Genomic DNA, 288,358 nt, shown 5'->3' with positions numbered 1-288,358 from the left:
CCCAGGCTCATGACCCCGATGAGATTCGAGACTTTTGAAACTGAGAGCAGACAGAAATTTGTTGCATTTTGAAGAAAGTCTGGGGAAATGTGTTGCAGTTTTATATTGCCTCATTATAGGAATTATCAAATGGTGATAGTTACCTTTTTAAAGAAGTGTTGGAAGGAAAATCCACCGGGTTCAGTTCCAAGCTGGAAGAAAGATACTGGAAACATGGAGGCTAATTGGAAAGAAAAGTTTATTGATGAAGCAGAACCACCAACCGCATGTCATTCTGGGCAGCTGATAAAATGGTTGAATGAGTGGATGGATCTTTATAGGTCTCTGTGACTTTGAAGTTTGGGCTGTTCTGGGAATGATGCAAAGAAAGGGGCTTGTGTTAGGCAATTCCTATTGTGGCTAATGGCTTTCGTCCTCTGTTGGATCTTGGGTGAGGGGCTGCTTTTTAATCCTACCATTCTGCCTTTGTTAGCTAGAGTTTTGAAATCTCCTGTCTTGAATGGATTACCAAGTCTGCATCTCTAAAAGCCGCCTCCTCAGCTTCTGCTTGGGGCAAGGAGTCTGAGGCTGGTTTCTGTCTCACTTAAGAGCATTTCCCCCCCATTTCTCCCTTCAGGGAAATATAATAATTTCTAATATTTCCCAAAATATTTCATTCTTCTGGGGGTGGGGGCGTCCCACAAAAGAAAACAACAGTTGTTTTCATATGACAAAAATATAAGTGGGTTGCAGCTCAGCAGTTAGTAGTCTGTACCCCAAACTGTAGAAGCAGAAACAAGGCTGGAATTCTGGAGAGCTACTCCCAGTGAAAGGAGTGAACATCTGGAGTATCTCATCTGCTATGTATACAAAATAGTCCTCAACCGACAACCACAATGGGAACCAGAATTTCCATTGCTAAGCAAGGCCCGATTTTACAATCTTTCTTGCCATGGTTGTTAAACTAATCACTGCAGTTAAGTGAATCACACGGGTTATTAAGAGAATCTGGCTTCCCCCGTTGACTTTAGTTGTCAGAAATCAACTGAGACAATTACCAGTGATGATCACATGACCCCCAGGATGCTGTGACTGTTATAAATGCATGCCAGTTTCCAAGTGGCTGAATTTTGATCATGTGATCGTGGTGATACTAATGGGCATAAGTGCAAGAATAACTCACTTTTTTCACTTCCATTGTAATTTCAAACAGTCACTAAACAAATGACTGTGCATTGAGGATTGCCTGTATTTACTTTGGATGTTTTTATTGTTCTTATTGTTTTAAAATGTCTTTGATATTTTGATTGTAATACATTTTTTGAACTGTAAGCCACCTAGAATCATTGACTCAAATGGGCAGCTATAGAAATTGAGTAAATTGATTGCTTATTTCATTGCTTATTTAGTATCCATGACTATCACTAAGTGTTGTATCTAATGTTTTATGACAGGGGTCATCGTCACAGCGGGATCACATGACGTATTGGGACTTTCCCCCCCTTCGCTAAAGTGGGTATGGGCGTGGCCTGCTGGATGTGGCGCATCTAGCCCACGGGCCCGTGAGTTTGACAGCCCTGTTTTATGATGAATGTATTTTTACAATGACTATGGTAATGATCGGTCACTATTGTTACATGTCCACTGGGAGCTTATTCACCAGAGACAAATTCCTTTGGTATCTAATCCCACTTGGCCAATAAAGAATTCTAATTCTAAATAAATAAATAATATTAGCTAACAGGCCAATTCAGCTTAAAGTTCCAACTCTTCAAAGCCTATGCACCACAGATGCTCATGACACCTATCAAAAGGAATTGAAAGTTCTTATAGTCTGGGCCAGGAGGAAACAGGTGAACTATAACAAGGTGAAGAAAATTATGGTCTCCCAAAGTACTTCAGCCATCCCAGAATTGAGTACACTGCCGTCATTGTTTGACAGCAATTTCACCTGAAAGAAACAAGATGGATGGACACCAAAGAGGTAACTAATTAGAGCTGTAACAGACCAGCCACTATGCCTCTTTAAGCAAACTTTACTCTTTGGAAAGAAAGTAAAGCACTTGGAATGAAGGAAATGTGATTTAGGAAAGGGGGGAAAAGGCAGCAGTTATGTTTTGTGAGCTTTAGTTAAAATCTGACCCTCCAGTGTAACTTATTTGTTTTACTATTGCATGCAGGAACAAAGCCAATTATAGTTTGTTAAATCAAACATAGATTAAATCAACCATAGTTTATTTATTTAATCAATTTATATAGCCACCCATCTCAAATATATTACTCTGGGTGGCTGAGGAACAATTTAAAACAATGCAAAAACCACAGCTTAAAAGCAATTATAGTATTCTTAAAAAATCATAAAAACCCATACAACAAAATCCATCACAGAGGTCATCTCACATCCATCAATAACACTCAGTACCTCCAATGCACATTAACTTCCCTCTACTCCTGGGTGTTCAAGTGAATGGCAAAATCATATTTTCATGGCTTTACAGAAAAACCCCCAACAAGATTGGGGCCAGTGTGATCTCAGGGGATTGACATAACAAAGGGTAAAGCCAAGATAGAACTATAATCTATAGTTTATTACAATCCAATAAATAATAAGCAAGTCAGTGCAGCCAATTTTGGATTGCAGGTGTATTGGAGCATTATTTCTCTTGCTGTTGTATTCTGTAGAAGGACATGTCCAAATCCCTTAGAAAATCTGTGCCAGCTGGATCAGGCAAAAATGGAGATATATAGTCTCACTCTGTGCATTCAGATGTCCTTGCTATTACCACATAAGTTTTACTGTGTGATACAGTCAGTCCTCGACTTATCACCACAATTGAGTCCAAAGTTTCCATTGCTAAGCAAGACAGTTGTTAAGTAGGTTTTGTCTCATTTTAAAACTTTTCTTGCTACAGTTAAGTGAATCACACGGTAACACGGTTGTTAAGTGAATATGGTTTCCCCCATTGACTTGGCTTGTCAGAAGGCTGCTAAAGGTGATCACATGATCACTCAGGACATTGCAACTGTTACAAGTACAGACCAGTTGCCAAGCATTTGAATTTTGATCACATGACTTTTGATCACATGACTCATGATCACATGGATGTTGCAATGTTCGTAAGGATGAAAAATTGTCATAAAGTCACTTTTTTCAGTGCCACTGTAACTTTGAATGGCCACTAAATGAATGATTGTAAATTGAGACCTACCTGTATAAGAAAATAAGTGACCTTGCATTGGGGTATGTACCAAATTTACAATTTTTTTAATGAGGAGAAGAGAGCCCAAGTGACTCACACTGAATACAGAATTAGTAGAGACATCCCTCATGTATGTCACCTTAAGCTGTCCCCCAAAAGCAAGAATAGTCATTCAACCATCTAACCCGGGGATGTCAAACTCAAGGCCCACGGGCCAGATCTTATTCATAAATCTTACTAAGTACCACGGGGTACTTAGATCTGACCAGCGGGATCAGCCTGGAAACAACAAAGGACTGGCTTGCGGTGCCTCTGCTAGCAAAAATGGAGCTCTGTTTTTGCTGGCAGGGGGCTGCAGGAGGCCGTCCAAGCCAAAAATGGGGTGTGGGCCTCCCCGAGTTCCATTTTCATTGGCCGAGGGCTACCAAAACAAACTAAAAACAAAACAAAAGGAGAAATGTTTCCCCCTTTGCATCTGAGCATGCATGAAGGGACAAGAAAGGAGAAAGGGAAAGGAAAGACAAAAAAATAGATGGGAAGAGAGCAAGCAAGGAAAAATAAGGAAAGAGGGGAAGGAAGAAGAAAGGAGAATGAAGAGGGAAGGAAAAAGAAGAAAAGGAAAGAAGGAAGGAAGGAGGTTATAATGAGAGTGAGGGAAGTCCTGCCTTAGTACTTGGCCACTACAGGGCCCCCCGATATGAGTCCCGTGTCATGCCCACCATGGCAACGCCCATCCCAGCCACGCCACCCCCCATCCCTCCGAGGTCAAACACAATCCTGATGCGACCCACAATGAAATTGAGTTTGACACCCCTGATGTAACCTATTAGAGCAGAGATGTCAAACTCGCATAATCATGGCATCATTACGTGACATAGCACAGCTTTTTCCTCTTTGCTAAACCGGGCATGGGCATGGCCAGAGTGCGACTCATCGGGCCCGCAGGCCACGAGTTTGACATCCCTGTATTACAGGGAAAGATGAGATGGTTCAGATGATCCCGGTCTGCAGGCCCACTGCTTTGGGACCTGCAGTAGAGAAGATCCCATTGGTTCCAAAGCCCTCTAGCCAAGCTGCCTGTCTCCTCACATTTGTCTCTTAATTTTTTTCTCTTTGAGAGACCCAGGTGTCTATACTAAGAGGCAATTGGTCTGTGCTCTCTATCGCTAACACTCTGACACCTCCAGGCACAGCAGCTATTTAATTACTGACACAACGGCCCCTTCATGAAATCCAATCCTACTGAGAGCAACTTGATATTTAATGATGACTGCTGGGCTGGTCTACAACTTGACAAGGAAGTGAGAGCAAAACAAAATGGCTTGCCCTTCCCAGGGGGGAGTAGAAGTAAAATAAAAAATGTATTCTAATGAATTGCAGTCAGTTGGGACCAGTTCACTGCCCCTGTTATCACCTCAAGCTCATGGGAGAATGTTGTGTTTGACAAGGCTGGAGATGCCTGAGTTTTTCCACAGATACCATCATAGCTCTTGTGCCAGTCCATTTGTCACAGCAAGGGCTACACACTGGCCTGGGTTTCTGAAATACCTTGAATTGAAATTAGACAACCACAATGTAGATTTCTGTGGTCTGCTAACTCAGGTTACAGCTAGGTTTACAACAAGCTAAGGCTAAGTCATGTTTTCTTTAACTATGGCAGTTTCAATAAATTACAATTTGCTGCATTCAGATAACACTGTAGGCTATAAAAATGATTTACAAGGCAAAATGACATTTTGACTTACAATGCGGAATGATGAAAGCTCACAATTTTCAAGTTTCCTTTGTTCCATCCTACAAGGCCTGGTTTGTTTACCTGCTTGTTTACCTGCTTGCTTCCTGAAATAAAGCTACATTATTACAACCGCAACAACAAAAAAGCAAATCCCAGGGCAGTTTAAGGATGAACAAAAAATACAATACAATATATTCTTTAAAACAATCCCCATTATATGTGACAGCCAAGATATAATAAGATGACAAAATTTAGTAAAAATAAAAAAAAAATGAAACCAATAGGACCAGCTAGTGACTATTACAAGAAGACTAGGAAACTAAAAATATTTTTGCTTACCATTGAAAGCATATCAAATCGATTGGCCATAGGCAGGTAAAATTTATTTTTCACTAAGCAGTTCAGGAAATATCTACTTCAGAAGATTGCTACATTGAAATCATGTGTTTGCTCCAACTACATGGTGATTATGTAGGAATTTAACCTTTCACTGAACTGTATGAGATGGGTGAAATCAAGAGATAGTGGTTGGAGTAAAACCAAATCTTAGTAAGATTTATGAATAAGTAGAGTGTTCTGCTTGCTGTAGAAATGTGGATAGCCTTGGTTGATTCCTGATTGCTTCATGGATACCTCCATGTCAGGCACAAAAGGCCAGGACCGCATGGTTCAGTTAAAATGATTGATTGTTAAACAGCCTTGGTACAGGAATTTTCTCAGCTAATGGTTAGGGTTAGGGTTAGCACCTTCTTGGATTTATATGAGGGACGGTCTGGGGAATTCAAGGGTCTGCTTATGGCTATGTAGGGATTCTAGATTGATCCCTCTTTTAACTCTGCCCTCAGGTTTTGCCACTCCTTCTCCTATAATGTAGGGATTTTGGCACTAGTACATAGATAGTAAAATACTGCCCTTCTTTTGGCTTCTCAATATAGCCTATGGGCCCTGGTGTTCCCTAATGGTCTTTTGCCCCAAGTACTAACCAGGTTTATTCCTTCTGAATTAAAATAAATTAGCCAGATGCTACTGCCATGTACTGAGATTGAATTCAATGACTGGGGAATTCTTCAGCCCACGTAGGAACAGCCCAGCTTGGAGCCAAGATGATTTTCTGCCAGTTATAATAGAAAATCCTGAATTAGATGACCATATGATGCTGATCCTCCTGTCTTGCTTTCCATGTCACAAAGGTATTTTATTAGCTAATTTTAAAGGATGTGTCCTAATGGCCTTCCTTCCTTCCCATGCCCTGCCTGCCATCTTTAATTATTCAAGGTTGGAGGTGACATTTTTCTTCTTTTCCTGGCAAACACTTCCATGCGGACAGCTTAGGGTACCTAGAAATGACGCAGTCGGGGAGAATAATGTGCTCAGGCAGATCTGTTTGGGGATGTTACCTCCCCCAATCTCCTCACACTCACTCTGGTTACTGGTCACTGCATCTCTCTGCTGTTTTTGGTTTTGACTGCAACAAGGACTTTTTTCTCCCCCACCCCCCTTTATACTGAAATATCAAACTCCCAAGGGAGTGATAGTAGACCAAATAGCTGCTGTGCATATACTGTACATTATGCTTGAATGTTTGCATGTTTGCTGAGGAACTGAGAGCCAAGAACACTAACTAAGACATCATTGTGAAATGGAGGTTGCTGGGAGAAATAAGATGGGGGTTTTTGCCTGACCAAAAGCAGTTTGCAAGGGATATTGATGGAGGGAAGGGAGAAGGGGAAGAAGGAAAGACTCCAGAAGCACAATAGTTGGTTTGGATTTGTCCATGTTGCATTTCAGATCAGTTCTTCTCACAACTCACAACTCTTTTATCTCTCTGACATGGCTCTTGATCTGACTGATAGTCCCTTGAAAGGATTTGATGGACCCTGCCATTTAGAGCAAAAATCACCCAAAGCATCCTTTCTGATGGAAAAAAAAATAAAAGTCTTAAATTTTCATGAACTGGGTTAACTGAAAAACTAGAGATTTTATTTTATTTTATTTTTATTTTTGCCACTATCTTCCAGCAATGCCATTTAGAGGTTTTCTCCATTTGACCTCTAGGTGGCAGAATTTCTGAAATTGTTTCACAGGAAGCTTTCCAGGAGATTAATAGTCCGCCAGAAGAATCACAGATAAGTAGTAAAAATTAAAGCTAAATAAATAATTTTAAAGGCTTGAACCCACAACTCCACCTCTGACACATGTTGAAAAGAATGATTAGTTGTCGGGTTTCCTGCTGATAGGTGATACTAGATGGAGGAAAAAAGAATGGCAGGGAATCCATGAATCCCTGCCATAAACTCCTGTGAAAATGTGAGGGCATTGCCCATTCTTGATGACGAAAACCAGTAAAAGTAGAGTGTGGGAACAGCACATTTTATATCCATACTCTTTCTTCCCCGTTCAAGTATAGGGTCAAAGCACACTAATGCAACTATGGGGAAGATTCCATAGAGATTCCATAAAAGAAGGAAGAAGGTTGATATGAGAGCAATGTTCCAATATCTAAAGGGCTGCCACAAAGAAGAGGGAGTCAATCTATTCTGAAAGCAACACAAGAAGCAATGGATGGAAATCAATCAAGGAGAGAACCTGCCTAGAACTAAGGAAAAATGTCCCGATAGAAAATTAACCAATGGAACAACTTGCCTCCAGAAGTTGTAAACACTCCGACACTGGAAATTTTAAAGAAGAGATTGGACAACCATTTGTCTGAAATGGTTCAGGGTTTCCTGCTTGAGCAGAAGGTTGGACTAGAAGACCTTCAAGGTCCCTTCCAACTCTGTCATTCTGTTAGACTTCCGCTTTGCATAGCCACTGGAAACATATACTGGCTTGCTCTGGGCATGTAATACAGCTCTCATGTTGCATACTGAATTCTCACAGCACAGAAAGTGTTTGGCTCATTTTTATGTCTATGTTGTATAATTTCAACAAATGTGGTTAGGTCACGATTCAATGTATCCCATAATCTTAGGAAATTGGGTTGAATAAGCCATGGCTCATTGTCATATGAACACAGTCACTGAGAATGTGGGATAGACATCTATGAGATAAGGCATGCTAAACCTGCTTAATAGGCATCTCTTGGGGAAGCTATGATGTATGGCAATTTGGAAATACAACATTTAAGAGGGAGGGTTAATTAAAAGAGAAGGTGGGGAAAAAAACCCTCCCCTTCCTCTTCCTTTCAGAGGATAATGGCACACCAGGACCAAATGATCCCACTAACTACAAATCATCAGGCAAGGATCCCTAAAATACTTCCCTGCATTTTACAAGACTATCAGCTATGGTGGTATCACAGACTTTTAATTGCCTCTAGATTCTAATTGACATCCATATTAATCTGCATTCAGTATCTTAATATGTTTGGCAGCGTACTTCTCCTTGCCCTGCCCCCTTACAGAAATCCTGCAGGCTGAAGAGAGTTTAGAAGCTACATATTTTATTTAGAGAAATAAACTCAATTACATAAATGCAGTTTTGTGCTGATGGCTATTCAGCAGCCCGGTAAGATTTCATAAGCTGAATGAGAGGGATAAGAAGTCCGTGAAAGCCTCCTCTGAATGAAACCACAGTTAAGGCCAGATTGCCCAGAATATGAAACAAGGGTGCTTAACCTGGCTGCTTGCAGTTTGGAAGAACAGCCATGGCGAAGCCTGACCCAAAAGGGTCTGAAGTGTTTGCTGTACAGTAAATGCTTTCTTCTTCTTTTTTTCTTTTTTCTTTGCCATTGAAAGTCTCGTGGCTTATATTGCAAACAGCATCTTAGCAACCAAGCACTGCCAAGATAACAATTATTTTTTCCAGAATCACAATTTAAGTTTTCTTCATAAGATGCCCAGCAGCCAGTTCTGTGAGGGGCTGTACTCTCTAGACAAACAAAGATACCAGGTGTACTTCCAGCTTCCATTTGCAGTGTGTCCATTTTTTCCCCTAAATCAGAAAATGTGCTGCTATCACTGCCTGGGCAGTATGATGTAACATATGCTATAGTGAGTACATAATAATAGAGCCTGTAATATAGGGAGTTTATTTATTTATTTAGCATCTAACATATAACGTCAGGAAAATCTGAAAATGCTAAATTCTGTACAATGCAATCCTGACAGCCTAAATTGATATAGGTAGTACAGATGCAGGGTGGGAGGAGGAGCATGTGGGAATCAAAATAGGACAAGGAGATATGGAGCAAAATAGAGGTAGAGTAAGAAAAAAATGTGCATTTCAGAAATTAGCTCACAATTCTTGTGCAAGAAGAGTCCAAAAGACTGGGTTGAGAGAGGCTATGTGCCAATTTTAAGTGCAATATGAATGACAAAAGGTATACTGGCATCAGCTGTGTTACCCTAAGAGCTAACTCTATTCTTCCTCGTTGATAAAACTGACTAGTAGGGTTGATTTTATAATTTTAAGGCTGGACAAGTGAAGGAGAATGATTAATGGCCTTCCTTTTCCTTCCATCAAGCATTACCTGCCATTGGGCAAAAATAACTACACTTTGCTTTCCTTTCCTTAATATGAAGTGGGACAGGGCAGGATGAGATGAGTGTAGATTAATGTTTTGCATGTCACTATTAGACATCTGTGAGGTTGCTCAACTGTCAGTTCAGAGGCATAGAGAAGGAGTTGTGAGAGATTTAGGATGTTCCTTTCTCTTTCCTTAGTCAGTTGAATAGAAATGGAGAAGGGGCGTGGGCTAATGTGGGAAGGGGTAACATTACAAGCCAAGATGACAATGGAAATAATTCTGCATGGCCACACTGAGCTGTCTACCTCCAGTGCTATGGAAGCAGCTCTTGAAATCACTGTCCAGATTTCAAGGTTTGGCAATGATGTTGTCGTATGTTCTATCGAGAGAGTACCCATGGCCCCTGATTGGTGGATTCCCCTACTTCTTTATGCCTTTCATCCGTGCAGAGATATCAAACACAAATTGCATTACCGTTGGTGGGTAGATCCTTGGCATGTGATTTCCATTTATGTGAACAACGACATTTAGCAAGTCATACAATATAATGGTTGGAAGGGGCATTAGGCATTCTTTAGTCTAATCCATGGCTCAGTGCAAAAACTGCTTGTTCACAACCAAGCATTTTACACGTCAATCCTTGGCTCAATGGGAAAGCAGAACCCATCACTGTTGCAAAATTCTTGCTCTCAAGGGAAGGGAAATTGGCAAATACTTGTCTCTGTGACATTTCCTCCCAGCACCTGACTTTCTAAGCCCTGATAGAGAACTTCAATAAAGCAAAAAGGTCAATGGGCTCTAGTTCAGAAGAACTGGAGAGTACACCCTTGCCAGGAGAGAAGGGAAAGGTTGTTATTCTTCCTTTTCTTTTACTATTCTTAGAGTTTGGGGATTGCCTGCTTCCTTGCTATACTCACCTGCATAAATACATTCAGATTAATACACACTTACAGACACAGGGGATCCTAAGGGGTCCTTGGTGCTCTTGGAGCTGGGTTGTTTTCTTACAGATGTTTCATTGCCCAAACTAGGTAACACCATCAGTGCTAGTGGTACAGTGGTTCCTTCCCAACTCCACCCTTTCTTCTTCTTGCAGCCTTTCCTTCCACACTCTCACCATAATCCCTGCTCCGTATCCCTCAACAATTTTCACGCTGTGGGTAATTTCGGGTGAGGCTGGTTTAAACAGAAAACAAAACAAAGGCCCACTGTTTCCCCAGTTTACCAAAGGATTGGATAAAAAGAAAACAAAGTTTCGCTGGTCTACCAACCACGACAAGATAGCCATAGAGCAGGGGGTCTCGAACCTTGGCAACTTTAAGACTTGTGGACTTCAACTCCCAGATTCCTCAGCCAGCCTTGCTGGCAGTTGAAGTCCACAAGTCTTAAAGTTGCCAAAATTGGAGGCCCCCTGCAATAGAGGGCAGTGACCAGTTACCAGAGGGGGAAGGCTGTATGATCACCACAGCATACTGTTCTTAATAGAGTGCACTGCCTGCAGTGAAATGAAAGGCAACAGACAGACTCTACAAAACCACTTGATTCCAGGAGAGGTTGGAAAACGCTACTTTTGACAAAGAGCAAGAAAAAAATGTGTGAAGGTCACTTTGTGGCACATTAGAAATAGACTGAGGACAACATGATGTATTCATGCCCCTCACTTTCAATAAGGACAAACATGTTGAGTGGCTAAGCTCAGAGAGCATCCAGCAACTAGAAAGAGGGGAAAGTTATTTGCCAACAATAGCCTAAACAAGCTGACAGGAGGTGGGCAAATCTCAGCCTCCAACTGCAACATCAGTCATATTGTTGGTAAGGCGTGCTAGAACATATTTATGGCAACAATTGTTTCAGGAAACGAGAAAACTTTAAAGTTGCCTTTAGTTCTTCTAGGTTTAAAGTACATCAGTTGTGGGAGACAGAGAGCATACAAGGAAGATACAGGTGCATAAAATGATTGCTTGTCCTATACTTTATAGTCACATAATATTCTTTACAGGGATGGCAAAAGAAAAAGGGACATTTTTCTTCTTTTCATTCAGCCCCTAGTAGCAACATTATATGATCACATAGCATCAGTTTTTCAGGAACAAAAAGCTTTTGCTTTCTGAGAATATAAAGAAACTAAATAAATACAGTATTTTTTTTAAAAAGGAGTTGGCCTACCTGGTGCAACTATAAATTTACTGAGAATCGCCTCCCCACACAGCTGTAGAGACAGTGCAAGGTGGGCGCAGAAAAAGATAAAATATGAATTATAAAAATGTTTAAAACGTGTTGAAGTTAAGCCAAACATATTATATAGTCGAGAATTATTAGGTGCCAAGTTCAACTTATAAAGCAAATAATTCTGGGTATAGAAGGTGCTACTAACATTTCAGGAATGGCAATTCTTAGAACATGTCATATACAATAGACCGGTTCACATGACATGGTTAACAAGGTTGTGTGGAAGGTATCCGAGAGAGTTAAGTATGTTGTGCCAACTGCTTATTGGAGGATTGATTGCTCCTTCTTGTATCATATCTGAATGAATTAGCTTCTCTTAATATAAGGTCTTAATATTCTACTTTGGAAGGATCTAATAAATCAGAACAGATCTTCAGTAGCTTGGGTAGAATACACTGTAACTTTTAATCTTTGTTGATGATTTATATTTTGTTGAATGCTATAGATATTTATAGATTTCAACAATGATTTATAGTCTTTAAAACAATGCAATCAGTCACTTGAAAGCAATTAATGAAATATTAAAAATTGAGGCTTGTAAATTTCCTGTTTATTCACTTCATCTTTTCTTTAGTGAGACCTCTTTCCTGTTTACACCATTAGAAGCGATAAAGTCTTTTTTTAAACCTCAGCTGTGGGTTTGATCTTTTTTGCAGGGTTCCAGCAGCTTCTTCTCAATCCCACAGTTGCACAAATCCCTGCTCTGGTTTACAGGCCATGAAGCGGGATGTTTAATATGCTAGGGATCCAGGCAGTGAAAAAGTCTCCTCCACTTTGCAAACACACATTTCATAGGGCCCTGGGGCCTCCTGTTTGCTTGTGTTCTGTGATGAGGTTTTCCCTTCTTCTTCCCACCCTGAGCTCCCACGCAGACCAAGCAAACCAAGCAAACGGCAGCTGCTTAAGTGCATTATCTTATGCACTGGCAAGTCAAATTCAAGTGGGAACAGGAGGTCTTGTATTGAACAAGAAATGATTAACTGTAGGCTCAGCTTAGTAGCAGGGAAAGGGTTAGTTACATTTTCATGTTTTTAAAATGACAACCGTTTAAAAAATAACACCTCCTGGTTGTCATAAAGTGTCAAATTGTTAATAAAGGGGTTGTTAAATTAAACACACAAACAATTACGTATGATTATCCCCACAACAATCTGTTGTCTGATACAACTTTTGCATGAGGATCTGCGCTTTCATGGTTCTTTGTTTCAAATAGTTTTAGAGCCTTTAGGCTTATGGGAAGGGAGCAATGCATCAATGTGCTAGCAAGGCTTCTAAAAATCTGTAGGCAGCCACTGGAGATCCAAAGGTGGAAACTGGGCCCAGAATTGATAATACTATCATTGATTTGGTCCTCCACTTGCCCATTCTAGAAGCAAGAGGCATAAGCATGAAGGAAAAAGTGGCACATATGACTCGCCAGGACAGCTACCTTGTATGTGTAAGCATGTATGTGCAAGGCGTGAATAGTTAGGTGGTCTTCAATTCAAAGATACTCACTACCTAATTGTTGATTAGGCCACTTCTATTCTAGCCTCCCTTTCTTCCTAGGCATATTTTAGTACTGTACCCCTACTGCCCTTCACTAATCTCTTTATCACCTACTTTGCCTAGCGTACCAATATTTCATCAAAACTCATGGCAGGTCCTTACAAGAACTAAAGCTGTACACAGCATTGATTTATGTAATCTATGGATGTATATTTACATGGAATAGAATATTCTGGTTATTTTTGGAGTGCCAATGGATTTGGGGCAGTAGAAGCTGAAAGGAAGCCTACAGACTGCTACAAACAGGGTAACTTTCTAGTCAAGCCAACTGTTTTCCAGGTAGCCTCCAATCCAAGTCTCCCCTGGGCTGTGTCTGCTTAATTCTAAGATCAGCAGAGAATGGCTGTAGGCTGTTACCTCTTGAGGCACATATGAAAATAAGATGCCTCTTAATTCATAATGATTATTCCCCCTCCCTCTAAGGAAATATTTTCTGTTTGCCACATTCTCAGAGAATTTAAAATATTTCTTCCATTTTATTTTATTTTATTTTTCTCAACTATTGGGGGAGGGGGAAATACTATTCCTTTTTTGGAACATGTTGTTTCTGTTCTTAAGTGCAGAATTAACTACAGAGGTTGCATTTTTGATCAAGAATGTCTGCAAAGAAAAATTACCAATGTCAAGTTACTACGGAGGAAAAAATACACAGGATTAAAAACTTCAAATAGTAAAACTGAAACTCATTTAATATACATGTTTACCATAAGACAAGGGTCCTCAACCCCCAGGCTGCAGCCCACTACCATACCGTAGCCTATTTGGAACCAGGCTGCGCAAGAGCTGGACAGCATTCGCGCACAGCTCCACTCTCACAAGTGGCAGGTTAGTGCACATGCGCACCAGCCCACCCCTCGTCCAGCCCAATTTTCTTTCCTCCCCCCATAGCTGGACCATGAGGCTGCAAAAGTTGGGGACCGCTGCCTTAAGATGTAGAATGCAAGACAGTGATTTGAGTCAGGCTAAAATTGTGAAGCCCGGTCACTGACTGTCCATTTCATTTATCTCTCGAGTTTCTTGAGATGGTAAATGCGTGGAGAACCCTTTACAACAAGGGTCTTCAAACTTGGCAAGTTTAAGACCTGTGGACTTCAACTCTCAGAATTCCTGATCTAACAGGACTGGAAGAGGAATTCTGGGAGTTGAAGTCCACAAGTCTTAAAGGTGTTTGAAGGCCCCTGCTTTACAATATTTGTAAATCTTTGAAGAAAAAAGTCAGTATATGCATAATAAATAGATATTTCCGCTACCAGTTTAGCAGTCTTATTTGTCCTCTGTGGGCCAATCTCTACAGGTAATGGTGAAATAGTGAGTGCTTTGCAAATTGAGAGTTGGGTTTAATGTAAGCTAAGGAGACTTGGGTTCAGATGATTTTTGAGGTGATGCTGTGCCAGTCATTATTGCTAAGCTGACCTATCCCACAAGATGGTCCTGAGGATGAAATTGAAAAGATATTCAACCCTAAAATTCCTGCAGGTATGTTGAGATAAAAAGGAGAAAAGCTAATAAAATAAATGTTGCCCATACCTCTCCTCTTTAGCAAATATGAAGATCTCTCTAGCGTGCATTCTCAAAAAAAAAAAAAAAAATCAGGACTTGGTAGGACAGATCTCTCAGCGTTACCTCCTTCCTCTCCTGCCCTAGAAGCCACAAGCAATTAAAAACAAGAGTAGACTGATCCGTATTTTCATCCAGTGGTCTTTATGCTAAAATCCCAGAGCCTGACATCTCATTTTCTCCTCTGTTCCACTTCTGAAGGTACTTCTATTTACAGTAACAAGTATAAAATATTTACTCCTGCTATAAAGGGATTTCAAGCCCCTGTTGGAGTGTGGATATTAAATAATAGTGGAGTAATAAAGCAGTAGCAGATGCATTAACCATATGGATGGAGTCCATTGCTGGTCCAGTTTGCCCGTGTTGGGATTCAGCACCAAGGAAAGGGAAGTAAGACTGTTGAACATGGAAAGCAGCAGAGTAGATTCCTGGCTGCTTCTTGTTTTGAATCTACTTGACTATAAAAGCAGTTCCGGAATGGGATCTTTTCTGGTAAGGATGCCCCTTGAACCTTCAAGATTAATGTGGGGTTTTTGCCTTCGTTCCCAGATCTGCAGAACTGTGTGACAATTAACCCATACCAAGGGATTCAGAAATCATCCCAAGTGCAACTACCTTTTCTAGTTGTGAAATCTGCTTAACAAGCACATGGGAAAGGGGAAAATGTCCAAATTACTCACTCAAATCAGAGCCAGGGGAGGGGAGAATATCACATACATCCTTGTAAAAAACTTGGAGAAAGTTAGAATGAATATATCATATAAGTCTGTTATTCGTATATGTTTCGATTTCTACAGAGAATAGAACAAAGATTCAAAGCAGCCCCAAAAACTCATACTGTATGACCTGGACTCTTGATTGCAGAAATGCCTTGCTAGCTGGCAACTAATACTTTGCATATAGTCATTGGCATTTCTTCCCTTGTGATTCCTTCACATGCTCTACTGTTGAGTTAAGTCCCTTACGTTCTCTTAAAATTCTCTTCAGATCAAACTTTTTTTAAAATAAATGTTTCCATCAAGTATTTCCACATCAGTAAGCCAAGCCAAGGTTAATTAAATAATACCAAAATTAGATGGATATGGGTTTTTTTTCCTAACAGTGGTAATATGCACATTTATTTCTGATATACTTCAATTAATCTTACCCAGCTTTACATAAGCAGCAGCCTAATTTTTTAAAAAAGTTCTTTACTTTTAAAGGCCTAGAGATATATGGCAGTTTTCTCTTATAACATTACTTAAGTATTAAAGTAATGAAAAAGTAATGATGGCAGAAAGCCATCTCCATCCAAATTTAGAATGAGAATTTGTATCTCTTTTCCCCAATGTTGTAAAGCAGAACTGTGAGCCCTTGTAGGTAAAGGGGTTTCGCCCATAGATTTCTATGAAAACTCTGCCATTGTTATATTTTGTCTATCAGCCAGCATTCATTTTAATTTTAACTTTTAAGTGCAATAGCTTGTTAGCAGTGGCAGAATCTAGAGACACACCTAGCCAGCTTGTTGCACAGCATGATCTACAAGAATAGGGTTGAAATTGTGTGGGCATTGCCAGCTGCCAGAGCACTTAGTAAGTTTTAAGGAAAGGAGGGCTCAGCATTCGCTTCTTTCCATCAATCGCCAATGTAAAATATGCAGGCACATTCGGTGCCTGCATTTAACTTTTCGTAATGCAGAATTTGAATTCACATTTGTGTGCATTCATGCATGTATGCATGCACAATCCATGGGAAATTGATCTGTTCTACATAAATACTTGATCTGATTTCATATAATTAAGAAATCCTTATGGCGAACATGGAATATCAAGAAAGGTTGAAAGGAATCTTACAGCAAACAGAGAGAAGCATCATTTTACATCGCAAGGAAAAGGTGGATAGACATGTATAGCAAATCTAGGCAGAATTATAGTCCTCTGCAAAAGATACAACAAGCCAAGAAAACAAATGATGAAATCAATTTTGGCTGTACGTGGGAGGCCATCGATTATAAACTGCCTGTAAAAATTGCAATTGGGAATCCCATTTACTGAAGCAATATAGGCCCTACTGGCTACCATCCTAGAATGACTGCTCCAAGAAAGAATCGAGATTGTAGCCATAAAATTATGATAGTGTTGTAACAAGTTGCACAGAGCACTATTGCATTTTTCCATCAAAGCCTTCAGGGACTATTTGGATGTTCATGGATTTTCATAATAAATTCTCCTCTGGGGCACTGCTGATCAGAGTGAGAGAAAAAAAGCTGCACTGGCTGCAGACATGATGGGTGAGCATCCTGTTTGCCACCAATGCAGCTCTTTTGTTTTTTGGGCTCACTCTCTCTAAATAAATAAATAAGCAGACTTGCTCTCTGATCATTTAGATGGGAAGAAAGTATCTGGACACGCAGGGTGACAAACAGCTAGGAACAGAAAGTGAGGTTTCCTGTAGTTGCAGGAATCATCAGGAATGCCAGCTGTATTTGGAAGACCCTCTGTGAAAAAGCCAAGCGCGGGAAGGTTTACAATATTTTCATACACTATTATTTATTTATCTTGTTTATAAGGCTGCTTGGTCCTCGGGTGGTGTATAAGATTAAATAGCCACAGACAATATAAACAAAGGAAAGTACAGGAATGTCCAAAAGAGGAAAACATCCAAATTAACCAGCCAGTAAGCTTGCCATGTACTCTAAGTCAAAGCCTGGGGGAACGAGTCAGGTTTTAGAAATAATAGCTAAATAGTACAACAGCTACAAACAACAACATGGATAAGCAAGAAAAATACAAATGAAATTGTGGTGAAACAGAACTGACTTAACAAGCTTGTTATCATTAAAGAAGGTGCTGATTGCCTTTCCCCAAGAAAGGGAATTGCTACAGCTGGAAAGGTCTTGCCCCATATTGGACTCTGATGACAACAGTCTCAAGTTGAATCGGTGACAACAGATGTCTCATCTGATAGATAGGAGGTCAGAATCTAACCCAGCAGACACAAGAATTGTGGCATCACCCTCAAGTGGACAGATGATGCTCAATTCACGCTTGCCATTACAGCAGGAAAATGGAGTGGGTGGGTGGGTGGGAAAAGTACAACTGGGAGAAGCATTTTTGCCTTTTTGAGCCAGTTAGTTAGCATGAGAATGATCAATAAATTAGGTGGAAAAAATAGGAAAAAGAATATATAAGCAAAAGTATTTGATTTGAATATTTTCAGGGCTTCCAGGTTTTGTTTCTAATGTAAATGATTCATGCAGAGCACAAGCTGCACAGCAGTTGAATTTGCATGTGTTTGGATAATGCATACCTCAGCCTTCCTAAATCTGTTGCCCTCTGGAATGTATTGGGACTACAAATTCCAGTATTTTTTTTAAAAAAACAAACATAGTCAAATACATTGTTGGACTTAAAATGCTAGCACGTTAGACAGAAAGTTCTTAAGAATAAATCAAGATTATTATTCACAATTACCGAGGGCTGATTCTGATGACTTATTGTTCTTTGTGGTTGCTCACATATGAGCAGGTGAAAAAATATTAAATGAAGCTGGTTAAACTCCACCAGAAAGCACAGCAGAATTTCCCCAAAATTCTTAGCCAATATTTCCTGGCATCAAGAGTCCACAGCATCAGACATTCTGAGTGAACTGCTTCTTCCAGGTCTTTGGATAGGTTTGGTTTTCTGTTGTTTAGTCTTTTTGGTTCTGTCTTCCAGTCATTTGTCTTTTTTTTTTCCTTAACACATTTTGTTTTCTTTTAATTTTTTTTATTTGTAAGCTATCCAGAATTATTATGGAGTTGAATGGTCTCAAAACTGAAATGAAATAATATATTGTTTCTCTTTCTTATATGTGTGGTGGTTTTGCACTGCTCTCTCTCTCTCTCACATCCCTACAAGTAGACCAGATTAAGAAATGAACGCCATGGTATGTCACTGCTACCTTAATTGTAACAGCATCTTGCAGTGTGCTTCCCCCTCTCCCTCTTTATCTTTGTGTGAATTAGGGAAAGGCTGGTGTGAGATCTTTTCTCAAGTTACTTTTTTTTGCCCAGCCTCTAGCTCCACTTATCTGACTGTTGTCTTGATAGTTGCTCTTCCTTAGTCCTTCAAGGTCATTCCCTCTTTCTTCTACAAATAACATTTGATTCATAATTTTAAGCAAAACAACTATTTCGTAGATATTTATATTTAAAGCCATCTTTTTGCTGGAAGTTCAGACTTAAAGACTCCCCCTTACCAATCCTCTTCTGATTAGCCCTATCATTTTTTTTTAAACGATTGGATGAAACTAATCATTAAACCTTTCCCAGTGGAACAAAAAGTGACAATTAAGAACTACAATTAAGAGCAGGGGTATCAAACTAGCATCGTCATGGCATTGTCATGTGACATATCAGGACTTTTTCCCCCTTAGCTAAACCAGACGGGGGCAGTGCCAGCACGTGATGCATCCGGTCCACGGGCCACAACTGTGACAGCCCTTATTAAGAGAATTGCAAAGACAATAACACTAAGAATCCTTTTGCTGGGCTCAGAACATGTAAGCGAGAATTTTTTGTCAATGTTGAGAAGAAACTTTGAAGCACAAAACTTCTTAATGTAGAAAATCTTGGTCAATAATAGGTGTACTTCCAGTTCTTCATTACCCAATGGACCTCACTTTATCCGAATAACTTGTTATTGTCTATTTCTATTGATTTTTTTTTGGGGGGGGTGGTGGTACACTGATGCTTGTGTCATCAACATTAATATTTAGCAACTTCATTTTCTGTCAGGCTTTTTTTTTTAATACTTTCCATTTTTCCAGGCATCTGGGGTTTCACCTATATGACAAAATATTTAAGCTTAGGCTCATTACTAGTAGTTTTAGTAAGCAATATGGCTTTACCTCATATAGTATTGAATGGCTTATTCTTTTTGCAATCCAAGACATTCTCAGCAATTTTCTCCAGCACCAAAACTCAGTGGCATCCATTTTTCTTTGTTCATCCTTTCAGATGACCCAGTTCTCACAGACATATGTTATAAAAGAGAAAACCATGACCATGATAATAGGTACCTTTGTTGTCAGTATGATGTCTCTGCACTTTAATATTTTGTCTAGATCTGTCATGGTCTTTCTACCAAGTAGCTAGCTGACTGATGTCTCTTTATTTAATGGCTAGTCACCATTCTTGTAATTTGTAAGCTAGGAAGATAAAGTTTATTATTACTTCAACTTTTTTGCCAATTTTCATTGAGTTGGCATTGCTTGTTGACATATTCTTAAGGTTTTTAATCTCTCTCTGTATTTATTTGACAGTCGACCAGCTTTTAAATCCTCTTCTTTCGCCTTCAGCAGGAAATTCCGTAAATCTTCTCTGGTTCTAGACATCAAAGTGATATTGTCTACATAACTGTTTTTCCCAGTAATTTAATTTCTCATTTCTACTTCTACTCTAGATTTCTGATGATATATTGTACATGTATTAAATAGGGTGACACTAACCATGTAAGGGGAAGGGTATTGCTAGATAAAATAGCATAACCTATTGCAGTTTAGTGACCTCCAAATGTGTTGTACTATAAACCTCCAAACATTTGCACTTGCATTCAGGGTCTTTTTTTCTGGTAACAAAACACCATTTAAAACAAGTGAATAAAGTTGTGATGTAACATTCTCAATTTTGGAGTGTAGTCAGTATGTTTCCATATTTGACATATTTCTATACATACACAGAGTGGGGCGGGACTAAGAAAGGTATCAGCTTCCACTCTGCATGAATGATTTTATCAGAGCTTTCACTCACTCATATTTTGGCAGATTTTCAAGTAGAGTTGCCTTGAACCTTGAGATGGGTGGCATATAAATTTAATAAATAAAGTAAGCTGCTAGAGGAACTTCCCAGTTCTTGTTCTTTCTCCTAGAGGCAGCAATCATAAAATATTAGGAGATTTGGCAATGGCAGCTTCCTTGGCAAATACTCAGTGCTGACATTTTTCTACAACTTTTCATCTCACATCCATTGTCCGAGTCAATTCTCCTGCATTTTCTGGGTCTTGTGTGCCAGTTGAGAAGTTTTTTAAAAAAAGCTTTAAACTATTTTTGATTCATTATAGCTCCCTAGTTGCATTTCTGAAATGTGGCATGCTTCTTGCCTAGAGACAGTTGTAAGGTATATGCTATTTCTGTTTAATTGAGAAAAAAAATCTCCCCCAAAAATCTGTTTTCTTTCCCAAAATTACCCTCAGCTATTTTTTTCACAGGTACAACTGCAGCTTCTTTTAGGCTCTATCTCAATTTGAAAACAGTTGCACACCAAAGCATAATGATAAGCAGATCCTTTCTTAAATTATATATAAAAAAATAACCTTAGCTGTTGAGAAATGCATAAAAATACTGAACATCGTTAAAACTGAAAAGTAATAGGCTTGATCCTTTCAAAAGCAGAAATATACTGGCAAATGCTATCCAATTCTGCCCAGAAATCTTTTAAAAAGGTTACTTACAATTACCTTTAAAAAAAAAATCAACAATTCAAAGACGACAAGCTCCATATTCTCAGAAGGAGAAGCAGTGTCTGCAGATGTCAACTATTTCTGTCAAAAGTAAAAAGCTATGGCAGTTGTTGATATCTGCTGTGGGAAAGCACAAAACCTTGAGATCCCCCAAAGGGAAACTCTAATTCAGATCTGAGCCAAATCCAGAGTCCTCCAACATAATCTTCCAAATTGCCAGGGCAAGCTCTGAGTTTAGTCTTATGATCAATATGCTTCCTTGCTTATTGCTGGAGAAGTGGACAGTGCAATAATTCAATACGGCTGAAACACAAAAAGGAGCTTCCTTTTGATTTTCAGTGTGAGCTGATTTTCCATCTTCTACAGAGAAGGATTGCTCAGAATCCCAAACCGTGACAATTTGTACAAATGAGAATTTAAAACCCCATGAAAGGTTACTCCTTCCAAGGGTCCTCCAGTTAAAAAAAAAAGTATTTATGATAAGTTCCCAGCAGTTAGGCTGACGCCCCCAGCTGGGTTTTTTTTAGCTCTTCTGAAAAATACTTCTTCCCTATCAACCTTAGACAAGTTTTAAAGGAAGATTATTTCGATCTTCTTGCATCAAACCCAGAAATATAGAATCTAACAAACTGGTACCAATCATGAAACTTCAGGACAAGCTCACTAGCCATGTAATTGGATAGCATTTAAAGAAATCCCCATATTAAAAGGGAATTCCCCTATTAAATCTATGAAGCCCATGGACAATGGTCTGACTGTTGCTTTGCTCAATGAAGGGAAAGGCACATCTAAGGTATCCTAGCAGAAGTCTTTTCAACAAATCAGAAATTGATTAGTGGCTAAATTCATGTCTATAAGGACTGTTGGTGGAATTAGAAAGCGCAGTCTGCTTTTCCTCTGCAGTGCCATTGTATAAATCCTGCTACAAGAGGAGCTTTGATCTGGCCATTTGGGGGCTTGTCAACATTGGGTCAATTTTTTAGGGCAGACCTGGGCACTTTATGGACCCCTTTGGCTGCCCCTGTCCAGCATGTGAGGCTAATCAGAAATTAGAAATCAAATGCAAATGATTTTTTCCTAGTATGATTTGATTTCTTATTGTATCCTATGACTATTATTAAGTATTGTATGTTATGATTCTTGACAAATGTATTTTTTCTTTTATGTATACTGAGAGCATTTGCACCAAGACAAATTCCTTGTGTGTCCAATCACACTTGGCCAATAAAGAATTCTATTCTATTCTATTCTATTCTATTCTATTCTATTCTATTCTATTCTATTCTATTCTATCCCATTCCATTCCATTCCATTCTAAATAAGCACGCTGCAGTGGGCAATAGTCATTACTGAGTTGGGTCAGCTCTGCATGGTCACCGTTTATTCCTTCAATTGGCTGATGGCCACAGGAGAGCAAGAAGAGAAAGTGCTTTTCTGCACTTGTGCATCACTTGCCCCTCGCTTGGAGCAGCCTCAGGAGTTAAAATGATGGAGTTTGAGGACATCAAATCTGGTTACATTGGTTCGGTCCTCCCTCTATTTCAATCAATCAGAACAGAGTTGGAAGGGACCTTGGAAGTGTTCTAGTGAAGCCCCCTGCTCAGGCAGGAGACCCTACCCCATTTCAGACAAGTGCCTGTCCAGTCTCTTCTTAAAAACCTCCAGTGATGAAGCATCTACAACCTCTGGAGTCCAGCTGTTCCACTGGTTAATTGTCCTCACTGTTAGGTAGTTTCTCCTTAATTTCAGGTTGCTTCTCTCCTTGATTAGTGTCCATCCATTGTTTCTTGTCCAGTCTACAGGTGCTTTGGAAAATAAGTTGACCTCCTCCTCTTTGTGGCAACCTCTCAAATAGTGGAATATTGCTATCATGTCATCCCTATTCCTTCTTTACACTATCCAAACCCAAACCCTACAACCATTCTTTGTCCAGGCCTTCAATCATCTTTTTTGCTCTTCTTTATGTTTTTTTTCAGAACCTCAACATCTTTCTTATAATGTGGTGACCAAAACTGGATGCAGTATTCCAGGTGTGATCCTTGGGAATATTAATTGTCCACCCCTGATTTAGCAGATACAATTCTACAACTGGAGGTTTGGCATGGTGATTCAAACAACACCATAAAAGAAGGGACTTCTCTCTAAAGATAACTAATTTTTTAGTTGGTGAGGAGTTATAGAAATAAGCTTCCATGTCCTATTTCAAAATAAGTCTCTTGGCTTTCAGGAGTTAGGAAGTATTTCTCCAACACACCAAAGAGCTGCTTTTCCCTCCACAGGAGTGGGTATCAACTTTCATGGAGCTTAATAGAAGTGCTTCACGCTGCTGGATTTCTTTGGATCCTACTGAGGCTGAAATGTACGTGAGAGAGAGAAAAAAAATTTTTTTGTCAAACCCAAGCACTTCACTTTGCAGGTGAATGATAGTACAGATAAAGACTCATGAAAAACTGAGAGAAAGATGCACCCTTTAGAGGTGACACTAATAGCCCAGATTTTGGAAGTTTTCCCTTTCAATCTAGGAAGAATATTTTCCAGAGGGAGAAGATTCACCTCATCACATCCTTTTTTGATTCCAGTACACACTTATTTTCTGGCTCAAGTCATACTCCTTTAATATGCCTCAAAGAAAGACATTTAGAAGGACCTGTTGCAATTGATCAAGTGGTTTAAAAAGTAGTGATGGGAAGTTTGTACCTTCAGATTTGCAAGATTGATGTCAGCCTTCCCAGGTAAATCAGACAGAAAAGATGACTAGATGAGCTAATTCTACTTTATTGTGAAGCTACATTAGTAGAATCTTAATTCAGGGCAAACTAGCAAGGTCAAGATGAAGTTCAAGAGATGTTGAAAAACATTCCAAATGATCAGCTTGTTTGTCCAAGAAAAACCTAGAATGGCACCGCTCTGTTGGGGGATTGTTTCTGCCTTATTCTTAGGCAAAAAAAAAAAAAGCATATCATTTACAAAGGATAGTTGATGCCAAGTCAAGAGACAAGTTAGACTATTTGTCTTGAACTTGGCATCGCCCACTCTGAGGACAGTGGATCAAGAGTAAGGGGGGGTATGATTTCAGCCCAGTCTCAACTGAACCAAAAACTAGAACAGCCTTTAATCCTTACAAGCGCCATTGTTAACCTGCACATGCTCATTATCACATCTGCCACCTTCTCTAAACAAGACAAACCGAAAAAGTGTTCCCTGGAAAGTCTCAAATATTATCTTTTAGCTTAAAGTCAAATAGTTGAAACAGAGCTCGTGTGCAGTTAATTACTGAGAAACAAACTCGATTCCTTGGCTCTGGAAATGTTGGTGTGTAACTTGACTTTGCTGGTTTGCTCTAATTTCAATTACTGGTTTTCCAGACTCTGTTGATGACATTCACTGAGTATGATCCTGAACTGATTGCCCTGAGCTTGCTCTTTCGTGACTTTGCTAATTCTGCCATTGATTTCAAACCCAAGCAAGACAGAAATTTATTTGAAGAGTTATTAGAGGACAGTTGTTGATCTGAAAATGTCTTCGAAGGGTCTCCAGTTTTAGTTTAAATTAAGGAATCAGAAGTAATGGGCTTGGTGTTTGCCTGTTTTTGGTATCTGGAAAAGAAATTGAGCAGGCATTTGGATCAGCTGGTTGTAGACCTTTTTGACTATGACCCCATATTTATTCTTACTTATAAGTACTCTTCACATTGTTTATATCGGGGGTGTCAAACTCAAGGCCTGTGGGCTGGATCTGGCCTGTGGGATGCTTAGATCTAGCCCATGGGGATGCCCTGGAAAAAGCAAGGAATCGGCCTGCAGTGCCTCTGCCAGCAAAAACGGAGCTTGGGAGAGCCGTGTGCGCACACCACCCCCCAAGCTCCATTTTTGCTGGCAAAGGGCTGCAGGAGGCTGTCATGGCCAAAAACAGGGCCCGTGTGTGTGTGCGTGGCCCCCCACAGCTCTGTTTTTGCTGGTAGAGGGCTAGCAAAACAAACTAAAAGCAAAACAAAAAAAGGAGAAATGTTTCCCCTTTTGCATTTGAGCATCCAACAAGGGATAGGAAAGGAGAAAGGGTAGAAGGAAAAACAAAGAGAAAGAAGGAAAGATGAGAAGAGAGCAAGGAAGGAAAAAGAAGGAAAGCAGGGAAGAAGAAGAAAGGAGAATGACATCAAACGCAACCCTGATGCGGCCCTCAATGAAATCAAGTTTGACACCCTTGGTTTATATTGTCCTACACAAATCTATGTCTATCTTTTGTTGTTTCTTGCTGTTTTGTTTTGGTAGTATATCCCTGAAATTTCTAGGCAGGTTGAATGCAGATATATTAAGTATAACTCATTAAAGGAAATGGGAACAATTAAGTATAAATTGAAAATAAGACAGAATCCAAGAATATACACATACCAAGAATAAACCAGTTGGGCTTGTTTTATCCAGAAATCAAGATGTATACGTACTTGGCAAAGACAAAAAGCAAAACAAACAAATAAAATTAAAGAACTCAATTGAAATTGCCCTTTTAGTTGTCACACACCTTCTCTATAATATTTAAAGAATGAAAATGGGAACAGACTTCGATGTTGTTTGTTTATATGTATTAGATGTTACACTGTAAGATCAATGTGGAGCATTATCTCTTTTGTTGACTGCACTTTTACAGTTCTGATTTGTTTGCTTTGCTTCTTCCTTTCTTCCTACCTTCCTACTACATTTTGGAGGTCGTACCCTGCTGCCACACCACTCCCCAGGCCAGCTTGTTATGCCAATGTTTCTCCTTGGTGTAGTGTACTTGTTTGCATACTCCTAATACTGCATTTCCTATTGGATAGTTAACATTGCTTAACGATTGGTAGATAACCACAGTTTCGGATTGGCCGCCTAAGCGTTGGGAAGTTTAAATAAATGCCATTGGTTGCGAGCCGCGAGCAGCCGCTATAAAAAGGACTGCCGCGGCTCGACTTTAGTTGAAGTTACTGACTGTTAATAAAGAGCTGAATTCAACTCCGGTTTCGAGTCTGCTTTGTTCTGACGATAGAACACTTAGAATATCTCTCACCTCTTGGCAGCACATTTCAACCACTCACCACTTGGCTTATTTATTTATTTTTTGAGGCAAAAGAAGATAAGTGCCCTACTAACTTTCTGCCTCGATCCTGAATATGCCTCAAAACCCTTTTGAAACTGAAGTATTTATTTATTTAATAGATTTTTATTCCGCCACTATTCCATCACAGATTTTGGTGGTTCACAACCATTGGGGAAAAAAAACAATAAAATATCCACAACAAACAAATAAAAGTAATTAATCAATTCATACCTCTGAGGTTTCTGAATTTCTTCCTTTTTTTTTTAAACAAAGTAGAGAAAGTTATTAAAATGGGGGTAGATCGGGGTGGGTTTCTACCAGTTCTGTCCACCTCTGTAGAACCAGTAGCTCTGAAGAGCAGCAGACATAGAACCAGTTCTATGTCTGCTGATGTTTTTGCCCATCCGCCCACCCAGGCTCTTACCTGACCTTTATTTCCTGATTTTTTTTCAACTTCAGCTGCCGTGCGAGGCACAGCTGCAGTTAAAAAAGCAGGAAAAAAGGGATTTTTGAAAGGTTGTTTCTCTGCACGCAGCATGCTGATGACGATTTACAGGCATGCGCTGGCAGCGTGCACATCGTAAATGACCGAGCTGGGAGTTAACCCTGTCAGAACCCTCCCCTGGGGTAGATTGAAATTTCTGGGGGGAGGAAGGCTGTTCCAAAGTATGATATACCCATAGAGAAAGTGCACCTACTCAGGAGCCTTACTTCATGAAAGCAGAGAATCAGGAGCAAGAAATTATGGGGGTCCCAAAGAGAGACGAGACTCATAGTAGTGAACATCAGCTCTTTATTAAGCAACCAGATACTGAGACAAAAACCCTAGCCACGGCTGCTCTTTTTATAGAGCTGGCCACGGCTAGGCAGCCAATGACAGGCTTTTGAGCTTGCCGCGCTTGGTGTTAGCCAATTGCGGCAAGCTCTACATGAGCCGATCAGAGTGTCCCATAATGACCAATCATGGCCCGGCTTTTCCAGACCAATAGGAATGCAGGCCTTCAAGCCTGATAGTACGGAACAGCTGATGCTCTTCAAAGTTGTAGAGAGATACCACAGCCGAGAACACCAGCTGGAAGGCAGATTCTGGCCAGTGCAATCTTCCTGGGTCAAAAGGATATTGTGAGATAAGCCATGTATACTCCAGACACTGGTTCTTCGTGACTAAACTGCAGAAATAGAAAATGTTTTGCAGTCAACTCAGAAGTTGAACTGCCAGGATTCTTCAGAATCCTTCTATGCTCATAACTGGTGGAGCTGACAGGAACATTAAGCCCTACTTTTTCTTTATAACTTGTAGAAGTAATTAATCTGCAGATAAAGAGACTTTGCCTCTGTGGCAAAGGTAAGAATTCTTGTGGTGAGTTAAATCTTCTTTCAAGACAACAAAGAAAGAAAGAAAGAAAGGGAGACTTTGATTTAAAGATTCAAGACTCCTTTTCAAAAAGATTAATAAAAAGATCTAAGAAAGTTTTAAAATGGATAAAGGAAATGTCTTTCCTGTTTTTTATTTTTATCATCTTTACTTTTGATAAAAGAGGTTTGGGGTAAATTTGCATTAAACCAGTTAAAGAGACCAGTCCTGCATGGAAATGCTTGCTGTTTATTCTTTAAAGAGTGTATTTAATTGGCAGACTCTACATAATAAAAGATAAGGTAAAGAAACAGACTGTGAGGTTTAGTTGCCATGGAGATGTGCTGTGTGTTGTAGCTAAAGCTACAGAGAGCTATCAAAACGAAAGGGTCAAGACACAAAAAGATAGTAAGGGGAAAAAAGGAGAGAGTTGTCTTGTTGGAAACACCTTCATTTCTGGATTACTATCATAAAAATGGCTACTAGAAAAAAGGCAAGAGATGGCAGGAGGGGTTTATTAGAGCAACCTACAGAAAATAATAATTACCACAAGATATACTTCAGAAATCATTTGAACAGATGGGAAATAAAATAGAGGCTTTTGAAAAAAAACAATGGATGAAAGGTGTATAAAGTTGAGAAAGGAGATGAAAGAAGATGTTAAAAAGATGGAAAGTTCTATAAAGTAAATGTCTGGAGACTTACAGAGATGGCTAAATTGACTTCCTTGATTAGAGAAAAGATAATATCTATATTTATGAGTGCCTGGACACCCCTTATAGATTTTTTTTTTTTTGCATGAAACAGAAAAAAATGCTCTTTGATGGTTAGAAAAAAAGATAATAAAAAAACGTTTTTGTAATAATAGAATCAGAAATCATTTTTCAATCATACTTAAATTCACTGCAAAGAAAACTGTGATCTTCTATTTCTTTTTTATCTTTTATTTCCACACTTTTTCCTCCTTTTTTCTTTCTTTTCTTTATTCTGTATTAGTTGTGTTAAAACTTTTAAATCCTTTTAAAACTTTTATATTTATATCAAAAAGAGGTTTCCCGTAGATGTTTGTATCAGGGGACTGACATTGCACTTAGAAAGAAACCCTGTAAGTACTTTTGTGTCGAGCCACACAGATTTTGGGTACACTCAAAGTTAATGGGAAGGCAAGGCAGGGGTCGAAACACAGCTATTATGCACCCATGTCAGTGACTACATACAAACAGCTGGGCTACCGCAGTCTGGGTCAACTGAAACATCTAAGAGGTTTTCAGAAGCAGTCCATCTTAACGTCACCAGCAGTAATCCCAGTGAGAGATGGTGGGGCATGAATTATTGTCTCAGGAGACTGTGCCTCCAGATACGGCTGCAACTGGCACAACAGCTGGTCATCTAGCAATAGCTGTGAATATCCAGGATCCCTAAGTCATAGACCTTTCATCAGGGACTTTGCTACTCCAGCAAGAGACAAGACTGGATTAAAATTCAATAGTGTTTTATAAAACTTAGAAGTGATATAACAGAATGACAGTTAGAAGGGACCTTGTAAGTTAACACCCCCTCCCACCCAAGCAAGAGACCCAGAGGTGGTATTCAGCCAGTTCTGACAGATTCTGGAGAACTGGTAGTAGAAATTTTGAGTAGTTCAGAGAACTGGTAAATACCACCTCTGGTTGGCCCTGCCCCCGTCTATTTGCTGCCTCCCAAGTCCCAGCTGATTGGCTGGGTCTTCTTTTGCTGCCCTGCACAGGAGAACGGAGCTGGAAAGCAGGTTAGTGGGGTGGGGAGGGAATGGAGATTTTGCAGTATATCCTTCCCCTGGAGTGGGGTGGAAATGGAGATTTTACAGTATTCTTCTCCTGCCATGTCCACCAAGCCATACCATTCCCACCAAGCCATGCCCACAGAAGCGGTAGTAAAAAACATTGAATACCACCACTGAAGAGACCCTATACAATTTCTGACAAATGACACTCCAGTCTCTTCTTGAAAGCTTCCAGTGAAGCTCCCACAACCTCTGAAGGCAAGCTGTTCCATTGGTTGATTGTTCTCATTGTCAGAAAATCTCTCCTTATTTCTAGGCTGAATCTCTCCTTGATTAGTTTCCATCCATTATTCCTCGTCTGGCCTTCAGTTGCTTTGGAAAACAGCCCCTCTCTGTGGCAGCCCCTCAAGTATTGGAAGACTGCTATCATGTCTTACCTGGTCCTTCTTTTCACTAGACTAGCCATGCCCATTTCCCATAACTGTTCTTCATATGTTTTAGCCTTGAGTTCCCTAATCATCTTTGTTGCTCTAATATGTCCATTACTACCACAGAGTAGGATTTCCAATTCATTTTTAATGAAGTTAAACCCATCACTCTTTTTGCTTAATTTAAATCTTTCTTTCAACTGTAAATACGTAAACCAGCGGCAGATATGTCCCTCTGATTCTAGCTCTTCTTTAGACTTGAGGGTGGGATCACCATAAATGATATTATTTTGCCACTATTGTCTCCATCAAGAGACAAGATTGGAGATATAGCAAACAGTTGTATCTTACTAGATTTAACTTCATCATGAATGGTGTTTTTCATGCTATTGCTCCATGTTTCTTTTAATTTAAGCAACTTCAAACTAAGAGCTGGCACTGAATATGCTGATTGGATTTAAACCAGAGGCTAAAAGGCCATTGGTTGTTCAGCAATTGAAGGACTCTCCAGTTCTGGAAGGTTCCTTCAATTTCTGCCTGATCGCTTGGGACATTCTTAGTCGTTTTCAATATTTCTTTTCTGAGACCAAAGAAGTATGTATATGAAGATCGACTTCATCGTTTTCTGTACCTGTTTTTTTTTTTAATGAGACAGAGTAATTTATTCACTACTGTTGTTGCTGTTATGCCTCTGAACAGAGCCAGTCTTCCCTAAATCATTTTTGTCCTTTTTGCCACACTTAATAAGGTTTTCACTTAAAATTTGTTGTGCTTTTGCAAAAACTAGCTATTTCCCTTGAGCCTGCAGAAACCAATCCCTTAGGGCAGAGTTTCTCAAAACTATAGTTTGCCACATAGCTGGGGGATTGCAAGCAAGAGAAGATGGGGAGAGTGGGGCAGGTTTAAGATGAACAGGTTTTTGATGGCAAATTAGGAATGCTGTGAAACCTTACTGGAAGCTGGAAAAGCCAAGTGGACAGCAAAACTCACTCTGAATTTTGGGAGATAGCTCAACCCGTGTACCCATCTGTCCTGTTAGCTGGTGACTTGTGGCGTGCTGTGCAGTAGTATATCCATGAGCATCCACCGAAGCTTCCTGCTTTCCTCAAAATGGCTAACGCATGATTGTGCTGACACACCACAAGCTCTGCCCCTGTAGGGCTTGCGTCACGACAGTGTGGCACTGCTTTCATCGTTCTGCCCCCCACTGACCTTCCCTGTGGAGGCCATGATTTATACTCCATCTTTGTAGTAACTGTAGAAGCATACGTATTTATGAAGTTCAGTATTTTTATTCTGTAATTTTAAAATTCTGGCTTCTTAAAATGGAAGAAAAAAAATCGGATGGTTAAAGAGAGCTCAAGGGGATACTAGCAGTACTGCTGATGAAAGTCAAGCAAGTGTCATAAATATTTCATTTCCCTTAGAGTAAATGCTATATTTCTTGCCCAACTGTAACCCCAAAGAAAGCATTAGCTTTACACAGAGAGGTGGGGTCAGCCAACTTGCTAATTATTTTAGGGAATTGTAATGTCTAAAAATTGGAAAGCCCTTGACTTACTGGTAGATGGTGCTTTCTTCCATTTCAGAGGGAGCAACCCTCTGTGAAGCAAGAACTGCCCTTAATGTTCTTGGAAAGCTGAGGGCTATATGGTGTTATCACACAAATAAAACAGCGCTGAATTGGGTGCAGCAGGGTCCTTTGACCGTGATATGCCTATTTGTGGGCTTACACTGTTACCTTTCATCTATTTTGCCCCTAGAGATGATACAAAAGTTGGCCTTCCGTTTTCATAACGAACAGCCAGAAGGAACTGTGAAGGCTTAACAACAAAAGCAACAAAAACAACAACACCAAAGGTAGGGATATCCACCTTTGTTTCAGATACCCTGGATTTCAACAAAAAAATGCTTTCTCCAAGTTGGAGAAAGTGGCTTATATTGGGGTGAGTGCAGGGGTGGGATTCAAAAATCCCAACAACCGGTTCTCTGCCCAGTTGCTGGGTGGGCGTGGCCATGGTGGGGGTGGCCTACCAGAAATTCCGGGAGGGCCATTTTTCACCTTCCCCGGAGTCCGGAGGCATCTGGAGAGCCTCTGAGAGGGTGAAAATGGCCTCCCCCGGGCCCCGGAGGCCCTCCAGAAGCCAGAAACAAACCTGTTTCTGGACTTCGGGAACTTCCGGGAGGACCTTTTTTCACTCTCCCAGAGCCTCTGCATGGACCTGCACTTACTTGCATCCAAAATGGCCCATGTGGAGACTCCTGGAAGGACTAGGGCGGGCTGGGCCAGACAGTCGGTCCAATTACTGGTTCTGCGAACCAGATATAAATTTAACATCCGGTTCTCCCAAACTGGCCTGAGCCGGCTGAATCCCACCCCTGGGTGTGTGGGTTCATAATTAACACTCTTCTCTTGGCAGTTGCAGCATTTCACATTATATTTTTTTACATATCCAGTTTTAAAACGTTTTTGAAAAGGAGAGGAAACATACAAAAAATTGGGGAGTAACTCTCTCCCTTTCTCATTCTAAAATACATATGGATCATCCCTCATCAAAATTTGATACCCAGATGCTTCACCATAAATATACAGTTAAAAAAGTACAGCCCTGATTTTATTATTTAATTCTTAATTAAACACACACACATAAAATACAGAAATAAAACCAGCAGGTAAAACACACACACGCACGTGCATGCACACAGACACACACACACACACACCTACTTAAAATCCCTAGACACATATTGTTAAGTGGTTTCCAGTACATTCCTTTCTTAGTTGTGAATACACCTGAGATGGAAAGCCAAAACTGTGCAGGGTAGAAAGGTTTGCTAGGCTTAAAAATCCAGCCTCCCCTCTTGGAAACTCATTGGGGACTGAGTTGGTCACTCTCCCTCAGCTCAACGTATCCACAGAATTATTGTGAATAAAGTTGGAGGAGGAAATTCTAGATATGCTTCCTCTGAAAGAAAGAAGGGAGGTAAATTTAATAAATGCTTTAGGGGTACAGTATATGTTGAAGAGAAGGGGGAGGAGAGAAGCAACAGAGAAAGTTAAGGCGAATATGGACAGTTTTGTGTACTTATGGCAAATTTCCTCAAAATGGACAACTGTAGAAGCAGTAGAACTTTTGAGCAAGTCTTTACCAAGGACTGCATTCGAAATACTTATGGAGTCTCTGAGATACACACAAGCCAACACCATATTTAATGAAGGATACCATGGGCATGAAAGAGGAGACAAATACTGACCCTGATAGTGTTGCTTCTGTATAACATTTCTTTTAAAACAATGGAAATATCCAAGAGACTATCATATCTTCTCCTTGCTAGACTGCAAGAAAACTCAAATCTTATTCTTATATGCCTGTGGGATGTATTGGTACATGTGAATTTTACTGCTTTGAAATACTGGTAAGAGATCAGTTAGATTAAGTTATTCTTAATATCTTGACCCCATATTTATAGCCTGAAGAGATAATAGTTCAGGACCTGATATAGATTTGTATTGCCTCATGTACCATAAGAAGCCTTCATAACATTTTATTCATTCTTTTGCCACATTCAAATTGCAATCTATTTTCTTCAGCCCCAAATAGAGTAGGACATGTCAATAGCTATTAGCCTCCAGCCATCAGAGTCCATTAAACAAGAAATTTCAGCTACCAACATATTTGAGATAATTAAGAAAAGGTTCTTCTATATATCCAATCAGGATGCATGCTATATGCTGTAATGGAAAACAGAGAAAGCAGCAGCTGTAGCAACAGCTGTAGTGGCTTGTATTTCTGCTGCAATGTGATGGGTAGTAGATTGTAGATTGAAAGGTCAAACATTTGCTTCTGGCCAGTTTCTCTTTGCACTGAGTACCTTAGTATAAGGACTGAAATTGGCAAGATAGTAATCAGTAATTCTCAGCCAAATAGACCTCTTATGTCAGCAGGGAGTTGATCTCTCCAAATTTCAAGCCTAGGAAATGAATGAAAAAAAGCCCATTGGTCCAAACAGTTGGGAGAAAAACACCTAAGGATTTCTGGAACTGAATACATGCATACTTCAGTGTAGCTGTAGGCGTAGACATGCATTAAATATAGATATAGGTCTGTGATTCCCACTATTCTTCAATATTCTACATATATATGACATGCAAAAATCAAATTAGCTTGCAGTCGTGAGTCTGTAAAGCTTCTGCTGATGTTGAACGTGAAGTTGAGTCCTTGGAGAGCGGATATCTGTTCCTGTGTTTGGTGAATCTGATAGCAAGATTGGTCTATTCCTAGGACTTCTCCTGCTGCACCATAAGAGGAGAGACCATACTCCAATGTCAGATCCAAATACTGGCTAGAGATCCTCTTGCAGCCCCATTGCTGATGTTGAACTGGTCCAGAAGATCAGTCAATGCCTGGAATGCACTACCTAACTCTGTTGTTACATCCTCTAACCCCCACTACTTTAACCTCAAACTATCCACTATTGACCTCACCCCTTTCCTAAGAGGTCTGTAAGGGGCGTGCATAAGTGCACTATCGTGCCTACCGTCCCTGTCCTATTGTCCCCATTTATTCGTACCTATTTCCTGTATTCTTACTCATGTTTATACCTATTACCATGTAAGTGATTCACAAATCACATAAAATGAAAAAAAAAAAAATGAAAAAGAGCTGAAAGGAGGGAATTTCTCTGACTTCTATGTGTTCCCCGAAGAACACAGAAATTCTCCGTTTTGGAAATCCCTAGGCAGGAAGGAAGATAAGGGAGATTTTAAGGGGATTGACCTCAGGTGACTTCTGGACAAGGCATGGCAAACTGAAGATGGCTCTGTGAAGACAAAGCCGATGATCACGGCAAAGACTAAGGAGTAGATTGGTTCCTTAGAACCTCTCTGGATGATGGGATGACTAAATTAGCTTCTTATAGAAAAAGCAATATCTACATTTATGGTTGACTGAAAACCCATTATAGACTTTTTGAATAGAATGGAAAAAATGAACATGATTTGTGGTTTCATTTATTAGGGGGAAAACTGGATAACAGAAAACAGCAAGCTTTCTTATGTGATCAATGAGATAAATTTGTAACTGTACTTATATTTGTTGCAAAGATAATCGGAAGCTTCTTCTTTCTCCTTATTTTTATTTTTTTTTCTTTCTGTGCTTTTTTTTCCTTTTCTGCTTTTCTTTTTTGTTAATTTGTGTTAGTTTTCATGCTCTTCATAACACTTTCAATAATTTCAGTTAAAAAAAAAAAGTTAAGGTCAGGGAATCACCCATATGTGCTTTGACTGGCTGCTCCTCGAGAGGAGACACACAGGACAGTGGTTTTCTGCAGGTGTGAGTGCCAGGAAATGACATGATTAGGCACCTTGCTCACTAAGGATCACTTTCTAATCATTTTCAGAAATTGCTCGTCAACAATTTTTGAGCTATTGGAGACCTTTGGAACAATGTTTTGGAAAAAGCTGGGAGAGTCTGCCTTAAATCCTACATGGAAAATTTTTTTAATCATAAGCTTAAAGAATCTGAAATAAACAGGAAAAAGCTAAATAAGGTTTTGATCTTAGAAAGTTACAAAAGGGCCCACATAAAATTGGAATACTGAAACTTAACACTAAGATGTTGGAATTAATTATAAAAAAAAAACAAAAGACTTCTCAATAAAAATAGATTCTATTTTGGTTTTTACAAGAGATAACAAAGATAAGCAAATTTGTGGTTTCAAAAACTGGACACTAGAAGGATTAAGGTTTTTAAGTAGAAGAATGATTTACAAGCCTGTTGCCAAAAAGTTATAACAATAGGAATACTGAAGGAGATGTTTTGAAGAATAGAATTTAAAAAAAGTAGCCACAGTATCAACAAAGTCAATAAATATGTCTGCTTCTATGGATAGACTGTATCCAAAAGATGTTATTGAAGAAAGGACACATGTAGAACTTATCTGACAAGATACAGATTGGGAGCTTGGAGACTGATAGGCTATACCAGAGAGGAGAGGAGAACCAACCTTATCCTGCTCACTCTATAAAATCCCCTTGGATGACTAGATTTTGTTTTGCTTAGAGCAACTACTGCTAAGTTACAGGTTTTAGTTCTTCCAAACTGCAGTTGATTCTGTTAGTGAAGGGGTTGGCAGAACTCAAAAACAACAACAACACTGCACTCTATTTAATTATCCAAGGCTCTAATTATAACTCCCTTCTCTTTCCCACAAGCTTCAAAGCTGAGCCATGTATATCCAGAAAGACACCTGTAATAATATTCCACAAAGTGCTTTCCTCTATCTTATCAGGGGATGTCCTTGAGAAGAAGAGTCTATTTTTTTTTAAATATTTCCGAGCCTCTAGGTGGCAGTGTTACAAAGTATCATAGTTCTCACTTTCCCCCTCCTCTCTTAAGGGAAAGCCGCTTGCAATACACAAAACAGAAACCGAAAAATCAAACAAAATCAAGAGAAGCCTCTAGCCCAGAAAAAAAAAAAAAAGTCCAGAAGAAGAATAAAACATATGAATATATAGAAAAAGAAAACAGTCCAGTTATCCAATAAATAACAATAGAGTCCGGAAGCAAAGAAAAGAAAAAAAATGGATTCTCTCTTTGACGTTTCCGAAAAAACGCCGCTAAATCAATTTTGTCAATAAACAAAACAAAAATCACACAGGTTTCTTCAGATAATTAGAGTAAACTTTCAAAATTCAAAAAATTAAATAAAAAAAAGAAGTTCTCACCCAACCGACAAACTCTTTCTCAAACTCTTTCCGTCTGAGTCGCCCGGCCTCAGCAGCATGGGGCTGCCTCTCCGCCGCTGGCAAGAAGAGCTTCACCCGGGCTCTCCAGGGATTTTGCGGTATCCCCGGAATCCTCAGGATATGCTCTTCACGATGGCTGTCCCTACGGGACAGCGTAGGTCCGTTGGACCGGCCAGTGGCGGAGATATCGGCTGCAATCGAGGAGCTCGATTGCAAACCGTCGCCACGGCGCAAGCTCCTCCCATCTCCTCCAAACTGCAGTTGATTCTAACTGGTTTCGTAGAACTTCTGCATGCTATCCAGTGGTGGTATTCAAAAATTTTACTACTGGTTTGGTGGGCATGGCTTGGTGGGCGTGGTGTGTAGCTTGGTAGGCATGGTGTGGCTTGGTGGGCGTGGCAGAGGAAGGATGTACTGCAAAATCCCCATTTCTACCCCACTCCACTAACCTGCTTTCCAGCTCCGTTCTCCTGTGCAGGGCAACAAAAGAAGATCCAGCTGATCAGCTGGGACTCAGGAGGCAGCGAATAGATGGGGGCAGGGCCAACCAGAGGTGGTATTTACCGGTTCTCTGAACTATTCAAAATTTCCACTACCAGGTCTCCAGAACCGTCAGAACTGGCTGAATACCACCTCTGATGCTATCCCTTTGCTGTACACCCTTGGCTGTGTGCTTCTCCTCATAAATTCTTCCAGCTCATCCCTTGGCTTCCAGAATGAAAATGTCTAACAAAGCAGGAGGAATGTGGTCAGGATTCTACTGACTGGAATTGGGGGGAGTGGGGGGAGGCCTTCTGGCCTTTATCTTCTCTTCCTGCTGTGGTCCAGCATGACTCTCACCTGGATAACCACAGGAAAAAAATCTGGCCTTCATTGCCGCATAGGCTCCTAATCAACAACAGACCTTGTCAAATAAGATTAATTAAGGTGTACTATTTGTCGGAAATGTTTACACATTTATTCTTTAGAAAAAGAAGTGTCAGCATTTAAGTGAAGGGAGGAAGGATTGGAGACAAGAAATAGAATGTGAGTTTGAGCTGCATGTAAGGAACAGTCTCCATAACCCCAAAACAGGAAAGGAAAGGGGGGGAAAGGTCAATTGCTGGATTTTCATCAACAATCTGAGTGCCAATTCCTGTTTCATTGAATCACCCTTAAGCGGCTTTGCAGAAATGGCTGTCATTTCTGGAAAAGCAACATAGGGAAAACTATGTTTACTATTTGTTATGTATGATGAAATTCTTTCTTGTCGGCTCCAGGCAAGGTAAACCTAGTCTGCGTCAGGAAAAATTCCAAGCTATAGTTTATTAATTAATAATAACTTATTATGTATTAATTTATTCCATATTGCTTAATCTTCCAGCTGTGGTTGGAAGGTGTGGAGAAAAAAATCAATTTTAAATGGGAAATACTGTATGTTTGGTAGCTGTAGTAAATACACCAACTCTTGTAACAGGATCTTAAAGGCAAGAAAGGCTGCTTCCATTATGTCACTGTTTCACTCCCCAATATCCCAAATGTAATTTGAAGACAGATTCTATAACCTTAGTTTTTATGATCTTGACACTCTTAGGAGAAGAGGCAAGGAACACCATTCAATAATTATCCTGCCCAAGTTGCCTCAAGCTTTGGAGTAATGAAATTCCCTCCACACACCCATTCCACAGTTGTACACACTCCAGGCAATGTCATGCTCTGCATCATTTGTCTGATTATTTAAAAAAAAAACACCCATGGATGTCCTGTGAATGGGAGCTGAAAAGCCATCAGGCTACCTTTCCCCTTGGGAGGCTTGATAGGACAGCTGAACCCAGGAGTTTGGGTAAAGTGAAACTTCGTGCAGATGGGGAAATAAACTGTTCACCAGCTCCACAGAGCTGCAGTGTTTCACAGCAAGGACAAGTGTTAAAATGATTGCAGCCATGTCAGAAGTAAATCAGCCTAGATGCCGAACACAATTGATGAGATAAGATCACATAGATTTGGAGATGATTCCAGAATGGTGCAAATTCTGTGAGAACGTGCTGACAATTTAGAGAACATAGTACCAGGCTGTGGCCTTCACAATAGAGTTGTGTGTCATTTGTAGAGGACAGTGATTTTTTCCCCCCACATCTACTTAAAATTATTTTGCCCTTCTTCCTTACTTTATAAATCATGCTCAATTAGCCTTTACGATTTTCCTAATCTTTTTCTTACATGCAACCAAGACTGTTTTGCTGGATTGGATGTGCAATACCAGCCTCTGGGCCATCCACATGAGAACAATACAGTCAGGGAAGCCACAGAATACTGTACCTTTATATAATGATGACTGTGAAGTAAGGGGTACAGGTAGTTTCAGGCACAGAATGGTTGGAGGCCAATTTAATGAGATCAGAAATTAACACAGGAAAGTTGAGGCATATCTAACAGAAAGGTCTAACTATATTTTTGGGTGGAAGGGAGGAAGGAGGGAGAGAAACAAAATCTTCAAGTCATTGTTGATTCCTGGTGACTGCCTAGACCAATTCTTGAAGTTTTATTGGCATTCATCTACCCAGGGTTGAGAGCCAGGGCCCAAGGTCATCCAGTTGGTTTTGTGCCCACAATGAGGTTAGAACTCACAGTCTCTCAGTTTCTAGCCTTAAGCACTACACAACACTGGTTCTCCTTTGCTTTTGTGTTCTCCAATTTCCATATGTTAAAGCTGTTCATAATGTCAGATTGTCTTTGGAAGGCCATTTAGTCCCTTGGCAAGTTGTATTTGAGAGAAAAAAGTGTGAACTGAGGCCATTAAATCATGAGGAGATTTGAGAGGCCAGAGCCCAAAACTATGTCTCCCAACATCATCAGAGAGAGTCATGGGTTTGGGTGTATTTCTGGAGGGATGAAAGCAAAACCCTCTTCCAAGCAAACCACTTTCATTATTAGCTTTATCTCCCTCCCCCACTCCAAACACATAAAAAGTAGCCCCACATTGTGCCCCTGAACTTGGTTACCGTAATGTGGTATTATAATGAGGGACAGTTTTCCAGAGTTTGGGGGGATTATAAGGGTCAGAATGGAATCAGATTTCCTCCCAGAAGTTTTTTGCTTGCTGTGTGTGCACCTTGATTTTGGAAGAGGAAATAAAGGACAAAATTAGCACCACCCCACATTGGCCATTTTGATATTGGATTTCAGCAGCATAATCTCAGTGTGCTGGAGAACTAAAGCTAGGTGTGAGGGCTATAAGTATCCTCCATCTGGCTTAAGTGATGGAGAAAGGACTGTATGGGCATAGCAGATTATGGTAGGAAATATCAGTTACCTCACTGTAAGCAATTGAGTAGAGGAGTCCGGGAGACCACAAACTAATGAGAATCGGGGATAGATTCTTCCAACTTCTTGCAGAGAGAACCCCAAGACTCTCCTTAATTCAGCAGCAGTGGAAATAGGTCCTGACTCTCATGCCACTGAATTCATTTACAAGAATTCTGTTAATACTTTTGGTGTATCGCACATAAAGAGCTACAACAGTGAGATTTTAAATTTGTGTAGTAATCGGGGAGGTATCCGTCTCCATTAAACCCAAATTTAGTGATTCAGATGTCAGTGTCAGGAGCCAATTGAAAAGCAGCTGGCAGGTGGTGTTAACTTAATCTGGTATCACCTCCAGGCAAAGTAGAGAAAGAAATACACCCAACAAGAACATATAAAGTGATAAGATGATGTTGTTGTCTCAAGAGAGCAAGTAAGAGAGAATATTTAGAGGGGACCAGCAACATGTGGTCTTCCAGATGTTGAACTCCAATACCCAGCAGTCCTAACCAAAATCAACATTGCTGAAGAATGACTGAAATTCTCGTTGTCCTCGGTTCCTTAACTTGATCTACCTTGTTAGGCTGACAATATCAGAATGGAGAAAAACTGGCTGCAGGGAAGAGACGCGAACATTGTCATTTCTGAAGAATAGAGACCATTGCTACAATTTATTTCAGAAATAAAGGTCAGCAATGGCTCCCCTCTGCTTTGTCTTCCTTAGCATTACTATGTACATATCCCGGATTACTCATCTGTGCATGACAATGTGAAAATGTGTGTCAAGGACAGGGAACCATGTCAAAACAATATCAGAGAAGACAAATACGATATACAGATACTGGGAGGAGCGGCCAAAAGGATTATTAGGTGGTACTGGGAGAAGAAGCCAAAAAGGAAACATATACTATACGCTCTAAACTTGAATGCAGAGAAAGAATATTGTAAAGTTGAATAAGGTAGAAAAAGGGACAGTCAAACTTTCCCTATGAGAATATATTATATTGTTGGAGCTTCTTTACTTACTGAGAAAAGAAACAAAAACAAGGAGGAGTTCATAAAGAATGACTATCTATATGGGCAGGATAGGGTGGATAAAGACTTCTTTCTTTTTCTACCTTTCAGAAGCCCTGGACCAGAGATCATCTCCTCCATCATAGAATACCATGGAGTTAAGAGTTCACTGCCATCAGCTGTGATGAAGATGTTTATTTAAAGAGTTTTAAATGAGAGGTAGGTCCCTTTTTAGCGGTTGTAGGTTGTATTTGTATTGTTTTTCACTGCTATGGCCACAGTAAGCAGAACAATAGTACATTTATGTAACACAGATGCAGAAATTCCTCTAGGATTAGGGCAGGCATTTCTAATATGCCTATCCTACAACGTACTTTTGTTGTGTTTTGTTTTCCAAGATGAAGAGAATAGGAAATGACAATTTTGTCTATGACTTACTACAGTGTCCAATTTCAGTAACACAATTTCAGGTGGCTTGGGAGGTTTGGATCAGGTTCTCCGTGTGTCCCACGGGGCTGCAGGCTGGAAGCAACAAATGAAAAAAAAACCACTTTGGGGGGGATAATTCCTCTGCCCCGTTATCATTTCCAGCATACCTGATGCACACCTTCAGAGGTTAGGAGAACCTTTCTGGAATAGCGTTGTGTAGTGTGCAGAAGCTGCAGGGGTTAATTAAATCCTATTGCAAAAGCAGCAGCCTGTGTGGGTTGATGTCATATATAGCATGAATTTAAGGGTAATGTGCTTTTTTCCAGACTCAAAGGCATCATACCTCTACATACCAATTGCTGGGAACTTGAGTCAGAAAAGGTACTATTGTACTGAAGGGCTACCTGTGGTCTTCATCATCTCAACAGCCATTGAGAGAAGCAAATACACCCAAATGGGCCTTTGGTTTGCCTAGTCTTTAAACTGCGAATAATAATAATAATAATAATAATAATAATAATAATAATAATAATAATTTGGCCCCTTTTCAATTAATCAGCAATGCTTCAGTCAATCAAATGATTTAGTGTGTGTGAAAATAAGGCAGTTTATCAAACTTCTGACTCAGTCACAAAGGAGAACATTCTTCCAATCCAGTGATCAATTACAGTCTGTCACTCTTTACAAAAAGACAACTATGAATGCTTTGATTTCACGCTGATACTTCTGATCTGTCACTTAGGGTTGACAATTTCATTATGCTGTTCAGCACTGAACAGCTCCTAAGCCACTCTTTTAAATAGGCATAACAACTGCTGATCTACCAGAAACATTCTGTCTTCCTAAACTCATTCAGTATTTCTACTGAGCTAGCATCCCCTGTTTCCCTTAAATCTATTGAGGAAGCCACCAAACCTCTATACAGAACTTTGTGTACAGACAATTTACGATTATTCAGGCTTTTTATGTCTGGTTTTTGTTTGCCAGACTTTCTTGTTTAGTCAAGTTCACAGTGCTACAGACAGACCAAGCGGCTGGGGTTTCCTAAATCCTGATTTTTTTCCCCCCATAGTTTCTGCATGATCCTAAATCTCCAAAGCACTCAATCTGGGCAAACCTCTTTCAGAAAAACTAAAATTAATTACAATAAAATGAACATTTACCTAAAAGTAATGGAATCATGCGTACATGCTGGTGTTATTCCCAAAGTATCAGGGACTAATTTTTGTTCATATTGTAAGAGGTAAGTTATTTCAGCAAGTACTTTCTCTGCATATGTATATATTTCTTGCACATATTATGTTGAGTGTGCCTATATAGAATAACTACTCTTTCCCCCTTGTCTTTCTCCACTCTTCATTTTAATGGCTGAATGCTTTTCTCCTCCATTTTGTATTTATAAATGGACTCAAGGCCTCAAAGTTAATGTATTTGACATAGAGTCATATCCAAGAGGCAGGAAACTATCTGGGCCCACAATTTACCTCTCCAAGATATGAAGAAGGCTTTCACTTTATCTAAGGTCATTTTAACCGAAGATGTCTGGAATTGAACTTGGCAACTTTGCTGTGCCAAACAGATGCTCTGTCACTAGTTCCTTTCTGACAGGTGGGAGACTTGGAATTTAAATTTTATGTGATGGCCAGGAAAGAAAGTAAAGGGACATGTACACTGATGATGGCATCAGTATTCACCTCAGATTTGGTTACTTCTTCCTAAGTTTCACAATCTTATTGTTCTGGCAAACACAAACCTATTAAGAAAAAAGAAGAAGAGTGTTTAATAATAGAAGTATTTTGTTTCCACCAATTAATTTATACATAAACAGGTTACTAATTAATATTGAGAAGCTGACTTGTCTAAATAGGGCTTTGATTTCTTTTCCACACTTCATTCCACATTGATTATATGTGCCTGGGTACTTTTTACTGCCACACACAAAAAATGGTCTTTGCGTTTAAAATGAATTTGCACAGCTGACTTTTCCATAAAAGAACGAAAAGGCCGTTTTATTACCCAGCTATCTTTTTTTCACCATGAAAAAAAATATGCACAGGGTAGGAATTTTAATCCCATTCAAAGTCTGGCAATGTCTTCTAAACTGAATCATTCATTAAATTCATGGCACAAGATAGAAAAATAGAAAAGAGTGAGGCTCAGATATTATCCGGTAAGATATCATGGCTTGCTGTATGGATCTCACTAATTTGGCAACAAAGGGGACTTTACTGCCTCATTGATTCCCATCAATTATGAATATAGCTCCTTAAACATCTGTAACTCATTTAAAGAAGAGTAGGAAATATTGAAACTAAAAACCTGTTTGTCTAGAAATCTCTCTAATATAGATTTTAAATCCAGAACCTTTTGATAACCTCAGAATGTGCAGACTTGTTGTAGAGCAGGGGTGTCAAACCCGCGGCCCGTGGGCCAAATGTGTCACACACTGGCCATGCCTGTGCTCAGTTTAGTGAAGGGGGAGAAAGTCCCGATGCTTCACATGATGATGCTGTGATGGCGCGAGTTTGACACCCGTGTTCTAGAGGAATCAAGTTGGGGAAGAAGCTGAAAAAGTTCTGGATCTGTGGATACTGAGCTTTAACAAGTATTGTAGGTGGCGAAGTTTGCTCTAGATCTGTGGATGCTAATTCATATGCCAAATGGGGCTTTGACCCATGTTGTCTATTTGGGAGCAGGAATCCAACACCCAGAGATATGAACATCTGAGAAAGGCCTTAAAGTTGTTAAGCGTATACAAAGTGCTTTATGGGGTGACTTCCAAACTCTGTTACTAGCTCTATGGAAAGCAATTAAGATTTAGAATTAAATCTCACTTCTAACTTGGGAAGGAGATGGCAAGAGAAGAGCTATCATGCATTATTAAAAATAATTTAATTCTATCTTGTCCCTCCCCTTTTTATATTTTTCTTTACTGGTAAAGTTCACATATCATAGATCACAATGAGGCTTTAAAAAAAAACCTTGGCCTTAACAACTATGTGTGAATCCAGCTCTGTGGACTGTAATTTATATTCTGTAGTTTAGCAGGACCTTAGGCCACTGTGGCATGTTCAATGAACCATATTTATTTTAAAAAAACAATAACTTAGCATGTGTGGATCCATACATACTGAAGGGGTGGGATGGAGAAAGGTGTGGCAGCTCCTGTTTATATTACTAGCATTGTAGCACAAATTTCCTCAAGATTAAACCTCACGATTGGCCTCAGTTCTGATAAAAGACTGTAGGAAAAGTAACCAATCATCTGAATTTGACAGCACCCACAGATTCAGAAAGAAAACATGGGGGAATATATAAACATTGCAATTCAGAGCTGTGAGGCTAGATGTTTCTGGGGGGAACTGGACTTTTCCATAAAGCAACTTTGCCTTCCGCCCAATCTGATCTCACAGTGGACCATCATATACCTCTCTGCTGTGTTCACAAGGGAGCCCTTAGCAACCATTGTCCCCGGTTCCCAATTCATTTCCTTGGCTCCATTGATTATCTGCAAAGAACAGAATGAAATTCATAAAACAAAAGAATGGAAGATTGCTTTCCCAAATAAATTCATTATAGTCTATGTCCCCTGAGATAGGCAGCAGCTCCTTCTCTCAATATACTCCCACTTCTGAGTGACTGTCAATCCTGGGGTTATCTGACTATATTGAGAGATAATCCGTAGAACCTTTGACCAGTGCAGAAAAAAACAACAACTAGTGATTAGGAGGGCTGGAGAGCTGGGCACTGGGAAGCTCCTTTCTTTGGCCAAAAAGTTCAATTCAGTCTCAAATTTCTTGGTTCTGGTCTGCATTTAATTTTCAAATGGAAGTAGGCTTAAATGGTTAGACCAGAGGAAGAAAGAGGGACAGCCAGAAACTGAAGCATGCCGAAGTTGCAAAATCCCATCTCTTTATCTGGATACCAAAAAGCCATAATCAAATGAGAGACTTAATTACCTAAATGCTTGCTTGCTTGTGCATATTATTGAAAGATAAAGGCCCATTTGAGGCAAACGTAATTTGGATGACTGCACCCATGTAGTTTTCTTTATGGTGTTACAGAAATAAAGTCCATTATCCTTTTAGAACATTGTTTGGCTTTCCAATCCTGCCAACGGTTCAGGGATTCTGTCAGGGGTCTCCAACCCTCGGTCCATGGATGGCACCGGGCTGTGACACGCCAGCATCTGGACCATGCAAACAAGTGAAGCCTCGTCCACAGGATGCAGGCAGTACTCAAAACCACATCCTCCAGTCCGTGGAAAAGCAGTTTCTCTACAGAACAGGTCCCTGGTGCCCAAAAGATTGGGGACTGTTCTAAATGATTCAAGAAGAGATTAAGGCCAATCTTGCTTTCCAGAACTACCCAGCTTGGGTTGGTGCTGACATCTGCAGAGACAGGAACATGGCTCCTATTAAGACCTGGATCTTAAGACAAGAGACTGAGGACCTAATGATGCTTAAATACAACTTCTAGGATCCCTATTGGTCCTGCTGACTTTGTTGCTCAAAATTTTGGTTCAGCAACATCCCATGAGCCAGACATTCTTTATGACATGGATCTCCAAACTTGGTGACTTTAAGACTTGTGGACTTCAACTCCCAAAATTCCCCAGGCTGGCTGGGGAATTCTGGGAGATGAAGTCCACAAGTCTTAAAGTCGTCAAGTTTGAGGACCCCTGATTTATGAAAAGGCTTTTTGAAGGAGGCATTCTGCACATGAACACTTTTTAGGGTATGTGTGTTTTTCAGGATGAGAAAAAATTTATTTGACCAGGTCTTTCCAACCTTTTATTTGAAGTCCAAACCTATGACTCATCTCTTAGAACAGCTTAAGTGGTTTTGTTTTGTTCCACTAGTCGAATATTTCTGCACATTTTATAATCCATTATAATCTTTCTTATTAATAGTTGCATTTTATCCTTTGGCTGTTATTACAAGCTGTCCGGAGTACTGTTTGCTATTGGAAGGCATATAAATATTAATAGATGATAAATAAATAGATAATGAATACTAAATAAATAAATCATGGCATTTATTTGATTCTTAAATTGCACATCAGGCCCCAACGGCAACAGCTGTGACAGGTCATAGGCCAACCTTCTAGATTTGGTTAATTCTGCCAAAGCACAGGGAAGATGGGGCGAGCGTTCGATTGCCTCTCCTGGCTCACAAGGAGGATGGGGGGCGGGGGAGAAGGCAGCCAAAATTGGAGCACAGCTTTGTAACTTACAGCACAAAGGCTGCCCAGCACAGCAGGCCCAGATGTTCTCCTCTCAATCCAGTCTGAACATGTTTGTTGTCTACTTAATGGAGACAGCTGGTTTTTTTTTTTTAACCAAATAAAAGAAGGAAATGCAAAATTGTAGTCCCGGTTTTCAATGCAAGTGCAAAAAAAAAAAAAAGCCAGCGCTGCTTACATTCTTTGTGCAATGCATGCTTTCAGCTCTGCACCAAGAAGAAACCAAGGCCACCGCCATGTGTTCCCAGATGCATCTGTGCCTTTTTCGGATGCTGCTGTGCAACGAGGCAACGAGATTCTTCTTCCCACCTACCCAAATGCTTCACTGGAACTTATCTGTGTGTTTCTTTCACAGGCTCCGTGCTCTTGCAGTTCTGTCTCCAGGCCCCTGTTTCTTTAAAGCTATTGATTTCGCTGGACCAAGACCAAGCCTATTGGTATGTTCACATTAATGACAGCTCTGTTGAGTAGCAGGGAAGAAAGTGCAGTTAATCAAGTGCTCTCAAGGCTCTTGAGCAGTGTTTTCCTTCTGCTAAATTGCTGACTCTTGCTGCATACATCTTCTATAGCAAAGGACACAGTCACCTCCTGCGTAGGAGGCTCTCCTCCCTCCCCCAGTAAAACTGTCTTAGCCAGCTACCTGAAGCGACAAAACAGCATTTTTCACTACTAGACAGAGAATTCAACAGGGACTAGCTGCTCTGTTTTTAGAAGTCTGTTGGCACATCAGGGGAGAGGAATCCTTTACAAGTGCTAGTACTACACAGTGTAATCAAGAAATGAGTTGTTGATCAAGGACTGACTTTCATGTCTGAATAAAAAGATATTGGCATTGCTAGCACGAAAAAAAAGAGAGAGAGAATGCAGTCATAGAATGAAATCTCCTTATTGGCCCAATTAATATTGCTTCTTTGCTGGTTGCAAGCTGAATTTCTTCTTAGGGAAGGGGATTTTTGTGTCTGTCTATTTTTGTTTTTTTTCCGGGAAGATTCAGCTACTAAAGTGGATAGAGATATGAGAGACACTTTTCTGGATTTCATTTGCAACTGACAGTGTGACCAGATCTCACTTAAAAGGTGTTATTCGTGCTAGAGCAAACACAACTCTCCCCCACCCCTCCACTGAACGAGGACAAACATAAAGAATGCGTGGTGAAGAGAATCCGGAGTGGAAACTTGAGAGGACCTTCTCACGCCATAGATGTTACCTGGTGTATACTTTCCATGCAAAGCAACTGCTGTATGTGTCATGTGACAAGACCATTTGTATCTAGTACATTAAATCTAGAATAAATCCCGCTCAGGAAAACCACAGCAAAGCCCTTGGAGGAAAGCCTACCCTTACAACGAACACGGCCAGACCTATAAAAACACGATCCTAGGACCGCCAGTTATTTCTTAGACCTGCATCTCGCCACTTGCAAACACCACTTCACGAGACCTTGTGGACACGTTAAGTGCGGGCTGGGCTTTGCTCGCTTCCCGACGGTGCGGATTTGGCTTTTGATTTTTGTTGGCGAAGTGAGGGGGGGAGGGGGCGAGGCGAGAAGGAAACTTTGGCTTTAATTCGGGGAGGGGGGGAATGTTGGTGTGGAAAGAGTAAGGGGAGCCTCTGACAAGCCGCGCGCCGCACACTCACGCAGCATCGCTGTCGCCGCCGACGTGCACACACACACACACACACACAGCCACCCTGCAATCTCAGCCCGGCACTTCTACGGCTCCGAGCCTCTTTCCTCCTCCTCCTCCTCTTCCTCCCGCACAGGCGTGCGCGCACACACAAGGATACACATCCACACACACACACACACACACACACACACACACACACATGCGCCTCCGCCTCCGCCGCCGCCGCCGCCGCCACCACCACCCGGCGCTCTCTCGCAAGACTCCGGGGTAGCGCAGCCGGGCCCTGCCGCCCTCGTCTCGGACGCAGTGCCTCCCCGCAGACCCTGCTGCCTCGCCGGCAGGCGCGATCATCTCCCGCCGCCCGCTCACCCCCTCCCTCCCCGCCCCAAAGCAACGGCCCCTCTCGCCACGCCACCGAGGAGCCTCCATGTGTTTGGAGGAGAGGCAGCGCCGCCGCCTCCGCCGCCGCCGCTGGTCGCTGAGCCTCTCCGCAGGCTGCTTTCCGGCGACCGCCGCTTCTCTTGGATTCCCGAGCGCGAAGGCGAGGCCAGAAGCAGCAGCAACAGCAGCAACAGCAGCAGCAGCGGCGGGCAAAGGATTCCCGCCGCCACCCCCCGCCCTCCAGCGGCAAGTGCCGCCTCAGCCGGCCAGCCTCCGCGCTCGCTTCTCCAGCCGCGTCTTCGCGCCTGCCTGCCGCCTTGCCTTGCCCGGCAACCCCAAACCGCTGAGGCGGCAAACCGCCGCCGCCGCTGCTGCTGCCGCCGCCGCCGCCGCCGCTGAACACTGACGGACGGACGGCCGCTGCCGCCGCTGGCCTTGCTTTCAGGTTTGGCTTGCTGGGTATGTTGGGGGTGGGGGAGAAGAAGGGGGAGGTTCCCTCCGGCCCGGGTTAAAAGTGCAGCGGAGGATGGAGGCTGGCTGGAAGAGGGCAGGGAGGAGAGGAGAACGCCTGGGAGCAAATCTCCTCCAGACAATAGCTGGGGAAGGGAAGGGAAGGGAAGGGGCGCTGGGTTTAGATCTTTCCCAATTGGGGATAACGGCCGAGCTGGCCAGAGACTCATCCTGAGCGCTTGTCTCCTTTCCATCTAGTGCGGCTTCCACCCCCGTCCCTCCCCCACCCCACCCTTCGCCCTGCTCCGGCTCTGACCATGATGGACCTGAAGGTGGACGAGGAGGAGGTGGAAAACGGGCAGCCGGTCAGCATCGAGGCATTTGCCAGCAGTTCCACGCTGCACGGCCTGTCCCACATCTTCTCCTACGAGCGCCTGTCGGTCAAGCGCATCTTCTGGACCCTGTGCTTCCTGGGCTCCTTCGCCGTGCTGGTCTTCGTCTGCAATGAGAGGATCCAGTACTACTTTCTCTACCCTCACGTCACCAAGCTGGACGAGGTGGCTACCACCCACATGACCTTCCCAGCCATCACCTTCTGCAACCTCAACGAGTTTCGCTTCAGCCAGGTGACCAAGAATGATCTGTACCATGCTGGGGAGCTCCTCGCCCTGCTCAATAACAGGTGGGTCAAAGGGTGGGGAGGGAGAAACCACCACCCCAGCCTACCCACCCCCATGACCTGCGCGTGTGCGAAGCCAGAGGTCCCGAAGCATCTCTGGGATAGTGTGCAACAGTTGGCGCACTTGTGGTGATGGTGTGTGTGTGTGTGTGTGTGTGTGTTGGGACATATTTGAACTGGGCACTGAAGTGTGCAACGTGTATATTTTCATATAGTGATCTGACACACATTTGAGAGTGCTTCTGCGTGACGAGCTATTTAGCTTTGGCAGAACGGCATACAGTTTCCGTATTGTTGTCAAGAAAACGGCGTGGCTTGTGTCTATAAAGTCCGCAAGAGTAGAATCCAAAAGTTGAGGGAGATTTGACTTTATATATTTGGTCTGGATCTCATAAGGCTTTGGAGGTGGTTTGTGTCTGTCAGCTGACCTTTTCCCAGGTTATCTGCCCCTTTGATTCCCCACAGTCACACTCCTGTAAGGTAGGAAGGACTAAAATCGTGTCTGCTTCAAGTCACCCCAGTGAGTTCCTATGCCTGAACATTGCCAGCTCTTCTTCAAGACAGTCAGGTGGCTCCGTGTACTTGACTCCTTTCAGATGCAATGCATATCACTGTAAAAGCTGTCTGCCACCTGCTTGTGGCGAAGAGTCCCCTATGGCCCCCACACGGAGCCTGCCTTGATCCTGTGTTCCCTATTTTACTCTGTTCATGCACTTTAAGGGTGATGTGCTCCCATGCTGTGGATTGAACCACGAGTATTTATTGTAGAGCTGAATGTATCCTTGACACAAGGCAGTTAATGTTGTCTGCTGCTTGAACTCCCCTGTTTTCAGACTCCTGGAGCTGAGATCTGTAGCCAGTCACGAATCAGCCTGAGAGGGGGAATCAGAGTTTGGGCGTCCTGGATATCAGCTGCAGAGGAGCAACCCCTTCTGAGAGGAAACTGAGCCCTTGGAAGCTGAGGCTGCTATGTTTTCTAAGGGCTACAAAAAAACAGCTCCCAAGTCAGGATTCCAAGAAGCCCCCTAAAAAAAAAAAAAACCCACCCCAATTTCATCTTTCTCATCTCAGCATTTTACTGCCCTCTACTGGAGAGAATTGCAACTCCCCAGCATATAAAGTAACATCTCCCTTGAACTGAGCTTGACACCTAGGAATTAACATATCTGTGTTGTTTTCTTGGCAACCACACAAAAGTGGTTGGCTAGTGTTTTCATCCAGGATTTGTTTTGACTTCCCAGTCTATTGTCTTGGGATTACCGGGCAGTCTCCCATCTAGGACTAACCAGGTTCTTAGTAAATACCTGAAACCAGGTAATGGTCAATTTGATTAGGCCAGCCTCAGCCAGGTGCTTCCTTGTAACTTGGTTCAATTGTATTCCTAAACACAGAAGGAGAGGGTGAGATTTTCTGTCAATTAGTTTTTATAGATTTTAACTCAGGATGGTATGAAATTTAAATGGAGGGAGGAGAAGAGCTAGTACTTTGATCCTCATGTTGCAAAGCTTGCTACTGGGATGGGATCTTTTTCAAGTGATGGGACTTAAAATAACGGAGGAATTTTCACGATTAAGAGGCTGGAGCAGAATGTTATTTTCTCAGTGCATCCAATATCAGAATGATTTTTCTCCGTTCTTTTTTCTATTGAAGTCCATGGTTCTTGGAATTGTACTTTATCTGAGTAATTTTATTGCTTGACAATAAAATTGACATTATTGCTTGACAAATATTTCGCTACTTGCCTGGAGCAACTGATCCCCATTGCCTGTCTTGCTACCTGCTCTCTACCCAAGTGGAGTAGACAAATATAACTATAGTACTGAATCATGGGAAAAAAGCAAATTTTACAAAATGTCCCCCCCCACCCCCGTTCCTTTAAGAGCTGTTCTTTGGCCAAAATGCACTATTTCATAGAGCATAACAAATCGTCCTTTATTTCAGAACATAACCCCCCCACACACAAAAAAGAACTAGTTGGATTGGACTAAAACAAAAAAAAAATCAAGCCCTATTTCTAGTAACTGCCAGCCAGATGGTAGTGGAAAATTTAAAAATCTAAAAACAGACATTAAAAACAATTGGCCTTTCTTCCAGCCCTGCCTTTCCTAATGAGGTGTGGTGGTAGATTGCCACTGATCATGGAGGCTTTGTTTAGCTGTCAGGGCTCAGAGCTTGGGGTAGACAGCTTCTCCATGCTTTTGCCTCTACCTCTTTTTAAAACTGCCTAATTTAATGGTCGTTAATTTAGTCGGGATTGGTTTTGTAAGTTAACACGTGGCATTTTAATGAAAAACCTGCTGCCCTGAGCTAAGCCAGTGGTCCATCTAATCAGTTGGGTTTCATGCCAATGAAGAGAGCCAGTTTGGTGTAATGTTTAAGGCACCAGCCTAGAAACCAGGAGACTGTGAGTTTTAGTGCCACCTTAAGCAGGAAAGCCAGCTGGGTGATTTGCGGCCTGTCATAACTCTGTCAGCTCAGCTCACCCCACAGGGTTGTTGTTGTTGTTGTGGAGAAAATAGGAGGAGGAAGGAGTATTAGGTATGTTCTCTGCCTGGAGTTATTTATAACGTAATAAAGGTGGGATAAGAAAAATATAATAAGTAAATAAAAATAGAAATGGCCAAATCTGGGAACCATCAGCTAAGCATATTTCTGTCACTTTATTCTGAATCTCTCTTGTGGGGGTCGAATCCAAAATTTAGGGCAGACTTGGTAGCCTGTCTTTGCTCCTTGTAGGCAGTATGGCTTGGATTTCTTGCTACCTGCTTCCTAAAATAATATGTATATGAATATATATTGTATTCTTTTCCACAACTGTAATTTGGGAAAAAGACAAGAAAAGGGGGTAGCATAGGCAGCTTGCATTTATGTAATTGTAGCAGTCCGACCCATGGCACTCATCTAATGTGGTTCTTTATACGTGCAAAATATGCCATCTGCTAATACATCAGGGGTTTTAAAAGCTCTCGTAGACAATAACTGTATATGTGTTGGTTTTGGGTGGTGATATAGAAGCCTTATGGTTTCTTGTTCTTGGTTCTTATGACAGAAGGAGCCTTGCCCAAAACCAAGAATGGGATGTCTGAGGAGCTTCAAAATTGACACTCCTGCACTTCCACACCACAAGATTAGTGATAAACTGTTCTCCTTTTCCCATTGTTCCACTACAGGGGAAAGATGGTTTTGGGATCTGGATTGTTGCATACAGTTTTGCATATTTATGGGAAATAAGCAACATATGCATAACCCTGGTAGATTTGCTTATCCCAAGAATCAAATGTATTGGTTTCTTGATGGGGAATATGTTTTCGATTTATTCTTTAATTTTGTCCAGCCGAGCAACATTTAGGGTTGGCCATAGGCTGCTCTGAAAAATTACAGTATTTTTCACATCCAAAAAATGTGCCAGCCAGATACTAATTCCTTTAAGTGCTGAGAAGCTAATGGGCTACTAGTTGACATTAGTCCCACAGCACTGGCCAGGTTTTCTCAGTCTGGGGCCATCCAAATATGACATCTTCCAAACTTCACCCGTCAGAGTTTAAATGAATCTTGAAATCATTAGATAGAAATGTCAATCAAGTAATACCAGTGAATCCATCCTATACAATTGAATGTTACAGGGCTCCTTGGAATGGTGTCATTCTGCCCATCTCTGGTCAGCCAGGGAAAGCCTCCATTCTGCTCCCTATGCCCAGCAACCTGTTCATTCCCTTCAGAAATCTGCTTAAATGCCTGCTATTTTATTTATAACCCTTATTGATTCCTTTTTGCAAATAGAAAGTAATTTAGACACGCAGAAATCAGCGTATCAAAGACACGATCAAAAGTGTTCCAGGGGATCCTGCTCGCCTAAGTCATCCAAAAGCGAATAAAATGTCGTACCGGCAAGTGTTACTGGCCAGTGTTTTCTGGCCACTAAATAGCTGCAGCATCCCAATCTAACCCCCTCTTCATATAAACAGGATCTGTACGGGGGTCATTCAAAATGGTCTACCAATTCTGGGTTATCAAAAAAAGCCACTAGAAGAGGATATATGTAGCTCAGGGTTGAACTATGGAGTCCTTGATGTACTCTTGAGTTTGTTTGTTTGCTTGCTTGCTTGCAGACCTTTCATTACCTAAGTAACGTCATAATTTTGGGGTTTGCACCCTGTTTATATGCAGTAGCTTGACCTGCCAGTGTGGTATGGTTTTCTCAAAAAGGACCGTAAGTTGCAGGCCATACTAGAAGTACTTATAGCCACCATTACACATCTGTGTATGTTGGAGATTTAGGGACAGACATTATTCCAGGTTTCACCAGCGTACTTTGCAATTCTAATTGATTCTAATAGCCTGTTTTGTTGAACAGGTGCAGACAAACTGGGCAACATCCAAATTTTGCATTTGCAACCTGCACTGATTTGGCATATGCGTATATATTGGGTGGCTGGTACTCGAGAACTATTATAGAACAATAGAAGGCCCTGAATTGTCTTCTCGACCACTAGAAAGCTTCTTCAGGGCTTTCACTGAACCTTTGCCATTTTTCCAAGCATTGACCATTCTTTTCTAGTCCTTATAGACAAGAAACTAGTTTTAAAACAAAGTGAGACTCTGGGAATTAAAGGTGTCTCAAGAATCACTATTCAAATGCCAGAATTTTAGCGTTTTGATGGCTGTCCTAGTAGGAGAACAGAGAGCATTCCTGTACGGCAGGAAAGCAACTAGTGTAGCCACTGCCCTTTTGGCCTTCTGCAAGGGCATTAACCCAGGCTCTGCCAACTGACTTGGGGTCCTGATGGAAGTGCTGTGTGCTGGAGGTGGCTGGTGGACTCATAGGGAAGAGGCCACCCCTGTACCATTCTGGCTTGTGGCCTTTCTGGTTCTGGACCTACCCAATCTTGTCAAGTATAACATTTATTATTTTAATTGTAAGCTTCCTGGAGTCCCGTTGTAGACTGAGATGGGCAAGATATACATTTAATAAATAAATAAACTAACCGCAGAGTCCAAACTGTTGTGGTGGGAGTTGAGTTTGGAGACCTCAAAAGAAGGAACTAGGTGCCTTGAGCCTTGCAAAAGACACCCATTAAACAACACTCCCCCTCCCCCGCCCCCGATGCTTCACTGTATGCCTTCCCACCACCATCACATCTCATCTTGACTCCTGCCACATTTGGAACGTGGCTTTTGACACTGTTTAGTGCAGGCTTCAAGCCAGCTGAACTTCCACTTCTCTGCTCAAATAAAAGGCGTCGTTCGCTTTTGGCCTGGGATATTCACGTTTTTCTTCTCAGGTCTCATTCAGAGCTCATTCTATCCTTTCAAAGGATGAACCTCATCCACCAAGCAAGCTAATGAAGAAGAGGCTGGGTTGAAACATTAAAGCTGGCACATCCTGTACCCCGGGGAGATAGGAAGTATTGAAAACCACTGCTTCGATTCCCCAAAGAGACATGACTCGACTGCTGTTAATGAAGCGGAGACAATGTGTATTGGTATTAAACATCCACCGGCTGTGAAGGGGGTAAATGCATACACAAATGTGTGCAAGGCTATGCCTAAACATTTTGACTGCCTCTTTCCAGAATATAAACTCAGTACACTTACACCCCTCACTGTTTCACATGCACTCCCTTCTTTATGACAAGAGTTGTCATAAAATCAAGGGAACAGCCGATATCTGCCTTTTTGTGGGGGGCGGGAGGTAGTGTGTAGCTATCGTGCAGGAGAACGGCGTCTTGGTTGCTAATGTAAAATGTGTTATGCCTTTGGAGAATGGAAAAGCTGCCTCAGTGGCAAGTGGCTGGTTTTTTTTTCTCCTTTTTTTAGGAGTAATTATATAATCTGAAGATGCCTGGTTAGTCTTGCAAGGAGTGAAGAACAGTTGCTTATCTTCAGAGAAGAGCCTCAGTGTTAGGTTTTAATTACACTGTGCTTTCACTGCTGGAACTGAGAAGTCCCAGGTGTATCTCCAGCATCCATCTGACCATCCCACCCTATCTTACAGGTGCTTTTCCTGGGAGCATCGGAGGCTCGGGTGCTTTCGCCGTGAACTGAACCAGCTCAACCGATATAACCCCTGTGACTATGTTCTGGGTTTGTTTGTTTTTTTTCCTCTCAGGTATGAGATTCCAGACACCCAAATGGCTGATGAAAAACAGCTGCAGATCCTGCAGGAGAAGGCAAATTTCCGCAACTTCAAGCCCAAACCTTTTAACATGCGGGAGTTCTCGGACCGAGCTGGCCATGATATCCAGGAAATGCTGCTCTCCTGCTTGTTCCGTGGGGAACCATGTGGCCCCGCTGACTTCAAAGTGGTGAGTGCTTGGCTTCTTGTCTCTCTGAAGATGGTGAGGTAGGGAGCAAGCATTACTTTTGGATCGTGATGTTGGGTATCCATAGAGAGAAGAACCTGTGTTGTGCACGGCGTTGGCATCATTGTGGAGAAAAGAGGAAGCAGTCTGCTGTATTGACTTGTTGTGACAATGAAGATAGGCTTATTTCTTTATTATTGCTTACATAAACTTATAGACTACTACATACAGCACATTGACTTGAAGTGTTTTGCAAGAACAGGCAGAATTTTAAAAAATGTAGCGATTAAAAAAAGAAAAGAAAACAGGCAAACAAACAAACCTCAGCCCACATTATATAAAAGCTGTGATCAGACAAAATAAAATGGAACCAAAAAAACCCAAATAGAAAATAGAAGATAAACCCAAATGCCTCTTGAAAAAGAGGCTGTCTTAATAGTCTATTGAAAACCCCAACAATTTGGGTATGAAATGGACCTCAAGGGATAAGCACAGTTTGGGGCTATTCCCCCAAAAGAGGCCTCTTGCTTGCTTTTGAGATGGAGATCCAATGCATCCTCTTTTGAGAAGACCTCACATTTTACAGAGGAGATGGACCTCAAGGTAAGCAGGAGCTGTGCCTTTTAAAAGTGCTTTAAACTAGCTATTTGAATTTTGACCCAGAAACCTACTAGCAACCAGCGCAGTGACAATTGCACAGGTGTTAATGCTGTAGAAATAACACACCTCCAGCAGCAGCAGCAGGACCCTTACAAGCTGAATTGTGTTCAAAAGCAACCTCATGTAGTGTGCATTACAGCAGTTTGATTGCAAGGCAACAAGAGCATGAGTCACCGTCAGAAGGACTTCCTCTTTGAAAAAGCACTGCAACCGTTGAAGTTGTGCAAAAGTTCCCATAGTCATGGTCTCCCTCTACTGTTCAAGCAGGAATCTTGATAACCTTCCCTTGCAGATCTGATCTTTTAAGGAGAGTGTGGTCCTTTTAGACCTAAACTAAGAACAGAAGGAAAGACTGTTTATCTACAAACAGCACTTCCATCTTATTCTGATTCAGTTTGATTTTGTTGTTGCTGCTGCTGCTGCTGCTGTTCCATACAAACTAATTTGACTAATTTCCCCCTGTATGTTCCATTTAGTCCCTCACAACTTTTAGGAAAAAACCAAGGACTTCCTCTCTTATCTCCAACCTTGCCTGGGATAGCAGTATATAATTGAATATAATCGGCACATAAAGAGCAGCTCACTCCAACTGATCAATTTATGTAACCATTAAATGGCATCAGAGAGAGAACCTAACTCTATGGCAGCCACACATCAGAATATGTACAATGGAATCATAGGTCTGAAAGGGACCTTGGAGGTCTTCTAGTCCAACTCCCTGCTCAAGTTGACAGCAAGAGTCTTATACCATCCCCGCCAAATGGTTCTCCAGTCTATTTTTGAAAACCTCCACCGATGGAGATCCACAACTCCAGGAGACAAGCTATTCCATTTATGAAGTGTTCTCACTGTTGGAATTTTTCCCCTTAATTCTAGGCTGTGTCTCTCTTTGACAGGCTTCCATCCATTCTTGCCCTGCCCTCTGGTGTTATAGAGAATAAGTCAATCACTTCTTCTTTGTGATAGCGTATTATAGTTTTAGAAGACAGTTATCATGTCCGTCCCCCCAGGCCTTCTCTTTGATTGGCTAGACATACTCAGGTTCCTCAACTGTTCATCGTGCAAGATAGCCCCCAGACCCTTTATCATCTTAATTGCTATTCTCTGCACCCTTTCTAGGATCTCAACATCTTTTTTGTATCATGGTGTCCGGACCTGGATACAGTATTCCAAGTATGGTCTCACCGGTGCAGTGTAAAATGGTACTATCACGTCTCATTGTCTTGACACTATCCCTCTGTTGATGCAGCCTAGGATTGCATTGATATTTGGAGGGACGCTGCAATGGTGGTCCATTAGGACACCTAAATCCCTCTCATACTTACTATTGTTGAACCAAGCACCACCTGTTCTGCACCTGTGCGTTCTATTTTTCCTGCCTAATTGCAGGACCTTACTTTTCTCATCACTGAGTTGCATCTTGTTGGATAGGGCCCACTGCTCAAGTCTGTCAAGATCATTCTGAGGCTATCCTCAAAAAGTATTAGCTATGCCCCTCAGCTGGGTGTTGTCTGCAAATTTGATGAGTTCAGCTATAAGTTCAACAAGCTCAACTATTCCTCCCTTCCAACTACCAATTGGAACTGCCCTTTTAGGAAGGATCAGGATCACCATAAAATGATTCCCTCAGCCTCACAAATGGTACAAAATACCACAGTCGATATTATTCAATGCCACCAAAATGCCCCATTGTACCAGATATGCACTCCCTTCATGTGGCTCCTGATGACCCATGCCGAAGTCTAAGGGATCTAAATAATTCATTTATCTAGGCTGTGTGACAGCTGAAGCCACACTATCTTCTTCAAAAATCCCGCCCCCCCAATAAGAAGATTAGAAAATGGGCAAAAGTTGTCAAAAATTGCTGTTTGAGAGATCCTCTGCTACGAGGGACACACTACTGCCTCCATCAAGGCAAATAGTTGTACCCCTTCCACTAATGAGGCATTTTTCCTTTCCAAAATGAAGTTTCTGGGTCCAATGCACGATGGTAGATCCTAAGCTACCCTCTCCACTTGCTTAGACTGTGAGTTCAAAAGAATCCAGGGTGATTTCTCAAGATATAACCTCACTAATCTCGCTGTACTGAAATCAAATGGCATCCAATATAAAATGAATATGAGCAACTTTATCAACAAGGACTTAAAAGCATATCACAGCAGCCTGCAAGAAAAACTTCCCACCTGCTCCTCAGCAGAAGGTTGTGGATAAGCTTGTAGAAGGCACTGGACAAGAATCTGTTCTTAACAACCCCATGTTTAGTTGCATCCACTCTTCATTCTCATAATATTGGTCTAGGCATCTCTTTTGACCCTTCAGCTTCTGGAGACCCTTGATTATCCAAGAAGCAGGATCAGTGACTATAGAGAGGCCACATGGGAGCAGTCTTGTCCAACACCTTTCCTATCTCTGAGTTCCAGAGTTCGAAAAAGCGTGCGACAGACCTTTCTGCCTGGTCCCTGGGAAAAATCCCCCATGCATCTTTAGAAAACCCATAGGGTCCATCAGGCCACCCTAATTTATTCCACACCATTGCAGAGATAGAACATAATCCACATATCGACCATATAACAACCTGACCTGATTATCTTGTCTTCCAACACCCAAACACATCTCATCTGCTCTAAGGTCAACACCAGAACTAACACCACGACTGCCTGTGTCTGCCAGCCTAGAAGTCATCTGGGAGAAACTCATAGTTACCATGGAGGACGTGCCATGCTAGTCCTATGTAAATCCTACACTTAGAGCATTACTGAAACCCTCCCATTTCTAATGGCTTTGGGACTCCAACGCCAACCTGGCAATGAGATCTAATTGTTCAGGCAGGGTTGCTGCTGGGTAGCAGAATGATCAGTACATATCAGCAGCCATAGTTTGACTCTATGGCCCAACTTCAACTCTCAGGCATTCAACACCTGGTTATCTATAAATACCTGGTTATCTATAAAAGTATACCTAATCACAATTAAGGTGTCACAGAATGCAGCCCCAACTCCCCCTGGTCTTGGAGTTGGGGCTGCTGACCCAAACAGAGAAGGGTAAATCTTGCCATGGTTATATCCATGTCTGTGTCCAATTGTGCTTCCTTTCAATGATGCCTGGCAGGTCTGCACATTCATCTACCACCAGGTTTTGGATGAATGTGGTCTTACCACACAGAAACGTGACATTCAACAGCAATAGCCTGAGGCCACCTTCCAGACCCAGAAAGGAGGCGGATGGTTTAGAAGCAGGCGCTTTCCACAAAATGAGTCTCCTTTCTCCTGGATGGGCAAGACCATTGCATCCAGCCATACCCCCACCAATAACCCATCGCTGTAGGAATTTGTTGCTCAACATCAGCATCTTCTGAGATTTCACAGATCCCTCCCAAACTGTTTTCATATCCTACACTAACCTACTCCCATATCACATAACTCAGTGGGGCAGCATATCACCCATGCTACCCTGTTTAGAATAGTAATAAATGCAGGAAGGGTTCCCTAATACCCAGCTGTGTGCTCCTCAATGATTGCTTCCAATTTTGAGCCATTGTGGGTTCACTGCAGGGTGACAGCAGGACCATGCAGGATAATTAATTCAGTGCCTTCTGTCCAAGCTGATGACACCTACTCTAAGTTTAGTTAATACCATTTGACATAGTTAAATGATGAAATAATTACCCACCGATTTAATCAATTTAAACGATTGCTTTTTTTAAAAAAACAAAAACCCGCTGTGGGAAATATATACAGGAATCAAAGACAATTATTTTGAATAACTAATATACTTTGAGAACCAAATATAACATGTCCAAAATGTGAGTTCCTATGAAGGAACAGTTGAAGACATTTTATACCCTGGAGATGAGTTTCCTACAGACATCTGAGTTCTGTGTGATGAAGAATGTTGGGAGAGAAAAAGCTTTAGACTGATTCAGTAGGACTCGTCTTAGGGCAACATCTGGGAACTTGGGCAACGGGTACTTTATCATTTAGAGTGTTTTTGCATCCAGTACACAGGGTGCCTTGGTATATGCTAATGCCTATATGTCTCTATTAAATGGGATTAATTCCAGCTCCAAACTTATTGATTAAAAGACTATGTAAATCCAGCATGCTATTATCTCTGATGGGTGGAGCTTGCAATTCCATCTTGTTGTTGCTCTTCCCCTTCCTCTTCCCCTCTCTCTTCCTCTGTCTCCTTCTCGTTCCCATATATTTGCAAAGTGTGCTTTGTTTTGCACTGTGCTCAGCTAGTTCTTCCAGAAAAGCTATCAGTTGCATGTCGCAACAAGAGGATTTGTTTATCAGTTGGTTTGTGGCAAAGGCGGAGGTTGAACTGAGACTGAGAGGGAGTCACTGGGCTAAGATTCCCCAGCTAGCTTCCATGCCTAAGAGAGGACCAGACCCCGAATCTCCCTGCTCCTAGTCGAGCATCTTAACCACTGTACCGTGATGTCTCCATTGTATAAAGAACCATAAAGATCGTGGATGGTTCAGAGCAGAGTTAACAAATAGCTGCTGAGGAAATAAATTTACCATTCTGTATCCTCAAAGGCAAAAAAAAATTAATCTGTTGGAAACCTGGATTTGCCTAGGTGTATGGCAATGAATGCTATGGCAACTGTGTGGACACAGTAAGGCATTGTGGCCCAAGCTGAACCGTGCATGTTTGTGGCTTTGGAAAGATGCTCTGTTTGGGGGAGGGATATGCAGCATTAAATAAACAACAGGCAGGGAAACTGTTACGGGAGAAAGTGGCTGTTTTCCAGCTTCTACAATTTGCTGTCCCTTTAGAAAGAAGCCTCTGGTAGTAGTAGCTAGATACAGGTATTGATATGGAATGGAAGATATGAGATATGTTTATTAGTACCCCTGAATTGTTTTGATGCCTACTGCTCTTGGCTGAAGTTAGAGCTTCAAGACTGTTGCAGAACAGAGGTTTCCACTTTGCTATGATTGGCTCTGGATATCATGGGGAAAAATAAACCAGCTTGATATGTGTTTGCTTTTGCGTTGGGCTACTATTGCTGCTTTGTCTCATCCAAAGAGAAACTTCAGAGGGTTCTGTTGCCATTGCTGAAGTGGTTTAGCTGTTTAAGCCTCTTATTTCTAAAGGGCAAATCAGAGCCAAAAAACAAAAAACAAAAGTGAGGATCTCCAGTAATGGCTCAGTCAAGTTCCATTGTGAGGGAGCATGGAAAAAAAAATGAAATGAAATGAAGAATTCCAGGTTAGGAAGTAGATCTGCGGGGATCCACGAAGGTTTTGCCATCCACAGATTGTGTGCAAATGAGAAACGCAATTCCCCAGTGTGATCCGTCAGCTCACAAAGGAGCAAATGATCCATACAAGTTCAGGTATTTGATCCAAACAAATTGGTGGAAAGGAAAGTTTCCATGAGGGATATGGAGATGTGACATTTAATGGAACAACTGTATATTCTCGGTACTGCATTAATTACATAGACTGAATAGAATTATCTACTTTTGTTTGATTTACCAGAATCAAGAAGTAATACCAGAACGGTATTACTGGATTGCCTGCAGGCTAGTCTGCCTCTCTCACGTGGAAGCCCTACATAGCGCAGAATTGGTATGCAGTTTCCCACACATGTTACATGGGATTAGTGCATGGGAGAGTTGATTCCTAAAGGCCTTTGCTCCTAAGAAGTGATTTTACAGAGCCAAACTAACCTTGGAAGACAAAAAAGAGAAACAAGGCTGACATGGAAAGAATGTCGCCAGACACCACTGCTTACAAGTAAAGCTTGATTGTGCGATTGGGAATAAGGACAAAGGACCAAACACTTGTTAACAAATTTTCTAGTGTGTAATTGATTTTCATTTCATGGATTGTTGGTTGCAGGTGCGTTATGGCTCAGGAGCATGGCGTGTAGGGAGGGGCATGGCAGGTGGGGAGGCAGGCATTAATCCACCACCTTAGCCTCCTTCAGCTGTTCTATGTTTCATATTTGCAATACTGCAAGGAGAAAGGCTTCCTAATATTATAAGTAACCCACATAAACCAAGGTGCTTTTTCAGGAGGCAACTGGACTCTCTTGTTTTCTCTTTGAAGATGTTTCACTTCTCATCCAAGAAGCTTCTTCAGCTCTGACAGAAGCATGGGGGGATGGAAGGATTTATACCCCTTGCAGACAGCTCAGGGGTGGGATGCTACCGGTTCGGACCAGTTCAGGCATACCTTCGGTAGCTCCGAAGAGCAGCTGTCATAGAACCGGTTCAGTCTGACTTGCTCTGAGGATCTTCAGTTGGGCCCTCCTACCTGCCCAGACTCCTAGGTCCTTTTTATCCTCTCAACTGTTGGGTGCATCAAAACACATTGCCCTGCTAATCAGCTGAGAGGCTCAGAGGTTTTACTTTCATCTTAGGATATGTGCAATCAGCGAACCGGTTGTTATGCCGGTAGCATCCCACCCCTGAGGCAGCTGGTTATTTGCATCCATTTTAGAGGGTCGTTGGAGCACTTGGAGGTTTATCTGTGTCCTCAGAGTGACCTGAGTAGTGCTCCTGGTTCCTGTAGTCTGCAATTTTTCCCCCCTCTGGAAATCCATTTCTACTCCCAATACCATTCATAGGATGTTCGTCCCAAATTGTATAGCTAAAAGTCTGTAGAGATTCTCAGTCATCCAGGTTATGGTTGTCCCAAAGGTGATTTTTCCAGTTGCCTCCTCGGGCAAACAATGTGAAAACAATGTGAGACGAGATGGGCGGCAAATAAATTTAATAAATAAAAAGACTACATTTACATTGGCTGTAAGACCATGATGGCAAGTCTGTGTGCCACGTAAGTCACAGTTGACACACCTTGCTGTTCTTGGTGACATGCCAAGCCCCTGGACCCCCTGGAAGTCGCGTGAGAGGGCCCTGCTCTAACATGGCCTCTTGTGGACTCCAAAAACCATGCAAGCATTCTCACACAATTTCCAGAAACTTCAGAGAGAGCAGGGCCCTCTCACAAGGCCTCCGGAGCGTCTGAAAAGGGCATGAGAACAGGGAGAGCTTTTCAAAGACCGCAAGAACTCATAAGAGAGCATTCTCCGAAGTTTCCAGGCCTTGTGGAGTAGGTTCAGATTGGTGTTTTGATAAATATTTACAATTATGTGTTTATCAATGAAGTAATACATTTAAATAATTTAATTTATTACTCTTCGCTATGGATTGTTTCTCTTTCATCCGAGCATTCTTAGAGCATTCTTAGAGCAGTGATGGCTAACCTTTTGGGCTTGCGTGTCAAAAATTCAGAAAATGCCTACTTTGATTCTGCTGGCATCTCTCTCTCTCTCTCTCTCTCTCTCCCTCTCCTCCCTCTCTCCCTCCTCCCCTCTCTTCTCTCTCTCTGAGATGCCAACGAGAGAGTAAATAGCAGGCATTTCCTGAATTTTTGACACACCAAGCATTGGTGGAACTCAAATTTTTTTTTACTACCGGTTCTGTGGGCGTGGCTTGGTGGGTGTGGCAGGGGAAGGATACTGTAAAATCTCCAGTCAGAGCTGGTATTTGCCGGTTCTCTGAAATACTCAAAATTTCCACTACCGGTTCTCCAGAACTGGTCAGAACCTGCTGAATACCCGCCTCTGACGTCAAGCCCCAAAAGGTTAGCCATCACTGCTCTAAGAGTACAACCAAAGCCCATAAGGAAATTGTGGCATTTGCAGAGGAAAGGCACAGTGTGTATTAAGGAGGAAAAGTGAAATAGAGTGGAGGATGTAAAAAAGCACTAGAACTTGATTCAGCTGAGGTTGATGCAGTTGGGAGGCCTCAGGCTCGACAGAGGCCTAAACAAAAGAAGTAATAAATAATTTTGATAGGAGAGGTTCAAAGAGAGCTGAGAGGACAGAAGGGTGACTGAAAAAGGCCAGAGGGGAAAGGTTACAACAATGAAAGTGAGAGATAATCAAACATATAAGTTTTAGGGCAAGGGGTTAGCAGAAAGATGTCTGATACTATCTTACCTTATGACTGGTGGGCATCCTGCTCTGCTTGCTTATAGCTTCTGAGAGATTTTGATCAGGAATTGCACAAAAAGCAGCCACCTTACCTTCAGTTCCTTAAAAACTACAAACTTGTACCTTAAGAAAAAAAAAAAGGAGAAGGCCCGTCGTCCTCCAGATGCTTAATGTGCCCAGTGTTAATTTTTGTAACAGTGTGGTGCCTCTGAAGGACTGTCTCTAGCTCTATGAACCTCTTCAGAGGTAATTTATAGTCCCTGTGACACGTACTGCCACATAGAAAGGTAGGATTTTTGTGAATGTGAATCAAGAGTGCCCCAATTGCAGAAATCCCTTTTGAGGGAGATGAGACTGGCTCCTTTGTTATGTACGGCTTGGGTAAAGAATGGTTTAATCTTCTGTGTTTTTACGCTTGTGTATTATATCATTATTTCATTGTAATAGCAGAGATATTTTCACATTTTATTGTGCGATATGATTTTTGCTCTGATATTACAGGTTTTTATTATATTGTTTATGTTGTTTATATTGTGCACCGCTCTGAGAATTTGGTTGGAGAAGAGTACAGTTTATCAATTTAAGAGAGATATAAAAGAATAAATAAAATTACAGAAATATGGGAACACAAAAAATCTTGTCATATGTTTCCCTAGATACTATGGTCCTTGAAAATTTAGAAGCCAGGATTTAGAGGGAATAATCTAAGTGAAATAAAGATTTTCAGCACTGGGGAAATACACAAGACTTCTTCAAGAAGCTCTCAAGTAAAGGCTAATGAGATTCCCCTACTTCCAAGATCTTGGTCTTTAGATCATTCCTGCAGTAGAGCAGCCGACACCTCCTTCTCTAGCTAAGTCTGAATTTCAAAATTTTCATGTGGAAAGCAAAGAGAACTGTGACCCCCCCAATTTTGTTCAAATATCCCGATGCTTGTCAGGGCTGGCCACGGCTGATGGAAACTGGACCCTTGTAACACATGGATGGGCACAGGTTACCTAGCATAGTCTGACCATAAGCTATCCTTCTTTCAAAACCTCTGAAACATACCCCATGTCTAATTCAAAGCCAATGATTCAAAGCTGGAAGAAAAGAGATTGGACACATGGATACACACATTAAAAGAAGACACGCTTTTCACATAGCGTATTTTGTACTGAAGCGTCTTTATCAGCTTGGTCAGGAAGCAATCCCGGGTTTGTTCTGTAGGGGCACCAGAGTTGTGGACTCCCTCCCTAGGAAAGTTTGATTGAGTGCTCTCTCCCTGTTTAAGTTTATGGCAAATGGCTAACTTAAACAGAAAGACTTTTTAAGTGTATTAATTATGGTTTCTATTTTATTTTGGTTTTAATCAGTTATACCAGCAGTCCCCAACTTTTCGGGCAACGCGGATCAGCAGCAGAGGTGACGGCACTGGGGGGAGGGAATGGTTGCATGCACACACACACCGCTTGCACAAATGGAGCTTTGCGTACTCACACACTCGCCTTCACTTGTGTGGTCCAGTTCCCAATGGGCCCTGAACTGGTACCAGTCTATGGGCCGTGGGTTGAGGACTCCTGAGTTATAATATATATTCATTTGATGCTTTTTTTAGGACCAAAAACTGCCCTATTTACATTTCATCAATGAATTTTAAGAAATCTTAGTAGTGACAGAGAGAACTCTTACCAGGTTTATTTCTAATCCAAGAATGAAGAAGACAATTGCTTGAATCAGAGATGAAGTTTATTCTAAAAATGCAACATACCAATATCAGCTGTTGAAGGTGGCTGCAGTTTAAGTCTCTCTCAACAGCCCCTTATAGAGGAAAGTCTTGCCTTTTTTGTTCTTCAAAAGCATGCAAAAACATGGCCTCTTCTCCAGGAATTCTAAGGGGGGGAAAAATGCACTCAGCCGGCATTCCAAGAAGTGGCACCTTTGCACTTAGACACCATACTGACGTAGTGGTTTTACTACCAGTTCTGTGGGCATGGCTTTGTGGGCGTGGCTTTGTGGGCGTGGCAGGGGAAGGATACTGTAAAATCTCCATTCCCTCCCCATCCCACTAACCTGCTTTCCAGCTCCGTTCTCCTGTGCAGGGCAACCAAAGAAGTCCCAGCCAATCAGCTGGGACCCGGGAAGCATAGAATAGATGGGGGTGGGGCCAGTCAGAGGTGGTATTTGCCAGTTCTCTGACCTACTCAAAATTTCCACTACCGGTCCTCCAGAACTAGTCAGAACTTGCTGAATACCATCTCTGGTACTGAGCCGTGGTATCTGCTTGATTTACATTTGTTGATTGGAAACAGTAATCTCTTTGGGGAAAAGGTTCCCTGCCCCTATTTGATCAAAGAAATCGCAAGTTAAGTTTTACAGAGAGAAGAATGTTCACCCAAATACAGTTTCAGACAAGGAAGAATGTCACTTAAAATACACTGGTGTCTTCCATTGCTTTTTGATCTTCATTCTAGAGCCTGTTCTAATTTTGATTTTGAATCTTTTGTCTTGATTTCAGCAGGAAGAACGTGTGGTAGCAGGACTCTGATTTTTTTCCACAGAGGAGGTTGCAAATCAGACGAGTAGGAGTGTCTAAAACGTCTTCCTTTATATGTATTTCGAATCTTTTGAGGGAGTGCTAATCCTGTCTGTTAATCTGTGCAAGTATTTCAGAGCAGGGAACAGCCCACAGAATAGATTCTCAAAATTCTTGCTGTTCCTGCAAATTAAAATGCTAAGTAGTGTGTCTGTAGTGTAAGGTAGTATTATAGCAGGGTGGATTTGGAGTCATTCGTTCGTTCTTAGTATATAGCTCACACCTACACCAGCCAAGTGTGGCTCCAGCATTGCTTATTAATGAGACAACTCATAAGAAATTTAAGTTTTTAGGTTGTAGTGTCATATGTCTGCTTTCATATGGGTAAATTCCATTGAATGTAACCGAGTTTATAACTGAGTAGAGCTGCATTGTTACAAAAGCAAGAATTACTTTGTTTTGTGAGAAACACATCCAGCTTCCTTCCAGCCCTCTTCCCAAAGTAAAGTAAAAGGGAAATTATGAGAACACAGCCTTGGGATATTTTTTCAAGATCTAGAATAATGAAGTCATTTGATGCAGTGAAATAATTGATCCGTCCTAATTATGGCAAGTAAAGAAGTGATAATGAGGTTTTCAAATGTTGTTTGTGAAAGATGTACTTGTAACAAGAATTTGATATGAAGAGGGAGAGCCAGTTTTGCCTAGCGATAAAGGCACCAGGCTATAAACCAGAAAACTCTGAATTTTAATCCTGCCTCAAGCATGAAAACCATCTGGGTGACTTTGAGCCTATCATTCACTCTTGGCCCAAAATGTCAGGCTTGGGTGATAAGTTTGTTAATCAATTCCTATCATAAGCAATGGACCAAACATCTGAGTGATCAAAAAAAGTAGACCCCATACTTGTGGGGAAAATGCTAAGAGGGAAAAAAGGGGGGATAGAAAGAGAATAATCACACAGGGTCTGAGTGTTTCCTTCCTTCTGATGGGTTTCTGGCTTCATGCTAGCAATTTAAAACACTTCCCTGCATGATTGTTTGCATTATTAATTAAAAGGGTACAGTAGTCTTCCAACTGGGTGAAGATCTTCCATTAAACCGTAATGGGTTTTACAAGTTGAACCTCTGCAGTCATGAATAAGCATATCAAACTTCAGTGGAGCTGACCCCCCAGGGATCAGGCATTGGATTGGAGATGTAGTCCATTAGCTTTCCTATGAAATTTTCACTGCTGATTTCTGTGTTTGTGTCTAAGGTGGGATTTTTAAGCAGAGGGTTAAAACGTCTCATCTTTTTGCGATATCTTTATTCGCTGTATGCATATAGACCCAACAGCTGGACTGCATGCTTTTTTTTTTTTTGGTTTACCTAAATAGCTCTTCATCTAGCGTTGGCATAGTCTATCCATGTCCCTCCTTTGCTAAGTTATTACTCTACTGTTATCCAGATTCATTCATTGTGGGAAGACTTAGAAGAACATGCCAGACAAAAAAAATCTAAACAAAAGCTGCATTGTTTCGCTTTAAAAAAGAGCTAAAAGAAAAGTCCTCCTCCATTCAGCTATAACCACATCCAGAGCCATCGTGTGAACCAAGTACACAATAGCATTATCCATCCCTCCTTGTAAATGGATGAAGAATCCCTATTACATATCTTAAAGCTTGAAAATCGTACCTTAGATCTTGTTGTAAGGTCTCTGTCAGGGTTCCAGTATTCACCCCCATTTAAATCATGAGCCTCTAGCCAGATCTTTCAGAGCTTAAAGAAGATTTATTAAGAGTGAACATGCCGGTGCTACCTGGGTGTAGCCAACTCTGAGACACATCATTCATTTCACCATTGCTACTGGTCTTCCCCCACCCCCTGAGTGTATCATAATTCGTATTCTCCAATGGGACACATCCATAGCCAAGAGTCATCAATCATGCTCTCCAGTTATAATTTTGGTGTTGGTCACCTAGAAATTATCTATGAAAACATTTAAGCACTGCTTCCCCCCTCCCTTTCTGCTGGCAACTCTTAAAAGACCAGAGAAATGTTTTATGAGTTGATAGTCTCCCTTTCTTATTGGGAGCTGAGTAAAAACAGGCAATATAGCATAATGTGTGTTGAAGGCTGTACATATACAGCAGGCCCGCTATCATCTTTGGAGAATAGCAGGAATTCTGACATAAAGTAAAGGCTGCTGAGCAGAAAAATCTAATTGAGACAGCTTTCCAAAGAGAAAGAGATTGTGTGCTGGCAAAAATTATCAAGACCAGAGATGCTGGGTGAAATTTCCAGTGGAGGGTTGTTGTTTTTAAAAAATATCTTAGCAAAGCATGTATATCCTTAAAACGTAGAAAAGCAAATAATTGCCTTAAAGATCATTTGGAAAGGGGCGGTGGGGGGGGGGAGAGAAATGGATTTGAGATTTTTAAAGCCAGTTTTCTCCCATGCACATTTATAAAATAAGTGATTGTGGGGCAGTCAGTGGTGGGTTTCAGGACTAAAAACAGATCATAAGGGTATCTTTTCCAAGGGTATATTTTTCAAGATATTCTGTGGATTCTCAGATGCCCCTGACTTAAGCTTCTGGGTCTGTATTTAGGCTTTCAAAACAAATTTTAGAAAAAGAGATTATCTCCAGAAATTAAGCAACAATACCTCCAAGCTTGGCACCAACATCTAGCAACACCTAGAGTCCCTACATCTAGCAACCATCCAGAGTTGGGAATTGGGTGGCATAGAAATTTAATATCTTATTAAATTATTGTTTCTCACATCCTAGCTGAATGCCCAGTGTCAAATGCTGCCCCGAGGCCATTGTGCCGCTAGAGGGATGAGAAAAGGCTGCTGTTTTACACTTCCCTACAGCACTCCAGTGGACTGGATGGCTTGAATTCTTCGGGGCATTATGGGAAAGAATTTCAGCAATAACTAAGTAAACATCCTAAATAGCGGTTTCACAGTCATCCTGCAGCTACTAGCCAGAGTGAGCATTGGAAGAGAATGAGAGAGCAATCCCAGACATTTACCTGAGGACATCCTTGATCTTGAATCCAAGTCTTACGGTTGCTAAACATTTCAGCATCTGCCAAGCTAAGGGAGGAGCTTGGCAGCAGAAGCAGTCAGGAAGATAATTCCATAGTGGAGCAGAGTGCAGACGTACCTGGGCACCAGGCTCAGACCTTTATCTGTGACTGCAGAAGCTGAGTGCCAAGGCCCACTCAATTGCTTGGCTGGTTTTGGCACAGAGGGGAATAAAACTTGTCAGAAAATCCTGCTTCTTCCTTGAGCAATCTAATCTTCTTCCATCTCTCTTTTCTCTCTATCTACTCTGCCCAACATTCTGTCCCCTTTGTTGTCAGTGGGTCCAGTCCATCTTTCCGCATCTTGCTCTCCTTGAACTCTCGCCTCACGTCTCTCTGCATCTAGCACCATCCTGCTTGTATTTCTTTACCTCTTGCTCCTTCTCCAGAAACATGTTTTGCTGATAGCCAAAGCTCATTCCAGGAGGGAGACTCAGTTGTGTGTGGGGTGGGGGGAGAAGGCTCTTTCTCCTCTTCTGTCTCTCTTTCTCCTGGAGCACAGCTATAATGAGATGTCAGGCACAGAAAACCCAGCCAGAGTGAGAAAAACAAACAGTAGAAAAACAGAAGCAGACATCAAAATGCTTGGTGTATCAGTGGAATATAATTTCTAGTCACTCATTTTAGCTTCTCAGTCTTTCTTCCACCCCATCACCTCACCCTGCTCTGTATGGCACAGTGTTTGTTTCATGCTGTGGCAGCTTGCAAGATCTGTTGCACAATAGAGTAGACGCTGCTTTCTCTCTTGCTAACTTCAGCAGGAAATTATATGGTAAGTGTGCTTCTTTGCAAGAAACGTTGGCTGATCAATGCCACCAAGAGAAAAGGTTTTGCTTACAAGAATTCAGTCTCTGCCAGGCCTTGAGTTGGGAAGCTGAGCACCCGCTCCTTTCTTTGGTTCTATGAGGACCGTGATGAAGAACCTCACCTCAATCTCATATGCAAGAGAATACTGTCCCAACTCCATCTACGATCAGTTCGTGGGGACCAACATGCTAATAACCAAGCATCAGGGAAAAGTTAGCCTTGGAGCATTTATAATTTGTGTTCGAGCCACAAGATTTTCATCGCCTCTGTTTGTTCGTTGGATGTTGTGTCTGGAGCTCGGTGGACCAGAGAAAGATCCAGATCTTTGGTTCAATGAGTTTTATTGATCTCCCAGTTAAGACTATCAATCAATAAATCCTACTTGATTACTCTGTTAATGGTAGAACTTTTAAGCATGTTTAATGAGCCACGGTGGGGCAGTGGTTAGAATGCAGTACTGCAGGGCTACTTCTGCTGACTGCCAGCTGCCTGAATTTGGCAGTTCTAATCTCACCAGGCTCAATATTGACTCAGCCTTCCATCCCTCCAAGGTGGGTAAAATGAGGACCCAAATTACTAGGGGCAATATGCTGGCTCTGTAAACCGTTTAGAGAGGGCTGTAGAGCCCTATGAAGTGGGATATAAGTCTAAGTGCTACTGCTATTGCTACTTAGAACTAAATTCTACTGAATCTAATGGACTGAGGAGGCTTCCCAATGGAGATTTTTTTTCTGAACAACTTTCAATGCTGATTCATTTTTTCCCTTCCCTAATGGATTTTTGTCTGCGTACATGTCAAGTTCATGAAAAGGAAAAGTTAGCATCAACGCTGGGAAACAAGGAGGATTAACTGTGGAAGATGTCATCTAGTTGGGATTTACTAACAATTCCCTCCTGTCTAGATTTTGCAAAAAAAAGATGTTCTCCTACCTTCATTCCTTTACAAGTTGGAGGCACATTGAGGTTTTTGAACTTGCAGGCAAGGAGTAACAGAGCTGGGTTTCATAAACTTCCTAAGGGCGAGTCTTTAACCCACTTGTTCTAGGGAGTTCTTCAAGGACCTCCCATGTTTAGCATCTATATATGAAGCTTTTGTGAAGGATGCTGAATGGGCATTCAGCATCCTTCACAAAAGCTTCATATATAGATGCTAAACATGGGAGGTCCTTGAAGAACTCCCTAGAACAAGTGGGTTAGCTAAAATCCCCAAGATATCAAGTAGAATTCTCCTAATGCCACCTTCTTCTGATAGGTAACGAGAGAGAAAGTACAGCAAAGTGTCCCACCCAAACCCCAGTTGCTTGAGGTTTCAAAAGGATACCCTGGTCAGCAATAACAAAAGCCAAGGAGAGAGACAGCTCATCTAGACTCTTTCTGGAGTTCCTGAATTGCCCACTCCCTCCCCCAGCATCCCTCACTTCATTGCCAAGTAAAATGAAAAAAATAAAAAAAAGATATGTGTTTTGGGGCCTTTTTTAAACCTTAAGACACGATTGATAAATGTTATGCTTCACCCAAATTTAACATGCTTATTTCCCTTCAAACAACCCCAAAGGGGGGAGGGGGAAATCAGAACTTCAGCTTTGTATACACTGATGATGTCATTACATTACCATCCTCCCCCCGTGGCCCTAAAGGGGAGTTGTTTGTTTGATGAAAGTGCGGCCCCTGGCAAAAAAAAAAAAAAGTATCGGTCCCAGCCACTGAGAAAAATCAATCATTCTAAAGTGGGGAGAAAAAAACATTTTCCAGATCAAAGTGAGGAAATTCTGGCTTGTGGTGAAAATGCAATCTGAGACATCCTGTCTTGTTCAGGGCCCAACATCCACGTATAGACAGAGGGATACTTTTTTTTTTTCTTTACTAGATGAGGCTTGCACACCCACACACTTGTACAAACATGTTTGCCCTTAAAGTTCAGCAGGCTTGACTGAAGTTCCAAATCAAAGCAGCACACAGTGTCCGGTGGTCCCAGCTGTACCAGATTCGTGAACGGGTCCAGATTCAAAATCAAGGTTGTGAGATTCTCAAGTCACATGGAGTGGGAGTTAATGGGCAGTTATTGTCAATGGAGAGCTTGTGCACTCTGCTCCATTTTGGAATGGAATGGAATGGAATGGAATGGAGTAGAGTAGAGTAGAGTGTAGAGTAGAGTAGAGTAGACTGTAGAGTAGAGTAGAATAGAATAAGAATAGAATAGAATAGAATAGAATAGAATAGAATAGAATAGAATAGAATAGAATAGAATAGAATAGAATAGAATAGAATAGAGTTGGAAGGGACCTTGGAGGTCTTATAGTCCAACCTCTGGCTCAGGCAGGAATTTCAGACAATCTCTTCTTAAAAACTTCCAGTGTTGGAGAATTCACCACTTCTGGAGGCAAGTTGTTCCACTGATTCAATTGTTCTAACTGTCAAATTTCTTCTTAGTTCTAGGTTGCTTCTCTCCTTGATTAGTTTCTATCTATTGCTTCTTGTCCTGCCCTCAGGTGCTTAATATTCTATTCTATTTTAATGGAAGCAGCCGTGGTGTAGCTTGTTTAAGAGGGCGAGACTCCTGCACAGTCTTACAGAGCATCTTTGCTCTACTCTCTTTGCAGCCAACAGAATGGTAACATGGGGAGAGACAGTTATTCCTGTGCCTGCGCATGTTTGCTGTTTTTACCCACCTCCTCTGCCTGCTCAGATGCTAGTCCATCTGGTAGTGCTGGACTGGCTGCTTGTCACCAATCAGTACTTCTGAAGTTGACTCTGGCACTAGATTCTTGTCATCGGTCCCCTCCTCTGATTCTAAATCCGAGCCCACCATCACACATCCCACAGTCATATCCTTCCCCCAAACGTTTGACAAGTCAGAGGATTCACAAACCTTAACTGCTCCCCAGTTCATCTTGTAGGAACTAGATTTTTTTAGCATTGGAGATAACAGTGTGATGTCTTTTCTCCCTTGTACAGAGAAAGGAATAGGAAACATGAGCACCAGTCTACTAGCAAAGCAGAGCTTGAGGATAGGAATTTCCCTTCCATCCAGTGGTGGGCTGGTGCCAGTTTGGACTGGCTTACCCGTACTGGTAGTTATGACCACCAGTTGGGCCTGCCCATCTGCCCAGGCGCTCTCCTGTCCTATGTATCTCACATTTTTGCTTGCCTGCCCTGCCCTCGCAGCCCAGCTGCTTTCTGCGCCTCTCCCGATCTACTCACCCTAGCTGCTGCATGCAGGAATTCCCCTTGGTTTTTGCAGCTGTGCGTGAAGAGGGTGTGCGTGAAGAGGGTGTGCGCATGCTCACATTTCTGGTTCTGCACTAGACGAACCAGTTGTGAAAGTATGTGCAGCCCACCTCTGCTTCCATCAAATTCTTTCCCTCCCATCCAACCTACCACAGTTTGGAGTTACAACTGTCCAGTCTTTGCCCCTCTATCATAAGGGATATTACTGTCACAGAAAGTGTCATCTTCTGTGAAGGATTCCCATTTCTTTCTCTCTTGACCCATGGGGGAAAGTCTTTTCTGGAATGGCACTTTTTAGCTCTTAAAAAAAATCTGTATAATAATGACTTGCATTAAAAATCATTTTAACAATTACATCCTCTGTCTTAATTGATCAGAGGTACTTTGTTCTTAATGGGTGGATGTGCTATTGCCCAGGCTCTGGACTCAGATTCTAAATCTGAAGCTAAACAAGCTGTTTCAACTGAGCCTCTGGGATGTCAGCTTCAGGAAGGACAAAGCCAGACACCACCTGGGGCTAATCAATCACAGGCACCACCTGAGCAGCTGGATCTGTTGGGTGAAGATGACGGAAGGCCTCCCAGTCCCAGCACCAGAAGAGTAGGAGGGAGAGCACAACAACAAAAGTCTAGTGAGGCAACTGGCCAAGCAAAAGAGCATGCAGTCTGACTTGTGGACAACTGACTGCAGCCTATACAAGAATCTGCTCTGACTCTGTTCTCTTTGCTGGAAATGTCTGATAGCTGTGACATTCATCTGTGGATTCAGCTTCATGGACTTCTGACCTTTGGATTGACTGACAGCCTTGACCCTACTCTGAAACCTTGGACTGACTCTGGACAATGTATACCAGGCGTCACCAACCTTTTGGACCTCAGGGACCACCAAACTCATAATTTTAGATCCCAGGGACCACTAACTGGTTCTGTCGGTGTGGCCTAATTTGTGGGTGTGGCTTGGTGGTCATGTGACTGGCTGGGCATGGCTTGTATGTAAATATTATACATATTTATATAAATATTGTTTTTTTTATTAAAAAAGAGCAATTTTTACCCAAAATCAGGCAAAGCAGGCAGATTGGGTTGCTCACAGAATCATTCAGTGATCTATCTGTCTATCTATCTGCCATCGGCTAGCTCAGTTTCTCAAATTTGCTTGCCATGAGTCTGCACTAAATTTGCTTGCAAGCAAATCCCCAGTCCTAAAGGAGGTTTGGCTGTGCTTAAAAGCAGAGCCTAAATCTAAAGATGAGCTAGAAAGCAAGAAATCCAACCATTTTCTGCTTCCTAGCTAATCTAAATCTCCCAGCAGAGCAGAACAGATGATGGTCAGAAAAAGAAAAAATAACAATTTAGCAAGTTTGTCGGGTAAGGAGTGAATGGGCAGGGAGGGTTCCTGCGGGCCATGTGGGCAGGGCAGCCTTGTGTTTCTGTGCAGCCTGGATTAATTGTTTTGAGGGGGTGCTCTGGGGGTGAGATTTCTCTGTGGCCACCAAAATTTTCTCACGGCCCACCAGTGGGCTGCAGCCCACCGGTTGGCGACTGCTGCTCTAAACCAGTGTTGGCAAACCTTTTTGCATTGAGTGCCGAAACAGGACCGTGCACTTGCGGGGGAGCACTGGAAACCGGACGAGCAGCACGCCAGCCACCTGGTCTTCTGGTTTCTGGCGCACATGTGTGCACGAAGACCAGTTGGCCAGTGCACATGTGTGTGCTGGAAATCAGAAGCTCAGCTTCCTGGTGTGTGCATGTGTGCAGGAGAGCTTCTCTTCTGATTTTCGGTGCTCCTGCACACACAAAGACCAGCATGTCCATGCTGGAACCTGGAAGAGCAACAGGTGACGGCTGGCATGCCTGGAGAGATGGCTCTGTGTGCCACTTCTGGCACGCGAACCATAAGTTCGCCATCATGGCTCTAGACAACTTTGCAGGCAAGCCATGGCTTTATTTATTCTTGCGCTTCATTTACACTCTTCAGCCTGGTACAGATGGCCCTTGACTTACAACCATTCATTTAACAACAATTCAGAAAAAAAGTAACTTATGATCCATCCTCAAAATTATGACTATTGTGCCACCCCAGGATTAATGTGATTGCAATTTGAGCAAATGGCAACCAGCTCACATTTACAATGGTGACAGGTCCTGTGGTCACATGATTGTGATTTGCAGTCTTCCCAGACAGTTTTTGACAAAGTCATTGGGAAGGTGCATTTGCTTAATGACCATGTAATCCAATTAATAATGTATTCATTTCATGGCTGTAATAAAAAAAAATGTCCTAAAATCAGGTCTGGCCATGTAATGACTTACTTAACTACCTTACCTAGTGACTGAAATTCCAGTTGTAGTCATAACTTGAGGACTTCCTGTAGTAAACTGATAATCACGTAAGAAACTGTATGTGCATGTATATGTCTGAAGCCTGCAACATATGGTAGTCTGACTTGCTACTCATTCCCCATAATTATATTTTAGTCTAGAAACAACTTCTTTATTAGAGCCTACACTCTAACTGTGCAAGATTTTGGAACTATCATCATTTAAGGTTGGCTATTATATAAAATGTAGTTTGAAGGGATTATTCATATTACTAAAACTTACAAGAACTTGAGCAATTGTGTTCTATTGAGGTTTTGTTTTTTTTAAGGAAAACTCTAGCGTTCTATTTAGTTTCAATGGCCAGTCCAAAGTTTGTGAGATACCTATAAGCAGGGCATCAGGACCACAGCTTTCCTATTTTTTCTGTCCTTGTGCCTGATGTGACATTCAGAGGTATATATACATTATTGCTTTTGATCATAGAAATGCTATTTCCTAATCACTGTCATAAATGAGCATGTGTTCGGCGCTGTGGTGTCCTAACTCCGCCTGCTTGCCAAAACCTAATGTGCCACTGAGGAAAGCTTTCCATTCCTCTCAGAATGCCAACAATTGTGCTGATACTAATCACTAGGCTCCTCCAAATTTTCACTGATCCAGCAGGTGAGGTAATTTAATCAACGGTGCCCTGTTTGTTATGGAAAGAAGTTAGAGAGGCTTAAATGTATTTATCAGTGATATCATCAAAGCTCTGGATCAATGAAGTCTTAGTTTCTTACTGGGTAGCCGAAACACAACCAAAACATTATGTACTGAGCAATGTGTAAAGCCATGAATATTCTAGCTCTTTAACAGAAACCTGCGTGCTCTCTTCATTTATGGGGCTTCATTTATGGGGCTTATCAGAAGCAATGTACTTAGGTAGGATGAATGCAGGGAAGAGGGGAAGCAGGTTTTATTTTTATTTGTTAAAAATCAAATTTACACACACTCCATCTCACCAAAAGTGACTCTGGGCAGCACGTAAGTAGCAATAAGATAAAGGAACACATGTAAAACAACAGATATATAAAAATATGTATTAATAAATATGTTAAAAACTAAAGATACAAACCATAGGCAAAGGAGGATAAGAAAGGCACCTCAATAATGGAACCATCTAAGCAAGTTCCCTGGGAGCCTTAGGCCTCATTCCAAAACCATGTCTTGGGGTCTTTTAGAATATCAAATGGGATGCAGCTAATCTTATTTCAGGGGGAAGGGTATTCCATAAAATGGCTTCCATAGCCGAGTCTGTGCATCTCACAAGTGTAGGCCCCAGGCTAACAGTACCCACAGTATCCCTCCTCTGTCAGATCTCATGGGGCAGGCTGCCTGATGGAAGGCTGGCTAACAAGCCACTGTAGATTGTAGAAATGAAACAGATACTTAACCTGTGGCCACTCTTACTGAGTCATAATAGGGGGCAAGAGTTTGCAGGGGACAGAAGTAGCAGTGCGTCTATGTCTTAAAGTCAACCTGTGCAAATAATGAAGTAAAAACACAGTGAAAATTAAAGATACCCTCAGGTCAAGCTTTGACTCCTGATGACCGTGTCCACTAAATTCTCTTGGCAGGAATATGTCATTGCCTCCTTCTAGAATAGTCTTTGATTTCCCAGACAAGCTAATATACCTCCATTCCCAAGCAGTCCGCCATCTCGATGCTAGCCAACATTGACTCTGCTTCATTTCTGAGATCAGCCAAGGTCAGCTTCTGCTAGTTGCTAAAACAAACTTAGGGCAGGGAAGGGCATTTAAAGATAGGGGAACACTTTTCTGCTATTTGAAGGATAGATAATACGTTCTCAGTCCCATCCAAAAATCAGTTTCTTCGTCTGGGGACGGCGGAGGGGGAATAATATTGCTAGGAATGCAATGTGGAGAATGTCCTGGGCGCTATTGAGCTATAAATGCCCAAAGGAAACTTATGGCAGCCATATAAAATAATTAGGATTATGGTGCTAGCAGTTTGCAAAAGTAACTTGCAATTAACTTGCAAGGCCTAAATAATATTTAAAGCAGAGGGCTCCACCTACCCTTTTGCAAAGGAAATTGAGGCATACATGAGAGATTTGCATTGTTCCTAAACTTTGGCACAGGGATTGATTATAGGTTGTATTATGCAATCATATTTGCAGAACAAATCTCATGCTCCAGAAAACGGATGTTTTTGTCAGTTCACTTGTGCTCCATCAGCCTGCAATATTAAGCACACTTACTTAGGAGTAAATCCACCAAAAATAATATTACTTGCTCCCTAATAAGCATAAATAGGATTGTTCTACAAGAGTGCCGTTTCTTCTTCCCTCCACTACTTCGGATTCCAAAACATAGACTTGAAGCTAGGTAGGGATAAGAATTAAAATTCTGGCACTAGAAAGCTGTGGTAATTTATTTCCATGCAGATTAGTCCCAGGAACGTTTAGGTAGAACTCCCTCTGAGTTCTTCAAGTGGAATATATTTCTTAGTAAATATGCCCAGGATTATAGCTCTTCAGTCCCAGCATCGTTCATGTTTACTCAAAAGTCAATCCTGCAGAGTTCAAGAGCACTTACTCCCCAAAAGGCTGGCATAGGGATTGTAACTTCCATATGAATAATTCATTCTGGGTGCAGTATTTAAGATTTTAACAGAATCTGAAATGTTGGCTGAAGAGTAGAAATAAGCAAAACCAGAGACTGTTTGTTTGGTATTTTGGATCATTCTCCTTTTAAAGTTCTTTTAAGCCATGGTTGGAGAACAGTTTTCAGTCCAGGGTTGATATTTTACGGTAAACAGTTTCCTGCCTGAGCAGGGAGTTGGACTAGAAGACCTCTAAGGTCCCTTCCAATTCTGTTAGTCTAGTGCAGGGGTCAGTAACCTGCTATGGCTCTGCTATGGCTCCCTGTTGTTGGTTGGCTCCACAATTGATAGGGCTTTCGGTTAGGACAGGTAGAAGAAAAAGGACTCGGCATTAGAAGGAGACTCTATGGTAGGGAACTGGTCTTCTGGTCGGCAGAAGAAAAAGGATGCCACACTAGGAGAGACACTATGGTGGGGGAACCAAATTTCCGGTCGGCTGAGGAAAAAGGACTCCGCACTAGGAGGAGACTCTATAGTAGGGAACTGGTCTTCTGGTCGGCAGAAGAAAAAGGATGCCACACTAGGAGAGACACTAAGGTGGGGAAACCAGACTTCTGGTCGACTGAGGAAAAGGATGCTGCACTAGAAAGAGACTCTATGGTGGGGAACTGGACTTCCGATCACCTTCAAAATTGAATGGGGGGGCCTCCGGTTAGGACCTTTGTGGCTCTTTGAGTGTTTAAGGTTGCTGACCCTTGTTCTAGTGGGAGGAATGCAGAAAAAAAGGACAGTGATGTGGGATCGCCTTTTTCTACTCTTCTCTTTCCTCCTTTCTGATATAGACATCTATCATTTTCCCACTACATATATATCCAGATAGAAATTGGCAGTTCTCTATGATTTAGCATCTCTTGATATTCTGAACTTTGGCTAGAAATTCTGAATATATACATACATATATCGGGCTGAGAATCATGTACTCGTTTGGTGTCATTTCTCAAAACGAAGTTGAGGTTCCTGCGTTTTGATTCTCTTAGTGAAATGTAATAACTTCCGCAATGGCTAGGTTGGCCTATTCTAATTGCAGCTTAAGCTAAAATCATGTTTTACTGGAGCAACGCAGAGAGAGAAGAAAATATATGCCTGCTTATTCATTAAACAAGCAGTGCTCTTTGAAAGTCCCAGTAACATCTAAAATACATTTGATTAGACTGCCTAAGCTTTGATGCTCTTTTCTGAGAGAAGCTGCCTCCCCTTTTCTCTGTTCATGTTTCACTACACGGCAAAAAACATTCCTTGTTTAAATTATTGAGCTTGCACTTTTTTTAATGATAGGGTTTAATAGATTACATTTGTTCTGGCTGCTATTGTTTTAATTGAGATTGCTTTTCCATTGATTTTATATTCTATTCTGCAAGGCATTTTTATTATATTTTTATATGGGTGTTGTTGTTTTTATGAATGAGCTTTATTAAACTCTAGTGAAATAGAAAGAAAAAGAATGAAACCTTTTAAATCAATGAACTGGCCAAGGGTTTATATCCAAATCAAATTGTAAATGCTTCTATTAGGGCTATCAAACCTTAAATGTCTTGCCCGGCTATCCCTACAAGTAGAATAATTATCAAACCTGGGCTGAAAATCGGGACCATTACTGAATGGCAGCAAACAGGCAGATAATCTCTTAATCCATTTCAAATATCTAATGAATATCCAAAGTCAGCTGAGCATTGGTAGGGACAGCCAAACAGATACACTCAAATGCAATTCCCCAATTTTTGAAGTTGCAGAAAAGCCTGCTTTCCAATGGCTGAGTCATATACTGTCTCAGGAACAAAGCAATTTTAATGTGGGACATTAAGGAAGATAAATGATGGATTCCACTGGCTTTGACCCCGCCCCCCAATTTATTTTTATTTTTTTTATTTATTTTTTATTTGTCATTGCTTACAAGATAATAGGTATAAGTAAAAACATAGTTATGAATACATGGATACATATAAGAAAATAAAAAATATATAAAAGAAACACTAGGACAGGGACGGTAGGCACGTTGGTGCGCTTATGCACGCCCCCTACAGACCTCTTAGGAAAGGGGTGAGGTCAATAGTAGACAGTCTAAGGTTAACGTTTTTGGGGTTTGGGGAAAAAAACAGAGTCAGGTAGAGTATTCCAGACATTGACCACTCTGTTGCTGAAGTTGTATTTCCTGCAATCAGGTTTGGTGCAATTAACCTTGAGTTTATATCTATTGTTTGCTCTGGTGTTGTTATGGTTGAAGCTGAAGTATTCATTGACAGGTAGGACATTGCAGTGTATGATTTTATATACTATACTTAGATCGAACCAAAGGCAGCGTAGTTCTAGGTTTTCTAGATCTAGAATTTTGAGTCTGGTGGCATAAGGTAGACAAGTACAGGAGTGGAGAACTCTTCTTGTGAAATATTTCTGGACTTTCTCAACTGTGTTAATATCAGATACGTAATGTGGGTTCCAGACTGATGAGCTGTATTCGAGTATTGGTCTAGCAAATGTTTTGTATGCTCTAGTTAGTAGTGTAATATTACCAGAGAAAAAGCTATGTAAGATTAGGTTAACAACTCTTAATGCCTTTTTGGCTATGTAGTTACAGTGGGCTCTAGCACTTAGATCATTTGAGATGAGTACTCCAAGATCCTTGACAGAGTTTGGATCATCATCAAGGTCTTGACTATTCAGCCTGTATTTTATTTTCTGATATATATTTTTTTTGCCAATATGTAGGACAGAGCATTTATTTGTTGAGATTTGAAGTGGCCATTTGTTTGACCATTCTGATACATAGTCAAGGTCTTTTTGAAAGGTAGCAGTATTGTTTGTGGTGGTTGAATAGCTTTACATCATCAGCGAAGAGAACGTAGTTGCTCTTGACATGATCACAGAAGTCATTTATGTAGAGTATGAAAAGAGTTGGTCCTAGAACATTGCCTTGGGGGACACCACTGTTGACAGGTACAGAATTTGATAGGACGCTCCCAATTTTGACCATTTGTTGTCTGTTTGACAGGAATGCTTCTATCCAGTTATGCAGTTGTCCAGAGATACCATAAGATTTTAGTTTTAAGAGTAGTTTGTCATGTACCACTGAATCAAAGGCTTTACAGAAGTCTATGTAGATTGCGTCTATTGCTTTGCCCTGATCGAGTTGTGTAGTCCATATGTTTTTGCAGTGTAAGAGTTGCAGATTACATGATAGTTTTTTCCTAAAACCGAATTGTTTATTAGAGAGTAGGTTGTTTGTTTCTAAGTGGAGGATGATAGATTGGTTAATAATTGATTCCATGACTTTATAGGTGACGCAGCATAAAAAGATTGGTCTGTAATGGGGTCTCCCTTTTTGAATATAGGGATAACCATGGCTTGTGACCATAGTTTTGGCAAGGTGCCGGTCCTGAAAGATTTTTCAAAGATTATGCTTAGAGGTTTGGCTATGGCAGTGGGTAGCTTTTTTAAGAATTAGGCACATATTCCATCCAGTCCAATAGATAGAGATGGTTTTGGATTGCGTACTGCTTTTTCAACATTGTCTTCTGTAAAATCAATATGTATTAGATCATTGTAGTTGTCTGTGGTTCAACTAGGAAATACTGGGCATGATCCATTGCTGTTTACAAATACTGAGCCAAAGAATGTGTTAAAGAGGTTGGCTTTAATGGTGTTGTCGCTGCAATCTTTACCATTATGTCCTTTCAGGGGTGGGATGGACCTTGAGTTTTTTAGTTTGTTGTTTACAAAATTGTAGAAAGCGCGGATGGAATTTGTGTGTAGAAGGTTTTCCTCTTGTTTAATGTGATAATTAATGCATTCAGTCTTTATCTGGTGGCATAAATTTTTGTATCGGCTTTTGAAGTTGGCAGTGCGACCAGATTTGTTTTTTCGCCGAAGTGATCACTTTTTGGATTGAAGCTTCCTTATTGTTATGGGTAATTTGTTTTTTCTTGCTTTGGGACTTGTTATTGGTACATACAGTTTGATGACTCTTTTGACTTCAAATAAAAATATGTTGTAATGATCTTCAACAGAATTGCATCCAGTGAATAGAAATTGCCAATCAAGGCATGAGAGATCATTGTCTATAAGATCACAGTTGCCTTTTTTGAAGTTGTAATTGGGGATTCCGTCATTGTGATGTTTTTTGTGTGGACATATGTTGAGACAAAAGTCAATCATGTTGTGGTCACTGTTGGAAAAGGGTTCTTTAATTTGTACTCTGTAAATTGAATTCAAACTATTGCAGAAGATGATATTGAGGCAGTTGTTAAGTCTAGTGTTATTGGTTACTAGTTGTTCCAGATTTGTTATTGCATTGTAGGTTACATGTGTGGGTTCAGTTGTACATTCATTAAGGGTCCAGTTAATATGAGGTAGATTGAAGTCACCAAGAAAGAAAAAAGTGTGTGGGCAAGATGCTGCCCATGTTAGTAGTGTATTTAGCTTGTTTACATGTTTGATATCATAACCAGGGGCTCTGTAACATAGAAAGGACCGAAATGTGATATTTAAGGACAGTTCACAGATGATAGTCTCAGGAATAGCAAGCTCCTGGGTAACTTCGATGTTTTTTAGATGTTGGGACTTTTTATAGACGATAACAACAACATCTCCTCTACAGATTTCACGATCTGTTCGGTAAACATGATAGTCTCTTACTGTGGTAATGGAGTCAGGGAGAGATGCATTGAGCCATATTTCACAGACAAATATAATGTCGAATTTAGCCGTATTTAGTAAGAGGAGAAATTCAGGTATTTTATTTAAAAGGCTTCTTGTATTGAGTAGCTTGCATTTAAGGCCAGTTGTGGTTGGAATAGAGGTAGTTAGGGGCATGCATGCCTAGTTTTGAATGATGTTGGATTGGATGGGGTGGGGTTGGATGCAGAGTTGTGGGTTGTGTGACTTTCTTTTGATGCAATCAGCTCTGTAGTCAATGTATAGGTCCTTTTCTCCATTGTCTAGATGGTTTTTGAGTTCTGCACAGAGTTCACCGGAGTGGATTCTTTGCAGTATGGATAAGTCTGGTCTTGAGCAAAGTTTTTTGTGGTTGGGATTGGTTTTTGCAATGGCATTTATTGTATGAATGAATATGCATTTGCTGGACTCATTTTTGCATACAACTCTACAAAATCTTGGGGCCACAGAGCCATCATTGTATTTGTACCCATGGCCATCTCTGATTATTTCAATGATATCTTCAGGAGAGATGTTTGTTGTATTTGAGTTGCTTATGATATCACGAACTTTGGTGATGTCATCTGATTCGTTGGTGTCTTCGAGATGACATTTGGACGTTTCTGTTCATGTTCTATGGTGTCTCTGATGAGTAAGGAGATATTATTTGTGGAATTATTTGAAAGGATAGTAATTGTTTGTGGCTGTGGTTTGGTGGCTATTTTTGGTTGTAGTTGTGATTGTAGTTGAGGTAGTGGTTGTGGTTGTGAGATTTGATTTTGAGCTGATAAGTACTCACTTATCTGAGCTGTATTTTCTTTTTCAAGAGAAATTAGGCTTGCTTGTATAGTTGTTGCAAAACGTGTTGCTAAGCGTTCTTCTACTGAGTGAATGAGTGATTCTGTGCTTTCAATTCTGTCAGGTGGGGTACTCAGTTTGTTTAGCTTAGGAGAACGTGATGGACATTGATAAAAGAATGTATCTGAATTTTTAACCATATCAGCTAGGCTTTTGTTTGTGTTTAAGCAGGCAGGGTGGGCTAGATTATCACATAGGTGGCATTTGATGTAAATTTCGCTTTCATTGATAGTTTCAAGACATTTGAAACATGTGCAGGAGTCTGGGAGGTCATTGGTCGAGATATTTTTCTTTTGTTTTGATTTGGAGTTTTTGGCTAGCATGGTCAATGGCAATAGTACAGTAATCAATTACAATAGCTAGTTAATGTGATAGGTAGACAGTTACTTAATGAATGTTGGTAATTAATAAATGTTAATTGATATGTTAGAGAACAAATCAAAAGTAAGGTTGCTTATTACTAAAAATCAATCAATCAATCAATTGGTTATTCAAATCACTCTAATCAAATAATTTTGCTAAGCAATAAACAGCCTAACTTATTACAGTAATTACTAAACACACTGGTCAATTAAATTCACTAAATCACTGATTTTACTACTCAGATATTCAGTAATTACACTATATGCACATATACTAAGCAATAAAATCATACTAAGCAATAAAAACAATAAATCAAATGATCATTTGATAAAAATTAATTATTTTAAAGAAATTGATTTTTTTGAGATCATGAAAGTAATGAAGTAGTATGAAGTAGTATTGAGAGTTGGTAAGTAAAGGGTTATTACTTAGCTTTGTTTTGGTTAGCTGTTGCTGATATCTGAGAATAGGTTTATAACCCTTGATAAACTGGCAGGAGGTCTCTTTTCCTGGGCTGTTTGAAAACAATCAATGAGCAAGGTTTACATTCTCTTTCTTGTTTTGTAGATTGAGTTTTTGAGATAGTAAAGATGCAAATATGTTGAAGCAGGGGGGGGATCTCTGGCTCCTTCTACAGCAGAAATAATCAAAACATTTCACTGGGAGGCAACAGGAAACTTTTTGTTTTGTTTTCCCTTGATGAATGGGATTTCTGGCCCCCTCCTAGTTAATTTAAATACACTTTCAAAGTTCATTGCTTTTAAGAGAAAGAGAAGGAAAGATAGTCTTGCACTGACAATTTGAACAGTTTATATTTTTACTATGTAGACTCAGATTTGTATTGAGCATTCGCTCCTGGCTTCAATATACTTCTGCTTCTATCACAGGAAATAAAATTGTTTCCAATCTTCACAGGAGTTCAGTTATAACAATACTTCCCTACTTATTGAAAGCCCAAAGTTACTGTCCTTTTAAAGAGGAAGTCCGGATTAGCAATTTGCTGAAGGGGGAAGAGATAAGAAGGGGCGGCAGGGGGAAGCAGTCTGTTTCACACCCTGGCTGCAAACATCTGAAGACCAACTCACAGCTCCCGGTGCTCACCGCCCTGCAAGGATGGGATGAATCTCACCATCTCACCGCCCTGCAAGGATGATCGTTGAGCCCCCCCGATACTGGCGAGCCCCACCACCTTACCTTCTAGTAAGGATAGGTCGAATCGCAGATCATTGTCATCTGCTATGGGAAAAACATCCATAAATCACTCTCCTTAAAGTATTGTGGGACTGAGCTGAGTAAATGCAGACAGGTGCATTCAGATGGTAGTTTTAGCCACCTATCCAATTGTCCAATTAAGAGGTGGCACTGTGGCAGGAAGTATTTTTGAGTATTAGCCCTTTTTTGAAAGGGCATAAATCCCTTACCCAAAATAGCCTGGCTAACAGACTCCAGGCAGAAATAAGAGGTACAAGGCAGAAAAAGATGCTACCACATTGGAAATAACTCCACTGTCAAGTCCATAGGAAGGAGGGGTTGCAAACAGCATCAGGGACACTCTGTGACCCATCTCCATCATATTCCTCTTTTATGTCTGTGTCCTGTATGAACCTGAGTGGCACAGAGAAGGGGCGCAGGGTGGAGCCAGAGGGGAGAGTTGATAATGAGCAAACTGTCTTCAGAAGAGCTGCAAAAATAGCCCATAGAGCCCCATCACCCATGAATAAAAACAGTAAGAAGCACAGCCACACAATCCCTGGTCAACAAAAGCATCGAAAATCCTGCAAAGCAGTCATTGATGACTGAATCTGACCTGCTGGCAAAACGCAGCTAACCTTTTGTGCAGCCTAACTGAAGTCTCTAACCAAGTGTCCAGCCTAACTGAACAGCACTCTATGTTTTAAACTGGGGGCAGGGGGGAGCAGCACTTTTTTCAAAAGAGTGTTATACCTGTTTATGTAAGGAGTTTGTATGAAAGTTAACAAAGCTAGGTATTGGAGGTGTTATGGAGTTTTTTCCATCTCTGAAAACCAGGGGTCTGGTCTCTCTTGTTGGCAAAACCAAAATGGTCATGGAAAGCAGTGCTCAATAATCTTTTCAGTAGGAATGGGGAAGCTCTATTCAATCAATGTCATTGCCAATAAAGGCTTCTAGATTGGGTCTCAAGCAAAAATTGTGTTAAAATTTTAAAAAATAAAATTTGTATACAGGAAGTCCTCAGTTTACAAACATTTATTTAGCATCTGTTCAAAACTGCAGCAGCACTGAAAAGTGACTTATGACTAGTCCTCTTACTTATGACTGACATATATTTACAATGGTTCAGCATCCTAGGCACCTGCGACCTTCCCAGCCAGTTTTCAACAAGCAAAATCAACAAAGAAAGCCCGATTTGCTTAAAGGCCTTGTGATTCATTTACCTGCAGTAATTCACTTAACAACTGTGGCAGAAAAAGGTGGTAAAATAGGCATTACTCACTTAAAATCACCTTACTTAGCAGTGGAAATTCTTCTCCTAGTTGTGATTGTATTTGATTACTGTAACTTGCTTTTATGCCTTTTGTTGGAAATGAGACAAAGCAAAGGCATGTCACATGATCACTGAACTATCTTCAGGTTGTTGTTCAAGGGATGTGAAAATGAGCCTGCAGTTAGGTAAGGCTAAAATTAGAAATCATCATTTCAAAATGGTACAGCATTGAACTAAATGTCAGCATTCCGAGTAACACCCCCATTGAAAGCAGAACTCCAAGCCAGGTAGATTCCTCAAAGAACATGTTTATTGGATACATCATATCGGCACAGTTGGTGAAAAACAACTCTAAAAGTTTCCAGTTTTCACCTAATTTAAAGAGTAAAAATCCCCCCTCCCAAGTGTCCAGTCACATTGTCCAATGAATATAGCTGGCAGGCTCCTCTCCTTTTCTTCTTCAGGACGAGAGGAGCCTGCCATCTATAGTCATTGGACAATGTTACAATGACCTTGGTTCCCACAGGAAAACTGTTTGTTTTGACTGTTAGCTGGGCTCCTTATTTCCTCCCTCCCTTCCATCTCTCAGGCTTCATGGCAACTATAAGACAGCAAAAGATGGCTTCACACAGGGTTGCTTCAGAGTTGCCACTATTGAAGTAGGAATAAAAATGCATTTTACACTCATGCTCACCCAATACAAGAGTAAGGGACTGTCATCAATGAATGAAAATACACATCTTGGGAAGAACCCATGGAAAACTGCACTTCAGTCTTTCAAACAAGCCCTCTAACAACAGGAGGCAAACTCCAGCATGTAAAATGCCTTGAGCATTGATATGCCCCAAATATTAGTGCCCGGTAGCTGCTTTGCAGAAACAATTTTTGAAAGTTCTATGCTGAATTTGTTAAAATTGGTGGTGCAGTGCAAGGGATGGACACCTTTTGTATTTTTGTGGTTCTTTATGTCTCACAAACAGTTTGAGATGATTTAACAGACCTGCTTAGACAAAGTTGGGGTTTTCTGTGTTGTATTTACGTATGCTTCTCTTTGGATCATGATTTTGTATGCTCACAATGTGCTACAGAAAAATCCCCGTCCCTTCCACATAAATATGTCTCCTTCCCTGTATTTTATGGCAGGCTCCCTGTGGAAATATTTGCCTTCCCCATAAGCTTGTGGGAGAGGAAGCAAAAACTCTTTAAACCTGTCTCCTTTTGACAGAACCTTTCCTTTGGTGCCCTGCTTCCAGGCCTCCAAGAATCTTTACCAGCCTCCTTGCTGCCTCGGCCAATTCTTGGATCAGGGAAAGTTCACTCACAATACTGTCAGAGTATATTCATTAACTGGCAGAGACATGGTTAACAAAGTAAGCATGACAATAGACCAGCCAATGGGAGTTGACCAGTGGTGTGTTTCAAATATTTTCACCACCGGTTCAGTGGGCATGGCTTGGTGAGCATGCTTTGCGTGCGCGCACACACTTTGCATGCACATGTGCGCCAAATGCACACTTTGCACAGGTGCAGAGGTATTTTGAGTTACCTCCTGCAATCCTGCACTCTACCGGACGCTTCATCAGCTGCCGCGCAGCAATTGCTGTGTCGCGCAAAACAGCTGTGCTTCAAAAGCAGGACATAAAGGTTAGTATGGAAGCCCGGGCAAGCGGGTGGGCCCAACACAGAGCATCAGAGAGAACCAGTTCAGTCTCCGCTGCTCATTGCCACTACTGCTCAGCAGAACTGGGCCGAACCGGTAGAATACCACCACTGGAGCTGACAGCTTGGGTGTGGTTTGGCTCTGTGTGCTTTGCTGAGAAGTGAAAGAGAAACTAGTCTTGCTTGCTTGCTACTGCTTGTGTTTTTGCTTATGTTACATTGAAAGAATCTACAAATGGTATTGTAAACTTCATTCATGTTAATATGTTTGTAAAGAAGTTAATGATCCTGCTGAATCAGTCTGTGTGTTTTCTGGACGTGAATTTATGCTGCAAACTCTAACAAATACTACTAGGGAAATAGATCCCAGAAGGAAGAACCATCTCGCTATCTTCTGGCTTAGGGCAATTGCACCACCGTCACTTATAACTGTCTGACTGCAATTCATAACGGTTTTTTTTTAAATTTGTTTTGTTTTTAAAAGGAGCCCTGGGATCAGCATTTCTGGGAACAAGAGATCCACGTTGCCTTAATTAAGAAACACTGCTAGGTGGTGGGGGATCCAGTCTTCTGTGTATGTTTAACCAATTCTCCTCCACAATCTGAAATGCAAAAACAAACAAACAAACCTGGTGTTACTGAGTTTTTTTTTAAATGAAAGATGGCAAAAGTGGTGAAAAGCTTTTTAGATTTTAGGTTGAGAGTGGATTTTTTTTTTAAAAAAAAATAAGGTTAATTTTTCTGGCCTCTGCTTCATTTGGATATCTTTCATCGATGCTATGCCAAGCCAGGGTCCAACACGACAGGCATTGCGCCTCATCTGTGAAGGTGCTGTGCCTCCCACCCCCACCCCCACACTTTTGAAAGGAAGTAGAGTTGGGGAAGAGGGCTGCTGTCTTATATGAGGAACATTTGAGGGAAGCATTCTTCTACCCCAGTGACTTTCAGCAGCTATATATCTCCCTTGAAATTGAGGCTGAAATATGTGGCCCCTGTCAAACCCAGAGGTGAAATAGTGCGCTTCTTCCCATGGACATGCCACAAGCCACAGATATATCTCCACAAATGCCATTTTATACCTAGCAGTTCTCCGGTCCCTTCACTTCAGATTGACTCACAGAAAAATTGGTTATGGACATGTTCATGTCATTTACTTCTCTTCACCAGGTGCTGCCTAGATCTGTGTCCATCCAGCTACTGTAAAAGGCACCAGAAAAGGGGGTGGGAATGATCTTTGCTATATTCTTGAACATTTCCTTCCTCCACCTAGTATAGCATTTGGGCCTCTGCCATAGAATAGATCTCTAACTTTAGGCATTTTAGACAAGATTTCCATCATAATAGTTCCCGATGGCCATTTGAATGTAAAACAGGTATTTTGGTCTTTGCACTTCAGAATGTTAAAGCTGGCGGTTATTACAAGGATAGAGGCTCTATACAGCCAATTGTCCTTTCTGACATGAAAAAGATTGCCACTTTTTTTAAAAAAAAGTAATCCTGCTGTTATCCATTACTGTCAGGAGTTCCTCTGTGAGAGAGAAAAGAGCGGTTTCAAAATTTAATAAATAAATAATTCTTCCTCAAGTTTAGCAGACAAAAGAAAAAAAGTAGCTGGGAGGAAGGAACATCACCTGCTACATTTTTTCACTGGTTGCTATTTACAGGGCCAAGAAGTTAGAAGTTAGAATTCTTTATTGGCCAAGTGTGATTGGACACACAAGGAATTTGTCTTGGTGCAAATACTCTCAGAGTACATTAAAAAAAAAGATACGTCAAGAGTCAAGTATCATAAGGTACAACACTTAACGATAGTCATAGGGTACAATAAGCAATCAAATCATACTAGGAAACAGTCAATATAAATCGTAAGGATACAAGTGACAAAGTTACAGTCATACAGTCACAAGTGGGAGGGGATGGGTGGTAAGGAGTGATGAAAAGATTAATAGTAATGCAGACTTTGTAAATAGTTGGACAGTGTTGAGGGAATTATTTGTTTAGCAGAGTGATGGCATTTGGGAAAAAACTGTCCTTGTGTCTAGTTGTTCTGGTGTGCAGCACTCTATAGCCTTGTTTTGAGGGTAGGAGTTGAAACAGTTTATGTCTTTTTGACTCATGCAATATACAGGTCCTCAATTGAAGGCAGGTGGGTAGTAATTGTTTTTTTCTGCAGTCCTAATTATCCTCTGAAGTCTGTGTCTGTCCTGTTGGGTTGCAGAACCAAACCAGACAGTTATAGAGGTGCAGATGACAGACTCAATAATTCCTCTGTAGAACTGGACCAGCAGCTTTTTGGGCAGTTTGAGCTTTCTGAGTTGGCGCAGAAAGAACATTCTTTGTTGTGCTTTTTTGATGATGTTTTTGATGTTAGGTGTCCATTTTAAGTCATGTGATATGATAGAACCTAGAAATTTGAAGGTCTCTACTGTTGATACTGTGTTGTCTAGTATTGTAAGAGGTGGAAGTATGGGAGGGTTTCTCCTAAAGTCTACCACCGTTTCTACGGTTTTGACTGTGTTCAGTTCCAGATTGTTGCGGTTACACCACGAGGCAAGTTGTACAACCTCCTGTCTGTATGCGGATTCATCATTTTCTCGAATGAGACCAATCATTGTTGTATCATCAGCAAACTAGTATTTTAACAGATGGATCGTTTGAGATGCAGTCATTGGTATATAGGGAGAAGAGAAGTGGAGATAGCACACAGCCTTGGGGGGGCGCTGTGCTAACTGTACAGGTATCAGATGTGATTCTGCCTAGCTTCACCTGCTGCTTCCTGTCTGTTAGGAACACAGACCAACAAGTTAGTTGGCAACCTTGCTATTTCCCCAGGGATAAGAAGCAATACCAAGAACGCTTGCTCACCCTATCTGCCGGCCTGCTGTCTGGGAAAGAGAAGCTGTCATGATCTGCTAGAACAAAAACTATATTTAAAACAGGGGTGTCCAACCTTTCACCTTCCCTGGGCCACATTAGAAGATGAAAATTTGGTTTGGGCCGCACATAAAATAAAATAACAGTAACGATACCTGAACATCCAAAAAAACCATAGAAAACATAGTTAACATATTACATTTATTTGGAAATGAAGTTAGTGAGATGTTTTTATTATTTATTATTAATTATTTATTATAAATTATTTATTTTTTATCACGGTTTATCATGGTTTATTTTCCAGCCAAATTTTGCGGGGGGGGAGAAAGCTTGCCCGCCTCGCGCCTACCTCTCCTCCTGCAAATGGCCTGGCTGGATGAGGCAGGACTGGAAGGCAGAAGCAGCGGGGCGGCGGCGGGGGCAAAAGCGGCAGCGACGGGGGGGGGCAGAAGCAGCAGCAGCGGTGGGGGCAGAAGCGGCGGCGGGGGCAGAAGTGGCAGCAGGGGCAGCGGCGGGGGCAGAAGCGGCAGCAGGGGCAGAAGCGGCAGTGCTGGCAGGGGCAGCAGCAGCGGCGGCGGCAGTGGCAACAGCAGGAGGTGGCGCTCTGACAGCACCCACCTTTTCTGTTGCTGCTTGGCGTGGTGCTCACCTCGCCCCCCCCTCGCACCTGCCTCTCCTCCTCCTCCTCCTCGCTGGCTCTGGCACGAAGGTTGGGGTGGGCCCTGGGCCACATTACAAGGCGACCTGGGCCACATGCGGCCCGCGGGCCGCGGGTTGGACAAGCCTGATTTAAAAGAATGCTATACTAACAGTCCATCTGTTTACTGGGACCTAATGCAACTATTCTTCTTTCTTAGTCCTGTTCAAGACCGAACACATTTAATTGACTGAATCAGAAGGCAGTGAGCCAAGCAAATACTGTAGAGCAAAGGATTCAGCCAGAAATAAGGTGGGGAGATGGATACAGGGTAAGACGCTTTTTCTCAAAGTATTGCTGCATTTGGCTCTTCAAAAGAGAACACCTTAAAAAGGGATGATAAAAGAGTGCCATTTAAAAAATAAAATTGGATAACCAAAGTGTTATTAATGGTAATAAACTGCATACACTGGAAACAATAATATACAAAGCAGGGATAGAATTGAATACATCCATCTCCACAGTCGTGATAATAGCTTAGAATGCTAAGCAAAGAGCTGAAACTACCTCATTTATTCAAAACTTCCAGTGTGGTTCTGTAAAGGTCTATGGAAAGAATGCAATCCTGTACATCTGCTCCAAACATAAGCTTAATTTTGTTCAATGGGGCTTACATCAAGCTAAGGAAGTACTTAAGCGGAGTCCAAATGTAATCTTTCCACTATTTATGAGTAAAGACATGGTTTTTGTTTTCTTGTGCTGCTTTGCAAAGCACTATTTATTATGACATGTAAATAATGATTAAATCTTCCTATTCATTTAACTTAGCAACTTATTCCCTAGCTCTATCTGGCAACTAAAATAATAGTCAATATATATAAAAATTGTAATGACTGTAGACAAAACATTTAACTAAATCTACTTCTAATGAATGTATATACTGCAATCCTATTATTTTTCTAACCCATTTCCCTTATTCTAACCCATTTACATCTTGCTCTTGTTTGAATCCTAGAAAATTGCAGAGCATACGTTGGAGACGCAGCTTACTATATCTTTGTCTTAAGGCCTGCATTTGGTGCTTGTCCACTGAAGTAAAACAGTGCATGCTGGGTCTGACCAAAAGCTTTTTATTCCAACAGGAGTTATGCTACAAGATATACCCTAAAATGATGCAGCTGTTATTGGAGCTAGCACCATCCACTACTTGGTCAAAATCAGCCAACATGTTCTTCTGCCTCACTATTCTCAATAGACAGTCATCCAGAAGATTAAAAAAATGGTTCCCTTATTGGCCCTTAACTCTTTGTGTATAAATTGGATAGTGTATTGATCTTTTCTTTTGAATTTATCTTCTAGATAAATAATCATATGGCATTTGGTTAAAATGCAACAATATCTAATAGCTGTCCTATTAGATATACCAAGGTGATTGGTTTTGGATATCCAGGAAAGTCAGGAAGTGGTTAGCTATTTCATATATTATGACTTATTTTGTTTTTCAGGGAGAGCAGAGTTTGTGGGATTTTACTGCCCAGTGCCAGCCTAATTTGGCCAGCCCTAGATGCAATGCACCTCAATTTGAGGAAGTACCATTTGCACTTCTGTTTCAAGCAACAAAAGGGGCTTACAAGATGGGCAGTGCTAGAACATGGTTATTTCTAGAAGGGAAAAAAAATATCATCTATCTCCCATCCTACACTTTTAATTGTTTTCTGAATGCCTGAAAAAAATTCAGGAGCGCAGAGCCCTAACTCTTGCAAATGTGTTCTCTTGTCACTATGCCACCTCTTACGCTCCCTGTTTTAAAACATGCACACACACGCACACTTACTTCGTTTAGTCTTTCTCTTTTTCTTCCATCCAGATACTTTGATGAGTTTTTCCCCTGAGCTCCTTCTTGCTGACTCAGGCCTTTAAGAATGACCAGGCAAGCAATCTCGGCATCTGCAGTGGGCCTGGGGTGGGGGTGCAGTGGGGGTGAGGAAGGATGTAAAAACAGGAGAAGCTGGGGGAAATGTTCCTGAATTGGATACTTTGCACAGAATAGGGGAGTGGGGAGCTTATGCATTAAAAATTCAGTTGTATCAGAAGACGACGTGGGCTTCAGAACAAAAACAACAAAGGGAAATCTCACCATCCCAGACCAGCGGCCTGCCATCCATTCATGTTCAGTTAATTCAATTCGGGTTCCATCAGGGTGAGAAGATGGGGAGTGAGTTGAGACAAATCCCAAATGAGCTTTCCAAGGTCAGGCGATGACCTTCTTTTGATGACATTAGCTAATGTGGATGTAGGGAAAGATTTTGTCTTATATGTTTAGCTCAGACATTTGAAATGGGAGCTGAACATCGGGATGCACCTGCTGTGCAACTTTCCTACCCTTGCTCACTGGTGCATTAGCACAGGGCAGAGTGTTCTTCTGGCATTCGACCGCATTTGCATACAATCTCCAGCAACTGGGCTTGTGTATGTGTATGTGTATGCATGCGGGGGGAGTTGATGTATTAAAATAGCATTCTGGAAGCCAGAAAAGAATAGTACGAGGAGACAGAAGCTGAGATTTCAAATGATGCTATTAATAGCATTAATAATAGTATTGGGGCTCACATCACAACACACAAAGAGTCTTCTGGCACCTTAAAATGCAACATAATTCTGATGATATCCGTTTTCATAGTTATGCCACGGATCTTCCATATTTAAGTATATGTATTTATTCTTTCATATCTAAGTACTGTATAAGCATCCATTGTATTCATGGATTATGCATTCATGGATTGTGTTAGTTTGGGACTTGCTTTAACTGCTTCAGTCAGACATAATTTGCTGGGTTCTGCTAGTTTGCTAAGCCATAAATAACTGCTGTTTAGTTTAGCGCAATGTGTGAACTCATTCGGTGCATTATATTTTCCCCAATAGCATTTTGTAGTCCTGTTTTTGGCTTGAGGCCTGATATGTTTCATTTAGTCTTAGCATAATAGTCTGGACTGCAAAATTCCAGACTTTGATGAGATGGCAACAAAAATACAGATGATAACAACTAGTGTTCATCCTAATTGTCGCTCAAATTTAGAGCCACTGTTTTAACACTTTTTGAGAATTTAGCCATTTCTGTTTGCAAGCTATGGTTTATGAGTTGTCATGTTGTGCAAATTCAGCAAATTGAAATTTATTCAACATAATACAGTATATCAAGCAAGCAAGAAACTGCATCTGGCCCAAAATAAATAAATAAACGAAGAAGAAAAAGAAGAAATGTTCTCAGAGAAAAGGTCCCAAACAGATCTGAGGAAGCAAGTCGTATGTTCTGATCAAAAGAAAGCAACTCAAAGGAAGAATAAAAATAAAAAAGTCAAGATAGCAGGATTGACCACAAAATCAAAATAGAACTTATGTATGTGCAGCATTGTTGCACATACAAATGTGTAGGGCTTTGATCTCATGGTCAAGCCTTCCATCTTGACTTTTCCAAACAGATACTCTCAATTCCAATATCATTCTGTCCTTATATTATCCATGGACCCAACCATCTTAACTGCTACAGTTCCAAGTTCTATTGCTCACTCTCTGCTTTACTGTCAAGACCTTGAGCCTTTATAATCTGCACCAACCAGTTTCCTACCACGACACCTTCAATGCCACTTATCTGGTTGGCCCATTTTTATCCTCAGTCAGTTCCAGATTGCTTCTTTGTTTTTGGAGCCATGACTTGGAGAGGCTATGAGCAATAAACACCACATTGGCATTACTGGGATTTTTTGTTGTGCTCCTTATTAAGAAAATAATATAGCATCTTGTTACCGTTTATTCTGAGAGGTTTGTAGTCCACATTCTATCCTCTGGGCACTCGTGGCAGCCAGCAGGCTAAATTGCTTAATTTAAAGGATTAAAAATGAGTAAAAACATCTAAAATCATTAGTTTATAATCCCAGCTGGAGAAGAAGGCCCTCCTGCAGCGATGCACTCCATGGCAGAGCAAGGTCCTGTAATATATATTACTCTGTATTTTGATTTTAGAGGAGAGAGGCTTGCAGAGGGCTCACTTGATTCTGATTAGTGGAATCCCTGGCCTGCTCTTGTGGTGGCAAAGCCCTTCTCGATCTCGCCAGGAATTCCAAACATGGTTGCTGTGGTAACAAGCTTCTGGCTTCAATAACAGCCTCCGCTCCAAATGGTACCCTCTTGGCAATCATTTTACGCTGTACCAAAGATGGGTCCAAGCAGTTGCAGAAGGGGGCTCAGCTGGAAAATAGAGCAGACTGTCTCTTTGTAACTCCCCATCGCAAGAAGGGGAACTGAGCTTTCAGTAGCACTTTTGTTTTGGCCCTTGTACAAGCGCCTCACATGTACCACTGTCATCTGCCAGTTCAGAAGAAAGAAAAACAGAGCAAAAGTAGGGCTGACAAAAGAAAGGAACTCAGCTTTATATTAGACCAGTGATAGTGAACCTGTGACACACATGTCAAAAGTGACATGGCCCAATGTTTGCGTGACCCAGCAGTATTTGCCAACCCCTAACAACAACTATTCTCAAAAGTATGCCTCATTCTCACACAATTTTCAGAGGCTGTGGAGACCATGTGGGAATCAGGTGTACTCTTGCCCGGACTCCAGAGCCTCTGAAAATCATGCAAGGACAGGACATGCTTTCACATATTTTTCAGAGGCTGCAGAAGGGCATTCTCCGAACCCACTTCAAAGAACGAGAGTCTTATGTGACTCTCAGCAGCCTCAGGTAGGCCGCAGGGGCCTGTCGGCACAAAGAGGAGAAGCGATGTGTGGCAGATCCTGGAGAGTGCTAGGACTCTGGCAATTGCACCATTCCCCGAGGCTTGCACACCACAGGGAATGGCATGAGGTGACTTTTCGAGTGGCAATGGTGGTGCTAGGGCTGGAGTCGATTACCGGGCCTCTACTTCAGGCCCAGGCTTGGCACTGTCACCAAGTGCCATTGTTTCGGGTCGCCTAGAAGGGGGGAAGAGATAGAGAATTGTTTCTTTTTTCTCTGAGGTGATGTGTGACATAGCGGCAAAGTACGGTTAAGCATCTTCTGAGTTTTTTACATGCCTATCCCAAAAGGTTCGCCATCGCTGGATTAGGCCAACAAAAGTTACAAAATACAGGTGAAACGTTCAGGTTTTCTAGAATTCAGCCTTAATTCCCATGCATGAGTAAGACCGGAAGAAAGTTGCTTTTTCTTAAAACCATGAAACCTGCCTTCAGTTCCATCTTATGATAAATATGAAAGAGATGGTAGCATAGTCGGATTAGGCTTTTCCAGGTCTTAGGCAGATATTAAGTTACACATACAGGTAGGATAAAGAAAGAGTGTGGTTCAAAGAGTTCTGAGTGGTTTAAAGATCTGAAAAATTCATACAAAACTGATCTGTCTGCAGCTGTGTTAACCATGATAGCCAAAGGAATTTCCCTGTAAATAAGCCATCAGGTGCACAGGGGAAAGCTGTTAATTCCATTCCCTGGCCAGGTGTCTCTGAACTAGCCATTAAAAATGAACAGCTTATTAAGTCTTAGGAGAGCAGATCCCTCTTACTTTCAACGTAGTTTGCAAGCCCTGAGATCAGCATCATGCCTTGATTTGGCAGTCCGTGGGCCACGTAGGGTCCCCAAACACATTTTCGTGGTTTCCACAAATGCCTCCTTTTAATTCTAACACCTAACATTCCCCTCCCCCTCGAAATCCTTTCAATTGAACAGTGGCCATTCCTCTGACATCACTGCACCACTGCCCTGTTCACTGCAGATTTTAAGCTGCTGCCTATTTTAAACAAGAGAGCTTCCCCACAGCCTCTGAAACGTCACCCTGCCTTACCTGAAACGTAGAACCTGTCAAGAGGGGAGAGGGGAGCAAATCACATGGGATTTGATTAATTCTCTTTGTGCTGCAGCCACTACTCTGTGCCAGTCAGGCAGATACAGGACCATCTGTACTGTAACCATGAGCCTTGATACAGCAGCATTCACTCTATAGACTCACCATTGCAACGGTCTGTACCAAAGTACCACTAGCCAGACAGCTGCATCTGTATGGGGTATTCACAGAATACAGCCGCAGCAGTATAATCACTGGCATGAATACTGCAGTGTCTCTGCTGAGTATCCCGATCATTATTCTACAGCAGTGTTTCTCGGCCTTGGCCACTTTAAGATATGTGGACTTCAACTCCCAGAATTCCCCAACCAGCTTGCTGGGAATTCTGGGGGTTGAAGTTCACATATCTTAAATTGGCCAGAGTTGAGAAACATTGTTCTAAAGCAGGGATGTCAAACTCACATTGTCACGGCGACATCATGTGACATATTGTCTTTTTTTTCCCCTTCACTAAACTGGGCTGGCCAGCACGTGACGCATCTGGCTCACAGGCTGCAAGTTTGACAGTCCTGTTCTAAAGGCTTCAGATTTCACAGCTCCTTTGGAATCAAACACCATAGGCCTGAAACTCCCATGTATCTAGCCCAGTCTTTCTTCCTGCAGGAAAAAAATTATTGCAAACACTCGTTTTGCTATTATTAAGAGACACTGATGGTTAGTGCATCATGTTTAGAGGTTACACAAAGCCGTTCTCTCATAATGCTCGTTTTCTAAGCATGAAGATCATCATTTCTATAACATGTCTAAAATCAAAAGGTTTTAGGATGCCTTGTGAAGAATAACCTTTCTTTTGTGTCTAATTTGTTGTAGTTTATAACCCAAATCCAAAAGCACTTATCTATGTTACAGATTCATAGTAATTAAGCTGTAACTTTAGGAGATATATCTTCCCTTCCAAGGAATCTTGTTAATTGTAGATTGGAAAGATATTAAACATGTATGTTGGCAATTCCCCTGGTATTTTTATGGAACTGTAGTTCCTAGAGCTCCATAAGCAAATTTCTGACAACTAATATGCTTTAGCAATGCAGTCCTGGTCACAGCTGCACAGAGATTGGTTTCCTTGCTCTGTGTACAATTTCCTCTCTAGACTATGTTTCAGGACTGTGGCCTAGGACCACAATATTACACTCACTTAGCTGGGTGTGAGTAGTATTGAAATCAGTGAGACTTTATTCCAAATAAACAGTACAGGTAAGCTGCAGCTAAATAGTGTGAATATGACTGGATCTTAAATATATTATTTATCATTTCATCATTATCATCCATTATTTATTCCTTAATATATTCCAAAGTGAAACTAGATGGAATGTCATTCCCTCCCACTGAAATATTTTTATGATAGACTGAAATGTGAAAAAAGGCCACCCACGTGAAGATGGTGGAGGTAAATCTTCCCTTTCAACTAATTTCTCATTCCTGGATGGATACGTTGGCAATATAGATGACCAGGCTAGATAACTTAGAACCTTAGCTTCAAAAGCTGAGTGAGGCCACATTTAACTCCTTAGAACTGCAGAATGCCTGCACAATTCAACTTTTGGGAGATACTAATTTGCTTTGGTGGATAACGTTCATACACATTTCTGGATTGTTGATTCTATCATTTTTCTTTCTGCATCCTAGGCCTTTTCTCCACCTTTCTGTTTATCTTCACAACTACTCCTGGAAAGGGAGGTGTCACTCTCTTATTCAGTTTCACCACCTTGACTAGCCTTGAGGCTCAATAAGTATTAAGTAATAGCAGTTATAATGGGACATTGAAACAAAAAGCTGAATGAGATCTACCAGACTTTTTCTCCTCTGCTGAGGTCATTGTTGTCATTAGGCACTTCTTCTCCTTCTCCAAAGGCTGAGGTTTCTGTCCAAACTTTGAATCTGCTTAAAAGGAGCCATTGACCTATATTTAAAAGAGCCTGAAGTAACTCAGTGGAAGGCTCTCAAACTTTCCTTTTGACATAGTCAATTTTGGAGAAAACTATCGGGAAATCTTAGCACGGGACAAGGTATACTTCAGTATAGCATGTAGATTGTCTCATTGGGGTCATTTCAGGGAATAGAAGGGGGTTTTTTTCTTCTAGAGTGGGAGACTCCATTCTACACGATGACCCAATATATCTCCAATGATTGTAGCACCATTAACAATTTAATTGCTCAAGAAATAATTCTTGAGCAATTAAATAATTCCTGTTTCCCCAGCAATTCAAGGAAAGCTAAGTGTGCAATGCCAACCCCACCTGAGGGCTTGGACACTGTTATGTGCTCCTGAAGCACTATGGGGAGAGATTCCTGGCTCCCTCTTTCTGAATTGCATAAGCTCACTAAATATATTTCGCTTGAGACACTTCTACCGATTTTGGGCCATGCAGTTTCTAGTGCTACAGACTTTATTATGCCATCCTTCCATGTTGTAAGGAACTGCCGCTGCCTTTTCTAGAACTCAAAGAGTCTTGGCAAAGCTTTGGGCTCAGGCTACATGTCACCTTAGAATTTGGTCTGGTAATCTGCAGCGTCTTCCTTCTTTTTAGATTTTTTACCCCAGAATAGTGTTGATGACATCTGGCAGCAAACAGCAGCAATCCAGTGACATAGATTTTCAATTTTAGATAAATAGCCACTCTTCTCAAGTTCTCCTGCCCCCCAAAAGCATGTTTTTTTTTTAAAGTTTCAGTTAGATCTTTTATCGACAATACATCAGCATCAGTGCCATGACTCCTATGCTCTGAAATCTGGTAAGGAGAGAGGTACACATTTTATTTTATTTTATTTTTTTCAATAAAATAAAATAAAATGTGTACCTCTCTCCTTACCAGATTTCAACACAGCTAACTCGCCGCCACCAACTTGCCACATCAACTCACTGCAGCCAACTCACTATGTGACAATTTACCATGGCCATCTCGCCACAGGACAAAAATTACACTAATATAGAAGAAATGATGGAGTAAAATCATTGAAGAAAGAATGCAAAAGGAGGGACAACATGAAATGTGAATGACAAAAATTAAAATTAAAATTTATTTTAAAGACTTAAAATTGAATTGTTGAATTGTCCCACAGCGAGTTGGTCATGGCGAGTTGGCCGCACCCAGTTGGCTATGGCGAGTTGACCATGCTGAGTTGGCTACAATGAGTTGGCCACACCAAGTTGTTCCATTCTGCTCCTCTATGCCTTCATTCATCTGTTCCAGGGCCATTAGTCAGATTGGCTCAATTAGTTTGTTATCAACGAACACAAACTTTAAAGGAATATAAACAAGGGGTGCATACTGTTCAAAATATCCTAACCTCCCAGAAATGCTTGTGTCTTAGGTATTGTGGAGGAAGAAAGCAAAGGACTGATGAGGAAAAGGGGCAGAGCTCAGTGGAAAAGTTGTTTCAATATGTGGTTGCAGCAAAGAAAGTAGGTTTTATTCTGGACATCATGAGGGACAGAACTAAAAGTAAAACTGCCAATATTACACTTAAAATATAAACAAACAGTATAATAGAAATATATATGGCATGGAAAAAGTGGATGAGAAAATATTTCTTCTTTTCCCATGATAGAAAAGTGGGCACCCTCTGAAACTGAAAGGAAATAAATTCAGCAAAAGCAAAAAGAAACACTTCTTCACCCTTATTTAGACAATGTATTTATGTATTGCTGCTTCAAGAGGCAGTAATAGCCACAACCTTGGATAAATTTAAGATTCAATTACACAAATTTATGGAGATTAAAGCTGCCCACGACAGAGTCATAACAGCTATATATTATCACCAGTATCAAGATCAATGTTTTTTCTAAATACAGTTGTTGGGAAATGCAGGCAGTCAAGAACAATTGAAGTCGTGTCTTACTGTTTGTGGGATTTCCAGAAGTATTGGTTTTCCTCTGTGAGGACAAAATGCTAAACGTGCGTGTCTGTCTGATCTAACAGGGTTCTCCTTCCATTCGTAAACATTCTTGTATTATGTAGAATAGCTGGTTGACTGTGCAGGTCAGTGATGGTGAGTAATAAATCAAGAGTTGTCTTAACATTACCATCATAGAATAGGTTCTAAGTCCCAGATACAGAATATGGAGCCCTCCACAAATTGCCTATGCAGGGGTGGGATTCAAAATTTTTAACAACCGGTTCTGTGGGCGTGGCTTAGTGGTGGGTGTGGCTTGGTGGTCATATGACTGGGTGGACATGACTTGGTGGTTATGTTATTGGCTGGGTGTGGCCAACTCAATATCACTCACATCGAGGCATGCATCTCCTCGCCTGGCCTCTCATGTTTGTGGGGATGCTGCAACAGTCGTAAGTGTGAAAAATGGTCATGTCACTTTTTTCAGTTCCATTATAACTTTGAATGGTCACTCCACACAAGCAAAGTACCAGCAAAGGAGAGGGAAAAAACTCCAGAGAGGTTCCTGAGACAGGAAGTCTAGTCCTGCAAAGAATGTAGTAAGGGTTAACAGAAAGGCAGTTTCTGTAAGTAACACCAGAATGTTTCCTTCCTGCTTTCCTTACAGGATTAGGCCAGTAATTTCTTCTAACAACTAGTTCTCCGAACTGCTTAGAATGTTAACCGGTTTTAGAGAATAGGTGCGAACTGGTAGAATCCCACCCCTGGACCTATGTCTTCCAACATCCTTCAGATTTTGCACATCAAGCTGAGTCAGCTGGGAGTTTGACAGGGATGCGATGCTGCAGCTGACTTTCGGTAAATTTATACTAAGCTGTTCTTCCATTTCTCTCAGCCATTGTCTCTGTCTTTTAATTGACATTAGATACTTAGTAAGTCATGGATCTAATCAGGCTCCAGCTAGTAAGAAAAAAACCAAAAAGGAAAGATCATCTCAATACTCATTCTGGAGTCAGCCAAGGTTTTGATGAAAGTGCTGACCATGAAAGAAGAAGGGGAGGGGGGAAATCCTCAGAGCCATCAGGAATGTGTCTGAGTCCATAAGCCCTGTCATGGTTACCTAATGTGGCAGGACAATTACGTTAGCCCAGTCTTCTGGGCTAACGTAATTGTCCTGCCACATTAGGTAACCATGACAAAAAAATCATTAGCAGTTCCATCTCAGGCCAGACCAAGGTCTATCCATAAATAGCTAAATGCAAGTTTGAGAGAATTGGGGGGGGGGGAGGGGAGAGGCTTATAAATAATGATGGGATTCAAATAATTTAACAACTGGTTCTCTGCCCTAATGATTTCTTCCGGCAACCAGTTCACCAACTGGTTCACTCAGAATGTTAACCACCAGTTTATTTATTTATTTATTTTTGTCAATTGCTTACAAGATAATAGGTATAAGTAAAAACATAGTTATGAATACATGGCTACATATAAGAAAAATAAAAAAATAAAAAAAGAAACAATAGGACAAGGGACGGTAGGCATGTTGGTGCACTTATGCATGCCCCCTACAGACCTCTTAGGAAAGGGGTGAAGTCAATAGTAGACAGTCTAAGGTTAAAGTTTTTGGGGTTTGGGGAAGAAACCACAGAGTCAGGTAGAGTATTCCAGACATTGACCACTGTGTTGCTGAAGTCTTATTTCCTGCAGTCAAGTTTGCTGCGATTAACCTTGAGTTTGTAACTATTGTTTGCTCTTATGTTGTTATGGTTGAAGCTGAAATATTCATTGACAGGTAGGACATTGCAATGTATGATTTTATATACTATACTTAGATCAGACCAAAGGCGGCATAGTTATAGGTTTTCTAGGTCTAGAATTTCGAGTCTGGTAGCATAAGGTATTCTGCAACAAGTAGAGGAGTGGAGAACTCTTCTTGTGAACCTGAACTGGTGCGAACTGACTGAATCCCACCACTGCTTATAAAGCTGATGAAATAAAGGAAAATGAAATTGAAGCAGCCTGATAATGATTGTGAGCCATCCCAGAATATATGGAATGAAATTCCATTCTATTTCTCTTCCTCAGACAAGAGGCAAGAGCTACCCCTAAAATGCCTTGGCAAGACAGGTTGGATGAAGGGGAATTGAGATCAAAGCACCTCTATAATGATATAAGGAGCATCACTTAGTAATAGTGAGCCAGTATCTGGCCTGGCCTGTCTCATAAAATTGAACAGGAAGATCTGGGATCCAATTCTCCCCACCATCCGGGATCTAGGATCCAAATCTCCCCACTTCCATATGATTCCTGTCCAGATTTGGGTAGGTATCAAGACAACTGAAGGGGGCTTCTGTTGACCAGGAAAGAATGGAGGGAAGTGCCATGTGCTACTACCTCAGAGGTGAGTAAAACTGGGCTGTCCAGTTTGGCTCAAGGGACCTGCTGGGCGGAGGTTTTGCTGTTCCTCTCCCCCTTGCTGGGTAGCCGTTCCCCTTCCTAGATCTTTGAGACTGGGTGCGAAAGATGAAGCTCTTTGCTGATGGTATTTGACATTTCAGCAGCTTGCACTGGGAGATTAATGGCTCTCCAAATACAAGGAGAGAGGAAAAGATCCTCTTGAGAGAAGAAAGAGAGTGAACGTCAAGCTCCGGCTCTCTCAGGATGCCAATTCCAACTTTCCCTATTTAGGACCAGCTATTGGTCAAAGGAATACAAAGCATCCAGGATGGTTAAGGGAACTAAGAAAGACATGGAGAGAAAGGAAACTGCGATGGCATTAAAAACACTTGTTTCTTTAGGAGAGCCTTAAGACAGGAAGGCAAAGCTAATGTACCTTTATTGCTTCATTTTCAAAAACAAACATTAGTTTTTAGGGGTTTGATTATTAAAGATGTAATAGTTTTGCCAATAAATGAGGAATATTACACAGTGACGGTAATCAGCATAAATTATTTTTAGCAGGATTAAGCCTACATCAAGAGTTGCTTTAATATAATACCCCGTGCCCTAGGAAGCATGGCCCATCATGCCCGGTCTTGGGAACTGTAGTTCAGCAACATCTTCAGGACACAGGGTGGGGCATTCACATGATTTTTGCTGCTTTCATCATTTGTGACATGATGTTGCCCATTTGGGGTTGTCATAAAAATGACTCAGTAAAAGAGGAGCACAGACAAACCACAAGCAATAAATCCTACTTTGAGATCAGAGGTTTATTTCATGAGCAATTTGAAACATGAAAAGCCATAACATAACAACATTTCAGTAGCATAATACTTACAAACAACAACTCATTGCAGTGAAGTCCACCGACATGGCTGAGTCCAGCAAGGACTAGCCATGGCAGTGGCCCTGAACACATCCCACGACATTCTTTTTATACTTTTCTGCACACATTTCAGAACTTACTTCTCTTTTCTTTCTTACTGACAGTCTCCACATATACCCGTGTACATCTCAAACCTCTATCCATCAGCTGCTTTCTGTTCCCTATTTCTCATGGTTTTCAAAACTACATACTTTGCAAAATTACATTCCACAAAACAGTTCAGCAGGATGACAAATAGCTCTGTACTTTTTGAAATCATCTTGTCTCAAACTTTGGTTTATGTCTCTTTTATTCTGGGGTCTGCTATCATCCAAAGGCCTTATTGAATCTGATAGATCAATAGCCTATTTTTTCTTTCCACAGGGTCTATGTGCAATGTTGGGTTGCAGTACAAAAGGGATGAGGTTTGCATTGCAACATCACAAGATGGATTTGGGGTGGGGAGGAGCATACTTCCCTTGCCTCCTTACAATGCCAGTAACCGCAGTTACTTGCTTTGGAACAATGTACTCTTGCTCAAAATTTCAGCTTGGTATTGGTACCGGCTCTACTCTTACATGCTAGCTATCATCGACTGTGTTTCTGTGCAATGTTAAGCTATAAAGTTGCCAACTCCTTTTTAGCTTAATGTATTGTGCAAACTGGGGCTTTATTTATTTAGTGGTATTTAATAAATGTTTATGGTACCCTTCTCGCTATCCAAAAGCAATTGGGGGTGGCTTAAAATGCAATGGAAAATATAATTATGAGAACAATTATAAATGCCAAAATAATTTTAACATCCCAAGAATTAAATATAGACTAAAAACCTAGGGCTGAAGCAGAGTAGAAGCGGTGCCTTGTGTGTCACTGTACCAACCACCTTCAACCTGGAGCACCTCCATCACGTCCCCAAGCCAACCACCAGAGCGAGGTTTTAAAGGCCAGAAGAGTGGGAGCAGTTCTGATCTCCAATGGCAAGATATTCCATAGGGCAGTGTCCACCACAGAAAAGGCTCTTCTCCTAGAGTCTAGACCCTGCCAGCCAATATTTCTTGGTTGATGGGTTCTGCAGCGGTCTCCTTTTTCTACCACAGGTGAGGCAGGCTACTGTGGCAAGATGGTTCCTCAGATATTCTGGACCCATGCCATAACAGCAGGGGTGGGATTCAGCAGGTATGGACCAGTTTGGGCGAACCGGTAGTTCCGGTGATCGTTTGGACCCGCCCCTGCTCTATTCTGTGCTATATTTCCATTGTTTGAAGCCCAGCTGATCAGCGCAGCAGCCCAGATTGTCACGCCTCAACTGTTTTTACTCACCCAGGCTGCAGCAAAAGGCAAGTTTTCCTTCTATTTTGGAAAAGCACTGCGCGTGCACAGCGCATGTTTGGTGCGCACACAAAGCGCCTGCCCACCAAATTGATTTCAAAAATCTTTAAAGCTGACACCGGTTGAATCCCACCACTGCATACAGGACTTTCAAAGTTATACTCAACATCTAGAATTGGACCCAGAGGCAGATCAGTAATCAGTGCAGCTCATGTAACAGTGTGGTTACATGTGCCACCTTAAGGGTCTTGAGAACTTTCCATGCCTCCGTATTCTGAACCAGCTGCAGCTTTCGAATACTGTTTGTGGTTTGTGGTTATTTTAGGATTCATAATGTGGGATGGACTAAGAAAGTTGAGTTAATTGGGTCAATGTCACAGGTTATACATTGGTAACTCTGTCCTTTTAATACAGATCTGAGTAATATATTACATGAAGTACAGGACTTTTTAAATTTCTGCATGTTAGTATAGTCAAAGGCAATGAAGAAAAAGCATGAAAAACAACAACTTGGTAATGTTAATGGTCACTAACCTCAGTCAGAGCTAAGTTTAATGTTTACTCTTTCCATGTTCAGACCAATGGTAGATAAATTTCAAGATCCACCCTGAAATTTCTATTGTAGAGTCAGTTTAATGTAGTGGCTAAGGTGATGGCCTAGAATCCAGGAAATTGTGACTTCTAGTCCCACTTAAGGCATGAAAGCTGGCTGGGTAACTTTGAAGGCAGTCACACTCTCTCAACTGAACTCAACTCACCGTACAGGATGGTAGTTGTGAAGAAAATAGCAGGAGGAAGGAGTATTAGATAGGTTCATTGCCTTAAGTTTCTTATGAAGTTATAAGGGCAAAATAAAAATTTAGTAAATAAATAAACAAATCTCCCCTCTTAATCTTAACTTTGACCTTATATTTAGCTAGTGTTGTGCCATTGTATCCTATCTCTTCTATTGCATGCTTATGGCTTCGTTCACATGCAAAGAGTGTTTTTAGCCAATCAGGGATCTAATAACAAATGTAATGACATCATAGCATAACACAGCATGGTAAGCGAAATGTAACTATTTATCTGCCATTAATGTTTCAATCGATACCCATTATCCCCCCAAAATAAGACTGGGTCTTATATTAATTTTTGCTCCAAAAGATGCATTAGGGCTTATTTTCTGGTTAGGTTTTAGTTTGGGGAAAATGGGTACTAAAAGCGCCCATCTGGCTGGTGATCTTAACTGGGACTTATTTTTAGAGTAGGGCTTATATTGTAAGCATCCTGAAAAATCATGCTAGGGCTTATTTTCCAGTTGGGTCTTATTTTCAGGTAAACACAGCAGTCACCCAGTGGCCCTGTTTCAGGTGACTCAATCTCTCCTCAGGGAATAACACTAAAGTTCAGCTAAAGGGTTGCTGTGAGGAATATGCTGTGCATCTGGCAGATAAAATTGTTCATTAGATTCCAGCCTTGTAACAGAGACAATACAGTTGTGGGGAGGGGGGGGCTATGTCTTGCAAGGTGATCTGGGAAGAGTTGGAGCTATCATCATCTACATTGTTCTGATTCCAGAACAAAAATGACTTCACAATTTTGGAGATATTAAGGTGGCCAAGAGAGAAATAATCCAGATGACTTCCACCCATCTCCCCGCTGACACGGTTAACTAAACAGTAAACATTTCTGAACATACTGGTGGGAGGGGTGATCCCTTAAAAGTGTCAAGAAATCCACCTCATTCCAATTACAAGTAAAGATTTATCAAAATCAAGATAAAATTGGATTTAGGAGAATGGTGGAAGTACACAGATTAAAAAAGAAAATAAATTCCTCTGCAGGAAGTTAGCCTTACTAGATTTACATACTGGCCAATGAGCAACAAGGCACAATGAAGAAAAGGAAACAACCAAGCCATTGGGATCCTTGAAAACCTAATTAGAGTCAAATAGTGTTAACATGTCAGTGATAGGCTATCAGGATATTCTAGATCTATAAACTATATTGTCAAATTTAAAAAAGCTGGAAAGAATGTAAATGAATCTTTTCATCTACGGTGAATCTTTCCCGTATTGTTGCCAATCAACACATACACACCTGCTCCCACGGTCGACAGGTCCATGAAGTCTCCAAGTCCTGACCTTAACCAAAGAGGAGGAGGAATGATGACCAGGATACGAATAGAAGTAAACAGAATATAAAACAACAAACTAGGGCAAATTTATGTATTTATAATTAACAATTAGTGGGTTGAGATAGCACATGTAATCAAAGACAAACCAATCACATTTTGACTTACATTTCATGTGAACCCAGATCCTGTCACTCAAGGCAAATACATATCCCAGTTCAAATAAGGATATTTTGTATGATGATTACCTATTGTCCTCAGCTGACACTGGCGAATTCCTTTGTTCTCTTTTTATGTCATTCCCGAAAAAGCAAAGCGAAAAAGAATTATTAAATTCTGTGTGAAAAGTGCCTGACTCCCAACCCCAGAAAGGCAATTTGAGATTACAACCGAGCGTCAAAAACTGGAGATAAGTAAAAATGGATGGATCTTGTTTGTCGCCCTCTTTATGAACCTTCCAAGGTTAATCTCAGTCGTTGAACTGGAGGACCACAGGATTGATCATCTCTGTGTGTCTGCAGACAAGATCATGAGCGTTTGACTGGTACCTAATATTGACTTTTGTGTATGCACAAGGATGAAGTATCAACACAGAGGTTTATGATTCACGCAGGGAATGTGAATTGAGTAAAATGAGAGTATGCACTTCAAGATCAAGGCAGTTTTTTTATATATACATGTCTGCCATAGCTTTCCTTTGGTAAATGTGTTCTCATAGATAGGAAGGAGACACAATCCCAAGATATCAACCTTTGACAGGAGAAACACCTTTTCTTAATAGTAGTTCCTGAAGTGGCAGTCTAAGGGGGAGAGAAGAATAAAAGGCAATAACATTTCTACTCCTGTCTCTTGGTTTTAATAGAATTCAGAGATGATTTTTTTTTCTGGCATGAAGATAACAGGCTAGGAAAAAAAATGAATTTTTGTATACCAGACCAATGAATGAAATACAGATGGAAAAACAAGAACATCAGGCAACTAAGCATCCATATGAGGCACAGTGTTCCAGGACATAGTTACGGGTCAGTCTCCTGGTTGAATTCTCAAAGTCAGCCTTTCTCAACTGGGATTCTGCAGAACTCCAGGGTTCCAAGAAAGATCGTGCTTGAACATAAAATAAACCTTGTCTTTTGGACTTCGTGCACCAGAGACAACACTGGCACTCGGAGCAGTGGAAATTTTTACACCCTGAGACTTGACTGCCAGCCTGCCCCTATTATTGTCAATATGGTAAAATGTGGATGGTGTAGGTTAAAAATGAATTATATTGTGAAGTCTTCGTATTTTCTGCCATTTTTATGTAGGGCTTCCCTGAGACCTGAACATTATTTCAAGGGTTCCTCCAAGGGCACAAAGGCTGCACTAAGGTGGTGACCACAGCCTGTCTTTAGGCACTTTAAAAGTGAGCCTTGCTCTCAGGAAGGATAGAAGTTAAAAAGCCTTTCATTGTTGTCCCAGGAAAGGTAGGGGTTTTGCAGCCTTTGCTGCGGTCTGCCGTGCAGAGTTTGCCTAAGTCCTCCTGCTGTCCTGCCTCTTTGGTTTCCCTTTCCCTCACCCCCATTCACCCTTGGTTGGTATTGCTCTTCCTTTCATTAACTGGACTGATCAATGCTTCTCCCTTTCAAGCTCCTTTATTATTCATGAGGTGGGTTCCTGATAGTTTGTCTGAAGTAATCTAAGACATAACTCTGAGATGCTGTAGCCCCTCCAGGGATGGGAGAAAGAAAAAGAGAGAGAGAGCAAAGGAGAAAGGGGGGGAAAGAGAAGAAGAGGGGGAGGGAGGGAGGGGGAGAGAGAGAGAGAGAAAGGGAGGGAGGGAGGGAGGGAAGGAAGGAAGGAAGGAAGGAAGGAAAAGCAGTTAAATTTAGATTGTGGGAAGGGTATTCATCAGGATCATGAAGAATCATGACATCCAGATGTCTAACCTGCAAAAAGAATGAACAAACACACACATACACATACACACACATAGTGTGTGTGTTTGTGTGTGTATAAGAAACTAATAGAAACTAATACAGAATTCGAAAAAGAAAAAAGAAATAAAAGGAAAAGCTAAAAGTGTGAAAGCAAAGAAAGAAAGAAAAATACATATTTTCCATTCTTCTTTCTAGCAGTTATAAAATGTAATTATAAATGTATCTCTTGCTCTATAGTTACAACATAATTCTATTTTCTTCTAATATTCTTTCTAATGATCAAAATCATAAATCATAAGTTCCATTTTTAATGTCTATAAGGGAATTGAAGTCAGCAATAAACGTAGATACTGTCTTTTCTCTGATCAAAGAAATCAATTGGGCAATTTCAGCAAATTCCATTATCTTCAGCCTCTAAAAAGAATTGATGGCCTAGAAATGGATGAGCTGCCTGCCCATCCAGAACCTGTTGTGTCTCCTATCAACCCTCTCGTGATTAAGACTCATGGCAGTTGCAAAATTAAGCTGCACCTAGGAAGATCCCTTGACTTATGGCTGTAACTGAACCCGCAGTTTTTAGTTGTAAGTTGTGTTGGTTGTTAAATGGGTCACACAACCACACCTACCTGTTTAGCAGCACTTGTCAAGTGAAAACAGAGGTCATTGAGCTAATGTTGTGGTCATTAAACTAACCAGTTATTCGCTATGGGGTTTTTGCTTTTGCTTTTTTTTTTTTTTTTTGCTTTATTTTGGTTTCTGGAGGTTTACCAGAAGCAAATGCCTGTTTCCAGAAAAACTTTGTAAATTGTGATCACATGACTGCCAGGAAAATGCACCTGGTCATAAATATGGACTAGTGTTGAAATGGATGAGCTGCCTAAAATGTGGTCATGGGTACCTGGGCAGGGAGGGGCAGACATCGGAAGTTCAAATTCAATTTTTTTCTGGGTTGTCATAACTTCAAACCGTCACCAAGCAACCAGTTGTAAGTCGATGATTACCTGTAATTGCCTACTCTTAGTACTTCTAACTTGCTTCTTACTAAACAAAAGAATATGGGATGAACTTTTTATTATTTCCAATCCAATAGAAAGTTGGAAAAGATTTAAGTACAGTGGCTACGTTTGTTTTCAGCAGAATAATTCTCTAAAAATTGAATAGAACAGGATCAAATTAGGTACGATTTAATTTTTAGGCAGCCAAAAAAAACCCATTGTATTTAAAAAGGGGCCAGATTTGACTCAGGGATGTAGAGAAATATACTTTCGGGGGGGGAAAATCCCCCCAATATATCCTATGGGAGAGACAGTTGAGCAGCAGCTTAGAAGATTACCAATTGCTCCATATTAAGCCACTCTTTCTTCTCCCTCTCAATTTTGTGACCCACAGCAAAGTATAGGTTACCTGTACTATGTTTCACAGTGCACACAGAGACACAAGAGAAAGCTTAAATCCATGCACATATATAGAACACACTATTATATTACTCAATAGAAAATAAAGATGTGGTCACCATCTAAGGCAGTGGTCACCAACCAGTGGGCCGGGGACCACTGGTGGTCCGTGAGAAAATGTTGGTGATCCTCAGAGAACCGTCACTCCCAAAGCACCTCCCAAAGCAACTAATCCAGGCTACACAGGAACACAAAGCTGCACTGCCCACATGGCCTGCGGGAACACAAGGCTTGGGTCTCTTTCATTGCAAACAACACGAGATAGTGAGGGGAGTGGGGAAAGGGCAGAGGGGGGAACTTGCCCCACTCACCCCACGTACCTCGCCCAGCCACCGGGCTGCTTCTTTCTGCTTCTTTTGGCTGCACACAAGGAAAGTAGCAAAAGTCTTTCTTTCTCTCCCCCAAACTCTGCCAGAAATGAGTCTTTGGGACCCTGCAAGGCATCCTGCTCCAAGAAGCTGCGCCGGCGAAACAAGTCTCACAAAGACTCATTTCTGGCGGAGTTTGGGGGAAAGAAAGACTTCTGCTGCTTCTGCTGCTTTCCTTGCATGAAGCCAAAAGTCTCTCTCTCTCTCCTCCTGAGAACAGAGCTGGAGATGGTATCCTGCGATCCCAAATAAAGAATGATTGATCGGTAGGAAAACGGGATAGGGAATTTTCCTGCAGACTTTTTTGGGATTTAGGGTCTCTGTTCCTCTGTTTTGGGATTTAGGGTCTCTGTTCAAATTTAAAATTATGAGTTTGGTGGTCTCTGAGGTCCAAAAGGTTGGTGTCCCCTGTCCTAAGGAGTTGGAAAGAATTCAAGAATTCTACATACTTTAACTTGTTTACTCCTAATTCCAAGGAAGCTAGCTCCTGCTGGTTGACTGTTCACACATTTAACCAATTTTACTGGTTGACTGTTCACACATTTAACCAATTTTACTGGGTTTGCCCAATGCATGATATCATAAATTACCATAAAATAACAAAACTGGATGAATTCATACAACATGGTAAGCCACAAAAGCCTAACCATCTTTTACACTAAGCTTAACACATGATACAAATATAGCCATTAGATCTTTAACTGAGCCTATGAAACAAGTTGAATGAACATAGTTTTTCTGTGTGAGGCTTTGGTTGTGTTTCTTTATTTTGAATGTGCCTTTTCAGTTATAAAACTTTCTATCTATCTTATCTATCCTATCTATCTATCTATCTATCTATCTATCTATCTATCTATCTATCTATCTATCTATCTATCATTTATCTATCTATCTATAAGTTTTATAACTGAAAAGGCCCCTTCAGTCTGGTCTTTGATCTCTTCACTTATCCATCAATCCTATGTTGGATGCAAGGGAGACTGCAGCTGTAGCTTCTACAATCACTTTTCACTGGGTTGGTTGACTAGTTGACCAAGAGAGTGCAAAACTGGATAGCCCAAGCTTTGCTTAACCCACTTAATTGAAAGTGGACATGAAAAGGCTGACCTCTTTATATTACTGTGGCCTGCCTGGCAGGGTGTCTCTTCCCAGTGGCCATTATACCTATGGCTCCTCACTTCTAGTCCTCATGTAGGTCCTTACAATACTTTAATCTCCTTGACAAAATTCTTAGGAGAGTTTACACTCCCCATAGCTACTGTTATGAGCCACTGTTCAGAATCTGAATCTGACCATGACCTTGACACCATAGCTCCAGCTGAGCCTGTGCTTCAGGTATGTCAGACTCAGAAACCAGTAAGCCAGAGTTCAACTTGGAAATCCAACAGGATTTTCCCATTCACTGATTAATATATGGATCAATCCAGAGGATATGATTGTGACAGCCATCTCCAGCCTAATGCCCTTCAACTATTTTAGAACTAATGCATCAATAAATTATAGTCTGAAGACATATGGTGGATAACAAGTTAAGGAAAGCTGGTTTATGAGTTGGGCCTGTCACCTACTACATCGATAGAGACATATACTTCTCAAAAAATAACCTAGGTATTATGGCATAGATTTAGTAAGTTTGGGAGATACGGTTATATCAAGTTACTCTACAGTGAACATCTTTGAAGTGCCACAAAAGTTTTGTGTTGTTTTTGATACACAACTACTCTCTGGAAAGCACTCACTAAAAGTATTAATGAGCCTTGACCCTATTGAGCTAATTGGGCTGATTTGACAGAGATTGCTGAGGTGACTGATTCATAGAATCTATGATGAAAGGTTGGGTTAACGAACACTTTCCTTGATGGTTGATCATTAGTAACTCTTTTCTGCCTGGTGCCTTTTCTCCAGTGTGCTCCTGAGTCATGTCTGGACCAACAGTTTGATGTGTGCAACTACCAAATTAGGGGGCCTGAGGCTGAAATTAAAAATAAACCCCAGCCGAAGACTTAAGTTGTATTAATAGCAGGAAGAAAATCTTACAACAAGGGAACAAAGCAGTTTATCACATGAACTTTGAATAATGGAGAGATCCCCATTCAGAGGGGATATTACTTCAGTCTATTGTTTTCATAACCACACCTAAATAGAGCAGTTTCCTACAAGTGTTTTCTCAATAGGATACTGTAATACAGGGGTCTTCAAATATGACAGCTTTAAGACTTGTGGACTTCAACTCCCAAAATTCTTCCTCCAGTTATGTTAGCTCAGGAATTCTGGGAGTTGAAGTCCACAAGTCCTAAACTTGCCAAGGTTGAAGATCCTTGCTATAATAGAAGGACTTTGAGATTAAGAAGAATTGGCTAGGACCTGGATGAGAGCTAACCAAGGAATAAAGGACCATAAGCACATTAGAAAATTGTGGAAAATATTCTGGAAAATGGTGATCCATTTCCATATCACTATCAATAAATGGCACGGCTGTGTTTGTATTCCAGGATTTCACCCTCACTCAAAGGTTTCTTTATCTTTTCCTTAGAACAAAAATAAGTTTATGCAAACTAAAACACAAAAGAATTACCATTGCATTATGGTACCCCTTTATATATCAAAAAATGGTTGTGAAGAAGTTAGAGTTTTAGCCATACAGCTTCCCAATGTAAGGACTGTATCTTCTTTTGCAATCTTACCATGCTGATCCCTAAATCTTACTTCTTGGTGCGGGGGGACTTTTCCCAAAATGTTATACTGACCTTTTTCATTTAGATATGCAACTTTCTTTTGCTATTGTTGCATCATTAACAGTACCATTGCTAGGTAGTATTCAAATGGGGAAATACCTGTCAGCTGTGCTACTTGGGGGCTGCAATTATCATAATTAATTCCATCATTATCATTAAAGGCAACAGAGGATAGGAGATTGAGAATGGACTTTGTGCATTTTTAAAAATTTGATTTCTCAGTAGAAAACTGCCAAGTATTAGTAGGGTGTTTTTTCTTGAGGGGCTCTGTAAGATGCAGAATAGAAGCTTGAATGGAAGCTGGAGGTTGCTTGCCATTTCCCCAAAATGATGGCATAATAATTGCACTTGAGAGAAGTCATTCTCATATAAGACCATTTTTATCAGCCTAAAGCAGAACTGCTTTTGAGCCAATACTGTGTATTTGAAGATCATCAGGTGATAATATGTGTCTTCTTCAATATGAAGAAAATCTTCCTTTACTATAACTGTAGATCAAGGTTGCTCAGCTTTTAATATTTACTGCAAGCCAGGATGTGGGGAAGTTTCATGGTATCCCTATGTATACCATTCTCGTTGACTTAGTAAGACCTTATTGTTTCCCTCCTCAGAGATTTCACATCTAGGTTTTGTGCAATACATATGATAGTCTTTCGGGTTCGAAAAAGATGACATTGTTGGATATATGGATACACCAACTAGGTTTGGGTGAATAAATATATGAACCTAGGTTTAAGTGTTTGTACATGTTGTAGTTTATCTGTGGAAATAAAGATGGCTCTGCCTCCCAGTGTAGAAGCATAGAGTGTAGCACTGTGGGGCACTGAAAGTCCATTGGTGCAGTAACTGTGAATATTATTCTGTAACACCGCTTAGTTTTCTATTTTCTATCAGTTTTTGGTAGTGTCTATCTTCAAAACCAATGAAACCTTCATAGCATAGGGTTCATCAATGGGTTCTGTCAGCAGTGGCAGCTTCTAGTTCCCTTGGCTGGATGTCACGGTGGTGTACAGTGTCTATCATAGTGTCTTTGTAGAGCTTATGTGGTTGACCTTAAGAGTTGGGGTGGTGCAGTGGTTAGAATGCAGTTTGGCAGTTCGAGTCTCACCAACTCAAGGTTGACTCAGCTTTCCATCCTTCTGAGGCTGGTAAAATGAGGACTCGGATTATTGAGAGCAATATGCTGACTCTGTAAACCACTTAGAAAGGGCTGTAAAGCACTGTGAAGCAGTATATAGTCTAAGTGCTATTGCTATATGTGGCACAGGCTGATAAAATACTTCAGTTTTGTCCAGACTGATAATCAGGCCAAAGAGCATAGCAACTTCTGAGAATTTGTTCAATATCAACTGTAGATCACTATCTTGGTGCGCCAGAATCATTGGCAAAGAAGGTTTCATGACTGAATGACTGCCTGGAGGCACTTCATCTCCATCCAGGTGACAAAGTTCAAAGAGAGAGCCATGCAATCAGTTCCTGATGTATATTCCCTCCTTCAGATCCTGGATAGTCCATGGCAACATACAAGCCAAGAACAGATTGCATAGGACTGGGGCTAGGAGACAATCCTGTTTTACCCCACTGGAAATGGCAAATGCCGCTGATGTATCCCCACTGTAAAGAACCTGCCCTGTCATTCTGTCTTAGAGTAGCTGAATCAGCTTCACAAATTACCTCAGGCATCCATAAGATCTCAGGGTGATCCAGAGAGCCTTCTTAGTCACAGTGTCAAATGCCTTTGTCAGATCAATGAAGACAGAGTAAGGAGTCTTGTTCTGCTTGATGCACTTCTCCCGGTCTTGCTTCATGGCAAATATTATGTCCGCTATAGTCTGTCCTGGCTGAAAGCCACACTGCGCCTCTGGGAGATTCCTTTCCTAGAAAGTGACAAATCTGTTCAGGAGAAAGCAGGCAAAGATCTTGCTGGAGATGAACAGCAGTGAGATTCCTCTGTAGTTTCCGCAGTCTGATTTCTTTCCCTGATTTTTACCTTGAGGCCCGTGAAGGCATCAAGGAAGTCATCAGTCATCTTCTCCGTGGACCAAATGTCTTCCAAGATGTCTTGAGTGCATGCAAGGCATTTGGGTCTAGTGATTTGTAGATCTCAGCTGGAATGCTATCCTGCCCCGTTCCTTTATTTGAGCTCATCTGCAAGATCACTTTCTTGACCTCATCGGTAGATGGAAGGAAGTGGATCTAGAGCATTCAAGACTGGTAGCTGAGGAATCTGCTTTAAGGTATCATGATCAACTTTGGGTGGCCTATTGAATAAGTTGGAAAAGTGTCCAGCCCAGCAATTTTTCAGTCCTTCCTGGTCTTTGTTCAGGCTTGACCCATTAGACGTCAAGAAGGGGAAACATCCTGATTTAAAAGGATCATAAACTGACTTTATGGAGCATGCATGTCTGCTTAGCATTCCACCTGCTCAGCCTTCTCCTGCCATCATTCATCTTGATTTCTCGCAGTTCCTTCTGTACTTTGGATTGCAAGTGCTTAAACCTGTCTTTCTTTGAGACAGATGATGTATTACTCTGCCAGTCTACATGGGCCTTGTTCTTGGCCTGGAGGGCTGCTGAAGTGGTTTTGTGGTTTTCATCAAACTAGTCTTGATGCATCCATGTTTTTAGTCTACAGTGGTTGCAGTCTGCATGCTGACATCTTTAAACCATGTCCACTTTTCAGAACAGGTTCCTACATTTCTACAAGCAGTAAATTGCCAGAGAGTTTTTCATCATCTTTGAAGCATTGGATTTGGTCTGGGTCTTGTAGTTTGCCAATGTTGAATGACTTGCTGACGGTCTTTGGTGGTTTCCAATGTGAAGAGGCTTATGTGTAGGTTGAGAACCAACTGGACCAACCTGTGATCTGTATACCATTCAGCACCTCACATGACACAAGTGATGGTGATGTCTTTAAGAGCATACTGACATACTGTAACAAAGTCAAGTAGGTACCAGGATTGGACCTGGGATGATTTCAGATAGTACTTGTTTGCAAGCCTGAACATAGTGTTAATGATGCACAGGCTGTGCTCAGCACATTTGTTTAGAAGGCCATGGCTACTTTGTTTTCCCACTCCAGAGGTGGTATTCAGCAGGTCATGACCAGTTCTGGAGAACCAGCAGTGGGAATTTTGAGTAGTTCAAAGAACCAGCAAATACCACCTGTAACTAGCCCTGCCCCCCATCTATTCTCTGCTTCCCAAGTCCCAGCTGATCAGCTGGATTTCTTTTGTTGCCCTGCACAGGAGAACGGAGCTGGAAAGCAGGTTAGTGGGGTGGGGAGGGAATGGAGATTTTACAGTATCCTTCCCCTGCCATACCCACCAAGCCACACCCACAGAACCAGTAGTGGAAAAAAAATTGAATCCCACCACTATCCAACTCTATCTTCCAAGGACTCCATCTCAGTTGTCACTGTCTGTCCTCACCCTAGCATTGATGTTGCCCAGAATGACAAGTTGATCACAGATGGGGGGTTCAAAAAATCTGGTCTGGCTTCTCACAGAATACTTCATTGTCTTCATCTGGACTCATGAGAGCTGGCAGGTAGGCATCGTCCTGGGTGCTATCCCAGGACTTGCTGAGAGGAAAGCGGAACTTTGTGGTGCATTCATTTATTCCAATGGGTAGAGTAGGGTTGGGCTGCTATGAGGGCTGTTTGTCTTTCAGGCCTTCACACCTTGTCTCTATTCAGCAAAGAATAAACATTCCAGGCTCCAAAAATAAGTTCTTTTTCTTAATTCTTGGTTGCTAAGGCGATGATCTGCTAGCCACAGTTAACCAGCCAGATGTTGTTGTGCGGCAGGCAATTTTTATGGTACCTTTTCTAATCCTTTCCCTCATGCACTGGTGGATCATGCTAATCCTAGAAGGACTGGCCAGTTATCCTGGATGCTGCTGTACTTCTCTGCTGCCCAGGGCATAGAGACCAACAACCACTGGTTCAAGGGTCATACATGTTTAGGTTTGAGGCTACAACTTCTAGTTGCCATCTCCACTTGTAACTTCACCACTCCCCATCACTGCAAATTAGGACTGAAATAAATTAGGTATAGATTGAGAGGATTTGCGGATGAATTATAGATGAAGATGAATTGCACCATAAAAACCTGTGCATTTTTAAGTGGAGTTCACTCTCTCAGCAGAGGAGACCTTAACCCAGTTGCACGGAGAACTGTTCTGGCTAGAGTCCTCTCCAGCTGCAGTGGATGACCAGGATGTCTAAGTATCTTATTGTGCTCTTAGTGCTCTATAACGCCTGTTGGACCTGCATTTTTGACTGTTGAACTGTTGATCAGTCTCCTTCACTCAATCTCCCAGGCCCGTCTTTACCTGCTGGGATAGACAAACCTCCTATCTTTCCCTGAGCTTGAAGACTCATTGGCTACCCTCACCTGGGGTGGCCTCAGAGGTGGTATTCAGCAGGTTCTGACCAGTCCTAGAGAACCGGTAGCAGAAATTTTGAGTAGTTCAGAGGACCGGCAAATACCATCCCTGACTGGCCCACCCCCCATCTATTCTCTGCCTCCCGAGTCCCAGCTGATCGGCTGGGTCTTCTTTTGTTGCCCTGCCCAGGAGAACAGAGCTGGAAAGCAGGTTAGTGGGGTGGGGAGGGAATGGGGATTTTGCAGTAACTTTCCCCCAGGAGTGGGGAGGGTATGGAACTGTTACAGTATTGCCACACCCACCAAGCCATGCCCACAGAACCAGTAGTAAAAAAAATTGAATCCCACCACTGGGTGGCCTATCTGCTGAGATAGTTTACCAGGGTGTGGCCACTGCAGTGTTGGAACCACAGGTGAGAGCTGAGTGCCAGGTGGGAACCAAAGGTGAATAAGCGGACCCATAAAGCATGTGGCAGGCCGTCCACCAGTGGTCTTGCCCATCCCCGAACACCCAATACACCACTTGTGTGCAATACAGAATGATTTAAGGGTACACTTGTCATTCAAATATGCCACGATTAAGTATGTTCTCTTAAACAACGAAGGTTATTCAGGAAAATAATTGTATCTTCTCACTTTTTTTTTTTTTAAGAAAAAAAACCAATATAGCATGTTATCTTAACTAGAGATGGTAATTACTTTTTGTCAGGGCAAGGTACTCCAGAAAGAGCAGTTTTAAGTGTCAGAACACCAACTGCTACATTGCTGCATTTTTATGGCAGGGCTATTATGTTTTAATAGCTGGCTGATGATGGGAAATGCAGCAAATACAGTTATACCTGGTAGGCAGTGACATGATGGGAAACATTTTAGTTCCAATCATGCAACTGTTAAAAGAAGAGTAGCCTTGCCACAAAAAATTATTAGTAACCTTCTGATGAATCAGTTTGCCTGACACCCCATGATCCATAGAGAACCAAATGAACCTCAGACGGCTGCTAATGCAAGAGCCTTTGTAGGACATATATTTTCAGAGATGTTATATTGCACTGTTGCTTGCTCCTAGCAGCATATCATTTTCACTTGGTGAGACCTGGCTCTTTTTCCCAAATTGGGAAGAGGGTCAGGAGAAAATGAGAGAGACAGAGGAAGATGAAGTTTTCAAGCGAGAGCACCAAGGCAAAAGAACTGCGTGTCTCAACAGAGCATGAGGCCTGTGAGAGGTTTTGCCTTAGGAACCAATGATATAAATAACTCCCATTATTTGAGCTTTGGATTAGGGGAGAAACGTTCCCTTTGGGGTATTTGGTGCTTTCCAAATGTTCACCAGTTTACAATTTCAGTATACTATTGACAAAATGACAGAAATAAAATGAGGTAACAAGAGAAATAGCAATAGCACTTAGACTTATATACCGCTTCACAGTGCTTCACAGCCCTTTCTAAGCAGTTTACAGAGTCAGCCTATTGCCCCCAACAATCTGGGTCCTCATTTTACCCACCTCGGAAGGATGGAAGGCTGAGTCAATCTTGAGCTGGTTAGGATCGAACTGCTGGCAGCTGGCAGTCAGCGGAAGTAGACCTGCAGTACTGCATTCTAACCACTGTGCCACTGCGGCTCATAAATAAAATGATGTAAGCACATCATGCAGTATACATCCTTCTCAGGAAAACAGAGCTATTTGCTTCTATCTCGATAACATCCCAATTATTAAAGAGATAACCGTAATGGGACTTAAGATGTGAAAGCTCTGGAATCACTGCGTTCGATTGCACTGAAGATTAGGATGTGGATGATGAGAGTTGGAATCCTCATAGTTTGGGCCATGCTAAGCTGAGGAAGGCTCTCTCAGAGGGAGAACATGGTAAAATGAGCCTAAAAATAAATTGCAGCAAATCTGGTCTTTTGCTTGGAAATCAGTGTTTAGGTGCATCTGTAGCTGTGTTAAAATGCTTATGTCCTGAGATTCTTTTAATTCCTCATCCATTTAATTACTGCCCTTCTCATCCAAAGCCAGCAGATTCATTACAGTTTATGGCTACAGAGGGACCTGCATTTTTGCAGCAATCAAATGATTGCAATTAACAGTATAGAATTAAGGAGAAGGGGGAGAGGGGGATCATCGTCCTGTTGTCATTATCCCTGCGCTTTCTTTGCACACACACTCCGTTGGGCATAGAATATATATTCTCGGTCTACTAGAATGCTCGGCCTGAAATCACTTTGAGTCAACAAACCTGCACTTTGGCTTGAAGATATGGAGGTCCCCCTACCAGTTAAACCTCACTTAGCAAATTACAGTCCAATTCCCATCCAAGCTTTTTTGCTGGGCTTTCTATCCCAGGGGCTATCTCAATGTCACCTCTTCCAATTGAGATGTGTGCTGGCAAGATGCTCTTGGCAGGGCTGCCACCCCTTTTGGTCATGCACATGTGTTTTTCACAGTAGCTTTCTTTTGAAACATTTAGGAGATGAGCTTTTTCTTGGCATGGGGGATAAGCGTTGGAAGAAGCGTTCTTTGCAAAACGTCCACATGTCAGGTTGCTTTAAGACACTGTTTCAGAGCTGTGCAGTGAAAAAAATTAAAGTGGATGGCAGAGCAAGCCTAGAGCTTCTGCGTTGGAATAGCAAACTGTCATTTTGATGACAATGTGTGTACAGTTATGCTACAAGTTAGGTAAGCTTTTTTGTGTAAAGGCTTTAGATGTCATGATCTAATGATGTTGTTGTGATGGGGGGTTCCCTAAAACGAAAAATAAGAACATAAAATGGAGAACAAAACAGCTCCCTTCTTCAAAGTAGAATTTGTCAGACATTAAGCAAGTGTAGCTGCATAATCTTGATTAGAGCATGCCATGGTTGAAGTTGAAAGCAAAAGCAAAGATGGCTTCAGACAAAAGAAGTTGAGGCAGTTCAAAAAAAAAATCAAACACACACATATACCCATAGATGCACACTCACAGCTCATAATCCTCAAAAGATCACTTGCAAATATGCTCAGAGGGGAATTATTTCTCAAGCACCAGTAGTAAAGCAGCAACCGTGAGTTTTACCATTTGAGGGTGTCAAGCCAATGATGCGGAATGAGATTTACTTGATAATTGAACAAAGACAGATACATTTCAACTTAATATTTAATTGGCATCAGCACTGCTGTAACTGTAGTCCAAAACCAGGGTCAGCTTTAAAGATTTTTGAAATCAATATGAAATGGCTCCCTTCTCTTATTGACATTTCTAACTACAAATAAAAAACAGTGAAAGTGGGAGTCAAATAATGCCACTTTTTTCATCCCAAGCTTAAATTTATCGTTTCTTCCTAACTTTGCTCATATTTGATTATAATATCTGCCTCAGTCATGTTTGTAAATGAAATGATATCAGAGAGCAGAGGGACCTTCCAGATATGGTGATATATTTCTACAGATATGGGAAGCATGTTTATTTGGAGCAGGCATTTAGGCCTAACTATTGCTTACTCTGGATCTCAGTAAAAAAAAAAAAAAAGATTTTTTTTCTTCCTGGGTTTTAGTCCATTCTCTAAAATAAGAGATTTACAAGGCAGAGACTGATTCGCAGAATAGGATTATTTTTGCAGTGAAAGAATATTCTCCAATACCTCTAGTTATTATTTTGCAACAACCCAAGACAGTTGAATCTATTGATGCTCCAGTCCTACTTCGGTTCTTCCATTGGCCTCTCATATCCTATTGGAGGCACAATAATAATCATATTTCATGTAAGTAATTATACTTTCCAACTCTCCAAAATCCAATTCTTGTTATATCACGGATGGGGTAGGGCCTGTCGTTGATATTAAAGCTTCCAGACTTTATTCTAATTGCATTCTAATAATTTCATTTCCAAACAATCTGTGTTTGTTTTCTTAAGTATGAAGTCAAAGCTCCTATAAATCTGCTTCTCTTCATTTAAAGTAAACCATGATTGGAGTTCAGTTTTAAGCATAGTGGTTGTGGCATGTTACTGCAATGGAGACCTTGGATGGCAGTTGAATAAATTCACATCAGGTATGTATGTATACAGTGGGTAACCTGTAATATGTCACTCTCTCGCAGCCCAACCCACCTCACAAGGCTGTTGTGGTGAAGAAAATAAAAGGAGGAAGGTGCATTGGATATATGTGTTATATATGTTTGTCTGTCTTGAGTTACTTATAAGAATAATAAAGGGGGAATTCAGATAGATTATAGAGAATGGATGGATGGATGGATGGATGGATAGATAGATAGATAGATGGATAGATAGATAGATAGATAGATAGATAGATAGATAGATAGATAGATAGATGATAGATAGAGTGCTTGCTAAGTTTGGATCCATCAAGAACACACACTGAGATTAAGTAATATGTGTTGTTGGTGTTCATCACATACTATATGTTTAGACCTTGGTAAGTGAAAGAGACATCAGAAGCTTCTCTATATATGGTGGGAGATGAATTAATCCAAAAGTAATAATGTATAGATAAAGTTCTCTTGGATATGACATTACAGTCTGAATATTCTGGTCTGATGTCAATGGTATTCCAGATCACTTTAAAATGTGGTCAGATTTCCACATCTTCAAGCAATCTTTAAAAAACTGTTCTCCCTCCCACCTCACCTTGGGTTAGGCCCAAGGACAGCTCCTTTATGTTGAAGGCAACCAGGTTGGAGTTGTCTTTATATAATATTGGTGATTTTTTTGTTAATTTATGAAGCAATCCAAAGTCATTTTGAAGTTCAGTGGCCTTGAAATTTTAATTAACATCATCATAACCACTTTAGCCACTGTCTACCCACTGCAGGATGAAGGCCTCTTCTTCATGTTTCCCAAAAATATGGTCCTGAGCTTCCTTTTCCAATTGGGATCGTAATATTTGCTGATGTCATCGATCCATCTTGTTTTAGATCCCTTTTTATCAAGTGGGATTCATTCTATGACTGCCTTGGTCCACCTGCAACTGTAACCTTGGTCCACCAAATGTATACTCTCTCTCTCTCTCCCTCTCTCTCTCCGTGTGTGTGTGTGTGTGTGTGTGTGTGTGTGCTAGCTGCTTTCTAAACTTTTCACCTCAGTGGCTGTTATTCCACATTTGAAGTATGATCTCCTTTTGAAATTGCTTGGTGGTTTGTCCTGTTTATCCATTTTTCACTTGACAGCAATTATCAGAGCTAATTCAGGCAGTCATTTTTAAAGGTGTGAATTCCTCAGATGGTAGCTGTACTTAACTTAGTTTCAGCTAAGGAGCCATTTGTCTCCCATCACCTCCAGGTTAAGTTTTTTGAAGTGGCGACATCAAGGAGGGCAAAAACTTGGAGCAAATCAAGCCTCCTCCTCAGGGTTTCACCACCTCACAAACCACTGGCTATAAATCAGCAAACTCTATTACATTTGCCACAACAATGACGTAAAAGGAGCTGGCCCAGTGGATTAGTCTGAAGGATCCAAAGAGTTTCAAGCAGCTCTCTTGTTGATTTTGTGACATGTTTGTGCCATTGCAAACATAATCCCAGGATGAAGCAAGTAATGTGCTGAGTGACAAGGAAAACAACTGAAAAAACAATCAAATTTTTTTATTTATTATAGCAAAACAAGGAATTTCTTAACATCCAGGGTATTTAGAAAGATCTAACTCTCTGCTGACATCAAGTTATCATTTGGATTTTTGCAGCCCCATGTTGGCAGGACTACTGAAAATCAAGAGGCCACAGTACAATGATACACCAGAGCCAGCTTCTGTCCCCTATTTCTCTGATAAGAGAAATTGGCTATAATAGCGGAATCTTATAAGTCTGATTATGTTGTGCCCCCTACTCCTTAATGATTAAGGGACATACCTGCCTGAGCCACCTTTGTTATGGACTTTAAAATGCTTCAACCCTTGTTGCCTGGGTAAATGGTTCCTTCATATCTTCATCAAGATCATCTTTCTTATTCCATGCTATATCCCCCAATGCCACATCACGTTGCAACGGCCCCAAAGCAACAAACAGATCTAATGTGCAATCCCTTGTATGTGTCAGGCACTCTATTAATTTGGACAGGTCCATAGTTGCCACAAAGGCCACAGACTCCTGAGCTGCCCAGATCTCAGCATCCCCAGGAAGTAGGTAAAACTCACCACCAGCCTTGTGAGCTTCACTACCAACCCAGCAACAGAATCCAGCAGCTCAAGCAGAGAGAATGCTTGGCCCCAGGGAGAGCAGCACAACACCTGAATCCCAACTGTTCCCAAAGGCCCAACTTCAACCAGAGGGTCTCACATCCAGTTATCAGAAGAGCAGAGCCCTGAATACCCTCAACAATTCAGAGATAAGAATACATCCCACCCTTGCCTTCCCCAGAGTCACAGCTGACACAAAACCTGATGGGCTTATTTTCTGAGAGAAGTACATCCACCTCGGGGCTCACCCAGGTCTTAGTCATACCTATGAGGTACCTGATATTTAAAATCACTATTTAAAAGTCATACACATCAGGTACCTGATGTTTAAAATTAATGTGTTGGTATCTTTGTTTATTGTAATTTCTACATTGGAAGGATAGCGTAGACTTTTTTAAAAGTAGGGTTAATTGATGTCATTTTAGAATTATAGAATAGCAGTGCACTGGTTACTAGAACCAGGTTGGGGGCCAAATCTATTCTTAAGAGGTGGGGAAGAACTGTCTGTTCACAGAAACTGACTCTGTGAGTATCAGCATCGTAGCCTCAAATGTTCCCACTGTCAAGAACAGCATTTTAGACAGTGTGAGACTTGAAGCTAGTTTATGAATGAAGTGCTCTCTAAGATAAAGAAGGAAAATGCCGAAGAAGATCGATCTTTCCAACTGCGTTCGAGGATTGGGTGATAGAGAGCATTTGTTTGCTTATCTCCTTCCATCTTTCGGAACTCTTTGAGAAGCATTTGGGGAAGTCTGCCCCACAGGCCATCTGTCTCCCTCTGCTCAGATCCAATAGGCCACTGTTCTTGTTTGTGACATGAAATCTGCATGTGTCACATAGCTAAACCCCGTACTGCCTCTTGCCATTAAGCTAACACTGGTGGGTTAGAAGCAAGTGAGAAACGGAGGTCCTGCAATAAACAGCAGCGCATTTCAAGCCTCACCTTTCTCCTTATTTGCATCTTTCTCAACTTCTACCATTGAAGCTGACAGTAGTTGAGTCCCTGTTGTGCAGCGCAGGTTAAATCCTTAACCCCCCTTGTGAAGCACACGGTGCACATGTTGTCCACAGCTGCTGCAACTGAGTCCTAATGTCTGATCTGGCTTCAAAGTCACGTTAGGACAGAAGGAGCTCTCTTGCGTTTCGGCTTTTCAGCAAGAAGCTCATAGATCAGGTACTCAATGAAGCTGTCTTGGGGAAAGACAAAATTGCAGGAGGGCCAGCTTTCTCCTAAGCATTTTGCGAAATCACGACTATTTCACCCCACCAAATTAAGCTTCTGCTTAATTTGTTTATTTCTGTAGTGACTGTGTAGGGAGGCATTAATACATTCTAGTTGCCTTTTGTCTGGACATCCAATCACTATTTTCCCTCTCATAATGGAAAGAAGGTAATTAAAAGCAGAGTCTGCAGAATGGTTTTATTCTCTCATTGTAGAAAAATCAAAGGCACACCTGTAAATAGTTGTTTACGACCATCCGAGGTTAAGGAAGATAGGTCTTGTAGTTCTTTGCAGTGGGTTTCTTTTGTTGTTTTTGGCAGCTCTGGGATAAGACTGTGAGGTTAGAAACCTAGTAAACTGATGGCAGAAAAAGACCTTGTGATTTGTCGAGTCTGCCCATTGAGTATTTTTATTTTATTTTTTTGTTCTCAATTTAGGCATTTATTATTTTTTAACTTTTTTTATTTTTTTATTCTTGTTTTATTTTTTTTAATTTTATTGAATGATGGGTATGTGTTTATCCCAAACATGTTTAAACTCGGTACTTTTAAATCTACTACCTCCGCCGGAAGTTGGTTCCAAGCTGCTCCCATGCTCTTGATTTTTTGCTTAATCCTGAAAATATTGCCTTTTAGAACGTTATTCACACCTTAATTTATTTAAACGTTTCAATCACGACACTCTTTTCCCTTCTATTCACCAAGATGTTCATATTCAGTTCCTCCAATCTCTCCTGATATGTTTTATCCCTCATACCTGGCACCATTTTTGTTCCCAGTCTCTGGACTTACTCAGTCTTATCAATGTCTTTTTTTTTTAAACAAGATCTCCAGAACTGGACACAATATTCCAAATGGGGTCTGACTAAAGCCCTATATAGCGGGATTAGGATTAGATTGTTTTGAAGGAGTGGTGTCACTGCAGTACAGATAGTCCTCAGTTTACAACAGCCCATTTAGTGACTGTTCAAAGTTACAATGGCACTCAAAAAAGTGACTTATGGTTGTTTTTCACACTTATGACCATTGCAGCATCCCCATAGTCACATGAACAAAATTCAGATGCTTGGCAACTGGTTCATATTTACAACAGTTGTAGTATCCCGGGGTCATTTGATCACCTTTTGTGATTTTTTTCTGACAAACAAAGTCAATGGGGAAGCCAGATTCACTTAACAATCATCTTACTAAGTTAACAACAGCAATGATTCACTGAACAAATGTGGCAAGAAAGATCGCAAAATGGAACAAAACTCACTTAACAACTGTTTCACTTAGCAACATAAATTTTGGGGTCAATTGTGATCGTAAGTCAAGAACTACCTGTATTGCCTATTTGAGAAGAAGTTGGTTTTCTTTTAAGGAGGAATATCAGCTGTACATTTAGGGACATTCAAGCAAAGGCACAGATTTAGCATATTACTTCTACTCTTCATACATGTTAATACTTTACAACAATGTAGCCCATTTCACGGCTTTTAAAGTTTATGGTCAGTTTGCATTCTCCTCAGTCATATAAAAGTATACATGAGATACTCATCCATAAAACACTTGTTGAATGAATACTAATGGAAATTGAAAGAAAAGAGATTGGAGACCTGGGGGTGGGAATTTCTGCTGTAGAATTGGCTACAACAATGTTGGGCAATCTAGAACAAAGTAGATGATGCAATTTGCGTGTGTGGGCTGCTGTGCATAAGCTGTAGTGCTAGACAGATTCAGTGAGACTTACATCTATGCAAAGGTCCTTAGAATTAAGCTGATATTATTTGCAATGAATATGTGAGCTGTCACCATGAAAAAAGATTATGAGTTAAGTGAGGTGACATGAAAACTCTTATTTGCAACTTAAATTTAGGATGGCTATTTTACACCGACTAGTCACTGAGTAATAACCAGTGTGAATAAGCATCATTGTGTTCATCAAAAAAAATAAGTTTCATGTGAAAGTAACTGACTTATTGCAGACAAAATAAAAGAAGTAAAATAATTTAATAATCTCTTCTGGTTCTATAATGCTTCAAAAGTGGAATAGATCTTCATGGCACTGCCCAATTCATCACATTATCTATCTGCTACCTTTGTAAGGATGATCAGCACTTACTATACACAGTTCTATATAAATCTTATGTGCCTACAGATTGTATTACTTCCCTGCTTTTTAAAAAATAAAACCAGATACACTACATAGCACACCAACACTAGGACTAAGCTGTTCCTTAATAAATAAGTTCATTCTATTCAGCTTCTTTCGTGTCTTTCTCCCTCATGTCTTCTGAGCCTTGGCTTTGATGCGAATCTCTTTTAGCTTTGTGCTCTTTCCTCATGAGGTCCATACCCTCTGGAAAGTTGAACCAGAATCTAGTGAAAGGTTAAATGGCTATTTCCAGTTTATGCCCAGCTCCCATAGATTCCTGAGAGTCAAATCCCTAAGGAACTGGGTTCCTGTGAAGATGGCTTCATGAACAGGGAAATAATTCTTCATGGCGGAAAGCAAGTAGGCAAGGAATCTCCTGAGTTCCACAAAGAGTTAGAAGGAGCACACATATATGAACACATGTGTATGCATAGGAGGACTACAAAAGCAACAATTCTGGAATGTTGTGCTAGTACTTATGAACTAAGCTCCTGAGCTGATGGCTTCGCACATCTATTGGCTAAAAATAAAAATAGAATTATAATAACCTTAGCCAGAATTTAATTTCAAAATATGTGATCATCAAATAAGAACAGGACAGTCTAACTGATCATTGCCAATGGCAAAATCTTTGCTTTTCCCTAACAGAACTTGGGAGAATTCCAGATCAAGCAGATACTTTAATAGGGGCCTCAACTCAGCTGAATGCTTTAATAGCAAAATAGATTTGCTGAATGCCTAGCTTAAGCACTGATTCTGAACAAGAATCAGGAACCTAAGCTTGTAGCTTTATATTCTGTTTTGCCTTATTGCAAATATATAAGCTCTCTATGTATGTTCTCGATCACTTCTATTGAGATGATTGGTATAGTAGTGCTAATGCGAGGCCTGAATCTATAACCATAAGAACAGATATGGATTCAAGGTATTTTTCCTTTATACAGATTACAATTGGCCCAAATATTGGGATGTGGTTCTCTAGAGGGGATTTCTGCTAACTTACTTCTATAACCCATTTTTCTGGATTTATTATTTTATTTTATTTATTTATATTCCTCCTTTACTATTTTTACAAACAATCCATGGCAGCGAATACCTTCCTTCTCCTATTTTCCTCATAACAACCTTTTGAGGTAGGTTGAGCTAAGAGAGAGTAACTGGCTCAAAGTCATTCAGCTGGCTTTCCTGGCTAATGATGTGAACTCACAGCCTCCCGCTTGTAAATGGATTAACATAACATGCTGATTAAAATTAATAAAATTCAGTTACTATGCTCATATAGCATACTACATTCAAACAAATAAGGCATAATACAGCTTGATCTGGTCCACACAATATAATAAAATAATGGCTATATTTCCCACAATATATAGCACTATGAACAATCCAAGAGTCTACACTAATATGTTCTATGAATCTATTCAGTGTGGCAGAATACAACTTCTGGGTGGTCTTGGTTCAGAAGATCCAATTTCATTATTTCACAGACAACATTTTTTTTTTAATCATCAGGCCTTGATTGAGGCCAGTTAGACAAAGAATCCTGAAGTATGTTTTTTCTACCGATAAAATCATCCAGGTCCTTAGAAATCCCAGTCTTGGGCAATCTAAGGCAGTTCTTGAAGTGGTTTAGAGCAGCCCTATCCCTATAACAGAATAACAAAAGTTGGAAGGGATTTTGGAGGTCCTCTAGTCCAACCCCCTGCTCAAGCAGGAAATCTATACCATTTCAGATAAATGGCTGTCCAATCTCTTCTTTAAAACTTTCCACAACTTCTTGATATTGTCTAATCCATCTTTTTCTATCTTATCAAGTAGTAGGTTGCATCTACTTTATCAAATATCTTATTGAAGTCCAAGTAAATTTATCCACAGCTTTTCACTGATCCAATAATTTAGTCACTTTATCAAAGAATGTGATAAGATTTGTGTGGCAAGTTTGTCATTTTTAAGAACCTTCCTGATCAGAATGGAGATAGATAGATAGATAGATAGATAGATAGATAGATAGATAGATAGATAGATACATATACATATACATATACATATACATACATACATACATACATACATACATATACATATACATATACATACATACATACATACATACATACATACATACATATATATATATATTTGTTTTCTGAGGTTCTCACGGGTATTTGTATGTGGATCTTTGGTTGTTCGGGTTTTCTCCCGCGTAAGATTTGAAGTATCTAGGCAACGTTTCGATGAAGTCTCATTCATCATCTTCAGGCTTTTGTCTCCAGCTCTGTGCTTCTCAGAGTAATGGAGATTGCAGCTGCTTCCTCCTTTTAACTGCCAGTGGGGTGGGACTTGATTGGGTGGGGGCTTGGCTGTGTTCTGATTGGGTGGGGGTGTGTTCTCATTGGTAGGGGGTTTGGCTGTGTTCTGATTGGTTGGGGGTTAGCCGTGTTCTGATTGGTTGGAGGCGTGTTCTGTTCAGGTGGGGGCTTGGTTGTGCTCAGGTTAGTTTTAGTTGCTGGGGGATTTGAGCTGGAGAGTTGTGATCTGGCTGTTTGGCTTCTAGTTCGTGGTCCTGCTGCATCTTCATAGTGGGTGTCGGTTTGCTTCATGTATGGCTCAGAGGGGTTTGAGGTGGGTAGTGATGCAGCTGCAGTGCAGCTTCTGGTCCATGGTCGTTTCTCATTTTCTGAATGGGTGGGAGTCTGTTTTCTACATGGAAGTGTGGTGGTGGCATCTTGTGTGGCTCTTATGGGTGTGGGTCCGGTGTCCTTCTTCATGTTAGGTATTCGTCTGTTCATGAGGGCGGGTTTCCAAATGGCTGGAAGGCGGGAGGTGTCATCTCGTTTGTTCATGCTGTGTGGGCGTTTTCTATCTCTATGGCTTCTCTGATTATTCTGCTGTTGAAGTGTTCGGTTTTGGCGATAATTCTGGTATTTTTAAAATCAATTTCATGTCCTGTGGCTTTGAGGTGTTGGACCAGGGAGGAGGTCGTTTCTTCTTTTTGATTGAGTTCTTATGTTCCTCAATGCGTGCACTTATTCTTCTGTTAGTTTGTCCAATGTATGTGGTATCTGAGCCAGAGTTTGGGTTTGTGGTCGTATTTTTCTAGAGCTTGTGTTACAAACAAATAGAAGGAGCACCCATGGGATCACCCCTCTCACCTGTCATCGCAAACCTCTACATGGAACACTTTGAAACACAAGCTCTAGAAAAATACGACCACAAACCCAAACTCTGGCTCAGATACGTAGATGACACCTTCATAATCTGGCCACACGGGAAAGAAAAACTGAACAACTTCCTCACATACCTCAACAGCCTACACCCCAAAATACAATTCACCATGGAAACAGAAGCCAACAATCAACTTCCTTCCTAGATGTCTTGGTATACAAAAGATCCAATGGCTCCCTAGGACACACCATCTACCAGAAGAAAACACATACTAACCGCTATCTACATGCACTCTCACACCACCACCCAGCACAGATCAATTCCGTAGCCAAGACACTCATCTCCAGAACAAAATGCTTAGCTGATGAACAACACCAAAAAACCGAACTACACACTCTCACCAACGTACCTACAGCCAATGGATTCCAAAGAAAGAAGATTACCCACCTAATCCAAAAAGAAACCCCAACCAAAATCCAAGACAGAGAACAAGAAAACGGCAAAGCCCTCCTCCCATATATAAAAGGCACTACAGACAAAATTAGCAAGATCCTCCAAAAACACAACATCAAAACAGCATTCTGCACAAACAGAAAAATATCCACCATCCTAAGAAACCCCAAAGACAAAATCGAATTAGAAAACCAAGGAGTATACGAAATCCCCTGCACTGCCTGCCCTACCACATACATTGGACAAACTAACAGAAGAATAAGTGCACGCATTGAAGAACATAAGAACTCAATCAAAAAAGAAGAAACGACCTCCTCCCTGGTCCAACACCTCAAAGCCACAGGACATGAAATTGATTTTAAAAATGCCAGAATTATCGCCAAAACCGAACACTTCAACAGCAGAATAATCAGAGAAGCCATAGAGATAGAAAAACGCCCACACAGCATGAACAAACGAGATGACACCTCCCGCCTTCCAGCCATTTGGAAACCCGCCCTCATGAACAGACGAATACCTAACATGAAGAAGGACACCGGACCCACACCCATAAGAGCCACACAAGATGCCACCACCACACTTCCATGTAGAAAACAGACTCCCACCCATTCAGAAAATGAGAAACGACCATGGACCAGAAGCTGCACTGCAGCTGCATCACTACCCACCTCAAACCCCTCTGAGCCATACATGAAGCAAACCGACACCCACTATGAAGATGCAGCAGGACCACGAACTAGAAGCCAAACAGCCAGATCACAACTCTCCAGCTCAAATCCCCCAGCAACTAAAACTAACCTGAGCACAACCAAGCCCCCACCTGAACAGAACACGCCTCCAACCAATCAGAACACGGCTAACCCCCAACCAATCAGAACACAGCCAAACCCCCTACCAATGAGAACACACCCCCACCCAATCAGAACACAGCCAAGCCCCCACCCAATCAAGTCCCACCCCCACTGGCAGTTAAAAGGAGGAAGCAGCTGCAATCTCCATTACTCTGAGAAGCACAGAGCTGGAGACAGAAGCCTGAAGATGATGAATGAGACTTCATCGAAACGTTGCCTAGATACTTCAAATCTTACGCGGAGAAAACCCGAACAACCAAAGATCCACATATATATATATATATATATATATATATATATATATATATATATATATATATATATATATATATATATTTTTCAAGATCAGTTATATATATAATATATAACATAGCAGACTTGGGCTGATCTTGAAAAAGCTAAGCAGGATTTGATTTAATTAATATTTGCATGGAAGGCCACCAGGAGACCCCATGCCTCCAGTAAAAAGGGTAAAGTAAAAAGTGCTTTTAGGTAAATTAAAAAAAAGTCTTAGAAGATTATCATACCAATCCATTTCTATAATTTATTAAAAAATTACCAGGAATTTAGCTTGACCCAAAAGAGAGGACTGTTTCAAACATCAGGTTCATTTCAGTGCTTAAGGTTCCATTCCGTTCTCCTACAACACTGATTTGCTTCCTCTGGAATCTCCAAAGGGATCAATATCTGCCTAGGATTAATTTATTTCTGGCAGTGAGCATATCTTATCTATCTAAACTTCCTTCCTCCAGGTTCTATCTACTACCAGAATACTGTGCAGCAGCATAAGGGTGGATTAAAGTGGTATTGCAGATACTGAAATAACGTTCATAAAAATAGTTCAGTCATTTATATATGTTATTGTCATCCCCGGCAGAGTACTGAAAGTGTCCAAACTAAAACCACAGTTCAGATTATAATATAGAACTCAGTTACAGATGCTTCAGCAAAATAGTTCTTTCTACTTGGTAATAATATACTTTTCTCGTTGTGTTGCTTTACTCTTATAATCTTATTGCAGCTCAAGATATTTATTGATAGAATCCATTGCATCAAATGCTAAAAACGTCTTTAGGTGGCAAATCTGAATGTGTTTGTGGGTGCACCAGTATGTGTGTCTTAAGTAAGTAACTAAAAGCAGGTATCAAGAGTCCCACTGTGTTTAGATGGGTAGAATGCATGCCAGGGATAGTCTAGCAAAACCTGGAAAGAACAGTGCCAAAATAAAATGCAGAAATGAACTCATTGCACATGCACAATATTACACGAGAGAAATAAAGAAAGAGACTGTGGTGTATGATACACCGAAACACAAATTACAATCACATTTTTGCTTAGCATGACATATTTAGACAGCTGGTTGGTTTATTAACTGTGTTGAGTTACCCCATCACTTATTATTCCATAAATTCTTGCTATGTTAACCTGATAAAGTATGTTATATAAACCTTTGACATCAAAACTTTTAAGGCTATCCCACCATTTCTTTTTAAGTGGTTGGGATTGCTAAGGGAGTCACACTGAAGAGCCATCTTCCTGTTAGTCTTGCCAGCCTCATGATCATTAATATCTAAAATTGAGCTGTCCCTTCCCCAGCCATCAAACTGCAGAGTTCAGATGTAAGTTTGATAAACAAAATATATTCCCAAGCCCCCTCTGCTGGCAGGCCATGCATTCCCCATCAGGACTGTAACAGTGGGGACAAATGGTATTAAGATGACAGTGTCTTTAAAGCATAAATGTACAAAAATAAGCAGAGCGACCATTCATAACGAACAGCATGAATTGTATAGGAATGAAAACAGACTAAGTGCTTATTGATATAGCCAAACTCAGTATGTTATGACCGATACATGCTGTTGCGAGTGTTGCTAATGTGCTGAGTTTTGCTCCATCAATAAAACCCTTGTAATGAGATGGGAGACCTTAGTCTGTTTTCATTCCTGTTTTCAGTTTCACTGACTCAGCATTCAAGAAAAAGAAAGAAAGCCAAAGGGTCACTAATGTTGCTACGCTTAGGAAAGATGTGGCTTCTTGCTGAATCACTCATCCTCTGTGTCATTTCTGTTTTTCCATTTCCTTAATGGGTAACAACAATTACCAGATATCCTAAAAAGCTTCAGCACCATACTTTTCTCAGTTATTGCCTGTAGCAAGCAATTGCTTATCCATGGACTACTTTTATATTCTGCTCTTTTCTTCAAGGATCTCAAGGTAAAATTTGCTATCATCTCCTGCTGCACATTTGGAAATAGGCTGACAGGATAGAGAGGGACTGATCCAATTCACCCATCAGTGTTGGTTGAAGTGGGAGAAGGAAACTGAATTGGAGTAACCCGGGTCCCTTTGAAACACTGCCCCTCTTATACAAAGTGGAGACGGGTAAACATGCTAGAATTTAGAAGATTTCTTAACTGTAGTGTATTTAAATAGAGACTTCTAGGGTGATGTTCCTATTGGTTAACAGAAGCAACGATACGATTGGTTAGTAACATTAGTACCTGATTGGCTGCCAATAGCAGCGGGAAGTTTAACTAAATGTCATTGGTTGCAAGCCATGGAGCAGCTGCTATAAAAAGGGCTGCTGCGGTTCGACTGCAGTTGAAGTTACTGTTATTATTAAAGAGCTGAATTCAACTCCCGTCTGCGAGTCTCTTTACTGGCAACAGAACATTAACTATTAATTTCTGCCTAGGGAGTGCTGCTTTCTGCATATTGTCTCTTTCCCCTAATAAAATGCCTCAAGAAAAGGACTTATCCTATTGCATTTGAGGGAATTGAACAAACACAGGAAAACCAGTCCTCAAGGGCAGCAGCTATCATGAGAGTGTATGAAATGGTGGATTACCTTGTCCGTATATTATGATTCCTTCCAAGTGAGTAGCTGCTGCCAAATTACAGAGCATGCTGTACTCTTGGGTGGGGGGGAAAGGGTGGGGGGGGAACCTGTCTGGAACCAAAGGCACTTTTGCTCTGAAGATCCTATGTAATGCTCTACCCAGGGGTGGGATTCTACCAGTTCGCACCTATTCGCTAGAACTGGTTGTTAACATTCTAAGCACTTTGGAGAACCAGTTGTTAGAAGAAATTATTGGCCTAATCCTGTAAGGAAGGCAGGAAGGAAACATTCTGGTGCTGCTTACAGAAATGGCCTCTCCGTTAACCCTTATTACGTTCTTGGCAGGACTAGACTTCCTGTCTCAGGAACCTCTCTGGAGTTTTTTTTCCTCCTTTGCTGGTACTTTGCTTGTGTGGAGTGACCATTTAAAGTGGGACTGAAAAAAGTGACTTATGACCGTTTTTCACACTTACTACTGTTGCAGCATCCCCACAGTCATGAGACGCCAGGCGAGGAGATGCATACCTCGATGTGAGTGATATTGAGTTGGCCATGCCCAGCCAATAACATGATCACCAAGCCACAGCTGCCAACTTAGCCATGCCCACAGAACCGGTTGTTTAAAAAAATTGAATCCCACCCCAGCTCTAACCCAGCGTCCCCCAACCTTTCCCAGTTGGCAGCCCAGCATGGGGGGGGGGGGAGGAATGGCTTTGTGTCAGGGCAGCTGCATGCACACGCACACACATGCATTTCATTTATGCAAGTGGCAGGCAAGTATGACTGGAGCTGTGCATGTGCGGCCCGGGTTGGGAATAAGCCATAGCCCAGTAGTGGGCCATGGCCCACAGTTTGGGGACCCCTGCTCTAACCTTTGGGACATTTCAACTCTACCTATGAAAAGAACTAGGTTTTTTTTCCTTTAAAGAAGAGAAAGGTGGATTAAATTGGTGGATTTTACAATAGATTCCATCTGTAGAAATGTTTACATACTTTCCAAGCAATGTAGAAAGCCCTGTTTGTACATAACACCTTACCTGGAGGTTGCTACCTGGGAGCATTTAGGGGAGTTGTTAATTCCGTCCATGTAATCTTGACCAGCCACAGGACGTCCATATTTGTTCCCCAAGTCCCCATCACACATTGTACCTGTTTTCTCCTGCATTGCTAATGGGAATAATGGGAGTATAGCAAGTTCCTGTGCTGAAATGTTCTCTCAGCACGTTGTTTCTGTACCACTGGGCCAATGAGAAGAATTTGGGGGAAGAACCAGCCGGGGAGGGGGCTTGAGAAAGGGTCAAGCCAACTACTTTCCAGTCCTTGCCACTCTCCTCCAAGGCATGTTTGTCATCAAGGGAGGAGTAACAATGGAGAAAATAGAAGACACCTTAAAGCTGATGTACTAATTAATGACACTCTTGCTTGCAGGTTTTTGATTAATCAGGTTTATTTCCCATGATGCATCAGTTGTTACTGGAATAGTCACCTCTCCTTGTCCTTATATAATCATGCTAATCGGTAAAGTGTCTGCACTCCTGTCTTGTCACCGTCTGGCAAGTCCAAGAGAACAGGCACAGTGCACACACACACACACACACACACAAACACACAAACACAGGGAGGGAGGGAGGGAGAGTCAATCTATCTTTTTCTCCCATGGAGACAAGCCTTTCCTTTGCTTTCTGTGGTCTACTTGATCATGTGGCTTTCCATTTTCCCAGCACAAAATCATTTTTATGCAGTGACCTTCTTAGATTCACCAAGTGGATACCAGTGCAACTGAAGATATTTCCCTTGCTGCCTGTTAGGCTAACTGTTCCAGATCATTGGGGAAAAAAAAATCTTTAAAAAAATTAATGAGGAATGGCCATGCCGCAAAATCAGTTGCTAGCTTCTGACTTTATGGTCCCCACTGACACGCTTAGAAAATAAACGTGGAAAGTAACCATGTCCTGGCTTTATTTGAAAGGATATTCAATATATATTTAAAAAGAGGAAAGTTGAAGCTTAGAGCGGCAAGGAGCATTTGCACCAGATTCCTTTTTGTTCCATCAGTGTTTTATGGCAGGCTGTAGCTGCTAGGGCACTAGGCAGCCCTTTGGTGAATGGGTAGGCCTCATCTCAGCATCCTTTATGCACAAGTGTTTGTGACATTCTCTCCTAATTCTGAATATTCCAACTAGTTCCAAGATGTTGAAGATCCATATTGGGTTTTTAAAGACTAGTAATGGAGATATTATTTAGAATAGAATAGAATAGGGAATGGAATGGAATGGAATGGAATGGAATGGAATGGAATAGAATAGAATAGAATAGAATAGAATAGAATAGAATAGAATAGAATAGAATAGAATAGAATAGAATAGAATAGTGGAGTTGGAAGGGATCTTGGAACCTATACCATTGTACTGTACTGTACTGTACTGTACTGTCTAAAGGACTTTCCCAAAGTGTTTAACTTAAATCCAGTGCGCTAAAGAGCCATTAATCCTCGCTCCCTGATTTCCCTTAATTTTCTAGTTTGCTGTGCAGGTACTTAGCCACAAGTTCTACTTGCTGGCCACTTCAGGAATGAATTACTTGAACAGTTGTGTTTATAGGGGGGATCCTATCACTGTAACGCACTGGGAGCCGTCTTCAATAAGGCCAATGTATCCAGCCAGATTAATATTATTAATATTTCAAGGCAGTGCCTTCAGTGCATATTAGGCAAATAAAATACTGTTCACTCTATACATCCTGATGTTTTTGTCTGGACTTTCCAGGGAGCTGTTTGCAAACCATAGATTTTGTTACTGAACAGCGGCCCTCCCATCAATCCTCCCCTCTTTCCTTTGCTTCAGGCTTAATGCAAAACTGCTAGCTATTTCGTAGTATTTTGCATGGAGCAAAATATGCCTTTTAAAAGAGCCCTTTGCCTACCTTAGGTCTGCTGTTAGCTTCAAGCATCTTGATGGTTTTTATATCATGTCTTGTTTAGCTGATGAACAGGCTAACAATGAGAAGAGAACATTCAAAATGGTTTCAATTGGAGAATAGCGAATGTAAATTCACCTACACCGACACACCTACCGATCCATCCCCGCATTGTTACTATAGCAACAGACAGGCCTCCCCAGCAGGCTGAGAATCTCACAGCAAGCATCCCATCTGGACTACAACAATCACCAACGTTAAATGGTTTGCCACACCCAAAAGTCATTTTGTCCCAGAACTTGAAATCCTAAAAGTCCATCTTTTCTGCGTAGTCAAATTTGCAACTCTTTGGAGAAGAGATTACGATTTCTTTCTTGATGGGGACCCTGGGATGAATATCCTGCTGCTTGAAAGTGAACTATATTGATTCTCCTACCTTTGGAACATGCTGACATTACTCAGGTAATGCTTCTTGGTGAGAAAAGAAACTGTCCAGTAAGTAAGAGAATAAATGAGCCAATATTTTCTCACTCACTCCTAGGAAGATGCAAATACCAAGATAAACATGCTATTATAATATTATAAGCACAGCACGGGAACGGTACACTTATGCAATTAGTATTCATTGCTTCCAGGTAGACAAATTTATTCTCCCATTATGTAATGGCACATGAGATTTTTACTTTCAAAAGAACTGTAAGATGGCAAATAAGTGATATTTTGGAACTGAATGGGGTTCTCAAGTCCTACAGAGATAAGCAAAGTAGGACCAGATCTTCTGTGTCTGATCTTTTACATCAGCGATCCCCAACCCTTCCAGCTCTGCAGACTGGTGATGGCAGTGCCAGGAGGGTGGTTTTACATGCATGCATCACTTGGATAAATGCAGCTTTGCATGCTCACACACTTGCACGGCCCAGTTCCCAACAGGCCATGGTTGGGGACCCCTGTTTGACATGGAAAGTATATTAGTGCTGCACATCTATTTGCCATAAACTTTATTGGTGGGCACACAGAAATCCCATGTTCAGTTCCTAGACACTCCAAGTGGACTCTTGAGCAGAAAGGCTCTGTGATGTTTTCTGCATAAAGCTTTGGAGAGCTACCAAAGAACTGTAAATACAACTGAACCAGTAGTAGTAGTAGCTGGACCAATGCAGTTCTCTAGGCTCTACTTGTTTATATTCATGTTCCTCAGATGCACTCTTGACATGACAGTCTCCCGCTCATCTTATAATACTCAGCTTACAGCCATTCATTTAGTGATGATTCAGTTACAACAGCACTGAAAAAAGTGACTTATAACTGTTTTTCATACTTACAGCCATTGCGTCATCCTCATGGTCACATGATCAAAATTCAGATGCTTGGCAACTGGTTCATATTTGTGATGGTTGCAGTGTCCTGGGGTCACAGGTTCACCTTTTGCATCCTTCTGACAAGCAAAGTCAATGGGGAAGTCAGATTCACTTAACAACCATCTTACTAAATTAGCAACTGCAATGCTTCACTTGACAATTGTGGCAAGACAAGGTGCCAGAATGGGGCAACACTCACTTGACAACTGTCTCACTTAGCAACAGACATCTTGGGCTCAATTGTGGTCGACTGCCTGTAGTACCTTGTTAGTTCAAATGAAAGAATTTGAATTCTGCCTTGGAACTGCCGCATCATAAATGTATGAATAGCCTCACATCTTGTTTGGTTCAAAGAGAGGGGAACATGGAGCTGCTGAACTGGCCGTTCTGCAGTATTTTGAGGAGGCGTGGTGGCGCAGTGGTTAGAGTGCAGTACTGCAGGGCTACTTCTACTGCCTGCCGGCTGCCTGAAATTTGGCAGTTCAAATCCCACCAGGCTCAAGGTTGACTCAGCCTTCCATCCTTCCAAGGTCGGTGAAATGAGGACCCAGATTGTTGCTGTAAACCACTTAGAGGGGGCTGTAAAGCAGTATATAAATCTAAGTGCTATTGCTATTTAAAGTTTGGGTGATTTTCTTCCCAAATCCAAAATTAGCAAAGCAGCAGCATCCCATAAGATCACCCAACTGAACAGCATTGGGAAAAGACTATAGGCAATTTACACACAAGCTGATCATTCCCAGCCCTTCGTTGAACTTTGTTACCTGAAATGAGCTGTCCATTATAGAAGATTTAGTAGCAACTTTTGACTTATTGGTTGGATCCTCCAGCTGATAGCTTTTCATTCCCAGATGGAGACTAGCTTTGCCCAAAACATTGAGAGGTTCGCTCACAAAAGCAGGGTCAGGAACAGAGCGTAGCCCTGATTCATAGCACTGAAGCTCTGCCAACAGGACACAACTTATTTTGTTTCCTTGAATTATAACTTTCAAATGGCAGTGTCAGCCCCGAAGCCATTTTAAGCTGAAGCCATTTTGGGAGCATCTTCAGGGCTGTTACAACAAGGCCGTTTGGAGCTGTGGGAACTTAAGATGGGAGATAGAGATAGCTGGAGATGTGTAGCCAAAACAACGTTCTTTCCCATGGGAGCCAAGGACACTCTACCAAGTGCTGGAGGAGCGTGGATCAAAGCCAGCCAGGATGGTGGCTAAGATCTGATTGGACCATGTGACAGACATGTGACTTGGGGAAAAGAACTTTGGGGTTTTGATTTGGGTGGGGAAAACCTCAGGTCCTTCAGAGTTTTCCCCAGATGTGCCAAGATGACATGCCTAATAAATCTTTGCTTTGAGGATTACATCTGCCTTGGAGTGTTGATTCCATTGGGTGTGTTTACTGGAACCCTAACAGACACTTTGACCAGGCAGCCACACTGTGCCACCCCAAGAAACCACATTGGGAGCCCAAGAGGAAGCTGCTCATTTTATCTCTGTATGATACACTGGACCCAATTTACTTTTTCCTACCAGTTTCTACTTCACGGAAGAACCAGTTAATTCTGCTACTTCTTTGTATTGATTGGATTATTCAGTCATTCCTAAGATATTAATGCATCCAGAAGACCTGAGCTTAGAAGAATCCAGTCCTGTTATTGTAATTTGTATAGAGAGGAGAAGGCAGGTAACTCAATTCTTTTGGGATATATGAATGAAGCGTGCTTTGGATTTAATCCAGAGAATAAAGCCCTCCAGCTATCAGCAGGGGATAGCATCTTTGGGCTGAACCCCTTTTTAATTCTCTGTGTCCACAGAAATTCAGGTCTTTCAAACAATAATTCCTGTTGAAATGCCACTAAATTTCTCACCTAAGTGTTTCATCACCCAGTGCACAAATTTTTGTCCTTACTTCCCCCTCCCTTCAACCTTCTCTACTTGCAAACATACAACCACACACAAAGCTCTTTCATAATAATGCAAAGTGGTTGGTACAGATAGGTGAGGTGGACGAACAGCACTTTATTTATCTAAGTATTCATCTAAGTATAGTACATAAAATTATATATTGCAATGTCCTACCTCTCAATGAATACTTCAGCTTCAACCATAACAATACAAGAGCACACAATAGATACAAACTCAAGGTAACCCGCACCAATCTTGATTGCAGGAAATACGACTTCAGCCACAGAGTGGTCAATGTCTGGAATGCTCTACCTGACCCCCAAAACTTTAACCTTAGACTGTCTACTATTGACCTCACCACTTTCCTAAGAGGTCTGTGGGGGGCATGCATAAGCACACCAACGTGCCTACCATCCCTGTCCTAATGTTTCTTTCTTTCTTTTTATTCGTATCGATTTCATGTATTCATAACAACGCTTGTACTTATACCTGTTATTTTATAATTGCTTGACAAAATAAATAAATAAATAAATAAATAAATAAATAAATAAATTAAATTGTTGTTCTTTTAACTTTGCAAAGCCTCCCAAAGTCATTTGGAGCTGGGCAGCCTAAACATTTAATCAATTAAATTATTTCAGATTTCTGGGTCAGACCATAGAACAACAAGGTCTATGGGCCCCAGATCCTCTAAGCAGGTCAAGTCTGCTAAGGGGATCCTCTCAGAACAAAACCTACAGTATTTTTTTCTTTATGTAACTATTTGTTGCCACCACCATAAATAGTGATTGGGACTTCTCTCTGCTGCTACCATTTCTCCAATAATGTTGGAATGATGCCCTTGAAATACTCCACTAAGATCTGCCCTTTTCAGCACAGTATGCACCAGCATTGAACTACATCTGCCACCATCCCCAGCCATCACGTGGTTGGGTATATGACCCCAGCCATCATGTGGTTGGGTATATGTCCCTCCTAAAGTTCCTCCTGTACCAAACTGTAATCCCCGTGGAATCCTTGGTGCTCTCTGAGTTTGGTTGTTTGCTTGCAAACATTTCATTACCTAACTAGGTAACATCATCAGTGCTACTGAGTATGGTGTTTGTTCCCTGTTTCTATGCAGTTGCTTGATCTAGCCATGTTGGTGGAGGTACGGTTTTCTCCATGGTAGTTCCTTGTTGTTTATTTGTTTATCTGGTGTTAATCCCTGCCTATCTGGGTGTTGGTTGCTGAAAAGGATGTATTCCGATCTTTTTTCTTCCTCGCTCTTTTGTATTATCTCTTTGGAATGGTCTGAAAAAGTGGTTTATCTATAGGTATATTGTAACCTTTAATATGATTGAACAAGAGAATTGGGAGTTATTATATAAAGCGTATCTAATGGAATGTAGGTCTTCTCCTAGCCTCACTGACTAGACCAGGGATGTCAAACTCACGTCGTCACAGCAACGTCACGTGATGTATCAGGACTTTTTTTTCCCTTTGCTAAACCAGGCGTGGGGATGGGCAGTGCGTGATGCATCTGGCCCACGTGGTGGGAGTTTGACAGCCCTGGACTAGAGCCTTGAGAGGAGCTGAGATCGAGCTTTGTGGACTGGATGGACCCATGTGGCATCCCAGGTCAGGCCCATCAGTCAAGCAGTTTGCCTACTTTTTCTTATGAGACTCACATGCCTGCAAAAGCTCAGAAATCGGCCTCTTCTTTATTGTCAACAGTTCCATACACGGAACTGCCCCCTCTGAGAAAAAGCAGGACAGAGACTTATCTTGCAGTCGAAAAATTACCTTCACCTCTCTCCCTCCCCTTCTCCCGTATCCCCCTCCTCTTTTTCTTCTCTGCCTCTCCACCTCCCGGCGATGGGGAGCTCCATCCTGTGTGCTGATAAGGACCCAAATAAAATGACTCAATTGGTTTCCTCTTAATCTTCTTGCATATGTGTTATCTCCCCTCCAAGCTGTAGCTGTGGACCGAGCCGGAATACATAGAAGAGGTGTTTTAGAGGTTTCCTAACCCCACACCTCCTCTAAGAATCCATCCACAAAATAGATTTTGTTATTCCACCCCCACCCACTTTCTCATTCTGTCTTGAGATCACACCAGGAACCAACTGCTAGATGGGGGTTGTGGGTTCGGAGGGGTTTGTTCGGATGAGAAGCAGAGAAATTAATAGTTGGGGGACTTTTGCTTCAAGTTTAATTTGCCCAGCTTTTAATAGACTCACGTCTCTGCTTTATTGCTCTTAGAGTGAGCGGCCAGCGAGAAAGCCTTTGAAATGCCAATGTCATCACAATTTCTGGAATAATCACATATCCAGATGCTGCTTTGGGGCACTGCTGAGCAATGGGGGGAGAGGATCTTTGTTTACGGTTAGCGCCTCCACTCAGCAATTCCAGCCATATTTTCTTCAAAGCTGTTGCTTTGCTTGGCCTGGCCTTTGCTCTGTGTTTGGCTTCTCGCTAAATGAGAAATGATTGGTTCTAGCATTTCTCTTCTCCCTGAACAAAGACTGCATCATTCACTCAAAAAAAGCAGAACACTTCAAGTAAATTCAAGGGAAATGCTGTTTGGGCATCTGCAACCTCCTGTGATATGAATTGGTCCAAACGGAGAACATTGAAAAGACCCAAGATGCATGATGGAGTTTGTTTGGGCCTTTGAAGAAGGAAGGAAAGAATCTCAAGAAAGCTCTCCAAACCTTAACAGTCCTTCTCAACATTACTTGCAGTTGTCTTCAGTGGTCTTATTCTGGAAACACTAAACACTTTGGAAGAGCCTATCCAGTGCACAGTCTGCCCAATCAGATGATAGATAACAGATAATCAGAGTTGGAAGGGATCGTGTAGGTCATCTAGTCCAACCCCCTGCCCAAGCGGGAGACCCTACACCATTTCTGACAGATGGCAGTCCAGTCTCCTCTTGAAAGTCTCAAGTGATGGTGCTCCCACAACTTCCGAGGGCAAGCTGTTCCATTGGTTGATAGTTCTCACTGTCAGAAAGTTTCTCCTTATTTCCGGGTTGAATCTCTCCTTGTTCAGTTTCCATCCATTATTCCTTGTCTGGCCTACAGGCGCTTTAGAAAATAGCTTGACCCCTTCCTCCCTGTGGCAGCCCCTGAAATATTGGAAGACTGCTATCATGTCTCCCCTGGTCCTTCTCTTTACTAGACTAGCCAAGCCCAGTTCCTGCAACTGTTCTTCATATGTTTTAGTCTCCAGTCCCCTAATCATCCTGGTTGCTCTTCTCTGGACTTTGTTCTCAATAGGGCAGGGGTGTCAAACTCAAGGCCAAATCCAGCCTGTGGGGTGATTGGATCTGCCCCTTGGGGTTGCCCTGGCAAAGGACCAGCCTGCGGTGCCTCTGCCAGTGAAAATTGAGCTCGGGAGGGTTATGTGTGGCCCTCCCACGCTCCTTTTTCGCTGGCAGAAGGTTACAGGAGGTCATCCCAACTCAGAAGCCCGTTTTTGCTGGCCGAGCGCTCGGCCACCACAGGTGCCTCCGACACGAGTGATGTCAAGCTACGCACTCCCACCATGGCCACACCCACCATGCCCCTCCCCCCAAAGGTCAAACACAACCCTGATGTGGCCCTCAGTGAAATCGAGTTTGACACCCTTGCAGTAGGGGAGTACAAAAACAAGCAGCAACTTGAGATCCCACTCAGTCTTTACCCTCCCTTCGTGCTGCAATTTTTTGTTTTGGTCCCACTGCAATTTCCAAACAATCCCAGGGGTTGCTCTGGCACTGCCTGATTTAAAAAGGCCGGTTGGAAGAAGGGCAGGGTGCTGCAGTGGCTTAGCAGCTGCAGAAAGATACCCAGGAGGCAATGGGGATTCTCATTAGTGGCAAACTGCCTACCCCAAGCTCCGGCTTCAGACCTGCTTTCCCAGCTGTTCCTTTTGTGCAAAAGCAGGAAACTGTCTCAGCAGCCCCACAGAGACAATATTGGATAATTGATCAGGGAAGCCATGTGTGCGCAAGCGCTCTGAAAACGCTGAGAAGTCTAACAGGCCATTGGAAAGACCTATGTGTGCTTTAATACAAGAGAAAAAAGGGAGACAGAGGGAGGGAGGGAGGGAGAGAGAGAGAGAGAGAAAGAGAGAGAGAGAAAGAAAGAGAGAGAGAAAAGAGAAAGAGAAAGAGGGAGGGAGAGAGAGAAAGAGAGAGAGATGAAGGGAGGGAGGGAGGGAGGGAGAGAGAGAGAGAGAGAAAGAGAGAGAGAGAAAAGAGTAAGACAGAGAGAGAGAGAACTAGGACAGCCTGTGAATGTTTAAAGCATGTCAAACAGACTGGGAACAGTTTCGTTGTTCCCAGTAAGAAAAGAGTGAGGGTACTTCATGCATGGGGTCTTTGCATGGTTTTGAAGTAACCTCACACCTGCATGATCTCACACCCCTACTTGGTTGCTTACCAGATTCATTTATACCCCAGCTGCTGAATATCCAAAATCACTCCGTTGAAATTCTATCTGAAGAACCAAGCTTCTGAAGGGCTTAGGACTGGCCATTCTCCCACTGATTGCAGTACTTGCCTCATATGTCTCAGCTCTGGGCCTGATACCTACAAACTGTGGTATCTTTTCCTCCCTTCATTTTCATTGGGGTGAAGGTTATTTGGTATTTCCATGGAAGGATAGAATGGAGTGGAGTGGAGTGGAGTGGAGTGGAGTGGAGTGGAGTGGAATGGAATGGAATGGAATGGAATGGAACACAACAGAACAGAATAGAACAGAGTTGAATGGAATGGAATAGAACAGAGTTGAATGGAATGGAATAGAACAGAACGGAACAGAACGGAACAGAACAGAATAGAATAGAACAGAGTTGAATGGAATAGAATGGAATAGAATAGAATAGAGTTGATCCGAATGGAATGGAATGGAATGGAATGGAATGGAATGGAATAGAATAGAATAGAATAGAATAGAATAGAATAGAATAGAATAGAATAGAATAGAATAGAATAGAATAGAATTCTTAATTGGCCAAGTGTGTTTGGACACACAAGGAATTTGTCTCCAGTGCATAAGCTGTCAGCGTACATTCAAATAACAATGTCATATAATCATGATACCAATAGGAAAAGGTACTATAAAAGATGAGAAGGATAGTAGTAATACATATAATAAAATACAATAATAATATGCATGGCTTGAACAAAACAATGTGGAAGTTTTCAGTAGTCCTCCTTCGTACTGTATGTAGCTGATCAGATTTTATCTCCTGGACTGGCTATAATTCAGAATGAGGAAGACACTGATTTGAGCATGATTTTTTTGTATCTGCTGTAGTTCAGTTGGAAGTTACATTGGTCTCCTCAGCATTTGGAGGACACCAAAAATAAAGATGATACTGTCATGGTCCAGCTTTTAGATGGTATATAGAAAGGTTGGGGAGACGGATTCTGGTGGTATGAAATTGCCGTGCAAGAGTCTATAGCAAGAGCAAGAGCACCTAGACTTATATACCACTTCACAGTGCTTTTATAGCCCTCTCTAAGTGGTTTACAGGGTCGGCCTATCGCCCCCAACAATCTGGGTCCTCATTTTACCCATCTCGGAAGGATGGAAGGCTGAGTCAACCTTGAGCTGGTGAGACTTAAATTGCCAAACTGCAGGCAACCAGCAGGCAGCAGAAGTAACCTGCAGTACTGTATTCTAACCACTGTGCCACCATGGCTCTCTTATATAAAAGTCTCATTGACCACTTAGCAAGAATTTGCTTAAAAGAATTTTGTTTAAGAAGTTATTGGGGGCTTCCGGTTTGAGCTTCTTCAGCGACAGACTGAAACCTCGTCTCTGCGAGGCTTCGATCTGTGCTCGCCACTGGAGCGCCCCAAGCCGGCTGGCTTTGGGGCTAAGCCACCCCGTAGAGGTGGTGAAGAGGGGGGAGACTGCCAGCAGGGTTGAGGAGAGCTGCATCTCTCCTCCCCAGCTGGCCATTACTCCCTTTCCCGAAGGCGGTTGTAGCGGTGGTCAGAAATGGCCACCACAAAGAAGAACTCGACTGGAAAAGAATGTGCAGGAGGAAGATAAAAGGAGAAAGTTTTGGTTGACTGGGTCAAACAGCAAAAGCAACAAATAAGGTGCCCTGGAATTGAAACTATTAAAAAACAATAACATTGTTCCCTAAAAAGATTTTTAAGCTGCGAAGGAGAGAGAAAAGGGAAAAGATTTGGGTTTTTTTCTCCTTTTCCTATACTGACAGCTAAGAGACTTAAATAAGAAATTGGAAAAAAAAATCTACTTTGACATCAATAGGCATTTAATGCTGAAAATAAAAAGTCAGAGGGATAATAAAGATTTCTGGATAATTAAAAGCTTTTGAAAACAGGAAATGAGAGAAAAAGAATAAAAGGGCAGGATCTGGAAGGGAGGAGACTGCCTGGAATTAAAAAAGAACTTACAGCAAAATCTCAACAAGACTTCCAAAAGATACATTCTAACTGAAATATTGCAACAAAAACCCCAGGAAGAGAAAATCGAAAAAGAAATAAGAAGATATAACTCAGGACTATCTGGATTACTTGATGATTTCTGGATTCTTGGTTATTGTTTTGAATGACTAAAATCAATCGGGTGGTTGTTTAAAACTGTTTAAAATGGCTCCACTTTTAGAAGAACTGAAAATGGAACTTAAAAAGTACAAAGAAGATGCACAAGAAGGGAGAGGTTCTTTTGGCTTCGTATTTCAGTTTTTAGAAATGGAGATTTGGAATTATGAGAAACAACAAGAAATGCGTGCAGAACAAGAAGATTGCAACAAAGAAGAAGCCATCTTTAATGAACAAGTAATCTTAGATGGGTGGGGAAAGGAAAGGTGGGGAAGAGAATGGAAAGTTTAAGATTGGGAAAAACAACTCCAAAAAAAAAAATAGAGTGAAAAATAAGTATAAAATCAGAAAGCAACAGAAGAGGGAAATGCAGAAGAGAGAATTAGAACTAGAGAGACATGGGGGTAAAAAGGGAAGGGAGAAGATGAGAGGGAAGAAAGAAAGGAAAAGAAGTCATAAAGGACAGAAACAAAATACAGAGAAATAGGGCCTATTTAGAAATAATGGGTGAAAATTTAATGGAAAAAGGGATTCTGCAAAGGTACATAAGATAGTATGGTTATATTAGAAACAGAAATAATTTTAGAAAATATGAAACAATGTACGATTAAAATGTCTGATAAAATAGCTATCGTAATTCAGTGGAATGCTTGTCAATAAATAAATGTAATAAAAGGTATATTTAATGATTTATAAAACATATGTGAAGAGAAATAAGGGAAAAATTAATTATGGAGATTATATGTGTTTTTAAGGAAGTATGATATTTAATTGAAAAGAAGTGTTAAAGATGTTAAGATTTCAATGATTATTAATGATAGAACCGAACTGGAATGGAATGAGGGTTTATAATTACATATATTTACAATCTTTTTTTAAAAGAATATAGTGTGTATTATAAGAATGTACCAAGCAGAATTCGATTGTAAGTTATGTATTATGTATTATATTGAAGGTCATAACCTAAGGTATATATTGAAGTTTAAATAAGAGTTGAATAGATGTAATTAAAAGATATAAAGGTGTCATACTCCAATTAGTAATTACAGGAGAAAACTTGTTTAATGAGAAAAGATAATATGAAATTGAAACAGAACAGACAAAAATATAATAATTTGAATTGAGATAATCAAATTAAAATTGAGAAAATCAAAAGAGGGGATAAACTATATAGAAAATGTAAAATAGTATAAGATATGGAATAGAATACAAAAAGGAGCATGAAATTGAGTTTTGTGTCTGTATAAAGAAGTTCAATCTGGGACCATGCTATTTTCAAAAAAGATGTTTTACTTGCATTTTGTATGTGTGAAAACCCAAATAAAACTTTATTTAAAAAGAAGTTATTGGGAGTGGTCTCATTTCCCTACATATACATACCTTGTTGGGTCTGCCCTTCCATTAAGAAGGGTAAAGTAGCTTATCTCAAGTGACAGATTGTCTGTATCATTATATTTGATAATGTATTCATCACCATGGAGACATCTGTTGAAATTTCCATTTTAGGAACCAAAGTACTGTATTTTGTGCCCTTCTGGAGAAGATACAGTAGATGTGTTAGGAAAGCAATACACAAGACAATCTGGCATAAAGAATTGTAAATGGGTTCTCTACTAGAATTCTCATTTCCCAGGGAGAAAGGAAGTTCTCATTCCTGTTGTAGGGTGGGCTTACATACCAGTTGACATAGCTGACCAAACAGCTTTCCCTTTCCCCCGCTTTCTCTATTCACTGGCTAGGTTCAAATGTCATGCTGACCATACTGGGGGTGGGGGGGGTTAGTTTCAGTTTAGCATGAGATATAATTCCAAACTTTACAGTTTGTTAGACATGTTTCTTGACATAGCATTATTTATTCATTCATTCAATTTCTATAGCTGCCCTTCTTAACAAATGACTCTGGCAGTGATTTTTTTGGTGTAGTTGATCACTTTGGTTTGTTCAACATCTTACTCCATTTGAGCTATTGAGTTCTCTTCCATATGGCAGTTGGATATTGCAAGCTTTTAAAAAATTTACAGCCATTGCTATGCCTTTTTCTTCAGTCATGTCATAGTCTTCATCTTTAATTAAGTCATGTCTAGTGGACCCATTTCAACAACACAAGCTCAATCTTTGTTTTTCACAAATTTTCTGACATTGGTGAAGGAAACATGTTCAGATTGCATTGTGCTCTGACTCCAGTCATTAGAGTAATATACAGGTCAGCATATTAAAAGGCCTGGAAAGGGGGAAACCAGAGAAGCCCTATTACAGGCCAGTCCATTCCCCCATCTAGGTGAGTTGGGGAAAAAGAAGGCAGAGATGGAAAGGACATTTTGCAGTAAATTCCCAACCAAAGTAGGACTGAAATACTGTACAATGCTGATAGTGGCAGGTTTATTTATTGATTTGATTTGATTTGATTTGTCAATGGCTTACAAGATAATAGATATAAGTATAAACATGAGTAAGAATACAGGAAATAGGTATGAATAAATGGGGACAATAGGACAGGGACGGTAGCCACGATGGTGCACTTATGTCTGATCCACTCCACATTCAACCAAGAGATCAGCTATTTGGGGCTGTTACCATGTGAACACAATCTGTTTTGTTTGCACAATTTTTGGATTGACAAAGCCATTGATTTTGTCAGTCTGTAATAGCCAGCTAAAAGTCATGTCAATCACAAGTAGCATTTTAAGGTTAAATGCTGCAGGTTACGGTTGAAAACTACAGCTAAGGGTTAAAAACCTTAGAATTATAGAATCGCTCAGATGAAATAATAGGTCATATTGAATTTAACAAGAAACAAGTAGCAGGCAGAGAATTTGCCATACAAAAGAAAACAAAATAACAACAAAAATCACCAGTGCATGTTAGCTGAATGCTAAAAGTTGACCTATACATCAGGGGGGTGCGGGGGTGGGAGATGAACTAAGGCACAACATTTAGCTGGCATTTAGAGGATTATATGTTTAAGGGATATAAACTCCCAGTCAGAAAGAAATGTATTAGTAGCTCTGACTTAGGGCTTGTAAGGAACAGGGGTGGGGAGTTGCCTCTGGTACTATATGAGGAGGCTTCTGTCCACACCTTTTCCTCATTTCCTAGGCAGCTCTGTCCATTTCCCAGATCTGCTGTGAAGCAGATTTGAGGAGGCCATCGGTAGAACTTGGTGGAAGGAAGAATATCCCTAAGTACATTTGTACAACTATGTCTGAAGCTTAACAGGAATCAAGGGAGGTCTCGGAGGAGCAGATGTGTTCTGATGGGGTGATGCTGAGATGGAACAACAGATGTTGTGGTTGAGATGACACCAATTAAAAAGAGGAAGTACATGACACAGATTCACTGCCAGTTCCAGTGGGGGAGGCTGGAAGACATGGCTTCCTCAGAGCTCCTGGTTTTTGACAGTGCTCAGATAGCCAAATGCCAGGGTTGTTTTGACTTTGGATATATGATATCTATGTGGCAGGAATAAGCCAGGTTCTGTTGGCTCAGAGCTTCTTTTCAGTTAAAAAAAAACACTTTGTAAAAAAAACACTTTGTAAACAAAGAACTGCAGCTGAGCCATCTTAGCATTGCCAATGCCATCATGGTGATGGATGGCTTTTAATCACGGAAGCCACAGCTTCTGCTGCTGCTCAGATACCAAATGTTGGCTCCTCTTTGGGAGCTGGAAACAAGACCTATCGAAAATCTGGGCAACCCTAGTTCAGTTGTTCACTCACTATTGCTTCTTCATGACCTGAGGCCTGTCATTTTTTTTCATCCATCTGAGAGGTAACTGATTCTTTGAATTCTTGCAAGAAAATGCTTGTGTCGTTGGTAACAGTAACTAATCGTCATCTGTCAGCCTTTTTTTCTGATCACCTTTGATTTTTCCAAGCATCAGGGTCTTCTCTAGTAATTCTTGCTATCTCGTTATGTGTCCAACTGATCTTTATAAACTCTAGCTTCATTATTAACGCTTCTATTATGCAGTCTGCTTTTTTTTTTCATTTAGTAAACATAACTGGTTTACTCGCACTGTGTTCTGTGACAGATGGAGTAGGATTTGGTACATGTAGTCAGAAGTGAGAATGTCCAGTTTGGTGTTAATTCTCATTGAAGAAAGAAGGGGTGTAGCCATGCTCTGTATAATCTAAGACAATGTTTCTCAACCTTGGCCATTTTAGAATGAATTCCCAGAATTCTGTTCAGTTCCCAGAATTCTGAGTGTTGACATCCACACATCTCAAAATGGTACAGTGGAAAAACACTGTCCTAGAGGATTCCAGGAATAAAAAATACCTACAATCTTGGCAGTAAAAAAATATGTTTTGCACGGCAAGTGTGACATGGTTTTATTATTTAAGGAAGTAAAAGCAAAGCCCAGACAATGGAAGTGGAGGAATAGGAAGAGGCAACAAGGTTCTGGAAGATTTCCAGGGTATTCCAAGACCTCTTCCATTCCTCCAAGTCAGCCTTTAGCCAACAGCTATGCTGAAGTAGGATGCCTTGTTTAACAAGATTGAGTCAGGGAATGGTAACAGGGACTGTTCTTCACTTGAATGCAGGCAACACACGTGCGGCCTTTGCTCGACAGGTTGTGCATTTGTTTCTCTCTTTTCTTCCATCTCTCTCTGTTTCACACTGGAGCAAGGCAAAATGGGAAGTTGATGCCAGCAAGCATCTTTTAGCAGTTCCCAGTAAACATCTCTAAAAACTATCTGATAAGGTGCAGAGGTGCCAGGCAACGCTTTTAGAAGAATGGTGTGCAAGAATGGATTCAAATGCACCGTTCTGTTGCTTGGGACCAAGGAGTAAAGATAAGATAGGAGATCTAAAGATACAAGAAGGCAAGAGAGTGCCCAGGAAATAAGCAAAGGCCACCCCTGTACAGAAGAATTTTGGTGGGAAATAGGGGTTAAATGAGTATAACTAGCCCAGCACAGCTGCTCTGGTAGGAGGAAGGAGTCAACCCAATAGCTAAAAATATCACTGTGGTTGTAGTGTTGGCTGCTACTATTTTCCCAGAGCTCAGAATCTTGCTGTAGTGAGTAAGTCATTCAGTTTTAGAGATGCAGGGAAGGGACTGCTGTAAGAAAGCTGTTCAGTGGGAAGACTTAGTGCTGCTGTACTCAAATGATCACTTGCACAGTTTTTGCTTTGCACCCCTCCAAACTTTCCGAGGTGGCTGCTGTAATAGATTTAGCACTAGTCTGAAAATTGCCCTCCCTACCCATCCTGTTCTGTTTTACTAACAATCACTTCCTGGGTATGACATCCGAACACTGTATCTCAAACCTTTGAGAAGGTTGCAAACCTTGTGGGGAGGGTGGTTCAAGCGGTTGATTTCGGAAAGACGCTGGCTGCAGAGAATAACAATAAGTGTAGCAAGTGGGTAAATGCTTGTAGATGCTTCACAAAATGCTAAATCTATATGCCTTCAGAACCAGAATAACCACCTTGTGCCATTAATATTTGGAAATGCAGTCAAATCCATTGGTCCAGAGAGAAAATGTAGGTGGCTCAGCAAAACCTTTTCATAAAATAGCACATAGCTGGGCTCACACAGCATATACCAAACAAATACTGTACATCCCATTAGGGCTCCAAGTTTATGCAACGTGCTGTGGCAGTGGCTGGGTTTCTGCAACCCAGTGGACCGCAAGCTATCTAAATCCTTTTTTTTTTTCTGTGCCTAAGATAGCATGTTGTGTGAATGCAGCCCATTGTTCTTTGCAGGCTGATGAAATGAAAAAACGGCAAGGCTGCCTCTAAAAAGTCACCTTCTAATAAAGAGGGGTTAATGTAGCCTCACTTTCCCCCACTTATAAGGAAAGGGGCCATTACTTTGGGATATCATTTTCATCAGAATTCTTGAAGATGTTTAGCAAGCTGCCACTTTTCATAGCCTTGGACTGGAAAAAAAAGGGGGGATAGGGCAAGCTTTTTACTGGTTTATCTTTTGTTCCATTGTGCATTAGATATGATTGTTTGACATGCATTACCATTACAACTGCTATTGTCTTTTCATTCTTCTATGAAGGGATTCAACAAGGTGTTGAAGGAGATCTCAGCCCCCAAATTTGGTTTCCACTCCCATCCATGCAGGGATCAGAACTACCTTTGCTTAGCTTTTTAACACGACTGTGTCATCATTGTGCCTTTGTTTATTTTCATCTTCTCGCAGGAATACAAGCACTTTGAAAAGAGGGCCATATGGCTGCATCATACATTACACAGAGGAAGACCTAACTTTGCACATTTAATGATGCACCACACTCAGTTATGTCTCCCTAATGAATAGATCACTTTGCCAGAAAAAGCCCGCTTACATAAGTGCTGCATTCATACCTTCATCAAAGCTGTAGGGTTGCAAATATATATACTAAGAGAGTCAAGAGGGGGAGCCATCTAACATGTACCCCAGATTACAGAGAGAACTGCAAGCTCATACCAAGTCATTAGTTGAATCCCTGGCTTGTTGTGCTGCAAAATATCGCATCCTTAGACAGCGTTCCCTGTTAAAAAACAGCTGATCCCAAACTTGATCATTGTATTGTGCCTCACAGATCAAAATGTTGTGAACTAGATTCTGTATCCTGCTGGAGAGACTATGGGGAAAAAAGGCTCCCGGATCTAGGTATATTTTAAACGCTTAGATGAGATGAAATAGAAAAGGCAGGAGGTGCACTGAACAAGCTCCACTGAGCTTAGCAAAAAGAAAAAAAAACAAACTGTGAATGTTTCTGCCAATCAAACCACTGACTTGAATCTTGTTTGCAGACAAACCATGAGAGCAATTGCAAAGAGCAGTGGTGAACAGCTATCATAGCCCTTCTGAGGGTCATTCACAGGAAAATGTTTATTTAAAAAACAGAGAGGAATATTTGGAAGATAAATGTACCAATGTGGAATAATCATACCAGCTCAATCATGATCAGTTCTAAACTTGCTGGAGCTCCCATTCCCAGCCCTGGTTCCTCTATGGAAATGATTCTGCCTCTGACACAGCCTGCCTGCCTTTCTACCACATGCATCATCAACAACAAACTTCCCATCTGCCTTTTGCATGAATCCCTCTCTGTCTTCTGAAAGCTCTCTGCATTACAAACGGTTTCAATTACTGCCGCGTAAATGGATTCATGGCAAGAAGGATAATGTGGTTATTGAAACTGTCACATCGAACGCATCGTGCAAGAGCAGAATTAAGGCAGCAGCCTCCCAAGACTATCCAAACCCGTGCCTCTTTGCAATGGGTTGTTTTAGCTAGACAAGAGTCCCATCAGCAGAAAGGATACTAAAGCCGGGCGTAGATGAGAGAAAAAGTTAAAACCAAGGGAAAGGGTAATGCAAGGAATTCCTATGATACTGTTGTAGTTGCTGGTTGAACAAAGGCTGCTTGCACATATACGTTACACTGAACTAAATATCACATTGCATTGTAATTTTGCTTCAAAGATTGCAGCCAGTTGCTGTGCCCAGTCTACCTTCCCCTTAAGAAAATCCATTTATTCCTGATCCTGATCATGTATGCTTTCTGACACACGTCCATTTGCGTGTATTTGATTTAGGTGAGAAGAATATTCAAGAAATAGACTTCTTTCTGATTTTTTTTTTTAAAGAACAGCATTCTATTCTAAAGTTCTTACTTTGCATACTTGCATGATGTCTGATTCAAACCACAAGTTGGTTTGGGGTTTTGGTTTTGGTTTGTTTGTTGGTTTAAGTGACTTCAACCACAGGTGACTTATCTCTTTATCTTGGCCGGTTCTTTTCATGAATCTTCTTTCTCTCCCTGAATTATTTTCCACTTGCTTTTTGCTATGGTTCAAATAGTGTTGGATTTTCCCAGGACCACCCAAAGAATAAGCAAACGTGGCCTATTTTTTTAAACTTAACTTGGGGCTCTTTACAAAAGCCTGCTGCCAGTCCTTTGCTTGCACATCCACTCTGCTGTCCAAGATCGGTGCCTCTTTCTCCTCTCCCTCCGTCCCTTCCCCCCACCTCTCTCCAGCCTGATTGGATTGAGGTTCTGCCTTGCTAAGCTGCAATAGCTGCCTCTGCCTTCCTGACGATCCTTCCATCACTGTTCCTCCTTTAGTGCACGGGTTTTTGTGGCCACTCATCTCACAGCGACTCTCATCTGAGTCCATCATCTGCACCTCTATAACTGTCTGGTTTGGTTCTGCAACCCAAAAGGACAGACACAGACTTCAGAAAATAATTAGGACTGCAGAAAAACAATTACTACCCACCTGCCTTCAATCGAGGACCTGTATACTGCACAAGTCAAAAAGACGTAAACTGTTTCAACTCCTTCCCTCAAAACGACGCTATAGAGCGCTGCACACCAGAACAACTAGACACAGAACAACTTTCCTCCGAAAGCCATCACTCTGCTAAACAAATAACTCCCTCAACACTGTTCAACTATTTACAAAGTCTGCATTACTATTAATCCTCCCATTCTTTCTTTCACCCATCCCCTCCCACTTGTGACTGTATGACTGTAACCTTGTCGCTTGTATCCTTATGATTTATATTGACTAGTATGATTTGATTGCTTATTGTACCCTATGACTATCATTAAGTGTTGCACGTTATGATTCTTGACTCTTGATGAATGTATCTTTTCTTTTATGTACGCTGAGAATATTTGCACCAAGACAAATTCCTTGTGTGTCCAATCACACTTGGCCAATAAAGAATTCTGTTCTATTCTATTCTATTCTATTCCCAATCCTATCCTCTATATTCTATTCTGTTCTATTCTATTATATTCTGTTCTATTCTATTCCCTATCCTATCCTCTATATTCTATTCTGTTCTGTTCTGTTCTATTCTATTCTATTCTATTCCCTATCCTATCCTCTATTCTATTCTATTCTATTCTATTCTATTCCCTATCCTATCCTCTATATTCTATTCTGTTCTATTCTATTCTATTCTATTCTATTCTATTCTATTCTATTCTATTCCCTATCCTATCCTCTATATTCTATTCTATTCTATTCTATTCTATTCTATTCTATTCTATTCTATTCTATTCCCTATCCTGTCCTCTATATTCTATTCTGTTCTGTTCTGTTCTGTTCTGTTCTGTTCTATTCTATTCTATTCTATCTGGATCTAGTCTCTTAAAGGACAGATCCTATACTTGTTTACATAACCGTAGTCTTTCTTAAAGAGACCTGAATCTGTGCTGTCCGAGAGAAGGGGCGTTGGTTCTTACCTGATACGCTTCTTTTCGTAGAGCTGTTGAGAGTGTCCAGGTTGGGAGGAGCTCCAGTCTCGGCTCTCACAGGCTGAGCTTGAGATTGAGGCACGCCTCTCACCATCACGTGGTCCTCCGGGCGCGCCCCAGTTTTGCGAAGACGAGAAGGAAGGTCCTGTTCTCATCTTACTCAGGAAAAAAATATTAGTTTGCTCGGTCGAACAGCAGGGTTTCCCACCAGACGGCCTACGGGTGGGGCTGGACACTCTCAACAGCTCTACGAAAAGAAGCGTATCAGGTAAGAACCAACGCCCCTTTTCCATAGAGCTGTCTCGAGTGTCCAGGTTGGGACATACCAAAGCTTGGCTAGTCCTGCGGGCGGGCTCCCGTCTGGAATGGGACCTCTCCTGGAACCCTGATGACCCGCTGGAGGGCACGCCCAACAGGAGAACCCTCGGAGGTTGGAATGCCTCAACGAGAGGGCCTGATGGAGACAGGGCTGTCTAAAGGTAGCCCTGCCGGGGATGCCACGGATGCTTACTGAGACCGTGGGGCAAGGAGACTAGGTAGAGCGGCCAAAACCTTGTTAGGGACCCGGTGCGAGGAGCCGGGCAGAGGCGAGGATGGAAGTTCCCCTGAGAAGACCTAGCCAGAGTGAGGGAGGCGCCCTCAATAACCGGAGGGTCACCGTTGCGAGGGTGGCGATGGGACGCCCTAGGGTGTTATGGGATAGACCCTGTTGGGAACCCCCTGAGAGAACTCCAGGTCAGAGTGATGGAGGGGAGGCGTAAGGAGTTCCCGAACTGTGACCTGTGCTAGTGGGGACCAAGTTTGGTTCCGCCCAGAGCGAGGCGGTCGGCCCTGCTCAAGAGCCAACTGACCGAGGACCGCCCCAGAGGGAACTAAGGGTAGTAGTGAGGACCAGGGCAAGGGGTCCGTGTATCTGGATTATGAGGCTGTGGGCCGGGGCCCAGAGAAGGAACCCCAGCTAACATGGGGTGGGGATAAATGTGTTGCCGGCCAGATGCCCTGGGGCAAGGTGAGGAGGACAAGGGTGCTCCAGACTATGAGCCTGCGTCCGGGAGCCGTATGGTCTACCGGGAGTCTTGGTATGGAGAGGTAAGGCAGATATGAGGATTAGGCTTCCCCAACGGTTTGGGCAAGGCTGAAGAGAAAGAGATTTTGCAGGAGTTAAGTGTCAGAGTGGAGCCAGACTAGGCGAGAAGCCTGAAGAGGATTGGCTTTCTCGCTCTCCTTCTCCTCGTTTTTATACTTGTTTCTTTCTTTCTTTCTTTTTTTTGGGGAGGGGCAGCCACCTGGGGCGACTGCATTATCGGGAACGACGGAGCGAACCTCTCCCGGATCCCGGGAGGGCTTCCTGGACGAGGTGCCTCCGGACCTGTCTGGTTCCGATCAGTCAGGAGGCCTGTAGGGAGATGATTGGTAGTACCTGGGGAAGGAGGAAGAGCGGGAAGAACCTTGGCGAGAAGAGGGAGAGGAACCTCTGAAATCAGACCTCCTAGCAAGAGAAGGGAGATATTTGCGCTTGTTGCGGGTCTCGGCCAGGAATGGGTCGAGAACCGGTCCAAATAGCTTCCCCCCAGAGATGGGGGCTGATGCTAGCTTAGCCTTGTTTTTTTACGTCCGCCTGCCAGTGGCGGAGCCAGAGAAGGCGACGGGCAGTGACCTGGGACGAGATGGCCCTGGTGGAGAATTTTGCAGCCTGGAAGGTGGCGTCTGCAGAGAACTCGGCTGCGGCCAGGATCTTGGCAATATCCTGGTGCGCTCTGAGATTAGCTGCGGGGACGTGCTGCTTGAGCTGCTGGAGCCACTTGATGGAGGTTCTGGTGAAAAAGACGCGGCCGTGGAGGCCCTGACCGCCCAGGCATCAGAGAGATGAGCGCGGCGCAGGGCCAGTTCAGCTCGTTTGTCCTCGGGCTGGAGAGCTTCGAGGACTCGCTGGGAGTTGAGCGGGAGGCCAGACCTACTACGGGCTCGTCCACAGGGCGGGATCGAGCAAGGTAGAGAACTGCGGTTCAAGATGAAAAACCGCTTGTCCTGGGCGTTGGGAGGGGAGGAGGCCCGAGGAGGCTAGCTGCCTTGAGACCATGTCAGAGAATATGGGTGGGACAGGAATCACTTCGGTTTCCACCACAGGCTGGGAGAAAATGGAGTCGGGAGGAACCCCGATGCCGCTGGGTTGGGTGGGGGGAGGGTTCAGGCCCGAGGTATTCCTGGCCTTGAACAGGAGGGACCTAAATAGATGTGGTTTAAACAGCCCCAGAAACGCGGGCTGGCCTGGAGAGAGGCCCTCGTCCTCCGACATGTCCCCTTCTGGGGGCCTGCTCCCGAGAGGAGTTCACTGTCTACGACAGACCCCAATTCGAGATCCTCCTCGTCCCCAAAGAGGGTAGGGTCCCGAGTTCCTGGGCCTCCATCTCCTCCATCTCCAAGGGCAGGGTCAAGTCCCGTGGAGAGCTACCTGACCATGCGAAGTTGCTGATCCTCGAGCCTCGGGGCCTCAGGCCTAGGGGCCAGACCGGTCAGCTGCTGAAACTGTTGTGCTATCCCGTGCCGGATGGCCAGCTCCATCGCTCGTTTGAGATTTTCGGGATTTCCACCGTGGGGGTGGGTGAGGCTCCTCCGGGCGCAGACCTGCAGCCGCGGGGGAAGGTGGCCTCAGGGGCCTGTCCAGGCTGCGATGAAGAGGCAGAAGCAGGGGAGGAGGGAGGATGGGTGGAGGTAGAGGGAGTGGGATTGGAAGGGTCCAGAGGCACAGAGCTTGACTCCTTAGAGCGTCTGTCAATCTCCTTTTCAAGGGCCCTGTGTCGCCTAAGGGCATCCCTTTGAGAGGCTTTGGATGTTTCCTGTGCTTGTTTGCGCAGGTGGTGAGACTTAGCCTTGGCCTTCAGGGAAGTGCCACGAGATGCATTGTCGTCTGCCATCTGGAGAGGAGAAAGGAGGAAAAGCTCTTGATTAACGTGAGGTGATTAACAAGGCTGGACACAGCCTAAGCAGGGGCCGGGAAACCCAGTACTCGTTTCGCACCCCCCTAGGTCAAGGGCAACAGAGGTGCTTTGCACGTTGTTGAGAAGTAGGGCCTAGCCCAGAAGCCAATTGCCAAAGATGGACGCCAAAAAACCGCCCCTGCCGGGCGGACCGGGGAAGGGGGATGGCGGAGCTGCTACCTCCCTTGCTGGGGAGAGACTGTGTAGCCAGTAGACTCCTATATCTAGAGGAGTACCAAGGCAGGATTGCAAGGTACCAGCAGGGATTTGGACATTCCAAGGATCTGCCCAGGAATCAAACACAATGCGGCCTGCAGGTAGGCCTCGAGCAGTGGCAGGCGTCCCTGGGGCTACCAACCAAAAATTTTAAAGTAAAGTGCCATCACGGGTCCTCGGACAGTTGCACATTTGGATGCGGCCTACGTAGAGGCCGGGGATCCTAGCGCACGTTTCGCACCCCCCTTTTGATCAAAAAAAAATTTTTTTTTTTTTGTATTTAAAATAGGAGGCTGTTGCACAGCAGGGCCTAGCCCAGAAGCCAATTAGCCAAAAGTTGAACGCCAGGCAGCTACCCCTGCCGGACGGACCGGGGAAGGGGGATGGCAGAGCTGCTAACTCGCCTGCTGGGGGAAGGGCTACAGAGCCAACTAGCCCTGGTTAGCCTGATAGAAACTAAGCGCAAACAGGCAAGGATATAGGCAGTCCGGAGTCTGCCTATAAAACCTTAAGAAAAACCCTGTTATAGGCCTCTGAAAAATGGCGCCCGGCCATGCGGCCACACACAAGATGGCGGCGACTCCTGCCACTCCCAAGATGGCTGACACCACAGGGAGCCCAAAATGGAGGGCGCAATGACGAGGCAATCCCCAGCGGCGGCTATCACCCAGGAGAAGTTAAAAAGGCCCGGAGGCCACAAAGAAGTACCTGGGAGAGGCAGGGAAGCATCTCCCTGGGTTAGAGGGCGTTCGTGGGGGAAACGGCCAAAGAACAAAACCAGGCAGGAAAGAAACGATGCAGCTTCGCACAGAGCGAAAAGGCAGCAATCGGAGGGGGGCAGCGCTCGAGCGCTGGATTCTCCCTTAAAAGGATAGTGAAACAATTCCCCTTAGAAGAAAAAGGCTCCCTAGGGAGCTCAAACCTCAGTTTCCTGCGCTGTCTGAGAGTCCAAGTTGATCAAAAAAAGAAAACACGAGGTGCTAGAACGACCAGGAGCAAAAAGAAAACCAGCCTGACTGCCACGAGGCTGAGCAAAAAACTGGGGCGCGCCCGGAGGACCACGTGATGGTGAGAGGCGTGCCTCAATCTCAAGCTCAGCCTGTGAGAGCCGAGACTGGAGCTCCTCCCAACCTGGACACTCGAGACAGCTCTATGGAAAAGTAGGAACAGCAGATCCCGGGAGCATAGAAACACAGCTTGTTTCTCTGAATGGCAGAACTTTCATCCTTACATGAGTTGTCCAGCATGCGTTCTTATCCATTCTCAAGTCCAGATTTACAACATTCAAAGTACCCATGCTTTGTTTATGCTGGTTTCTGGCCCAAATCCCTCCCTACCCTTGTTTTCTGTGGTAATCCTTGCCTATAAAAGACGAGGCTGCCCAGACAGCTGTAACAAACTGGTGACATTCAGCAGATTTGACAAGGCTTCTTTGGGAGAAGACACAATGTCTCCGTCGTCTTCCCTGCCTTTTTACGTAGTCCATCAATAATAGGAAGTCTTTTTCCTTGAAGACTCCAAACAGTTTTTGGCCACTTCATGCTGGCATCAAAATTCTGCCCTATGCAATCGGGAAGGAGGGCTGAATTACATCTTCATTAAAATCACTTACATTCATTCTGTGATATATTATGTCAGCATTCCACCTGTCATCTTTAGGATACTGTAAAGATTCTTCCACACTATTTGCCCAGTAATTCTGTGAGTGAATTTTGCAGATGAATGCAATGTAGGGGAACTCATATCTCTTAGCCCCAAGACACGTGGGATTCACTCAACAGTGCCATTGGTGTATAGACTAGAGCCCCACAATATTCCAGATAGGCAGGAATTTTTAAATGGAGGCACGCTTTCATTGCCTTGGTAATTGAATGTCACCTTCTTCAAAATGCTCTCAAAGGACAGGAGGAGGTTTCTTAATAACCACACTAGGTAACAGCCAATCACTGTTTCCAAAAAAAAGTAGCACCAGAGAATATTAAGTTCCAGAATAGGATGGATAAGAATAAGCTAGGATAAGAATTAAGTCCATCTTGCCCTAAGAACATCCATATTCTCACCTTATATTGAATTCCCACACATTTAGAGCCACTTTGTCCAGAAGAGCAGACTGAGCAACCTAAGGCTCCAGACTCTGATATTTCATTTTTGGAGTAAATTCTGCAAAACTGAAAAGGTATTAAAGGCATGTAAAAAGTGATTGGTGATGAGAGTGCTAACAACATGCAACCACTCAAGAAGGTCCTAGGCACTGTGTGTTAATTCCTAGTTTTAAAATAACAATTTTGTTTTGATAACAACCAGGGGTGAGATTCAAATTTTTAACAACTGGTTCTGTGGGCATGGCTTAGGTAGTGGGCGTGGCTTGGTGGTCATGTTATTGGCTGGGTGTGGCCAGCTCAATATCACTCACATTGAGGCACGCATCTCCTCGCCTGGCCTCTCATGACTGTGGGGATGCTGCAACAGTTGTAAGTGTGATAAATGGTTATAAGTCACTTTTTTAGTGCCACTGTAACTTTGAATGGTCACTCCACACAAGCAAAGGAGGGGGAAAAAAACTCTAGAGAAGTTCCTGAGACAGGAAGTCTAGTCATGCCAAGAATGTAATAAGGGTTAACACGGAGGCCGTTTCTGTAAGCAACACCAGAATGCTTCCTTCCTACCTTCCTCACAGGATTAGGCCAGTAATTTCTTCTAACAACTGTTCTCTCACCTGCTTAGAATGTTAACAACCGATTCTAGCGAATAGGTGCGAACTGGTAGAATTCCACCCCGATAGCAACCGTAGAGAAATCTTATGACTAAAATCTGGTTTTCATTTTGTCACTATCGAAGTCTTACCTTTCATTCAGTGTCCTCATTTGTTTGTTTATTTTCCTAAGAATGATAGGCACAAAGCACTAAGCTAAGAATCTAGTTGATTAATTCAGGGCTGAAAATGTTGTGCCAGCCTAACCAGTTCAATGTATTATGTAAATGCAGTAAATTATTGCTATAGTAACCCTGAAATAGTGTATCTCTGCCACTGGATTTGCCCCACCCAACCGAGACTGCTAAGAGTTGTTGCCTTCAGCTATTTGCTACACACACATAAGCAAACCAACGCACACACAAACATATCTTGTCATGCTCCTCACAATAGAAGCAGAGCCAAAATTAAAAACAACGAACACCAGCCCAATACCTGCCAGTCAATCTGGAGATGCCTAAGCCTTTTGGGACACAAATTGGCACTAAATATCCCTGTTTAAAACATTGAGTATGTAATAAGAACACACAACAACAACAACAATAAACAAAGATGGCTATTAGGCTTTTCTTCCTTACAGACAGCTCATGCTCCCCTCAAAAAAATTCAGAGAAAGAACAGCCTCCAGCAAAATTCCTCTTACATTATTTAATCTCAGTCTTGCTTTGGGATTTAGTCCACTGGCCCTCACAGATGTACTTTACCAGAACTATCAATCGCATAGCCATCTAATTGCACCTCACAGACATCATGCTAATATTCTTTAAGGACATGTCCTCATGACAAAACCTTTATCTCATCCCCAGCCCAAGATAACTCTTGCCGGGTTGATGCTTTAGCAGCAAGCACTGCAGTGATGCAGCAAGGGCTGTTATTTACCTGGTTTATATTCTTCTTAATTTGTGGCAGGTAGCTTGGCCCTTTTCACTTGGGCAACAGGAGAGGGGAGGCACTGGGTATCCCATATGACATGCCAGTCAGGCATTATGTGGGTTCCTTCTCTCCATGGTGAGATAAATGCCCCGACTGAGAGGTGGCAGAGCAGTCCTGGCTGAAGGAGGCGAATCAATTCCTCGTCAACAGCCATTCCCTGTAGCTATTTTTTTTTTCCTTTGATCCAGCAAGGGAGATCAAGCAAAAGAAAGATGAGTGAGCCCATGAGTGACAGGTGGAAGGAAGCAGGTGGAAGAGCCAGTTGGTGGTGGAGCAAGATAGAGAGAAAGCAGGCACAGGACAAGGGAGAGAGGGAGAGGCGGATAAGCTGGCAGACAACAATGCATCGGAGAGAATGTGAGGAAGAATGAAGAGGGCGAGTGGAGAATAAATGAGAGAACGCAAAAGCAAGAGGAGTGAGCAAAAAGACTAAGCAAAAGGTAATGAATAAGAAAGTGGGGAGGGAGGGAACTGCCATACTTGCTCAACAGAGTGAATGGGAGTTTCCTAGGAAACCAGGAGAGGCACAAAGGCCCTACCTGCCCCGCCCCACCCCCCAGGGCTGAGGTTTTGATACTGCAACTCTATCAAAACTTCCTCTAAGTCCCATCTTAATCCTGCAATTGGCAATTCCCACCCCCCACCCCAACTGCAGGAAACCCACCAATCCCTGACTTTAACTGGACTGGCATTAAAACTGTCAGGACACCATCTGTCACCCATCTCGTAGGTGAGGCAGAATAGAGGTTGGCTGTCAGGATGCTGAAAATGCTCTCGGGCTTTTTCCCCAGACTGGAACAAAACATGTTAATTCAGCTGTCTAGGATGCCTCTAAAAAGCGAGTGGCCTACGAGTCATCCCAAATGTGGTGGGGGTTTTTTTGTTTGTTTGTTCAAAAGGCAATTGGACTTTCATCAAAAGAAAGCCCAATTGCCTTTTGAAAAAGCACCTTTGGAAAATAGGTCTACAAGCCAGTTGGTGCATTTTGACTTTCCTTTTGAGGGTCTCTAGGAGTTTGGATAGCTTGATCATTACACCAAGTTTGATATGCTGACCACTGGATCACACTGACTCTCTCTTCAGATCTGGTCTATTATGAGTCCATAGCACTTAGACCTGTATACTGCCTCACAGCGCTTTACAGCCCACTCTAAGTGGTTTACAGAGTCAGCCTATCACCCCCCAACAACCTGGGTCCTCATTTTACCAGCCTCAGAAGGATGGAAATCTAAGTCAACCTTGAGCTGGTGATACTCAAACTGCCAAATTTCTGGCAGGTAGCAGAAGTAGCCTGCAGTACTGCACTCTAATCACTGTGCTACTGTGGCTCATAGTACACATATTCATAGGCCTGTTAATACTTGTACTCACAATCTGTCTATTAGTGCTCCAAGGAGAAAAACATAGCTAGGCCGGACTCTATGTACAATTTCCAAGTATCTAGGTTTCACAAATGCCTTCGGTCGAGATCATTAGCTAAATCCAGGTCTGAGATGTCCCGAGGCTACTTACCAGAACCTTCATTGCCTCTAATTTCCTTGCCTATCTGTTATTTTCGGCCACTAGCAGAATTCTCATTGAACTTTGCAAGGGGATTCGTTCCTGGGGAGTTTAACAAAAAGCCTGGAGCAGCAAGCAATTTTTAGCCTGGGAAGCTGCAGAAGACAGATAACATGCTATATTTTATGGCAATGCCAGTTTGCCTTCAGTTGGCTCTCATTCCTCATTAAGATCCTCCGCTTTAGCTCTGGCTGTCTTCTGCCACATATGGGACTCTCATGACTTACAGTCCTCAGTACATTCTGGGGGGAAATCACAGAGTAACAGTCCCTGTGGCTGAGAATGTGCAGTGTAGATTGCCCATTCCGGTCATGGAAACTTGTGTTTCTTTGTTGGAGGCTTGAATTTCATCTTTGGCTTGGAAGGAAAAAAAAATAGTCCTTTTTGTATTGGAACAAAATTGAAACAGAGTGACATAGGTCAACTTTATGCTGACCCCAACCAGAACTTTGTATCAACAATCTCCAGAGGTGATGGGCTGTGGTTCCAAACATCTTCAGCCAAAGCTGAGGAGGATGAGAATTGCAGTCCAATCCAACTGCAGGCATCAGATTTAGAGGAGACTCCTGTATGTGCTGTGTGCTTTTTCCCCAGGCTCTGATCTGCTTGCTTTTTACTTTACACTGCAATTGCTTCCAGACTGGTACATGCATATTCTTTCTTTCCTTCCAGCAGGCACCCATTTTGGCACAGAAGAAGTCCAATTTCTGATAAATGCAGACAGAAGGTGTTAGACAAATTTGTTTGTTTCACTTGTGCGTTCTTTTCTGATTGCCAAATTGAGATCATGTTGGTCAGCGAACAGGAGAAGTTGAGTGTTATTTATATTCCATTTTATGTAACAAGATTTTGACAGTGTTTGTTTCCCCCAGTTTCACAGATGGGCATCTGCAACTGAGAGATGGAGGCGATGATTGTGACTGAGCTGATTGGTAGCTTGAACCCAGGCCTAGAATAGAACTAGTATAGAACAGTATAGAAAACTTGGGCACTTGGCCATGGTAGAAGTATGACATTTCAGGTTTTTCTGGCACAGTAGGCTGCAGCTGCTTATGCTTCTCTGTGGGCTGGATCTGGCAAGCTTCACTTGGTTCTAATGGATCCTTTTCTGGCCACCTGAATTCATTCTCTCGCCTACCTTCGCTTGCAGCCTCACTGAGCCCACCAGCAGTAGATGATGATCCTGACACCCCACGTTACTTATATCACCCATCCAAAGAGAAATTTCTCCTCTATAACAAATGCAACTGGGCAGCTCTTGGGTGTGGGTTTTTTTTTCCCCTCTACCATTTTGTACGATGTAGCAGTAGAAAGGATTTCTCACCTGGCACTGGCCTGACTCCCAGCATGTGTGTTTGAAGTAGTGCAGGAGGTCTTCAGACTTCTAAAATGTTCCTGTGGGTAGCCTTTGACTTACAACCATCTCTTCAGTGAGTGCGCTGAAAAATGGGACTTACAATTGATCCTGACACTTACAATTCCTGCTGCATCCCCGCAAGCACACAATCAAAATTTGGGCACTTGGCAACCGTCATATATTTATGATAGTTGAAGCATTCTGGGGTTGTTGGTGACTTTCCCAGCCGGCTTCCAGCAAGCAAAGTCAATGGAGGAAGCTGGAGTCACTTAATGACCACATGATTCACTTAACAATTACAGTGAGTTGCTTAATAACTATGTCAAAAAAGGTTATAAAATCGGGCACAACTCACTTAATGGCCATCTTGCTTAGTAAAAGAGACATTCTGGTCCCAATTATGGCTAGAAGTCAAGGGTTACCTGTACTTTCCCACTTCAGTCCACCAGATGCAGGGATGTAGACAGATCTATGTAATACCTGGAAATCGCTATATGAATCCCAACAGTAATAATAGAACAGGAAAAACAGGAAAAACTCCTTACATCACAGGCACAGATAGTTGTTAGAAGGAGAAACTATTAGGATGCCAAGCTTTCTCCTTCTTTGGATAAAGTAATAGGAGGAAGATAGCTATGAAGGATCCTTGGTGCTTCCTGAATTCAGTTGTGTTCTTGCAGACTTTTCATTACCCAAACTAGATTAACAGCTTCAGTGCTAGTATTATATTCTAGTGGCTTGCCCTGTCGGTGTGGGTAGGGCAGTCTTAGAGGTTCTTTGGTTGGGCTGTTTACTGTTGGCTTCTTTGGCAGTTCCTTGATTGAGGTATTGTTTACTTCTTGATCATTGGTCTGGTGTTAATCTTGGTGTTAATCTATGCACATCTGGGTGCTGCTGATTGCTGGTGGAGAGGTGTTTTGGTCTGCAACAAAACAACCAAGCTCAGAGAGCACCAAGGACCCCCTCATTTCAACCCTGAGCCACAAATATCCTCCTTTATTGAAGACAGTCCTCTGTCAAAACGGAATCATCCAGGAGGAAAAATATAACTCAACACATGCAGCAGGTTCCCCCTTCCTCTGGAAATATTTTTGTCTAGAAAGCCACTGTGAAAAAAATATTGAACTAGATCAAATGTGATCAGTGGTAGTTGGAAAGGGTCACTTTTTGGGAGTATCTAACGGCCAGAGGGGGTCTGTATGGAAAAGAGATTCAATCATGCCGTACACTTCAAAGCACATGAAGGGATCTTTCTGTTTTTTTGAATTTTTCACTTGCCTCTGTTGTGATCAAAGTGGGTTCCAGGGAAAGCAGAAAGGGGCATTGTAGGTTATAGACTGTCCACCCAAATAGATGAGCAACCGGAAGCATCATCATCGTAGGGAAAGCTTGATCTAGAGCAAAGGCAGGGAACTATGGCCCTTTTATGACTTGTGTGTTGTGGTTCACCGGCAGCCTGTGCAGACAGCAACAGAATCAGACAGTGGGGAAGAACAGGGACCAGTCCAGGAGTCTGGAGAGGACTCGGACAAGGGTCCTGCATCAGATGCAGAGATGGGACCAGGACCATCTGGGAGTGGGGTGCTGCCTCTGGAATCTGGCAGCAGCGAGGCAGAGGACCTAGGGGAGCCTGTTCCTAGTGCACATGTGCGCAGAACTGCTAAAAGGTGAGAGCAGCTGAAACAAAAGGGTCAACTCTGGAGTAAGGCTGGAGGGCTGAGTGCCGCTCCCATAAGGTATAAAGGACGGGAAAAGATGATGAAACCTTTGCAGGAAGCAAAGTCGTTTGCTCGGTTCAGACTCATTCTTGAAGCTCTTTGTACTTCGGTTGGTTTTCTTTCTAGTTCATTTGACATCTCTGTTATTGGCAGCACTTTACAGGAAAGAAAGGTGGGTGTTCATCTCAAGGGACTGTTTGAGATTCATTACCAGCTGGGAATGAAAATAATTCCCAGCGTTCCAATAAAACAAGACTTGTTTTTATAATAAGCATGTGAGTAATTATGGTCTTGGAAACCTTGGTCAGAACATTGTGGACTCCCCAGAATTCCTGAGTTAGCCATTCCAGTGGCTCAGGAATTCTGGGAGTTGAAGTCCACCAGTCATAAAAGCACCATAGCTTCCCAACTCTGCTCTAGAGAATAGTGAAAAGTTATAGAAGTCATAGAATGAGCCTAATATTCTTTTGGAGGGTTGGGGGAAATGACCATTCTTTTCACTTCCTTTCTCTCCAGATATTTATTTGCTATCCTTCAGGCCCGGAGTTTTGCTTATGCATCTCACCTCCCTTGAAGTGGGTGGCATGATTAGACAGCCCAGAACTTCCAAAACTGCCCCAGGAGACAATGGGATGAAAGGCAGGCCTCAGGGATGTTTCTGAAGGTTTCACCTGAGTGCCAAATGCCTACACCTGGCATTTTGAATGATTTGGGGAGCTCAGTGGAGCATCCTTGTGGCTTTTTTTTCCCCCACTTGCAAGAAAGAGAGTGATTCTTTGCTGAGAGTCCAGAGGGGGAGGAGAGCAGGAATCCTTGAAGGCCACCCTATTGCGCCCACATTCCCTGCCTCTCGTTGTGTTGCTGTGATGAGGAATCACACGATTTTTCTTTTGTGAGCACTGCAGCACAACACCCCACCCCACCCACCCCCGAAACATGAAAGAAAGCAGGATGGAAGAGGGTAATGAGTCTTGGAGAGACAAGGGAGCAGGGAAGAATTTGAAAGATGAATGGGGCTTAAATGGAAGCATTTTGAGGGAAGATAAGGCTGCTCTGATATGAAATAATCGAGAACAATAGGCAAGCAGGCGTCCCATAATGAAGTCCACTTAGTGCATTATTCACTTTAATGGGCATTTCATTGAAGTGAGGAAGGATGGATAGAAGACACTGGGCTGATAAAACGGAGGAAGTCAAGCCGTAGCATGCAGAGATGGCTTATCGTTCAAGCATGGGGTGAGTTTGTTGTCCCACCAAAGCGTCATTCTTTTGTATCTCCCTGGTCCTTGAAATGAGATCTCAAACTGAGCAGAACAGCCACTAGCTGTTACTGTACATTTAGAAGAGGTTATGTTTCCCTAGGCTACATATCAGTTGTTATGCTAAGCAACTCTCCTCACCTTTATACCCTTCAAGTCCGCCACCCCCCCAAATTCACAAACAGCACCGTACCGATTTGATATTCTGGAGCTGTCGTCCAAATAACGGGTACCAGGTTGGGAATAGCTATGCCAGGTACAATAAAAACACCTTGGGCGTGCTGCTGTGTGTTCTTTTATTTTAAAAAATGGAAAAATACGCAATTCGTTCAAATTGTCGTATTTTGTATTGCTTTTTTTTTTTTAAGATGTTTGATTTAATTTTGCTAGACATAAAGATGGGCATGTTTCTACTAGATGGGGAATTTGATTTAGCCTTTTTTGGCTTCTAAAATATCTGCATCATAACGGCTAAGGACCAGTTTATCTAAAGTGGCACCTTCTGCATGTAGCTTATTTGGACCTCAAGAACTCTCTAAAAATGCGAATGACCAACTGTCTGCAAGGAATATAAATCCTTCCATTCTCTACCACCCAGTCAGAGTTGAAGAAGCTTCTTGGATGAGAAGCGAAACATTTTCAAAGAAAAACAAGGAAATCCAGTTGCTTCTTGAGAAAAGCACCTTTGGGACTATCTTGTGCATGGATTTGTACAAGATATTTACCCATATTAACATACGGAAATCATCCCAGTTTTATGGGTTCCTTTGACACATGAAACCACTAACCTCTATTAGTTAAGTTTGGACAGCACGTAATACCCAAATATTGATAACTATTCTGTGACATAAAGTGTCATGTGTGAAAGCAACCTTTCTTTGCAGGGAGAGAGAGAGAAAAAAAATGTCACTTAAATCTTCGAAGAGGGATTCCAGTCATACACGGGCCACAAGAGAGGCTGAACCTGAGAGCCTTTAAGGGAGAAGACTTTTGAAGAGCTACAAATACTGAAGTACAAAGGGTGGAAGTTGTATCAGGAAATAAAGGGATAAGACAGCTATGGGGAGCTTTAAAAGTAAGAACTGTGTGCAGTAAAAGTTGTCCAAATATTCTTCTTTCTCTTCTTTCCTCCCTGCCTGCCTGCCTGCAATTTATAAGGCCACTTATACTACTCCTATAACTTTGGACAGCTAACAAGAAATTAGAACAAGAAAACGACTTGATTAATTTAATTAAATTAAATTTAAACTCAATTAAAGACCAAGGCAACCCGCAAACTGCAACACCGAACAGTCTGGGGAGTTCAATTCTACCCCAGGTTTAGAATGGGAAATCTCCCAACTGGGGAGGCCTCCAAACCTACAGCCACTAAGTCTTGCTTGGTTTGAGCTGAAACCTCTTCTTCCAGCCCCCCCTCAGTCTCCAGACACTGAGGTGTGGGGCAGGAAATGACAGTATCTCTTTGTTGTCCTTGACAGAAATAAATAGTTATCACTGGAGTATTGATGATACCTCACCCCATGTGGGTGGATTATCTCGTCCAACAGCTTCTTGTAGATGAGTGAGGAGAGGGTAGAGCCCCGAGGCATCCTGCAAATCAGGGTCCACAAGCTCAGTATCTCCCTGAAACCAGCCCTTAAGAAAGGAGAACCATCATACTATCATGCCCCCTAATTCTCTCAGACAGTCCAGTGGGTTAATACGATCAATAGTACTAGAATATGCTAAGAGATCAAGAAGGGCCAAGATAGATGCACTACATCTATCCCAATTCCACCATAGGTTGTCAACAAGCTGTCTCAGTTATAACCATGTCTGAAACCCAACTGGAAAAAAAATCCAGATAATTTTCTCGCCTCATAGTTCTCTGGAACTACAAGCCAATTCTCTCTCCTACAAAGGGAAGGCTGGAGGCAGAAATATCCACCCCCCAAAAAAGAATTAACCACCACAAATTAATTAAATCCAGGAACCAGAAATCCTTGGATCACTGTTCGCATCGGCTTTCCCCCATCCAATACTGTCAGATACGTTAGATTGCAACTCCAACCATCTCTGCCAGTTGAGTATAACAAGGTAATCAGATCAGATGATGAAAGCCAGGATCTCTTAAAGCAGAGTAAGAAGCTTAATCAGGATGCAAAAGAGCACTGATGCCTTTAAAAAGTATTCACAGTGATTCTCATACAGAGAATACATCATCTCGAGCCATTAGGAAAGATTATGAGCTGGTCTGAAAATTCTCAAGCCCCATTTCCCTTTTTCCATGCAGTGATTTCCTACACACACTCCTTTTTATTAGATGTTTGATACACTTGCTCTGCCTCTGAAAATAGGGACAATATATAAATAATATGATGTATATAGTATGGTGGAGAACGTCAAGGCAGGACTTGGAGATAGAAATTTAAAGGCAATAGAAATTTAAAATCCTATTCATTAAAGTGAGCCCCTGATTCCAGCTTAGCAAGCTGGCCCCATTTGAAGTCTGTCTGTCTATTTCTTGTAAGATGGCTGACTGAACGATTCAATCTTCTTTCCCAACCTGGTGTAGAAGAATGAGATAGCTAAGGTCCAACACATCAGGAGGGTGGCCAATTGGGAAAAGATTGATCCAAAATATTAGTGCAGATATTTGTATAAAGAACCTTCTTGGGTCTGACCAAACTGAATTCCAGATCCCATGTTTTTGTCTTTCCCTCTTTTTTTAAAGAGATCTTAAACTTGGGATGATTGCTGCTTCCTTATGAAAGAGGTTCCCAAGGAATTACTGTTGGAAGTAATTTTTGCGTGTTTGTCAAGTGATTTGGTCAGCTTCCCTGGAACACATAATTGTTAATAAGTGCTCTGACAGGGGGAAAAACCCTGCTCTGATGTTTGGGATCCAAAAAGGTTGCTCATTTTGCTTGCTTCTGGCAAGTTTTGTTCAGTGTAGTATAAAACCAATGCAATTACACACTTAAGCCAACAGCCCCCATCAGATGCTCACTAGACATATGGAGCTACCATGTCAATCATCTCCAATCATACTGACCAGGGATGCTGGAAGTTGTAGATCAACACACATGGAGGGTCTGGGAGGCGTGGGGTTGACAGCGCATAGGAACAGGGGATTGGCTTCACGGCTTAGCACACCAAGCATTAAATATTTCTGCTGCAATGTCTAGTCAGATCTCTGTGTACTTTCAGTCCCGGCCCTGTGTTCTCTTCGTTCAGAATACAAAAGCATGGAATTTATGATGCTGCTGGCTGTCAAAATGATTTTTTTCTTCCATATTTTCCTTCAAAATATGTGCTTTATCCTACCTTCCGGATTCCTCTCTTTATTACTATGATCCCTTGTCTTTTTCTCAACCAATACCTCTTGTTTGCCATCAAATTTTTCAATCTCGGTTCCATTCCTTAGAGGCCTTCCCTCTCTCTCTCCACCTCCCCCACACCCAAAGGATCCCTCTTTGGCCTGGCTAGAAAGAAGACAACAAATAGAGTGGATTCACCCCTTTTTTTTTAATAAAAAAAAAATCATCTGTCGGTTTACATTAGAATGAAAAAGAGCTAATCCTACAGCGGGCAGCTAATCTAGGGGATAAAAGGCTGGTTTACATTAGGCAGAGGGTACAGCAGGAACTGCTGAAGAAGAAACCACCATATGACAGCATCTGATAAAGGGGTGCCGGAGGATTGGTGCTTAAGCTGTGGGAAGAGACAGGAGTTATGGGGTCAGCATCTGCTCCTGGAAGAGAAAATGCAAAGAGGAGGAGGAGGAGGAGGATGGGTGATGATAAAGTTAGACTGTTCAGGTAACCTTACGGCCTCAAAGCCTCGTGGTCTTGCTATCTGTTACCCAATTGATCTGATGGACTGGAACTACCATTCCTATACAGCAGGGGTGTCAAACTGGGTTTCTTTGAGGGCCAGATCAGCATTGCAGTTCTCTGCAGGCCGGCCAGGGGAGGGGTGGGCACAGGATTGATACTCTTGCATCACCCTGCCGGCCAAAACGGGACGTGGGGGTGTGCGTGCAGCCTCCCCCAGCATCCCATTTTGGTTGCCAGAGGCACCTCAGGCCTGCTATTTTGAGGCCGGCCTCACAGGCCGGATTTAAGCATCCCATACGCCAGATCCAGCCCGTGGGCCTTGAGTTTGACACTCCTGCTATACAGCATAGCCAGCATAGAAAAGGATTTGGGAGTTGGTCCAACACATATGGACAACACTAGTTGGGAATGACAGTTCTGACCTCTGCATTTGATCGGTTCTTGCACTGGGAAAATCTTTCCTCAGGGTGTCTGGCTGTGTAAGTTCAGCACGACTGGAAGGCACCATTCTGCATTCTGCTTTCTGGATAGCCTTTTGGAGGCTTCCTGACAATCACAGCATCTGACTCTTCTGGCAACCCTATGTCTGCCCCGCTCCCATGCCTTTATTATCCTTTCTATCTTTCATAAGGGCTAGGTGTGCACACAAAAAATAAAATTAACAATGCATTAATTAACACATTAAATATTAATTGATAATTAATGTTAATGTAATGTTGATTAAACTATTCATTAAATATTAAACATTAATTAAAATCAAAGTCACCCATTCGGCTTTTATGCCTAAAATAGGACTAGAATTCCCAAACTCCTAGTTCCTTCCACATACAGTAACGTACCCTGCCCAGATAAACCATGTAAGGTAGTCCTTACAAACAGAATCGAACCCAAAATTTCCATTGCTAAGCAAGATGGTTGTTAAGTGAGTCACGCCTCATTTTATGACCTTATTTTACCACAACTGTTAAGTGAATCACTGCAGTTGTTAAATGAATCATGCGGCCATTAAGCAAATCTGGCTTTCTCCTATTGACTTTGCTTGTTGGAAGCCAGTTGGGAAGGTTACAAATGGTGACCCCATGACCCCCCAGGACAGTGCAATCGTCATAACTACACGCCAGTTGCCTAGCGCCCAAATTTTGATCATGTGACCGTGGGGATGCTACAACTTCTGTAAGAGTGAAAAACAGCCATAACTCACTTTTTGTAATGCTGTTGTTAACTTCGGAGAGTCACTAAACAAATGGTTGTAGCTCAAGGAATACCTCTAATTATGGCTTTACTCAGTGACCAGTTTTCTCACAACATGTATTACTACAAATCCCTAACCTCATTTTAGCCTAATCCGGCATGGTTTTAGAAACCTTTCAAGAGTTGAGGAAGAAGCAGGAGCTTCTATTTTCATCTGACCATTGGTGTCTGTGTGTGGATGCTAATACCGGTAGTTACATTTGTATAGATCAAGGGTCTTCAAACTTGACAGCTTTAAGACTTGTGGACTTCAACTCCCAGAATTCCTGAGCTAACATGATTGGAGGAGGAATTCTGGGAGTTGAAGTCCACAAGTCTTAAAGCTGTCAAGTTTGGGAACCCCTGGTATAGATCAGAGATGTTATTCAGCAGGTTCTGACCAGTTCTGGAGAACCGGTAGCGGAAATTTTGAGTAGTTTGGAGAACCGGCAAATACCAGCTTTGACTGGAGATTTTATAGTATCCTTCCCCTGCCACGCCCACCAAGCCATGCCCACAGAACCGATAGTAAAAAAAAATTTGAATCCCACCACTGGTATAGATGCATATTTAATGTTTACAACTTCTTTTATGAGTTCTGTCCAAGGCTGCATGACATTGCCCCCCCCTTCCTAGCATCTTCCTCACAAGTGCAGAATCTGCATTTTTTTCAGATCAATCAAGTGTTCATCCATTGGTTGTGACAGGAATTAACCAACTTTCTTGTCACCCGAGCCTGACACCATAGGCTGAGAGAAAGGGACTGGCCCAAAGTCACCCATTTGGCTTTTATGCCTAAAATGGGACTAGAATTCCCAAACTCCTAGTTCCTAGCCTGGTACCTTAATTACTATCCCGAATGAGCTCTCACATTTCAGATATAAACACTGCAGTTAGCTGGATGTGAGACACTTAACAATTCAATTTTGAGGGAGGCCTTTTCACAAGACATTTGAAAATATCTCCATTCATCTATGGTTGCCCCTCTGCATAGAGTGGTTTAGAGATGGCCCTCTTTGGGGATAAATTGAGTTGGCCGTCTCAGCTATCTTTTCCCATGGCAGAGGCTAGGTTTACACTCTCTCTGTAAGCCATGTTGAACCAGTTCTGGTTTTTATCTCCCAATGGGTGATTTTACAGGACATCTGAGCATAAACCATGGTTTACAAATAAGAGTAGATGTCCCATAGGTGCTTTTTTTGAGAAGCAACTGGACTTTCTGGTTTTTCTTTGAAGACGTTTCATTTCTCATCCATTTAGCTGAAAAAGCTCCTTGGGTGAGAAGCGAAACGTCTTCAAAGAAAAACCAGAAAGTCCAGTTGCCTCTCGAAAAAAGCACCTTTGGGACAACCATGACCTAGATGACTGAGAATCTCCATAGACATTTAGAGTGGATGTGTTCACCCAATCTGAGAAACCAAAAGCAAACTTCACGATCACAGCTTAATGCAGATGTGTAAACAGAAACGAGGGGGGCGAGGGTTTAAAATGAATGGGAAGAATATAAACACACAGGAACAGTTCCTATATCTTTTTGTGATATTTTTGGCTGCAGAGTTGTAATGCATTCATTTATTTAGAACACTTACATGGGCGCACGCACGCACACATACACACACACACCTTAAGTACCTAACTCTGGATGGGTATCAAATCCCACAATCCCAAAAATAACACCCTCCCAGGTGATTGTGCTTCCTTTAAGTCAGTTACTGGGAACATAAAAGATCCATTTGGTTTTCACACTAATACAGTATTTCTCAAGGCGGCAACCTTGTTTATGAGTTCCCACCTACCCTCCCTGTGCCAAATTCCATTTCTTCTTGCCTTTAGTCAAACTATCTGCTAAAGGTTGCCAGTCACATTAAATGGTGTGGTTACATGGATCGCTCTTTATGTTAATTGGAAGTAGACCTGCATGTTAAAAGTGCTTCTTGGTAACTGAGGGGGAAAAAGGAAAATAACTTCCTTTATGCTTGTTGCTTTTCACAGCAATTAGAAAGAGGGGAACGAGTGGTACCAAAGAGCCTTCTGAAAAGTGGAGGGTTAAGGAAGGTCAAGAGAGACAAGGCCAGAGGCCAGGCAAAAATCCCAGACTGCCTTGGTTTGTGACTTCCTTTGCTTTTGGATTTATTAGTAGTATTGAGAGAAAAGATGGCTTTTATCTTAGTGTTTTTTTTTCCAGAATATGTATATACAGGTAGTCCTCAACTTACAAGCCCAATTGAGCCCAAAATGTCTCTCGTTAAGTGAGTTTTGCCCCATTTTACGACTTTTCTTGCCAGAGTTATTAAGTGAATCACTGCAGTTATTAAGTTAGAAAATGGTTGTTGAGTGAATCTGGCTTCCCCATTGACTTGGCTCATCAGAAGGTCGCAAAATGGGGATCACATGACCCCGGATTAAACCCAAATCCTGTTGGCCTCCAAAATAAAGGTAGTCCTCAAGTTATGACCACAATTGAGCCCAAAATATATGTTGCTAAGTAAAACATCTGTTAAGTGAGTTTGCCCCAGTTTACAACTTCTCTTCCCGCAGTTGTTAAGTAAATCATTACATTTGTTAAGTTAGTAACATGGTTGTTAAGTGAGTCTGGCTTCCCCATTGATTTTTTTGCTTATCAGAAGGTCACAAAAGAGGGTCATGTGCCCCGGGGACACTGCAGCCATCATAAATATGAATCCATTACCAAGCATTCAAATTTTGATCATGTGATCATGACAGCAGTTGTAATAATGAAAAACGGTCGTAAGTCACTTTTTTCAATGCCGGCATAACTTTGAATGGTCGCTAAATGAACTGTCGCAAGTCGAAGACTACCTGTATTCACTCACTTTTTTGCAGAGAGTCCAGAAGATTCTATTTTAGGTTATTGCTTTCTCTGTGTGTCTTTTATATTCTCTCAAATTCAGTGTGCGGGTTTTTAAATGATGATGGTGATGCAGTAGAACCTTGTGAGTTATACCGGCAATGTTCTATTGATTTTGTAAAAAAAAACAAATTACAGTGCTTTTAATTAAAAGCTTCCTGGTCCAGATTCTATTCTTTGCATTGTTTCCTGTTAAGGCAGAAGGATGAAACCTAAGCTTTTTTCCTGTACTTTTTTCCTTTTTAGTAATGAAGAATTACTATATTATAAATTTTGAATCTAGTTATTTGAAGCCAAGCCTCTGTGCTCCTCAGGAAGTAGATACTGACACATCTTACTTTAACATTCATCCATTAAGAGCAGTGAATTACAAGCAATAAAAGAAGAGGACCTTTAAGGAGAAAGTTATCAATTCACATTGTAGATGACCTTTATTAAATAAGATAACTTAGTGATAAGTCTAGTTACCTGAGGCATGGGATAGAATACACAAACTATTGTTCAGTGTCATGATCAAATTATTTAAATTCTGCTTCCAGCAATGAATTACAAGTACTCCTCAAGTTATGACCAGCAATTTTTCGAAGTTACAATGGCACTGAGTGAAGGAACTTATGACTGATCCTCAAAGTTCCAGCTGTTGTAGCCCCCTGTAAATTTGGGCTCTTAGCAATCAGGTGGCGCTTAGAGAGTGGTGGCGGCATGCCACGGTCACATGATTGCCATTGACAAGCAGCGTCAATGGTAAAACTATTGGGAAGGTGACAAGTTGCTTGGATAACTCTGCACTGCTCCAGGCACGCTCATCTTCCCTGTCCTCTCTGCACTCACACACAAATATATATAAGCGCCCTCCTTCCCTGGCCTATCTGCATTTGCTCCCAGGCACACATCCACTATCTGCCTCCTTCTCCATCCTCCCTGCATTCACACACACACACATGCACGCACCCACACTCTTTTTCCTTCACCCTTGCTGTGTTTCCACACAGCCTGCCTTCTTTTTCCTATATCTCCCGGTCATCTGAGATACACACAAACACATTCGTGCATCCTGGGCCCCCTTTTCTTGCATGTGGCCTGTGCCAGTGGCCACAGCCAGGAAGAACCATGGTGGCGTAATGGTTAGAATTCAGTATTGCGGGGTTAATCCTGCCGATTGCCAGGAGTTCGATCCTGACCAGCTCAAGGTTGACTGAGCTTTCCATCCTTCTGAGGTTGGGTAAAATGAGGAGCCAGATTGTTGGGGGCAATAGGCTGACTCTGTAAGCCGCTTAGTGAGGGCTGTAATGAATGCACCGTGAAGTGGTATATAAGTCTAAATGCTACTGCTAGTGCTGTTGCCAGACTTCCCAAATCCATCATTATCCTCTTGTGGCACCCCACACTCCTTACCTGGAACTCTCTCTGCTTCTTGCTTAATGAACAACCTGTATTTCTTGGGGTTACAGCAACAACTGGGACTGCCTGGGTTGCTGTTGCTAAGAGATGGAAGTCACGTGCTGTTGTGCCTTACAATTGCAGCACTTAACAATGGCAGCCTTGGTCTCAATTGCAATTGCAACTTAAGGACTACCTGAACAGTACATAGAGGGTCATACACAAAAATAACATTGATTATGTCACAATTAAGTAGACATTCAGCACCATATTAACCTTTGAAGAAATCTAGATAACAACCAGATTGGCTATGATGAGGGAGAATTTTCTGTACTGTGTGGATTGTGTAGCCCTAATTTGGTACAAGTGCTGTTTGCAAATATAGTCAATAAAATTATATCTTTTACCTGCACAGAAAGGAAACAAAGCTCCCCATGGCTCAAAAGAGATGTTCTTGAGATTGCATGAGATTGTTACTTATTGCCACATTTTTTAAAACGTCTTCAGATAAAAAGAGGAAGTATTTGTAAATGTGATGCCTAATCTCCTGGGACTTTTACCTGCACAAACCACAGAGAAATAAATTGGAAGTCTGGAGGAAAATAAAAGAATTATTTTATACTGCTGAGCAGGGAAGTTTATTCAACTGAGTCAGTTTATTTGTCTATTAACCCATTTTAACATGGGACAAGATTAGATGTAGTACATTAGCACAGATTGGCACCAGGGTTTTGTTGTTTTTAATATTTTATGTTTTAAGTGGTTGAGTGTATAGTTTTTAAAATGATTTTATATGTCTTTTAATTTTTTATTGGAAGCTGCCCAGAGTTGTTTGAAAGCTGAGCAGCTATATAAATGTGTAAATCAAATAAATAAAAATGTTTCCGGTTTGGAGATTCTGGAAGCTGCCGTCTGGACAGGTTCAGTATGGTTGAGCTATCACGAGAGCTACATTGGGATTAGGAAGAGTAGAATTTAGAACAGAATTCTTTATAGAATTGAATAGAATTCTTTATTGGCCAAGTATGATTGGACACACAAGGAATTTGTCTCTGGTGCATAAGCTCTCATTGTACATAGAAGCAGCAAGTGATAAGTCATAGATCAGGAATCGTAAGATACAAACAAATGATAAATAATAAGATACCAATTGGAGAAGATTAGGAAAGATGAGAAGATTAGAAAAGTGAGAAGATGAGAAGGATAATAACAATACAGCCTACTACAGGTAGGCCTCCACTTATAACAGTTCATTTAGTGACCATTCAAAGTTACAACGGCATTGAAAAATGTGACATGACCCTTTTTCACTGTTACAACCTTTGCAACATTCATATGATCATGTGATCAAAATTCAGATGTTTGGCAACTGACTCATATTTATGATGATTTCAGTGTCCCAGCAGGGTCATGGGCTCACCTTTTGTGACCTTCTCACCAGCAAAGTCAATGGGGAACCCAGACTCGCTTAACAACCAGGTTACTAACTTCTCAACTGCACTGATTTACCTACCATCTGTGGCAAAGAAGGTTATAAAATGGGGTCAAACTCACTTAACAAATGTCTTAATTTAACTTTTGGGCTCAATTGTGGTCTGTAGGTCAAGGACTTACATGGGTAAATATGTTTAGGCCTAAAACAGTGCTGTGGGAATTAGGTGTTCGGCAGCATGGGACAAAAAGGGATTTTTGTGTCTAGTTGTTCTGGCATACAGCGGTGTCCAGAGGGGAGAAGTTGAAATAGGTTATGTCCAGGATGTGAAGGGTCTGTAGATATTTTCTCAGCTCTCTTTCTGATTTGTGCAGTCTACAGATCCTCAAATGGAAGGCTGACTGGTTGACTGATTGTTTTTCCTAACTATCCGTTGAAGTCATTGACACAGAAATGTAGTTCAAACAGTGTTATGGATTCATTTGGCAGTGTTAGATCACATTTTCTTTCTGTGTTTCACAGTATCACCTATGATGTAGGAACAATGATTTCAGATTAATTTGCTGGGAAACACAACAAGCAAAGGTGGTATTCAGCCGGTTCTGACTGGTAGCGGAAATTTTGAGTAGTTTGGAGAACTGGCAAATCCCACCTCTGACTGGCCCCACCCCCATCTATTTCCTGCCCCCCCCAAGTCCCATCTGATTGGCTGGGTCTTCTTTTGTTGCCCTACACAGGAGAACGGAGCTGGAAAGCAGGTTACTGGGGTGGGGAGGGAATGGGGATTTTGCAGTAACCTTCCCCTGCTACACACACCAAGCCACGCACACCAAGCCCCACCACACCCACCAAGCCACGCCCACAAAACCAGTAGTAAAAAAATTTGAATATCATCACTGACAACAAGCCTTTTAGATTCCCATACACAGATATCAAATACAAAGGCATTAGAAATAATAGACAATAGTAGGCTGTTTCCCAACAACAACAAAAGATCCCAGACTAGGTCCTTGTCCTTGAAGATTAATTTCATCAGGATTCCCCATCAGTCACCATCCAAACTATTTACAAAAGATCCTATAGGATCATAAAAGTATAAGGGGCCTCAAAGGTCATCCGGACCAGCCTCATCATCTCTCCAGAATGTTGGAGGCAGGTTGCAGCTACAGTATCTCTGACAGATGGTTCTCTCGTCTTTGTTTATAAATACCTACACTAAAAGAGCGCCTGCCTCCCACTGCGGCAGCCTGTTCCACGTTTGAACAGCTCTCATCATTAGGAAGTTTAAACAGGTTGTGAATTCCCTCCCCCTGCCAGTTATGAATCAAATGGGCCTTGCCGGCATTGCAAAGGAAATGTTTGGGTTAATACATCACTATTGTTTGTTCAACCATGGTTTTCTGAATAAGCCACTGTTAGCTAGGTTCACATGGTAAGGCTAAACTATATAAATCATAGTTTCATTTATGTACCCAGCTAAGTGATAATACCTAGTTGATCTTGGCTGATCTGAAAGCAGGGACAGTGGTACTAATCCGTTCTCGAAAAGCAGGCCACCAGGAGATTCCAGGATGAGGAAGGGAAAAAACAAAACCATTTTAGACAATGTATGTAAGATATATGTATATTAATTTGCCTTTGGTCATGTATTTGTGCAAGCACCTGGATCAGGGATCCCCAAACTTGGCAACTTTAAGACTTGTGGACTTTACTTCCAGAATTCACCAGCCAGCTGGCTGGAGAATTCTGGGAGTTGAAGTCCACTAGTCTTAAAGTTGCCAAGTTTGGAGACTTCTGACCTGGATGCTTGACTTACCTAGGCCTAGGCCTTGACTACAAAAGTGGGGAAATTTGATAAAGAGTACTTGAGCCAGGTACCTTCTCTGGGGACAGGGAGACAATGCCATCTAGTGGATGCTCCAAGAAAGAAATTTGAAGGAGGAAGTTTGTAAAACTGAAAATTATTCTTATGGTTACTTTCTGGCCCTTCGGGATGGGTTTTAATATCCAGAGAGTGAGAAAGATGATTGGTGAATGCTTCTGCCCTTCTGCTCCTTCCTGTTTTAATAACAATTCCTGGCATCACCACAGATGCACATTTTGTTGCTTTTTTTTTCTTTTTCCCTCATCAGGGCTGTCAGTCAGAGCTGGCAGAGAACGCCTTGATTTATTATTCTGCTAGGGCTTTTCCATTTGTTTGATTCCTCTGTTTTGTCATTCCTGCTCCTCTTTTGAAATTCGTCATGCAGGATTTTATCCTTTAGTGTTTAGACCCCGAATACCTTTGGTATTTGTCACTTGGGTTTCATGCGATGCTAAGGCAGGATAAAGGCATGTACATGATAATGTATAAAAGATAAAATCCTTCAGGATAGACTTCCTCATTCTAGGGCCTTCCAGGTGGGTGGGGGGCTCCTGTAGCCCTTCTTGTTGTAATCCCCACACATCTTGAAATCATTAGATTGGAGAAGACCGGGTTAAGGTCCCTTTTTTTAATCAAAAGAGATATTGGCTGTTGGAACAGCACTTATCCAGACTTAAACTCAGGTCTTCCTTTCTATTCTTGTCTCATGTGAAGCTATAAACATAAGAAGATGACTCCTCGGGTTCACAATGCTCTCTTGCCAAAATGCTAGCACAGGTGTGAGGGATACGGGCAGAGGTGGTATTCAGCAGGTTCTGAGCAGTTCTGGGAAACCGGTAGCAGAAATTTTGAGTAGTTCGGAGAACCGGCAAATACCACCTCTGACTGGCCCTGCCCCCATCTATTCTCTGCCTCTGGAGTCCCAGCTCATCTGCTGGGTCTTCTTTTGTTGCCCTGCACAGGAGAATGGAGCTGGAAAGCAGGTTAGTGGGGTGGAGAGGGAATGAGGATTTTTTCCCCCTGCCATGCCCATCAAGCCACGCCCACCAAGTCATATCCACAGAACCTGTAGTAAAAAATGTTGAATCCCACCACTGGACATGAGGATTTTCAATCAACTGATGATAGTTCCTAGCATTCTTCATGGATGGCCATGCTGGTGGAAGCTATTGGGAACTGCATTTGGCATCACTTTAAGAACAGACATTTCTCACTCAGAACGTAAACCAAAAGATGTCTTCTAACAAAGGTTGAATACCATCAATAACAACTTAAATATTATCTGTACATTCCTGTCAGTTTGCCAGTTCTGAAGCCACCTGGGTGGTTGGGGACTTTTCGAAGGCTAGGATCCAAGTGGTAGGCATCACCACTGACTCATAACTTTGCCTTGTTAGATATATGTCACAGGATCTGGCTTCTAATGTTTCCAGATAACTGTTTGCTCACATCCAAATCAATACAGGCATGAGGGAAACCAGCTGCCCTTATTAATAGCGTCAAGCTTGTCGTAAGTCAGAAATGCATCCTTTCTCCGAGTTCAGCCTTCCCAGGAAAATGGCTTGTGTTAGTTTATTCTGCACCCTCAGCAGTTGAGGATGGAGGGAAGGCAGGGGAACGAGGCTAGAGCTTATCTCTAGGAAGAAAGTGAGAAGACAAATATAATCACAAGCCATCTAATGGAATCTAGGAAACCTGACCTTTGGAATAGGATCTCCCTAGAGAATCGAGTAAAATTAGGTAATGCAACATTGGAAGATTAAAGAGACCTGGCTCATAGTATTGGCAAGAGTCACACATGACTGAATGGATGACATCATGAGCTGTAGTGAGGCACTGGTAGGAATGCAGTATTGCAAGCTACTTCTGCTGACTGCCGGCTGCCTGCAATTCGGCAGTTCGAATCTCATCAGGCTCACTCAGCCTTCCATCCTTTTGAGGTCGCTAAAATGAGGACCCAGATTGTTGGGGGAAATATGCTGACTCTGTAAAATCGCTTAGAGGGGGCTGTAAAGCACTGTGAAGGAGTAAGTGCTATTGTTATTGCTGTTATCATCATCATCATCATCATCATCATCATCATTGAATCAAATTGCTTGAAATATAATGTGCTTTCAGTGGCCTTGGAGACCTGAATTTCTTTTCCTAGGCAGAAGATTAGGAAGTGTGTTCCTCTGCAGGGATGTTACTCATACATCTAGTACAGAGATATCAAACTCGTGGCTCATGGGCCGGATGCATCGTGCACTGGCCACGCCCACCCCCAAAGGGGGAAAAGGCGGGGAAAGTCATGATACATCATGTGACGACGTGGCACTGTGAGTTTGATGCCCCTGGTCTAGTACATCAATCTACGTACTTATTGCATTGCATTGCATTGACTGGATTGTTCTAGCTGCCAACTTGTCTATCCAAAGTTTGTCCAAGTTGTATGGTTTATAGATTTGATACATACATGTATACATACATAGCACACAACCAATTTTCCATCTCTGCCTCTTGGATTCCTTTCTTTTTCATTTGTTGATGAACTGAGAGGCAGAGTAGAAGAAAAGGTTGCAAAGGGATTTCCCCCCCCCATCTCCTCCCCCTTTTAGCCTCTTGACTGGCATGTGGGCTATCTGCCTGCAGAGTTGCTTCAATCAGGCATTCCGTTGCATATTTTGGCTCCTTCTGCAGCTGACCTTAAAATGTTGGCTCCTTCCTCTGCATTTATTTTTAACTTTACTCTCTTTTCCCCAAAAATAATGGCCTTGTTTTACCTGAATGAGGATAAAAATAACCAACTGCAAGGAAAAATTGATGGAAGGGCACTCTATAACCAGCTGATCTTTGGGTAGCAAATGGCATTTTTAATGTCTTCCATTGAAACTTAAAGAACATGAAATTTACCCTGTGGTTTCATGCAAGAACCCAAAACTTTATTATTTATTTACTTCTACTCTGTGTACTGAAGTACATCAGAATTAAGGTTATCTACAGATCTGGGCATTTTACAGGCCCAGGCTGTCCCTCTCCAAGACATGTGAGGGCAATTGGAAAGTACAAATCAAATGTAAATAAGGGCGCTGCTGAAGGCAGGTAAACAAGCTGAGTTGGGTCTGGTTCTGTGCAATCATTGTGTCTTCCTTCTTTCAGCTAGTGGCCACAGGAGCAGTGGTGGGATTCAAAAAAATTTTACTACCAGTTCTGTGGGTGTGGCTTGGTGGGCGTGGCAGGGGAAGGAGACTGTAAAATCTCCAGTCAGAGGTGATATTTGCCAGTTCTCTGAACTACTCAAAATTTCTGCTACTGGTTCTCCAGAATTGGTCAGAACCTGCTGAATACCGCCTCTGCACAGGAGGCCGAGGAGCTAAAGCACTTTTTTTGCACCTGTGTAGTGCTCTTCCCTGCCCGGAGCATCGTGAGGAGGCGGTTTCTCGTGTGGCCTCCTTGGAGAAACTCTCAGCCCAGGTCCAGCAGAAGATGGGATGAGAAAAAGTTGAGAATGGAAGGCATGAGTAGAGTTCTTGGTCTCTTCCTCAATTGAAGAACCCAATCCCCTGTATTTAACATTCAGTTGAGGAATGTCTTCCTTCTTTCAGCTAGTGGCCACAGGAGCAGTGGTGGGATTCAAAAAAATTTTACTACCAGTTCTGTGGGTGTGGCTTGGTGGGCGTGGCAGGGGAAGGAGACTGTAAAATCTCCAGTCAGAGGTGATATTTGCCAGTTCTCTGAACTACTCAAAATTTCTGCTACTGGTTCTCCAGAATTGGTCAGAACCTGCTGAATACCGCCTCTGCACAGGAGGCCGAGGAGCTAAAGCACTTTTTTTGCACCTGTGTAGTGCTCTTCCCTGCCCGGAGCATCGTGAGGAGGCGGTTTCTCGTGTGGCCTCCTTGGAGAAACTCTCAGCCCAGGTCCAGCAGAAGATGGGATGAGAAAAAGTTGAGAATGGAAGGCATGAGTAGAGTTCTTGGTCTCTTCCTCAATTGAAGAACCCAATCCCCTGTATTTAACATTCAGTTGAGGAAGGGATCAAGAACTCCCTTTATGTACAAATAGACCAATGTTCTTACATTTGCCTACTGTTGACTTTTCAACTGACACCATAACTCTAAGCTAGGCTAAGCTAGGCCTAAACCCTTAACCAATAAGCTAGGCACCATCCTAGATTTTGTTTTGTTTTGTCTTCATCCACAGAAGAAGAGGAGAGAAGCCCAACTATTCTATGAAATAAATATTTTAGTATCCAGTAGCAACACGTTTCAGACAACATTCTTTTTTTGGGGGGGGGTGTTTCTTATTATTTAAAAACTGCTCTACTGGGGGGAAATCCTATTTGAACAAATTATCCCCCTAAAGAAGGGTTAAACCCAAACCACGTTGGTCTCCAAAATACATAATTTTCATGGAATGTTCCTTTCACTTTGGTTCTTGCTAGTGCTCTATCCTCCCCAAACACCTTTGTTTCATAGTCACACAAAACTCACCAGGTTTTGTGTGTCTGGGGCATTATAGATGATATTTCATTCTTGACCTTCTAGACTCGATAACTTGGGAGTTTTTACATTTGCCTTGAATGCCTTGTAGGCTGCATTTAAATTCTCCCAGTGGGCATAAGATGCTAGGTTGTATTTACAAGTTCATCACTGATACACCATTAACACAATAGTGTTCAATATTGGACTTAAGTAATAGTGGTTAAAGCATAAATTATTGTGTTCAGTTTTCCCTATCTTCTTTCCCAATATAAGTGAGATATTTGTCCTGAGATAAGTCTTTCACTTAGTGCCAAACATCTTAATGCAGTGGTAAGATAGAGAGGAACAGAACTTGCTTTATAAGTTGCATCTTTAATACTTGTGCAAACAAAATTGAATCGAATTTACTGCTTAAACTAACACCTGAGTCAACTACTATTCTTTTGAAAAGGTCAATGCAAATGCATCCAATAGTCAAGAAAGAAATAGTGTTCCGAGCTGTTGATCACAGCCTTGTCTACTCCTTACTTAAAATGGCTGTCTTGGAACAGTTGATCCCTAATACTGTACGTACACTGCATAAAGAATAATTTGCTAATCAAAACTACCATCTTGTGCTGGCCCAGAAATTAAAAGAAAGCAGCGAAGTTTGCAAAAGCCTAGATAAGGCGTCTCCCTGCCTCACACAACCAAAATAATATATTAACCGATATTTTTAGCACTACTTTCATTTTCAAGGGCAGGGTCTCAATTCAAACAGATAAATATGCTGACGGAACACACTTGTGTGATGTTTGTATAAAAGCAAGAGGTGAATATTGGGAATCCCCAGAGCAGCTTCTGCTCAGATTAGAATACAGGAAAAATTCTTGCCTTTCTCCACCGTGCCCACCCAATCTTCTGTTCTCTTTTATCCTTCCCTTTAAATCCCATTTCCTGAGCCGCTGCAGCAGAAACAGTTCTCTGGCCCCAGAGATATTGCAACTGTGCTTCCCAAAGGCCACTGGGATCTTTTAAGTGGGGGTGCTGGCAGGATGCCTGATATCAAACATCAAAGCTGGAAAGGAGAGACTTCCCTGCTCCTTTGACCATACAACCAAAGCACTCTGCTGGAGTGCTTGCTGCTAAAACCAGCAACCAGAGTGACTCTGGAGATTCTGAGTCATTCGGGTCATGGTTGTCCCAAAGGTGATGTTTCTTTTTTTGCAAGAGACAACTGGACTTTCTTTTTTTTTTTTCTTTGAGGATGTTTCACTTCTCATCCAAGAAGCTTCTTCAGCTCTGACTGGATAGTGAGGAAGGGAAAGAGTTATATTCCTTGCAGACAGCTGGTCATTTACATTCTTGAGGCCACCTGGGGGTTTATCTGTGTACTCAGGATCACTTGAGTAGTGCAAATGGATGTGTAGCCTTCTTGGAACTGCTAAAAGGACTGTTGTAGACTGGAGATAGATGATGTCGTATCCCCCTCCCTCTGCTGAGAGAGGGTTGTTCACATAGATAGCCTCATTGACCCCTCTTTCAAACCAGTGGTCCTCTCTGTCCAACCAAGTGGACTTTGCTGTCTTCAAAAGAATGGCCGTTGTCTTTTAAATGCAGATGGACTGCTGAATCTTGTCCTGATGGGTTTGTTCTCCTATGTTGTGCCATGTTTTGTTTCCCCAATGCATATAGCAGAGTGACATACAAGATTTTTTAAAAAGGGAAAGAATTGTTGTCGTTAGTTGCAAAGTCATGTCCAACTCATTGCAAACCCATGGACAACGTTCCTGCAGGCCTTCCTATCCTTTATCATCTTCTGGAGTCCATTTAAGTTCACACCTACTGCTTCAGTGACTCCATCCAGCCACCTCATTCTTTGTCGTCCCCTTCTTCTATTGCCCAGCATTAGGATCTTCTCCAGTGAGTCCTTCCTTCTCATTAGGTCGCCAAAGTATTTGAGTTTCATCTTCAGGATCTTCATCTTCAGGATCTGGCTCGATTTCCTCTAGGACTGACCAGTGTGATCGCCTTGCAGTCCAAGGGACTCACAGAAGGGAAAGAATAGGGAATTTTAAAAAACTGGTAAGAAAGAGGCCCTTGGGCTTCCTACATGAAAAAGTTTAGGTTCTCATTAACTCAGAAATGAGACAAACAACTCCCCCCCAACACACACACAGTCCACCCACATACACTGTTTAAATTATATGGGAAAACCTCAATGCTTTCCTACAACAGTCCAATATCAGCTGAGGTGGGTGGAGAATGAGCTTGCCTATCACTGCTTAAGGAGCATATAGGATTTGTTGATGTTTTCAGGAGTACTCCCCAGTTGACTCCTAATCAACCAGGTCCCTCTACCGTGTGCGCTCACCTGCTACTTATCAAAATATTTGTCAGTATAAGTATTGTATAGATAATACTCAATGTCACCTCTGAGCATGAACTTCAAATCTGAACAAGAGAATGAGTCCTGTGCCGGAGGGACTTGACAACCTGATTTAGAAGAAGGGTTAGAGACACAGAAGGAGAGAAGAACAAGCTAAGAAGTTTAGTTTGCTTTTTTTTTTTTTTTGGCCCTTGATCTGCTGAGGGCAACATCAGTCATTGCAAGAGTGCCCCAAAGAAAACTGACAGCTTCCACGTCCCTGCCTTTGCTCATTAAAACAAGCAGATGCTCCTAGCGAAATACCTCTGCCCAAGCTTTGCAATGTCCCTTAAGCCTAGCTCTTGTAGAAGGACAACTGCAATGTCAGGCTCCCTCCTGCAGCCTCAACAAGAAGGACAATGAAGCCCAGATGTGGGGAGATCCAAGAAATAAAAATCCAGGCAATGAAGGAGTACAGCTGGATTTGGGCTCAGCTATTTACTCCAGGAGAACATCATAAACAAGGATTTTAGGATAGAGCAATCCTATCAAAGATTCTGATTAGTGGAACTAGAAGTATCAGGAAAGGATCCCAAAGGAGTTCTTGTTCTGTATAGCTTAGATCTGGACGAGAGAAGGTTCAGGGCAGAGTGTAGGGCACATCATGGGTGATGGGCTGGTTTGATGTTGAGGGACTTGCAGGGAGATGAAGTTGGTGCATAGCGAAGCTAAAACCAAGGGTTTTATCCCCAGATTCCAGGTTCGCTCTCCAGCCACTAAATCCTAGCAGGCTTCAGCCCACGGAGCTATGTATCAAAACACAGCCTTCTGGAATTTCATTGAATTTCATTTCAACTGTTTTCTCTTTGAATAGTTCTTCTTAAGCCCCGAGAAGGATGAGCTAAGGATTGACAGGCTAAATAATGCTCAATAACAGGCTTAACTTGAAGCCTCTAGAGGGTGCACACAAGGACGGACATACACACAGATATTAACTGGAAGAGTAATCTCGGAGCAGTGGTTAGGCAGGGGAGAAGGGTGCTGACTCTCTCTCAGTGCGGATCTTCCTCGGCAGCTTTTCTCCTAAGCCTGCCTCCTCACCCAGCTGCTGGAAACAAGCAGAAGCAGTAATTCTCCCTGGCTGCCAGGGAGACGAACCCTGTGTCAGGCTGCTGGCCTGCCTATGATGGAGTGTTCTCATTATAGCAGTGCCCTCCCTCGCCTCTGAAGACTTTCCCCAACTTCAATTACTTAAAGGTTCCAGACAGTGCTTCCTCCACCTCCTAAAGCGCATTTGTCTTAATGCAATCCTTGCTACGAGGACCACCATTAAGATGCCCTGGCAGTGTTCCCCTTAATGCCTCAACAGGGTGCTGCAAGTGGTGACAATGGAGATCAGAACAAAAGCAAAGGAGGAAGGAGGGGAGCTGCAGGCACGTTGCTTCTTGCTTCTAAGAATAGCAGGACAGCCAAAACGGGGGTGGGGTCTCTTATTCTGGATCCAGGAGAAGAGGATAGGGCCATGATGGTGAACCTATGGCACGCGTGCCACAGGTGGTGTGCAGAGCCATTTGTGCCGGCATGCAAGCTGCAGGCAAACTTACCTCACTGCGCATGCGTACGCCTCACAGCTGATTTTCGGACAGTTTGAGGCCTTTTTCGGCCTCCCAGAGGCTTGAGGAAGGCTTCTGCAGGCTTCTCAGGCTTTGCAAGCCAAAAACTAGGCCCGTTTTGTCACTTCCTGTTTTTCCAGAAATACCGGAAGTGACGAAACGGGCCTAGTTTTTGGCCTGCAGAAGCTTGCAGAAGCCTTCCTCAAGCCTCTGGGAAGCCTAAAAAGGCCTCAAACTGGCCGAAAATAAGCTGTGAGGCACAGTGCAGGTAAGGGGGTGGTGGGGGTGGGTGAGTTGGGATTGCCCGGGCATGCGTAGGGGACGTGGGGAGGTTGCACATTACCTTCTGGGTGCTGACACGCGAGCGTGAGCGTGCAAGCACGCACACAATTTTTGGCACAGGAGTCCAAAAAGGTTAGCCACTGCTGGGATAGGAAGCTTACCCATTAGCACTTGCTTACCATTGGAGTGGGGGGAGGAAGAAGAGAGGAAGCAGATAGTACAAGCACACCTGATGCTATAAGATGCATATAACAACAGATATTCTGATTGCAATAGCAAGGTCAGAAGGAGGAGTCCCAAGAAATGGGAAGCCTGTGGCCCTCCACATGTTGCCAAGTACAGGAAATCAAGAATCCAAGCCATTCAAATGAATATATAGGTTTACTGCTAGCCTAAGATGTCTACAATAATCTGACAGTCAAAGCAAATTGGCAGTAGATAAGAGTCAATGGGAATTCAATCTGGGCTGCACTTAAATCTCTTGTGAGCCGGAAGGGATTCAAGGCTAATGATCCATTTGACCCCTCCATCAGATTCAGCTGCCAGAAGTGCTGGGAGCTGTGGTTCAGTAACATTTGGAGGATCAGTTTCCCCTTCTCTGTCTTTCCTTCTGGCACTTCTAGGAAGCTGCTTTAAGATGTTTGGACATTGGAAGAATGGTACATTGAAAAAGACAGTTCTGTGTCCTCTAGCCAATGAATAAAATTATTTTGAATTGATTTGAATAGAAGAGACTATTGTGACTTTCTCCTTGGTAATTCCTTGATTAGGATATTGTTTTCTGCTTGATTGTTTGTTTGGTGTTAATCCCTGCTTATCTGGGTGTGAACTGCTGAAAAGGATGTGTTCTGTCTTTTTGTTTCCTTTGTTATTGTCTCTTTAGAATGGTCCATAAATGTTATTTATCTCTATGTGTCTATTGGTGGCTGATTGCCAAGCTTCCAAGAATTCCCTAGTGTTTTTGGATTTAGTGTGGTCTAGAATTGTCCCAGTTTCCTAGTTGAAATTCTGGTTGAGTCTGTCCATGCACTGCAAAATTAAGATTTTATTGTACCTTCTGATTTCTTGTTCATATTTATAGATGCATTCCGCTAATCTTCTGCCTGTCTGCTCTACATAGTGGGTGTTACACTCTTTATACTGTATATGGTAAATGAGGCCTCTTTTTTCTTTTCTTCTTGAGCTACTGGAACCTTTGGTTTACTTAAGATGTAAACTTTTGGTTTACCTTGGGCTTTAATTGGTTTGTGTACTACAATGACGTCATGTGATTGTAATAGTCTGTTGGTTGTTTCTGAGATGTTTTTGATGTATAGTAGTACTATCCTTCTCGTAGCTTGTGTTGATTGTGCTGTAGTGGGTTGAGCATTAGGCACTTTTTGATAAAGTTGCATGGGTTTCCATTTTGTTAGAAGATGTTGTATAGGCAGTCTGTTTCTTTCTTCTGGGGTTCTAAGTTATTTCAGTGCATTTGTGCTCATCTGAATAATGTGCTTACCCAGCTTCTTTTGTGGGAAGTTGAGTTGTTACTTCAGTAATGGAGCACTTGATTAGTGTGGGTTGTTTTTTCTGATAGACTTGTGTTTCTAATTTTGCTATCATTTCCCCTGCTTATGAGGATATCCAGGAAGGATAATTTGCTGTTTTTCTTTTCTTTTTTTTCCCTTATGAATTTTATACCTTTGAAAATGTTGTTGGCTGTTTCATATGTCTCTTTTAGTTGTTCCTTTTTTATTATGAGAAAAGCTGTCATCTACATACCGGAACCATTCTTTTGGGGTACCCCCTATGGTTTTTAGATGCTGCATTACAATCTCTGCTATGCATCTTGAGGGTAGTGGTCTCATTGGTGTTCCTGTGATTTATGTTTGACCTTGGAGGGCTGGGGTGTGTGTGGCATGGCTGGGGTGGGTGTTGCCATGGTGGGCATGACAGGGGACTCGTGTCAGGGCACTTGTGGTGGCCAAGACCCTCCCGAGACCCTCCCTCACTCTCATTATAATCTCCTTCCTTCCTTTTCTTCTTTTTCCTTCCCTCATTCTCCTTTCTTCTTCCTTCCCCTTTCCTTATTTTTCCTTCCTTACTCTCTTCCACCTTCCTAACTTTTTCTTTGTCTTTCCTCTTTCCCTTTCTCCTTTCCTGTCCCTTCTTGCATGCTCAAATACAAAAGGGGAAACATTTCTACTTTTTTTTGTTTTTAATTTGTTTTGATAGAGGACTGCAGGAAACCACTGCGACCAAAAAAGGGTCGTCCCCCTCCAGCTCAATTTTCACTTCGCAGAGGCACTGCGGGCCAGTCCTTTGGTTTTTCCAGGCCAGATCTAAGTACCCTCTGGGCCAGATCTGGCCCACGGGCCTAGGGTTTGACACCCCTGCTCTAGGTTTATGGAGGTAAAGAGTGCTGGGATGCTGAATGAAATAATAATTTTATCTTCTTTCATTTTTAAGTTCAATTTTATGGAGGCACAGTAGTGGGGAGTTGATAAAACATTTGCTCCCTCTGTAAGATGTTCAAGCTTTTTGTAGGTTCTTTGACTATGACCCTACAAAACAGTACCAAGGATTCTATCTGAATTCAATGAATCAATAAATTCAGGACAAAACCTCATCCTGTGCAGCTCTTTCAGGGAAAGCAATGGAGAAGGTGAAGTATAGAGGGCAAAATGTTGTCCAAATAAAAGCAGAAGTTGGACAGTATACAACCCAAAATGTATATACATTGCCTGTTAGCTTTTGGGACCGAGGCTTCACCCACGCAACTGCTATGCTCCCATCTTGGAGCCAACAGGTGTTCTGACCCAAACCTTGTTCCAAGGAAACAAACACCAAACAGAGGTAAAAGCAAAACCTTTTAATGCTTCTATGCAAATTCCATTTATTCACAGTTAAAAGGCTATGAAAACTAATCATCTCTGATAAGAACGAGCCTTGCAAAAGTTGTGCAAGGCTGCCAAGAACATTAGATTAAGTTGCCAAGATATATTCAAAACAAAGTCTCCAAACACAAACCAGAATAGTCCGAAAGTCCACAAGGCTTGAAGTGCAAGAACTTCTTTGCTTCCTGCAAAGAATCCCGGTCTCTCAGGCTGGCTTTTATTTTCTTGAAGGAGGGGGCCATTATCTTGCAGCCTTACTCCCAAGTCACCCGTGCTGCTGCAGCTGCTCTTTCCTTTGAGCAATCCTGCGCACACACGCACTGGGCACAGGCTCCTTGGGGACCTCTTCATCACTGCTGCCAGCCCCCACAACCTCCAAAGGCAGCACCCCACTCTCCGATGGTCCTGGCCCCATCCCTGCCTCCCACGCAGGCCCCTCATCCGAGTCCTCGCTCTCCGAGGCCTCAGCCATCCGCACCTGCTGCCGAAGAGCCACAACAACAGGAAATCATGTTGCCCTAAATCTTTTTGCTCCTGTAGCACACACACACCTACCACTAATCCTCAACTTACAATTATAATTGAGCCTGGCAATTATGATTATAAGTCATGACAATCATAAAGTGGGTCATCATTTGACTGGGCCCAATTTCATGACTTTTTTGCGGTGGTTGTTAAGCAAATGCGGCAGTTGTTAAGGGAAGCCATTATTCACTCTGGTTTTTTTTTTCTTTCTTTCTTTCTGGAAACCAGAAATAAATAGCAGTTCCCCCCAAAAAAAAAAACCTTTGTAAATTGCATAAAATGACAGTGGGATGCTGCAAATGGCTATAAATGTGGGCCAGTGGTTGAGAGCCCAAAATGCGGTCATGTGACTGTGGTGGTGGTGGCTGTCAGAACTTCAGAATTGGGTCATAAGTACCTTTTGGGGGGGGGTGTCTATCGTAAGTTCAAGCAATTGTTAAGCGACCAGTTGTAAATCAAGGACTATCTGTGCTGCCATTGTAATTGTGCTGCCCTGCACTCCAGACAGCCTTAACTTACCTTCCCTTGGCTAGAATTCCAGCCCCAGCCAACATCATCCACCATGTGAAAAGCGTATTCCAATTAGCAGGCACAATAATTATTAATAATAATTCTGAATGGCCTGCATTTTTTCTCACCTCTTTCCTAAAACTGTTTTTCTAAACTGTGAATTGAGCAGTTGACTGTTTGACCACCAGATGGCAGCAAAGAATTAAAGATGTTTCCACCTGTTGGCTGCCATCTCTTGATCCTTCAGATTTATGCTGTCTTTGGGTAACTTACTGCTTAAGACAGGGGTCCTCACACTTGGCAACTTTAAGACTTGTGGACTTCAACTCCCAGAAGGCCACAAGTCTTAAAGTTGACATCTTTGGAGACCTCTTGCTGAAGAGCTGAAGGAAAAGAAAGGAGAAGCCAGGACCCTGGAAGCAGTGCTGAGAAAGGAATTATCCACAAGGCAGACTCAAAACATGCATGAGATACAGGGAATCTTCAACTCACAACTGTTTGTGTAGTGACCCTTTGAAGTTACAACAGAACCAGTGGTGGGATTCAAATTTTTTTACTACCGGTTCTGTGGGCGTGGCTTGGTGGGCATGGCAGGGGAAGGATACTGTAAAATCCCATTCCCTCCCCACCCCACTATCCTGCTTTCCAGCTCCATTCTCCTGTGCAGGGCAACCAAAGAAGACCCAGCCGATCAGCTGGGACTCGGGAGGCAAAGAATAGGTGGGGGGTGCGGCCCGTCAGAGGTGGTATTTGCCAGTTCTCTGAACTACTCAAAAAATCTGCAATCGGTTCTCCAGAACTGGTCAGAATCTGCTGAATACCACCTCTGAACAGAACTGAAAAAAGTAACTTACAACCAGTCCTCACACTTAAGATCATCACAGCATCCTTGCAGTTAAAATTTGGACATTTGGCACCAGCATGTCTTGACAAAGGTTATAGCTTCCCAAGGACATGTGACCACCATGCAGTCTTCCCAGATGGTTTCCAACAGGCAAAGCCAATAGGGGAAGCCAGGTTTGCTTAACAGACTGTCATGATTCACTTAACAATCATAGCAAAAGAGATTTGCAATTGGGCACAACTCATTGAACTGTGTTGGAATGCAATGGAAATTCTAGTCCCAACTGTGGTGAGTCAAAGACCACCTGAAATTGTTTTCCATTTAAGGCAGGGAGGCTGGTCCATTTCAGAACATTCTTTAGGTCAGCCTAAAAAAGGAGGGAAGATGTATGGAAGCTAGGATTCCAATGTCCCTTATAGCCAGAAGACGATGGAGGAATGAGAGAACAAATCAGAGACCAGATGGAAAAGGTGGCCCCACAGGAAACTGGCTGAACTGATTTCAGACCCGTGGGTCTCAGTCCACCTGCACATCTGGAGCAGAGGTGGGATTCAGCAGGTTCTGACCAGTTCTGGAGAACCAGTAGCGGAAATTTTGAGTAGTTCAGAGAACCAGCAAATACCACCTCTGACTGGCCCCACCTCCATCTATTCTCTGCCTCCCGAGTCCCAGCTGATTGGCTGGGTCTTCTCTTGTTGCCCTGCACAGGAGAACAGAGCTGGAAAGCAGGTTAGTGGGATGGGGAAGGAATGGAGATTTTATAGTATCCTTCCCCTGCCACACCTACCATACCACACCCACAGAACCGGTAGTAAAAAAAATTGAATCCCACCACTGATCTGGAGGTAGGATAAAGAGGGAAACATGATTTCTGGAGCAGAGCAATCAACCTGTCCTTGGGCTGCCTCAGCTACAAGTGGATGATGAGTTACAGGAGAGTACAAGACAGTTGATGGCTCTGCTGATGGCTCTGCCTTCTGCCAGAACAAGGAGGTTTTGTGTAGGTTTGTTCCAATTCATGAGTCAAGAAAAGCACTTTGAAGATGCTGCAGGACTGTAAACTGTTTTAAGACCTTAGCAACTTGCAGAAGTGCAACGTCAACTCCCAAAATGCCTCAGCCAACATGACCGGCTGGAGAACTTTGGGAAATGAACTCTAGACATATTTAAGTTGCCAAGGGTGGGAAACACTGTCCTAAAAGAAGGAATGTCAACCTCATGTTGCCAAGTCAGCCTAATGACTTCAAGCAATCCTAAGAGATGAGGCGATGCCTGGTTGCCAGAGATAAACAAAGTTCACCCATTGGTCTGGCCAACTTCTGTGTATGAAATGGGGAAAGCTTTGTGGTTCTTTGTTTCATGCATCAAAACATCTATTTTTTGAACTTTTACCTCCCTGTCCACAAAGGAATGGCACTCAGAGCTTTAAGAGGAGCTGAGACCTAACTGACCTCTTAAGAACCCCGGCCTTGGGATCATAAGATCACCTTCAGCTCTTGGGTTTGAAGGGAGAGTGCAAGCAGAGTGCAGAGCTGGCTGCTTTCTTTGTTAATGCCTGAATTTTGCCCAATGCAGCCTTAACAATACTGTTTTAACTCCAAGCAGATAGGTCAAATTCTAAAGTTGTCATGTCCATCCTGTAATCCTGGACAGCTAATAATGCGGCCCTACAAGATTGTACATTGTTAACATTATTATGTGATTTATATATTTATATTATATCAGAATGGTCAAACAAATGGCAACTTCAAATCTCAACAAATAAATGCTCTGTCTTACATATTGGCAAAAAAAAATCAGAAAATAAAATACAAGCTGAATAGTCAAGCCCTTGTTGATGATCCAAACTCTGTCAAGGATCTTGGAGTACTCATCTCTAATGATCTGAGTGCTAGAGCCCACTGTAACTACATAGGCTGTGCGGAAACACAAGGCTTGCATTGCTTGCATTGTGAACAACATGAGGTAGTGAGGGGGGGGGGGAAAGGGCAGGGGGGGGGGACTTGCCCCACTCACCCCATGCACCTTGCCTGGCCACCGGACTGCTTCTTTCCGCTTCTTTCTTCTTCCGCTTTTGGCTGCATGCAAGGAAAGCAGCAAAAGTCTTTCTTTCTGTCCCGCAAACTCCACCAGAAATGATTCTTTGGGATCCTGCAAGGCCTCCTGCTCCAAGAGGCTGCGCTGGCAAAGACTCACTTCTGGTGGAGTTTGGGGGAGAGAAAGAAAGACTTCTGCTGCTTCTGCTGCTTTTCTTGCATGAAGCCAAAAGCCTCTTCCCCGCCCCCCCGCCCCCGAGAACAGAGCTGGAGACTATATAAAGAATGATCGATCAATAGGGAAACAGGGTGGGGAATTTTCCTGCAGACTTTCGGGGGGATTTTCCCAGGGTCTCTGGTCCACAGGATTTAAAATTATGAGTTTGGTGGTCCCTGTGGTCCAAAAGGTTGGTGACCCCTTGCTCTAGATGCCAAAGGCCTATATGCTGTAGTTGAACCAACCGTGAAAAGAAGTGTTGTGTGTTTGCAAAGGTCTGGGTGCTAGAGTATTTTTTGCATACCCGAAGCTCTAGTATAGGGGTGTCAAACACGCGGTGTCACGTTATCGTCACATGACAGATCGCAACATTTTTTCCCCTTCGCTAAAACAGGGGGAGGCGTGGTGAGTGCATGACACTTCCAGCTCGCGGGCCATGCATTTGACACCCCCGCTCTAGTATAATTCTTAACATCTCTAAGTAAAAAGAAACATCTTACTCCATTGACCATTGTGATCTAGCTGCACAAGCAAGCATTGTAATATGTAGAAGCCCGATTCCTTTTTCCTGTGTCTACTAATTTAGCCGATTTAGGGGAGCTATGCAGGATCAGCTTGTATTAGTACTGGGATGGGGGGGGGGGGAACCACTTATAAATTTCAAAGTTGTTAATTGGACTAGAAAGTAAAAATAAAAAATAAAAATTAACCTAAGAAGCATCCTGTAAGTAAATTGCCTTTATAACTGCCACTAAAACGGCACAAAAGGTCATAATCACCAAGTGTAAAGCTTGACTCAGGGGTGTCTTTATTTTATACCTGATAACCAGCAGGTGACACCCAAGAGTCTCCAGCCGGAGGGACCAAGCAGGCGGTTCACAAACAGTTAAGTCACCTGAACACTTCAGGAGTTCAGATTATGCTGATCTAGCACTGGCAGGAAAAGAAAGTCCCATTTCCTCACCATTCCCCTCTGGGCCCCAAAGAGCTGCCCATCTTGCATGTTCTCATCTCCCCTTTTAGGTGGATCAGCAGCGACCAAGCGGCATGAAATTACTCTGTGGCAGCTACTTAATGGTCTCCCAAGCGCAGGGCAAAGAAACCACAAAGTAAGAGAGGAAGAGAACATTGCAAGCGCAGGAGAGGAACCGCCTTCATTAGCCAAGGTCGTCTGCTACCTATAGCTTTGTTCTGCCTGGCTGCCCCCAATCCCAAATCGGCAGTGACAGTTTTCTGGGAGAGAATCCTCACCCCGGATAGCCTTTCTTTAAAGGGATGTCCTATATTTTCAAATAGTTCTCCTTTTTCTATACTAGCTCCATTGCATCTGGCCAACGCTCCACATTTTTCAGTCCAAAAGATCCACTGGAGGTTAAAAACTTTTTTTAAAAAAAATAAGCAGCTCTGTTTGGCACACCTTTGTACTGTTACCCGAACAATTCTTCACTTTTGCTCGTCCAAACACGCCCCCCAGTCTCTTGGTGGCAAAAGTTTGCCGCCTTTTTCCTCAAGTCCCAGTTCCTGCACCTTGAACAGCAGGCATTAATCCACTTTCATGCTTATCGCTCTGTCATGAAAAGCTTCTCTTGCTGATTTCCACAGATCAAAGTATTACTACAAGACCGAGAGCAGGGCGACTCGTCTGGTTTTTAACCTTTTTTTAATTAGCTGAACTCAAGCCTTTGATATGCCATTGAACCATTTCTTCTGGTTACTAAGCCAATGAGTGGTGCCAGCAACTTTTTTTTCCTCCTTGAAAACAACTCTTAAGACTTAAGCAGCTGAAGCCCCATTCTCCTGTCATTGTTAAGTCCTTAGTTAGCCACCAGCTCTAGAAGTTCACAGAGTCTGTCAGGTACGGGGGAAAAAAAAGAAAAACTGGTGATCTTACAAGAGGGCCATTAGTAACAGAAGCTGCTAATCCCTCTGAAATTCAGAAAAATTCACTGTTCGTGAGCAAAAGCAGAGCTCCCCATTTAGCCAGCCAGAGGATTTTGAGGGGGCCCTGGCAGAATATATCAGAAATAGTCACCGTTTGCTCCCATCAAACAAGGAAAAAAGATTCCAGGCTTGCCCCAAGCCATGCCCATCAAAGACACATGGTGTTGACCTTTCCTACCTACGGCTTTTTCTCTCAAGTCAAAAGTGTCCACGTACGACCACAATTGAGCCCCAAAATCATGAGAGACATTTGCGAAGTGAGTCCTGCCCCGTTTTATGACTTTTCCTTGCCACATCGGTCAGGTGAATCGCTGCAGCTGTTAAATTAGTAACGCAGTTGTGAAGTGAATCCGGCTTCCCCATTGACTTTGCTTGTCAGGTCACCAGAGGCGATCACTGGACAACCGTCCTAAAAGTGAACCGGTTGTCAAGCCTCTGAACGTAAATCACGTGACCATGGAGGTGCTGCAATGGTCATAAGTGTGAAAAATGGTCATCAGTCACTTTTTTTCAGGGCCGTTGCAACTTCGAGCGATCACTGGGCAAACTGTTGTAAGTCGAGGACTAGCGGTATGTTTGTCTCCAGGTTGTTAATGGAGTTTCAGTTCTCATCTTTCTTTGGGCCTCTATATAGTGGTGGGATTCAAAACATTTTACTGCCGGTTCTGTGGGCGGGGCTTGGTGGGCATGGCAGGTGACGGATGCTGCACAATCCCATTCCCTCCCCACCCCACTAACCTGCTTTCCAGCTCTGTTCTCCTGTGCAAGGCAACCAAAGAAGACCCAGCCAATCAGCTGGGACTCTGGAGGCAGAGAATAGATGGGGGCAGGGCCAGTCAGAGGTGGGATTTGCCGGTTCTCTGAACTGCTCAAAATTTCTGCTACCGGTTCTCCAGAAGCTGTCAGAACTCGCTGAATACCACCTCTGAGTCTATATATGCTTAAAGGCTCTATCAAATGTAAGGTACTGGAAGAGGCAGCCAATCAACACAGTCCTGATTCCTGCTCTCTGATTCAGTTAAAGGATATGGGAAGCTATCGAATCTCCCTTTATGTCCCAGTCTTGTGAAGTGCTCACTTCTAGGTCTGCAGCGGACAAGATTGCCACACAAAGCAAAAAGGAAAGTCACTCTCACTTTTGTTGCCCTGCTCTCAATGCAGTCCCTGGGACATAATGGGATTAGTTGGTTTTAAGGTGTTACTTTAGTGTGGCATGTGAAATAAGCTCAGTGATGTCCTCGTTTGCTTCAGAGCAGCAAACCACCATTCACAAAGGGGGCTTGTGGCTGACATAGCAGGACTTGTGTTGAATCTGATATGTAAATACAGTTTAGGACAGGTCACATAGCAGCCACGCAAACTCCCAATGGACATACTGGGGGTACTTATGAGTCAGTTTTGAAGTTCCAATGGTCACACGACCGCCTATCAGGCGCTTAGCAAGTGGCTCACATTTATGGCCATTTGCAGCATCCTGAAATGACATGAGCACATGTTATGATGTTTTTGCTAAAAACCAGCATTTAGTTCTGGTCTTTGGAAAAACCAGCCCATAACAAACAATTGGTTCGTTTAATAACCATGGCTTTTGACTGTGGCATTCACTTAATGACTGCTACGAAACCATCATAAAAATGGGTCTGTCACATAGGTGACCCATTTTACAATCATTACAACTTATAACCATTATGGTTGTAATTCAGGGATTACCTATAGGATATATGTCAGCTTGGTTTGTGGTTTCCTGATTTATTTTAGGTTTGTTTTCTTTTCCATATATATACTACTGAACTCTCATAACCTTTAACAGGGCAAAATTCTGCATCATAGGCCAGCAATTTTTGAACCAGAGTACTTCAAATGAGCTAACTTACAGAACTTGTGCTAAATTTGAGACTTGTGACTCCCGGGGGAATGACATATAGGAAACTTGTGGCTGTTTCAATACTGCCAGGCTGTTGCTGCAGTCATGTCATCTCCATCTTTAGAATGCCATGACAGTTTCCCAGCCACTCTTGCAATCCTTCCTCCCTTCCTCACCCAGCAGCAGCCACTTATCTGCCTGCTGGAAAGGAGAGGGGGGAGAAGGGAGGGGAGAGAGAGAGAGAGGGAGGGAAGAATAGGAAAAGAGGAACCCCTGCTCACCCTTCCTAGCCCACGCCATACCTCCATGCTCTGTGTGAATTGTGCTGCCCCACACACACCTTCCTAAATGCAGACTTCCGGATCCATGCCACCCCTCTCCACTCACCACCCCTTACCTGCACAGCACATCTGGCACATTCCCAAGCACCTACAGACATCCTTCCCAACCCGAATGCCACCTCTTGGGTACTTCTGCAACCCCCCCACACACACACACCCTTCTCTGCCCACACCATCCCCTTCATGACCCTGCACAATAGATGCAGCCCTTGCAATGCACCCCAGTGCACCCTTCCCAACCCATGCTGTCCAGCTACATGCCCTCCCCAACCCATGTGGCACCTTTTCCCCACACCTGTACACCCTTTCTAACCTCCATGGCATGTTTCGCATACTGCCCTATACCCCCTCTCCCCTCCTCTCCCATGACAGCAGCCACTTACTTGCCTTTGGTCTTGGAGGAGGGAGGGAGGGAGGGAAAGAAGGAAAGATTTCCCTGCCAGATTCCCACAAGGAAACTAAGTGGGAAATCTGGCAGGAAGTCAGAAGCCATTATCACTCCCGCTGCTTTTTCTTTTCCCCACCCTCGGTCACTCTGTTTCTCTGTGTAGTTAAGGAAATACCTCTGAAATGATGACCCAACAGGGAGCAGGTTGGTCTAGTATACTGCATGGGAGGAAAGGTCTCCATGGGTGAGTCAAAAATTGCAAAATGAGGGGTACAGCACAAAAGGCTCAGGGCTCTAATCAAGAGGCTGTGCCGGCCACCTTGCAGATTATGGCACGCATCTTTGAAGATTGCACTGAGTGAGAATAAACTTGAACTCAGCTCACTTGATATGATACATGTTCATACTTTCTTCACAAAGTAATGGCAGCTAACATTAGTGACTCGATAATTACAGTCTTTGGATATTTCATCATGGAACATGTCAATGACCACATAACACAGGTTTCTCAAGCATGGAGCTTTCCAAAGCTAAGCAGATTGCAATTCCCAGAGCACCTAGTTAGCAAGGCCAATTATGACATGTCTGTATGGCTGTAACTTTGTTGCTTATATCCTAATGATTTTTATTGACTGTTTTCTAGTATGATTTGATTGCTTATTGTACCCTATGACTATTACCGTGTTTCTCCAACAATACAGCCTCCACCAATAGGAAGCCCCAGCATGATTTATTGGCATAAAATCAAATTAAGCCCCTCCTCCCAAATTAAGGTCCATATTAAACATGCTAAATGGGGGGGGGAATGGTGGGGGGGCTTGCCGTTAGGAAGTACTTTGTTGCATGCCTGGATATGGTGCTGCCTGCGTTGGTGGGGCACTTCATATCGGGAGACCTTCCGCCACTGTTGCTTTCCCTTCTCCCTTACTGCCGTGGCGTTAGAGCAATGCCGGGGTGTTTGGCGCAGCCATGTGCGGCCAGTCAGGGCTCCTCCCTGCAACTGGAGCCCTGAGGAGACACTTGGCTTCAGGCGCTCCTATTGCCACCTTCCCTTTGCCTTCGAAGGTAAAGCAAATTATTTTAAAAACCTCCGCTCATCCCGCCAGGGCTGCACCGGAGCCGTGCGGGCTGGGCAGAGCCAGGAAACCGAGCCACGGGTGTTTCCTGGCTCTGCCCAGCCCGCACGGCTCGGCGCGGCCCTGGTGGGATGAGCAGAGGGCTCGGGAGGCGCTGCTGCCTTGGTGAGAGCTCTGCCGCCGGGCAGGAGGGCCCGCCTGTCAGCTGCACTGGGCGCCCCAGGCGGAGCGCCAAGAGCTTTGCCTGGGGCACCCAGCGCAGCTGACAGGCGGGCCCTCCTTCCCGGCAGCAGAGCTCTCACCAAGGCAGTGAGCACCTCCTGCTGGATCTCCCATCCCACCAGGGCTGCGCCGGAGCCGTGCGGGCTGGGCAGAGCTGGGAAAGTGAGCTGCGGCTCACTTTCCCAGCTCTGCCCAGCCCGCATGGCTCCAGCGTGGCCCTCGTGGGATGAGCGGAGGTTTTTAAAATAATTCGCTTTACCTTCAAAGGCAAAGGGAAGGCGGCGACCGGAGCACCTGAAGCCAAGTGTCTCCTCAGGCCTCCGGTTGCACGGAGGAGCCCTGACTGGCAGCACATGGCTGCGCCAAACACTGCGGCGTTGCTCTAACAAGGGAGAAGAGAAAGCAATGGTGGCGGAAGGTCTCCCGAACATCCAAGCTGTCGCCGCCTGCCTACCCGAGGATGCAAGGGGGGGAGGGGTTAAGTCACCCCCGAAAAGACAGCCTAGCTGTTTTTTCGAGGGTCAAAAAAAATAAGGCCTGGCCTTATTATGTGAGAAACATGGTATTAAGTGTTGTACTTTATGATTCTTGGCTCTTGATGAATGTATCTTTTCTTTTATGTGCCCTGAGAGCATTTGCACCAAAGACAAATTCCTTCTCTGTCCAATCACACTTGGCCAATAAAGAATTCTAATTCTATTCTATTCTATTATGAGAGTTGCAATGCTGGTCGTTCTGGAAGGGGGTTTACTGGGGAATTCTGGTATTCCAACTTTTGGGTTGAATTATGAATTTAATAAGATTCCTAAGATCACCGTTCAAGGCAACTTTACTTCTGTGAATTGCAGTCTGAAGAGGTTCAAACGGTCCTGAGTTTCACAGCATCTCTGTCCAGAAAACAGCCATGTAGAATTTCAAGGATAAAACACAAGACTTTGACAATCTTGGTGATAACACATGATTTAAATCGGAAGGGCAGGGTTTTTTTTAGAGATTCCTGTATCCTTTCAATCCAACCATACACAAAAGCTGCAGGAGGTTGGAACTTTGCAGCAACATGCTGGGTGCAGGAAACAGTTCAGCAGGGGCCTGGCTTCGGTAGGCTGAGTTGTGGGGTGGGGGGGAGAGGAGGAGGCGATGAGAAGGAGAGATGCTTGTCCTTCCCTCAGCATTTCCCCTCCCAGCCCTACACAGAAACCAAGGAAGCTGATGAATTATTAAACAGGCCCTCTCCAAGGCGCCTGGGTCAGACTTCTGTGCTGCTATAGGCTGTACACTGATACCCAGGCTGATCTTCTAGAATTGACAGGGAACAGCTACTCAGCCTAGCACAGCCACAGACTCTCAACTTTGGGCCAGAAGGTCAGAGAACTGACGTTTTCCGAGACCTTTGCTTCCTTGTGCTGGATCTAGAGGGGTTTGGAGAAGAGTTTGAGACTCCACAAAGCTGCCTTGGAGAAGATGGTCATCAGTTCCTCCAGACACTCCTTGCAACCGGCCATCTTCCAAATTCTCTGTTTTGGAGCCATCTAATTTTCCTGCTTGGCATCGTCATTCCAGCTTCGTTTCTTCTTTTTATTCCTTCTCCCTGTTTCTTTCGTCCAATCCCAGCCCTTCTCTCCCCTCCTTCTGGCATCTCCCAATCTTACTTCAGCTACTGTCTCTTCCTTCCCTTTCCCTAATGATTCACCTCTGACCTCCAGCGCTAAGAAATCCTGGGGGAGTCCTGTTAATAGCCAGTCAGGGAAGGGGCTGCTGGCAAGAAACCTGCTGGCAAGAAAGGACAGAATGCCGATCCAGTTATTCTGCACCATCTCCTTCTCCTCCAGCCAAGAGAAACATACCGTCAAGGGTCCCGCTGAAAGTGATAACGACAAATCTCTTTATGACCATCACAACCCAGAAGGCTCAGAGAAGGACTCCAAAGAGGAGGAGGAAGAACTAGGGGAGAAAGATGAAGGAACAGCCCCAAATCTGGCAGCCTTTGCCAACAACTGTACCTTGCATGGCGCCAACCATATCTTCATAGGGAATGGGTTTGGAGTCCGCCAGAGCCTCTGGGCAGGTGCGTTCCTGATCTCTCTGTCCATTTTCTTATCCCAGGCAGTGGGGCGTATTTTTTACTATCTGGAATACCATCATATCACACAGCTGGATGAACAGGAAAGTCCACAGCTGACTTTCCCGGCTGTCACTTTCTGCAATATCAATCGCATCCGAGGGTCCCAGCTCACCTACAATTACTTGTCTTACATTTCACCGCTTTTGGGCTATGATGTGGGTACCTACCTGGAAGCAGGCTTCCCACTGGCTACACCTAGTTTTGACGTGCCCGAGGAGCCCCTCAATCTGCTTAACTTTTATGACCGCAGCAGCCATCAGCTGGAGGACATGATGCTGGCTTGTAGGTATCGTGGGGAAATTTGCAGGCCTGAAGATTTTACTATGGTGAGTGATGATTGCCTAATTTCTGTAGTATCCGTGATGGGAAGAAAACTGAATTTTGCCGAGAGTCTTAGCTGCTAGCTGGTTGGTAGAATACTTCCTTTCTGAGGATTAACTGAAAAAGTTACAAAAAATGTAATCAAGTTTTTGACCTTCTCAGAACTTTTCTACAAGATGGATGTGAAGTAACGATATATGGGAAGGGCAGGAGAGAAAATTGGTCATAATGAAAAAGCACCTTTGCCAAGAACAGATTGTACCAATGTTAATATTTATTTCGCCATATTTATTGACAGAAATAGGCTTGGAAAAGACACTACAGTCAAAACACCTCCCTCGGGAACAGAAACAACTTGATCAAATGTCTAGCTACCATTTTGCTTTAATTCTGCTCAAGCATTAAAATGTACTGGATTAAATTAAAACAATACATGGGTTTTAAACAGCATTCCGCCCATAGTTTCTGTTTAGCAATCGGAGTTAGGGGTTAAATGAAAAAGCAGATAAATGTTTCCACATCAATAGTAGGGCGTTGAGGGAGTTATATTCCAAAATATGTTGAGGACACCAAGATTAGGACATACATCTGAAAGGTTTTGCATCTAGATCTAATTTCAGTTTTCTTTTGGGAGGTGGGGAAAGCAGTTGTAAATAATAGGTTAGCGTTCATCGTCCTTCAATTGCATTTGGGTGCCTCAGTTCACCTAGAATGGCTTATTACATGATACTGTGACTATAATTAGTATTACAACGATTGATAAACAATTATGGAAGATGAGAGTTGCCTTTACATGATATCTACACAATCTGCTGAGTGACTTTTTTCATGCTTAAAATTAAAGCATTGCTTGGTAGAAATATCAACATCAGATATCAGCACTAAAAACCTTTCTTTCCTGTTTTTTTTTATTCTTTCTCTTTACTTATATGCGGGAAATGTCCATTTCTTAACTATTCAATGTCTCAATATTTACATTCTATGGATAATTTTAAAGATCCACCTCTGGCTTGGCAGGCTAGTTTTCCACAGACTGTCCTGATGCAATCTGATCCTAAAAGTATCAGCCAGCACATTGACTTGCATCATCTATCATTGTATTGGTTGTTCATAATTGTTAAACAAAAAATAAAAGGCATATTTCCTGGTTCTGTCCACTTATCAAACATGACTCCAGCCCTCCCCTTATGTTTGTGTGAAAGACTCGTATGCCTTTCCAGATTTTCCAATTTAAGCAATGCGTGGGAGAGGATTTCCCCAGCAATAAATTGTTTTGTGTTGAATTGTTCAGAGGAGCAACGGTCTTGATTGAAAAGCACCGTACCATCATCTGTGCTGGAATAAAATGTAATATGTATGATAATCAGTTAAATGGAAAAGAGTTAACAGCCTAAAAAAATAAATACTGTAAATTGGCTGACAGGTCAAGTTATTTCTCTTGAGGTTTGCAAAGAAGTGCTCGGGTTTAAAAGAAGAAGAGGGGAGAGGTGGCAGCTCGATCTATGTATTTCAAAGCATTTCTGCATTTTAATACACAGGAGCCCTGCTCAAAGGAATAGCTGGTAACCCTACTTCTAGGCCATGCAAGGCACGTGTGAAAAGCCCTAATCCCAATCCTGGGACGAAGGCTCGTTTCTCCTACTATGCCATGCCAGATCCTGCTTTTTTGTGTGAGTTTTACCTGTCTCTGGTGTTCAAAGCAGGGGTCTCCAACTTTGGTGACTTTACGACTTGTGGACTTCCACTCCCAGAATTGCTGGCTGAGGAATTCTGGGAGTTGAAGTCCACAAGCTATAAAATCACCAACGTTGGTGATCCCTGCCTTAAAGCAATCCAAGTTTTTTTTTTTTTCAGGTTTGCAGAGGTGCCTGAAGAAAAAGTGCAGCTGTTTTATGGAATTCATTCATTTGTGCAACTCTGAATCCTGAGAAAGAGTAGGATTGTTCTAACATGTGCGGGCACGTGCCCTTGTGCAGGGGGAAAAACAGTTCACTTTAGAAGCAAGCACAAGGTTCTCTTAAATGGATACAATTCATGGGTGTGTGTTTTAGCATTATCGATCAGATCAGGCAAATCTGAATTGCACTGAGATTATGGGCCATAAATGTGAGAGGTTTAACTTCTCTTTCTGATGTCAATGGCTCTTCGCTGCTTTCTTTGGCTTTCCCTCAGCGAGCACCAATAGCATCCCACTTGAAATGCACTTAGCCACTTGTCAATATTAAAACTCACCCTGCCCCCAGCAGCTGCTGTTTATATCACAAGGATAGAGTTGCAATTAAGTTCCCTTCCTTCTTTGACCCTGAGCCATTGGCTCGGAGAAAATTGATCAAGCTTTATCTCTGATCTCACCCGCAGAAAAATTTATCTACTCAGCTGAACAGTTGGAATTTTTAACACCGTATCTTCCATCACTAGGAATGTCAAGCCATTTAAGTCATCACAATTTTTTCTTTTTCTTTTAAACTACCATGGGATCCGGTACCTTTCTGGTCTCAGGTTCCAGTTCTAAATGCTTGAATGCACAGATACTGATGCGAGCTATTCACTAAGACGAAAACATCTTTTATCTGCATACACAGAAATATTCTCATTTATGGTAGCTCTTGAACACTTTTCAGGAGTGTGTGTTTGAAAATAAATCCTTTGGCAAAGCAAAGAGAAGAATGAAATAGTCCAGAGGTGCAATTGTGCCATCCAGCTGCACTCCGATGAGGATCCTATAAGCTCCAGCCAACATGACTCTCCATCTGAGACATGTCCAAAGCATCTGAAAAAAAAAAAAAGTCCTTTCGTCCCATATATTCCATGACATTTCCTTGCTTCTGGCACCGTCTGACAAATATTCAGTGCATAGACATCCAAAAGCAGCAAAGCACAGGGCCGAGAAAAGGATACAGTAAAACGCTATCTGTTATTATAGAAATAGAAAGGGGAGCGGGAGAGAATTCCTGTTAGGAAGTCCTAACAGGCTTCTAAAAAAGACTTCGAATGGAAGAGACAATTAGGGCTCCTTTGGGAATCACTGGTAGACATTTGAGCTTGTTGATAGGTATCACAGAAGTCCTGAGCAAGGACATCAACGTTGACTTCTCTTATTCACCCATTAGGAAACTAGAGAAGTATCAATAAAGGATAATGTTTGTAGCTCAGGATTGAAATGAGGGGTCCTTGGTGCTCTCTGAGCCTGCTTGTTTTCTTGCAGACATTTCATTACCCTAACTATGTACCGTCATCAGTGCTAGTAAGGAGTGCTGTTTGCTGACCGTTTATATTCTGGTGTCTTGCCTATCTGTGTGGGTGGGGGCAGTCTTAGAGATTCTTTGGTAGGACTGTTGACTGATAGCTTTTTTTGGCCATTCCTTGTTTGGAATATCATGAGGTGCAGTGGTTAGAGTGCAGTAATATACGCTACTTCTGCTGACTGCTGGCTACCTGCAGTTTGGCAGTTCAAATCTCACCAGGCTCAAGGTTGACTCAGCCTTCCACCCTTCCAAGGTTGGTAAAATGAGGACCCAGATTGTTGGGGAAGACATGATGACTCTGTAAACTGCTTAGAGAGGGGTGCAAAGTGCTATATAAGTCTAATTGCTATTGCTACTTCTGCTGACTGCCAATTGCCAGCAGTTCGAATCTCATCAGGCTCAAATTTGTCCTTCCATCCTTCCAAGGGGGTGGTGGTGGTAAAATGAGGAACCAGATTGTTGAGGAAAATATGCCTGCTTAAAGAAGGCTATAAAGCGCTATGAAGTGGTCTATAAATCTAAATGCTATTGCTATTGTTTACTTGATTATTGGTCTGAAGTTAACCTTGGAAATTTCCAGGTTCCTGCCCTGCTCCTTATCACCCCTGTTGTATTACATTTCTGTGCAATGGGTCTTCATCAGCTCAGTGACTTGTGAGGAAGTGAGCCAGACTGTGACTGCCATTTTCCCTCCAGTGTGGGATTACAAGAGGCATTAATTTTTTTGGACAAGTTATTATGATTTCCTCTCAAAGGTAGTAAGAGTATAATAGAGCAGGTATGATCAATCTGTGGCAAAATAAAGGTGATTTTTGACCTATGACTGGTTGTTTAGTGACTATTTAAAATTATGACAAGCCCTAAAAAAGCTACTTATGATCCAGATTCCAATATCCACCCTCTCGCCATGTGCACATGACTGCCTTATGGGCTCAGCAGGCAGGCGGACCACGTTTACAGCAGTTTGCAACGCCCAGCAGCCACTTGATCACAAATGCAATATTTTTGTTTACTTCTGGTTTCTGACAAAACCGCCCCATAGTGAACAATGGCTTTACTTAACCACCACGGTGTTCACTCAATGGCTTCTGCATTCATTTTACAACGGCGTTTGCTTTACAACTGTGCCATTCACTTAATGATTGCTGCAAAAAAGGTCATAAAATTGGGTCTGGTCATGTGATGATTCCCTTTGCAACCATCATAGCTCCCCCTTCCCCTGGTTGTGGGCTTAGTTTTGGTCACAGGATGAGGATTATCTGTACATCTCCCAAATTTAAGAATTTAAGAAATTTAAATTTCTATGCCCAGGGGTGGGCTTCAAAAATCTCAGCAATGGGTTCTCTGCCCGGTTGCTAGGTGAGCGTGGCCAAGTGGGCGTGGCCTAGTTAGCTTTCCTTGAACCTCTGGGAGGGTGAAAACAGCCTTCTCTGGGCTCTGAAGGCCCTCCAGAGGCCGGAAATGGGTCCATTTCTGGACTTCCAGAACTTCCGGGAGGCCCACTTTTCCCACTCCCCAAACCTCTTTGTGGGCCCTGCACTTACCTCACATCCAAAACAGGCTGTGTGAAGACTCCTGGGAGGAGCAGGGTGGGAGGGGCCAGTCAGGGGTAGGATTTGGCGGTTCACCAAACCAGCCATAACATTAGCAAATGCTTTATTTCTCCTCTGTAGGCCCAGTCAGATTCAGTTGTGCTGACATGTAGTGTCTTTGTGTCGCTTTGAATTGCAGAAACATTAACAAAACTTTAGGCAGTCCCAAAGGTGCTTTTTCAAGAGGCAACTAGACTTTCTAGTGTTTCTTTGAAGACGTTTCACTTCTCATCTTTCTGAGAGCTGAAGAAGCTCCTTGGATGAGAACTTGAGAAGCGAAATGTTTTCAAAGAAAAACCAGAAAGTCCAGTTGCCTCTTGAAAAAGCACCTTTGGGACAACCATGACTGGGATGACTGAGAATCTCCATTAAAAAATTAGGCAGGTTCAGATTTAGGCTACTTGGGGGAAACCTATCTAGATTCTTTCAGATCTAATTTGGCTTGGGATACCTCCAAATGTAGCATGCACCTACTGTATATGGAACAGCTCAGCCCAAAATTGTTGAATTACAATGACCAAAGAAGACTATGCAGAATGCAAAGACATATCTGTACAGTGTGAGGATATGTACATCTAACATAGATCATTCTCTCTGTGTGTAACCTGTCTTACAGAATGGGCTCCTATCCCCACAGAATATCCTCACCATTTGAGGATAAAAGGGAAATGAAAACCATGACTTCCCAAACCATTTTGATTCTCAAGGCGGTACTCGAATGCATGCATAGCTTGCCAATTAATGGAGGAACAGTTCATCCCTCTCCTTCCCTCCCTCCTTCCCTCCCTCCCAGCTCCCCTACTCCAGATAGTTGCTGTTTTATTGCCATCTGTTTCCAAGAGCTCAGCTGCAGGTTCATCAACTGCAAAGGTAGGGATTGTGAGCGGGCCTTGCAGAGATTCAAAGAACAACAGACAAGGGCCAATTAGGGCTCACAGGCTTCAAGCTGTCCACCTGTGAGGTCCTCAGAGAAAAGAGGAAAATATTATTATTATTATTATTATTATTATTATTATTATTATTATAATAATAATAATAAAATAAAATGCATGCGAAACACAATTCTCTACAGAAGATTGAGCAGTAGCTTTCTCTTTAGAGAAGGCTACCTTTAAATCATACATTATAAAAACAGTGCTTTGTTGTTGAACACAGATGCCAATAGTCCAGTTTTTTAATGAAAAGTTCCATAAAGGGATTTTGTCTCCTCCGGCAGTAATTTCCCACCAGAACCATTGTTCAAGCAGATTGTGGGGAGGGAAATATCTGAAGTCGTTCATTCCTGCGGTTATTCCCTTTGAGGGACCCCCATAGATTTCTCATGCACATCACATTGAAGAAGATTGGATTGTTGTTATACCAATAACTTCTTTATTGTCATCAGCCCCATATTAGATATCATTGAAACACTACAAATATAAAGGAAAGGCACTGGGAGAATTCCAGTTCTCTTATTTAATGTAGCTGTGTCAAAAATCACTCAACTTAAGAATTGTTTCAAGGCGCTTGAATACCTTTGTCGTTCCATAAGCCTTCAAAAGATGCCTTGCTAATCTATACTGGGTATAGTCACCCTCTATAAAGACCAAACATGTCTTCTAAGAAATACCTTAATATTTTTCATGGGCAAAATGAACTCAGATTCCTAAAAGTTTGATTACGAATCCAATGGCACTTAGGCCATGAACTGATATCCTATGCTCTTTGCTGATTTGTGCTTCATAGAATTATTGTGTTTGAACTATCTAGAGAGGTCTTAGAGTCCAACCCCCCTGCATAATGCAGGATTCACTACACCAGGGGTGTCAAACTCAAGGCCCACAGGATGCCTAAATCTGGCCCTTGGGGCTGCCCTGGACACAATGAAGGAACAGCCCGCAATGCCACCGCCAGCGAAAACAGAGGTTGGCTTCATTTTTGGCCATGGTGGCCTCTTGCAGCCTTCTGTCAGTGAAAACAAAGCTCAGGGAGGCCGCATGCAGCTCCCCCCACAAGCTCTGTTTTCACTGGCAGAGGGCTGCAGGAGGCCATTGCGGCTGAAAACAGCTCACAAGGGCCACACACAGCTCTCCCAAGCTCCATTTTCACTGGCAGATGATTCCAGGATGCCATCGCAGCAGCGCTGGGCTTCAAAAAATTTTACTACCGGTTCTGTGGGCGTGGCTTGGTGGGTGGGCCCACTCCTGGGGGAAGGTTACTGCAAAATCCCCATTCCCTCCCCACCCCACTAACCTGCTTTCCAGCTCCGTTCTCCTGTGCAGGGCAACAAAAGAAGATCCAGCCAATCAGCTGGGACTCGGGAAGCAAAGAATAGATGGGGGTGGGGCCAGTCAGAGGTGGCATTTGCTGGTTCTCTGAACTATTCAAAATTTCTGCTGCCGGTTCTCCAGAACTGGTCAGAACCTGCTGAATCCCACCTCTACATCGCAGCTGAAAATGGAGCTCGGGAGCCCATTTCCACTGGCAGAGCGCTCAGGCCACCACAGGAGCCCCTGGTGTGAGTGCCATCAAGCTGGCCACGTCACCCCCAGTCCCGTCCCCGCCCACCGAGATCAAACACAACCCTGATGCAGCCCTCAGTGAAATGGAATTTGACATCCCCGTCTTAGGCTATAAAGAGAAACTGGCAGAACTCTGTATCCATTTCATCTATGTAATAAAAAAAAGCGGGGGGAAGGGAGTACTGACCCAGTTTAAAAAAGAAGTGCAGCATTTCATTGTCCCAGCCACCCAGGATAAGACAAATATGGAGGACAGTGACCAGCAACCAGAGTGAGAGGATGTTTTTGTCCCAGTTGGTGGAGGTTTACCCCCAGTGAAAGGACACACAGGCTGTCACAACTTGGAAAACATGACTTTCTGTCCTAGCAGGAAAAGACAGAGAAGGTGTCCAGGTGGGCTAGAGAGTACAGGTAGGCCAACGGTTTACAATAGTTCATTTAGGGACCGTTCAAAGTTACAATGGCATTGAAAGAAAGATAACTTATGGCCGTTCTTCACACTTACGACCATTGCAGCATCCCCATGGCTACATGATCAAAATTCAACTGCTTGGCAACTGGTCCATATTTATAATAGGTGCCACCTTCTGACAAGCAAAGCCAATGGGGAAGCCAGATTGATTTAACAATTGTGTTACTAACTTAACAACTTCAGGGTGTCACTTAAAAACTGTGGCAAAGCCCACCTAACAAATTTCTCACTTAACAACTGAAATTTGGGGTTCAATAGTAGTCATAAGTTGATGACTACCTGTAGTAGAGAGCACAGGGCTTTCGGAAAATGGCCAGGAGCAGCCTGGTTTGGCAGATCTGTCTTGTGGGAGAGAGAAACTGGAGGAGAGATCAGAAGAACTTCATGCTGTGGTTCCTTCAGATTTAGCAACATCGTTAGATGAGAAATGTTTTAACAATGAAAGGACACATAATTCAGACGGGTTGGACTAGAAGACCTCCAAGGTCCCTTCCATCCCTTCTATATTCTGAATCCTTTCCTGGCCTTTTGTTTCATTATAGACTTTTTCCTATTTTTTTGTCCTACAGGACTAGAGCTTGTCTGAGAAGTACCTAAATAGAACAACCAAGGGGAAGGGGAAGGATTTTGCTCTACCTACCTAAAATCTCTTCTTTTGTGAATTTATAAAAATGAATCCATGCTGTCTTCCTATTAGCCTTGCATTGTAAATCAGGATTGACAGTACAACCCTTGTACGTACTAAGACAGATGTGCTATTTCCAGAGACCACTCACAGATCCAAAAGGAATTTTTAATTAAGTAAAAATATATAATGCCCAAATCTGCTGAGATTTTTGTGTTCTCTTGAGCCAGTTATATTCATTTACTTATTTATTTGAATTTTTTATAGTTATCCAACTCTAATGAACTCTTGGTGGCATACAGAACCAAATAATCCATAAAACAAAACTGCAAAGGCACCCTGGAATAAAATAATCTTAAAAATAATACAAATCAAACAAAACAGGGCCTCCCAAAATAAAGTAGTACATTAACCCCAGGTCTGAAACCAATTACAAAATGTTATGAAAAGCCACAATACTAGGATTGCAGTGTTTTCTTACAAAAATATGTAAGTTCAAGAATGCAACACTGATAAAAGTTTGCAAGATTTGGCCATCTTTCCAGATGTTAGGATTTTCTTTCTAAACATTCAGGCTGCACAAGCATGCAATAATGGTGATCCCCACAAAGCCTTTGAATACCTGCTATTTATTGTAAGGGGGGGAAAGGTATTCAGATTTTGTATTTATACAATACATAGTAATGGTGGATGCTATAATGTAAATTAGTTGTAGTATGGTAAACTATCAAAATTACAGGAAGTAATGAAATACAGCCTTACAAGAAAAGGGACTTTTGCACACCCAGGCCTGCAAGTGTGCAAAATATATTCACCCACATCCCACTTTTAATCATTCTTATTTGTTTTTTTCTAATAGAGTGTCATTTTCTGAGAAACAAATGCAACAGTATTCTTACATCCCTCAGGATTCTTGATAAGAAGCCAAGGCAATTAAAAGTACATTAAAATATGAACCGATAGATAGGTCCCTAAGCTCACAAATTTACTTCACACTTCACATTATCACAAAGACCGTTTATCCCACACTGAAGGTAGAGTTTGCATCGAAATTGTTCTTCCACTTTTGCATTTATTTATAATCAGGGCTCCCCGTAGACCTAGGAGATTGACATCCAGGACTTCACCAACTGTTCTATGCAACTCGTATATGTTTGTCCTGTAGCAGGTGGTAGATGACCTCAGATGGTCCTCAGCCCAGCTACGTCTGCTACCCTTTTTTCCCGGTGCAAGTCCTCTGTTCAGCCCACAGCATTTGCCTTTACAGGGGACCTGAACTCCTCAATTGCTAGTGGGAAGGAGTTCCAGAATGCAATAAATGTCAATTTATTAATTCTCTGGTCCAGAGTAAACAGTACATAATAGCTCCATATTCCTCAGTTAACAGAATAATAGAGCTGGAAGGGACCTAGGAGGTCTTCTAGTCCAACCCCCTGCTCAAGCAGGAAATCATTTCAGACAAATGGCTGCCCAATCTTTTCTTTAAACCCACAACTTCTGGAGGCAAGATGTTCCACTGGTTCATTTTTCTCATTGTCAGGAAATTTCTCATTAGTTCTAGATCGGTTTTCTCCTTGCTTAGTTTCCATCCATGTTGCTTCTTGTTCTGCCTTTAGATGGATTGAAGAAGAGGCTGACAACCCCACCACCGTCTTTCTTGTGGCAGTCCCTCAAATATTGGAATACTGCTATCATATCATGGTATGATATCATATCATGGTATATACTGCTATCATATCATCACCTTCTCATGGTGACCAAAACCGGAGGCAGTATTTCAAGTAGGGTCTTACCAAGGCATTAAAAAGCACTTCACATGATCTTGATTCTATCCCTCTGTTAATGCAACCTAGAACTGCATTGGCTTTTTTTTTGACAGTGACAGCATACTATTGGCTCATATTTAAGTGGTTATCCACTAGGATTCTCAGATCCTTCTCACAGTTACTGTTGTGGTGCCAGATACCACCTATTCTGTATCTATACATTCGTTTTTTTCTTGCCTAAGTGTAAAACCTTATTTTTCTCATCATTGAATTTCATTTTGTTAGATAGGGCCAGTGTTCTAGTCTAGTTAAGTTCCTTCCCAGGGTCTTGAGCCTGGGGGAGTTGGATATTCCTGGCAGTTTGGGGTCACCTGCAAATTTGATGAGTTACCCTTCTATCCTCTCATCTAAATCATTTCTGGAAATGTTGAAGAGTCCTGGGCCTCAGACAGAACCTTGGGGAATCCCACTGCTTACTTCCCTCCATGTCGATGTAGTTCCATTGAGGGCTACATGTTGAGTGTGGTTTGTCACCCAGTTACAAATCCATCTGGGGGTGATGCTGTCTATCTCACTTTTTTCTAACTTTCCAAGAAGTAGGTTGTGATATACTTTGTTAAATGCCTTTGTACTTTATGTACAAGCAGAAGTGGCCTCCAAAGCACCTGAAGGCAGGACAAGAAGCAATGGATGGAAATTCATCAAGGAGAGAATCAATATAGAACTAAGGAGAAATTTCCTGACAATGAAAAAAATGAACCAGTGGAACATCTTGCCTTCAGAAGTTGTGGGTGCTCCGTCACTGGAGGTTTTTAAGAAGAGACTGGGCAGCCATTTGTCTGAAATGGTATAGGGTTTCCTGCCTGACCAGCGGGTTGGATTAGAAGACTTCCAAAGTCCCGTGTAACTCTGTTATTCTGTTATTACACACGTATCCTGTCAAAAAATCAAAATTAATCTGCACCCATGCAGGTACAATGGTGTGTTCATCTGATCCGTCCCTGAAATGTCTGCCTTAAAATCAGTTTGGTTACTGGTTAAGATCTTGTAGTAGCTAAACTGTTGGCCGAGAAACGAAAAGACTGCAAATCCTAGTCTCCACCTTAGTCACCCAGCCAAAAACCAGCTGGGTGACTTTGAGCCAGTCATTGTGTCCCAGCCCAATCCACCTCACAAGGTTGTGGTTGTGGGTAAATTAGAGGAAGGCGTATTGGTATGTAAACCACCTTGAGTTGCTTTTTTAAAATAAAGCAGGATAAAAATCTAAAAATAACAGATCACAGTACTTATAACCAACCGCCACTCTACTGGCTATATGCAAAGTATTTATTTTTTTGCTTGCTAGGCACTAAAACCATCCATGTCATTATTATAATGTATTTGTTTTGAAAACTTGTTCAATGACAGGAGGATCAAAGAATTCATCATACAGTATTCTCCTCAGACACTGACCACAAGCAGTTCCTCATAAGCTTAAGCTGACATGTTCAGTTTCTTTGTGTTCCTCAGATGGAGTACTAATTGGCCAACAATCAGCATTCTTGGGCAACTCTATACAGAAGGGAATATACAGTGCTTGAGGCTCTTGGCATTCTTGGGATTAAGAAGCTAAAATGCACTGCCAATGGCTTCCAGAGAGGTGCACAGATTTTAGTCATTCCTAGTTTTATGAAACAAACCAGGTTCTTGTGATTCCACCTTGTTTGGATGTGGTGGACAGAAACTTTGCTTGCGGATCAAGATTGAGAGTTTCTCCATGGTTCCAAAGGATTTCACAGACTTGAGAGAAGCACATTTATGGTTATGATGAGACCTTTGCTTTGAACTTGCTTTCAAAGAAATAGTGCTTTTCCTCTTTGGATTCTTCTGCACGTTTTCTTGAATTCAGTGATCTAGCTAGACCTTCAACAATAGCCTTAGCTTCTCTGAGAAGATTTGGCCAATAACGGTTCAGCTATTGGTTTCTTCTAAGTAGCTCATTATCATTTGTGTCGATTTCAATTCTTCCTCAATTTTAGAGAAAAATTTAGTGCCCCCCTGTAATTATTTACAAGAGAACAAGCGGTGTCATTGCTAGAGCTTGTGCCAAATTGTTGAAGACAGAGAGGAAAGAGATTTCTTGAAGAATTCCTCCTCTTGTAGGGCTACACCGAAAACACTGTTCACTTTCTGTCCATTTCCAGAATACATCTTGATTTTAGGACTCTTTCCCATGGCATGGATATAACAGATTCAGAGCCTGTAGTCTCTCAGGGGAAAACAATGCCTACAGACTTTCAGCTCATTCTTTCTATGCCAAAATATATGGTGTGTTTGTATCCGGCCATTTGATGCTCCATGACAGATTCAAGATGACACATATGAATGTAGTTGTAACTGTTGTATTCATTACACAACATTAAAGTAAAAGGGAACAGCCTCCAATTAGAAGGCCACATTTTGTTCTGCCAAAAACAAGAGTATTGTCAGTTAAACCATACTGCACTACACTTCCTTTGCTTCTCTTAATTGCACGCTCTTTTCAAAAGTATCATCAGTGGCTCCTTTTCCAGAAAGAACGTTTGCGAGAAAATTCCATTTTAGGCAATGTTGACAGGGAGTAGAATTACCCTTATAAACAGTGGTGGGATGCTGCCGGTGTAACAACCGGTTCGGTGATTCGACTGCTTTCTGAAAAAAACTTACCTGCTTTGTTACTACTGGGGAGTAACACAGCTGAGGAGCAGCAATCCGCTCTGCCACGCGAATCAGCTGAGAGGTTATAGATAAGCACAGTGCAGGGACGGCCAAGTGAACCCGTTTGCTACCAGCTGATCTTCAGAGCTAGGGGTTCACCCAAACCAGTCTGAACCAGTAGAATCCCACCTCTGCTTATAAGACTTTTTTACTTTTTCATAGGGTTTTTCTGGCTCCCATTCAGAAGACTCTGGCAGAATTCAGAATTATACAGGAATTGATTATTTTGGTTACACCTTGAAAGAGACAAAGTGGGCAGCAGAACAGGCCTAATGCCCTGTAGCTACAAGTGAGCCTTACTGTTTTCACACACTCATCGTTTTGCAGCAAAGAAACGTGCGGAATGAGCCTTTGAAAGAATCATGAGGATATTTGCAGATGCTGGCTGAGGTTCTCCAGGAACAATTTCCTCCCTTTGTAATATTACTACCTCTATCCCTAATCCTATATCTATATCTATACCATCTATATCTATACACACCCCAATCTGTGTCATCGCTGACCATTATCTGTTTATATAGGTGAAGAAGAATGACAATTTCCAAACTTTTCTTTATGTTCTTCTTCTTTGTTTATTCCACCAAGCCTGACTTTATGTTCACGATTTCCTGCAGATGGTGACTGCAGACTTCCTTGATGATAATGCCACCAAAAAACCCCTCTTTTTTCTTTCTGCGCCAACATCAGCTGTTTCACTCTGTCCAGCTTCAATTTGTACTCAATTGCACTGATCCAGAGAGTCTATGTCCTTTTGTCCCTCAGAACTCTTTACTTATTTTCTTCCTTTCTTTTTTCCCTGCCTTAGACTGATATGCCTATTTGGCTTTTCTTTTCAATTACATAGACAAGAACCACACCGTTTTTACTGTAAAGTCTTTTGAAATAGCTGGGCTGGTGTCTCAAAAAAACTGTCAATTCATAAAACATGTCTTTGCCTGTTTTAGAGTTGCCATGGACAGACAGGGGAGAAAGAAATTTGAAAGAGCAGTGCAGCAGTTTGGAACCAAAAGTGAATTCCACTCCTATCTTGCAAAGATTATAACTAAGCTACCGGAATTTCTGCCGATTTAATTAGGGCAACTGCCGGAATCCTGACAAAAAATCCTGACAAAAACATTAAGAGACAAAAACCTACATCTTGGTGTGCTGTTTTCCTTTGGAGTGTGACTAGAAAATAGGTATCAGTATATGCCAGATCTATTTCACTTTTGTATTTAGCTATAAATCTGTTCCATCCAGATTTAATACTAATACGTTTTCCACAATACTCATCCCTTTTCTTAGTTTTTCCTGAATTTTTATCTCATGCTTCTTGAATTTTTGTCTAGTGCTTCTTCGGTATTGTCTTAATGCCCTCTGCTGGCCGAAATAGGCCATCTTGTGTTTATTGCTCTCCTGAACTCTAGTTATTTTATTGCATTTGCTCCAGAGATTAGATGGTGAACTTAGAACATTGTTCAAATATTTAAGAGTTGCTATCATCAACGAAGTAACCTAGTTAAATAATTTGTTGGTAAGAAGCCCATAATTGCTGTTCTCCTGATAGGGAGTGTTGTTAATATTTCAGCAGTTAAAAGCTGTAAAGAATGACCTTACAAATGCAGCAACTACCAGTGGATGGAAGGGCAAAGGTAAACTGCAAATAATATTTTTGCAGGCACATATTTACACACACACACATTACATTATATGCTTGATTGGTCAAATTTGCCTTTGTCTTCTCCATTAATGCTCTTTCATACATGTATACAAATAAAAAGACTGAATGCTAAGAGAGAAATCCAAACTTATCCTATCAGAACACGAGGCAATCCCTTCAATTGGCCATATTCTCCACTTCTCTATTCATCTCTTTACCTCTCCCTGTTCTAGCAGATTGTGTGATGGTGTGAAAAATAAGCCAGGTTGGCAGGCAGCCTAAATCACAGGTGACAACAATCACTTCTCCTGGAGTTGGAAATTAACTGAACTTGCTCCGTGCTAAATCAGTCCACCTAACACGTCAGCAAAAAGAAAGTTAATGTATCATATGTGGAATCAATTTCTATTATCACTCTGTTTCTGCAGGGATAAAGTTCTGTGCCCTTGGATCCTGAGATTCAGCCCTTGCCACCATCAGACCCTGTAGTGGAATATGGAAAAGCATACTATACTTGTAAACTGAGAAGATTTGGGTGTGTGGGTTTATAGCACATATTTTCTGAGTACAATAATCTACAGAGAAGCTGCAGTTGGCTTTCATGTCCAAATAAAGCCAATCACTGAACAGTTCTAGGGAACTAGGAAATTAGATGAGCTGGCCTCAAGCCTTAGGAGGTTTCCAGATGCTACAATGGTTATAACAAGGTTATCCTTGTTTGTTATGTCACTACTTTTTTTAATGTTTGTGAGACAATTTTGAATCCTGGCATCTGCCTGGACAAGTCTCGATAGCTTTTGGCAACACTCTTTCTAAATGTGCTATTAGCAGATGATACATGATATATAATATAGTAAATGCATTACACTCCCAATACAATATAGATAAGCCTTAGAATTTAAATTGGGTGTTTGAAAATTCAGTATAGTTGATATTTTCTAATCCCAATGGTTCCCACTCTTTCAAGAAATATCAAAAGGGGAAATGCCTTCCTCCTTCCCCCAGCCATACCCTAATAAGATCTTCTGGGATCTATTCTGATAGCAGGATCCCACAAATGCGGAGAGCCCACGGTTGACTTTTCCTACATTGAGCAAGATAAGACATTCAGTGGCTCAAGCAGGGGCACATTTCCTACCATGCTTGAGCAACGTAGATGGTACTGCCCAAGAGTGTGCTTCTATAATCTGTGCGATTATGTAGGTAGTCGTCAGCTTACAACCACTTGTTTAGCAACCCCATTCAAAGTTACAACACCCTGAGAAATGTTACTTGCAACTGGTCTTCACACCTACAAGCATCACAGTATTCCCATGGAAACATGATCAAAATCCAACACGGAAAGTCAGTGGGGAGGGAGGATTTGTTTAATGATCACATGAATAGCTTAAAACTTGCAGTGATTTGCTCAACAACTGGCAAGAAGGTCTAAAATCAGGCATGACTCACTTTTAAAAAGCCTTGCATAACAACAGAAACCCTGGTCCCAGTTGTGGTCATAAGTCAGATTAAGTCTTCATTCAGTAAATAAAGCAAAACCAAAAATGGACTTTGGTAAATTGGTTTTCTGCTAGTGAGCATTAAAACAATTCCTTAAGTTGTTGCCTATTAGCTTACAATTTTGGTTGGAATGCAGCATAAGGCCTCAGCTTGTGGCTGCACAATGCTTCTAGATGAACACATATGACACTTTTTTTTCCCCTTCGGTAAAGGCTTGTTGCCCCACCATCTCCATTCTCATTTTTTAAATCGGATTTTCCATTGTCCTGCAAATTTACTTTACCAAAAATTCTTCAGAAATCTCTCAGCTCCACAGGGGTGAGGGGTTGTTCTTAATTTCTTGCAGGGTACAAGAGTTCTTGAGTGCATACACTGAAGTATTCATCAAATCACACAACTGGACATCTATTTACTCAGCCCAAACATAGTTATATGCTGAATTAAATAGCTTTTGGTATTTGTGTATACACACATACCCTCCCCAATCTTGCTGCATTGTGTGATTATGTGTGTGGGAAAACTGCTGCTTGGGGAGATGAATGAAGAATGCCAGAATGTATGACAAGAGGAGGGAGAGAGAGGGAGAGGAGGGAACCCTGGTGACACAGTGATTAGAATGCAGTATTGCAGGCAAACTCTGCCCACAGTCTGGAGTTTGATCCTGACAGGGCTCAAGGTTGGCTCAACCTTCCGCCTTTAAAATGAAGGCCCAGATTATTGGGGCCATTTGTTTACATTGTAAATTGCCCAGAGAGTGCTGCAAAACAGTATGGAGTGATCAGGGATTCAAATTTTTTAACAACTGGTTCTGTGGGTGTGGCTTAGTTGGTGGGCATGGCTTGGTGGTCATGTTATTGGCTGGGCGTGGCCAACTCAACATCACTCACAATGAGGCACGTATCTCCTCACCTGGCCTCTCAAGACTGTGGGGATGCTGCAACAGTTGTAAGTGTGAGAAATGGTCATAAGTCACTTTTTTCAGTGCCATTGTAACTTTGAATGGTCACTCCACACAAGCAAAGAACCAGCAAAGGAGGGGAAAAAAACTCCAGAGACGTTCCTGAGACAGGAAGTCTAGTCCTGCCAAGAATGTAATAAGGGTTAACGGAGAGGCAGTTTCTGTAAGCAACACCAGAATGTTTCCTTCCTGCCTTCCTTACAGGATTAGGCCAGTAATTTCTTCTAACAACCAGTTCTCCGAACTACTTAGAATGTTAACAACCGGTTCTGGCGAATAGGTGCGAACTGGTAGAATCCCACCAGTGGTGGGAATGGTGTATAAGTCTAAGTGCTATTGCTATTACCATCAGAGTGACCCAAGGCATGAAGTCATCCTGCCCAGCTAAAGCAAGCAGGCCTCTATAACGGATAGCCACAATATAAAAAGATGCTAGAGGCATATGATCCCTTTAGTGATCAGGCAAATACATCAATTCATACTGCACAGGAGAAGGCCTTGGTAAACCATTCCTGCATTTTTATCAAGGAAACCAAATGGATAAGAAATTAACATGATTGATGATGATACAGTGCTGGATAACAGGCCCCTCGTGTCAGCTGTTTCTTGGTGAGATTCTTTTGGATTACTAATGGCATTTATGACGTGGCTAGATTAAAGTCTTCAAGACGTCTAGTTGCTAATGGTGCCAAACAGGAAAAGAAAACCTAAAGCTACAAAAACGAAATTATAGTGAGAATGTGGACGCAAAATGCATGAACATAGGAAAATTCGGTGTTCTGCCTCGTGCAGAGCTAGATTTATAGCTGTGCAGATGCAGATAGATAACTCAACGAAGCTTCCATAACAAAGTTCATTTATTGGTACATCAGGTATCTTCATAACTCACATTTATGATGAAGTTCTTCTTTAATGACCAATCCTTTGTATGTCTGCTTTGTACATGAAAGATGGTTATCTCCTAACCCATCTTGTAGCGATAGAAGGAAGATGCCATGTGGTAGAGAGTTCAGACAAAGAATGAGGAAAACTCCCTTAACCCACCAAGGATCAATTAAGTGACCAATCAGGATTACAGATGTAGCCACATGAGATGAGCTACATTGCTCAGGATACCTTTAACTACATTTATCACGATGCATTCCCTTAAGGTGACAGCTCGCAATTCCTAAGTAACTATCCAACTCCTATAGACTGGCTGGGACAGCATATTCAGCATGGCAAAAGAAGAAAAGAAACTGCTGCAAATGTACATTTTAGGCATGAGTGAATTGAGATGGATCAGGATTAGACACTTCCAATCAGAAGGTCCCCCTGTTTATTATTCAGGACATTAGAAAGAAAGAGAAAAGAAAACCATGTTGCCTCTATAGTTTGGAAGGGTGTAGCAAGAAGATTACTTGGCTACAGTGCAATCAGTGATCAAGTAGACTTAGTAAATAACTCTTTATATGATGATCATCCAGATTTATGCTCCAACCACTGGTGCAGAATAAGAGGAGTTTGATAAGTTTTATGATTGCGTTCAATTTGCAATAGAACACACAAGCAAAGTGTGCTGCTTTTGATTGGAGACTGGAACACCAAAGGTGGAAAGATTAGGAAGGAAAATATGCAGTACTTGGATTGCATGGTTTAGGAAGCCAAAATGAAGCAGGATAAGAACTTACTAATTTCTGCCACTCCAGGGTTTTGTTTTTATAACTAAAGCTGTATTCGTGCAACCAAAACAATCCCTGTATTCCAGAACATCACTAAAGGGTGTGCATAGAAATCAAACTGATTACATCATAGCTAAAAGAAGGTGGAGAAGCTCAGTTAACGCATAAACAACCTAGTTGGGTGGCATGTGTGAAAAAGATCCTGAGCTGCTCATGTGCAGGTTCCAAATTAAGCTAAAGAGGAAGAAGCAGTTTTCACAATATGACCTTGAGCATTTACCTACTTTTTTCAGGAACTTCAAGAATCACTTTGAAGTCTGGAATCTTATTGATAAGATCTCATTGATAGAGAACCAGAAGAGTTGTGGGATAATTAAAAGTAGTCATTAAGGTTGTCAAAAGATGAAGAAACTGGACGTCAAAACAAAACAGGCAGATCCTATTGAAAATAATTGTAAGACTCTTCCTACCCCTGTCTTTGTCTGTTAAGGGACTTCCAAATCTGGAGTCAGTGCTAAAGAAATGAACAATGGATTTAAGGTAATAATATACCCATGAAGGATAAACTGTCAGCCACTAAGCATTTATTAAAACATGATCAAAGATGGTTTAGAAAACAGCTCCAAACAAACAAAAGTCATAATACACTGCTCAAAAAAATAAAGGGAACACAAAAATAAGACATCCTAGATCTGAATGAATGAAATATTCTTATTACACACTTTGTTCATTACATAGTTGAATGTACTGACAACAAAATCACACAAAAATTATCAATGGAAATCAAATTTAGCAACCCATGGAGGTCTGGATTTGGAGTTACACTCAAAATTAAAGTGGAAAAAAACACAACAGGCTGATCCAACTATGATATAATGTCCTTAAAACAAGTCAAAATGAGGCTCAGTAGTGTGTATGGCCTCCATGTGCCTGCATGACCTCCCTACAACATCTGGGCATGCTCTTGATGAGGTGGCAGATGGTCTCCTGAGGGATCTCCTCCCACACCTGGACTAAAGCATCCCCCAACTCCTGGACGTGGCGTTGGTGGATGGAGCAAGACATGATGTCCCAGATGAGCTCAATTGGATTCAGGTCTGGGGAACGGGCGGGCCAGTCCATAACATCAATGCCTTCATCTTGCAGGAACTGCTGACACACTCCAGCCACATGAGGTCTAGCATTGTCATGCATTAGGAGGAACCCAGAGCCAACCGCACCAGCATATGGTTTCATAAGGGGTCTGAGGATCTATTTCTCAGTACCTAATGGCAGTCAGGCTACCTCTGGAGAGCACATGGAGAGCTGTGCGGCCCCCTAAAGAAATGCCACCCCACACCATTACTGACCCACTGCCAAACTGGTCATGCTGGAGGATGTTGCAGGCAGCAGATGCCGTGTTCTCCACGGCATCTCCAGACCCTGTCATGTCTGTCACATGTGCTCAGTGTGAACCTGCTTTCATCTGTGAAGCTCACAGGGCGCCAGTGGTGAATTTGCCAATCTTGGTGTTCTCTAGCAAATGCCAAACGTCCTGCACGGTGTTGGGCTGTAAGCACAACCCCCACCTGTGGACGTTGGGCGCTCATACCACCCTCATGGAGTCTGTTTCTGACCATTTGAGCAACCACATGCACATTTGTGGCCCGCTGGAGGTCATTTTGCAGGGCTCTGGCAGTGCTCCTCCTGCCCCTCCTTGCACAAAGGTGGAGGTAGCGGTCCTGATGCTGGGTTGTTGCCCTCCTACGGCCTCCTCCACATCAGGCCTGTCTCCTGGTAGTGCCTCCATGCTCTGGACACTATGCTGACAGACACAGCAAACCTTCTTGCCACAGTTTGCATCCAGCCATCCTGGATGAGCTGCACTACCTGAGCCACTTGTGTGGGTTGTAGACTCCGTCTCATGCTACCACTAGAGTGAAAGCCCCACCAGCATTCAAAAGTGACCAAACCCTCAGCCAGAAAGCATAGGAACTGAGAAGTGGTCTGTGGTCACCACCTGCAGAACCACTCCTTTATTGGGGATGTCTTGCTAACTGCCTATGCTTTCCACCTGTTGTCTATTCCATTTGCACAACAGCATGTGAAATTGATTGTCAATCAGTGTTGCTACCTAATTGGACAGTTTGATTTCACAGAAGTGTGATTGACTTGGAGTTACATTGTGTTGTTTAAATGTTCCCTTTATTTTTTTTTGAGCAGTGTATTTAATCTAGCATCTTGATGCCTAGAGTGGCCCACAAAATGTTCCTGATGTTTTAAATGTAAAATCTAGAATAAATCAGGAACTTTTGGTTGAGCACTGTAGAAGTCAGGATGTTAATTTCACTGAGCAAGAATTTAGTTGTTTGCTTAATGCCACAAATAGCTGATATCCACATATGCGCACAAGTGTCTGCACAAGCACAAGCCAATTTTCTTCCACCTGGTATTCTTATGATTTACTGAGGCTGTAATTCTAAGGAATGCCAGGCGGAACAAGGTTCATACGGATTGTTTCAGTCTAAAATGAAAAATGTCATCTTGCCAAATTAGGTACTTTGAATTTAAGTGCACCTTTAGCTTTTTTTTTTTTTAAAGGCAGCATCCAGAATGGGAAAAATCAAATTAAACTCTTTAGAGCAGTGGTTCTCAACCAAGGGTGACTGGATCCTTGCGGGTGGGGGGGGGAGTGCAATGTTGTCACAGGTGGTCCAGGAAGGCTTGAAGAAATGTTATGATTTAAATCAGGGGTGTCCAATCTTGGCAACTTTAAGACTTGTGGACTTCAACTCCCAGAATTCCTCAGCCAGCTTTGCTGGGAGTTGAATTCTGGGAGTTGAAGTCCACAAGTCTTAAAGTTGCCAAGGTTGGACACCCCTGATTTAAATCTTGAGTTAAGTCTTGGGGGTCCTTGACTGGTCCGTGGCCACAAAAGGTATTTTAAGGACATCCGTGGTGAGCAAAACATAGAGGACCCCTGCTTTAGAAAACTAGCCAGTTAGTTAAGTTCATCTGCTTCTTTCATTTCCCCAATTTATTTCAATTCTTACTATATAATTCTATTATAATAAGAATAAACATCTTCATTCAGTTTTTCGTACACTGATCCTGCCACCTGAATTAAGTCTTGTGTGTGGGGATACGTCCTTGAAAAGAATTTTTCCCAAGTAAAGATAAAAGTTTATGTAAAAGGTCAATTGTTACCCCAACTACATTCTTATACCCTGCGGTTTTCTTTACTTTATCTACTGTGGTTTTCTTTACTTTATTCAGAAATGGTAAAATAAATAATATAAAATCTCTGATCAGTAGGTGGCAGCAACACCTAACAAAGTCAGCACAAGGTATGGGTTTTTTTTGTTTTTTTAAGCTAAGGAAGAGTGCATGTTTACCTACAAACAGTAAGTAGAAATTTTGATTAAGCAGTGCTCTTGTCCTTTGACCTGTTCTAAGTGGAATAATGTTCTACATCTTCAACTCAAGGAGTGTTTGCAGATTTGTAGAAGCATTCTTGCCTGTTTATTACAGCATCTTTTTGTTCCAAGCTTCCACATGAATCTGAACAATTGTATTGATCGGCTCATTAAAAAAGCCTGTTGTTAATGTGACTTTTAAATCAAACCACCACCACCCCTTTTTTCCCCCTCAGACTCGTGTATATGCCTGTAAACTAAACACATGAGCATGGTCCAAAACACATTTTCCTTAATCACTTTGTAAGCTTTCAGAGCCATAATGCAGCACAATGACCTCTCTGCAGAGCTATCACTGGATAGTGTTCTGTTTGTTGATGCTCTTTAAAGCATCCAGAGGGAGAGAGTTACAAGAAGAGAGTGCAAGGAGGATAGTTGAGGCTATTGATCAGCAGAAAGCACTTGAACCATAATCTAATCAGTCTCATTACTCATCCGGCTTCCCAGTGTGAGATACTTTCTATTTTTATTTACATCAATGTAATCATCTTTAAATGTACCCAATTACATGTAAATTAGTGTATGAACTTTTGGGGTAAACCTTTCTTTATTAGTATGTAAGGGAGACTCTAATTTTTCAATGGTCTTGTGTCAGCTCTAGGACAAAGGCAAGGGGCAAGCCACTTCCAAAATTTGTCAAGAAAACTACAAGGACCTATCCGAGCAGTTCCCAGCCTCAGGACTGACACAAAGGTACAACACACACACACACACACCACACCTTTTCTGGACACTGTCATTTTAACAGCTAGTCAGGACTATCTTTCCATAGTGGGAGTAACTGAAGAACTAGTTTCCTACACGGGTGTCACGCCATCACATGACATATTGCGACGTTTTCCCCCCTATGCGGAACTAGGGTGGGCGTGGCCTGTGCGTGACGCATCCGGCTTGCAGGCCACTAGTTTGACACCCCTGCTACTACAAGTCAGGCTAGTACAGCTTCCTGTCACTTGCTCTGTTCTACCTCTGAGGATGCATTGTCAAACTTCAAATTACCTTTGCCTTATTCTGAACATATTTACATGAATGAAGCAAATCACTTCAGCCGCAGTCACTGCCCATGTTTATTTTCTAAAAATATCATGAGGGTCTAGTAAAGATTTAGGATATTTGTGGAAACAAAATTACTCTAGTAGCAAGTGTTTCCATTTTGTAGTACGTTCTTTCCTTTTAAATGTTGTTTACAATTAAAATAATATTTTAACATTTAAAAAATATAATGGAGAGCAGGTTTGGCGGGAGACCAGGAAAATTTCCACTGTTACCACATTGAGAATCCCAGACATTGAGTTATACATGTACCCACTCATTAAGTTTAGCCATGGTTCATAACTCATAGTAAAACATACCCGGTTTATCGCAGTAAATGAATCCAGTCATAAAACCAGTAGAATTTAATTGTACTGAATTTATAACAAACTGTCCTAATCTAGGTTATGTAGGCTCTATGTAGACTACAGGGAACATTTTGAATGGGGCCTGGAAATGGATTGGTAATTTCTGAAGTTGTTACTTGAGCTAAATCGCAAAACATGCTAAGCAACCATAATGGCTTGGCTTGCACACCATAAGTTCTGTCACAACACCTTTTCCTACAGTCCTTGCCAAGCTGGAAGTCCAATAAAACACACTAGATGATTGGTGGAAAGTCAAAAGATAATTATTCACCCAAAGTTATCAAGTTGCTTCCAGGTAGACGGCTGCATAGCACTTCTTTTTCTTTCCTTTTCTGTATGATTTTGAAGTTTAGAAATTCAGCCAAACTATATCAATGGCACGGCATTATTACAAAGACTTCCTTAATTTACAGATAGAACAGATGCATCTTTATTTATAGCTAAATAAATATCTCTTTTATCTAGAGCTAAAACAGATTTGTTTTTTTAAGCATAAGATATATATATCTTCCTTTACACTGATATGCTTCATGTTAGCGTCAGTATTGTTTCTAATGGAGAAGCAGCTGTTATACAAAGGAATTACTTAATTTAAACATAATGTAAACATGTAAGAAAAATATTCCATCACTTCTCCCTTTGAGCCTGACAGAGACAGAGTATCTAAGGGCTCATTAGTTCCTGGTGGAATTATTCCCCTTTGCACATTCCTCTAGGTCCAATTTAGCCCTAATGGCTAGTAGTTCTGCAGTAGTGTGTAATGGTAATGTACCACAATAGGAAAACAAAATTTTGTGGGCAGGAAGGCACACAGAAAATAAGCAGTTCAAACAGTAAAAACTATTACAAAATGTTGACATAAAACAGGTAATAAAAATGACAGGCACAAAGAGATTTCAAAATTGGGTAGCCAAGAAGTGACAGACGGACAGACAGAGATTAGAAAAGAAAGATAAGGAAGAATCAGTTTATATCAGGGGTATCAAACTCACATTGTCATGGCGGCATCACATGACATATTGGGACTTTTTTTTCCCCTTCGCTAAATCGGGCGTGGGTATGGCCAGTGCATGACACATCCAGCCTGTGGGCCAGGAGTTTGACAGCCCTGGTCTGTATGATGGCATGAAAGTTGGCAGATTGTTGTATAACGAGGGTCTTCAAACTTGGCAAGTTTAAGACCTGTGGACTTCAACTCCCAGAATTCCTTAGCTAACATGACTGGAGAAGGAATTCTGGGAGTTGAAGTCCACAAGTCTTAAAGCTGTCAAGTTTGAAGACCCCTGTTGTATAACAACCTGAACATGAAGGAAGACTTTACTTTATTGGTCCACTTCAGTGCAATGGCTGGAGTTAATGAGAGCGCAAATGCCTCCTTAACTATCTCAAAGATGCTTTTTTCAAGAGGCAAGTGAACTTTCTGGTTTTTCTTTGAAGAAGTTTTGCTTCTCATCCAAGAAGTTTCTTCAGCTGTGACTGGACAGTGAGGAATGGAATTCCCCATCCATTCCCCACCATCCAGTCAGAGCTGAAGAAGCTATTAATAGTGCTATTAAACTCAAAGGTGTGCCAAGCAGAGAAGTACCCTCTTTCGGGTGGACAGGGAAACATTGCATTATAAATCAATGGGTTTAGAGGCACAGCACAGGACATATGAAACAAAAGTGTGATGTGGTTAAATTTCACCCCTGGAGACAGCCCTGGGGGAAACTGGAGGCAGGGTGGCCTTGGCAGCATTCATCACTCCCTTCTCTCACAACAAACTTGATTCTAGTCACACCAGAGGAAATACATGTATTTACTCAGGGTACAGTAGAGGGAGCCAAAGGCACCTATTCTTAAAAATGCCAAAATGATGAAAGATTCACTGTACCATCATAAGGAAAACTCTGTATTTTCGCACTTACATTGTTTATTTAAAACAATTGTTGTTGCTTTTTTAAAAATAACATAAAAAGACAGAAGGAACAAAACATAGAAAGACATGCATTATCAACAAAAAGGATAAATGCTTCAAAATAGTGAAAAAATTGTTACAATCTAATGCAAATACTGTGTGTGTGTGTGTGTGTGTGTAAAACAAACATGATCTGATTTAATTTATCCCCAGATAATCAGAGGACAGAGCGCATACATTTCATTAAAATCCTACCTTCCTCTCTCCCCATAATTTTGGCACTATGATGGAACATGTGCATGCTGGAATTCTACCGGTTCGGACCAGATTGGGCAAACCCCTTGTTCCCATGTTCAGCACGCTCCGAACAAGTTTTCTGCGATGAGGAAGTGAGCCCACCTGCCTGCCTGCCTTTGCTCTTTTACTGTGCTTTATGCCTTTGTTTAAAGCACAGCTGATTCACATGGCAGAATGGTTTGCCGTGCCTCAGCTGTTTTCTTCACAAAGGCTGCAGTTGAAGTAAGTATGGGCTTGCCCTTTTTTAAATGCAGAGCGTGCGATCACTGAACCAGTTGTTATACTGGTGGAATCCAACCCCTGAGTATGTGCCGAAGAATTTTCCCCGTTAATATTTTCCACCATATATTAATGCATCTAGACTACACTGGGAAGTTGGGGGGCGGAGGAGCAGTGCTAAACTATAGCATGACCAAGAAAAGTGCCTATATGCCTTCATCAGAATTCAAGGATATGTTGACCTTTAAAGTTTCATTTTATTGAGCTCAGCACTATTTCGCCATGTCCTTGACAAGTTGCTGTCCATTATCAGTGGATAAACAACTGTAGTCAGACTCAGCAAAGAGAAGTTTGCTTCGCGGTCTCTCTAATCACATAGGATCTGCCAACGGAAAGGGGTGGAAGACTCCTGAGGACCTTAACAGCAGCAATCTCCTTTGCAAAATCAGCAGACAAGGCTCGTTGTGGCAGGAAGTAAGCAATCATCCTCTCCTCCTGGCGCTAGTATGGAAAGAGGTGGTGGGCTGCCAATCTGAAATACTAGAATTTAGGAAGTTTAGGGCAGGTCAGGCATATTTTTCTGCATAGCCTCTGCCTTGAATCATTGCTAGAATCCTTTTTACTTAAACTCTTATCAAGAATCCTGGATCGGATTCAATGGCACTTACTGAAGTGTTGAATCTTGGCTCAGTCAGGGCTGCTACAACCAGTTCATCGCACAGGGGTGCCACATGAGGGAGCCCCAGTTGAAAAGCAAAAAGAGACGGAGAAGAAATACATTGCATACAGGAATGTTGACTTTGCACATGCATTCTTGGTCACTGAGATCTGTACCTGTGACTCATTGGGACCCTGCATAACTTTTGTTATATAATTATGTTTAATGAATTGTGAATCTTAAAGGTTTTAAGGTGGGACAATAAGTGGGATTCTCCACAAGGGTATTTTGTATGCTGACAGGGGTCCTAGCTCAATCAAGAATAGTTCAGGAAAGAAAGAAAAAAAAACAAGATTGCTCCTGCCACTAGGAGTTGCTGCCAATCGAGAAAAAAATTGCCTACTTGTAAAATGGATTTTGTAGCCTTAAATAATGCAGGATGAGGTGGGGGCGGGCAGTTATTCTGTGTGCATCTAAGTAGGTAATCTGGTGCCTTCCAGATTCTCTCTGTATCTTTAAGGCTATGACATTTTAGATCATATTTTGTACTGCACTGTTGTTGAACAGGTAATATCTGTAATGATTAATAGTAAACTTTACATATGTTTACTGAGAAATTCTCTAGAGTTCGGTAGGATTGAAAGTGTAATTAGAGAGAGAAAGAGAGAGACCTATATTAGAGCTCAAGAAATAATAGTGTGTAAGAAGAGTAATGTGAAAACTCACTGCTTCTGCAAATAAAAGCATTACTTTCAGCAGGGGAAATTATTGCCTTTGTAATATTTTTTTAAAGTATTGGCTGCATCTTTTCCATTCACAATCCCCATCCTGGGCTCAGACTGCATACCCTCTTGATCCCCAGGCGGTCCCTAGATTTATGGTAGCAATTCTCAAAGTGAAGGCTAAATGGCATTACTCTGTAACAAAAACAGTAATAGAGTCCTGGGGTGTCTTAAAAGTCTTTAATTGATTTATTATACTATAAGCTTTTGTAAATGGCTATGTTCCCTCAAAGACTTTAAGCGTTATTTTCTTTCAAAGTCCAACATGAATGAATTGATTCGTTTTTCTGGGTTTGCCCAATGTACCAAGCTATAAAGTAATCAAACTGACTGGATTCTTTACAAAATATTAAGCCGTAGAAAAACTAACCAAGGTTAAACCTTGCTGGGCTTAATATGATGTGTGAATGCTGCTGCTGGGACTTAACTAATGTATTTGAGCATGTGCAAAAATTTGTACATTTGTGTACATTTGATGTACATAGAAAAAGAGAATTGGTGGTAAGATTGCAAAACAGGAAAATCAAAGTGCAATGCAAAAAGTGCAAAAATAAAGCTTGGGCTCCAAATTTAAAAATAGTTCTCTTCTGTTTACCTGGAAGTAAGTGCCACAATGTTCAATAGGAACCTATTCCTAAAAATTAGAGGTGCATAGAATTGTACTGCAAATATTGGTTGTGATAGGAAAGACACAAACCACACAAGCTTCAGAATTGTGTCCTTTCTCTTCCTCCACACTCCCCTTACTCCATGGGAAGCTGGAGAAATTTGGATTCTGTGTTCTTGCTCAGTCTGCCACCCACCTAAAAGCAATCAATAAAGCATCTTGCAGGGGCCCTTCCTGCTTTGTATGTTTCTCTCTGTGTGTTCTTTTCGTCAATGTGGACTCTTCCAGGCACACAGCTTTAAATAGGAGTTTGTCCTCTAAAAATGGCCCATGGCCACCCTGAACCAGGCCTGTGATTCATTCAGCACTGTATATGCTTCTGTGAAAGCAGCCTCCATTTCCCCTCCCCGCAGTGCAGATTCTCTTGCTTCCATCTGGCATATCACAAACTGTCCCTGACATCAGCATCTCCTTCGAAGGTTAACAATAGCTGATGTAGGCCTGTAAAACATGCATACTCACCACTCTGGGCCTGGTTTGGCAGCATAAATGCTGTAGATGCTTCTCAACACACCTAGTTTTATTATTCATGCAAAGTCATTTATTCTGCAGGAGGTATATGTTTTCATGCAAAATAAATTATTCTGCAGAAGATATATAAGGCATATGAAACATAGGGAACTCTCCAATACATTGCCTCTGAAAAACAAGATAACATGTAAAACTAGGTGCCAGCCAGCCAACACTCGTTCCTCATCAGTGCTTGAATTTATTGTAAGGATCATTGGCCTGTTACCTGTTGTCGCAAACAGGTTAGTTGAGGGAAGGGGGCTATTATACGATATCCTTTGAAATATTTCTGCGTGCAGTATTTATTCCCCTTTCAAGAAACACTGGCAGCTTAATCAGTCCATTATTGTGTTCAGAGACCCCTTTTACGTAGTTTGCCCATATGTAGGTCAGATGTCCTGCCCACTTCATCAGGCATTCTGCCTCCTTCTGAAGTCCTCTTGATTTTGTCTTACATTATGCGTTGACTTAGGCCTCTTCTCTGTAGATAGAAGTGCAGTATTTGCCTGGAGGGAAGGAGGTTTTTTTTTTCCCAGAGTTCATTTTAACCTGTGATTTCTCAGGATTGGAATATTCATACTTATGCTGTCCTTTGTTCTTCCCCTGAAAAACACTTTATAAGCAGATAATCCAGATAAGCAGAAAGATGAACACCCTAAGTGGACTATCAGACTTGCGATCTTTTGAGTAAACACAGAGTGCTGAAGTTACACCAAAGGGCAGAGTGTCAAACTGCTGTTGCTCCTGTCCAACTTTGGATCTGAGGAGCTTGCGGTGTGCTCATCTGATAAGAGATATGCACCCAACAGATCTATGGAGGTTTTCTGGTTGCCTGGTATGACAGGCCTCGTGGTTGCCATCCTGAACACACAGTGTCTGATGAACTTGTTGAAGGAGCTTGAAGATTCTGCATAGATCCATTCTTCTTCAGCACTATGTACAAAGAATAAAGCACAGGCTAGATATTGTTTCCTGATTTGGTGCCTTTCTGTCATTACTTATTTTCTGTACATGGTCCATTCATGCCTTGTTGTTTCTCTTTGCTCTTTAAAGTGGGAGACCTGGTAAGAACTTGTCCCCTGGTCTTGCTTCGAATTTCAGTGAATATCTTATTCAGACCGTTGCAGGATCCCGGGATGTGTATATTTACCCTTACTCAGACAGTTTCCAACACCCATTTGTCTTTACCACTAAACTTTCAGGTATGCCCAAATAATCAATATTGCACACCTTCATCTTCCTGGGAGATGATAGTATTAATATAAGGAGTATTTGTGCTGAAAATTTTCCCCATCTGCTTCGCCTGCTGGTACCTTTGGTACGTGTCCCAAGGAGCCCAAGTATCTCCTTGGTTGATCCATGCTCAAAACAGAGTACAAATTTTAATTCCTGGAGGTAAAAATGTCTCCTTCTTGTCTAAAACCAATTGTGCAATTTTACGTTATTCTGTATTCCCGTGCTAGGGACTGTAGTCAGCCACTCACCTCCTCTTCCTCCCTCATCTACACAAAATGTAGATGAGTCTCTTTTGTCTTAAAATAAGAGGCGAAGGGCTACGTGCTTGCCCAGGAAGAAGCAAATCCAAATAAAACATTTGCGTCCCTTTTCAGGAAATCTCATCCAAAAGAGCCCTATGGAGAAAGTGGCTAGTTCAAGGCAACTGCAGGAGGGAGAATCGAATAGCTCCTAGATGCTGGATAAAGGACAATTGTTGGTGGCTTTAACATATGCTTTCAATCAGCTGAATTGACTGCATAGGTGCCAAAGTTCACTTGAGTTTGCTTTTGCTGTCTGTCAAGCACCATTTCCTTCTAAATAACCACGTGCCACTTTTCTCTGTGTGCTATTTTTCTGTCTCTCTCCCTCCTTTCTTTCAGCCAACACGGCTTTCATTTCTGTTCTTTCCTCTGTTATTCAGCTAAGTCTTCCTTCTCTTAACCAAGCTAATGCCTCTGAATCATCTCCGTACACCCCCATTTCTCCTCTTCCTCTCTCTTTCTTCTCCTCCCCTTTTCTCCCCCTCCCCCCAATCTCCTTTTATTGCCTGCTTCCCTCCTGCCTGTCTTGGCTCTGGCATGCTCTAGGTGGCTCTTCGAGCTTGACGCTCTCCTCGACACACAGTCTCTTTGTAACTGGGAGAGGCTACTGATCCTTCAGGCAGCTCTCACAGCCTCCCCACCTCTTTGCAGTACCAGCCAAAGCCACTGAGACAGAGAGATAAGAAAGCAGCAGAATCTGAGCTCAGATGATGAGGAGAATACAGCTTGTTAAAGAGATACATCCTTCAACCCAGGCTGGCTTCTCCATCTCTCCGATTGCTAATATGGAAAACAGCAGGCGTGGCTGTGTTGTAGACCCACCTCGCTTTTCCCTGAAGCAAATCAAGTTCCACGGACTTCACCAGGTCTTCTCAGTGCACCAGTCCTGCCCACACCGTGCCTTTTGGCTGATGGCTATCCTGGCATCCATGGCCTTGCTGTTGACCTGGTCATCCAACCGCATCCATTATCTGCTTTCTTGGCCTGTTCACACCAAGCTGCATATCCTCTACTCCCCCAACCTGACCTTTCCCGCTGTCACCCTCTGCAACAACAACCTGGTGCTGCTACGTCGCATGAGTCGAGCGGATCTCCACCTCGGTGGCTACTGGCTTGGTCTCCTCAACAAAAACTTGCAGCCAGCGCCTGCTGTGCAGACTCTCCTGTGGGACCCCCAGTGGCTCTGGTTGGGCAACCTGCTGGACTTCTCCCATTATCTGCCCCCCTTGCCACCACAGGAGCAATCCACACAGCGTTTGCTGGACCGGCTGGGCCACCAGCTCGAGGAAATGCTGCTCTCCTGCCACTTTCAGGGTGAGCGCTGTGGCCCCCACAACTTCACCACTGTAAGTCAGGAGGGGGAAAGGTGACTCTTGGTGAGGACAGCAGACAACTGTTGGGTCCGGCAGTTGCAAAGTAACGATTTCAGCAGACTGCTGAAGTATTGGCATATCGATTGATCTTCAGGGGCCATTTTTAATTTTGTGGGTGGAGGCAAGGGCTGCAGCGGTCTGGCACAATGCAAGGTTGTGAGGTCATGCATGTAATGGATAGGGCCAGCTAGTTAACTTTTCACTGGTTTTAGACCATGACTGGGCAGATGGCAGCCTGACATTGACCTTATGTTCCGTGGTGGTGCAGTGGTTAAATGCAGTACTGCAGGCTACTTCTGCTGACTGCCAGCTGACTGCAATTTGGCAGTTCAAATCTCACCAGGCTCAAGGTTGACTCAGCCTTCCATCCTTCTGAGGTCGGTAAAATGAGGACCCAGATCGTTGGGGAAGACATGCTGATTCTGTAAACCACCTGGAGAGGGCTGTAAAGCCCTGTGAAGCAGTATATAAGTGCTATTGCTATTGCTTATCTAGACTAATAAATGAAGCAGGTTCAGCCAATAGTTTAGAATGCAAGCTCTCAGTGAATAACAAAGCTGGGAAATCACAATCAGATCCTTTAAAAAGGTAAATGGCCAACCACTTCCATACTGTGCTATTGTCAAAACAAAACGCTTAGTTATATTCGGGTAGACATTAGGAACGACGTTCATCTCAAAGGCAAAAAGTTTGGGAATTTTCCTTTTTTTGAAACTATGTTCAATTGATTGTGTGTTTTCTGTTTCAGGGTGACAGAAAATAAGCCTTTTATTCTCAGGATGGTATTCTGAGTGGGACTTTAAAAAAGAAGAGGATTGGACTGTATTGCACTTGGCTAACAATTGGGTTAACTTAGATGGTGGGGGGAGAATTTAGCCTGCTCCCTTGACGATAGAGCAAGAAAGAGAAGTGGTATCTGAAACTTAAAGGAGTACATAAAATAATAATTTTGCTTCTTCTTTGAGCCATGTCTTTTTTTTCATTTTGATGGATCCAGTGGAAAGGAAAGGGTCAGAGGTGTATGTGTTTTAGTCCTTTGATGTGTCTGCTGTTTCATTCTGTTCTCAGTGAAATTGGAATGTATAAAAATGGGTACCTTTGGAATTTCAATGTGCATTTCTTTGAGATGTGAACAAAAGTCATGAAAACATGCAGCCAATGACTGGTCAATTGTGGGTCAGCATGTCTTTTAAGTACCAGGCATTTGGAACTTATATATTAATATTTTGGACAGCATTTTGGCCTTTACCACTTTAGCTATACATTGGCTACTTGGCTTGGCTATCCTTCAATACATTTCAGTGTTGTTACTTTCTCTAGTTGTAACCAGGAATTCCAATTCCTTTCTAATCCTGAAATTTAGAAACAGAATGCAATAGGCAAACTGAATAAAAATTCATAGTGTTGAATAGTGAACCTTCGACTGAGGAAGTGGATGGCAATTTAATGGAGCAACAAAGAGAAAGGGATAGTAGCATAGAGATAAGATTGAACGGTGAACTTATAGTAGGTTTCATGATGTAGACTTCGTACACATTGTAAAACCAGGAACTTTATTGTTCAAATTGTACATGGAACCTAGCCAAATATGAGAGTTTCCTGCTGCAGATGTTCACTCACCAATCTCTGGAGTTCTGTGGGGGAGACTGATTGACAGTGAAGAGAAATATTATAATTACACTGTAGATTAGAAAGCCTGAACATAGCTATGACTAAAATAAAACCATAGCTCCCCAAGTACCAGGATCATAGACAGTTGTGGCTTGTTCTGAAGCAAAACCAGATGACCACAAGGAAATGAGAACCTGATGAGACTTGTCACCGATTCGCACACCCAGCTACTTTTAGCAGGCCTGAATCTTGTGATTGTGGTCCAGTCAGCCACAGATTAAAGAAAGGCATATCATTCCCTGTCCATAATTTGCCAATTGAAAACATGAGTCATTTGAATTATTAAATATTGTATCTGAGTATTTTTGCTGCCTGGTTTAAAAATGAATTTCAGTGTATTTATGTAGATTGTGTTTTTGAAGTTGAACCGTGGTTCTAAATATATTCTACTCTTTCCCATTCCTGTTCTTTTCTTTCAGCACAGAAAATGACATTAGCTTTGATGTTCTTCTGCCATCTAAAAAACTTTCATCCTCTTTATCATCTATATAGGCTGCCCTGAATCTTCTTGTCTGTTCTTTCCAACAGAGTTATTTTAACTTGTCCTAGTTGTAGCTCAGGCGAATGTCAGGCAGGGAAACAAATATGCTATGCCCTTCACAGTTTCCTAGAACATTTTCATACTGTTAGTCTTCAAACTTAATCTCCAGATGCCACTGCCATGTTTCTTAATTCCTTTCTCGAGCTTCCTCTTCTACACCATCTTGTTTCTTCTCCCCAGGAAACTGATAATGATTTCCTGTGAAGTTTGCCTCCTTTGGTCACTCCAAGCTGTTGATTCTGGCCCTACTCTCAAACCTTTGTAGCAGGAGGCCGTTGACTGTTCCAGAGAGAAAAACTGAAAAGATTCTCCTCAAATGAGTAAAACAAATCTCGGACTCCATCAAGAGACTAAACTGGGTAAATCAACAGTTTCAGTGAATAAAGAGAATGAAAACAAAGCCTCAAGTAAAGAGAAAGGAAAGCATAATGCTAACCACAGGGGTGATCTGAGCAGGTGACTCAGCAACCTAAGCAAACAATATGACAGACGCTGGAAGAAAAGAAAGGTGAGGAAAGATCTTTTCCCAAACCACAGCTCAGCTCAGACTTCATAGCTGATGGCTCTAACAGTCCCTGACTGACCCCAACATTTCTCAGTTTGCTCTTTTCTAGGACATACAGGTCCTTCCTGTCCAAGGAGCTTCTGAGATCATACTATCTACCTACTCCCAAACCACAATCTTTTATAGCAGTAGGCTAAGGAGAAGCCAAAGTAATTCCCTGAATTAAAACGTAAAACCATATGACTCCTCCCCAAAAGGTACACAGAACTGTAACATCTTCTCCCCACTTTCCATTTTTCAGCAAATACCATAGCTGAAGGAAAAGCAACAAACCCTTTTGAAATACTATAAGCTACTTTTTCGTTGATGCGGCAATCCCAGGTACATAATATGACATACTAGCTCTATACCCATGCTTCGCTACAAAACTATGTGATCAGGCTTAGTTTTGGGGGAGGAAAATAAGGGGTGTGGGGGAACTCTGCCTCTGTCTACCAGCATCCATCGGTATTCATTTGGCTAGCGTCCTGTTTGGAAAGTGAAACAGCATTTACTGTGAGAGCAAGAAGGAGACAGCAAGGAGCCTGGGTGTGGCTTAGCTCAACTGTTCTGTACTAAGGCTGGCTGCCTTTGTGAAACTAAAACTCCTCTCATCTGCTCGTGTTTTGCATTTGGAACAGATTTCTTTTCAGGTGGAGAGGGGAAGTAGAACTTAGCATCAGAGCGTGTTAATAATAATATACAAAATACTAATGCCCTGGTGGTCATTTCGAAAAATCCTTTCTTAGTGAGCACCTAGAAGCCAAGAGGAACATACGTGCCAAATTTCAAGTTTGCAGGCTTTACGGTTCTGGAGATTTTGTGATGATGCATGAGTGGTATTTCGCTTTTATATCTAGAGAAGATTCAAGTGTCAAGGCAAACTTCTGCTTGAGATGTTGTCCAGCTGGGATATCTTCTTTTTCATTGCATTCTCCTTTAAAGAAATTGTAATTGAATCTTCTTAAGAAGTGTTGGAAGAATTATCCTTCTGGCTTCAGTTCCAAGTGGGGAAAAAGACACTGGAAACATGGAGGCTGTTTGGAAAGATGGTTAATGGTGGACAAGACCACATGGCTTAGAGCTCCAACGTGAAAGGAACAATCATATGCTTCAAAATGAAGGAAAAGAGGGAAGGGCTGATATGCTGAGTGTGCCTGGGTTTTATACCCTCTGTTGGGATTTGAATTTGAACTTGTATTCTGATTAGTTGTCAGATTCCCATGAGGCCATGCACGGGCAACTCAGACTGTCCTGAGTCCCAGGCTTTGTTGAACCTTGCTGGATGATGATGTAATGAAAGGGCTTTGGGAAATTCCTATTATAGCTCTACCTGGAAATTTTTGTTATGTAAAATAGGCTGGCCTAGGCCAGAATAATGGCCCATTAGCAAACGGGGTGGGGTGGGGGTGGGGGCTGAGTTTCTGCTTCTGAGGTGAGGTTCTGCTTCTGAGTTTCTACTCTTTTTAGGAAAAATATTCTGCCTTTTTACCATTTCTAGGATATTTCATTTTTCTAGGAGAGGGGTGGGTGCTAACTTCCTACTACAGGAAAACCATTTTCCCCCCCATACTGATTATCCTAAAAGCATAACAAAAAAATAACAACAGGATGCTTTTTAAAAATGCAGCAGTCATTAGCTAACAGTTAATTCAATAATTAATAATTAAATGGTTAATTTAAATATTTGCTATAATTTATGCATTATTCATAACTATGCTACAATTTAGGCTTCCAATCTACAAGTACATGTTTTCCTAAATAATTGAATAATTGCTTTGAATGATACATGCTAATTCGGGATTAACAAATCAAGAAGCATCAATGCATACTGGGTGCCCTTTGCAGGGAGTGGAGTCTTTGAGGGGATGGGAAGATATTAGATTTTATTTGCCTGAAACCCAGAGAGTAGCATTTGTATAGAGAAAGATCTTACTACCAACACTGTGGTTATCTAAATGTTCATTAATAAGAATGAGTATAAATTGTGGCGGTCCTTGGTGTTTCCTGAGCTTCGTTGTTTTCTTGCAGATGTTTCATTGCCAAACTAGCACTGATGTTGTTATCTAGTTTGGTAGTGAAACATCCACAAGAAGCTCACACCAAGCTCAGAGAGCAGCAAGGACCCCACAGTTCAACCCTGGGCTACAAATATTCTTTTCTATAAATTACCCAAATCTTGATGTCTTTGCAGGAATCTTAGTAACTATCAATACTTGCTTTCTATCCTTGACTCAAGAACAAGGAAGTGAACTTTAATGGTTAATACCAGAGACAAGGAAATTGTGGGATTCTAAAATCAAGTGCAATCAAAAAGTATTCCCTAAAACCTCACTAGATTTAAAGCATTAGCTAATTCTGCAGAGCAGAAACCTGAAAAATACAAAAAGATAGTATAAAGTCTTGGTCGTACTTATGCATTCCAAATATCCATCCATTTTAACAGGTTCTCATTAGCCATATAAGTATACAAGATATATTTTTTCCCTTTTATCCTATATCTTTCATATTTTGCTGTCTATCCATTGGTACCAATTATTTCAAATTGTATAGTATTCCGAGTCCTATTTCTTATTCAATTCCATGGTGAGTGTATCCATTTCTGCACATTCAAAAATTTTAAGAATTATTACACCATCTGACGGTGTGTGTTAGGAATGTAAGTCACCTAATAGTTGGGTTGGAAAATATATAAACCAGGATAGACATTTTAATACTGCCTCTTTAAGGGAATGCTAAAAGTGTAATTGGGTGTGGTTCATCAAACGGCCCTAAGAAGGATCCAGAAACCTGGGTTGTTTAGCTCTTGTTCTGGGTGTTTCTGGAGTGTGTGTTTGAGTCTCGGTGACTCTCTGTTACTTCTGTTGGAGAGTTTTGCCATTCCTCCTAATGACTGTTACTGATCGTTGATATAAGTCTGTTACTGAACTGTTTTTGATACTGGACTTTGATATTTGGATTATCCCTGAACTGAACACTGACTGCTTTACCTGTGAATGACGTGGAATGCTTATCTTGAACTTTGCTAAAAACCTACATTTACTGTACAGTGTATCTGTGTGCTGTATGTGTATTATTCAACATTACTCTCACTACGTCTCCCTGTATGCGCTCATTCTCCTAACGGGGAATTACCTCAACAGTGTGGTAGACATTTTCCAAGCTTGTGCTAGTGCAATTCTTGCTGCCATAATAATGTGTGTAATCAAATATTTAATCTTTTTAGGGTATTTGCCCTTAATAATTCCCAGGAGAAACAATTCAGGCTTCAACTCTAAGCTACAGTGGGTAATTTCATTTAGCCATGCTTGTATTTTGGTCCAATATTTTTTTAATTTCCAGGCATAGCCACCAGACATGGAAGAAGGTACCTTGCGGTTGTTTACATTTCCAACAGTTTGGGTTTAGATTGGGGTATATCTTTGCAAGCCTAGATGGCACTAAATGCCAATAATAAAACATCTTATATAGATTTTCTTTGTATGCAACAACGAAATTCTGTGTATGCAACATGATTCTTAGAGTCTGCCTGAAAAGTCCCTGAAGTTTTCTTGGCAAAGATTTTAGAGTCGTTTGCTATTGCCTCCTTCCTAGGGCTGAGAGAAAGTGATTGGCCCAAGATCACCCAGCTGGCTTTGTGCCTAAGGCAGAACTAGAACTCCCAGTCCCCTGGCCTCCAGCCTGCCTGCCTTAAGCATTACACCAAGCAGACTTTCTGTGGAGACAGACTTATATATAAGTACTCTATAGAACTCGGCAGAAGGAAAAAGCAAATTATGGCACATCTTTACAGATAGACAATCTCTGCATGTATGGGGGTTTGGGGTGCAGAAAAAGAAACCTTGCATATTTCCTTTATGCAGAATGGTCTGTCCCAGTCTGTCTCTGAATTTTATTCTTTCAAGAATTTGGCACAAACATGCCAACAAGGCAGAAACAAGAATACCCAGACATGTCTACAAATACTTTAAGCTTTCCTCGAGCAGCAGTTGCCAAATGTTATTCCTTTGGCTATTTGTTATATGAATTGCTTGGCAGGGACTTTTATTTGGCCACCTGTAGAAGATGAATTACCCAGCAGCAGAAGAATGTAAATGCCAGCAGGGCAGAGTCTGTCTTTTAATGGAAGATGCAACCCGTGAATACGCTCAGCTGACCTTGTATTTGTTCACTTTCACTGTGATTTGCTGTTGTTGTTATTGTTGTTGTTCATACTGAAGGATGTAAGAGCACCACTGGGGCTAGCTACATTTTCTTTTTTTAAAAAAAATTATTGGTTTTTAAGACGAACATAGACAAACAAAACATAAAAACATCAAGCCATTTTCCATATATATATATACATACAGTGTGCCGGTTGGTTTACAAATTGTTTTGTGCTTCCATTTCGTAGTCTTCAATTACAATTACATTGTATATATTCTCATATTTTCAATCAAGTACTAAATACATTAATATCATTGTTAATCAATCATTTGACTATAATTTTATTCATTCAGGTTTTACGAATAATCATATTTTACTTAAATTGTTTTGTGACAGTTCATTTTATTATCTCAAATCTATCCTACAATCATTTTGTAGATATAATAAGAAAATAATACATCTTTATATATTTATTATTTTCTAAGAATCTACATATTTCATTACCATGTTTTATTTTCTCACGATTGATAGAATAGATCCCAGATTTTATAAAATTGTTTATCATCTTGTTCTCTGATTTCAAATGTCAATCTATTCATTTCAGCACATTCCAATATTTTCTTAATCATTTCCTCCTGTGATGGTATTTTCTCATTTTTCCAATTTTTAGCAAATACAATCCTAGCCGCTGTTAATACATTTACAATCAGGTATTTCAATTCTTTACTATATATTTCAGGTAAAATTCCCAATAAAAATATCTCTGGTTTCAAATCTATATGCTTTTTTGTCATTTTTTCCAACCACGTGTGGATTTTAGTCCAATATTTTTTAGTATCCGCACAAGTCCACCACATATGGTAATATGAGCCAGGTGTCTGATGACATTTCCAACATTTTTCAGATTTGTTCTTGAACATTCTTGCTATTCTTGTCTGGGGGAAATGCCACCTCTAAAACATCTTATAGAAATTTTCTTTATATGCTGTTGACATTGTCATTTTATAATTTTGAGATCACAATTTTTGCCATTTCTCTAGATCAATCCCATATCCAAAATTCTTTCCCCAAGCAATCATTGTTTCTTTAACTTGTTCTTCTAGTTTAATTTCTAATAAATATCCATACAATTTTTTAATCACCTTTTCATGAGTACCTGTCAAAATCTTATCTAGATCAGTCAGTTTATCATAGAAACCTTCTGTTTTAGAGTCTTTATCATACCTTGAATGTATTTGCGCATATGAAAACCAATTCATCTTTATACCTTGTTCCTCTAATTTTTGTATAGATTTAAGTTCACCCTTTTCATTCAACATTTCACCATATCTAACTGTTTGTTCCTTTTTATATATTATAGAATAAGAAAATGCTTCAATAGTTGATAGCCAGACTGGAATTTTCAAATAACAATGTCTTTTAGTCTTCTCCCAGTTTAACCACAGAGACTCCCGTATATAATGTCTTCTAAAATACCCCTGTGATTTAGTTCCTTTATACCAGGGGTCAGGGAACTTTTTTACCTCTTACCCCCAAAAATTTATAAACGCAGACGTTACCCTCCCGGCCTCTCCCCTCCCGGCCACCTCAGGCTGCTGACACATAATTTGGAGGTCGAGGCGGGAGGAGGTGCCCTCCCCCGCAGCTGGGAAGAAGGCGGGATAGCTCGCTCCAGGGAATGAAATGTCACCAGGCTCCCGAGGGCTTCTGGGAATTTTCTCGGGGCCAAGGCGGCAGTTGCAGGTGCCTCTTCGCTTCCTGTGTGCCTGGCAGTGATGAGAGGCTTCGGGAGGAGCCGGGCTGGCTGGCTAGTTGGCAGGCAGGCAGGGCCTGGGGGCGAGGAAGCGGGAAGGGAGGATGATATTTGGGAGCCACGGTGACACAAACTGCGCGCGAAAAGCGTGCGGTCATCGCAGCGCGGGGAAAGCGTCCCTTTTCCCAAAATGCTCTGCCCTATGCCAGAAGCTCGCCTTCCCTAAAAAACGGGCGGCGCGGCTCTTGCAGAATCTAGCCTGGAGTCATTTCCGACCCAGGAAACAAGGGTGGGGTGGAGGGATAAATTTGCCTCAAGGGTGTTTTTAATAACTGCTGCTATGCCGATAGTTCCGCCATTGGCCAGCGCAACCTCCTCATTACCCCCAGATTTTCACTTTTACCCCATTTGGGGTAATTTACCCCTGTTCCCTGACCACTGCTTTATACCATAGAAAAGCATGCCACCCCAACAACAGATCATGTCCTTCTTATGTCAACAGACTAGTGTTTCTTAATGTTATCCATTCCTTAACCCACATCAAATTTGTAGCTTGGTAATACAACTCCCAATTAGGCAAACCAAATCCTCCTCTTATTCTAGCATCTTGCAAAAGCTTTAGCTTTATTCTCACTTTCTTTCCTTGACATATATATTTCAACATGATTTTATTTAAATCTTCAGAGTAATCTTTTCCAAGCCTAATTGGAATTGTTTGGAACAAAAATAAAATTCTAGGTAGTATATTCATCTTGATTGTTGATATTCTCCCTATTAATGACAGTTGTAAATTTTCCCATTTTGCCAAATCTAACGCTATCTGCTGCTTAAGTTTGATATAATTATTCTCTTTTAGTGTACTGCATCTTGCTGTCAAATGTATCCCCAAGTACTTAATCTTGTTTGTTACCTGAATTTTCAATAGATCTGCCAGTTCTTCCTTTTGTCTTGATAGCATATTCTTTGTCAAGATCTTTGTCTTATTTTTGTTTATTTTCAAACCAGCCACTTTTCCATATGCCTCAATCTTTTCTATCAATTTTGATGCTGTTTCTAGAGGGTCTTCTAAGATGAAAACCAGATCATCTGCAAATGCTTGCAACTTAAATTCTTCCTGTTTAATTTTCATCCCTTTTATATCCTTTTCTTCTCTAATATTTCTGTTTAGCACTTCCAAGGTTAGCACAAACAACAGAGGTGATAGTGGGCACCCTTGTCTTGTTCCTTTTCTTATATCAATAGAGTCTGTCAGTTCTCCCTCTATCATTACCTTTGCCGTTTGCTTATGATATATAACTTCTATTGCTTGAATAAATTTTTTAGGAAAGCCCATCTGTTTCAGTTGTAATAACATAAATTGCCAATTGACATTATCAAATGCCTTCTGTGCATCTAAAAATATCAAAGCCATTTGTTTTTCAGAATGTGCCTCGTAGTATTCCAAAGTGTCCAAGATTACTCTCATATTATCTTTAATTTGTCTCTTTGGTAGAAATCCATTTTGATCAGGGTGGATAAAATTGTTTAAGTATTTTTTAAGTCTTTCTGCCAATATTGAAGCAAAAATTTTATAATCTGCATTTAGTAAGGAAATTGGTCTATAGTTCTTAATTTATAATGGATCGGCCTCCTCTTTTGGGACATGTGTAATATAAGCTTCTGACCATGATTTAGGTATCTTCTTCTTTAACATAACTTCATTCATAACCTCTAGCAATGGAAGGTTCAACGATTCTTGTAGTGTTTTGTAAAATTCTGCCGGAAGTCCATCTGGACCTGGTGCCTTTCCATTATTTTGCTTCTTGAGTGCTTCAGTTAACTCCATCATCCTTACATTGCTTTCTAACATTGTTTCAATCTCTTTAGGTATCTGGGGTAAATTAGCATTCTGCAAATACTGTTTAACTCTTTCCTCATCAATATTCTCTTGTTTGTATAGTTTCCCATTATAGTCTCATATAATTTCCTTCTTCTCTTCACTACCATAGCAAATTTGGCCTTGGTCATCTATTAATTGCAATATTTTCCTTGATTCTTTCTCCTTTCTCAATTTATATGCTGACCATCTACCTGGTTTATTTGCATCTTCAAAATAGTTCTGTTTAGCACCTCTGATTTTCTGTGCTAATTCTTCTTTTTCTATTAGACCCATTTTATGTTTGATTATATCCATTTTTAACTTAATGTCTTTTTTTCTGTGGCATTTTCTGTAGCTCTTTTTCAAGTCCTTTATACTCATCCTCTAATGCCTTAGAGGCTAGTCTTTTCATAGTATTTCTTTTCCTTGTATAGTCTATTATCAAGCCTCTGGCATATGCCTTCATTGTATCCCATACATTCTGGATTGATGTATCTTCTTTTTTGTTTTCTCTGAAGAAGAAGGGCAGTTCTTTCTCCATCCACTGTGTGAAGTCTTTTTCCTTTAATATAGTATTATTTAATGTCCATCTAGATCTTCTTCTTTGTCCTTTCCATTTAATTGTCATTGGATTGTGATCTTCCCAAGTACTTGTTTCAATATTTATTTCTTGAATATTAGCTAACAATTCTGTTGACATCCATATCATATCTATTCTCGACCATGATAAATGTCTATTTGAGTAGAAAGTGTATTGTTTAGTTTTAGCATTTCTTTCTCTCCAAGTATCTTTTAAATTTATTTCATCTACCATTTTAAAAAAAGATTTAGGGAGAGGATTTCTGTTTTGCTTTGTTGTTTTCTGTGCTGTATAGTCCAGTTTATTATCTACAATTCCATTAAAATCTCCCATCATAACTATATTAGCATAGTCCAGTTCAATTATTTTCATGTGTAATTTTTTTATAAAATTCTTCTTGATTGTCATTCGGGGCATAGATTGCAGTCAGGAGTGTTTTCATATTATTGTCCATTATTTCCACCATTAGTGTTCTTCCATCGTCATCAGTATAGATCAATTTCACTGGGATAATATCTTTAATGTATAAAACCACTCCTCTTTTCTTGCATTGTGTCAAAGAAGTAAATATTTCCCCTAATTTTGGCTGTATCAACAGTTGTTCATGTTGCTTTTTGATATGTACTTCTTGTAGGCAGATTATATCAAATTTTAATTTCTCTAATTTATGGAAAGTTTTCCTTCTTTTAACAGCTGACTTAAGTCCATTTATATTAATTGTAATCGGTTTTTTTTCTTCCATGATTATATTTTGTAGTTAGGTTTAGCATCTCTCATAGATCTTGGTTCACATTGTTCTTTAGCTTCCACCTTTCCACCTACTGCACCTTCTTCTTTTTCAGTCGCCATTTGGCAGTCCTCTTGGAATTCAATTAGTGAGATTTCTTTTTCTGCCTCTTCCTCTTTCCCTCCAAAAAATTCTGTGTAAAATGATTCAGCTTTCTCAATTGAGTCAATTCTATGTCTCTGTTCTTGCCATTTGAACATTAAACCTTCTAGAATCAGCCATCTATAATTCACCTCTTTTTTAAGTAGCATTTTGGTCAGAAATCAGTATTCTCTTCTCATCTGTCTCACTCTTCTGGGTACTTGTTTCAGGACCACAATCTCCTTGTCTTTATATTTCAATGTTTTCTCTCTTGCCACTTGCAATATTTGCGTTTTAATGGCTTTCTTTGTAAATCTGATGTGAACTTCTCTTGGTAAGCTATTTCTCATTGCATATCTTGTGAAGACTCGATAAACCTCATCTATTTCATCCATCATCTTCTCTTTAGTTATTTCCAAAGCTTCAGCCAAAATTTCTATCATTATCTCAGCTAGGTTTTGTCCCTTTTCTTCCTCTATGTTTTGGAATCTGAGATAAAATTCTGATCTGTCCATCTCCCATCTCAGCATCCCACTTTTATCTTGTTCAACCACAGTTCATCTGCTATCAATGTCTCCAATCTTCTTATCTCTTTGTTTATCTTCTTCATTTTTTTTGGAATCTCTCATCATACTTCATCATCATTTGTTGAATGTTCTCCACCTTTTCATCAGTTTTCTCTGTTCTTTGTTCAATGTTCTCTGTTCTCTTTTCAATATTTTCTGTTCTTATTTGAATATTTTGAATTCCTTACATAATCATCTGCAGGGTCACTTTTTCCTGTTCCTTTTCTTGCTGTAACATTGTCTGTATTGAACGTTGTCCTCCAGATGGTGAAGAGGAAGAAGTAGAAGTTGAGGAACCAGGGGCTGTTAGTTTCCTACTCATTTCAAACAATTCAAAATCTTCAGGTTCTTCTAGACCTTAATCCACTTGTGAAATAACCAATTACAATTCCAAATAAAAATGGTAGGAAAGATGAAACCAAATAGTAGCGATAATAATAATAATAATAATAATAATAATAATAATAATAATAATAATAATAATATTTCTTCAGGTTCTTGTATACCTTAATCCCATCGATTGGCTAGATAGCAGTAAAAACTCAAAAATGGTAGAAAAAAGCATAAACACACACAAAAAAGAAAAAATTGTTAAATCCTGAAAAAGGCAGAAAAGTAAAAGGTAAAAAACTAATAAGGAGGAAAAAAAAGTTCTTCAGGTTCTTCAACACCTTAATCCAATTAAGAGGTCTCAGGTATAAAAGGATGCATAAAAAAAAGAAAACCATAAAAAAAACCAATATGTAAGGTAAATAGAGAAAAAAAATACAGGGGAGGGAGAGAGAGAGAGAAAAAGACTAATCCGTTAAAAAAAAAAGGAAAGAAATCATTAATACTAAAGTTTTTCCTTTAAAATAAAATGCAAACATAAAAATTTAAACTAGTAAGGAGGGGGTTTGTTAAGGTAGGAAATAGCGCAGCTTATAAAAGATAAAAAGAGCACACTGCACCTTGTTGATTGTCCAAGGCTTTTGTTAAAATTTATAACTCTCTTCTCCAGAGTCTTATCACCTTTTTTTTCTATAAGCTTCAACACCAGACTCCAGATGTTGATAGAAACCCAGAAGAGCACCTGCAATAATACTCTCTCATGCTCTTCCCTCTATCTTATCAAATAGGCAATGTCCTTGAAAAGAAGTCTCAGTTCTTTCTCAGCTTTGGTCAAGAAAAAATAAAATATTTCCAAGCCTCTAGTTGGCAGTGTTACCAAGTTTCTTTTGCTTTCGGTTTCCTCCTCCTTTTCCAAACAAAATATAATGAAAATTAATTAAAAAGGGGAAAAGATACTTAAAAAGATGACTAAAAGGGAGTCTCTAGCCTAAAATATTACAAAGTCCAAAAGGAGAGAAAGAATAGGTGGAAGAAGAAAAGACCAGTCCAGTTTCAAAATATAAAATCATGTATAGAAAATCCAGCAATGAGAAAAAAATAAATAAAAATATTACTTTAACATTCCTGTTTAAAATCGCCGCTTAATCACTTCTGTCAAAACTTTTACAGATTCTTTCTTTTCCTTAGGGTGTCCTTTCAAATCTTAAAATAAAGTTCTTACCAAACCGGCACACTTTCTCTTTCCATTCTCTTTCATTTTGGAGCTGTCCCAACTTCAGCAGCTTTAATGGCTGCCTCTTTGCTGCTGGCAAAAAGAGCTTCTCCTGGATCTACCAGGGACTTTGCAGTATCCCTGGGATCAACAGGATGCACTCTTTACATTCACCATCTCTTTGGGATGGTTTAGATCCAATTGGACCATCCAGGAGCAAAGATATCGGCAGCAATCTCAGACCTCCAAGATCACATGCCATATTGTCGCGACGCCAGCTCTGCCCTCCCGGGCTAGCTACATTTTCTTAAGAGAATTCATCAGAGATAGTTAGCTTCCTGAGTTGTAAAGTAAATAATCCTGTCGGCTCCTTCTATGCATGGCACTTTTTAACCTCCAATCCAGCACATTCCTTATGCCTAATAAGCAAAAGGACATAATTTTTCACTAACCTGTGTCTTTGGTTCTCAACTGTTTCCCCACTGGTAATTATTCATAGTGGAACTGACTGACTCCAAAGTAGGAGGAACTGGGAAAGGGAGGAAGGTCCCTAAGGTAGTATCCAGGTTGCCAGTGTGCTCTCAGACATCTCTTCCTTTGCTCCTTCTGTGCTGTTCAGACAGTATATAGGTAATGGGAGTTGAGATAGTTAAGTAAGAATTGGGAGCTGTCCCCTTAAGGGAATGCCTCATGGTAAATGTAGTTAATGCATCCTGGGAAATGTAGTTCATGTCATGTGGTCACATCTGTAATCCTGATTGGTCATTGAATTGACCCTTAGTTGGGTTGAGGGAGGTCCTTCACTCTTGCCTGGACCCCAGCAGCATGCTGGTGCCTCACCCCTTTGCTCCTTCATTATGAGATGAAAGATCACTATTCTTTTACACTATGAAGTCATCTGTGCAAAGAGTTGGATATTAAGATGAATCTTGACGTAACCGTGAGTTATATTTGAGGATGCCTTGTGAACCAATAAAGAAACTTTGTATGGAAGCCTTTGTAGAGTTACTTCTCTGTCTTTATATTCAGTCAGCCAATTAAAAGACAGAACACCTTCCTTCAGCTGAATTGGTATTTTAAAAAGGACAATAATTTTTAAAGGGGAGCTGGCAACAAGATACTGCAAAGGAAAAAGTCAGGCCCCAATATCATATTTATTTCCAGGTATGCCTACAGAGATGATGTTTTCTTGGGGGTGGGAAATAAAGGCAAATTTGAAAAGGAGACAAATCTGAAAGAGATTCATTATGATAAAAAAAATATTAAATGGATTATGTTTCTAACAAAGGAAAATTCAAGTGTAAAACCAAGAAATGCATATTATAATAAAATATCTAAAACCAAACAGAATATATCAATTAGTTTTAAAAAGACAATCCAGTTTTCTTATTTTTTTACCTGAATGTGAAAGATCGTGTGTGCATTAAGTGGTACCATTTGTGTGCTAAAAGTTAAATAGCTAAATTAAATGACAAAAATGAGTTTTTGAAAAATAAATAAATCTACAGCATGGCTTTCAAGGAAGCAAAGACTGTCCTTTATAATAAAGAACATGTGGTCACTGCAAGCATGCTGGCTCAGGAATTCTGGGAGTTGAAGTCCACAAGACATACAAGGGCCATAGTTCCCCACCTGGTCTAGCAAATCAATGCTTGTGGCACATTTTGGAACTGGACAAGCCTCTCCCCCAGCAGCCATTTTGCAAGAGTGCCACAACATGCTCCCAAGTTCCAGAGGTGTCCACCAGGCCCAAAGAGTGCACTTACTACACTTGTTGAAAGACACAATATGACAATGCTGTAGGTTATACCTTTCTGTTCTGGCTTGCTCTTGGTTATCAAGGCTAGGAGAGCCCACTGGCCTCCAGAGGAAGTGTCAGATTCCTATCCTAAGCCTACTTTTTCTCCTCCACAGGTTTTCACTCGCTACGGAAAGTGCTACACCTTCAATTCTGGCCAGTCTGACAAGCCACCCCTCATTGCCATGAAAGGGGGCACCGGCAACGGCTTGGAGATCATGCTGGACATTCAACAGGATGAATACCTTCCAGTCTGGGGAGAGACAGGTAAAAGTGCTTCCTCCTTTCCTATCCCTGCATCAGTTTCTCATTTCTCCTTGTGGCTGTGATGACCAAGAGCGTGGCACAAATGTAACAAAATCCAAAACATAAATAAATGTCCTTTAAAGCCTCCAACTTGGCCCCACTGTTCAATATTCTCAGTTGGAGATAAAACGTATTCAAAAATAGTCTTCAAAAGAAAGCAATACAGTCTGAACTTAATGAGCAGATAGAGGTGAAATAAAAAACTAAAACTACAATGAAGAAATTTCCACAACGGACCAGGATAAGTAATTACCAACTTCAAGGAGAGAACACGGCACAGTCTGTTGGAAGGACGCCAAGCAAGATAACTTCAGTCCAAAATAACACACGTTTTGCTTCTGGCAACGCTGTATTTTAACCATCTCTCTTATATACTATTCTCCCCAGCTGCAACCAATGAGAGGGATCATGGCTGTTTCCTCTCTCGCAAGGCAAGTTGTTGCCTTCTCCGTTCCTCCCTGCGTGTCCTAGAATGCAGAGGGGATGGGCCTGGTTCTTCTTCTGACTGCCCAGCCGGCCTCTGCCCCTCTCCAGCCTCCTCCACAACTTCCAGAGCCACACCTCCACTCCCTATCCTCCTCTCCCTCAGAGTCTGACTCTAACAAGGGCATGACAGTGGCATGACATGTATAGTTCTGCACTGCCCATCCGTAAAAGTAAAGGTTCCCCTTGCACATACGTGCTTGTCATTTCTGGCTCTAGGAGACAGTGCTCATCTCCGTTACAAAGCCGAAAAGCCAGTGCTGTCCGAAGACGTCTCCGTGGTCATGTGGCCGGCATGACTAAACGCCGAAGGTGCATGGAACTCTGTTTCCTTCCCACCAAAGTGGTCCCTATTTTTCTACTTGCATTTTTACATGCTTTCGAACTGCTAGGTTGGCAGAAGCTGGGACAAGTAACGGGAGCTCACTCTGTTACGCGGTGCTAGGGATTCGAACTGCTGAACTGCTGACCTTTCTGATCAGCAAGCTCAGCATCTTAGCCACTCAGCCAATGCGTCCCTTTACCCATCCTTAGTCAGCCTCAATCTGCCAAAATCTCCTCTGCCCCAAGTCTCCCTCCATTCAGTCATTTCCTAAACTTGCACAATCTCCTGAGATCCTCGTCTTGCCTTTCCACATCCGTTTCCTTATTCAGCCTCCCCCTCTTTACTCCTGTCCTACTCACCATAGCAACCAGCTTAGCAATGCCAACCAGGTAGCTGCCTCTTATCCAGAAATAGCATTTTGTTCTGCTAAGGGAGAAATGTGTTCTTCAAACTGCAGGAGGGGGGTGAAGCCAGAGTCCCTAATCAAAGGCCATCAAGAGGCTACGTGGAAAGCATGTTTGCATTCCTAGCTGGCTTTCCCTTTCTAGGGAGAGGGGGAGAGAAAGAGAGCCGTATGGGCTCTGCCTGGTTTTAAAAATGCTATTATTATCCTTGGATGTGTGCCTGGATTTAATCTCTACCTTTGCATTAATGGAGAGAAAGACTGGTTTGTGTGAGCCTTTGGGTAATTTTGATTCTGGTCAGTCAATCAGTCCTAAAATTGCTGCATAATAGATCAAAGAATGGGAGGGGGAGCAACGTGCTGCCAAAAACATCTCTTTTGGTATTTACCAGCCTCCTCTTTCTGCTTGATTTCAATATTTGAACACATCCTTTAGTTTAAAGAAATACATGGAAAGCTGGCGTGCTTGCAAAGGGAAGCCTCAATTTCTAGATCATCTTTATTTATTAGAAGGCCTCTGGGCTTTTTTTCTACAATGAAAACAGGAGGGGGATTGTAGCCCAATGTTTTACTTGAAAGCGTGCCCAGCTGCTCAGAAAACAAAACAAAACAAAGGGTAAAGTCTAGAGGAATATTCAGGCTGCAAGCTTATCCATTTGCTGGTAAATAAATGTCTATAATTGATTTCATCTATCCTGGCAGTCATTTTGTGACAACACCCGAAAGAGGCTCCCAAAAGGCACTCACTGGCCCAGAAGGGTTGTTAACCCCTAACACAGGAGAAACGATGGCACGTGTGGGTTGAGAGGGTGCGGAGAACCTGCACTCCACGCCCCTGCAGCTTCAACTTCATGCTTCTACTTGAGGCATGGATGTATCTCTTGATGTCCCTGGGGATTGGAGGGTGTCGGATTAAAAGAAAGAGCCCAGTTCACTTGCTCTTCCCATGCTTTCTATCTCTCTGTGCCATAGATGAGACGTCCTTTGAAGCTGGGATTAAAGTGCAGATCCACAGCCAGGATGAACCACCCTTCATTGACCAGCTGGGATTTGGAGTGGCACCGGGCTTCCAAACGTTTGTGTCCTGCCAAGAGCAGCGGGTACGTTGAAGGCACATTTGCTCTATTTAAAAATACCTTCGAGTATCCGTACTAAAGAGCAGGAATGGTTTTACGATTTAAGGCACTGGGCTAGAACCAGGAGCACCTGGATTCATATCCACCCTTGTCCACTGAATTATTTTCAGCCACTCAGTGTTTCTCAGCAAAACCTACCTCACAAGATACATTTATTGAATAAAACATGTTTTGTTCCTATTTTATCATGAATAAAAATTGAAAGTGGTATTATGTAAGCTGCCTTGGGTTTCTGGAAGAAAAGCAAGATAATGAGTGAATGTAAATTGTTGCAAGGAAAAAAAAATAGAAGCGCCCCACATTGATTTTTCTCCCATTCTCCTTCGAAAAGAACAGCTTAGATTGAAACATCCCTGCCATCTGATCCCGCAATCCAGGCTGAGGACAGATGGCTAGTGCTACTGAGTAGGGGGCAGGGACTTCAGAGCTGTGTCCTTATCTACACAAGGATATGCTATTGGTAGCATTATTTTATGTGTTTATTGCTGCCTTATTTCATTTGTAAACTCTACTGAGTCTGTATGTAGGACATCATCGTGACAGGCCAAATGGAACTCTTCTTTTTGCCTTAGGAAAGATTAAGGAGATATTGACCTTCTCATTCTATCCTCTGTTGCTCAGCTTATCTACCTTCCTCCACCTTGGGGTGACTGCAAGTCAGTGACAGTGGAGTCTGAATTCTATGACACCTACAGCATCACTGCTTGCCGTATAGATTGTGAAACCCGCTACTTGGTGGAGAACTGCAACTGTCGTATGGTGCATATGCCTGGTAAGAAGGAAGGGCAGCTCTGAAGGGAAGCTAAGGACTGGAGTCCATAAAAGTGGCAATTGGGTTTTGTTTTTTAAATCATTTTCTTATTGAGTCCTTTGCAAGATGAAGAGCTGATTTATGGGAGTACACTCCGGAATGTGCGCACTATTTTGATATTTAGATGGTGGGCTAACATGCCACACTGGGTAACAACAGGTTGCCTATGTTAATGCCTGCAGAAATGCCCAGAGCTGAAACTGGATTAGACATCTCCTTTAGGGTGGTCTCCAGAATGAATCAGAAATATAGAGGACAATTACATGGCTGGCTGTAATAAATGCAAAGGATCTGCAGAAGCAGAAATCTAATGTTCCTCAGTTGGATTTATCCCCCAGTTTTGCATTCTCCAGAATAACTGCTCTGTATTCAAAAGAGTAATGAAATAAGGTTCAGCTCCTTGAAGGTAAGATTTGATTTGAAGCATGAGGTGGGGATGGGGGATAAGAAATGAATATTGACAGTTAAATGTAGTCACATTAGGACAGGGCTGTCAAACTCGTGGCCCACGGACCAGATGCGTCACATGCTGGCCATGCCCATGCCCGGTTTAGCGAAGGGGAGAAAAAGTTGCGGTTTAGCACAGGGGAAAAAAGTTGCAATATGTCACGTGATGCCAACGTGATGCCGTGAGTTTGACACCCCTGCATTTGGGAGATACCAGTACACCTCAACCAGATACTGTGCTGAAACTCTGCATAGGCTAATAATCCTCTGCCCAGTCCAATTCTTCACCAAGTCAGCTGACTGCTGGCAGTGCTGGACAGCTCCTCTTGCAGACTGAAGTGGAGAGAGTGATTGCCAACTCTCAAACACCCAGCAACCACCACAGTCCAGAATTTCAACCATGCCCGAGAAGATAAGATGCTTTGCTGCAGATACAGTAGCTTCCTGTCTCTGCCAGTGCTCCTACATGAACTAGAAATCATGTCACTGCCCTGTAATTGGAAGTTTTTTGTGCCACTTGGCACAATTCGTTGGTGCTAGTCATGGTGACAAGATGGCAGGGTTAGGGTTAGGGTTAGGGTTTAGTAAGCAAGCAAGAAATGAGAATCAGATGGAGTCATAAAGCACAAGATTTATAGTGTAGAAGATCCCAGATACTTACCTGGAAAAAAAGAAGTCCCTGTAGATGTTACTTTGCTCGTCGTTGCCGACTATAGGGGGCAGTGCTCAATTCCATTTCAAGGCCACTGACAGTCCAAAGATGTTTCCACAAACAGACAACATGACATCACTGAGCACTATTTCCTCCCACTGAAGTGGTACCTATTTATCTACTCACAACTGCATTCTTTCAAACTACTAGGTGGGCAGGAGCTAGGTGAAGACGGGTGCTCACCCCATTGCAGAATGCTTCGGTCTTGAACCTGGGCTGTCGGCTTTCCAGCTGATAAGCCCAATGTCTTAACCTCTAGCCATAGTACCACCCAATCTTCAACTGGACCTTCAGTTTAAAAAGTTTTGGGCAGCAGCAGTAGGATTACTGTTGCGATCAAAAACAATATTGCACTAGATCAGGAGTGGGCAAACTACGGCCTGCAGGCCACATCCGGCCCGTTGGTACAAAAGATTGGTACAAAATTAAGGTTTGATGTGAATGATTGCATTCATTTGATTTTGACTTGTAATGACAGGCATTTCGACACCAGGTGGCACATTAGGTGCAGTGACTTGATTTTGCTGAGATTTTGCAGTTTTTTATATGTATCGTATCTTGTGCTGACCCGGCCCATCTGTCAAATTTTAAAAGTAAATGAGGTCCCCGAGCCAAAAAGTTTGCCCACCCCTGCACTAGATGAATCAATATATGAATGTGCCATATAGCAATAGCACTCAGACTTATGTACCGCTTCATAGTGCTTTACAGCCCTTTCTAAGCAGTTTACAGAGTCAGCATATTGCCCCCAATAATCTAGGTCCTCACTCTACTGACCTCAGAAGGATGGAAAACTGAGTCAACCTTGAGTGGGTCAGAATCAAACTGCTGGCAGCCAGCAGTCAGCAGAAGTATGTTAATCTGCATAATATATTCAGCTGTGGAATTAACTGTTGTAGGTTTTCAATTCGTTAGATGATTATGATAGTGATGATGATATATATACCACCTTTCCTCTTATAGGAACCAAGGGCAATGTACAAAAAAATATGAAACAATCTTCTGTGTCTGCTTCTAAGCCATTTTACTGCATTACCTTCTTCCATTTGAAAAAAAGCTGGCAAATCAGTATCATATACCTGGTTTCACAACATCTAATAAGCAGTCTAATTTGGTGCATGATGACATAATTAAACTACCTGCAAGTGAAAAAAAAATGCTGAAGTCATGTGAACATTCCTTTAAAAAACTGAAATATCATTACACAGGTTAGCTTTTTCCAAATTGTTGATTTCAGATAACTCACCACAAGTTCCACCATACTCTCCCAGAAGAATATGCTAATTCATATGATAATATCTAGTCTACCTGGTCTGTGCTATATACCTCAATAGCTCTAGCTCCTTAGAAGTATCACAGTGGCGCAATAAACTATAGTCAGAATGAGGGTACTACTTTGTCAAGACATGAATATTTTCCATTATTTTCAAAGTAAATACCAACATTGCCCCAAAGCAATGGAAGTAAGGTGTTTTACAGTTGCTGAAAATATTCTTTAAAAGTGCTTCTTATTATGGTTCACCTCTAATTATGACTTCCCCTTATTGAGCCACTCCCGGTCTCTAGTTCTAAGGCATGCTTGAACAGATCCTAGGACTCTTTCAACTACCTCACCTTGGTCTGTAAAGAGTTTTTCTTGTTAATCAGAATACCTCTTCCAGATATGTAATTAGCATAATCCAAACAAGGAAGTGAATTAATTATTTTAGTCAGCTGCATCTCCTAGGGAGGAGTAGGCAGAATAGCACAGACAAATGATGAGAAAATGGGGGATGAGCATGTTTCAGATTGAAGATCAAGCCTGATTAGAAATTGATATGGTATCATTATTTAAGATATGATAGACAAGTAAAGGCATGGATTAATGCAGGGGTTTGAGTTCAGTTTTGGTTACATAATGCGACACTGTGTTCAGATTCAGTGTAGGTTCTGACTAGTAAGGTTGCCTTAAGATGCAAAGAAAATAGAGTCAATGGCAATATCTTCATTAGGTGTAGCATTTTTAATTGGATACTTCACTTGCACAATGTATTAAAATAACATTTGCTCTCTGGAAAAATTGTTAGCCTTTTTTCCGCTTGGTTATTTTTTTCCCCTATATTTAGAATATAAGAAACAGAATATCCCTACAGGTAGATCTCGCTTAATAATCGCATTGTTTGGTGATGACTGAAAGTTATAATGGTGCTGAAAGAGTGACTTTATGAGCAGCCCTTGTACTTAAGACTGTCACAATACCTCTGCAGCCATGTGATCAAGATTTCTGCACTTTGCAACTGGCAGGTGTTTACAACTGTTGCAAACTCCTGCGGTCACACAATCACCATCTGCATTCTTAACAGTCGGCTTCCAACAAGCAAAGTCAATTGAGAAGCCAGCAGTAAAATCCTAAGACGTGGTCATGGGATGTCTTGCTTAATAATTGCATCACTTAGCAACAGAATTGCCGGCCCCAATTGTGGTTGTTAATCAAGGATTCCCAGTATAGGGGGTTTTTTTCCTTACTTCTAGCTACTTTATGATACATAATTTGGTATATAGAAGGTTCATAGAGAAGGGAATCTGACAAACAGTGTCTGCATTGTGTGGATATTCCAGATATAAAAGTAACAGAAGACAGTGTAAGTCATTAAAGGAGGGTTCATAACCCAGAAATAATAGAGGACTTATTTGCACACAGAGCAGCCTTGTTTAACCACTGGGACAGAAAAAATTGTACATGAAAAAAATGGCAAAGAGCACTGTGAAGGAGTGGCAGTTCTCTCATTTCCTACTGTGAATTTCTAGGACAGTGTTGATTTCAACTAAATATAATTCAACTTGACATATGTTTCACAAAGAAAGATGTAGAGGCAGCAGTTCTGGAAATAAATATATCAACTGTATCCATCTTTAACAACTTTTTAATCACAAAATCAAGATGGTCCCAAATATAAGTTCTCCATCTTTTCATTCAAATGTTTATGTAGTTTATGTGATAGACTTCTCATAAAATCAATTTCTATAACTGTTGTACAGGCACTTTAATATATGTCGCTGACCTAATAAAAACACAGCTATACAACATCAATAATGCCAGGCTTACCAAATCATACATTGAAAAACCCCAACAGCATAATATAATACAATCATTAAAATATAAATATTGCCTTATTAGCCCAAAAGGAACAAAATGACTTAATTTGATTCCTCACTAAAAAGAGAAGATAGAAATATACTGTTTATATTTATAAACACATATACTTTTCCTCTCACCCAATAAATCTGTCCATATCACAACCATGTATGTAGATGTGCATATATTTAAGAATGTATATATACTTACCATACACCACACTCCTAAAATAGAATGCCAAGATAAAACAATAACCGTCAACACCTTAAGCTCCTTAACAAAAGACAAGATATAAAACAAGTAAAGATTTAAACCAAGTAACTTAAAATATTTGGCTCTAAAATAAGACACCCTGTTGTAAAATTATTTGATCCCTCAATCATTTGCACCTTTCAGATATGATTGTAAAAACTTTCCTCCCTCCTTCCAACAGAAAGAAAGCAGGATAGAGAAAGGAGAGGTTTGTTCCACTGAAAAGAACAAAAAACTGGAGAATAATACTGGAGATGAGAGAGAGGGAGAAAGGGGGGGAGGGAGGGGGAGGGACTATGCTGGCTGAGGAATTCTGGGAGTTGAAGTCCACAAGTCTTAAAGTTGCCAAGTTTGGAGACCTCTGCATTAAGGGTTGAAATTCAGCAGGAATGAACTTTGCCACAATAGCTGCTTGCATTAAAGCATAACACCACTTTTATGCTCTTTTGCAGGTGATGCTCCATACTGCACCCCTGAACAGTACAAAGAATGTGCAGATCCAGCCCTTGGTAAGGACCAATAGACATCACCTCTCCAGTCTCTTAAAATGAGATATCATGAACTGCTTTTGATATTTTGTTATTTGAAATCATTGTGACTTCTCCCTTCCTTTGGGCTCTCCAGACTTCTTGGTGGAGCGAGACAATGATTATTGTTTATGTGAGATGCCTTGCAACGTCACACGCTATGGTAAAGAGCTGTCCATGGTGAAGATCCCCAGCAAGGCCTCAGCCAAGTATTTGGCCAAGAAATACAACAAGAGTGAACAGTACATTGGGTGAGTTTCTTTTCCTGGCTGGCTGTTGTCCTTGCATCCAACCCATCTATTACCTTTTTTTCTGCATTTCCCTTTCCTGTCCCTCACTAACTGGCCAAAAGAGAAACTAATAACACAGGGCAAAGCTGTAAGTATTGTCAGAGGTTTAGAACTGAAAGACAGCATTGGAAAGAGGCAGATGAGGAAAGAACAGAAGAAGCACAGCCATGCACTGAAGAAGGCACTGTTTGGCTCTTCCTTCCTATTAAAAACAATCCTTTTAGCAAGTGGAAGGCACTCCAGGAGAACATTTCTTCCTTTCCCAGTTGGTGAAAGGCATTTAAATACTCATACTGTGTCCAGTTGCATCCCTTCCTGGATCGTGGGTCCCTTAATCATTCAAACTCCGGTCATCTCACACTTGGACTACTGCAACGCACTCTACATAGGGCTATCCTTGAAGAGCATTCAAAAACTACAACTGGTGCAGAGTGTGGTGGAGCGGGCAGTTTCCAGAGCTCTCAGAGTGAGCTGTATTATGTCACTCTTTTGTGAGCTGCACTGATTTCCAGTCTGCTTCCAGGTGCCATTCAATGTATCGGTGATCACCATTGAAGCCTGCATGGCATGAGTCCAGGTTATCTGAGGAATTGTCTTACCCCAATAGGACTGGCCCACTTCACCCATGCTGGCAGAGGGGGTATGCTGCAAACCCCACTGGTTAAGGAATTCTGGCTGGCGGAGTCCAGAAGAGCCTTCTCTGCTGTGGCCTCCCTGCCCTTTGGAACAGCTTGTCCCACAAAGTGAGACAAGCCTCCCAGCCTTCCACAAAAGTCTGAAGATCTGGCTCTGCCAGATGGCTTGGGGCCCCATTGTGGAAGAGATGGTTGATTGACCAATAGAAGATCCCACCTCTCCCCTTCCCCCCCCCCACACACTTTGTTTGCATCTTCCCTTCACATCTTTAATTATAATTGTATTGTTATTGTTATTAGCAATATTTATTTCTCATGGTTTTATTGTTTTAATGTTGTAAGCCACCCAGAATCACCATCTTTACTTATAATTAAAAATCGTTGTTATTGTAAGCTGCCCAGAGTTGCCTATGAGATGTGGTGAGACGTGCAGCAAATAAATGTAATAGATAAAAGATTAGATAGACAGACAGCTAGAAGAGATAGATGATATAGATTATAAATGGATATGTAGGTAGGTAGGTAAGCAGACAGACAGATAGATATGGAGGGAGGGAGGGACAAAAAGGAAGGAAGGAAAGAAAAAAAAGAAAGAAAGAAAGAAAGAAAGAAAGAAAGAAAGAAAGAAAGAAAGAAAGAAAGAAAGAAAGAAAGAAAGAAAGAAAGAAAGAAAGAAAGAAAGAGCTTCCATCTCTTCTATAGCCAATCCTGTTCTGAAGAAATATTCTACATATCCTGTGATGATTCCACAAACAGCTGTAATCATCATTTGTTTCTTTGGGTGCAGACATATGAGTGTGTGTATCTGTTCCCACTTCTACAGCTATGGGTGTTTGTTTTGCTGAGTGGGTCATTAGCCAAAACTCCAGACCTCAATATACTTACAGGATTCTTTGGTGGGCAGATTTCAAAGTTTGGCTCCCTTTCTCTTCCCTTCATCTTATGCAGGGAGAACATCCTGGTTCTGGACATTTTCTTTGAAGCTTTGAACTATGAAACAATTGAGCAGAAGAAAGCATATGAAGTAGCTGGACTTCTGGGTGAGATCACTTTTTTTCTGATTGCCAGTTGGGGCAGATCCTGTAAATGCCAGGCTTCCAGGGCAGGGGGGGACCTTTGGGTAATGCAAAATGTCCACGCTTCAGTGTAATGCAAAATGTCCACGCTTCCCCTTTCCCCTCAGTGTGGGTTGGCATAACTGGGGATTACCCAGACATGGAAATTATTCCACTTAAGGAAAAGACCTCATATATGTCTTCCTGTCTCTCCCATGCAGGTGACATTGGGGGACAGATGGGGCTGTTTATTGGAGCCAGTTTACTGACTGTGCTTGAGCTTTTTGACTATGCCTATGAGGTGAGTTTTGGTCTCTGTTAACATGAGGGAAAGGAATACAACTTATGGCTTATAAAGAGGTAACCAATAAACATATTGTCAACTTGTAAAACATTTCTATGCCTGTTTCCAAGTTGCCAGGAGAAAGAGGGGGAAAGAACTGAAGGAGCATATGGCAAATAAAATCAGAAGCACATTCCAAGCTTATTTCACAAAGATTGTAACTTAGGCAACCGGATGTTCTACCCACAAAAATCCTTTATTGGAGAATGTGGGTGATGACACCTAGCCCAGGAATGTGTTTCGTTGGTGATAGGTGGTTGTAAATTATGTGTCACAGAGTCGGTTTCATACAGGTCATGCCGTCAATGTTGCTCCTAATAAATCTTTTGAAGTTTTTTTAAGCTTGGCTCGAGACTTATGATTTAATTAGGGCGATCGCCGGAATCCTGACACTGTAATTCAGTTCTGAAGCAAATTTTTAGTACTCTTCAGTTAAGAAAAAGGTTTTAAGTGTTAGCAATAAACTGAGTCAATAGGAAAGTAATTCTTCATCATACTTCACTGAAATACACCATTTTCAGAATTTCGCTTCCATGTAGGGGTCACCTTAGGCTCATTTCAATGTGTAATTAGTGTTACAGTTCAATCATATGGAATTTTATTCACTGACGTACTATGTGTACATAAGAATTCTAAATAATCCCATTAATAGTTCCCAATGATGAACATTTCCTTTTGTTCTATCTCTAGGTTATTAAGTTCCACCTCTGTCGCCGTGACAAGTGTGAGAAGAAACACAAAGGGAATAACAGTGACAAGGGTGTTGCCCTGAGCCTGGATGATGTGAAGCGCCATGTAAGTGTCTACACCTCATAACAACTCTCGTCATCTGTCAAGCGGATGGCCTGGCTACACTCTCAATGATCATGGAGTTTGTATCATTTTAATTATGCCAAACTCTCTCAGCCAATAAAGAATCCACAGTTTAGTGAAGCAGTTGAGATTTCTGCATTAGGAATCCTGACCATAACTATTGCCCTCTGGTAGAATTATACTTCCTATAATACCATACAACAAGGAATCCAGTTTTATTTATTTATATCTACAATATTAATTAAATATTAGGTTAACTTTGCTAGGCCCCTAAATCTCAGGGTACCTTACAAATAAATTCAGTAAATGACCAGAAGCCATTTGAAAGCTCCATTATCAGTACAGCTATTCTATACCTGTCCATGCTCCTTTGTGGTGGCTTACCATGGCTAAGGATTCCTCCCCATCATTTTCTACTCGGCCCCTTAACTGTTTACCCAATCACTTTGAAACCTAGCAACAACCATTTTCTTCACTTCATCTAGCACATATTTATTTTTGGTAGGACAAATCAGTCTTTAAGAGCTAGTATAGCATGCCAAAAATACAACGGTTTAGCGGGTTGTATTCTAGCTGTGTTGCTACCCCAGGGCCTGACCGAAGAGCCAGAGTGTTACAGCTTTACAAAGTCTCAAAAGAGTTGGAACAATGTGGACCTCAGGTGGAATGCAGCCTCCAATAGATTTCCTGGGTCATACAAGATAATATTAGCAATAGCAATTAGACGTATATGCTACTTCACAGTGCTTTATAGCCCTCTCTAAGCGGTTTATGAAGTCAGCATATTGCCCCAACAATCTGGGTCCTGATTTTACTGACCTCGGAAGGATGGAAGGCTGAGTCAACCTTGAGCCAGTTAGAATTGAACTCCCAGCAGTGGGCAGAGTTAGCCTGCAATACTGCATTCTAACCACTGCACCACCACAGCTCTTGGTGACACTGGTACACGAGTATCCAAAGCCTTTATTACCTTTCTCTATAAAATTTGAGGCAGGCTACTAATATGGTTCATGGGAATTTACATCCTCCTCCTCTAAGAGGAGGAGTACTGCAACCTCTCCTATAATGTGCACTGCAAGACTTGAAGTCTTCTTGCAATATCAGATTTCCAACTGTATGACGTGCTAGTCGTGTACAGTTTCTAACTAGTCATAACGACAAGATGGCAGGATGAAAGGATTTTTACTCTTTCATCCTGCCATCTTGTCATCATGACTAGCACCAACGAATTGTGCCAAGTGGCACAAAAACTTCCAATGACGGGGCAGTGACGATTTCTAGTTCGTGTAGGAGCACTGGCAGACACAGGAAGCTACTGTATCTGCATCAAAGCATCTTATCTCCTTGAGCTACTTGAATGAAACAAGACCAGTCTCTCAAGGTCTTCTATGACAGATGATGAGGAATACCTAAGGAGATGCCTTTTAGTCCAAGTCTGATTACGTTCCAGAAGTTCAGCTGTTTTTTTTTCTATAATTCCTAAACCATCTCCCCTTCCATGGCATGGAATCTCTTGAACCCACAAATCTTGGACCTAGGGTCCCATTTATCAGTGTTTCTTGTTTACCAGGCTACTTTCATGTCCATTCTGTTTACGCTCCTTTTTGCTTTTCCTCTCCACCTTTCCAGAATCCATGTGAGAGTATCCGAGGCCATCCAGCAGGCATGACATACGCAGCCAACATCCTACCTCACCACCCAGCCCGAGGAACTTTTGAGGATTTTACCTGTTAACTGACAACTGGATGTACAACTAACACTACCAAAGGGAAGGGGCCATGCTGAGCAGCTTTGGCCCAGCCCGTGGACCTGCCAACCTTTTGCAGGGCCTCTATCTCAGACTACTGGGGAGGCAGCAGAATCCAGCCTCTCCTCATCCATCCGCCCCAGGCCAATGCAGCGATACGCACATGGAGCCAGCTGGACAGAGGTGAGGCTCAGCTGCCAGATCCACTCCAGTTTCTGCTCGTTCCAATGACGCCCTTGAACTTTAAACGTAACAGAAGTGCTGCTGGAAGAATCCTCTCCCCACCCCCCACCCCGCAGTATCCAATGGACGTGAGGGCACAGCCTTCCCTGGTCCACAAACACTGAAGTCTTAACTGTGTGTCTCTCCTTCTGTATCTGTCATGCTCCCTAACCACAGCAAGCCTTGTGTGGCAGTGGTCATTGTGTGCAAAGCCCTCTCTCTCTCTCTCTCTCTCTCTTTTAATCCGAATGCCAAGAAGAACCTACAGGAACAGGTAGAGCCAGACTGCTTCTGGGGTATTCTGTTTGTAGAGGCTACTTATCTATCAAAAGGAAGTGCTGCTTCAGTTCTCTTCCCCTCTCCCTTCCGACTGTGCGCTGTGGGAAGGCCAACAGTCATAGCCTTCCCTGGAGCAAGACTGCAACTGAACTGAGAGAGCCACTTCCATAGGATGTGCCATCATCTGCTCATCTCATCCAACTGGCAGCTTCTCATTTGACCTGGCCTGGACGCTGTTCTTCTTTGAGCCCTGGCCTATTCCATCCATCAATCCCAGTCCTCCCATCAGAAAGGCAGGTAGCAAAGCTGTTCCAAAGGTTACAACATTCACGTGATGAACTGCCTGGGCCCCTTCTGTGCAGGTTATTAGGAAAGATGTGACAATTCTTAAGCAGTGAGGTTCAGAGACAAGTCTGCCATTTCACAGAATTCTCCGTAATGTACAAACGAGATCGTTTCCAAAGAAGTTATGCTTCAGGGTCCGTAGCTGCTAATGGGAGAAGAAAGCAATGCACCTGTCTCTTGATTTGGGCTTCCCTCTTTATTTCCCATGGTAACATGGCAACTCCTAGGATACTCCTGCAGGCAGAAATAATGCGCTAAGATTACTTTGGCTGGCAGAAGCTTAGCGCTCGCTTTAGCAAGAAAGACCAGAGGGTCCTTTTAGGGCAATGGTAAGGATAGCTTGCTTTAGTACAGTGTGGAAATGATATTTTAAGAGCAGAAATAGCCCCTTATCACCATCAGCCAAGATTTCCTAGGTAAGAATTAAGATGCCACTCTGAGACCTACACAGAGGGTCTCCAGGCAAAATGCATACTAATGATGCAAGGCATTTCCTTATTATGCATCATCAGCGTACCGGCAAAATAAAAGAAGTTATGGGAAGAATTTCTCCGGAATGTATTGTCAAGTCAAACTCCCTGTTTTCTCCTAAAGAAACTTCCAAGTTCTATTTTATAACAGTCACTATTACAACCCAGTCAACTAGTTAAGTGTTTCAGCTATTTAGTCATGATACCAACAGTCAAGCCCAAATGAATGGTTTGCATTGGGAAGGAGCATTTGCAGGCTGGGAATGATGGTGGGCATTCTAGTAAAGCCATGGGTCTCAGATGGTGGCATGAGTTTCCTCTTTGTAGCAATTGCTTTTGTCTTAAGTCTCCTATACAACCTGTTCATAGTGCCTGATACTTCTCCACCTGAAAAAGGCAGAGACATCAGAATGGAGGTTTGATTCCCCCACCCCACAATTCCTGAATAGGCACCATTTCAATCCATATCAAGAAGAGCCTGGATGTGTGGTCCTGTGATGGTAGGCCGCACAGCCTACTCAAGAGACTGACACCACCATCAGTGAAGGGTTGTCTAACACTTGCTTCTTTAAAAATGAACTGACATGACCTTGTCTTGTAAGTGTTCCACTTACTGTATTCCGAGCCATCCTGGTGAAAAGCCTTTCAGAATTTTATAATAGGCTACAGTTTGATAAGAATGAGAATCAGAAACAGCAGTGACTTCCCTCACCATAACCTTTAAAATTTGCTTCTGGGAACGATGTGGTTAATATACTTTCTTCTCCACTGTTGTTAATTCAGCCATTCTCCAAGGAGCCCAAATCAACAGAGCTGTCCAAACTGTGATAAACACCCACCGGAATCTGGACAGGCTAAATCTGGGGGGAAATCTTTTTTTAAAAAAAATCAAGAAAAGTAAGCCTGGATTATCTGGGATCATCTGTACTGATGTACTGATGCATGTTCAGCCTTGCTAAGTAGCAGGAGATAAGGTCTACACTTTCTCTGTGCTTCATGAGCTTACAAGTATAAAGAGAAATGGGAAACAAATGACTGTTTGATTACATTAAGGGAATTAATTCCAAGAACTGAGGAAGAAATAAGCTCCTGTGTATGTCCAGGTGTCCATTCACACCACCAAAGGATCTTGATGGTATTTGGACTTCCCACCCTCTCTGCCACATAAACAAACTGTATTTAAACTGCCTCTAAGACTCAAAGCTGCCAGATGGGGAGAAGCCCATGGTGACTGGGTTTGCCACCCCCACTTTTAGAGGAACTCATTCCCCTTTCAGCCTGGGTCACACACATAGCATTTAGTGCCTGCCCTAGTCTTTGGCACATCCAGACTCCTTTTTTTAATACGATTAACTTAGACCTGTTTCATGTGCAACACCCAGGGCCAAAGTTCTCCTTATCTTTAAGAGCTTTTGTGATACAACTGCTCTTTTTTTAAGCTTTATTTTACTTGGATCCTGATCATTCCAGAATTGAATGTATTTGTTCATTGGGTGGGCTGTTGTGTAACAGATTTCCCAAAGATATTATAATCTGCCACAGCCAATTTTTCCCCCACAAAACTTTCTAAAGTGTTCCTTGCCCAAAAGCATTTTGTTTATTCTGCAGTTTTTATTGGCTTCATTGTATTTTACTGCTTGAAAACTTTTGAAGATAGGGCTTACATTTTGACCTTCTGTCTCCCATTTGTCTATCCATTTTTACTATTTCATGCTCATGTTATATTTCTTATATATAAAATATGATTATATACAGTATATACATATATATATACACACAGACACACAGACACGTGTGTATATGTATATATACATATACACACTCACATACCCGCACATATATGTCATGTCTATGTATATATCCGTTCAGTAGCATCAAAAGCCTTGATATTGTGCCATTATAACTTTTTTCCAAACTACCAATCTCTGAATGCCTTCAAATGTATAAAATGTTGAATTCTCTCTGGTATATGTACTATGTACACATTTTCATAGGAAGCACAACAAGAAGAAAAACGCATTGTATATCAAAACTTGCTCCTCTAACAATGATATAAAGGACAAAACCAAGCCCTGGAGACTCAGCCTTTTCGTCTTTCACTTTTCTTCAATCTTTCTTTCTTTTCTCTCTCTCTCTCTCTCTCTCTCTCTCTCTCTCTCTCTCTCTTTCTTCATATTTTGATATCTTCCAACATAGGAACATCTTAGAAGAGAGATGAAAAAGTCAAGATGACCCCAGCAACTGTGCAATCAAATTCCTATCCTTTTTTTGTGTAGCACATACAACATAACTAAAAAAGGAAGGGCTCTCTCTGATTGTCACAGTTGTGGCTGACATTGTGACTTCTCCACCCCAGCAGATAACCCTGCTGTGACAGCACCATACTAATTTAAGGTGGTAAGATCAACAAGCATCAACAAGCAAAACCAAAATAATAGTAGTTTTTTTAAAGGCAACAATTTTGGTCAAAATATGTAATGCTGAAACTCTCCAGCAACAAAGCAGAATAACCTTCATTCAAATGGTACTAGGTAAGTTTTTCAAAAAAAAAAAGTTTGATTAGTTTATGTACCATGCTCAACTACTTTAACCACGTTTACTGAATACATCAGAATTCATGCAACACAGACATTAATCATATTTTACAAATCAGAAACCATAATGGCTGCTCTCACAAAATGTAAAGCACAATATTGCTTAGTGTAATGTAGGAACATTGTCTCTCACTATGTATATTTGTGTGTGGATGCGTGAATAGATTTCAGTGTATAATATGTGGAATTACTTTAGATACATCTGAACAATGCCACCTCCATCTATATATGTTGTCGGTCAGACAAAAGAGTTATTTGGAATGCTTGATCACTCATTACTATTATTATTTCAGAGTCCTTGCTCACAGAATTACAAACACATAAACTGCAAAGCTGCACTATAGATGCATTGAGCTGGTTTCCTTTTTATAAGTATCATCATCTTAGAAAAGTTGGCAGAATATAAAAAAAATGAACGACATATTTAGGAAAACATCTGTCACTTTTTAAGAACAGTTGCACAAGTCATCAGCAAAATCTTTGAAACACAAATTAACCATCACATTTTAGCTTAAATGTGTTGGGCAAATCCAATCCAAGTCGTTAATTTATCATTCAGAAGATCATGTTATTCAGAAAACCACATTAAGTAAATTATAACTTTATGTATGTCCTGTGCATACAACCATAGGACTACATATTAATAATACCAATAGCAATTAGTACCAATATGGGAACGTGAATGGAATGAGATCATTTCACCCACATCTTGGAACACTTCATGGTGTCATCTGGTCATTGTGGAAAACAAAATGTTGTCCTGAATAAATCTTATTCAACATAGATTTTGTTATGTACCCTGTCGTTTTGGAAGTTGATGCTAATGTCATCCTTTTAGGAGACAGCAATATATTTTTATGACTGTCACTACACTACTGTAAGTGGAATATTTGTATGTTGCTGGCATAGCACCCATCTGCATAAAATTCACATTTAGACTGCCCAACAGTGGCAATTACCATTTATATATCAACTGATATCATTAATGACTTTGTCCTCTGAATCTTCATTGCAATTTGCCACTCAGAATTAATTGTCCCACTTGTGTTGATAGCATGGAAATAAGATGGCTGATTACAGCTACAAAACACACATAGGATAATGTAAGCAGGATCAGAACAGGGGAGGGAGATTTCCTTAACCTAATGCCATGTGCAGGTACTGAGCTATGCAGGCGGGGAATCTTAGGATTTGTTTCTCTCAACACCTATGACTAAAATAGTGACATGGATGTAATAAATAGCACATGGGTTCTTGAAGCTCCTCAAATTTTAATAGGTTGCCTGTAACAGCTAAAACCGGATACTCTTGAGTCTGCTGCCAATCTGAACTATTTGATGATGAGCTACCATTTGGCTCAGCCTATCTCATGTGATTACTGGTGTTCCTTGTGCGGTTTCAGAACCGTACCTCAAGTTTAGAATGATACCCCAAAGAAGCCAACTATTCTTACCATCCTTGGAGGCTGAATATGTAAACTATTAGGCTGTAGAGTTACAAATGGACAATGAGATAGATGATTACATGTGCAATCACTAACATTTTGATAAGGCGTGTCCTCAATACCTAGTGATTCTAGCCCCATCTTTTGCCCTTTTCATGCATAAGCTGTTCGTTCAAGTTGCACCTTTTTCTCTTCTCCAGTTATTAAGCTGCTTCCTCATTTGCTTAAAGGTTTTGCTTTTTCTGATCCTCCACTAAGAAAATGCAAGTCTAGGATTCTTCCTTTTTCATATTCCCAAAGCTATTCAGTTCCAAATTTGCTTGGGGGGGGGGGTTCTATCCCGCTTATGACTTTTATATTATATGCTTATGCTGTTACACTTTGGGCCATCATTTTCAAAGCACTGATTTCTACTTTTCACTTGCTGCACGTTTGAGCAAAATAAAATAACCTAGCAGTGCTGTCCTATGGTACACAGTTGAATGGAGAAAATATTTTGCTAATAAAACAGTCTGAGGACAGTGAAAATATCTGATCTCTAGATGTTGTAGTTTGCCTACATTTACAACTTACCCCTGGCATTGATAAAACTAGTGGAGGTGATGGAAACTAAACTCCAATAACATCTAGAGTGCCATATACGTTCTACTTCTTCTGCACAGATAAAGACTGTGGAAATCACAATCAAGTGTGATATTAAGAAGTTATTGCTCTAGTTAACATACAATAGGCATTAAGAAAAGCCATTGTTCCTTCCATTCAGTCTATGAGACTGAAAGGCATTTTCAACATTTCTTTCCAAGTCTGCACCATATGTGCAATTACTTTTGCAACATAAATATGGAATGGGATAAAAAAAAACTAAACCTGCAATCCTATGAACTCTTGTTTGACTTAAACCCTAACATATCAAATAAACAGTAGAACTTTCATCTGAATAGATATGCATAAACTCTTATTTCACAAGTACTAAAAATGGTAATTTCCATGCTACCCAGAGTTTAAATCAATACTAGACCTTGCGAGAAGTATATAAACATTGGCTTACTAAAAAAACAACTCAAGAGCAAAATCTGATAATCCCATATGCTCCTACTCTGCATTCAAACCTTCTCTAGTCCTGGTTCAGTTTTAATGTGTGCTAAAGTAGAGTGAATTAAAAGACATTTTTGCATGACTAGGATATTTCTTATCTTTATAGATTTGGGAAAATATATGAGTCCTGATTAAACCAAAGATGGTTTTTTTTTTGGGGGGGGGGAGAGACAAATAAATAATTTGCGGTACTTTTGTATGATGGTGGTTCACGTGACTACTACCATACTATTAAAGAAACGTACAGAATGGAAAGCACAAGGCAAATAGTTAATATCAGTGCATTCTTTTTAATGTGTTTAGCCAGTCAGTCATTGTAATTATTATTTCAGGGGCACTTACATTAAGGCACAATATATACAATCATAAAATAACAATTCCTACATTGTGCCATTACAAATCAGCATTATGTATTCTATACTGCATCTGAAGCAGCATCGGCATAAAACATTTGGGGAAAAGTGAAATAATGGTCTTTAAAGCCCGTGAAAGTTTTAAATTGATGGGTTCACACGTACACATTCCAGATGAAGTTGTGCTGTAGGGCAGATACATAATGAGGAGCCTGTTTCTCATGTCTCAACCTGATTTCATCCCACCCCCACATCAGCGCACCTGCCATCAGGTCCTCAAACATTCTTCTGAAAGCATTGGCAAATTCATACAGCGAAGATGTATGCACATACAATGTTCCTCCCAAAGACTTCCTACAGATATAGGCTAGAAAATAAATGCTGTAGGGAAGTTTAGCCGTTTCAAAGCTGCATAGTAGCCTTTCATTTTGTTCCAAAAAGCAGCCATTTTAAGGGTTTCCTTATTGGCTTCTAGGAGACAGAAGAAAAAGCAGCTAATTGTAGAAAAATGTACAAGTTTTTTTTTATCTATAGCCTCTACCTGCCCAAAGAGGACTTGAAAACAAAGATGGCTTTTCAAATATATTAGGTACATGTATTGTCTTAATCTTGGCTTCTCCATGGTCATCCTTGATTATCTGCTGGAAAGCAACTTGTTTCAAGTTCTAGTTTCCCTTTCAATTCCAGTCATAAATGTGCAAGCTGATTCCTGATACACGTGTGGCATCTTTATGAGGAAGTCACTGAAGATAAGAAGAAAATTGTCAAGCGCAAATACTGCAGCCAACTGTGCTATGAAGATGATAAGTGCAAGTGCTTATGAAGACTACAGAAACTGTGACAAATATGCTAATTCAATTCATACTTATTTGCACAGAAAATGTGCCAGAAAATTCACATCTTTAGCAGCATACTATGTTGGCCTCTATTTACATGAATTTCCAATCTGACAGGGGAGCCAGCTGCCTAAGTTTATCCCATTATTATCCCATTCACGCTTTACAAAATTTGAGAAAAGAGAGGAAGAAAAGGGAAACAGAAGCAGGAATAAGCAGGAAAAAAATCTATCAGTGTATGCATACTTGACTGAGTTACAGCAACACAGTAGAAGGTAAAGTGATTGGCGCAAAAATCCTCAAAAGAAATATTTAAATCATCACATCAACAACAAAAATCTTTTTGACTTAACCACAAATTATGCTGCTGCAGAACCCAACAATCTGTTCTATAGTTCAAAATTCCCTAACTGTATACCTTCCAAATATGTTAGAATACCATTCCCATCAACCTCAATCAAGAAGGCACTAAATGTTTAGAGAAAATTGCTACAATTCATCTGGATAGGAAAGATGCTAGTATATGCCCCCAAATAGTAATGATGGTGTCCCTAAACTGCCTTTGGCAGATGACAAGAAAGCAGATATTTAACAAAAGAAAATTTCAAAGGTAGAATGCAAGGTGGCAGCCATATGGCAAGGAGGAGGTGGAAATAAAGTGGAAGAGTCACAAAAGAACTACGTTACAAAACCTAATCACATGTAATTTTTGTGAACAGGACAGGCAATGGACATAGGATGCAAGATCCTGAGTTTGTTACCTATGTATATTGTCTGTTCATGCATTTTAGATTCACTGAAAGTAAATCACAAAGCAAAGTGCCATTTGTACACACTTCAATAAAAATATAGATGCAACCCAGTGTCTGCCTTGTGTATGTAAACTATCACTAAAGATAATACCTTAGTGTTTGAGAGTATTCTGGCAGATTACAATGAGAGACAGAATAGCAGAATCTTCTGGTATGTGTGTGTCAATTCATCATGGCATGTCAAATATGTTCAGGGTGCCAAAAAGGATAGGGATTCCCAATGAGCTTTATTTATCTGGATTACTGGGATCTGTAAATCAATCCAAATTAACAAAAACAAATACCCATATCAAATGCTACCCAAATTCGCAGCTGGATGGTATTTTTATTGAGAACTGTCCCCCAAAGCACACAAGCTTTCAAGTTTTCCAAAGCTCTTCATCAAGCAAAAAAACAAAACGTTGCAGATTGTAGAGAGGTCTTAAATTTAGGCCAGTTTGTGGCCACAAAGCCTGTATTTTAGAATTCAGATTAAAAAAATCTGGCAGCTCTGCACACATCTTGAAACAAAAAAGTACATTTCATGAAGCATGTTATATAAAGGTAGTCCTTGACTTACAACAGTTCATTTAGTGACGGTTCAGTTACAATGGCACTGAAAAAAGTGCTTTATGACCATTTTTCATATTTATGAGCTTTGCATCATCCCCATGATCACATAATCAAAGTTCAGTTGCTTAATAATTGACTCACATTACCATTGCAGTGTCCCAGGGTCATGTGATCACCTTTTATGACTTTTTGGCAAAGTCAATGGGAAAGCTAGGCTCACTTAACTGTCTTGCTAATTTAACTGCAGTGATTCATTTAATAACTGAATCAAGAAAGGTCATAAAATGGTGCAAAATCCATATAATAAATGTCTCACTTAGCCACAAAAATGTTGGGCTCAATTGTGGTCGAAATACCTGTACTGTATTTTTACTAGAGTGATTACATCTCTCAACAAAGATATTTTTTTAAAAGAAAAAGCAACCCCACTGAAATGTGAAGACATACACCAATTTCAAAACACCGCTTGCTTCTGCAATCCCAAAAACATATTTTCAATTTTGTCTTCAGGGATTTTCAGGTAAATCCCTATTATAATACATGACGTAATTCATTCATTTTTATTTATTTTTTACTTTTGGCACTGCAGTATTTAGGCTTTCCAAAACCATAGCGAAAGATTACTTAAAGAGTTTTAGAACAAAAATCCCTGTACAGGACGTTGGGCATTAATGGATCCATCACGCGGAGACTGGCTTGTTCACCTGTCTCCATGGCGGGACGTTTCTTCGCCGGATTTAATTTAACTGAGTTAAACTAGTTGCATTTCGAGCAGTGGAACTGAGATCCTCTGAACTGAGCGCACTCCCCTTGATTTTGGAAAAGGAAGTTACTTTTAAGGGAGGGATTTGCCTCTCAGCCTTTCTCTTCCACCAGCCAAGTGCTCCGCGCTCGAGCTACATACAGCCTTTTGTAACAACCGGCACGAGACTCAGCGCGCCTCTCCTGCGATTCCCTCCTTCCCCGAGAAGCCGAATCCGGCGACGCTCTATCTCCCGCAGACTGCGTGTCTATGATAAAGCCTTACTAAATCATCCAAACCCCACATCCGCCCTCCGCCTGCTTTTGTACGGCCGAGGGAGGGAAGATGGCGGCGCGGGCGGGTTTCCAGGCTGTAGCTCCGAGCGGTGGAAGCAGTGGAGCCGGCCCTGGGGCGGGACCGCTAGGACCAGGGACGCCGGGGCCTCCCGTGCGGATGGGCCCGGCTCCCGGACAAGGAATGTACCGCTCCCCTCTGCCCGGCGCTGCATACCCGGTACCGGTCCGGCCCGGCTGAAAAAAAAAGAAAAGGGGGCGGTCCTTGGTGTGGGGCGGAGCTCTTAAGGCCAGGCGTGAGCGCGGGATGCTGCTCTGCCACTGAGGGGGCTGGTGGTGGTCGACGGGGGGAGGGGGAGGCGGCTCGGCTGCAGTGGGCGGGGCTCGGAGGGGAAGAAGAGGATGAGAGCCATTCAAGAAAGATGGAGGACGAGAGGCGGCTGCTGAAAGGGGGATCCGCGGCTTAAAAATACATATATAAAAGAGAGCGAGAGCGACTGACAAAGAGAGGGACTATGGGGGTGAGGCTGCAAGGGCAGGGTGCGAGGAGAGAGCTCAGGGGGCTGCGGGCGTCGGGAGGGACCGCCTGGCTTTGTGGTTGGGCGGGAGAAAAGAAAGGAATGTGAGAATGGACCTAGAGGAGTGGGGGCGGGGAAGGCATTGTATGGCTCTGGGGTTAATGGGGGATGAACAGCTAGGATGCGAAGAATTTCTGAGTGAAAGAAATACTCCTTGGTTTTGTTCTTGCATATTCTTGCTTCCCATTCAAACATCAGAAATATAATATATTGAGATACAGGAGTAAAACCGCCTATCTCATCCAAGATCCAAATTCTAGAGACAGAGAAAAAAAATCAGAAAGTGATGGCGAATAGAATAGAATAGAATTCTTTATTGGCCAAGGGTGATTGGACATACAAGGAAATTGTCTTGCTGCAAATGCAAATTGAATAATAACACTTTTTTTTCCTGAATTATTTACTCCTGTAGGCAGGAGTTGCATGGCTAAGTGCTTCCCAAATCAGAAAGTGGTTTTTGTAGATATATGTAGATATAGATATATAGATACGTTTCGATCAAACTTTTATCGGGGAATGGGAATACTGAATCTTCGATGAGGTGTTTTTAAAAAGAAAATTATTTGAGGATTCTTTTCAAAGGTGCAGAGAATTTCTGTTGGTGAACTGATACACTCTGAAAGCAGGGATGCTACTTGATTCTGTTGCAGCTGAGAGCAAGAAGCAGCAGTTGAATTCTTACGCTTGGCAACAGTCAATTTGTTTCTTTTCTTAGCGCCCTGGAATGTTGCCTGGTAGCCGCATGACTCCTCAAGGACCTGCAATGGGACCTCCAGGCTATGGTGGGAGCCCTTCTGTCCGACCTGGGATGGCTCAGTCAGGAATGGACCAGTCTCGCAAAAGGCCAGCTCCTCAGCAGATTCAGCAGGTTCAGCAACAGTCAGTGCAAAACCGAAATCACAAGTAAGAGATTCCTCTTTTTCTTTTATAGGCATCCTAGCATTGAGGAGTGTCAGTGTTCTGTTTTAAGCCAGAAATTTTTACTTTCGTTCTCAACTGCTTTCATACTCATAGTATTTGTTACTCAGTGCATTTTGATGCAAAAATTGGTCCCGGTACTCATTGTTTGGTACTCAACTCACAAGCTAGAACTTGTTGAGGTTGGCTGCCTTATGACATTATTCCTTATGGAAAGAATTTGTTTGGTACTCATCGTGCCTCCTAGAACCAATTAACAATGAGTACCAAAGTACCACTGTGTCTCCTTTGAGATACCATCCTAGCTGTATTGAATTCTGCAAATAATTCATTCAAAATTAGAGAGTTCTCATTAAAGATAACTCAGGGTTTTTAGCTGCATCCATACTGACAGACATTTTTAAGCAATCTTCCAGCAACACTGGTTCACACTCCTTTCATCAAGCTGAAGAAACTGGAAACAAATTTTAATGCAATCTAAATATTAATATATTAATATAATTCTTCTCCCTATTCATCTTGAACAACCTACACATTCATACTGTAATTCTTCCAAATTAGCATTTGGTTAGGTATTTGCACAGAGCACTTTCTGCGTTTCATGTGGTTTGTACAGATGGACTACATTGTGTTACTTAATTTGAGATCCAAAATAACACAGAGTCATCTGTTGGTGTTTTCTGTCACTCACAGATCCTGGTGTGTTGAAGACCTATACTAAGCCTCTGCAGCAGTTGTAGAATGATTTCCTCTATTAACATAAATCCAAATTCTGTAGTTCTACACACATTTCTTAAAGAGCATGTCCCATTGAAATCAGTGGAGCTTTCTTCTGGGTTGGTATGCTTAAAGTTCCTAATATTGACTTCTTCAAGAAAGCTTTACTCAGTATGGCTAAACAAAAACACAACCCCAAATATATTTGTTTTCCTATGTGCCTAAAACAAACTTAGTTTCAGCAGAACCAATAAGGATGTTCTTAAACATGTATCAAGAATTGATATTTATCATCCAATCTTTCTGTCTTTGTGCAGTGCCAAGAAAAAAAAGATGGCAGACAAAATTCTACCTCAGCGGGTGAGTGAAATTTTGGGTGTTTGGTCTGGCAGTTACTGGTAGCATAAAGGCTGTGCTGATTGACTGTGCTGCATTGAATTCTAGATCCGGGAATTAGTACCCGAGTCTCAGGCATACATGGATTTGTTGGCATTTGAGAGGAAGCTGGACCAGACTATTATGCGGAAACGGTTGGATATTCAGGAGGCTTTGAAAAGACCAATTAAGGTAAGGAGGAAGGATGCATACATTTGAAACTCACTTATCTGTAGCTTTCCTAAAAAAAACTAAATAAATCTACTGGATATATTCACACATCATCCTAGCATCATTGGCTAGGTTTTAACTTATTGATTGAATAAACCGCAATACTTGGGTTCATTATGAAATGCTCTGAGTCTAAAAAGGATTCTAAATATGGTGCAATATACTTCCAGAATATTCCAAACTGTGCCATTTTAATAGTCCAGTTGGGGATTGGAATGTTGCAGGACAGAATGTTTTGCATATCCCTAGTTTACACTATACACCTAAGATATAATCTTAGAGATCACAAATATGGGTTCACCATACCAAGATCAACAAATCACATGATTAGCGTAATATATGAACTAGGAACATATGCATAGTGAAGGCAGGGTGGTGGCAGCGATGCACTCCATTTATCTCAGGTCTTCAGTCTTTTTTTAAAAAAAATGTATATAAGCTACTGTAACTACTATCCCATCTCCTGAGGCAGCCGTGGCCTCAGCACCACTGCCAATTCCACTACCTATCCTCTGTTGGGGAAGGGATACTTCATGTTGACAATGCTGAGAGGGAAGCCATGCATCACTCAGGCTGTGGGCTGTGATAGCAGAAGAAACATCTGGGAGATACGTCCTTCTTTCCTCCCATCCATCCTCCATTGCTGCAGCCTGGAAGAGGGGATCAATTCCTGCAGTGCCCCACTGAAGTCTTATGGCCCAGAAAGCTCTTATTCTGCTAGTACGAAGTTTGCTGCTCTGGAGGCTCAACCATAGACACGTCAAGGTTCTTCATTATTCTCCAGCATAATCTGTATCTGCAAAATAACAAGCTTTTTGCTTCATACTTTTGCTGATAGCAGTAAGCAGTTAGGTGTCACAAAACAGGCAGAAAAATGTGTAGCGATTTTTAGGCTTCCTCTGACTCAGCTGCTGCTACATAGGTTGTGGCTGCTACAAACACAAGGTGTATAGATCTCTGATACTTTTAATTTTATTAAACTGCTATTTTCTGATGCATTAATAGCTTTTTTTCTATCAGTTTTCTGAATTACTTCCTCTCTTAGCCTTTTATTATCGAATATATTTTCCCTTAACCCCAGTATAACTTCTCTCTTATATCTGGGCAGTTAACAGCCTTAAGATCGCCTGCAGTCCCTAGTTTTTACCTCAAAAGACTTTTGGAAGCAATTACTTCAGATTCTGGCAAGAGTGAGCTGTCTTCCTTCAATCTGTCTCGTGGGCAGTTAGGAAGCAATAAAGCAAAAAGAAGGAATCACACACACACACGCTTCCCTCTGGTTTTCAGCCCATCTGTTATTAGCACGTGGTCTCCGACAGATGGCCTGCAAAAGCCTTCTTCTGATCTGCAGCGTAGTGTCTTTAACTTCTTGACCCAAGCTTACTGATATATGCTAGGCGTTATTACTCTGGAGCTTCTTCCAGAACACCTTGTATAAATGCCTTATGTATCTTGCTCAGATGCAGAGATTTTTGAGGATAGAAATACTGTTTGGGAAGGTGAGGGAATAATAGTAGCAATCTCAGATGTTGGTTCTCGTTTTCACATCTGTGGGATTCTGTTCCTTTTTAGCAAAAAAGAAAACTGCGCATTTTTATCTCCAACACCTTTAATCCCGCCAAGTCAGATGCAGAAGATGGAGAAGGCACTGTAGCCTCATGGGAACTCCGAGTGGAAGGGCGACTCTTGGAAGATGTGAGTGAGGAATGGAATTAACATCACCACATACTCCTGTAGAGAGTTCAGAAATGTGGCAGAGCTGAGTTATTCATTCCTGATGGTCTTGGAACTAGATAAGATGGGGAGAGAACATTACAGGCTTTAGTTTAGGCAAGTGTAAGAGCATGGCCAAAGAAACGTTTTTGCACAAATTGTCATAAAATTTTCTGAAATTAGCAATTCCACAAATTAGACCTCTCTGCAGTAAAGGCGCTCCTTGCTTCATACACTTAATTATTGCATTCTTCTGCTGATTGGAGTTTTATTGTAGTAGAGAGATTAGATGTAAGAGCTTTCCCAGGCACTACTCTTAAATACTATTGGTTAGGGTAGTTTTGGATGGCCTGATCCTCATTCACTTCAGAAAATTCCCACATTATTCTGAGGTTTGCAGGTAGTCTGAGTGCAATTGATAAAAAAGTGAAAGACATCTAATTTTTTGAAATAAGGAAAGATGTAAGAAATTTTAGTTGGCCCTACATTATTGTAGAAAGGTCTATGGCAGGGGAAATTGGGCATATAAGATGTTAGAAATATATGCAAAATGATTATCACTGTTAGATACAATGTTATATATTCCCCTGGAGAAAAATCACTGTGATGGTGCACTGTTTTACTTTCTGAGGTTTCAATGCTGTTGGTAACTGTTGGCTATTGGTTTTGTTATCTATAAAAGGATTTTTCTTCCCTTTTTTCCTCCTGCAGTCTGCTCTCTCCAAGTATGATGCTACCAAGCAGAAGAGAAAGTTCTCATCCTTCTTTAAATCTCTGGTGATTGAGCTGGACAAAGACCTCTATGGCCCAGATAATCATTTGGTGGAGGTGAGAGGTTTCATATATATATATCGTAGAGATGTGCAACATTTCTTGCCCTCAGATATTCTAAAAATGTGGGGGAGACGGGACAAAAACTATTTTTCAATGTTTGCGTTTAAAGTTAAATTGTGACAGTTTTCCAGTTATATATTTAATACTTTCTAGCAACATTAAAATTATGGTTTGATAGCATCTTTGGGGCAAAATTTAGGGAACTGCATGCTGGATTTGGCCTCAAGTTGTGCATTTCTCATGCAGAGCAAACAAGATCACATATAAGAAAGGCCATTTATGTTTCTGCAGATCTTCCAATGTCCTCCTTTATCTGGTTCTCCCTTTGAAAGAAGCTCAAGGCAATTTATGAGATGTCAACTTTCCTCTTTCCTGAGTGCTTTTCCTCATAGGGCTCCATGTTTACCTGTTCCGAAGTTTTGTTTCATGGATCGGAATCAATTCCCTATGCAGTATTGGTTCTCGCACGTTTTGTTTCCTCATGGAATGCTTTTTCCCACTTCCCCTACTTTTGTACTCTTTCCCTCCTAGTGGCATAGGACTGCTACAACCCAAGAGACCGATGGGTTCCAGGTGAAAAGGCCTGGCGATGTGAATGTGCGCTGCACTGTCCTCCTGATGTTGGACTACCAGGTAGGGGGCATTCCTCCAGGGGGCCAAAGGGGAGGAGTTTTTCTCCATGCCGCTTGATTCAGATTGTACCTCAAATCAAAATATTTATTTAAAGCCATGGGTCAGCGTAAGAAAGGTAGGATTGTAAACAATATTTTTTTTAAAAAAAACCCAAATTACACATTTTATATATATATATAAATAAAAATACATTTTAAAACTATGTATGTATATAAAACAAAAGACTAGAAAATAACATAGCGAAGGGTAAAAACAGTAGATAAATAACAAGAAAATATATGGCTAACTAAATCTATTAAAATACAAAACATTCTTAACTCACAAATATTAAGGCTGGTTATCTCCCCGCCCCCCGCCCCCCAAAAAGAAAATATTCAAATGTTTATTTTGTTGTTTATTTGAGTTTTTACTGTCTCTTTGCAGCCTCCACAGTTCAAACTAGACCCCCGTTTGGCTCGTCTCTTGGGAATCCACACCCAGACCCGCCCAGTAATCATCCAAGCTCTGTGGCAATACATCAAGACTCACAAGCTGCAGGACCCCCATGAGCGGGAGTATGTCATCTGTGATAAGTACCTCCAGCAGGTAAAAGGAAGGGTAAAGGGCCCCAATCCTTGCTGTCATGCTGAAGCTTGGCTCTTTCTTAGTGAATTCCTCTTTGAACATGCAGATATTCGAGTCTCAGCGAATGAAGTTCTCAGAGATCCCACAGCGGCTTCATGCATTGCTTATGCCTCCAGAGCCAATTATCATTAACCATGTCATCAGGTAAGAAGCTGTAGGGGGAGAGGCACTTGAGACTTTCAAGAAGAGATTGGACTGCCATTTGTCAGAAATGGTGTAGGGTCTCCCGCTTGGGCGGGGGGGTTGGACTAGATGACCTACAAGGTCCCTTCCAACTCTGATTAGCTGTTATCTGATGTGGTGACTTAAGGCTGAACCACAAACTCCTGAAATATTATTTCAGCTCTGAATATTGCAGTGTGCAAGCACAATTGTTTCAATGCATGCTTCCTATTTTCAATATTATCCCCTGCTGTGAATTATAGCACAGGCTAGAATTTTAAAGTGTGATTCACTTTAGTGTTTCCAAAATAGTTAGGTAAACATTCTGGATCACTTTTAAGAAAGGGAAAGGGGCAAAAGTAGGGCAAAATTATCTGGCCGGATATTTGGCCATGGATCGAGAGAGGTTTTGAAAGCAGTGAAGAGCTATCAAAAATTGAAACCTCATTAAGAAAAATTACACCATTGCCCCACATGCTCTGTGTTGGAGATTGGGCAGGGGAAGGTGAGGTTAGATGTTGCATTGAACCAAGCCCTAAATTTAGCATTTTCTCTCCTGTTCTTGCTTCCCAGTGTTGATCCAAATGATCAGAAGAAAACTGCTTGCTATGACATTGATGTAGAAGTAGATGATACTTTGAAAACCCAAATGAATTCTTTCCTGCTTTCTACGGCCAGCCAGCAGGAGATAGCTGCACTGGATAACAAGGTGCGAGTTCCTGGAAATGAAGTTGGTTCCTTCTTTTCCCCCCACCCCCACCCCCACCCCCAAAAAAATCTTTCACTCTGTGAGGGACATCTGAACAGTAACACTTCCTCTCCCCTACCTAGACTTCACTGTGTGGTTAGATGTTACTTCAGTTCCTTAAATCATTGCAATCCATTAAAGTAGCAGATAGTACCAATATTCATTAATTTACCAAACAAAATCCATCTTTGTGAATTCTAGTTTGGTTTGGTTCCTATAATATGAAGTTTGGCCCTATATAGGTCTCCTTCCGGAGTATATCTGTTGCCTTCAATGGGCTTTGCCTCCAAGGGAAGTATACAGCAGAGATTGGCATCTTTTTTTCAGACAGAGTAGGGACATAAGATTTTTTTTGTGATGTTCTCATTGTAGCCTGTGAAAGTAGGTCATTAACTTTTAGATATGCATACTGTAAATGTTAATATTAAAAGCTGTTGGGTGTATGGCTGCTAGAATATTCAAATACTACCAGGAAGATGTCTTGTTTTTTCACAGTTTTGTAGTGGACTTGCAGATCAACCTGGATTTCTCTGGTTCCTGGCTGGCAGTGAGCTTTTCTTTGCCTCTGAGAAGATTGCCCAGTGACAGGCATTGAAAGATTAAATTAAGCAGATTCTTAGCTGTAGGATTCTGACTCCAGGCAACAGTTGAAACATCCACTCCTTTATCCAGAATAGAAAAAGCTTATAAGGAAGGGAGAATGTGACATATTTGGGTTGGCCCTATAGTATTCTAGTCATAAAGCCCTTTTTTCTTAACCTGAATATCCCCTGGGTTTGAAATTCTGTTGCATAAACTGTGAATAAGTTTCACTGTTAATATAAGACAACTGCCTTGTATAGATGCATAAAATCATAGCTCTCGTGTCATTTCACTTCTGGATAATTGTTTTAAGTATTCAAGGTTCTTCGGTTATGAAAATGAAATCATATATTTTTGATAATATGTGTTCCTTTACTGATCAAAAAAATTGCCATGAGATGGTATTAAAGTTATTTCGCTCTTGAAGCTATAAAACTAAAGAACAGTATGGTCTAGTGGTTGCATTGATACAAGGAAGGATAGAAGGTTGGAACTAAAGAGGCTGGTTGACTCCGTGTCAGGAGTTACAGTCTAACTATAGAAGTTTGTATCTCTGAAGTAGCAATAGCACTTAGACTTATATACCGCTTCATAGTGCTTTCCAGCCCTCTCTAAGCAGTTTTATAGAGTCAGCCTATTGCCCCCAATGATCTGGGTCCTCATTTTACCCACCTCAGAAGGATGGAAGGATGGGTCAACCTTGAGCTGGTGAGATTCAAACTCCTGGCAGTGAGTAAGCCTGCAATAATGCATTCTAACCACTGCTCCATCACAGTTCATGAGTAGATGTAGATGTACTTTGATTTGTAAAAAGTACAAGAGACTGAATAAACGAAGGGGAAGGGTCTGGGATGTATAGTGGATTGCAATCTTACTCCGTGTGCATTTTCCAGGACCAACTATCTAAATCAATCCCTCTGCCTGTACCCAGTAACCCACTTCAATAGAGTTATAACCCTATTCTTTTTCAAATGTATTTGTGCGGTATTTTTTCATCTCAGATCCATGAGACCATAGAAACAATTAACCAGTTAAAGACCCAGCGTGAATTTATGCTGAGCTTTGCCAGAGATCCCCAGGGTTTCATCAATGACTGGCTGCAGTCCCAGTGTCGAGACCTGAAGGTGAGACGATTTTGAGGAGAAAACAGACATGGTGTGTGCGTGGTGAGAGAGAGGGAGAGAGAGAGAGAGAGGGAGAACCCTTGCTGTGCCTTCAGTTTCTTTTTTTTAAAAAAGAACAAAACAACACACCGTCTGCCAGAGGGATAAAACTGAGAGCCAAG

The 288,358-nt window shown here is 41.7% G+C and overlaps 2 protein-coding genes and 1 non-coding gene across 9 annotated transcripts in view; all 3 read left to right on the top strand.

Moving 5' to 3' along the window:
* Window positions 1–1,273: 1,273 nt before the first annotated feature.
* LOC113447355 (small nucleolar RNA snoR8a) lies at window positions 1,274–1,360 on the top strand. The gene has a single exon (XR_003375608.1). It is a non-coding gene; the product is annotated as a small nucleolar RNA snoR8a (small nucleolar RNA).
* A 46,588-nt stretch (window positions 1,361–47,948) lies between these two features.
* ASIC1 (acid sensing ion channel subunit 1) lies at window positions 47,949–272,306 on the top strand. 6 transcript variants are annotated; one of them, XM_087922991.1, is made up of 12 exons: window positions 47,949–48,013; window positions 49,247–49,670; window positions 55,777–55,972; window positions 255,638–255,788; window positions 258,011–258,138; window positions 258,796–258,946; window positions 263,964–264,020; window positions 264,136–264,289; window positions 265,912–266,003; window positions 266,240–266,319; window positions 267,052–267,156; window positions 268,804–272,306. In XM_087922991.1, the coding sequence occupies exons 2-12, from the start codon at window positions 49,306–49,308 to the stop codon at window positions 268,906–268,908; spliced, it is 1,584 nt and encodes a 527-aa protein (XP_087779117.1). In that variant the 5' UTR covers window positions 47,949–48,013; window positions 49,247–49,305; the 3' UTR covers window positions 268,909–272,306. The 6 variants fall into 6 exon arrangements, with proteins under 6 accessions (XP_087779117.1, XP_026573262.1, XP_026573260.1 ...); XM_026717477.2 differs by lacking the exon at window positions 47,949–48,013 and adding an exon at window positions 48,558–48,983; XM_087922992.1 differs by lacking the exons at window positions 47,949–48,013; window positions 49,247–49,670; window positions 55,777–55,972 and adding exons at window positions 234,430–234,599; window positions 238,353–239,626.
* A 6,669-nt stretch (window positions 272,307–278,975) lies between these two features.
* SMARCD1 (SWI/SNF related BAF chromatin remodeling complex subunit D1) overlaps window positions 278,976–288,358 on the top strand; it is an 11,504-nt gene continuing 2,121 nt past the window's right edge. The window contains exons 1-11 of one of the 2 annotated variants that reach the window (XM_026717390.2): window positions 278,976–279,178; window positions 280,252–280,439; window positions 281,489–281,531; window positions 281,616–281,738; window positions 283,350–283,472; window positions 284,202–284,318; window positions 284,856–284,957; window positions 285,381–285,542; window positions 285,628–285,725; window positions 286,317–286,452; window positions 288,075–288,197. In XM_026717390.2, the coding sequence (XP_026573175.1) occupies window positions 279,011–279,178; window positions 280,252–280,439; window positions 281,489–281,531; window positions 281,616–281,738; window positions 283,350–283,472; window positions 284,202–284,318; window positions 284,856–284,957; window positions 285,381–285,542; window positions 285,628–285,725; window positions 286,317–286,452; window positions 288,075–288,197 (1,383 nt within the window). In that variant the 5' untranslated portion in view covers window positions 278,976–279,010. Of the gene's footprint in view, window positions 279,480–280,251; window positions 280,440–281,488; window positions 281,532–281,615; window positions 281,739–283,349; window positions 283,473–284,201; window positions 284,319–284,855; window positions 284,958–285,380; window positions 285,543–285,627; window positions 285,726–286,316; window positions 286,453–288,074; window positions 288,198–288,358 lie in introns of both variants that reach the window. The other variant, XM_026717391.2, reaches the window with a different exon arrangement.

The sequence above is a fragment of the Pseudonaja textilis genome, chromosome 2, assembly GCF_049901715.1.
Source record: "Pseudonaja textilis isolate UNSWEBS1 chromosome 2, rPseTex1.2, whole genome shotgun sequence".
Lineage (NCBI taxonomy): Eukaryota > Metazoa > Chordata > Lepidosauria > Squamata > Elapidae > Pseudonaja > Pseudonaja textilis.
This window is presented reverse-complemented; position numbering and strand designations above follow the sequence as displayed.

What these genes read in the sequence shown, in the direction of transcription:
- ASIC1 (XM_026717475.2), top strand. Translation starts at nt 207,508, where the DNA reads ATGCCGATCCAGTTATTCTGCACCATCTCCTTCTCCTCCAGCCAAGAG. An exon ending in ATGTGCAGATCCAGCCCTTG is followed by an intron (nt 264,021 to 264,135) that starts GTAAGGACCAAT and finishes TGGGCTCTCCAG; the next exon opens with ACTTCTTGGTGGAGCGAGAC. An exon ending in AAGAGTGAACAGTACATTGG is followed by an intron (nt 264,290 to 265,911) that starts GTGAGTTTCTTT and finishes CATCTTATGCAG; the next exon opens with GGAGAACATCCTGGTTCTGG.